The 230534-nt window shown below is 34.2% G+C and overlaps 19 protein-coding genes across 32 annotated transcripts; 10 read left to right on the forward strand and 9 right to left on the reverse strand.

Annotated features, from left to right (window-relative positions):
• The first annotated feature begins 6067 nt into the window (after nucleotides 1–6067).
• Nucleotides 6068–42142, forward strand: mwh (multiple wing hairs). Of its 3 annotated transcripts, XM_066405731.1 has the most exons (10): nucleotides 6068–6197; nucleotides 6448–6766; nucleotides 33519–33612; nucleotides 38213–38484; nucleotides 39560–39769; nucleotides 39831–39936; nucleotides 40189–40455; nucleotides 40512–40673; nucleotides 40732–40861; nucleotides 40918–42142. In XM_066405731.1, the coding sequence occupies exons 2-10, from the start codon at nucleotides 6504–6506 to the stop codon at nucleotides 42108–42110; spliced, it is 2697 nt and encodes an 898-aa protein (XP_066261828.1). In that variant the 5' UTR covers nucleotides 6068–6197; nucleotides 6448–6503; the 3' UTR covers nucleotides 42111–42142. The 3 variants fall into 3 exon arrangements, with proteins under 3 accessions (XP_066261828.1, XP_066261829.1, XP_066261830.1); XM_066405732.1 differs by lacking the exons at nucleotides 6068–6197; nucleotides 6448–6766 and adding an exon at nucleotides 13687–13904; XM_066405733.1 differs by lacking the exons at nucleotides 6068–6197; nucleotides 6448–6766 and adding an exon at nucleotides 28840–28999.
• Nucleotides 42143–42698: 556 nt separating this feature from the next.
• On the forward strand, nucleotides 42699–43760 carry LOC136419395 (stabilizer of axonemal microtubules 2). The gene has a single exon (XM_066405678.1). The coding sequence runs from the start codon at nucleotides 42699–42701 to the stop codon at nucleotides 43758–43760; it is 1062 nt and encodes a 353-aa protein (XP_066261775.1).
• A 313-nt stretch (nucleotides 43761–44073) lies between these two features.
• On the reverse strand, nucleotides 44074–107092 carry LOC136419440 (potassium voltage-gated channel protein Shaw-like). Of its 2 annotated transcripts, XM_066405736.1 has the most exons (12): nucleotides 106717–107092; nucleotides 76336–76357; nucleotides 60583–60658; nucleotides 57283–57496; nucleotides 57076–57193; nucleotides 56315–56509; nucleotides 54283–54506; nucleotides 52194–52462; nucleotides 51882–52138; nucleotides 51424–51634; nucleotides 49460–49544; nucleotides 47104–47228 (listed from the first exon to the last, which is right to left on the reverse strand). In XM_066405736.1, exons 4-11 carry the CDS (start codon nucleotides 57492–57494, stop codon nucleotides 49468–49470), a joined length of 1563 nt encoding a protein of 520 aa, XP_066261833.1. In that variant the 5' UTR covers nucleotides 57495–57496; nucleotides 60583–60658; nucleotides 76336–76357; nucleotides 106717–107092; the 3' UTR covers nucleotides 47104–47228; nucleotides 49460–49467. The 2 variants fall into 2 exon arrangements, with proteins under 2 accessions (XP_066261831.1, XP_066261833.1); XM_066405734.1 differs by lacking the exon at nucleotides 49460–49544 and having other exon boundaries at nucleotides 44074–47228.
• Nucleotides 107093–110269: 3177 nt separating this feature from the next.
• LOC136419123 (potassium voltage-gated channel protein Shaw-like) lies at nucleotides 110270–148548 on the reverse strand. 5 transcript variants are annotated; one of them, XM_066405287.1, is made up of 13 exons: nucleotides 148260–148548; nucleotides 131178–131416; nucleotides 124468–124600; nucleotides 121833–122042; nucleotides 118361–118549; nucleotides 117463–117626; nucleotides 116062–116197; nucleotides 115467–115676; nucleotides 115261–115414; nucleotides 113905–114012; nucleotides 112760–112879; nucleotides 112451–112693; nucleotides 110270–110535 (listed from the first exon to the last, which is right to left on the reverse strand). In XM_066405287.1, the coding sequence occupies exons 2-13, from the start codon at nucleotides 131369–131371 to the stop codon at nucleotides 110303–110305; spliced, it is 2094 nt and encodes a 697-aa protein (XP_066261384.1). In that variant the 5' UTR covers nucleotides 131372–131416; nucleotides 148260–148548; the 3' UTR covers nucleotides 110270–110302. The 5 variants fall into 5 exon arrangements, with proteins under 5 accessions (XP_066261384.1, XP_066261386.1, XP_066261383.1 ...); XM_066405289.1 differs by having other exon boundaries at nucleotides 113905–114008; nucleotides 115257–115414; nucleotides 121863–122042; nucleotides 148260–148547; XM_066405286.1 differs by having other exon boundaries at nucleotides 113905–114008; nucleotides 115257–115414; nucleotides 148260–148547.
• Nucleotides 148549–149712: 1164 nt separating this feature from the next.
• On the reverse strand, nucleotides 149713–167764 carry LOC136417953 (monocarboxylate transporter 12-like). 5 transcript variants are annotated; one of them, XM_066403838.1, is made up of 7 exons: nucleotides 167388–167764; nucleotides 156762–156865; nucleotides 156634–156709; nucleotides 155133–156570; nucleotides 154709–155054; nucleotides 154303–154585; nucleotides 149713–153729 (listed from the first exon to the last, which is right to left on the reverse strand). In XM_066403838.1, the coding sequence occupies exons 3-7, from the start codon at nucleotides 156695–156697 to the stop codon at nucleotides 153500–153502; spliced, it is 2361 nt and encodes a 786-aa protein (XP_066259935.1). In that variant the 5' UTR covers nucleotides 156698–156709; nucleotides 156762–156865; nucleotides 167388–167764; the 3' UTR covers nucleotides 149713–153499. The 5 variants fall into 5 exon arrangements, with proteins under 5 accessions (XP_066259935.1, XP_066259918.1, XP_066259926.1 ...); XM_066403821.1 differs by having other exon boundaries at nucleotides 155133–156709; XM_066403829.1 differs by having other exon boundaries at nucleotides 156634–156865.
• Chrac-16 (chromatin accessibility complex protein 1) lies at nucleotides 166403–166810 on the reverse strand. Its single transcript, XM_066405679.1, has one exon. The coding sequence runs from the start codon at nucleotides 166808–166810 to the stop codon at nucleotides 166403–166405; it is 408 nt and encodes a 135-aa protein (XP_066261776.1).
• A 538-nt stretch (nucleotides 167765–168302) lies between the features above and the next one.
• elg1 (enhanced level of genomic instability 1) lies at nucleotides 168303–174209 on the forward strand. Its single transcript, XM_066405680.1, has 7 exons — nucleotides 168303–168737; nucleotides 169146–170656; nucleotides 170749–171360; nucleotides 171808–171944; nucleotides 172157–172761; nucleotides 172822–173363; nucleotides 173688–174209. The coding sequence occupies exons 1-7, from the start codon at nucleotides 168303–168305 to the stop codon at nucleotides 173941–173943; spliced, it is 4098 nt and encodes a 1365-aa protein (XP_066261777.1). The 3' UTR covers nucleotides 173944–174209.
• A 1326-nt stretch (nucleotides 174210–175535) lies between these two features.
• On the forward strand, nucleotides 175536–177995 carry LOC136418808 (retinol dehydrogenase 11-like). The gene is made up of 5 exons (XM_066405031.1): nucleotides 175536–175729; nucleotides 176862–177066; nucleotides 177161–177285; nucleotides 177340–177647; nucleotides 177702–177995. The coding sequence occupies exons 1-5, from the start codon at nucleotides 175588–175590 to the stop codon at nucleotides 177879–177881; spliced, it is 960 nt and encodes a 319-aa protein (XP_066261128.1). The 5' UTR covers nucleotides 175536–175587; the 3' UTR covers nucleotides 177882–177995.
• A 1437-nt stretch (nucleotides 177996–179432) lies between these two features.
• LOC136419398 (dehydrogenase/reductase SDR family member 13-like) lies at nucleotides 179433–180344 on the forward strand. Its single transcript, XM_066405681.1, has 4 exons — nucleotides 179433–179590; nucleotides 179669–179774; nucleotides 179838–179967; nucleotides 180199–180344. The coding sequence occupies exons 1-4, from the start codon at nucleotides 179433–179435 to the stop codon at nucleotides 180342–180344; spliced, it is 540 nt and encodes a 179-aa protein (XP_066261778.1).
• Nucleotides 180345–180482: 138 nt separating this feature from the next.
• Nucleotides 180483–185591, forward strand: LOC136415956 (E3 ubiquitin-protein ligase MARCHF6). Of its 2 annotated transcripts, XM_066400886.1 has the most exons (7): nucleotides 180483–180632; nucleotides 180917–181062; nucleotides 181501–181727; nucleotides 182004–182156; nucleotides 182295–182414; nucleotides 182773–183882; nucleotides 184394–185591. In XM_066400886.1, the coding sequence occupies exons 2-7, from the start codon at nucleotides 180923–180925 to the stop codon at nucleotides 185296–185298; spliced, it is 2655 nt and encodes an 884-aa protein (XP_066256983.1). In that variant the 5' UTR covers nucleotides 180483–180632; nucleotides 180917–180922; the 3' UTR covers nucleotides 185299–185591. The 2 variants fall into 2 exon arrangements, with proteins under 2 accessions (XP_066256983.1, XP_066256993.1); XM_066400896.1 differs by lacking the exon at nucleotides 180483–180632 and having other exon boundaries at nucleotides 180815–181062; nucleotides 182776–183882.
• A 2790-nt stretch (nucleotides 185592–188381) lies between these two features.
• Nucleotides 188382–190606, reverse strand: LOC136418690 (glycoprotein-N-acetylgalactosamine 3-beta-galactosyltransferase 1-like). Its single transcript, XM_066404841.1, has 7 exons — nucleotides 190568–190606; nucleotides 190304–190437; nucleotides 190027–190247; nucleotides 189819–189960; nucleotides 189602–189761; nucleotides 188685–188906; nucleotides 188382–188635 (listed from the first exon to the last, which is right to left on the reverse strand). Exons 1-7 carry the CDS (start codon nucleotides 190589–190591, stop codon nucleotides 188399–188401), a joined length of 1140 nt encoding a protein of 379 aa, XP_066260938.1. The 5' UTR covers nucleotides 190592–190606; the 3' UTR covers nucleotides 188382–188398.
• A 2207-nt stretch (nucleotides 190607–192813) lies between these two features.
• Nucleotides 192814–197689, reverse strand: LOC136418683 (glutathione hydrolase 1 proenzyme-like). Its single transcript, XM_066404828.1, has 10 exons — nucleotides 197260–197689; nucleotides 195954–196106; nucleotides 195680–195900; nucleotides 195432–195624; nucleotides 194637–194843; nucleotides 194346–194580; nucleotides 194103–194293; nucleotides 193774–194011; nucleotides 193597–193713; nucleotides 192814–193533 (listed from the first exon to the last, which is right to left on the reverse strand). The coding sequence occupies exons 1-10, from the start codon at nucleotides 197268–197270 to the stop codon at nucleotides 193378–193380; spliced, it is 1722 nt and encodes a 573-aa protein (XP_066260925.1). The 5' UTR covers nucleotides 197271–197689; the 3' UTR covers nucleotides 192814–193377.
• Nucleotides 197690–198991: 1302 nt separating this feature from the next.
• LOC136419399 (uncharacterized) lies at nucleotides 198992–200887 on the reverse strand. Its single transcript, XM_066405682.1, has 7 exons — nucleotides 200816–200887; nucleotides 200732–200739; nucleotides 200607–200676; nucleotides 199878–200036; nucleotides 199580–199682; nucleotides 199310–199457; nucleotides 198992–199165 (listed from the first exon to the last, which is right to left on the reverse strand). The coding sequence occupies exons 1-7, from the start codon at nucleotides 200885–200887 to the stop codon at nucleotides 199024–199026; spliced, it is 702 nt and encodes a 233-aa protein (XP_066261779.1). The 3' UTR covers nucleotides 198992–199023.
• Nucleotides 200888–201092: 205 nt separating this feature from the next.
• On the reverse strand, nucleotides 201093–202636 carry geminin (geminin DNA replication inhibitor). The gene is made up of 4 exons (XM_066405252.1): nucleotides 202469–202636; nucleotides 202304–202410; nucleotides 201775–202039; nucleotides 201093–201476 (listed from the first exon to the last, which is right to left on the reverse strand). The coding sequence occupies exons 1-4, from the start codon at nucleotides 202526–202528 to the stop codon at nucleotides 201387–201389; spliced, it is 522 nt and encodes a 173-aa protein (XP_066261349.1). The 5' UTR covers nucleotides 202529–202636; the 3' UTR covers nucleotides 201093–201386.
• Nucleotides 202637–202849: 213 nt separating this feature from the next.
• Vps16B (Vacuolar protein sorting 16B) lies at nucleotides 202850–204417 on the forward strand. The gene has a single exon (XM_066405244.1). It carries the CDS (start codon nucleotides 203114–203116, stop codon nucleotides 204290–204292), a length of 1179 nt encoding a protein of 392 aa, XP_066261341.1. The 5' UTR covers nucleotides 202850–203113; the 3' UTR covers nucleotides 204293–204417.
• A 740-nt stretch (nucleotides 204418–205157) lies between these two features.
• On the forward strand, nucleotides 205158–207389 carry 128up (GTP-binding protein 128up). The gene is made up of 8 exons (XM_066405466.1): nucleotides 205158–205317; nucleotides 205405–205525; nucleotides 205591–205766; nucleotides 205997–206236; nucleotides 206476–206644; nucleotides 206696–206825; nucleotides 206881–207003; nucleotides 207117–207389. Exons 1-8 carry the CDS (start codon nucleotides 205276–205278, stop codon nucleotides 207217–207219), a joined length of 1104 nt encoding a protein of 367 aa, XP_066261563.1. The 5' UTR covers nucleotides 205158–205275; the 3' UTR covers nucleotides 207220–207389.
• Nucleotides 207390–209421: 2032 nt separating this feature from the next.
• Nucleotides 209422–210397, forward strand: LOC136419549 (pro-resilin-like). Of its 2 annotated transcripts, XM_066405979.1 has the most exons (3): nucleotides 209422–209531; nucleotides 209689–209837; nucleotides 210063–210397. In XM_066405979.1, exons 2-3 carry the CDS (start codon nucleotides 209712–209714, stop codon nucleotides 210288–210290), a joined length of 354 nt encoding a protein of 117 aa, XP_066262076.1. In that variant the 5' UTR covers nucleotides 209422–209531; nucleotides 209689–209711; the 3' UTR covers nucleotides 210291–210397. The 2 variants fall into 2 exon arrangements, with proteins under 2 accessions (XP_066262076.1, XP_066262074.1); XM_066405977.1 differs by lacking the exon at nucleotides 209422–209531 and having other exon boundaries at nucleotides 209643–209837.
• Nucleotides 210398–210675: 278 nt separating this feature from the next.
• LOC136419548 (juvenile hormone esterase-like) lies at nucleotides 210676–213600 on the reverse strand. Its single transcript, XM_066405976.1, has 11 exons — nucleotides 213446–213600; nucleotides 213154–213379; nucleotides 212897–213022; nucleotides 212674–212836; nucleotides 212429–212614; nucleotides 212179–212369; nucleotides 211958–212126; nucleotides 211728–211906; nucleotides 211519–211672; nucleotides 211302–211437; nucleotides 210676–211129 (listed from the first exon to the last, which is right to left on the reverse strand). Exons 2-11 carry the CDS (start codon nucleotides 213376–213378, stop codon nucleotides 210949–210951), a joined length of 1710 nt encoding a protein of 569 aa, XP_066262073.1. The 5' UTR covers nucleotide 213379; nucleotides 213446–213600; the 3' UTR covers nucleotides 210676–210948.
• A 3661-nt stretch (nucleotides 213601–217261) lies between these two features.
• On the forward strand, nucleotides 217262–223303 carry dila (dilatory). Its single transcript, XM_066405618.1, has 14 exons — nucleotides 217262–217450; nucleotides 217731–217853; nucleotides 218323–218434; nucleotides 218499–218702; nucleotides 218757–219803; nucleotides 219882–220263; nucleotides 220321–220446; nucleotides 220744–221041; nucleotides 221090–221233; nucleotides 221282–221671; nucleotides 221720–221964; nucleotides 222418–222589; nucleotides 222646–222788; nucleotides 223016–223303. Exons 1-14 carry the CDS (start codon nucleotides 217397–217399, stop codon nucleotides 223146–223148), a joined length of 3573 nt encoding a protein of 1190 aa, XP_066261715.1. The 5' UTR covers nucleotides 217262–217396; the 3' UTR covers nucleotides 223149–223303.
• The last annotated feature ends 7231 nt before the right edge of the window (nucleotides 223304–230534 follow it).

The raw sequence follows: 230534 nt of genomic DNA on the forward strand, positions 1-230534 counted from the left end.
ACGAGCTGTTCGTTCGAATAGTTATCACTAAATATCAACATTTTAAATGTCAGTAGAAATGTCAAAAGTGACGCGCATGTAACATTCAATTATTTTCATAGCCTACCCCGTAACGCGAGCAATTAGCGAATTTGACGGCATTCAAAAATCCTTTGCAGGGCATGGAAAAACTTAAGTGATTTCATCTTGGAAGCCGTTAGAGATATGAATTATCTTTCGCGGAATGTTTTTTTTTGTATGTGTGTACTATCAAAGAAAAAGACTTCTAGAAGAATCTCATTGGAATGCATTCAGAAAATCCATGAAGCGAATTAAATTTCACTTATCACAAATAAGTTAAAAGTAAAAACTGCAATGCCCATGTAATATAATATCCTCGACCATGTCTCACACACCCAAATTGACCATTATCACGAGACACATCAGACGTAAGAACATGCGAACCATGGGACTGTTATCGTCTATCACTGCCACAAGAAAGTCACTCAGGAATCCTGCCCGACAAAAAGAGTGATAAATCAAACGGTGTTCCTTTACAATATTGCCTACTTCAGGAAAAGGACAAGTCATCCAATAATGTAATACTCGCTCTAGGTTAAGAGTTTACCAGTTCTACCTAACAGTCGATCACTCAGAACAGAATACTGTTCGCGGCATCGTAAACATTCTTGTTATCATTTTGGTTTAACGAGACGGAGGTTTCAACCATTACCACCGGTCATGGCACCGGCTTCTACATCTATTAAGGCCATGTTGTGTATATTAGCATTTTTTTTTGTTTTCATGGAAAACTTTAATTATAGCGGGAATATTTCTTGTGCACTTCTTAGTTGTTTGGTATTAACTTCTAAATATGGGATAAAATAAAACGATCATTTGGCATTTAAAGTTTTTTCGGCCATTCATTGTGAGGAGATGTATTTTGGTTTGTGCCTACTTTGCACGGACGCACAGGTCGAGCATGTTCAATTTGTGGCGATTTTTGTGGTTTCTTCATAGCAGCCAAATTATGTATAAGTCCCATTAGGAGGTTCTACTTTATTAAACTTGTTTCACATTCCCCTCCGTTCCCGTATAAAATTGTGCACTTCTCAACTGGTTACATAAATACCTATTTGATTGAATATTTGAGTGAGATGCCTGAGGGAGACCTGCTTCAAATTAATTATAGAATAAAGTTGTCGAGCCAGAGGCATTCTGAGATGCTCTTACATAGTCATTTAGTTTATTATGGTCATTAAGGTGAATTTAAACGGAGAAATGAAAATGTCGCCAAATGACCTGTTGACGGGACATCTGCAAAGTCCTTTTTTCTAAATAAGAGCGATGAGAAGGTTAAAGAGTTAAGTCGTAAGTCACTGAGGCGCAAAACATTTAATAGATGATAGAAATTCTAGCGTATGGACAGCTCGACAATCTGCGCCTCTGTGCTATTCTTCATGTAACGGTAAAAAATCTACAGAGAAACTAAAGCATAAAACTGGCGTTATCATAAACGACTTAGTTCCTAATGAAACATTCACCAATTACCAACCACTTGCACCTGTTCAACGATCGAAATTTTGCGCCATTTTCAGCCGTTAACGTCCTTTCTAGATTCAATAGGAACAACGTGTTAATTTTGCCTCAATAAACTACGAATGCTGACGCCTTTAGTCACAACAAAAAATCCATTCACCTGACTGCAGTCTATTAAAGAAAAATGTGAGTCGAACCAACTAGACAATAGCTAATATCGCCAATAGTAATTGGCATTTACACGAAGTGATTGTACTGACCTGCACCATCAAAATTACAATGTAACGCGATTAACCAACACAAATAGACCGGCTCCATGTACCTAATGATCTCAAGCGATCTAGTGAAGATGCATCTAAAGTGATATCTAGACTAAGCAACATTTCTTCTTACATAACAATTTTCTGCCTCTGCCTGAGCACCGATCTACTGCTTCCTAGACCAGACAATTTGATTTTGAATCAGACGCAGTGTTTTAATAGATGAAGAGGCACGTTCTAATCGGGTACTGCCAGTACTATCTCGTTGACGGTGCGATCATTTTGTTAGCGAATGCTGTTTTGGAACAGAAATGAAGAATTGTGAGTGCCTGGTAGTGATTTAATTAATTCAGTGGATTTTTGAGGGATATTCGAAAGAGTGGCAATCTTTTAAAATTACTGGTGAGTTTAGATTTTTCAATGGGGGATGGGGGAAAGACAAAGTTGAGAAGCACGAGACACTTTTGCCGATGATAAATATGTCTTGGGCCTTAACACTTAATGCCACACTTACGTGTGGTGCTTCAGGTTTCAACCAGGGGAATTTAACACGCGATGGCACTCTGCAAAATGAAGAGAAAAGTTCATGTGAACTCCTATGCGTTAAAACTTTGTTGCAAAGATAAAGGACGAAAAACGTTCAATTTTTATCGTATGGACGTTGGTCTCGTATTTTGTGGAATCTCAGATATATTCAAATTTCGTCCTGTCAACCCACAGTCGGTGAGAGGCTCATTAAGTCAATTTTTAAATCTTTTTTTAAAACCTCGATTGGAACAGGGGGATACTTTGTCCTCCTACGACGTCAGCGCTCTGTTGCTCTAGATCAATATTGAGGAAGGACATGTTCCGTGAAAACGCTGCGTTTCTCAAGTTGGAGCATAAGCTGTACAGGACACATGAAACTTGCAGTAAACTACGAATTACCTAACACTTTCCCGATATCGTTTCTATTTTCGTAACCACGGAAGAACGAGGAGAGAAATTATATCAAACCGAACGAAAACCGAGGTGCTTTTGCCCTGAGGTATTCAGTGACATGAGCATACCTACATTAGTTGTTCAATTTATTGCTTTTACTTAATGGGCACCTGCCTGCATCACGAATTACTTAAGTTATAAAAACCCACGAAAATCGGTGCCCATTTCTGTTGTTCAGACTGCGGAAATCTGAATGGTCTCTCATATTCTTAATGATCTCTCATGGTGTGTAAACTGATATCGGTATATTGTTAACGACGTAAAAATTACTTATGAGTAATAATAGTTAATTAAGTTAATTTCCTAGGCAAGATTGAACTGCAAATTGAATTTTAGTTGCTCCTACTTAACACCTTGAGCATATCAATCACACCTCAAAGGCCAAATGAGGAAGTTTATTTCATCAAAAGCAGACCTGACGGAAGTCGTAAAAGATTAGGTGAATTGTGAAGAGGGGACCGTGAATATTTCCTCGGGTATCAGTTGCTCAAATTTTTATTTATGGGCTTCTTAAAAAAATATCCCTGTTATTCCATTTGGAAATTAGCATAACGTAACATTTCCATGTTATCGGTTTTTAAGTTTGATTAATACTTACGTGCCGCAGAATAAGGTTAATTTGTTACAATTATGCTCACGGAAAGCCGTTCATATTCTAATGGTCTTGGAAAATTTTCATTGGAATTTATTACGGGTCTCCACTATCCGTTTGTTAGCAGGCCATAAAAGAAATAAATGATGAACGGAAACAATAACATAAATTGAGGATATTAATATTTTCAATAATGTGTTAATTACTATTTGCTTACTAATGAACTGGTGTCCCGTATCAGTCGCATAAACTTGTTTAATTAGTTTTCATCAGAATTACAAATAGTCTCGAGAAAAGTGCCATATTTATGCTCAGATTAGGTTGAAGAAGAGTTTTTACCCATGGATTTCGCATGCAAAGTACCAATTATTCATATAATTATTTTCTCATTTTTTTGCCAAGAAATTGTGCTACATAAAAATGAATAATACTTTGCTTATGTGTCAACGAAGATGTACAGTGTTTGGAAAAGTTAGTATAAAACTTAAGGAGGTGAATGCAGAGCCAAAAATAGTAAAATCGATTATAAATAGGAATAGTTTTCTAACTACCCTTGACAGAAATTTTTCGAATTTTTTTCATTTCTTTGAATCATCACGCAAACAACATTATTTTTTCATAAATTAGACTTTTTTCAAGAAAAAATGTCTCACCTTTTTTTCGAATACTGCGTACTTCAGTCGGAAATAATTATTTTTTAAATAATGTATGGCATAGAACAGTAACTTTTTTTAAACACTTTCACATAATAGGCATTTTTCACGGTAACAGTTTCATTTGTGATGTGTGACACTTCTTGCAGATTAAGAAGCTTTACATGTAATAGTTAGTAATAAAATGTTGTTATTGTCGATAATTTTTCTTGCCCTGTATCTTCGGAAAAAAAGACTTTTCAAAAATCATCAAAGGACAAAATATTCTTTGAATAGTCCAGCGAGTAACCCTATGAATTTGTGTCATATGTTTAATGGACCTCTGTATATAGTGTGTTCCGAAAGAGGTGGTCCGTCCGCTAAACACAAATTGGGTTCATATTTATTCTAGCAAATGGAGTACTTAGTAAAGGATTTCAGCCAAATCTATAGGAATGACATAATTTCTTGTTTTTTTTTTCAAACGATAAATAAATGATTTATCCGTCTAACAAACAACCATCTTCCAGACCCTCTTTGCAGTGATATCCTAAATAATTTCTCATTGATTTGATTAAGGATATTTGCGGAATTTTAAAGAAGAATCTAAAGACATTACCCACCTAAAGTGCAAATCTGTGTTAAAAATTTGTCATACTGTCGTTACTATTGTTTTGGTGTCATCGTTTGCTCATTAGCAACGCATTAGGCACCAGTTTATACCAACAAAGCGTAATAGTACTTAAGCAAATAATTGAGTACACACATAGGTACTGCACTAATAGCTACTAAAGTTCGCAGATTGTTATCTTATAATTTTTCGTGAAAATAAACACAAATTCGAGCAGTTTAAAAGGCATAAAGTATGTTAACCAATTATAAAATAAGACCGGATAAAACTCTAATTTTTGCCCCAACATAGTTCCGCCACAGTACTAGGAAAGTTGTAGGATAATGCAAATGTTCGGACTATTATTTTAATCATTTATATTCCTATAATGATAAATGGTTTATTGGAGCTCAGTTGGTTCACTTTTGCCGCAGACATATTATATAAACGAGCACTGCCCTCATAATCTCATAACGGCAATATACGAGGGTGAAGAATTTGAAAAAAGAAAGAAACTAGGATTTTTCATTTAAACAGAAGCCGATCTCTTAACGGTTTCATTAATGTGATGAGGCTTAGAATTATCTTTATGGCGTTGATAAAATTTCTCAGGAACACCGACTTGTCTTCAAGTTCAACACAATGTTATCATGGGAAATTCATCCAGTGTGCCACGAGACTTATGATAATTCTGGCTAAATTAATACTGGACTAGGGGATGACACAGGGTCAAATTTACCCTTCTGGAAATTGGTCAGAATTTTGAAATCGGTTAGTCTGCAAAGTCGTAAAATATTACTTCATTACGAAGTGGGTTATATTGAGACTATTACTTCCTAGAGCAACCTAGACACATACACAAACAATGGGGCACCAAAGGTATTAATGGCAAAGACCAACAACCTCTTAAAATCATACAAGTCTTTCGCGAATAAATAAAATGCACACTTACTTTGGCGAAGGTAATATTTTATTTATGAGGCTGTAATTGAAAGCAAATAACGCCTAGGAACGTAACGACCACTTTAGAGGTTCCGCTCAGTTGAATATTTTCAAGCCTTGTGTATATAGTTATGTAGTTTATTTAGTATGCATACAAATAATAGAAAAAATTCGCTGGTAAAGAGGGTCTGGAGGATTTGATTGGGGCCTTCAAACGGTAATAGGTCTTTAGCTGGTCTGCAGAGGGAACCTATCACGGGCCAGATTCTTGATCGTGGGAGTAGAAAGCTCGCAGGGAATGACGTCAAAATTACATGTAATTTTTAACACATTTTGAGTGATTGAAATCGGATCGTTCTTAATCGAAAAAATCCATTGGACCATTGAGCGAGCGTTATAAATAGTTGTGTCAATAAATCTCGTTTTACTGCACTCCAGTAAAAAATCCATTACCTGCTTAAAACGTAACAATATTTTAATAAAAGCCTAATCTGCGCCAAAAATATGGTCATCCTAAGTTTTTGCATTTTTAGGTGTAAATAGATCTGTAGCAATATTTCCTATAAAACTGCAAAATCCTTCGGGCAGCATTCAGCAGAACATGCGCTCCAGCACCATCATTAGAACGGATAATAACATGCTGCATTCAATGATCATAAAAGGTAAATAATGATTTCAGGGAGAGAATAATAGTACAATGTAAACCATTCGATGCTGTAACATTTTTCATGATTCATAAAAAATCAACCTAACAAATCAAAGTTAATTGGTAATTAACTCGAAACATTGGAGTTTCTGTTGGTTTATAGGGTTGGAAATTAATAAATTCAAACATCAAATTAAGTATTTAAGCCGAGTTCTTCATATCAGGCTACTTTGCAAACTTAATTTTCGACATATTTATCCTTTTAGAAGTCAAATTCCTCCATCAAACTCGCATAACAATGTAACCAGCTTCACAAGACAAAATGGGGGTATCAACGAGTTCTTCAGCAAAATCCATTCCAGTTGATAATGGAGGAACCAGAGATAGGAACAGTAAGGTGCTCTTCTTCCTACATCGCACCTGGGCCGTCATTGTGACATCGAAAACACGAACTTTGACCAGACTGACGAAAAGGAACCACGACAAAGATGAATTCAGTGAATGCACCTCACAATATTCGCAGTACTCGTTTTGTAGCTGTTCACAGTGTCAGAGGGACGATGGCTTCAGTTCGGGGGGATTTAGGTAAGTAGATGATTAAAATAAATTAATTATAGACTAACGCAAGATTGCTTGATGTGCCAGTGATTCGGCACGACTGACCTACTGAAAAATTATGTTTCTACTGGACTATTTATTACTTGGTTTAAATTAGGCTCTTATTAAAATTTATAATGAAGCCTTAACGCGGTAATAAGGAGACCGCTACGTGTTACGTTCAGCCCACTAACAGTACCTTAAATATGTAGTTAAATTAATAATATAAGTTAAATGCTAATCAGCAACACAAATTAGACAAAATAATTTTTGTTTCATGATTTATATTATGAGAATCGGCGCAAGAAGTTATCTCCCAATTACTCAACCGAATTTAATTGTCAGTAAATATCTAATGGTTTGTCTTCATATGAGGTAGATGAACAATTAATTATTCACTCTTCAAGAAAAACCTATAATCTTCGTGTGAATCGACAGAAAAATGAAAACAATAATTTAATTGATTTATGAAAATGAAATTCCCTATTATCGTGATCTTCTAACAATTTATATAGGGATTGTGATTCGTGCCATGTTTAATGAATAAGTGCGAAAAAATATTAACGATTGTTTAATCCATTTCATTATTATTTGCTCAATTTATCAGATTATTAACGGAATTTAGGAGAAAGCTATTGTAAATAAGTTAAAATGCTGCTTTGAAATTGGCTGTTTATATTAGCGTGAAATATATTGCGAGCGTATTGTAATTTTTTGCCTGGCAATGACTTACCAGTTTAGAAATCTTCACAACAGAGAGAGAAATTTGGTAATTTTTTGTTTTTACTAAAACTTTCTGAACAGCTGCTGTTACTGCAGTAAAAAATATTTATCGATCACAGCGTTGGCACAAAAAAACCAGAATCTCAAACGTACTTTACATCTATAATTATCGTTATCAAGTCAGAATGCTCGTGACCATTAATGACCCATCTACCTCCATGACTCCACACTTTTTCTTTTCACTGCACACATGTGAAGTTAACGATGCATCTAATTTCAGGACTTCAAGAGATCTCTTTACCAAGAAGATCACTGAACCGAAGAGAAACTTTGTAGGTAAAATTTTTCGCAAAAAAAATTCATAATGTACACTTCATCTCAAAATTTGGTCTCCGCAAAAACAGTGGCGTACAGGACCATTTTGCACAAAAAAAAAAAAAAATCGAGTTCTCCGATTTCGGTGAAATTGAGGTCCGCAGTAGGCGTACGATGCAGCTTTGATATGTCGCGATCAAAACTCAAATTGGACAACTTCGATTTTTGAGTCCAAAAATATTATGGACATAATAACATCATGAAACTTTTTGAGCCAAAAATCGAAGTTGTTTGATTCGAGTTTTGACCGCGGCATATCAAAGCTGTATCGTACGCCTACTGTGAAATCAAATCTCGTTCAAATCGGAACCCTTAAAATTTCGCTTAATTTTTTTATTTAAATTTGTCATGTGAGCCACTGATTTGTCGAAGACCACTTGTTAAAATTATAAAATTTTTGACTCAAAAAATTTCAGCTACTTTGTTTGCAAAATTATTTGGGTTTCAAAGTTGAAACGTAAACAATGTTGTTCAGCAGTAACTAAGTTAATTACTTCTTAACTGTAAATTGACACTTAGGACTATGATATATTTGGAAGAATAGCGTGTAACTCACTCGTGTCAAAAACTATGGGTGTAAACGAAAACAATGACCACCACAGTGGTCGTGCGAGCAACACTCATTTCTATTGTGGATTGTCTGAAATTTGATATGGTGCTATCTATCTACTGTTACTCTAAGTATCTCTCTGTAGTTCATGTGGCGCCACCTAAAGATAAGTAGTCAACCTGAGTTTTGCACGATAGAAGAAATCTATCCTCATGAAATAACTAGTATTATGGGTGGTGTATAGATAGCGCCACTATTCAGGACAAAAAGCGGTGATGTGATACGGCACAACATACTGATTCACTTTTTCAGGATTTTTTCCACCTTTAAGGTCAGGGGCTCATTAAAAAACATAACTTACATTTTTTAAGATGATCAATAAGAAACGCGATTTCAAACACGCTTTCGGAACCTTGGATGCCAAATATTGTATGAGCACGGCTTTTTTATTCGAATTTGTTTTCTTTAATTTCCGATAATGGAAATGAAAACACATTTTAAATTAATTTATATAGGGTATCCTATTAAAAACTTTGCAAAATATTAAAAATTATCGCCACACGTCGATTTTGTTTTCAAGATAAACACATTTTAGTGTTAAATATAGATTCACTAATTGTAAGACAACTCCCTTCGCACAGTGCATTCAACTTTAGAATCTCAAATGACTCTGTAGGTCCAGTGACATCTCATTAGAAAAGAGTTTTAATTCTGATTGTCTGTGTGTAATTTTTTTTTAACATATATGCTAATATTTTGAATTAAATTTTTCAAGAAAATAACGTTCGATAATTCAATTTCTTGACAATTTGGTGGCAGCCTATTTCTCACTATAACTAAAAAAGACACTTACTTCTTCGTTTCAGGATTTCATGTCTTTAAAAATTTAATTACCTACTTGTTTTCTTTAGCAAATTGCATAATTTTGCTCACACATCTCGATACCGATCCGTTTAAACAAGATAAAGTTATTGTGGTTTGTACCAAGTAAACTCGAGACAATTTTGTTATAGATTGTGTTTATTATTGCTAGGCCACATGGATTTCAACGAAATATATTTCATTGTTTTTTTAAGCTCCATCCAAAATTACGCAATACACATACCCAAACATGAAGATATTGTGATAATGATATTATTTCTTGGATATATTGGTCGTCAAAGACGTAGTGGAATGATATCAAAATAACACCGCAATAACGGATGATAAGTTGCAGACCGATAAGGTCGCAAATATATTCCAATCAACGTACATTAGTAAATAAATAAAAGTTGATAATACATACTTAGCTCAACCTCGTTCAGCGGAAATCAGATCAAAAACGAGTTTATGGGAAGGTTCTATTCAACATGACCACTATCCATTTATTAATCTTTTTTCCTCTCAAATGCGTTGTTCCATTAAAAAAATAATTTTTTGCCCGAGCTAAAGAACGAAAGTGAAAATTTGTCAAAATCTATATAGTATAACTAGGCAGCCAAGTAAGAATAATTCATTAATTTAAATCAAATCACTATTGTAGATAGAAACTTACTCAGTAATAAGGATACTGTTATTGTTTAGACTTATGAGCCTCTAAATGAAATTGTAAATGAATTACCAAATCGTACAGAAAACAATTTCTTCTACATATTGCTAGTCTTCAAATCAACAGACTCCGCAATGCTACGACGTGAAAACAGTTTGGGAATATAACTTATTTCGACACCATGGTCGAAATTTGTTTTTTGATATTAATAATACATACCTAGGTACCAGCAACATCAAAAACACCATGAGTCGTCACCTTTTTACGATGCCAAGGTCATTTTATACATTCACCATATCGTACAGAATGGTCTATAATATAAAATGTTATACAATGAAACAGTATTAAATTTGATTCTGACTATACATATGTACGTTTGGTTTCCATAATGTATTGAGAAATTTACCTTTACGCATCGTCGAAGTGGAAAGTAGAAAAATAATGTAAATATACAGGGAAAAACTTATGAAGACTTACGAGACATTGCTTGAAATAATTTTTAGTTTTATAATTATGCCGCTAGGGGGAGTAACTCGAATGGCAATTGGGCGCCATTTTAATTGCGTTTATCAAGGAATTAATTCCAGAGGGTGGACGAAAAGTGAGCGGACATTTGTCTATAAAATGTCGTATATAAACGTAACGTTTGTTTCCATGCTCCCTTTATATGAAATTTTTGATATTACAAGCCAGGTCACGAACCCAGAGACGAAATAAACTTCAACATTTCAAATCAATTTTATGACATCTTTTCATTTTCAGATCCAAATAACTGGACAGATACGGAAACTATGCAAGAGGGATAAAAAGTTTCTAAATTAAACAGACGCTTTAAGGTTTGGAAAACGGTCATTAGGGCACGACAAAAAACTTTGAAGTGTCAAATGGATCCTGACTCCGAAAAAGTACCACCTCGTAGATTTCGATAGCAAATTGCAAAACCATTTCTTTGCTTTCTACTTATTAAAATAAATTTAACCGACGGCGGTTCTTTTTCAAATTTTCCAAGTTTATCGAATTTTTATCGAATATTAACGCATATTTACTGAATCGTTCTGTGTTTTTCTTCATGTTATTGAGATGAATTAATTGTAAATAACTTTAAAGCAAAAGTAAAGTTTTCTTTTCTTTGAACGCTATCCTCATAATTTCTAAATATTCCTTTTGTTTCATCAGAATATCTAGATAAATCGATTCCTATTAATGTAACCAGTAGGTACCTATTAAGGCTTAAACAAAATTATTTTACGATCTTGCAATCATACCCCTCTGGTCCAATTATTTAACTTCAACACATAACCTTAATAGGCGCATATTAAGCAATTTCTTGCTTGCCGGAGCTCTATAATATATCATCACATAACTGCCCCTCTGTAATTCAAGATATATTCAAGACAATTTTGTTGAAATGACAATACAGCTCGTCATATACAGGGAGTTTTTACACGACGCGTAGGATTTCACTCATATACGTATATAATCTCAAAGAGCGACAACTGTTAGGACCTCTGTCTTATTAAAACCAACTCAACGTTGCAGCACCCTTTTTTTAAGGGAGTGAGGTGGTATCACTTGTATCGTGTAATGTTTCGCTGCCGGCTTTGTCATCTTTTTTCTCGTATTTATCGATATCTTTAGTACGCAAATTGGTGATATTTGTCAATAAACCTTAACTATGGTTAGAAAGGTTGATTTTGCATAAAACAGTGTCTCTGCGATTGCGAGCTTAGAGTAGTCCCAACGCGATTATCCACTCTATAACTCTCCTGACGGCCGCTTTGCGGAAGCACCTCACTTCGGCCCTACGAGAAGGATCGAACACGCTTCTAGTTTCACACACCAGATCAATCATCAGCAACAAATTTAAATCTTAGAAGTTTCAAATGTATTGCTGAACCACAAATGGTTCTAATACAGGATTAAAAATTTAACGCCTAAAATGTTATGCAACGCGCTAAGAAACACACTGTATATGCATCTGCATTAGCCGTCGGTCGTTACTATTCAAGAGAAGTATTTATTACAAATGCATAATTCTTGGCTACTTTCGTCATTTCCTCTCAGGAGAACCACCGGATTACATCAATCTGAAAAACGAGAATATCAGAAAATAATTGTAATTCATAATGAATACGCCTCTTATATTTTAGTCTAATCTGTTTAGCACTTGCGTTAATTAACCAGAATAGCAAGATCTCTTAGGGCAGGACATATCATGTTTAATGCAGCTTTGGAAAATTCATCAGCATATAAGACTGAGGCATGAAGTTAATTTATTGCTGGGAAACTTTTCTTAAAGATCTAAGACATTTGTACAGTGCAGTGTGTATCGATTTTGAGGTTTGAAATGGACGTTCGGATCAATGGGTCTATGTTGTTAAAGTTAAGTTTGGCGTCATGCCTTAACTTAATTACACCACGGCACTCAATTGATTTCGACACAAAATTGACTTCCCCTTTGCTTCCCTGTCCTGTTCGTTTAAGTTAGACACACGCACGCCATAAGAACAAACGTCTCCCTATAATTGCGCTTCACGCTTCTTGTGAAACGAAATCCTTGAACCTTGGTGTGTTTCCTCAACCATGGTGGTCAGTAAACTATTTGAACAATTATGCACTAATTACGGAACCAGTTCCTGTTTTCTTCGACTTCTTCGAGGGAAATAACTACTTCGTAAATCTGATGCGAAGTGTATCTAAAGAGTCCACGCAATTTATCTTTTCCCGGGAAAGATAGCTCATTAGAAAGATCGTTTTCAGTTTTCCGTTTCTGGTTAGTTCAGGTTAGGGGAAATCTCTTGCTTGTAGTTTCAGGTAAAAAGCTTGTTAGTCGGTAGTCAGTTCTACGCCCAGATATTTTTATTGTAGACACTCGTAATGAAATGACCATTAGTGGATTGATTGTTCAGCTACTAATTATTGGATTTTATTAGGTACTAATTTTTCTGAAGGTAGATAGCTGGACGTTGCTTTGTTAGGAAGGAATGAAGAAAACTATGTCTCTTCGAGTGGTTCGATCAATCCTGATTTATCTTTCTTAATATTGCATTGAGGCGGTGGTACGTGCTTGAATAAACGCAGGGCTATCTCCCTCGCTGCCGTTTTCTTGACAAAAACTATTTGAACTTTGGCATAAGTCAACACACTTATAATCGAATACAAATGTCGCTTTGACAAACCCACGTAAATGTCACAAAATGACAGTTTGTGCATTAAAAAAAATGGCCACGTGATTCGGAGTTCTAACGCTGCGTTCCATCCTCCATTCATTAGCCATGTTTAGCTTTTTCATCATTTTTAAATATGTCAAACCTCATATCGTTAGAATAAGCTAAAAGACCTTCCGAAGGACTTAATAATATATAGGGTGCCTCATTACAAAAAGCAAATTTATTATCAGAACTGAAAAACTGCTATTATAGGGCGCCATTCCCAAATGGAAGATTTTTTGAAAACGTTCCATATATCGAAAACGTATCAAATTACATTTGGAGAGCGGACGAATTGGATTCATAATACAAAATCATATCTTTAAATCTTGATATCGGTAACTTGCACAATCGACCCATTCAAACCAAACTCGTTCATACATCTGAAATCGTTTAGTCACTTTACTTAACTCCTTGCAACAAAACCATGTCAAAACACATCCGAAATGATTTGTTCTGCAATTGATCTGACTAAAAGCACTCTCTAAATTTAAAAGTCCATTGCTGGTCTGCCGCTGACGGTCAGCAGAACCGCGCAGGAAGATTGAATTCTTCATTCTTCCATTTCTTCCGTCAGTTGCTTCTGAATCTTCTTCATGATCAGAAGTGAGACCTACGGCCGCATTCACACCGCAAGTTACGCGATGCCAACGAATTGCGCTTGTTTAGTGTTGTGACTTCAGAGGAGCGATTTTGTACTGCCAGTCGAATAAGGACTATGATCCTCAATATTGAGAAAAGGTACGTGTCAATGAGTTTTTTTTGGAAAGTAAAGTAGTAGACACTTTTTAGCATGAAAATGCTCGCTAGTCAAGTGGTATCTTAACCTAAATTTAAATAACCGCTCAAGCCGAATGCAAGAATGCTCTTTATGGACACTTCGTTAACAATGCTTGACGGAAAAAAAACTATAACTGAGGAGTTTCTATTAATGCCTGGAATGTCGAGGATCATCTTCGGATAAATGCATAACATGTTATAAGTTATATCATCATCAGCTTTCAGATTTGTATGGGTCTGCAAACATTAGCAATGCAGGTTGATGGATCAAATAATCGATTTGCTTATTACGTTTAGGCATCTGGTTTACTTGATGAGTTCGATCGAATTATTGCTTCCTGATTGTGAGCAATTTTAGTACCGTACGTGGATTATGTACATCTTATTGCAGTACAATTTTCGCAGTTCTCGCTCTTAAGAAACGTTGACGTCATAGATGGTATCGAGACATATGCTGATTTGAATCTTAAAATTGAGAATCTTTGATTGTTCATTTTATGGGACTTATCAACATCGCTGAAGTAGATGGTGGTAGAATCACGCAATTGATGGTAAAAATTTGGTTGAATGACGATTTCAGGGCTCCTAATTGGAGAATTTTGAACACTGGAGAAAGTTTACCTTTGATCATGATTTTGCATGTCTGTTGCTATTTCCATAAATTGCTACGTTTTGAATTTTGATTATGTCTTTTTTTAATAATTATTCCTACAAAAGGCCCAAAATTTCATTTGTCTAAAAAAAATCCGAGACTGGGGTTCAATTAACTAATTGAAACCTAAATATTTATTATTAATTATAAATATATAATTTATACTCATTAAAAAATAAATTTATCGTAGCCCCAAATCACGTAATTTTTAAATTAAATAAAACCCCTAATACCTTTGAAGAAAATCCAAAATGGTCCTATCTGGAATTTTTCCAAAACGAAGGTGCCGAGAACCTTTCCGATCTTGGCCGTAACGGATCATTTTCACTTCACCGGAAATATTCCTAAAAACCAAAAACCGAGCTGGAATAGGCAAATGAAACATTCTCGACATAATAATTCTAATCTGTAGATCTAAAATGTTTTACGTATGTGAACTGAAAGTTTCGGATTTACCCAAGCAAAGAGCTGTAAAAACGTGTCTGAATGACAATAGAATTGATATGTCGATAGGAGCAGTGGGCAAAAGTAGCGGTAACGAAGTTTTTCTATACGAACACATGTGAATATTTGAAGTTGTGTGAATAGAAACCAAATTAGTCTCATACGAAGGTAAATTTGGCTGAAGGTATAATATCTTAAACAAATATTTGTTTGGCTGTTGATTGTCGCAAAAAAATATTATTTTATGGTCTGAATGTGGATGTAAACGACTTATACTCAATATTCTCATCAGGATGGACGTGTCAATAAATAAATTTGGCTTTAACGTGGTGAATATTTAATAAGGGTTTGTCTGCGGTGTGTCACTTAAGATGAATGTTTGATACATAGTGTCCTTGAGTACCTTTGCTAAGTGTGGATATAAAAACAACGATCCTACTAATATCACATCAAAAGTTTCTTGGCTCTTTCGATTTATTCTTCGCCTCATAAAGTGTTACGCAAAGAAGAGTGGCCAAACCGTAACATTGCGTTTGTGCGATTTATTTATAGTAATTTTCATTGCGGTTTTTTCCTGTAACCTGAGGATTATTTAAAACTTTCTATATGCGACTGATCAGTTTATTCACAAACATTTCTATACAGGGTGTTAGGGAAGTAATTTTCGTAAATTTAATCAATGATTAAGGACATCATTTGGAGCAAAAAAACATGGGTTTTTTGGGTCCAATGGGTTTTACAATACATAATCAACAAAATGTACTAAATTTATAACATTTAAACATGTGATTATTATTTTATCATTTTCAAACGCCATTTACCTTTAAATGATTATAGTCATCTCTAACTAGCATAACATGTTACGCTATACATTTTACACTGCTCACATCACAATCAAAGACACAAATTTATTATTGCTTTTTCTACAGTAAATGTTCGAAATGTTCACTATTTGAGTCTATTCATACTCTATTCCGGGCAATCCTTGTCGGATCCTATTCAAGAAGGTTTAAAATTAGTTCTCGGCTTCAGGGCCGACTTCTCGCAGTCGACCTGTATCCAGAAGCCTGTAGGAAACTTGCACAAATGTTTGTCGAGCTGGAAGTTTTCTTTCTGGATAACGATTAACGTAAATGCGCCTAATTTCTTTGCAATTTTGTAATGCCTCTCCATGGATTAGAAGCATGTCATAATATTTGCGTAAAAGAAACATTTTCAAGTATATAGGTACTCTAAATAAGTTGAAATAAATTCACGTACTAATAAAAGGTCAGGTTTTATCAGCAATCGGGTATTAAAGAATTGCAAAAAATAATCATAACACAAGTAAATTCTTTTTTCTCGGTCACGTTCAGTGTGGCGTTGCCACTTAAGTTTACCTGATATTATTAGTTATTAATTAAATTGCTTTTAGCAATGTTATTGTTGAGTACTTTGAACTCTTTTTGTTGAACGTCAAACAATCAACATCTGTCAAATTCGCTTTTCAACAATCTATTCAAATTTTAAAGCTTTTCATAGCTTGTCGGTTACCCACTTTAACATTTTTTTTTTTTGGAAAAAGCTATTAGGTTATCGACCCCTATTGTAAGGAACTTTTTTGTTAGAAATGATGTTCTTAATCAATGGTTAAATTGTATACATAAATCGCTTCTGTTAATGGTTGATCCGGCGTAACGGGCCAAAAGTGCTTACGATCCTTCTCATAGGGCCAAAGGGAGGCGCTTCCGCACAGTTGCTGCCAGGATAATTATGAAATGAATAACCGGATTGGGGCCACTTTGAGTTCGTTGTTGCAGAGACGTTGTTTCATACAAAAACAACCTCCCTGACCATACCTAAGGTTTATCGACAAAAATTTGTGTGTTAAAATATCGATAAATACGAGTGAAAAGATGACAAAGCCGGCAGGGAAGCATTAGATGATACAACTCACCAGCTCAGTCTCTAAAAAGGGCTTCTGACGTCATACGTAAACAAAAATCACGGTTCGCTGTGAATGGCACGTTGACTTCGATCTGATAAGACACAGGTCTTAATAGTTATTATACATCGCAAGAAATTTTTTTAAAATTACATTTGCTTAAGAATTAGCAACTAATGAAACAAAAAGTGTAAATTGGAAAAATCCTGTAAATGTTCTTTAATTTAGGTTTATGGTTTTAACGAGATTGTTTATTCGCTTTGGAAATTTCACACCCACAAATTGGGTAGAAAAATCATATTTGTTGGGGTAGATTGTTAAAGTGAGTTTGGAGATTATGATAGTCGGGCCCTACTCACTTTATGCGCAATAATAACAGCAGAAAAAATGCTCACTTCCTAACAAAAATAAAATTTTCAACTGTATGCCTGCTGAACAGATACATAAGTAGCTAAGTACCTCAGACAAGCAGGACTTCGCCCTCTTTTGTCGTGTAAAAATCGAACAAAGGTGCATTCTTTAAATACATTCCGTTTTGCTGTAAAACTAATCAATTCTTTAGCTGTATGTTTCCCACTACAAAAAGTTACCTTTTGATAATGCAGAATCTAATTTTCCATTCTATTTGAGCCATAAATAATAAAGGCATGGTATAAATAGGTAATTTATTTACGTGGATATAGCATTTTTTAAATAACGGAAATATGAAATTCAAAATATGCTGATCTTGGCAACGGTAAACTGCTATTAGTTGTCCGTTTAATTTTATGGACACTTTGGCGGTTTGTTTTGGATAAAATTAATCTATAATCCACAAAGTAGTTCAAAATGAAGCGATAACGCTGCTTTCTATTATGCATCTACCATTTATTTCAAACGGTAATCTCAGCAGTAACTTAATTCATGATATTGCTTAATACCTAATCAGAAAAATTACCCCATAACGACAAAATTTCAAAGTAATGTTATGAACATATTACTTATTATTTTCTTTCGTGGCATGCAGCCAACCATTTTTCACATGAATTAACTTTGATGAGCTATTATTAAAGTTAACTGTACCAGCCAGTGGCTACCTGGTAAACCATTTTGTTCAGACATAATATCCATTCAGACAGTCGATGGAAATAGTATATTATAAGAGGATTATGGGAAAGCGAAGGAAAATGAAGCATTTTGAAAATGAGAAGGGACATTAAACATTATGAAAAATTTATAATTTTTTAAAATTCATCTGTTCTAAAAAATAATACGGTAGTCTACATAAATTTGTAAATAAGTTCACGTACTGAAAATGAGAAAAAAACGACTACTCGGACTTACCCCAGATTTACGTCTAATCTTAGAAGAAAATCATCATTCCACACTGCTTCTAAGTGCCTGATTTCTCCATCACAGTAACAGAAAAATGGTTTACATCTATCTTTGTCATAACGAGATTTTTTTCCAGTGGAATTAGAAATCTCCTTAATAATCGCAAAACTAATACTTCATGAATTATCGTTCCTCACCCAATGTATCCCACATTTAAGACACGCTCCACTGATGGTTATTTGAAATATGTAAGTACATATAAATAATGATTATGGAATTACAATCCAAAATTATTTGGTTCACTGGGTTACATAACGTTGGGTCAACTTACAGTGTGGGATTTATTAAGAAGGTGAACTGCGAAAATCTAGGTTACATACCTAATACTACACATACTCTATGGAATATCGATTTAATCAAACTTCTAATAAAAATACTCCCGATTTAGTGTATATTTTTATTATGTACGAATATGCATCTAAATTGGGAGCACTACTTGAGGCAAGCTGAAGAGATGTAGTCACAACTAGAGAAGAAATTAACTTTCTCAATTCAAGGAAATGAATCATCTTGCGGGTATATAAATCTGATGATACTCAATATACTGCTCAAAAGAATATAAAGAACAAGCACACTTTTGGCTATAGTCTTTATATAAAGTCATTAATTCACAATAAATTCACGTAAAATCTCTTCAATATCTCGTGTTACCACCACGAGGACTAATAACAGCACATAACGTCGTGGCACATTCAAAATCACTCTATATATAGCATCTTATGGCACAAGTCATCACTGCTCCCTAAAGATATTCTGAAGAGCCAAATTGCCATGAACACGCGCCATGAGCGGATTGAGTTGCTTTTATAGCATGTTCCATACGTGCTCTATGGGATTCAAGTCGGGTGATTCTGGTGGCTAATTAATAAGAGTTACGTTGTTGTCTCTGAATCAACGTGTACCGCCTTGTTTCACGTTAAACGAGTTGCCTTCAGGTATCAGGTCGAAATCCAGACCAAGCCTCACTCGTGAGTAACACAGTGATTCATTCTTCATTATGAGGTTTTGCCAACAATTGTTATTGTTCCCTATATTATTTTTGATAGTTTAGTAATATTTAATTAATGGGGACATTAACGGGTTTTATTTTGAATAGTTAACAAATATCTCTCTAACTTGACACCCATAATAAATCGGTTGAAATTGAGGATGTAGCAAACTAAATAACATATCTCGAGAACAGTTTGAGAATCGGAGTAAAGTGAACTCGATGAAATTTTCCAATTTTCTTTTTACCTAGGAAGTAAAGGTTGTTGGAAAACATTTGCAAACTATCCTTCACGTCAAATTTAGTTTATGTCCTCTTTCCCGCAACTTTACGACTAATGGTTTCCGAGTTGCGAAAGGCAGCTTCTCTTATTTCTACATTTATCTCACTATTGCACGGCACATTTTCTAGCTTTTTCGGCATCGTTTGTCTGAAATAATTTCGTCACTACGAGGTATAATATTTCTTCGCGAGAGTATTCGTAAGCTGCATTCATAATGCTCCTCCATTGCATTCTTGGCAAGCTGCTGGTGAGCTTGCCTTGCATGTGTGTGGTCCAGTTGCAAGGACTCTGGTCCACATTCGAAAGGAATTTGAAACGACACGAATATTCATAGGCTGAAAATGCCTGACCTGATATTTTTTTAGCCTTCTCCTTCAGTGTCTTGGTGCACACATTTTACGACATCTCCTAATGGATACGTTATTTATACCCGCAATACATTATCGCAAAAGCGGATAGTATTGCTGGGGCAATTACAAATTACAGCATATAACAAAAGAAAATAATGGAAGTTATAACGCCTCTGACTCTAGTTTACGATATACAGGAAATACAATAAGCATTAAAAATTCTTTTAGCGAAGTTCATTGCTCTGAAGGCACCATCAAAATCCCTCCATTCTTTTTCTCCAGATCTCATCTTGCGCACCAAAACATAACTCAACGTCCACCATTTCAGTACCAACAGGATGGTATCGGGTCACATCACCGACAACGCAATAAAGGTACCATGACCCCTGCTTCCTGTAATGAGCCACTGCTTTCAGAATTGTCAATCTTCTTGCTTCGAGAGTGAACTCGTATAAAGATCGATCGACTTGCCTTAAAAAGGTACGCGAAACTGTACATTTAACTGCGAATGTGATGATATTGAAGGATTCTTCATCGCTTTTAGTTTTATGGAAGAATGTACCGAAAAGCAGTACCATGAAATTATAAACTCTCCACTGCATTACGAGTAGTTTCCTTTTGTACGTGCTCACATGTGAGAGACCAGACTAGTTTCACACTCTGCAATCGTGTTAAATAACAGTTGTTTGTTTATGAACCATATAAGCCCATTGTTGCCAGCAAAGAGAGAAAATTAATATTACTCCCATATCGCTGTCAAAAACGAGCCTCGCTCCATAATTATGAATTATTATGATTTATGATTATCTAATGAGGCCCCAATTGACTGGATAGTTAAAATATGCAAAAACTGCTTTATTATTTCCATGGAAGATAATGGGGAATTTTATCTAAAACGCCCCGTATTGTTGCGCTAAAGCGGTTCACATGTTTGAAATGTCGCTTTAGTTCTACAGACTTGATTGTTCTATAAAACGCTACGATGGTATCTTTTAATTAGCATTATTGCGTAGTATTTTTAATGGGACGAGATACTTTATTTGACTCGTAAGTGGCCTTTAGACACGTGTGAGTGACATTACCAATTGGCTCTACCTAGTGAAATTCGAGTTCCTGTGAGGAAATGCAAAATCATAAAGTGTGGAACCCCGAAGACCTGAGGCTTTTATTGTTACAACCGCCTTTCGAATTCTTTCGTTTGCATTGTTTCCTGTATATGAATGGGCCTTCATCTCTAGCGACAATCTCAGCAAAAGTGTTTTTCTGCGAAGCCTATTTATTGTTTTTTGGAGACAAAAAAGGCTCGCATTTCTGATTGATGTTCGACTCAGCAGTTCTCACATTGCACATTTGATTACCATATTTTTTGCTCACATAATTCAGCTTTCCCAGGAATACATAATACACTGACGGCTCTCATTGCCCATAATATCAATCGCCGGAAAAGATCGTCATTTAGTTCTTTGAAACACTTTGTCCAACGGTACCGTTAAATTCCTAAAGGACTTATTTATGTGACATCAAGGTATATTGTCTTGCATTGTTATTCAACCGGCCTGCCCTGAACATAACAAACGCGTTTATTATAACTGGGTAAACAATAGACTTCAATTTTATAAAGAGGTTTTTAACTTTCCCGAATTTGTCTTGACGTTGGGTGTTTGCATAGGAATGTAACATTTAACTCACTGCACACCGCCATAAGTGCAGCTAACCTGCAGACCCAGACTCGGTAAAATGTTAGCATCATGGCCAATTTACCACAATTTCATTCCTAACAGTATTAGAACATTATTCTAATAAGTTAAGAAATAAATTGCAGGTAGAGCCATTTTTAGCTGGCATATGTAAGCGAGATAGCAATGCAGATTTATGTTCAATTAACTTTATGAACCATAAACATTAACCTAGAGAGATGGCTTAATCTTCCTGCACACTAAATTCAGCACAGAACATCAACACTAATCATTCTTTTGGTACTATAATGCCTACAGACGACCCAATTGTTACAGATGATTAATTTCTCCTTTTCCGCGATTAAATTTTTCAATCGTAACAGTGGAAATTGCTCCATGGCATGTGCATGATCTGCGATTTTTCCATTTAGCTGACCTACTCTTTTGAACTTATGTCTTGTGGCGCAAAATAAAATATAGTCGACAACCACTTTAATTCATGTTTTGTCATGCCTGAGCGGATCTCTGATAGGTAATTTCTACAATTGGAAATGGCAGAAACAAAAACTAAAGTAGGTTCAAGTGCAATCCACTTTGGCAACAGTCGCCGTAATGTATTTTTCTTGCATCAGGTAAATGCTGGCACAATTCTTCACATCGGTCACACAATGTTGTCCGAAATTGGACCGCCTAAAACTTAATTAAAAAGGTGTAAGTCACAGCTGTTGTACATATATACGAGATGGCATGGACTTCCAGGCAAGATGAGCTCCAAAATTGCATTAAAGGAGATATTTCCAATGTATAACGACCTAGAATGGAATTTTATTAAACGCCGCAAGCTTTATCTCCACGATTAATAAAAATTGAATAGTTTCCTACTTATGCATATCAATTTCTTATGACCTTTTTAACATTAAATGGTGTGAACTGGGTATGCACATATCGTGGATAATTTAAGTGTGACTCAGTAGTTAACTGACTGGTATTGTTTAATTACATTTTATGGCTATTTTCTTAATAGAATTCTACAAGGCGTACCGAGTTTAAATCAGTCAGTATGTATTAAAAACGTTGAATAGTGTCAGGTTTAACTATACGGAAACAATTCCAGTTATTGTTGGTCTAATCGTTTATTACCTCATTACCAATGTATAACATGGTACAAGTTGGTAGTCCATATACGGAGTCGGCGTGTGGGTGTATTACAGACGTATAGGTACATGGACTGGTCTTTCAATATATGCGTATTAGTAGTAATGGTACATACATGTAGGTAATAACTTAGATTTTGATGGAAAGTAAGCGGCAAAAGGTACTTCCAGCGACTAATTTTAATGAGCTTTCCAAGTTCTTAATAATCTGAAATACAATTTTGGAATTTTTTGGTAAAATACTGCGCGGGATTTTGAATTACATGTAATAAAAATTTTTTTGCCTCATGTAGCGGACCATCTAAAAAGATTAAGCCGAACCAATTTTAACAACATTAAACCTACGTGTGTACATAAGATCTAATCTGAAACCTTAATCACAAGTTCTAACATCGGCGATTTTAAGGTCAAGTTTACAGTATACCTTTTAAGCGGAACAGAAATTCTACGTGCGTGCATCTATAAAATCTTAAGTTTCTACTTTTATTTACGGAAATCCTTGATGATATCCCATTTACAGCAATTTAAGTCAGTTTTATTCGCATTAAAGTGAAATGTTCCGACAATAATGACGTATTGTCGTCCTAGGGTGGGACACCTCTAGGCGAATATTTCACTTTTTGATGAGTTCAAGTGGAAACTCTCACTTTATCGATGGTTGGTCCGGAGAATAAGGGGGCGAACTGTGGCGCCTCCCTAAAGTGACCGCCAAGGCAGTTGTGGATTGGATAATCACCATCGGATCACCTTGAGATCACAGTCTCAGAAACGCTGTTTCGTGCAAAAACAATATTCCTAACCACAGCTAAGGCTTATTGATAAAAACTACTACTTTGCGTGCTAAAAATATCGATAAATATGAACAAAAAGGTGACAAAGCCGGCAGTGAAGCTTTACACGATACAAGTGGTACCAGCTCAGTCCCTGAAAAAGGGCTTCTGACGTCATACGTAAACAAAAATCATGGTTCACTACGGATGGCACGTCGACTTCGATCTAATAAGTTACAGGTCTTAACAGTTACATTACAAGAAATATCTCTTAACTTTATTTGCTTGAGAATCCCCCCTTCCTAACCATATCTAGGGTTTATTGGTTAACACATAATAAGACACTAGTCTTAACATGCTTATTTCTATACGAAATGGAGTTATATATGATCCTAAGAGATATCGCGAAATTGTAGGTGCAGATAAGGAAATGGGGATGTCAGATGTGAATAATTAATTATATTTTTTTGACACTTTCTAATTAATTTTGGCATGGTGCTTAAGGAAAGGATGGTAAATTGAATTAGCTAATAATGGAGATTAATCTTTGCAGAAACAAATTACTTTGTTAAAGTGGAACAGTTCAATCAATTTACAATCTTTGATTCGCAAAAAAAACAGACACCAATGTAGATATACCACAATTACCTGTTTTTTTCACCCAAATTGCAATAATCGTTCTGCGGTTTGAACTGGTTTTCTCCAATAGTTTGTTTTGATGTTTTTTGGTCTGTTGGAGTAATTTTGAAATAATGCGCCTTTACGTTCGTGGAATCTCGAGTAATAATTACCATAATGAATAGCAGGATTTATTGATTTAAAATACACGACGCAGGATGCATGTTACTATTACCATAATTTAATGTAGGAGGAAATTATTTATCGAACTTTTTGTTGGGATGCCTTTTTGGATTTCCCTTTCGAAACTATAGTTTTGCATCGTACGGAGTAAATGGCCGTTTGGTCGTTAGGGAAACTATTTACTTACAATCACGCGGAAATATAAAATATTCTTACTGATGCAGGAATCTCTTAAGAATCTCTTAAGCCAGGTATAATATATTCTTTGTCTCATAGATAGAAACTTCAATATAAAAAAACTAGTTTGGAAAACAAAACGATCTTAATTAAATCCAAATAGACGAGATCCGCAGAACAGAATCATCACTTTCCACTTATAGCTGTCGTTAGAAGTAGTGAGAAAGCGAATTTGACCCACTTGCAGAGACAATGAATTACAAATTTTCTGCTATTTTATAATTTTGCTAATTTTGAGTTGCAAGTAAAACAAACTTTGAGGCAAAGAAGGGCATCACAAAACTAAACTGAGTTTGCAGGGATCCAAAAAATCTGCTTCATGTTCCATTTTAATTTTCTCACTATCATAAAACCTCATAAAACCTATAAGCGATAATTATTCATTACCTTTTTCATTCAGATTTATGGCATATGATATCATTGTTTAGTAGGAGGAATACTTGTAATTTATGCACGTACGTGATCCACTTACTGGAAGCATCTAATCAGTATTGAGAGAGCATAAAAAATATAATATGATTCCCAAAGAAAACAGTTGGTTTGAGCTGAAGAATACGCCTGGACGAGATAGATAAGGAGAGTCAATTAAAGTCTTTATCAGACGCTGTAAAATAAATTGCAGTTATAGTTTGTTTATGGAGAATTTAAAAGCTCTCTGGGTAGGTATCTTAAGTAAAAAGGGAAAAAATGAATGAATGGCAGACGCAGCCTGTCTGCTTATTTTCAAAGATGGAAGAAATGTTCTATTTCTTCCTTTCAACTGGCCTATATTTCTTAACAGTAGTTTTCAACTTTTAGGGGAATTTTCACACTCCTCTCTGCCTTCGGTTTCTTCTTCTGCGGAAAATATTCTGGTTTCATGCATTCACCACATCTCCTGAATGTGCCATCACCTTTGACGTTTCCAACTTCTTAGGATCCAGTTATAAAGCCTTCACCTTCAGTGAAGTGTGTTCGCTTTATTGCCACTTTATTCCGACTGGCTGCCATAAATCTCATCTTTTTAACTTGTTCTCTTTTTATACTTCTGAATATCTCGATGACGTGTATTGGCCCGTTTTACAAACCGGAGTTGGCTCTTTGCGCCGTAGAATTAATTGCAATATGGACGTTATCCACATCTCCGCCTGCGTCAATTTTTACACTCTGTGATTAGTTTGATGCGATCGATTGCACCGACTGACCAATCAGAGCATCTATGTTTGACACATGATTTGTGTTTGCTGCTTATGAAGGCTCCAATTTTTGACGTAGAATGACAATTAAATTTAAAACAAAAACGTTGTCGACCGAAAAATGTTGTAATCAACACGTACATTAATGAACCATTAATAATCTCAACTTTATTAACGCATTCGCTACGCTCACGCCTTAAACAGTCTGGATTATCTTGTTTTGATTGACTAGATCGTTATGTAACTGTTAAGTTGGGTTAGTTGGGAGCCGGGGATGGGATCTACGTTACAAAGGAAATCGATTCGAATCATCCCCCTCGATATCCCAATTAACGCGTTTACGGTCCGAGTCTAATTTTCTTCACAAAAATAAGTAATCGAGCTCCTTGTGTTTAAGATGAAATATAATATTCTAAGGCTTTACTAAGTGCATGCTTAATTGCATATCATGCAAAATGCGGAATGTTCCACCTGCTGAACATTGAATCTTTTAATTTTATTAGTATGAAAAACTTTCTCAAGTCAAGTAATTAGCAATTCATTCATATATTAAACTGAGCTTTCAAAACTTACACGAAAAAAAAGTCCAGTACCTCGCCGGATCTGTATAATATCTTCGACCTACCTTTTAGGCAAAGCAAATTCTTAGGTCTTGATAAAAAAAAGCCAAATTGATGGGAGATACTTCTATACGTGCACATATCAGAATGATATGCAAAAATTGAAATATGCGTCTTACATGAACTACTTTTTCACTTTCAAGAGCTAATTGCATCTCGGGGCTGGTTATCAAAGTGCGATCGTAAATTTCCTTCTGCGTTGTGGTTTATTTTGCAAATTAGAAATCCACTTTAGTGTCGGATGTTAATAATAAAAATATCCCAGCGCATATATTAGATGAACGTTTTTAACTTGTGCTCTTGATGAAAATTTATGTCAAATTTATGCGGTGTTGAGTTAAAGTAGGTAAAAGGAACGGCTAATACGGAGATATATCCACCTATACAAGACATGTCCAATTATTGTTGGTCAATTTTCTTTACTTGCTGACATGCGGTTCTTGCACTTCGGGCGCTCTTTATTAGAAGCCAGGATCTTTTGCTATCTTCAGTGGATAAATCAAGTGTCGAAGACCTCTTCACCCCGCCCTGCATGTATAACCAATTTAGATCGTTCAATTGCTGAAAAGTTTCAACTCGAGCGAACCGCAAAATTGTAATTGCGAACTGAAGAAATTCCGTTCTTAGAATACTTACATCACAGAATAATTTACTTGATAATTACTGATCGAGCTCAAAGCTTCCTTGGGTATTTTATAGTCTAAAACTCCATCTTCATAACTTATAAAGCCTTAATGATTTTCTAAATATAATACGCACTTAAAAAGGATTATCGTCCAGAAGGCGAATAAAAACTGATAAGTAATTTTAATAATAAGAATCCAGAAAGAGCAGATTGTAATTTACAGATAACTCCTTTAAAAGATTAAAATCGCAATTATCAGTAATTGTCCGAGGTGTAAGTGGTGGCAACATCATGACGTTTGACTTAATTCTAATCAATTACTTATGACATTATCGTCACTTGCGATCTCGGTTTTTAGCTGCCGTCGCTGTTTTGACTATTATCCGGTAAAATGGGCCTCTGGTGCCAATAAAAAATTACTTAAGTAGATTGAAGTTGAAATGTGTTAATTTACTTAAGAGGCTTTAGAATAGCGGATGTGGCAAATTATAGTGATGCAGTGCAAGTACATTAAGTTGTCACTCTTGAGCATTTATTTACATAAGAAAAAAGCTTCTTTGTGTGAGTGATCGGTAGAAGGCGACTTGCGGAGCCCATGGTCGTTGAAGAACTTGGGCTAAAACATTCTTAGCGAAATTCATTTTGAATAATAAATAATCGTTTGTTCTTCAGTATTAATCTGACTTCCAATGGCGAACTACAAACCATGTTCACGGACAAGGCGAAGGTACTAGAGAGGTACGCTGGCCAGCTGACGCGGTACAATCAAGTGGTACCGTTCTTTTGACAATTTACACACTGTCAGAGACAAATATGTGGAAAGCACTTTTAGTCCGGACAAACTTTGTTACGGGTCTGAATTTGCTCAAAACTGTGATCCGTGTTAAGTGTCTCTACGGCCCTTAGAGTGAATTTGATATCCACCATAGACAGATTTTTCATCAGACCCCATCGTAAATATTCCATTGCAACGGTGAAATGAATAATCGCCAGATTCTCGTCTTTGGGTCAACATCTGTATGGCTTGGCTATTAATCAGAATTAGTATTTTAAGTGGTTCTTATAGTATATTTTACAGCGGGCCTTAATGTTCGTATGTCGATATAATGAGCCATGTGAAATATATGTATGCTATAACGCTATGCAAGGAATAGGTGCAATTAAATACGTATTATTTGACTTTAATTATTAATAATCTCCTCTTAATACTTTTCTAAAAATTTTGCATATTTGCACGATAACGCGGAATTATAAGTTATAAACGCAATATGTACATTAACTTCCGTGAAAAATTATAAAATAAACTAACTTGAAAGAATTATTTCTCAGTTTAGTGCAAGACCTCCAACAGGACTAATTTGTGTGTACTGACGAGAACACTAACTTATCGAGATATACTCGTAGATCGATATATGATTATATCGCAGTTTATATGGAACCCAACGTAACAATCGTCAAGTTAATGCTGCCGTTTAATAAAACTAGTCATATTATCTACACGAATGAGGTAAAAATCAGCTTTTTTGCAATAACAAACGTGTTTTCATCGATGGCAGAAATTGATTTCGATACGGCTGCATTGGGCCCCTTTAAAATTGCCCAATTTGTATGTCAAATTTTGTGGCCCTTGCAGTGAGTTGCAGTAACAACGGGATGGACATGATAATTAAACTGCTAATAATTCACACTCTTTTGCGTTCAGGCGAGATTTTAAGAACGTTATGGGACGTTACGTTATCTTAATCAATATTGTTATCAAGTAGCTTCGTGGGCAAATGAGCCTATTAGAGGCCTGACTTATCTAACAGGCAATTTCGTAACCATATACGCAGCATCGAGAAATAACATAGCGGATATGTTAATTCGTTCTTATAGAATGGGCCTGAGGAATATTGCTAAGTGCACATCGTTTGGACGTGAGTCGGGTAATAAATCTTTAACTCTTCGGATATGGTGTTTGGCGGCTACTTGGGCTTATTACAGGTTAGTTATATTGAATGCACGGCTAATATTGGATGTAAACATGGAATTTTATTTAAGATTTTAGCATGGTCTTATTGTAGCTTTTGATGGGCGAAGCCAAAATCGCTATTTGAATAGCAGCTATTTAGGTAATCGCTTAGGAAAAGTATAGTTTTACGTAACGAGTCGGTAGCGTGGGCGAAGTGAGATCTCGCGATACACCACGAGTTAAATAAAACAGCATTTGCTAATGAGCTGTGACCTTTTAAAATCGTAGTTTTTTACACTAAAAATAGTTTTTTCTCTGACCCACCAGGGAAACAGAAAAACATTCTTAAGTTAATTATTCAAAACTTGTAATAACTAACTTAATAATAAAGTAAAAATTACACTTTTTGCCTTGGTTTATCTCTATGCACTAAACCTGAAACAGGACCGAAGTTCCAGGAAGCACTTGGCTGTCTCTTTGCCTTCTTGTTTCGAAGATTCCACATGAGAAATGTGAAGACCTGAAGCTCGATTCATTATTATGTAATTAAGGGGGCCCTCGGCAAGTTCAAGGCGATGGATGCAATTAACCATTCAGTTGGAAATTTACTACGGTTATGGTTTTAGGCTATAAGCTCATTAATAACCATTAAAAATGGGAATGTACCATAAACTTCATTGTCACTTCAGTTAGGTGCTGCCTTGTTTGGGTTATTGTCGGCTGAAGAAAAAAATGTTACTTTGGTAGACGGCTAGGCGTAATGTATTGTTTGTCATTGGTGTACTGTTGATGGTTTGTGGTTGGACAGTTTTTCAATTCCATCCCATTCAACCATCATGATTGACACCTACACGTGTTGATAAAGTTAATTATTGAACTTCCTTATAATATGACTCATTAGGAACCGTACATGCTTATCGATATTTAGATTCATTTTACTGTTGATTCTAACAGTAGATTATATTACTAGGAGTATAAGTGGGTCTTTTTGTGCCGAGTCAAAAGTTCGAGGTCAAAGCGAAGCTGCGTAAAAGTAGTTTCGGCTCGCCTCCATCTGACATAAATAACACTATGACACGTTTGCAAAGATCCTAACAAATCACTGGGAAATCAGATCTGAAGCCGACTAACTTTCATAATCCATTTGATGATACCATAGAATTCTTATGTCACGTGAGGCTGTCCACGAAAGACCGGAAAAAAATTGTGGCGTGCATCCATACGCATACTGTATGACTCGTGTTTATTGTCCATTGTTACAATAAGATATTAACGCATGGGCTATTTTAATTGGGAAACTTAAAAGTTTTAAGTATTAATAGAAATTTAAGTCATCCTCTTTATATAAAACAGTACTCTCTTCTTCAGCATTGTTGGTTTCTCTTAACAGTTTAATAAGGCTAAATGAACCGAAAGCAGATGTTTTACTGTAAGCTAACGATACTTTTTGTAATGCTGAGCGTTGTTTTGTATAGTTATTTTATTAATAAAATTGTGAAAAATTACTCTAAAAACCAGGAGCTTCAACCTACGCGGCGGATTCCGCAAATGCCATTGTCTCCATGTAATTGGGTGATGATACAAATACTAATGAGAAAAAAGCATCAATCTCATTCTGCCTGGAAATTTAATATAAAGGTTGCACAACTGAGACTAATTAGGTTTTGCACTAATTGCTTAATTAATTAGGTTTTTCCTCAAATAAACGAAAAAGTCATAAAAGATTTCATTTCGTCACTAATTGTCCACATATGAAGCAGCTCTTGGTTGTTTCGAAAACTGAAAAACAATCCGATGATGATGAGGAGGACGATGTTGAATACTGGATTCCCACAATAGTGTTAAAATGAGGGGAAATAATGAAAATCTATGCATTGAACTTGAAATATAGCCATCAATTAACTTTTCTTGTTACATAGATTCATATGCAATTAGAAGGTATTATGCCAACAACACTACCATAATAATAAATTATTTATTAGCACGATCCAATGAGCTATTTCCCACTATTATTTCAACGCTGATTTCGTGTTAAGCGTATGCTTCTTCTTTATGTAAATAATATTATGTCTTAATCATAGAGGAAATGTGGCTTATTAGATGTGAGATTTATTACGTTATAAAGTAAGTTTTTTGCATATTTATTTAAACCGGTAATAAAAACGAAGGAGTGTATTATTCTGCGGATTTTTTCCTTTCTTTTTTGTATCAATCGTGACCTATTACGTTCCTGAATTCCAAGAGAATGACTTGGAACCCTTAAACATTCGTCGGGCTCGTAACATACTGCTTACAGTTCAGGTTACTTTAGCCTTACAACATTAAAATGAACATTTATGTCTTTTACGGTTTTCGAGATCCCTGTCCTCATCCGCGAATTTGTAGTTCCCTGTATAAAGTAACGACAATGTTAGCTGTGCAACTGATAATAAAATTGGAATTACTTTGACCGTTATGAGAGAATTCCACTGTTAATTTATACAGGATGGTCCATTCTTGATGCAGGATTCGATAGCGTTTAAGCTACTACGGATGGTGATTTGGAACAGAAGTGATGTCACGTCGAATCACTTGGGCTAAATGTTTTTTTAAGTAAAAAGCTAACATAACGTGGGTCGCACATACCTGATTATATCTAAGCTACATGGACGGAACACAACGGAACTGACAATGGTCATACACTAACATCAAATGGAAAATTAATCGGTGTTAAAGGTTCACGACACACAATCTGTTCAAGTGGATACAAAAATCAAACCAATAAGTACTTACCATGAAACCACTATATTTCTTTCTCCCAGGAATGGCTGAATACGTGAAGTACCGGCGGCTAGTCACTAGCCAGCTGGTGATTAACTCTTAATATAACCATCCAACAGAGTACCGAGACACATTTAATATATGCTAATAAGCTAAAACCGTTTCTTCTTCTTTGAAGAGCATTTATCTTCAGGACTCTTTGCTACCTCGGTAGCAAACTATCAGATCGGAGCAGCAGTCGGCCAACGGTTTCACGAGTTATGGTCAGAAGTGTAAATGGGACCTTTGACCAAAGCTTTTGAACAAGTTTTTCATCATTTGTTCGCCAGTTAGTGTTGGTGTTGAGCAAAAAAAACAGAGATTTAAAATATGTGGGCTGTACCAATTTTCTCGACTTCCTGTGGTCAGATATCCAATTAAGGCATCAGCCGAATTCCCAATGAAGAGAGCGTGTTCAGTCGCACATAAGAACCAGTTTAAACTACCTGACTATACTATGATATATCGCTTATCAAAAATTTGCATCGATCACTTCTAAAATCGACTGCTGCTAATTAGTTCTAATAACATATCTAACTCGGTTTAATGGCTCGTCAAAAGATGAGCGATGCTTTTCATAAGATATGGAGTTCTCATGGTTTTTGTCTATTTGATACCGTTAGGAATGTATTAAAGATGGCGCTAGCGTAGACATTATGCAATATCTAGCAAACAACAAATAATTAAAAGTTATTTTACTTTCAGCGTAACCATCAACCTCAACATAGATTTGATACATTTCCCTAGTAGTCGAAATTACATATTTTCGAGCAATTAAAAAATGATTATGATAAATTGATTTTCCTGTTCATAAAGAACTGGCGCTCTGGTCAATAACATCTGAACTGTCGGTTCCTAGGAGTCAATGCCTGGAATTTTTCAAGTTAAACAAGAGTTATTTAAATAATTATCTGCTCAAAATAAATATTAATTTAACAAAGAGAGCTGAAGTGTTGAACATCTAATGATCTAGGAACAACACCCATTGTTGGTTCCGTTATATTATGTAAGGATGTTGAAGTGGCACCCAAAATTTAATTTGCTCTTCTCGGAATATTTTATACTTTAACCTCGGGTAACATTCCAATTTATTTTATAGCTGCCCGATTCAGTGGTTCAAACTACGACCAGAATATTAGAATAGGACAGAAAAAGAACACGTCTGAGTAGCTTTGATCAAATGCAATTAACTACCTCCAGTAAGACTCAAATCTCTTCCAGCAATCTCTTCCCTGATCTATTACCATTTCTAAGATCTATGGGAACCTTCAAATCTACCGTATAATCGTGCCATTCTTTTCTAATATGAGCGTATAATTTTTTTGCGATTGACTTAACGAGAAGAAATCTATCTCGTTGTTAATAGGCAAGAATGGACAATTTGGTATGATACAATCTTGTCGGTGTTTTCAGTAATTAGGGCTATTTGAATTTCAAATAGGGAAGTTTTCAGTTCCTTGATTTATGGCCCTGGCAAGAAAATATGTAGTGATTTGAATAATTTTCGGATTAGACTTAGAGCGAAAAGATATTTCAGGTTATTTGCTCAAATTGGTTGGAATATTAAACCCCCTTGATAGTAATAAGGTAAGGTAAAAAATTAATGGTTTAAATGATGTGCAGTTAAATGGAAGTTTATTATACTTATTTATTTTGCGGAATAATGTTGATTAGAAATATCATTAAGTTTAGTATTTAATAAGGGTTTTCTTTTCAATTTGAAAAAGTCAAATATTTTTGTTTTTTTTTCAGTGATTTGTTCGATTCTGCAAGCAATATGGTAACGAATTCTGATGGAGATCCCAAAAAAGATGGGTTTGGTTATGTGGATGAAGTTATCAACAAGGTAAGGGTGTTAGATTTCAATTACGAGTAAATTTTATTTTCTTAAAGCAATTTTTTGAGTGGTATTCATGTGTAAATTTTATTATCAAGGAGGAATCATTTTTATTATACATTAACAAATCAATTTATTAACATAATAACTTATTATTTGGCGGGATCATCAAAAGAAAGGATGCATAATCACTGAAAATATTATTTACTTACTTGTGGTAGTGGTCGATGTTAATAAATATTCAAAATCAATAAAAATTTATTGAAAAAATACGCGTGTTATTGTGAGCAATTTTAAAAATGGTATATGCAATTCAGCAAAGAGCTGAAATTATTTTTTTTACTAAGGAGCAAGGAAGATGCGCAAGGAGAACAGCTAATGTTTTTAATGCTAGAAATCCCCAATTCTAATGTAAGTCACACATACGTTTTAGACTTAATACACAGTTGGGATCTGCAGCATAAAGAAATTCAATGTTAATTAATGAAAAAAGTTTTGAAAATCTCCAAAACAATTCGAGTTTCGAATTAGTTTCTACTCGAAGCAGAGGCGTACATAGTTGAAACCTGAAACAAAAAAAATCAATATTAATTGCTAAAAAAAAACTTCAAAGCAGTTATAATTTCAAATTAATTTCGACTTGAAACAGAGGCGTCCACAGTTGAGATCTGAAACACAAAACAAATTTAAAAATCTTCGGAACAGTTCAAGTTCCGATATCATTCTTCCGGCGCGTCCAAAGATGGTCCTGAGTATTCTCTAGAAGAGCCAAAATTGCAAATAATTTTAACTGTCAACTAAAATTCTAATTACGTCGTTCTCATTGACCGGACAAAACTTAACTAGAAATGACAAGAAACAACAATCAGAATTCACCCCCGAGCACGAAAAGCGTGACTCAGAATTACGTCAGCAACATCCACTTTTACTCACTAAGTCATAGATGTACTAATGGCGTACATCACGAATCTTTAGGACAAAAGAAAACCCAATTATCCCGATTATTAGTGTAGCGCGCATTACGAATATCTTGTCCATCGCCGTGCTAACATTCGAGTGAATTATATACGAAATGATATCGGTACTACCTTTTGTAAAGGTACAGCTGATCGGTCTTGGAAACGATACGCGACAGGAAATAGCATGCGATGTTTCCAGATTTAGTACAATGCGGGAGAAATTATGAATTCAAGGCAGTAGTTTCATTACTCAAACATACCCCGGCAGGATAAAAAATACATTTCCTTTTTTCGAGAACAATACTAATTTATAATTTCATACGTCGTGTTTATAATTAGTATACATATGTATCTGTTTAATAAAGATAAAGCCAATACCAACCGTAACATTTTGTTTCGTTGTGTTAAAACTTAACAATTTGAAGAGCTGAATGATTTACGCATGCGATCTAATAAACTTGGTTCTTCAATGAACAATAGCCATAATCATGGTGTCGCAATCTTGTAGGGACAACGTTTTCTCCACCGAATTGTTCGGAATTCGTAATTTTTATTAATAACACAAGTGTGAATGTATTCGACACTTAAAAAATCTTGGAAACCACTAGAGCTACTCCATAAGAGCCAAAATTGACAAGTAATTTCGGTTCAAACTAAAGAGGCGCACAGTTGACACTTGAAACATAAGAAAATTGAATTTACTTTCTTAAATTACAATTTAAAATCTTGAACTTCTGGATGTTGACAGTGGATGTCACCATTGAGGTTGTGGAGCCTTGGAAAGGCAATTTTAATTTTTGACTACAAAAAATCGCAAAAATTGCGGACCAAAATGATACTGCATCTCCGAAGCTAAAAATGATATTATCAAACAATTTTCCTCTCGAGCTAACTCGTTTAATTTGTTCCGTATTTCGAAAATTTTGTTTGTCATGCTACTACTCAGCTGAATCATCTAAGAATCGATATCGGTACAACAACGTATAAACAACTACAATCTGATTTTTATAAGGGCACAAGGCATAAGAAGAATGATAACGATACCATGGCCTCTGAATATTCAAATAACTTTACACCCTTTTTTGCGAGCATACAGCTCATCGGTTGAATCATAGGAACAGTAGGCGAAACGAAATAATATATAGTGTGTATATGCTAAAGAAAAGATATATACATTGGCAAAAACTACTTAAAGCAGCCCCAATACAGGAAATAAAATTAAGCGAGGTTAAATTAGGTACAATGATTATTATGATTAAACACCGATTACTTACCACAAATAAAGTTTCTGAAATTATGATGCCTTCGAAACCCTATCAACAAAAACTGCCTCTCCGCAGGCATTGAGAAGAGATATTTCAGTTACTACTTATTTTCGACATAACACGCACTGCACTGCCCATCTCACGTCCGCCTATGGCTTTTGTTTTTTCAGTTATTGAAATTTTTACTGCGATTCAATGTTTGAGCTTTTCCCCAGCATGCTCTTCAGCGATCGTGCAGCTTCGGAAACCCGAACGCAAACGAGACGATATTCCCGGAAATGGCAAATAAAATCGAATTTTAAACGTGCGGTTTTACCCGCCTTCAACCAAGCACAATCCAAGCAAGATAATATGAAAATTTATCGAATTGCATCCCAATTGTAAATAAAAATAAACAATACAAAAATTTATATTCTACATATGTAGATGGTTCTTGTCGAGAACCGATGAAATTTATTACATTGAGAAACATTTGCCTCAATGATTAATAGATCTTTTCTTTTGATGGTCATCTCGACAAACAATAAATTAATAGATGGCTAGTAAATTGAATTATTACAACAATTTCCTAATGATAAGACATGTTTGAATTAAAAACATCTTAGTTTCAACGCTATCAGAACAGTAATAGAATAAATGATTTTAGAACGATCAAAGACGCCTAACTTGATAACGCAATAGTCGAATGTTACAAATCAGATACCGAAATGTAGAAACTAAAAGGCCCTTTAAAATGATTTAGCACTTAACCATTTGCCATTCAAGATATTTGAGAGGGTAGTTATGCTGGGTAGAGAGTTGAAAGAGGCGCATAAAATTTTATTATATTAAAAAGGTTACATAAAAATTGTTCCTCTTTGATAACAAAATTGATGTGTTTCAGCGATTTAAAAAAATCTCTTTCGTTTCAAGATAATAGGGTTGGGAAGTTTTTAAATTGACACCCTGTACAACTTTAAAAAGCATTCGATGAAATTTTTAAAGGCAAATCCAGAGAAATGAAATACGCCCCATTTTGACTCTCGAAAAATGCAAAAAGTAATAATTCTGTCTATGTAGGCTATGGAGAAAACAAATGCCTATGGTTTATTTGACATGTAAACAAACGGAAACCAGCTGTCAAGAATTGAATAACTATATCTATTAAAATCTTTCTTACATTTTGCTTTTTAAAGGTGGCAATACATGCTGCCGAAGTAAAAATTATAGATTTTCATGTTAATATCTGCAAGAACGTACAATACTGAAATATTTATAACATTAATACTTTTTTATTACACCGTATTATTATTCCCATTTAACATACCTCACAATAGACATGATAAACGGTCCTTAACGGATACCGGCCGTTAAGGCCATTAAAGTTAAAAACATCCACACAAATATGCATATACACCAGATGATTTACTGTAAAATTATATTTATTTTCCATTATAGCATACACGCACATTACTTCCACAATGTCTCTTCTGGTACTTTTTAAAAAATTGTCATATTCTTTACGTTATTTCACGATATTCGTACTGTTACTTATTTACGTTTTTAACATGATTGTTAAATTTCTCCACAAAAATGAATTCTATTTTGAAAGGAAGAATGAAATATTCCATGGAATTATTTGCACATTTCTATGAAATTCAAATTATATTACATTAATTTGAATCTTAACCCATAAATAATATCAGAAAGCATCTTTATGACCATGAGATAAAGGTAAATGGTATTAAATTTTGGGGAGAAATCATTATTATTATTTAGAAATCTAATTGGGAAGAGTCTCTTCTTCAGTCGTTAGCTTAGTTACTTCTAGCTGAATTTTTAACAATTCACAAAAAGGCTTAAAAAACTCATTTTGTGACACATGTCTGAGGGTCGCATAAGAAGCGTGTATATCAGTACCCTTCCTGTGGACAAGTTCTCATCTCAACGGCTCATAAAAAAAAGTTGTAACTGTAACGTCAAACGGAAAAGTAACGAGCTAAACTTGTTACTTTTCTATTTTAAGCATTCTCAAGAATTATCGCTGAGCCCCAAACACCTGTTATTGCCATGCCGCCATTAATCTAAAGATAATTTCCTACAGGTGTAAACATCCGCCAAACTCGTCCCACATTATCTCTAAAAATCATAAACTAAACTGTTTATAAGAACTTAATGCAAAGCAAGTTTCACTTTTAATAGCACTTGCCTATTCAAGGTAATAATTTAAGTTTTGCATGGAAAAAACTTTCTTCTTTGCTGGCTTATTATTTGACCATTTCCCCGCATTTAACCCCATTCCTTAACGCATTCTTCATGCATGAATAATTTATTGATTTCCCCGGCTAAAGAACTCTAATCAATAATTATTAATAAAAGTATCCAAATTTTTATTTCTTCCTGCAGGAAAAACAACGACCCCCAATTTACAACCCTGAAGATTACGCTCTAATGCTCAAGAAATGGGGCAAGAAATCTGCGAATGGAGGCCTAATGGCTCTCTATGCCAATTCAAGTACCTCAGACATGGAAATGGGACGCACCCATGGCAACGCGTTTAGAGACTATCGGAACCCAATGCTTACGTCATCGGGGTCTGAAATGACTTTACGTCAATTTGGCACCGTGTCCGAGCTTTTGGGGAAACTTAAGACTGATTTGAAACTCGCATTTCCAAGGTAAGATATTTATAACTTTTGAGCATTATTATAGCATGCCAGGTAGCTATTGTAAAAAACGGACCATAAAGCGTAAACATTTAATGTCGTAATTAAAGAATGCACCACCCAGTGGTCAAGGTATAATGGCTGGTCATAAAACTGCAAGGGTACCAATCTACCTCTAGTATTTTAAGATACGGTTGCATGCTAATGTTTTTTATTTAGAGAAATAATAAACAAACGTGATGCTGTGAGTTTTACCTGTTTTATAGATCAGGGGTTTTGATGAACTTGAGATTTATTTACTGTGTCGAACTGGTAAATAATGCGGATGAATTATGGTTATATTGAACAAAAAGAATAAAGCTGTTAAGATGTACTCTATGTCAGAAATTGGTTTCATACGTATGGGGAACCTAATCTCTGCATTAAAAATTCTTCAGCTTTCATCGTTTTCCGGAAATTACTTTGCCCGCAGTTATTGGTCAAATTCGGCAGTTCATTTGTTTTGTTACTAATTATCAAACTTACGAACCTGTTTAAACGTGCTAAAAATGACGCGCATGCGACACTTAATTGTTTTCATGGCCTACCTCGTAATGCTAACGGCTAATGAATTGATGGTACTCATAAATCCTTCACAGGGCACCGAAAAACTTAATTGAAAATACATTTAGTAATAGGAATTTTTCTACAGAATGCAAACACGCTCGTGAAGTAAATTTAAGTTTGTACCTAAAGTCAAAACATACCATCAAATCCATTGAAAAGTAGTACTTTATAGTATGGACACACTAGAACAAATATGAGATACAAGACTGAGACCCTCCAAATGCCTAAGAGCACGTGGGTTGCATAATTATCATCTTTAGAATTTGAACTTCAATGCTTACTTTCATTAACAGAATTTTAAATAATGGAAATTACATGCTAACAAGGTTCTCAAGATAGTGTAAGCTGACACCTTTATGAAATTAAACCAGTGTTATGGTACTTGAGCCACTTAAGAAGGCATACATTTGCAATTTTAATCTCTAATAGACATCGTAGGTTTCATGGGATTTTTCCAATTTTCTTCATTACATTTTTTTAGCTTTGTGCAGGAATTTGTCGCTGACCCTTTAGATGGAGTAACCCTTCTACTGGACCTCTTAAGGGCAATTCAGCTTAGCCAATCCAACACGGTGGTGAATAGCCCACCGGGTTCGTCAGGTACCACTGGAAAAATACCCCCCTCATTGCAACGAAGAGCTCTTTTGGATGAGCTTTCTTGCCTCCAGTGTCTCTTGAATTGCTGCATAAGGTATACTAGTTTGGAGTACCGTGATATGAACATCAGGTACTAACGTTTTTACACTTTTTAGGTATACAGAGTCTCTTAGAAAATTGATCTCGTCGTCGGCAGGTTTATTTACTGTGGCTGTGTGTATAATGAGCAACGTTAACAAGTCCCGGATAATTGCTTTGCAGGTGAGAATGAGCAATTGTTTAATTATCACTCTTTTTATTGAAGATGTAAAACTTGAGAAATTAACGCTAACAGAATTCTAGGGGTCCACTATGCTGCTACAAATTTTTTATACGAATTTGAGTTTAATTGCTAAATACTTATTAAAATAAAAAGTGTTCTCACCTGAATGCTCTTTCAAAAAATGCCATAATAATTTGACTTTATTATCATCCATATCAAAACTAATGCCACTTTTACTATTGCTGCTACAGCTACTCGCAAAAGCCTGCGAACCATCAATCGCAGGTCATTCGGCTGTTTCGGAAGCAATGTCCACCCTCAGACTCAGATTCGGAGAACCTGTCAGATTCAGGTTTCTCGTCGGAATGATGATGTCGACCGGAGGTCAAAAGGAGCTCATATGTTCCGGACTCAGGTTTCTGAACAGATTTATGGACACCGCTGGGAATTCTCAGAAAAGGCTTTACATTCAAGCAGAACTGAATCAAGCAGGTCTCGATTTAGGTATCATTAAGAAGGTAAGTATTTAAAAAATTAATGTGTTCCTCTATTAAAAATTAATTATTACATGTAGAACGTGGGGAACTTGAGCGGATATGATTTTCTGCAAGAAGAAATTCTTTACTGGGAGAAGAAGCATATTAATATAGAAAATTTAAAGTTTATGATGGATAATTTAAAGAAAGAGAATGCGTCTCTTCGTGAGAGAGTGGGAGCGTTGGAACGAAAAATTAAGGTAAGATTGCTATGAGATATATCAATTTTATATTCAGCCTTTAACGACTTCACTTCAGTCTTTGCAAGATGAGAAAGGTGCCTTGAGCTGCGTGGAAAAAACACTCAAAGACAGATGCACCGAGCTGCAGTCGGAAATTCGGTCTCTTAAGTCTAGCAGATCTTCTAAGGGGTCTTACACCAAAAACCGTATGTTTTGATTTTTTTTTTCAGTAGCCTTAAATTGCTTACTAATTTCTTTACAGACGACTCAACGCCCAATGAAGATGAAGGCATATCTTCTTCAGAAAGAAGCCTTACCCCTGAAGGTGAAACCCAGCAACATTCCATTTACGAAAGCTACACAGCTCAAAACGGACAGATCTCTAAAATCGTCCCGGACCCACGTCAAGATGATCAAGAAACCACCATAGACGAAGTCATTGAAGAATTGAGGAATATCATCAATGAAGCCGAAACTGAAGATCTGGCTAAATTGGAACAGCGAAAACTTGAACAAGAAAAGCGAAGGATTGAAGAAGCTCAAATAGCCAGCAAGCTGAAGATCCGCATTGATGCAGATGACTACGCTATAGCAAGTGAAGGGGAGATCATTCCGTCCGACCTACATCCGCAGCCACCACGCAGAACTAAAAGTTTAATGCATCTATTTGTGCCATCTGAAGACTACTACTATTGCCCTAAAGAGCTGTTCTTTGAAAACGAGACTCCTTACACAAGCACCGATGGATCAGACTCGTTACTTAGCGCATCAAAGTGTCTTGGCGCCACTGAGCATGCTGCTTTGACTCCGGCCCACTGCAAGATGGTGTCAGAATTGAAGAGCAAAACGCCAGAAAAAAGAGGCAGAAGAACTTTGGTGTCTAAGACGAGTATTAAGAGATCTGAATCTTTTAAACATTTGGACGGGGGCGGATCATGTTTCTTTAGTACCACTGTAAATGTAAGTCAAAATCAGGAGTTGGAGAGTAGGGTTGGAAGACAATCGAAGTCCAAGAGCTTGGATAGAATAGACAATGGCTTGGATGCCATGGTAGATATAATAATGACGAACCAAAGTTTAGACACAACCACCCAAGCAAGGCCAAAAAGCGATTCTGCTAGGAGTACATCCCTAATTAAAAGTGTTTCAAACGTTTATATCAGAACCAACAGTGGAAAATCAAAATTCGGGTCGTACACTGAAGAAAAGCCGGTTATGTTCTTACCATCATCTAAAGACCCATTCACTGATACTTCGTATTATTTTCCTAGAGCACAAGATAAGATGGCGGGGTCTGGATTCTTGATTAAAAGGGGTCATGGAAATGCTGGAATGTACTCAGGGCAACTGCAGGGCGAGAGTAGAAGTACTTTGTCCAGAAACAGGGATCTTTCGTCTATGAGTGGTAGTGCCGTTGGAGGAAAAGTGACAGATTTACCATCAGGACTGTATTAGATCTAGGTGCCAAGATCTGACGAGAAAATTTTCATGAATAGTATAAATGTGTTCACTGCTCTGACATGGTAATTGCAGGTTTTCCATACATGGCTTCAAGTAATATTTAGATATTTTAAGGATACCACAAAAATGATTTGTATGATATAGGATTATAATATACTTAATCAAATTGTGTTGTGCAATAATATTTTTATAATTTATTTCCTTTAAGATTGACGTTCAATAATATAAGTAATTTATAGCCTATAAAATGGTCTTGTGTGTTATAGCATTTTGTCAATACATAAAATAATTTTTATAAATTATTGATTTATTTATTTCTCGCTTTATTCATTGATACTTATAAAGTGTAAACAGAAGTGTCCGATAATGGAATTTACACTGGTCTTCCGAAGACCCCCTGAAAATACACTCCTCTTATCTATTTGTAGTACTCGATAAGGTAAGCGGAATCTGACAAACAGTTTGCTCATTAACCAATATTTCGATCGTGTCGAATTCTGGTTCAATTTTTGTGTCAATATTTTACGCTCCTAAATTAGCTCCTAATTAAATCCTAATTATTTTCGTCCTTTTGTTTCCAGCATGACGTCCTGCGGGCAGTTTCCTGGAACAGGAAGACAACCACTCAAATTCAACATTAGTTGTCTTCCGTATTCACATCCACCGTACCCATCCCAGATATGTGCGTGTCCGTCTCTGTTTCCTTTACCTGCTGTTGATGACTCAGTACCTAAACGTGTAGTGAATCAGTGCGATGTCAACACATACGCCGAGCCAGATAGACCTAATCCTTCGCGCTGTAATGTTTATATTCCGACCCTTTGTGAATGTTTCCCGTGCCTTCTACAGTTTCCGCCGAAGCTAAAGAAAAAACGTAAGTATATTCAGCCTGCCAGACCAAAATCCTTTGCCCCGGAATGGCAGTACTTGCCTCCAGAGTTAAAGATGGCCGATGATACAATTTATAGAAAGAGCTACGTACCTGTAGAGGTTGATAAGTCTAAGCAAATATTCCCCGAGAGCCACTTAAGCGTAGGGGATGGGAAGATCTCCGATAATACCGTAAATCGAATGACTTATAAGCCCGTGAAGATAGCCCCCACATGCCCCGTGTATCCTTCTGGACACAAACTCATAGACGAAGGCCCGATGCAAGACATCACCACTCACAAGCACGAATTCGTGCCGAAGCCCTTTGGCAGACCTGAAGCGGTCAAGCCCTTCACTAACCTCTTCACCTCAGATTGCCCTCTTAGCGATCAAACGGTAAACAGAATGTCTTACATGTCCACTGACCTCAACAGCGTCAAAGTCGCCCCAATTCACCCCACTGACGCAATTGAAAAATCTTGGGGGAAAATCAGCGACAAAACTGTAAATAAAATGTCTTATCAACCTTGGGAATTCATGGAACCTGTCGATATGCTATGGATGGAAAAATCCAAATATCAACCTTCCAGGTTCAGAATGGAAGGTAATACAGTTAACAAAATGAGTTATCAGCCTCCGGGGACGTGTGCTGAATGCGAAGACAATGATCCAGATTACGTAGATTGTCCGGAAATAACATGTGATCCAAATCCCGAGAAGCGCAATGGGCCAGAAATGTGTTGCAGGCCCTGCTGTAAAAGAGTTTCTTGTTAAAACACAAGAATGTTCTTTTTTAGAGAAATTCCTGTGAAAACGTTGTTTTTAATCGCTTTTTACACATTTTCTGTGATTGTCTTGGTGAAATTAGCGGTATTAAAAGATATTATAGAATAGTGCATTTGATAGTTTTAATCCATTAACTTCTTTCTTTCTCTTGGCTCTAGGTTGCTGGTAAGTGATGAAAGCGGGACATAGGACTCCGAAGCTGGTAAGTACCTATACTATAGAAATTTATCCAGTTAAGCCACCTTAGTTTTATCCGTACTGGCGATGTTCAGTGAAATGTTCAAAAGTCAAATGAACAATGTATTACGGAAAATTTATTTAATTTTAACAGATCTACAGACCAAACCGTAGACTAAAATCAGGAAGTTTTTAATATTATTATTTCGATTGCGAACAAATTGTCATAAAGCTACTGAAATAACATTATTAAAATGTCAGTTGATCTGATACTAACTTCAGCAAAGAAATCTACGATTCTAAATCAACAACAGCGACAAAACTTGAACGAAGAAAGTTAATCTAAATCATCTTAATTCTATCAGGATCCAAAAATGTATGTATATTATGAAGTAAAATATCAGAGTATTGATATATTTTACATATTGATTCGAAATTTAAGTGGTAATTATTTAAAAGTATATATTACAGCACTGATACGTTACAATAGAGATATGTTACTACTTAATTTTATAGTACTTACAGCTTCACCATTAGAATTATTCCTAGAAAATATAAAATTTATTTTCTCAATTTTATTGCATGTTGTGTCTGTATGAAGATTAAATAGTAACTATTAATATTTTTGGTAAATAAAGCGCCTTTTCAAGTACAAAGGCACAACAGACGATAAAGCAAAGACAAAGATATTAATCATTATTATTGTTGTCCTTAGCAAAAATTTATTTATGTACGAGTTTTGTGCATTAGTTATAACCTTTATGACTCAATTAATACCTATTACTAACTCACTTGAAGTGTTAAAGCTTAGCTTAGTGAAAGTCCTCGAGAATTTTTACATTTTAAATATCACATACAATTTAATGTACTAATAAAATTACATTTTACCAGTTGGTCCAACCTCATTTTATGTTTCACGATTGATGTTTAAGCCCTTTAAAACTAGTTGAAGAAGATTTCTACAAGTTAAACGCATGGAATGCACAAATATTAGTAACGGCTTCGTGGGCTTCAATTTAAATATTATTTCATATGCTTTGATTTGCAAAATAATATAAAATAATAGAACATTTTTGCTTAATGTATATTCAGCACAAGCAAATATTATTAATTTTATTATTGGTGCTCTTTTTGTTAGAAATTATATGGTACAAAAATATAAAAACTATTCTAAAAGAATACGAATATTTCGATATGTGGGAGTATGGAACAACTCATTACTTTTCACAATAACCCTCATTTTTTATCATAAAATACTTAGATTCGTTTTTACACAATGCATCATAATAAACTTTAATTCTAAGAAATTTACAAAGAGCTAAAAACTAGTGAGCGAATATTTTAATTATAGCTAAAATGTAACTTGAAATTACTTATTCTCACGTTAACGGGACTTTTGTCAGATTTGTATCGCTCATGTCTGTAGCGTGGTAGTCCGAGTAATTTGAATTTTAGTTCCCAAATTCGGTTTAATCATTGTCAAAAGTATTATGAGCTCAATTTTGCTTAGTATTTTTAAGTTCGTTTAGTAAATTTTGCTTCGATTATGTTCCAAAAATTCAATCAAGTTAAGTTTTTTATTTGGACGCCCTGTAAATACGTCGTTTGAGTCATCACAATTCAGACAAAAATGGCATAAACGATGCCCATAATATTGCCAATATACCGATAAAATATATTTTCACCTTTCACCTAATTGAAATGAAGTAATAGGTTGTCGCTGGCCGCTTGATTCCCCATTCAATTCAAGAAAATATATCAAATAAATTGAGGGAAATAGGGCGTAAAGATATGTATTTACCATTTTTAAGTTCGTAGTGATGGGATTTCTGGTGAAGGGCGCTAAGAAATCGAAGGAACATATTTATTCGACACAACATGTTTCGTGATTTTATTCCTAGACCCACTGGTCGGAAAGCAGTAACGGTTATTTTCTCCCTAACTAGATATCTCGCTAAGAAACGAACATGAGCATATAACACCTACATACAACGATTTACCAGTTTCAGAAATCAACATTCTTTCATTCCTGGATAGAGCGTTTCATGTAACGAAGGAACTGAAAATTACTGTTTTGGTTCTTAAAAAAAAATACACGCATTGTTAAAGTATTTTCCCTGGATTATGCGGACTTCTAAACCAAAAACGGATATGCGTACAGAAAAGCCGGATCTATTCATATTTTTCAGATTAGATTTCGTGTCGTGTTGCGAGCTAAGTTCAGATATTCATCTGCAAGGCTTCGAAGTCCTCGGGATTAGCTCAAGGAGTGTTTCTCTCTCTCTCTCTCTCTCTCTCTCTCTGTGTAAAGCAATTTCTGTACCCGTTTCTCTTTTCGGGCTAATCCCGAAGACTGAGGCCTGAAGAGTGAATAACCAAGTCAGCCACAAACCAAAAACCCTTAACTTCGCATGTTATTTTTCAAAAATACGCTATGTTCGATTATGTTTTAAACATGAAATGCATTTTACATGAAACGCGCCGAGGATAATAAATTTTCACTAATTATATTTTTATTTAGACTATTAACTTTGTGTTCAATCTCAGAAGCGTGTTTATTGGATTTTGCTACGGTTAACCCTGTTTGATTATTAAAAGACACTGGTTATCATTAGAGTGGTCAAAGTTATTGGATATCTTCATTTAGAGACGTTGCACCTCTTTTCTTTTCATTTAATTTTAACAAATACCCGATGGCTTTCGGCAGAAAACCAAAAGACCGATCGATTTGATATGTACCTGAAAATTAGCCTCTATGCTGTTGCAAATGATAATGGACTCAGCACCATAAAAAAATCTGGAAAAAAATAGGCGCCTTTCCCCCATTAGAAATTATTTGTTATGTTACCTGTAATTGGGGAAAGACGGAGGATTAGTTGGCACTTTCTTGCAATACACGTGCAATATAATAAGCAAGTACGTTATAGAAAAAATCCATATATCTGCTTGACAGTTTCTCAACTTTTAGAACGTGCTACAACGTCTCCATGAAATGAAACCTGAGCTCTTTTCGATAAACTTACATGCCATTCAGATTAGGTGGGCATGATGTTTAGATTATCAACTAAAATCTAAAATTAGCTTCATTCAGTAGTTCCCTGTCTTAACTTTTCACCATGGTTGTATGGCACTGGCCAGACTCCTGCGATAGGATCACTTTGGTGTCTTGAGGGGTCACAGTGTTTTTGGCTTCACACTGGGGTCTCGCCATTAAAAATGCTGGATTTGATTCGAGACCAACGCCGTTTGGATTGAGGGACGCCGTTACCCCTATCAATCCTAGAAAATAGCAAAGAATCAGTAATATCTTATGAGACGCAAATATTTAAAACATAGAGATATCACTGAAGGAGGTTTCGCAGTTATTAAGTAGTGTTGTCACGAGGCAGCTCGTTTCTAATGGCGCTCGGTAAAAATTAACTCTGCAAAATGAAGCGCTTCCTCGTAAATTAAATTGCCCCAATTTATAGTCAGCAACTAAACGATCTTTAAGTATTTAGTGCTTCTTATCTAAGTTTAACTCCTAGCTACTTTCACGGCTGTTAACACTTAATTTATAGAATGAGCCACTTCAATATATTAAACAGTAAATCAACTCGTAAAACGAAGGAAACTACCTCAAAGCAATTCTTGTTTATTTATTTTTCCTGGCTCTCTACCACGACTTGCAGAAAGAGCTGTATCTATCAGTTTGTTTGGTTGCTCGTGATTGCTGAAAACTGCGAAAATTGTTTCGTTCGCGGATTTAAGGTTTGATGAATTTCATTCGCTTTCGACTTATCCAACACGTCAAAACCGATCGATGACCAATATTCTTATTCCATACCATTCAGTCAGAAATAACCGTCCATTAAAATAAATTCCAAACTGCACATAGTTGAGCGTGCTATACTGGAATGACTCACCTAAGATAAGATCAAGGACAAGTAGAAATAACATTTAGTTTTCCCCCTGGATTTCTTAACTCAATAAATAACCAGCATAATTGGTCAGTCTTGAACAAAGAGAATTTCAGAGAACTAGTTGGGTTCTAAAAATCCATCTCTCTTGCCCCACATGTCTGGTAATGATGACGATTTATGATAACACGAACAATCGTCACTCGCATCGGAAGACAAAACAACAAAAGATCCTTTCAGTTTACGAAGTGTAGATGTGATGGTCTCTGCCTCAGAATCCCCCCAGGCAAGTCCACAAAACATTCACTTGAACCAAATCTGCATACCTACCACTGACCAATTCTTCAGCTGAAGAAATATAGGTTTCTATGCCGTTTTACTTCGAGATGCATCGTAGGATGCATTTGATGTTATCTCTGGCAAAGAGAGTTATAGTTTCGAAATATATCGAGGCCATTTCTACCATCAAGATGAAAAACGAGAGCAACGCACCTTCATTAAATAGTATTTTAATGGCAATTTTCGTGTTAGCGAGACAAATTTTCATGTGAGGCTGCACCGCACATGCAGAATCATATGTAGACATTGGAAATACATTTCGCGATATATGTATAATCAACGATAATTTTCATCATTAGGCTCCGAAAGTGATTAGCGATATATCGAATTGAATTACTCGCAGCAGTAATTGATTTTTCTAATGGAAATTTGATTTATCAAGTAATTAGTCGTATGCTTTAAATTGGACAGTGTCGCAGCAGCCACCGTCAGTTGATTTATTGTTTTGTTCTCGGTACTATAAAATGATCTATAACAAGTGGATGTAGCAAACAATAGCCGACATTCCCCTAGAATTGGTCCTATTTTTTTAAAGGAGGGCCACCACGTATTTTTGCCCTTAAAACGTCATCTTTATTGCCAGAGATGCCAGAGATGAGCCGACGAAAGTGACGCACATCTAAGACGTAAGATTTAACAGTTAATCTGCTTGAAAAAATGGCCACATTTTTAAGTTTTTCATAAAAGAGAAACAGCTTCAATAATATATACGATAATGTGTAATACGTAATATGTAATCCTCCATGCATTGACAATGATTATTCCAGCAATCGTCACTGTGCAAGCTTCAAATAATTCATGTTTCTTTATAGTACAGGTTAGTTGTAATAGGTAATGTCTATCATTCCAAAATTCGTTCGTCAGGGTGACTTTTAATATGCTTGGAATATACATGCACACACAAAATTCTTATTTGCAAAGTGGCCACTCCTTTTAATACTATTACTCAAACAACACGATGCCAACCAAACGTGAATGTGGAAGGGAAAGAACAATAAGAAAAACATGCGAGAAGTTGGATGTGTCCAATGCAAATTAGCGTTAAAATTCCCAGTCACTTCCATTTATGCAATGAAATTTGAGTCGAAGTTGAATCTTAACTAACATGAATTTGAACATACAAAATACTGAAGTTTTTAGCGCCGCTTTGCATTGGAGACGACCAATAGGTTAACAATCACATTAGAAAATCCATATCGCCACTATTTTCTACTAGACTAAACAAGACAATACCAAGAGAGCAGCAAAAGGTAAATTAATGATTTATTATACCCCTCGTATTATTCAACCGAGTTATTCATCTGTGGGTTCGAGGGTGTGCCATTTGAACGCAAGTTCGATTGTCTGCGTTCGTCACCTGAAAAAATGTTAAACGCTTTTAAGTGATTAATTATTGTTACATCGCAAAATTAGGTCAAAAATACAATTAGCCCCGAAAGTTCGGAACTCTGCCTATGATAGATCGTTGCATGTGGAAAATAAGGATAGGATAACGCGGCATTATATGTATTGATAGTGGTTATTATAGCTTAATTCCAGGACATACTGAAAAGTTTATGGTTTTAATAGGTTCAAAAAGTATATATGTACATTTGTGTTTTAACCGGGCATTTAGGGCATGAATACCTGGTCTTTAAGGAATGAATAAAGCAGCATATCGAACTACGAGCTTCTAGAGTAATGTGGGGTTAAGTGAGAGAGCGATTAAGATAAGCCTTTAGCTGAGAGCTCGAAGCATCCCTCTGTATATCTGAAAATAGGTTTTTATTGAGCCGGCACAGGGGAAGTGGCTAGATTTATCTAAGGAAACCTGTATCCAAAGGTAGAGTATTTTGCAATATAGGGTTGTTATACCCCCACAGCGAATAATGATTTTATCAATACTCCTTTTCAAGCGAACATCAATTGTGATGTAGACGGTTTAATTCAATTTGGGCGCATCTGACTATTAATAGCAGTTATTTTTATTTTATATTATATTATAAATTTTATAAGGGGCATTATTTCATACAAAATTGGTATTTTACAGCTAGAGTTGCCGGAGTTCGCGAAGAACCGAATAGTTTCAAGTTAAAACGAGTTATGTATTCTCGCTATAAAATATAGAATACCGGCTTTGCATACACAGGTACTAAAATTATTTACGACCCTCAAAATCCTATTTACGCTGGCGCATATAATTCGCTAAATAATATCATACATGATCACCTAGATGCTCTATCTAAATTCTAAAAATTTTAAACTTCGCTCTTTCAATGAAAAATTCTAGATATATCAACGTATGCCTTCTACTTCGCAGTCAAAGTAACAGATTTATCGAAGTAAACATTATACACAGTTTTACCTTAAATACCTACCTAAATACACACGGGAAAAAGTAAATACTATTGAAATCAGCATCTAAATTTTGATAGTCATAAAGTTTTTATGAAAGATATAATCTCCATGCACCTTTGATAGTTTGAACGGTTAACTTATGGTTCTCGATAGGTAATCATAAAAAGTTGATTAAGATCGATATCCCTTACAGGGTGTCTCAAAAAAGGTCTACAAAAATGCAAAAAAAGATTCCTTAATTTTCTGGAAAGTGATGGAATTGTATTAAGTAGATAGGCAGATATTTGATGTGTTTCTATTTGGATTTCCAGCACATCGCCACATTAAATCTATAACTAGGTTCGATGAGTCACCGCACATTGCAGCAACCTCAATAACCTAAAGACAACTCGCTGTTAAACGCCTGTGAAAATACTTAGATATTCATAAGCTAGGTACAATCATGACCCTCAAAATAACATCGTGCTTTCAATTATTTAATCCTCTTCCTGCGCGTGAGAAGCATTTTACCCATAAATACTTTAATCCTTCGTATTATACTTGCCCCTTTAACTAAACTTCTCTAAATCCTTTATAAACGTTACCTCCAACATTCGGCACAAACGAAGGGAGAAATCCCAGCGAATCCAATTTAACCTACTCTGCCCATTTGGATATAAAAATGACTCACACGCTTCAGAAAACACTTGAGTTGAGAAAGATAAATCGGTCATTGCGGCCATAACCATAGTTACCAGGGCCTTATAATATTTCTCATTTCCAGCTGCTCGAGTTGTAGAAATCAGTACGATAAAAGTAATTCAATTAGATCCTATATAAAGTCCTGTTTTTGCCGACTTAAGGACTTAGATTTCCTTCACTACCACCACTTCCTGAAATAGACGGAAGGAGAAACTTACCCATTTTGGGAACAGGTGCTCCCAACAGGTTATCTCTAGCAGGGTGATTAGATTTGACAGCGTTTACTCTTCTGTTCTGGGCTGCCGCCGGTCCTGCTGCGTTGGCCAGGGCCGGGGCAGCCCCTGACCCAACCGGTCCCGGTATCCTTGGGCCTCTGGTGGGCTCCACTGGAAGCACTCTTCGCCGTTTTTTGGGTAATTTTGCTCGTGCCTGAACGAAACGAAACAATTTTAGCAAATGTGCAAAATTATTTAAATTCAAAATTCAATTAATTTGTTACTGCAAAGTTACCGCAATAAATAATAAACTATTGAGCCAAACTAATTTTGTTAATTGATAACAGGGCAGGTATTCATTTGAACCCTGGAATTCAATTAAACCTACAACGTATGGCAACTTTAATGGATTGCAATTGCACAAAACTGGAATTTCATTAAAAAGGTAAAGGACGCTTTACCTGCGTGTGGCTATAGTACATGGCGAAGTTGGATACAATTACAGGCACTGGTAGGGCTATCGTTAGCACACCTGCCAAAGCACATAGAGCACCCACAAACATCCCAATGTAAGTTTTAGGCACCATATCTCCATAGCCGACTGTGGTCATGGTTACTAGCGCCCACCAGAGGCCCAAGGGTATGCTCTTGAAATCGTTGTCGGGATTAGTTTGTATCCGCTCCGCGTAGTATACTAAGCTGGCGAATATTACAATACCTAGAACAAAGAAAAGGTAACTCTTCTCACGTGTAATTCAAGTTCTCGAACTAACCCAAAACGAGAAAAAACACTAGCAAAGTGAGTTCTTTCGCTGAAGCTCGAAATGTCTGAATAAGAATCTTCAATCCAGATGAGTGGCGTGTGAGCTTGAAAAGCCTCATGATCCTGATGATGGAGAAAAACTCCATTATATCCGCGTTTTCCAGGTGAGAAGCAAACCTCCGAAGCATCAAATCGATGTAGAAGCTCGCTGTTGCTATGTAATCGATTATGTTTACTGAGGACCTGATGAAGTCGCACTTATTGGGACTTGCAATAAATCTAAAAAGAAAAGGCCGTTAAGAGTGGCCCACGTTGGACGTAATCAAATTATCCCCTATTTTACAACACGTGTCTGGTTTTACAAGCTAATGACTTCATCCTTTCTCATCGAAATAAAACGTAACAACCTGGTTCCTAATGCGGAGTTTAAAATCGGTTTATCCGACAAGCTCTAGTTTCTGTTGTCGCAGTTGGGTTCGGTCCCGATTTAGTTGGGGGCTTCGGAAGGTCTGATCATATTCTTTAACGTTTATGGATGTAAGTGTGATGTTACGCTACTAAACTCGACTAAACTTGGTCTATTTTTCCATGAGGAGTAGAAAATGAAGAAACATTGAACTCTTCTTCTAAACGCCTTTTTAGATGTTTTTTCCATTGAGAACGACTACTAATCAATCTACCAGTCTCGATAGTCTCGATAGCTACACACTCTGACCAATAAAACAACAAATAATTAAATTCTTTTGGGACCTCTACAGTAATTTTATCATTAAGGGAAAAGTGACAATCGAAGCATTAAACTTCCTCAATTATGATATGGATGATTAACTCCAAACTCCAGGATACAATTACTATTAATCCATCTCTATCTGGTAAAGTTAATTAAAACCTGATCCAATTCCATAAATTCGCCCCTTGGTAATTAACCATGGAATATTTCACGCCCAGGAACGAGTAGTCCATTCGTCATATATTAGTTCGATTCTGCCTACATTCCATTTAGAATGCTCGCGAGCTTACCACGGATATATTGAAGCAATTTACTCAGTCAAGACCCCTCAAGTTTGCTTTCCCGTTAACCACCACACTTGGGGAGCTTTGAGGAATCCATCAAGTGAATGATATTTCGAATTTGCTCCAGCTATGCGCTTTTAGCTCTTTTTATTAATTATGGATCGTCGACAAAGATTAGTGGGGAATGATAAAGCGTGTAAGAGTCGAGATCCAGATAATATAGAGATTTATCGAGGCAGGAAGTTTTTTTATAGGTATAGTTAATGTAGTGTGTTTGATCGATATACACGATGCCTCTCAAAGGTCGTCTGAAGAGTATATGAGAGACGATGACTAAAATATTTATGGGATTTTCAAGGAAAGCCAGTTATAGACTTCTGTATAACAATGCATTATAGTAAAAACACTTAAAAAATTATGCTATGTGGTGTTTGTTAGTGTTCAGTTTTTATTTGTTCCATATTGACCTCTTTATCAAGCCTAGGTAACCAGGTGTTATTCATGTTTGCTAAGGCCACACATCGGTTTTTATTAAGTAAAATATATGCCTCGACTTTTGCTGTTAACTTTCATAGCTCTAACTACAACAGAGTAGACCTCATCTTGGGGTTTAAAATTTAATACGTAAAACCCTGTGTTGCGCTTTAATAATTATTTACGTGTAGAGGGCTCAAAGAAGAAGATTTTGCCCTCGGCCGAACTGAAAAGCCCAGACAAAGCAGAGGGCTTTCAGTCGGTCAAGGACGTAATCCTTCTTTCGGCCTGTGGTATATACAACGTTTTACGCGCATGTAATATTTTAAAAATCTTTTGCATGCAAGTAGAATAATGTTATACTTAGTTAATTGATTAAAAGCGGTTGAGAAACTAACAGGCGATTATTTTTACTTTACAGCCCGTTGCCAGGAGCGACGGGCGTTACTCTAACTTTACGGCCTATTTCCGAGTGCGACGGGCCGTAAAAATGTTGCAACGCCCGTTGATCGTAAACTTGTTTCCTCCAAGAAAATTAAGATGTAAACATACGGTTTCGATGCACTTTTGCGCAAGAAAACGCCCTACAATAATAAGGGGTAAGTACTTACCTAATTAAAATTTCCAGGGTAAACCACGCATTGCATATACACTCAATATAAAAGAAGGCGATGTGAGCGTCCGTGTCCGATTTGTCTAGCACATAATCACTGGTATTACTCGCCGTCCGCACGAGTATCCTACTGATGACCGGTACTTTCATATCGGGGTGAGTTTTTAAACAAAACGATAGGATGGATACGCAAATAAAGAATATCGAAAGGACTCCTATCACCTGAAAAAAAAAGAAAAATACTTTTTTTACTAATGGGTAGCGGCATTTCAGAGTATGACCAAAATTAAATCTAATGTAATGCTTCAGTACGTCGGATCGTTCGGCGGAAGTTAAAAAATAGAGCGTTCGCTTTCGTTTTCAGGAAAACTTGAATGTAAAGAAAAACTCTTTAAAAAAGGCTTCACATTCGCCAACTAACCATGCTGCGATAAAATAAATAAAACGTGCATTCATGAAAATTAAAATGCAGATGAATGCAAATGAGGATCCCACACATATAACGTTCTTCTTCCATATCGATCGATCACACATGAAAAGATCTTCTTTAATTTAGTTCAAAATTGTAACGATTATTACATAGAGAAGTGCTTGCTATAATAATTTTACGAACAATGAATTCAATATTGCAATATTGCCGGACACAAATTTGTCGTAAATTACACCGTATTGAAACCAATAAATGTTTATCAATTCATTGGCGTTTATTGGAATTTGTACGAAGCCATTAGAACATTCCAGATTCCATCCATATTGAAGCGATACATCATGTTCCAACTAATCTGTTTCTGTGCAGAGCCGCAAAAGTGACATAATATTCATAGTTCCAATGTATATTTTGCTAAAAGATTACATGTTTAAGCCTATGTATTAATCAATATGATTCAGCTTGTTTCATTTCACGGTTTCGGGTATTTGTCTAATGTCTATGAGGAAAAGTGATTAAGACCTTGTATGGTAAATATTAAAGGACAGCGTCACGTGTTGATATTCAGTTATGAAGGGATTAACCCTGCAGATTGGATTAGTGTGAACAATTTAGTTTTACTGGTTAAGTGTTAATATTTAATATATTTATTGTGGAAAACGAGATGCATCTAAAAGTGTTGTATAACACTTGTGGTTATAAGGAAGGAGATAATATTGTTTTAGAATAAAAAAAAAGAGACGGGCCACATCAAGCGGCCAGCTGGTTCACCAGAATTGTGCCCTCTTACTTTTTCTGTAAGGAAAAATGCAATGACATGATATCTTGTAACTTAAGACTGATACTCGAGTTCTTTCGGAAAAAATGCAACTCGACTGGTAGTTTAGTTCCTTTCATTCACCCGATTACTTTTGAAATACAATCGAACGTTCATAAGAGAAGTAAAATTGGAATTTCTCAAATAAATATCTATTGAATAATTTAGATCATCCAATGTAAATATTACAGCCGGGATAAAAAAATTATATTTTCGATGGTTTTTACCACCTCGCCCTCAAAACTTTCAAGGAAACTACACTTTTATCTCAAAGTTAGAAGCTAAAAATTTATGGGCGTTAAATCACATCCCTTTAAAGTTAGGAAAGTATTTTAAATTAAAATCAGTTCACGGCATTCAACCAGTTTACCTGGCACTTTAAATGTTAATATCTCCGGATTCAACATAGTTTTGTAAGTTTAAAAAGTAATACGTGAATTTCAGTTTTCTGTTCCTCGTCATGTTGTATCGTAGTCTTTATTAACTTACATTTTAGAAAGCGAATGAAATGTAAATTTAATTAACTCAAAAAGTTGCGTTAATAAATTCATCATTGAAACTGAAACATGATCCTTACAAACGAAGGAAATTCATCCTACGTAAGTCCAAACTAATCTTCAAATTTTATTTCGAAATTAATTATTAAACGTCAACGTAGCTTAGCAAATTAATTAATTAGAATCATGCACTTGATTCTAAGCACCTTATTAAGTTCAGGCTTAATAGGGTATTGAAAAAAGTACCAAATAGAAGTCGACCGAGGCAATTTTTAGCCGGGTTACTTACTTTTGCTGCAGTGGACGAGTAAGGTTCATCAAACAATGACCAAAGCTTCGGTTTCATTAACTGCCACCACGACAGCGTGCCCTTAAAGTAGTCATCTTCGAAACCAAATTTCCTAGCTATTTCTTCATCACTGGGTTTCTCCGTATCTAAATCTAACCTATCTAAGACAGCTAAAGTCTCTTGGGTGTCCCTGTGCTGAAATAAAGAAAACATTTTTTATTAAACTATTATAAATGAAATTGACATTGTATGGCTCTCCTTAAGGCTAATATTGCAAGATTCATGTGCGAGAATCTCGTATCTCGATCGTAAAAGTTGTCGAAGTTTTGTTTGCCTGGTTGATAGTAATGGATGAGTTCCCATATATTAGTGGAAAAATCTATTTAACTTTTGTATCGAAAAATAAAATAAAAACCAGCATAAAGACCTTGTTTGAGAAGATTGATTGATTCGGTATAGATTTTCGAGGTAAGTTTAACGGTTGTTTGCGCGGGATCTATGTATATCTCGGATTTCGTTCCGGTTCCAACCAATTAAAATTGAACCTGTTGGTGGTTTTATATCTGTATTGATGTGTGTTTACTACCAAATAGCTAAACGTATGGATAACTATGTAAGGAATATTATTACTCTTGAAAATTCGCGAAGCAAAGTTTACATACGATACGTATAATATTACGCTGCGTTGTTGCATATTTGATGTTGCGAAACCCACATATGCAACAAGTTTTCAGAGTACAATCATATTGTCTAGGACTTACTTGAGTGTACGTCATCCAACAGCATGGTTCTACCTGGTTCGCGTCAAGGCCCCAAAATTCTAACTCCTCTTCGAACAGAGGACCGCAAACATCCGAGGGATAATGCAGTTTGCCCGTCCTAAAGGTAAAAACAAATAATTTTATTTTTGAGTTACCTCGGCAAATAAGCTCTTCTAACCTATCGACATGCTGTGAAAATACACCAACCTGTAATAATTCAAGACTTGTGCAAATACCCCCGGATGCCTGTCAAAAAAATATTCATTAAGAACCGGATCGTAATTGGCCAGGGCTTCGGTGAGTCGAGACAGCCTCGTTGCTGGAATTTTCTTCAGCGTCGCCTTATATGTTTCATGTCTAATTCCTCCAACGTTCAGCACCACTCGATTCTCCGCATCCATATTAATTGTGTTGTTCATCTCTAAAATAAGGAAACGAAATGAAGTAGAGACTCAACATTTATTCAATCCAAGTGAACAGATATTGTTTTACAATTCGAAATAGTCAACTGAAAAGTTGCAGGTGTGTCCAAGTTTATCAGGGATTTTAAAGTGGTTGATTTGCCCAGAAACAGAGGTGGGAATTTCCATTTAAAGTTGGTCTTCACAGGAACTCGAACGGAGAAAATGTGTTAGAAATATTACAAAATTCAAGAGATAATTCAGGATACTCGATAACCTCAAAATTTAAATTCGCAAACCCATACTAATTCCATAATCCGAAACAAACAGACCTTAACCGCAACATGGAAGTTCATGTTAGTTATTCAGCTTGGCAATATTGAGTCTGAGCTAATTTTCCTCCGCAAATTGCGGTCAAGTAAATCCATGCCAGAGACTCTAAAATTTACCCATTTATCACGTATGTATCTTTAAGCAAAGGGCATGAATTAGATAATATTTACGTTTCTTTGTTATTGGATATAATACCAAAATTGAAAACAGAAAATTTATGCCATATTGCATTGGAACATATCCCCTTATTTCCTTGATATCACTGCATTCTCTTCCAAAATATTTCTATTATTCGGAATGGTATTTCCATGCAGGATTCCTTTGTTCTGAACGCGTATTGAATCAAGTGGAGGCAACTATATAGACCAACAATAAAAAGTTACTGTCTAAATAGTCGAGATTAAATGGATAAAGAGGGTGATAATATTGATTATGCAAGCTGAAATCTGGAAGTCGAGTGACTTTTAAAATTAATTTTCCTTGCGAACCAAAATCTTCACTTGACGGACCGAAATTAATTATTGTTAAGCAAATACGTAATTTTGGAAAAGTTTAACTTTCGAGGAAATTCCTCTTGAGTTATTGTTTAGCTGTAGGAGTAATGGCTCTATTAGATTGTTCCAAAGTAGCGTAATTGTAGCCGAGTCTGGGAAGAAGCTCGGTGCAAAAAAAGATACGAGAAGCCATTCCAAAAATACATGTTCTGTATACTTTAATCACACTCACAAAATGGATAACAATTAAATTTCTTGACATAAAATAAACAAAGATTAAAATCAGGTGGCAATGCATTGTAGGAATATCTTTCTATAGACCGATGAAGAACAAGAATTATCTAACTAATTATACATAAAAAGATTTGATTTTGGGCTTTGATTTTTTTTCGTTCTATCCTCTCCCTTTTAATTCGACCTGAAATTACTTCGAATTATTATTGTGGACCGAATGACGTCCTTTCTGGGCTTAAAATTTACCCTCGTAATAGAAAATATTAACAATCCAAACAGCACTAATCCCCTCTGAGGCCACCAGATTTGTTCAAAGCGATCAAATATAGCTTTTTCGTTAGTACGTTTCATTTGATGCTATTTCCGGATTTAATTTGGAATGTACACGAACGAAAGTACCTCAACTCAAATATACATTGCCGGAAAAACTAAACTCATGAAAAACTAAAAACAGGGCTTTCAAATTAGTACGCTTTTTAAACGCAACGCTTTTACAAAATGAAAAATTTCAGAGAGCCGTGAATGGTGTTTAGTTTTCTGAAATTACATTTCACTCATAAACGGTTGGGAAATTTCAAATAATTTTGTTTTCATTGATCCCGCTCGGATTTACAGTGACTGAAAATGCCAGTCACTTTAAAACGTTATGAAAAACCGGATAAAAAAATTTGAAAAGGTCATTAAGATTAAATTATTATAAAACTATTAATTTTCCTGAATATTCCGACTAATTCAGTTTTAGGAAAGCCTTGAAAAGACACCTCGTGCAGTTGGCTTAACAGTCAATATTCCAAAGTCGAGCAACATTAGCTCAAAACACGATCTGCCATTTCCTTCCAGTAAGTTCTGAATTATCCACAATTCCGTAATAAAGATATATGCCACACCAAGATACCTTGTAGAAATGAAATTTATCAATCCGGAAATAATCTTGATTGCATCCTGCTATCTCAAATATGTAAAATTATTTCACCGTATTTCAGCTTCCTAAAGTTTAAGTTTAAATTTAACAAGATAGTAATTTAAGTATTCTGAAGTAAGGAAACACTATTAAGATTTCTTGAATATTTAATATCCTCATTCTGCATTGAAATTAACTAAGAAATTTTGGCTTTGACTTCTTTCCGAAACTTCCATCTAAGCAAATTTGAAATTAAATTTAAGTTGGGATTTTTAAGTAAAGTTTCTCTCTTAAAAGCTTTCGTTTAGAACTGCAAACTACTACTAAGCATCCCTGCTTATAAACGACACTTTTCTTCTTAAAAATAATTCCATTTAAAAGCACAAACAATACCATAAGTTGAATTATAAAGACAACCAACGGCATTTTTGGAATAACAAAGCGCTTTTACCTCAAAATTTAGACATGAACCGGGACTTTATATTCTTTAAATTCAGCCTAATATATGGAGCCTCGTGGAGCGCTGAAAGCATATTCTGATACTTGCTTCGACTCTGAAATGTAACGTATTACAATAATATATTTTAGAGGAAATTTATGTCGGAAGGATATTGAAGCAATACTTGAGAAATTTAAGTGAAATTAAATGACTTGAAGCCACATTATGGTACTGACCTCAATATGGACTAAAAATACCAATGGCGTTTGAGAAAAATTGCATCGTTCAGTTATCGCTGAATACGTGTTTCAATTTGGCTAATTTGAACATTTGGCCTTTTGCATTTTGCGCAAACGAGACTCTTATAGTTCGTATGCATGTACGAGTATGGGGAACGCATTTCAATTCGTTGGAGGGCAATATTTGTTTCTCTGGACGAAATTTACTTATCAAGACCAGTTATTTATGGCGAATTGCCATTAATCCATTTGGTTAATGAAACTTTTCGTTCTTTCATATTTTGCCATTATATAAAAAATTTTTTGATAACTAATTCATCCAGAAGCCTCTAGAGTTTGAAGTAGCTCTAGGTACCAAAACATCCGCTCACTCTCACATTGCATACAGCCAATAAATATACGCATTCTTCATACACTCCATTTACTTTAATTGAAATACGTCAAGGCGTGTGTAATATGTACTTACTGAATTATTTATTGTATGTGTTGGTGATGCCTGGATGATTGGTAAATTCCATTTTCTACGGCTTCCCGTCCTTTTCCTGAAAGAAAATATGTAAATCACATTTTCGGCTAAAATAGGTTTGCTTTGCTGTCAATGCTTATTTGAAAAGGGTACCGTTTTCACGGGTGCGTTAAATCTGATTTCGAGGCTCTTTTATAGGACTATGCTAACCGTAAAGTAAAGAAAGTTGATTTTTTCCTGCTACTGTCTGATCTTGTCAAATAACGTAATATTTAAAAACCAAATTCGGATCGGGAAAATAAGGATAAAAGTGGTGACATTAAATTAATATAACTGAGCTCGCGAGAGTCGTAAAAACTTCTCTAGCCGTCTGGTCCCCGAATAAGGTATTTTATACTGTAAATGATGACTCCCCTTTTTTAGTTTGATATCCGGGGAAATCTGAAGACATCTGGAAATGGGCTTCCCTGGGATTTGCTGGGAACCAGTCGACTGAATTACAGATTTTGCAGTGTTTGTATAGCGGAATTGGGTAATGATACCCAACAGACCCCAATTTTACGATCGACAACCCAAGGTGACGGTACTGCGAAGTTAATCCGTTTTAACACACGCAAAAATTTGAGGATTACCTTGAGCTGAACCACAAAAACTTTAGACCAAATTACACAATGGGAGTTTCAATATTTGCGAACATAAAGCTGCAACGGAAACCTTGGAAATGGAGGCGCATAATCACGAAAAACTGCGCTTCTGGCATGGAATATAAATTTCACGATTACGAGGCAAGAAGCGTTTTACAAGGAATATCAAATAAAAAGGAGTAATTTTACTTGGACCTTTTGTATTCGTACTTTATATGACGCCATTTGAAGCCTTGTGAGAATTAAACTTTGGTACGGTCTACTTTCAAGGCGTTTCCGGCTACTTACAAAATGGAGGGTATTTTCCAAAAAAATCAGCGTGAGTTTTAAGACCTACATCTTATTAGACCCAAGTCAACGTGGCATCGGCGTCATCCGCCGTGAAGCCTGATTTCTGTTTAGGTATGACGTCAGACACCCTTTTTTTACAAACTTTGTGGTACCACTAGTATCGTGTAGTGACTCGTTATCGGCTTTGTCACTTTTTTGCGCATATTTATCGGTATTGTTTAGCACGCAAATAAGTAGTTTTTTGTATTAAATTCGTTCAAAGAGGTGTAAGAATTCGGATTTTAAATTTAATTTTGAACATGACAAGAGATACGAAAAAATACCGAAGTACAGAAAAGTTGTATTGAAAAATGCAAAGATCAACAACTTGTACTTCGGAAACAAACGAATACGAACCTTTTTCTTAATTTGACACAAGGAATAACTCCTTAAATTTGCACTATATATTAAAAAAACACCCTGTATGGTATACAACTCTTAACTTATTCAATTAACAAATGAAAATGGTTACTAATAAGACGTTATTAATATGAGAAATAGGGAAAACTAAGTCAGGAAGTTTTAATATTCAAGGGAATTTTCGTAATATAAGTTTGATGTTGTGTAAATGAATTAATATGAGTTCCACGACTTTCCGCAAACATTGGGAAATTCAATTAGGGACGCTTAAAATGGGATATGGATGTTGGGAATGCGGGTAACGATAATGATGTTGATTTACAGGGTGCCGTAAATCCACAATCCGCAAATTCGTTTCTATGTAATATAATAATCCGTGCTTTTTCGCACTTATCGTAAAGAAGATTATGCTTATTACATGTCAATGTAATACTATACTTTGCCCACTGCTAACGGCCGAACATAAGTACTTTTCTCAAATTAACTAAAACTATGAAGTTCTTTACTAGATTTCAATAAATATGAATTGTTCCCCAACATAAGAAGAGCGGCAAAAAACGAATTAAAACATTTTACAAGCAAAGTTAGAGAAACTGGAATATCCACTTAAAGCAGTATTTGCGCTTTCCTACCTCTTCTTCTAGAAAAAAGCAAGGAAAAGGCGCAAAATGCCACTGATTGCGTGTGTACGGATTGTCTCAACCGGAAAATCGCTTTTCCGGTCACTAGATAACTTTTAGAATGTTTGTCCTAACTGTTGTTGAAGAAATTAAGACTGTAAATAGCTGAAGCTATCAGCTAAAGACTATCGTTAAGGTTTATTTACTACCTGTGTTCCCATTAACAGCACAGCTTTTAATTTTCTGAAGCTAGGAGCTTAATTAAAAGAGTCCTGTAATATTAATGATAAGTTACTGACTGAAGACTCAAATAAATTAAAAACAAAATATATTTGCGCTGTTTTTGCTTCAAAAATTGTAATAATCTGAGAAGCAAACAGCACTTACTTGTAGCTCCTTAAGTCGATTTCACACCTAAAGAACTATACTCGAGGGAGATATATTGGCTTTTCGAGAAGTTAGGGCCAACAACGCCTGCGAAAGTGGGGTTTGTATCTTTTTATATATTTCTCTGCCACTTACAGGGAAATAACGAAATCTTCATGGGCTTTGTAAATATAATCTCGATTGTAGATGATTGGATATTTTCGTTTTAGGTTTCCCGCATTGAAATTTGTTTCCGCAATTTACTATATTAAAAAAAAATGTTGTTAGAAGAAAAAAATATCAAATAAATGGGGGCGTAAACCCCAGGTGCGACCTGAATCTACGTTCCTTTCGATACTAATATAATAATACAGGTCTCATTCGACGTGGGTGTTGAACTTTCGAAGATGTTCGTGAGGTTAATCGTATAATGCTGGAAGTATCTCATTCTTTATTATATTTATCCTAGTTTCACTTCTTTTTTTTTATTATTGACATTTCAGTGGGTGTAATGCACTATACTGATCTAATACCACCCCCTCACCAATACTTTATATGCGATGCCAGAGACGGTTTGAATTTCATATTAGCTGTTCTTTATGATTACCAAGGAGCTAACAAGGCACTACATGCATCAGATGCGATCCCACTGATTTTTTTTTGGGACGGATCGTAGTTGATAAAAGAAAACTAAGTTCGACAAAATTTAATTAAGGGTGTAAATTCTATTTCCATTATTAGTATCTTTAATTCCCTTGTCGTAAAGTGATGTAACTTATTTAACTTATATAACGAAAGAAAGTTCGAACTTCTACAGTAGGGTGTACAAGTTTAACAATTATAGAGTCAAGTGTATACCTAGAAATAAAAAAAAAACATTCGTGAGAAGTAAACTATAAATGACGCGGTAAATTTAAATGTTTCATTTTACTTACTACTTAGGACTTCTTTGTACGTCTTCCTTAGTCCTAATCAATTCCCTAATCCTAAAGAACCCAACCTACAATGTGAATTTTCTCCCTGGTGGCTATTCTTAAGGATAATATTTTAAAGGATAAATTATTGTATAAATTCGTTACGGAAATATTACGTTATTACTACTATATATCAGATTATTTCAAAATATGAGCTTCACTTAGGGCTAAAATTGCAATTTTCTCCGACAAAAGCTTGGTTAGGCATATAACGATTGTTCAACTTATGTGGTTACGACCCCAGGTAAGGAACGTTTACATTTCAGCTTTGTTGCACACGGAAGTTTAGTTTTCCGAACGGTTGAGTTTTCTGGAGCGAAAACTGTTGTGAGAACGTCGTAGATGAGATTTTAAACTACGAACCACTTTAAGATGCAATTAGTTCCATAAATATCACCTAGAATTAATAGCAGCGCGGTCCAATGCATAATGGCCGATTTATCATGAGCAGTTGGGCATGGTATCAGGTGGATTTTAGTTTAAGTTTCCAGCCAACGAAACACGACAGGCTTCAAAATAAAGCCTCAATCTGCACTTTGCCTTCATGTCACGTGCATTGTTCTGTGCACATGGTAAAAAAAGAATATAATGACTTGCCCTCGAATTTCAAGTGGTGGATCTAGGTATATCTCCCAGATATATTTATTGTCTACGTATGTGTAAGACTTAAAGTTGAAACGGAAAGTATAATATTGACTTTCAAAGGCTTTAGAACCATATGGGATTCAAAAAATGAACGCATAACACTGCAATAGTTAGGATTTTATGAGATTAAGCCCATAAATTTTCAATAATTGCAATTTAATTGCAGTCACGGGGAAAGCCATGCAAAGTCGCTTCCAAATACAATATTATCCAAGAATTTATACTATACCATAACAATTCGTCTTAAATTTAATCAGCGCCATCCATTTCTATTACCTCCATTATCGTTATTTCTCAAGTTTTAGCCAGTTTGAAAGCTCGCTATTAATCCTAGTTTAAGAGATAGTTTGAGAGCGGCAGGAAATAGATGTAAAAGCTTCCTGGTTTGTAACATAATCTTGAGCAGTATACACTATACGTATAAAGGATTTAAATAAAGTGCAGCAGAGTTATAGTTTGACTAGCACGTGTGGTGCATTCATCAAATTTTAGCATAGATGTTCTCTTAAGCTGACAGAGCTTTTGTTCATTGAAAGGAATTTCACTCATACACGTGAGCGAAAATTTAATTAAGGTAATTTGTATAAATGTTCCAACACATCCACATAATTCACTCTTCCCATCCTCGACCCTGGCGATAATCATTTGTCAACCGTATGAGAAACCAGCAGTTTCACTTTTATTTCCCTTTTTTATTTCACTTTTACATCTGCACAATTCCCTGTTTATTGTGCTTGTCACATCGGACTCTGACATATAGAATAATTCAGCATGCCAGTCATACCGGTAATTTATTACCGCACTTTATGCATTTTCTGTTATTACGTCGCTTTTCCAAACCGAGAAGCCAAATTCCCAAAGGGAAGACCATACATTTTGGACCTTTTGTTTTTGAAGAAGAAATGTTGACGTATTTATGCGTATGATGTAACCATTCTTCGGCAATTAAATCCAAACACAGGCTGTACACGTTAGCACGGTAATATTCAATGCAATATCAGAATGATGTATATGATATTCAAGCCACCTGATCCATAGGCTCTGCTTTTAATGCCGGCAATGATACGACAATCAATCGAAAACTCATAAGTCTAGCGAAATCACAAAGATGTTTCCGAACCACTCGTAAAATTGTCGAAGTAAAACCATATTAAGTTATCATTTAATGGCAGCGCTGAATTTAAATCGATTCGCATCGTTCAAGTTGTCAAGGGTTGGAAACGAATTTCAATTATCCACTCGCTTTATACGACTTCCATTAAAATTAACGAATTTACTTTTGTAATGTGATATTTACGATATTATCAATAATCGTGAAAGAGAAAAGTAGAAAAAGGTACCGTTGTGCGTGTTAAGCCTCATATTTCTCCTATATGGACATGCGTGTTAACTTTATGTTGTCTTTAATATGTTCAATTAAATTCAGCGTGCGACGAAAATCTCATGCGCATGACTATGATAAGAATCCCAAAACCGTTTTGCTCTGACACAGACCGTTTGGGCGTTATAGCCAACGAGAGGCTTGAGCCGTATATGCAAATATGGAAAATACGAAATTCATGCCTTATACATATTTAAAGCCTATTTAAAACCTGTTAAAGGCGACACTTATCCAAAGTTTGTAATTTGGCGACCTTTTGCTAATGACAGAATTTACTGTGTTTACATAATTTCGAAATCTAAATGACTTTTTTTGTCGATTTTAGAAAACGCTGCTTGAAAGCTGTCCTGAAAAACATCGATATTTATCGAGAATTTTTTGTAAAGACGAATGAAAAAATAAACGAAGCATATAATGAAGTCCGAGCCGGCAATTCTGCCCTAATTGGTTAAATATTAATATAACCCTTATTATTTTTCACTCAACCTTCTTATTATTCCCCTTGATGAACTGCGTTGAAGATAAATTAAAATGTTTGGCCTAAAATCTAATAACGCCAACTTTTGATGCCTTCCATTAAAATACGCTAATAAAGTTCTGTAATTTTACATTGTTTACTGGGACGTTTTACGTAAACTGTAAAAGAAGTACAAATAACACTTTGCTCGTTCATGGATTATTTATGGTTGCAAATATCAACAAAATGTTTATTTTCAATTTAAAACGAGGTCCTCTTTTTGTTTGATGTATGGTACAGGCAAACTTTGCTAGAAATTTGATGAAATGAGACTGCAACGATTGGCGTATGTCTATAGAATATATGCAAATAACAATAATGAGCGGATCATTTTAGTAAATGGGATGTGCGGGAACGTGGCGATGCACAGTTCACCACCGCAGTTTTTCATTTCTCAAATTCTTACAAGAAAAATTAAAATAAAACTAAAATAGTTTAACGGCGGACACTCTCGTCTTTTCTTTTATGAGTATATTGCAATGCACGGGAAAATCTTATCCCATAGATAATTTGTACATAACCTTAATAGGACGGCTATTCTCGTTAATTCTCGGGAGTAGTGTCAAATGCAAGACAAGATCCTTTTAATATGTGGACAGTACGTAAATGCAGTATTCTGCGTTCCAGAAAATATTCGATGACATTCTCTGACTCTTCTTGACAGTGAAATAGGTTTCCCTGTGATGTCAAAGGCATGTGTCGCATTAATCAAGGCAGAAACGCCAGTCAAAGTAATTCGAGACTGGCTAGAATCTGTTACAGCTTGAACGTACTAAAACATTAAAGGGTTTCAGTTTGATTATGAAGCGAAGGAATTTTCCTGAGATTATTTCAACAAAGTACTTAGAATCACTTGACTCGATGGTATGCAAGTCCTGCAAAAAAAAAGCAGTTTTAATTTTCTTAACAGTATTTCCCTCAACTTCAAAATAGGGCTATAAACATAAATCCCGACCAGACCTCTCGCTATGTGTTTGTTACAGCCTCGCAAAAATAAATTAGGCTTTAGAAAATACTTTATTTTCATTATCCTCACTCAGCCCTTAATGTTCTTGAGGTGGAAGGATGAAACATGAGTCTAGCAGCTGAGAGCCCGCTAATGATAAAGAATTCCCCAAACCTGCGAGCTGCAAACCACATCTGCCCATCAAAAGGGAGTTAAATTTATGCCGACGATTGAGCTTTACATATCGCGTCTCTCGGTTCTAAATCCGCACTAAGTTAAGGGTGGGGTAATTCCACCACCACCACTAAGCTACGTAAAAGCTGAATAAAAGCAGATTGCAGCTGACCTAGAAACACGTGTATCTATATTTCAAAGGGAATACGGAAAGAGGGTATAGAGAAAGACCGAAGCAAATGCAAATAAGTATATCGGATCAAATTTATGGTGGGAACAGGATGCTCTGCGCCTACTTGCATGACATGCAAATCCTTTCTCATTCGACATAGAGTCGTTGAGTGTTAAGGTCAAAATTCTCTATCGGCTCTGTTCTAGCGTTATTTAATCTCTCAATCTTCAACTGCTGATACCCATGTTGATACTAGTACAGTCAGTATTTCCAAGCTAAAAAAAAATCGTCATTGACGCATGACAAAGTTCGATTGGGTTTATGTAGAGATTGCGATTAAATACTGAATAAATCGAACTAGAAATAGTGACAATGAAATTAGGTTTTTGCATGTTAAAAAAGTTTTTTGCTATGACAGCTGGAAAATAATGAATGATATTTATTATTTACTTCATGAGAAATATCAGATTAAGGACTTGTATAAATATATATATATATATATATACTGCGTGACATAGAAAAGAGAACACCCCGTAAAAATGGTTTAATTTAAATAATTTTTGGTATGCATGTTTGTTTATATGTATAGCAGAAACGATCAAAATTTCACTCATATTTATCTACGTATTTACGAGTTATTCGGAATTTTAGGTTTTTTTTAAATATAAAAATTGCAATAAAATATCAAGAATACAACTGGAAAATAACATTTATTGGAGTGTAGTGTGCTTAGAAACTGCGTAGAGATATGCCTAGAACCAGAATAGAGCGAAATTTTCATCAATTGAGCGAGTTTGAGAGGGGTCGAATAGTGGGTCTACGAGAGGCTGGTCTGTCATTTAGGGAAATCGCCACTAGATTGAACCGTAGTGTAAACACTATAGTGAGATGCTGTCAGGGATGGTTCGAAGAAGGGCAAACAGGCAGAAGAACAGGTACTGGACGACCTCGAAGAACTACAGAACGCCAAGATCGCCGACTCCGAATTATGGCCCTAAGAGATAGGTTCGTCTCGTCGAGGACGATGGCGGATCAGTGGTTCGCTGAGTATGGAAGGCCCATTGGGATACGAACCATTTATCGCCGCATAAGAAGTTTTGGATTGATTTCCTACCGTCCCTATCTCGTGTTACCCCTCACCTTAAATCATCGTCAAAATCGACTACAGTGGTGCCAAGAACGGATACATTGGACTAGTGACGAATCCAGATTCTGTTTCGGTATGCATGATGGTCGGGCAAGAATACGAAGGAGACGGGGTGAAAGATGGGATCCTCAGTTTGCAATACAGAGGCATGTCCATCAGACTGTTGGGGTAATGATTTGGGGTGCCATTGCATATGGTAGCAGGTCACCTTTAGTTTTCGTCAGAGGCAGTATGACAGCCCAGCGATACATCCAAGAAGTCCTGGAACCTCATCTTGTGCCTTATCTGGAAACTCTTGTTGATCCAGTTTTCCAACAAGAAAATGCACGACCACATGTGGCTAGAGTGACTATGGACTTCTTCCAACAAAATGCAGTCAATTTGCTACCTTGGCCACCTCGATCTCCAGACCTCTCACCGATCGAACATGTATGGGATATTATAGGTAGAAGGTTGCATAATTTACCCCATCCCCCGCAAACCCTAGCGATGCTGTGTCATGCTGTCCAGTTAGCCTGGAATGAGATCCCCCAAGAGGACATCAATCACCTCATTAGATCCATGCCTAGACGTGTACAGGAATGTATAAGACACCGCGGAGGACCGACAAATTATTAAATTTTTTTTAGTTTTTAACAATTAAATTTGTTCAACTTTTTAATGAAGTATTTGTTTTGGCGTAAACAACATGCATACCAAAAATTATTTAAATCAAATCATTTTTACGGGGTGTTCTCTTTTCTATGTCACGCAGTGTATATATATACAGGGTATTTCAAATTCGACCCTCACCATTGGGATCTCGGAAACTAGAGGAGATACGAAAAAGTTTAAATGGGGGCAAAGTTGCGCAATCTAGTGCTTGATCGAATACCGTTTTTAAAATTTTAATTTTCCGAGTACTTCCGGAGATATCCGAGAAAAACTAAAAATTGGAGAATCCATTTTTATTTTTTTTTAGCGTTATTTGACAAGAAAGGTTAAATCCGTAAGCACATTTTCATTGTCACTTTTTCTCAGCTACACAATGACATATTCAAATTTGCGATCTGACGTTTCGTCTTTCGGCTACCATCATCAACTTTATTTTTTCTTATGGGCGCCATATTGGATTTTTCGACAAAAAAATAGTGCGTTTCATTCTGAATTCATTGATATAGAACTTCTTATAATTTACTTTTTTAAAAGCCGAAATATTTAAATAAAAAGAAATATTACATAGTTGGCTTTGACTCCATCGAAAGACTTTCTTTTGTTCGCGTTATATGACAGAACTTCTCAAACGAATTTAGAGCGTGTGCAGATTTCCAATGAAAATGAGTTTCCGAAGTGAAGAAAAACGAGATATGTTAAGACTTTATTACAAATTTGATAGGAACAGTACGAAAACAGCTTAAATGTATTTTCAGTTATATCCGGAAAGACAACAGCCGCATAGAACATTATTTAAAACTTTGGACGAACATTTAGCTGAGTTTGGTGCTTTTAAAAAATCTAGGATGAAGTATGGAAGCAGAATGAAAGAAGATACTAGAAATAACCTACTGGCAGAGACAAAACTAAATTATTATTAAATGATACAACAAGTGTTCAGATTGACGACCTTCCTCCTGCATACATAAACGAACACGTCTATTTAAATTAGTGACAGCCCTAATAATATTTCTTCTTCTGATTACTCTACATTGTGTAATGATGTTTTCTCTAAGTTCTTCTATTGTGTTATAATCTCGATTCTCATATATTCTATTTTTCAAAGTGCCCCACAAAAAAGTCGTTTTTCTTACTTAACTTTTTCGTATCTCCTCTAGTTTCCGAGATCCCAATGGTAAGGGTCGAATTTGAAATACCCTGTATATATATATATATGTAAATTATTAATTTGCCTGGGAAAATTTATGAAAGCACAGGCCAACATATACTCATTCTTCAATCGATGTTTGATTCATTATTTTTAACACCAAACGGATTGACTGTACCTGGTCTGGTAATAATTTGATATAATAGATCATAGAGTCGTAACTAAATTTTGTTTATTTTATTACTCTATTTACCCACTTCTTTCTCCTAATTTGCATCATAAATGAAACGTACAAATAGTTAGAGAGAAAGAAGGAGGGAGAGACAGAAGGAAGACGAAGAAAGAAATGAAGAGAAAGAGATATAAACATTTTTTGGCGAACAAAAAGAGTGAGACATTTTCATCGCGTTAATTCTGAAGACTTAGAAACCTCACAGATGAATAACCGAAGTTAGCCCAAAGTACAATGTCAAACTCAACTTATAAATTGGACTGTCAAGCTGTGCTACGAATACAGCGTCGATGTTCGGAGCTGGCACCGAAGCCACATTCAATGTCGAGTTTGTAAATCCGGCTTTAATCCCTTAGCGATTTGCTGACCTCCCTGCGGTCGGGCAGTAAACTTCGCCGCGGGATTGAAAGACTTACTTTAGTCTGGCATCAACAGAAAACTTGAAAGCCTTCAAGACGGGTGTATCACATTTCTATCAAAGTGTGATCGACTGGAGCACCCCGAAGACTGGTTTCGAATTTTTAACTCCCATCAATTCGGCTCATTTTCAGTCGATAAGCGAAAAGTGGCATGTAAACGACGTTGAATTAGCACCGGGGCCCTCTATCTTCTTCTCGCTGTATAATAATGAGAACTGTGAGCATGATCCAACACTAATGTAAACTTTATCCACTATACTACAAATAGGTCAATAAATGTATAATACTATAGCAGATGCGTTGCGTAGCTCAACAGCAGAATATCACTCATAGAACCTGAGGTCATAGAAAGATACATACACAGTATACTTATCTCGAGAGTTTCCTAGCTTCCTGTTGATCTTATTTACACGGCTGAGATTTTGAATTTTGCAAAATTTCTGCTATGGTGCATTCATGATTCATCTTCACAAGATCGGGCATAGTTACACGGTTCCCCGCTGTTCTACACGACTTACCGAATTTTAGCGAAGGAAGGTGGAAAGTGGCACTGTAAGTATTTCCTGCAGTCTCTAACTTGGCGCTATTCACGTGCCATTTCTTGCTTATCTATGATCAACCAGAGATGAATCCAACTAATAAGAGTTCAAGACTCGAAAGGGGCCTTCAAGGTGCTCTAGTCGATCAGACCTTTTGTTAATTTCGTTGAACGAACCGAGACTTTGCGCAGCATGTCAATATATCCATTATAATGCAACAACTTGTAAAAGTGACCTTAATTTGACGTTCTGCCTGAGTTTTCCCTATATTGTTAAGGACAAACCTCAATTCATTTTTGTGAAAGTCGAGGTACGCCTACGCTTCATAAATTTTGCTTCCGAATTTACGAACCGATGAAGACAATTTATATGACGTTTTCCATCACTTGGGATAGAAAACTTGTCCATTTTAATACAGTATTTTCTCGAAATATCTCGGACAGCCTGTACTTATTCTTATGCCATCTAACAGTGGTTGCGTAGGTGGCTTTACAAGTCTTTTTTTTATTGAGTGTGTAACCCCATTGACTAAGTTAATTATGGCCTAAATCGAGGACAAAGCCCGAATAGCCAAGGGAAATCTCTATTGACTAATCTCACTAAAGGTCATTCCGAAGAGTCTATACAGAAAGAAATTGGACAGAAAGATCAAATTACATTGAGAGCAAAACTCCTGGGACTAAGAGGATTGAAATAGGAAATATTGATATTGTTTTTTTAAAGGTTTTGTCCACTATATTTCCATTGGAAATACATTTGAATTTTAAGTAATGAGAAAACCTGGTGCTTTTCTCGTTATTGTGTTTTACCATTGAAAATATACTTGACATAACTATAACTAAACGCCACCAGCGTTTGGTTATTAGTGAATTATCTATGACCTTGACTCAAAAAATGAGTGAAAATATTTTTTTATTGAATTATTTGTTCTGTCCGGGCTGCGAAATATGGGCTGAAGAGGTGGGGGCGATGAGCGGAGCCGGGACAGTCTGGCGTAGGAAAGGAAATTCGAAGCATGTAGATTTCCGAAAATCTCATTAAAACTCCGTTTCAGGAGGTCATCTGTAGAGCTGAAGATGGCAGTCTCTCGAACAAGGAAACTGTGAGAAACTCCCAAAGCTGGCAAACATGCTTTGGAAATTTTTGCTCTTGCACGGCACTTTTAGTCGTTAAGGCTCGAATGTTCCTTATCGATTATCCGTCTATCACATTTGTTCAATATGAAGAAATTTCGAAGTGTCGGATGAGGCATTTTTAACCACACAAGGGGTTAAGAATATTTCCGACAGTCTCCGTGGACTGGAAACGGCTATTGTTTATTTACCATTAGGTGATGGTTCGCTCAGAAGATTGCTGCCCAGAAGCGGAAAAACATGATGGATGCATGAAGTTTAAAGTTTTGCGCGGTCTCTGCAGCACGCCTGGACGTTTGCGATGCATTTTAACGAGTAAAACGATCTCAATATCATTTTTGTTTTGTTAAGTAATATTTGCGTTTATATGAGTAGATTTTGCAATTTGACTCAAAATAGCATGTTAGTTTTAAAGAAGGCGTTGGGTCAACCAGTAATATCTGAACGTTTAGGATAAAAAAAACTCATAAATAATATATAGACGTTTAAATAGTTTTAAAAATCTCCACATAAATATTTTTATTCAAGTCATCTATCCCAAGTACTTCCATGTGTGCTCTTTTCCTTGCATAATTATTTCCACTAGGTGTAATGTATTAATCGTGCAGTCCTTCAGATCTCTTAATTATCTAATTAGTTTAATCATTTGTTTTATGGAAGTTATTAAGGTGGTTTATAGTGCTTATAGCTTACTCTGGACTTGCAAATTCACTAGGGAGCACCTAAAATGCTAATTTTCATTACGTTCTCAAAGTTAAAGGATGGAAGGCTGAGTGTGACGGCAACACAATAACATTACTATCTTGCAGCATGTCTTGTAATAATAAATTCCTTTATATAAGTTTCGATTAAATAGAACACTTAGGCTCAACTTCCAGACTGAATGACCAAACTCTAATGATAAGTCTAACTTTCAAGAAATCATTACGTTACAATAAATTTCTTCATAAATGAACTTTATAATGCTATGCTACACAAATTATATTTTATATAAATAATATGTACAGCATGAGTTTAGTTCAACCGAAAGGTATCGATCGTAGAGGAAGTTCAAGGGTATTCTAACTAATTTAGAGATCATAAGTAATGCTGTGTATTTCAATAAATTATTCGTAATTCGTAACCTCAAGACTTCCTTATGTCTTAGCTTCGCAATATGCGCTTTATTTCATTTAGTTGTCCCAAATCTCCGAATGAACTTCAAGAAAAGTCTTTACAACCGAACACAATATACTATTCTAGACGTACAAGAAATTGATTCTACTCCCAATTGAATTTTGCCAATAAGTCGCATATTTTCAATTTCCTGCTATGTGAAAAATTTTGCGATGGCTTTATTAGATGTTCCACAAATTCACATGTTTTGAGTAATTGCATGTCATGTGTAATCTTTAATTTTCTTTCATTAAACTATTTTTAGTATATCAGATACTTAGGCAAATGGAATTCTCCTAAGAGATGCAAATGCAATGCTAAGCAGTCGTTTAGATTTACCCGACATGCTATGAATCAGAGCTCTTATTAACGCCGCAGTTTGCACCTGCAATTCGAATTTCCTCCAATTTAAATTCAAATTGAGGCTGTGCATTCCTTCCTTTTTACTTTCTTCTCAAAATCGCAGACTATGCATTTCCAGGTCAGTAATAACCACTCCATACATATAATTTACATTTATTGCCCACTTTTCCTTTTAGAAAACTACTTTGGTGTAAAACTTTGAAGTTGCCATATTACAACTAGCTGCAAATTGAAATTCTAGAAATGCTATTCTAGAACATTCTTGTAAAATAAGAAAAGTATGAAGTAGCTGGGGATAACGCAAATAGTGACGTCGAAGAGCTAATTCCTCCATTAAGCCAAGAAAAGACTTATTTTAGTTTCATTTCGGTCTTAAGAGTTTAGGATACAGCTCTAGAACGAAGAGAAAAACCCATTATTAAGAGCTGTTTCCTTCGAGATTAAGAGAAAACGCTTCGTTTTAAGGCAAAGTTACAGCATTTTTAATATACTAGATTGATTTTTCCACTAACACGGGCAAACTGCAAAATAATGGATCGGTGCAAAAAAATTAAGCAATTTGTATGAACACATTTCATGTTTTGTTGGGTTAATTGCTTGGGGAAATTAGACAAAGGAAACACATCAGAAATAAATTTATTCTGGAATTTATAGTAGTGAATCATTCAATTATGAGTACGAGATAAATTCATTACCACGACAAGATACACGTGGTATTGCGATGACTGTGATAATAAGAGAAGGTATTGACATGTAAATATTATTTAATTAAAGGTCATTTCAACAGGGTTGCTTGGGCTATTCAACGGGCCTCCTCCGAGGTCGCTTTCCAAAAAATGGCCAGATCCTCACGGCGTTTTAAACATGCCGATAGGAGCTTTTGATGCTCCTGAATGGTGAATGATTTAGTATAAGTATATTGAAAAAAACCCTAAAATTTCGACTACTACGAGTACACGATCCACGTGTGGGCGAAGTAGCTCCCTTGTTCACAGACACGGGGAGACCCTTTCGATATAACAGTTGCCCAAGGCTGCCCGTCGCAAGGGATGTATATCGGGGTTGAAAATTTTGGCGTAAAAATTATTCTAATTTTAAGAGCGGTTAGTGGGTTATAAGGGTCCCGAAAAAAATCATTTTTATTGCAATAAGCTAAGAGAGAGAGAGAAAAAACATATTGAGAGATTTCATGTAGCTCATGTACTGGGCGAGAAATTTAATTCTGTTTTTTTTCACCCTCATGGGGCGTTTGTAATCATTTTACCACGTTTTTATGTTAAAAATTTGATGAAGATATTAAATTTGTCTCTAGATCATATAAAAAATCAACGCAAAAGTTTCTCATCTCCTTAAGAATTTCTTAGGCAAAGTCTTTTCTTTTTGCCAATGAAGAAATATGTCGGTGTTACTAAAAGTTCAAACGTACTTTACAGTGCTGCCAAATTTTAAGGAACGAACTCATTCGCGCGTAACTAGTGTAATTAAATAACACCAACCAAGAAATCCCATAAGCCAAACGAGGATATAAACACCGTCGTAATCTAACTACGTGATCCTACAATTTGTAAAAATAAAAGCCCTAACAAGTTACCAAAAAAAAACAGTGCAGTTCAATGTCGATAGAGATTTTTAGCCCTCGGAGTGGTTGTTTCTGTTTTTCTGTTTCTCGCTCCAAAACTTGTTCAACTCTAGTTAACATCTTCCTTTAAATATTATTACCTCGTATAATCCAACTAAGACTTCTCCTGTTAATTTTATGAATGGCAATTAAGCCGAATACTTGCTTTAATTGGTTCCCGTAAACTTGGCTGCGATGAAGAGGGGAGAATACTTACTTGCTTTAACCATTCGTCGAACCTGAAATAAAAATAAGCATTAATAAATGTTAAATAGAAATTTTGCTCTTATGATGCATTTCTAAGTGACATTCACTATTTTTCAACACTCTATCACTCAGAAACTTGTTAACATTCTCTAATTAGGTAATAGCAACGACATACATATAGTATACATGGTTGAGGCAATTATAAGATGGGACTGTCATTGCATTATAAAACTTCTAATGAAGTGTGTTAGTGTGTTGTATAGTGTAGTTCGGATGGGGATTAAAATGTTACTTTACCTAAATAATACGTAAAATAGGTATAGGTAACTTTCCACAAATCGAACTACTAACAATAATACTAATTTATTATTATAATATGAAATTAAAGGAGCTGGTAATGAAGCTGAAGAGGCTTTACTTTCACATGCCAACCAGAAATTGTCGCTTTACTGTAACCTCTTAACACCACAGTGCTGTGTGTAGACACATAATACATTATATATTTCATTATAGATCTTCAGATCTTTTGTGTTCGGATCGGTGTTCATTGAAGCAACACCAACTATTATATGAGAGCAACGAGTGAATTAAGTAAGGACATCGCATTTAATAATAACATAACCGCTACAGATAATAAATAATCTTTATATCCTCGTGAACAGTAAATCCAGAATCCCTAATCTTATAAATGAATTTCTAAAATCTCATCGGATACGTAATCCCCTTTTTGATTAAAACGGTAGATATCCCAAGACGAGGAGTTTGTTGCGGGATTTTAAGGGCTGATGGAAACAAAGACTTATCAAGGTGAAGTTTATTAAAATATCATCGGCAAATTAAACCTTTTAAATAATTTCGACGGTTCTACTCTCCGTGGATATTTTCGGATTCTGTGCTGCAGCTTGTGAAAGAAAAAATCGGCAGTTGTTTTATTCCCTTTTAAAACTTACTTTTCTGACCTGAAAAATTTAGTCATATCTCGAAAAAGTACGGGGTTAATGAGAAAAACGTGAAATAAAAAAATTCCCCATGTTATCGCTTATTTAATATACGAATTCCTGCCACGAGAATTGCAATTAATTTCCAAAACGTTTAATTTCCTGAGTGGCACTTTGATGTTTACATTTCTTTCTGGGAACCGATTGATTTGGGTCGGGCAATTTTGATTAAAAGCTTTTAGAATCCGGCGGAAATGCTTCGAACTGAGAGGATTCCTGAGGCATATCAGGAACTGTGGTACGTTTTTCTTTTGAAGGCATTCCTAAAAAAAAAAATTATTAAAATGTCAATATATTGAAGCTTTAAGGGGCATCAAGGGAATCAAATATTGCCCTGGCTTGAACACAAGTGGTTAAACTTAAATTTAACACATTCACTGCCCAGAACGCCTAAGAGGCGGTTTTGCCTATTTGAGATATGATGATAAATACATTTGCTGGGCAAATTTGAATTGGTATGCCTATGTGTTCTGGGCAGTGAACGTGTTATAGATTTACTCCAGTAAGGGTTCAAATATAGCAACTCTAACCTTATCAAAGTTCTAGAACATAGCATAATTTATGGAAGCCGAAAGCTTAGGTAACTTAATTTGATTTTCATAAGAACTGACATCAAATTCCATCTTTTCATTGAACTTCTTTCATATGATAAAGCAATTCTATGGGAGCATAAATTTGTGTCACCGGCAAAGATGCTTACTTAACCAAGTTCGCTTTATCCCTCAGGAAGTTTTCTATGATACGTCTCAACAATCTGTTGAAATAATAAATCTTCCGCCTTTTTGTTTGGCAAATTGAAAGTTGAAAGCGTACGCTATTAAGCTGAAAATGTCATAAATTGTATTGAAACAACTGCGATAGGTGAAATGAAACGTACAACTTGAAATTGATGCCTAAGGGTTGTTTTAATGTGTAAACTTAATGCCTTCCGTAAATAGTTTCCCAGTTCTCTGGAAACTATAACAGAGGGTGTTAAGCATTCTCTCTAAAAGTTTTACCGCAATTAAATTGATATATTATGATTTCTGGGCTCAAACCTTTGGTTTGGTCGGTTGAACATTATAATTGTGATTTACAAGAACCATCGATGCTTCTATAATAGTTTTGACACACGAGAAGACTAGTGTTATTAAGTAATTTAGATTTTCAACAAGGAAATTTAATTCCCACTTTTAACCGATTTCCTCTTGGTCTCCCATCAACAGCTTAACAAAGCATTCCAGAATAGTTAATGTCCTCGAAGGTGATATTTTAAGTAGAGACACGCCTTAAATGCCGTATCTTTAATGATCTTGTTCGAGAAATTTTAGGGCATTATTATGCCACCGAATTTGTGTCTTGCTTGACTTATTTCTGTCACATTTGAAAGACTTATTATTAAAGAAATCTACTACGAATTCGCGTTGCAAATCCACTAATGCTGGGAAAAAATATCTTGAAGATTAAAAAACACATAGATTGTAAATGAACGATCCTCAAAATCCCACACAAAGGATAAAGGATGTTTGACCTTTCCAAAATAATTGCTGCTTCCAATTAAGTTTAGGTTTGAAATATGTGTACTCTCAGACCTGCCTAATAATAGATAATACCTTCACAAATACCCTTTGAGTCATTACAAAATCCTCCCTTCAAGTTAACCGCTTACAATGTGTGATCAAGAAACTGAGTTTTCTAATTTAGGTATCGGTGGGTAACTTTTCAAACACAACAGAAAGCTTTTACGTTGTTTGTTTTAAAAAGTTTAGAAACCAAGAAAAGGAACTATACCTTAACTCACTGCCTCAAATATTTATCTACAAACTTTAGTGAACACAAAAAAGTCATGTTTTAAAGTGAAATAATAACAATTAAATCATTTCGATTCAGAGTTCAGATTCGTTAAAGCACTTACCGTAAAATCCTCCTAAAGAATTACATGCGATAATATTTAGAAAACGTGACTTTAATGTCATCGGAAATATTAGATTTAGATATCAGCTTTCAGTTGCAACTTGAGCTTACAAAAAGGATGTCACATTAAGTTTTATTGACTGAAGTATTCCATTAAGAGGCGATGTTATAGCTGCTTAGAATAATTAGCGAGAAGAGGAATATTGATTAGCATTCACGATTATATAATTTCTGTAACAGATCCAAACTTTAAGTACTTCACTGGTACTATTCAGTTGGCAAAAACGATGTTCATCCAGGCTTGTCCGCCGTATGTGTGGAGGTTGTTGCAGATTCAATGTCATTTATGTATGAATCAGTCAGAAAAGCGAAAAGCTTCAATTCCACAAATAAAATAAATTTGCTTATCGATGATCTCAAATCATTTTCACGCCTTACTGAATTTATACCGTCTAAAATTGCCTTAATGATTGATGAATTGTAAAAATGAAGAATCGATTTACATTTGATTTTACCGTCCATTAACTTATCAAATGTGGTTCAGAAAAGCGATCAAATTATATGATAAAGTATGGAAGATATTAATAGTCCTGACAACGCCATATAAGAAAGGTCATTATTCTGGTTAACTATAGTTAAAAACACTTTTTAACTGTCGAGTTCTCCGATTTTCCAATAACAAACTTTCCTCTTTGCTTTCCTTTCTGACTGAACTTTAAATCTGCTCGTTATCACTTTTTTATAACTTGTATTTCGTTAATCAAGGTTAATGTGATCATAACAATGTTTATATATATATTTTACCTCAATATTTTATACTATTTCACCCCATAAACCTTAGTAAATCACATTTTAAAGTAAACTCATAAAATGTTTCCGACACGAGATGCGAACGTTGCTTGCAAATATGACTTCCTAGCAAGTTTTAAAATTCCACCGCCACGTCTAAAGCAATAAAATTCTAGCCAGGTCTTAGGCCCCATGTAATGGCTTTTTTTTCTATTTTAGATGAAAGTTCCCACATTTGACACTCTTTGACCCAAATGATTGCGGAATCTAAATTGTCCTTTTTGTGAAAAAGGTACAGGAGAGTATCGGCGGAAAAGCAACAGTATTGACAGATTTTACATGAAAATTTTTCACTACATTACTTTGTTTGAGAGATCTATAAAAGTAATGTGCACGTTGAATAATAAACAATGCGATGCCAAAAGTTTACAGCTGAAATTGGTAACATCATCTGTGGGAAGCTCCTGAAAGTTGTAACGTAATTATGAATTCAGACAGTTTCTTGGCGCACGTAACTGGCTAAATTAAATTGATGTGAACTTCGACACTTTCAAAGTAAAATTTTGCGCAGTTTAGAGGAGTAAGTTCGAACTATGTCGAGAACTTTAAAACGGATAATGTCAGCCAAACCCTTCACGGGGATCGACCTTTTACTGTTTCTGCTGCTATAATAAATATAAAAAAATCTCTTTGTTTCGCAGTGACCCAAACTGTTCACCAACGAAACCTACATAAATTTAGCACACATTATCTCGCCTTGACACTCGATATACGGTCAGCCCTGGCCTGTAAAATAAATAAAACCTTTATAGTGTGGTGGATAAAAGTACTAGCGTTTTGTTAGCCAAGGGCGTGAATATTTATTGAGCAATGATGAATCGAGTAAAGCTACCTCAGATATATTTTCGATTTAAAATACAGTTATGGCTTTAACTCACAGAAAGTGATGACGCCTTCCTTTTATTCTATAATATTAAAAATCGTGGCAAATCTATCCTTTTGCACGTTGAAGCCTACAATGTTTATTATTCAAATTGAACAATTTGATTTCACTCAAAACAACGCGGATATAAGTTTTGAACACTAAATAATTCTCAAAACGGCTAGTTATGCAACGAATTAGGAAATGCGTAACTTTATGTGACGAGAAGGATCTTGCGGAACGAGCGAAGCGAGTTTAGCAATCTACAAATACAACTATTCAGACAAAAACACCTACAGATTTTCGAATTAATGTAAAAAAAATGTGACGTGACGCCGTATAGAGCGTCACTTGAGAAGAAGTAAATAATTTATGCCGCAGAGACATAAAACACAATAAAACGACCTCATACTTCAGGTGTGCTTGAGAGGAAGCCATCCAGTGCTTCTCCATTATTTATTGGGGATATGAAAATTTTACTGCCAACAACGTGCCACAAAATGAAATTTCTGAAGTGTAATCAAGATTAGAGTTTTCAGGCATGGCTTCGAACTCTTCCATATGGAAATAAAAATATGCATTTAGATGAGAAGTTTTATGAAAGATCAGTCTTAACAACCTTTGTCCATATCAAAAGCACATATCAAGGCTTTCAGCAGGAAAACAGTACTGGAAACTTTTCGACATTGCCTTCCAACATTCTGTTCTTAATAGATTTATCTTCATTAAAACAATAGAAAAGAAATATTTTCTAAGTCAAGAACACAAGTCCTCTTTCAGTTGAACTTAATAAAACTTTAATAGATCACTTAATGGTAAACGTCATATTAAGTTAGGTGTTTCTGAAGGCAAAAGCAATAAAATTCTATTTAAACTTTACTAGTGAACTTCCAGACCTTAGAAGAAACTTAATGTAATGCAATAAAACTTGAAATTTGCAACTGTCCTTTGCTAATGGTATTTTATTTTCGCTGAAAAATCATCTGCCTGTGAGAAGAAAAGGTCTGAATATCATAAATTTAACTAACTCTCTTGATAGAAGAGAACCTTGAGGAAGACTATCCATCCTACCGTATTGTTAAGAAAGAAAAGAAAATCGTACAAGAAAAAAGGGAGAAAAACATAATACATACACATATCTAATGGTTCGATTTTTATGATATGCGACTTGATTCACCTTCCAACTCATGGACTAAAGATAATTTCCTTCGCAGTAATGGGGTACAAATTGATGTTTTAAAATTGTCCCAGAGTGCTACCTACAGACATAATTGTAATAGCTTATTTGCCAGTTGAAAGCTTCATTATATCAGCTGCCCTGAAAGCTGATAAGTGTAATAGAAAGTTAAGAGCTCCGACTATAAATCCTGTACCTCAAGAATAAAATGTTAAATTTATAGGATAAAATAAGCTCAAAACAAATGGGCTACGGGGGCTGAAATGTCTTGATATATCGCCTCTTTGGTCTCTGAAAATACGCACTTTATCAGCATCTCAGATGTTACCTACAAACACATTCATATTATAGTTGCGCGGCGGCTTGTAACTTTGTTTGCCGTTACCGATTTAAGTCAACATGGTGAATATTCATTACCTACAATATTTTTGACTCATACAAACGGATGAATAATGAACGGAGATCTAGGAAAACAACTTGTTGACCATTCTCCAATTCTATTGCCCCAAGACTCAATATACGATAAAGGTGTCCCTTAAGTAAATCCTTTAGGCAATTGGGTTACATTCTGTTGAATAAATAATCGGCATCATTTGAATTCTCATTAAACCTAACCGAAAGAGGTTGGAGAACGGGTTCATTAAAATGCTAGCAGCTTGCGACAGGAATTGCGGAGACAATAAGAAGCGTAATATCAGCTGATTTAAATTTATTATCTGAATTTGCAATGGAGGAAATCATAATCTGGAAAATGGGGTGCGAAGTGGGATTCATGGATAATTGGAAAACTTATTCCGATCGCTTTTTTGTAGTGCTTTTGATTAATAATCGAGTTGCATTTGGAACGTTGTGTGCAAAAAACGCTCAAGTCAAAGGATTCAATTTCTCTTCGTATTTTTACTGGCACGTGAAAATATCTGGCAAAGAAGTAAAAAACAAATCTCGCTTGATTCATTAAATTAAAAGTATGTGAATTGAATCTTGAATGTCATAGATTTATATCCGTTTAACCTTTGTAACATTTATTTTTATCTAGCGAAGACATCGATAACGACAAATTAAACCCAATTTGTAAAATCGATCTCCGCATAATGTCACCCTCGTCATGGATATAAAATATTACCCTGTCACGAAAGATTGTTCGGTTCCTGGCCAAGCGTATGGGAAGGTGTTTCCGATAAAACTCTCTCTTACTTCCACCCTTCTTTTATAGCTCTTTTTAAATATGGATGAGCAGACTCGTTCAATTTCTATGCCTTGTCCTACAAGTGGCTTTTTCAACTGATATCCTCGTATTTGGACATTTTATTTGGGCCCAAGTCTGTCAGAAATCGTCTCTGTTTTACGACTAAATCCCTCCAACACTCACTTTTCGAAATAGAGTTGTCTGAAAAATTGAGCTTGGGTGCGGATTTATTAAATTTAGCCCAGCGGACACGAGGCAGGAATTCAAATCGGGACTAGTTTATTAATTTGTGAAAGGTTTTATCGATTTGTCCGAAGTTTATTTTCGTTCTTCGTCAATAAGGAAAACCCACGAGTGAGAAAATCTAAATATAGGAAAAACTTTTAACGCTTTCACCAAGTTTCAATATACGTAATCTTTTTAAGAAGCGAACAATTTACGCGACAACAACTTCATAGATTCTTCCAGCCCCGAGACGTTTGATAGGCCGAAGGCGAGGAGTAATGATGAACGCCACAAGAACCAGAAATCCACCATACCATGACTAACAATTCAAAAACTCCCTTGCACGTATCGGATCATGAGCAGGAGCGCCACATTGCGTATTTTAAATAACTCTTTTTTGTTGTTTTTTTTTACTCACACAAATACAAAAAAAATCTCCAAGGTAAGGCCATTTAGAGCAAAGGAAAGCACGCAATATATTTCTTGCGGTTAAAGAAACTAGTTTAATTTCAGTACACCTAAAGTATTTATAAAAAAATGAATTGTCTTGTTTAATTTTAAAAGGTTAACGATTTAACCAAGTACGTACATTATTGTGGAATGAACATCGACGCGTTATGCCAGTAAATTTCCCCATTTGAAATAAATCGCTCCTCCTCTTCGTCACGTAATGCACTCCACAATACAATAATTGTAGTGCTTGACCATCGGTGAAAATTACTCAGATAATAGCAAAGGGCATCTAGGGCAAGCTGACACTACCAATCAAAACAATAACAAATAGGTCATCTTTCGTCACCCTGTTATGTCCACTATGACTTGCTTAATTATACGGAACCTATTTGACGTGTTTGGAATAATCCAATATCTTCTGCCTGGGGATCCAGATATGTGTATGCGTTTGATCAGAACACGAGACTAATTAGAATTTGAATGCTTATACACTATATTATAAAATCATGCCTTTGGTATACAGAATTGTGATTTATGACGATTTATGCAACAGAGTTATTCTGGAGGGACTTTGAATAAACCCAGAGGTCTAATTTTCTGCCCCGGGTGTTTCACGATAATGAAAATTAACGTTTTTAAATGCAAAAGCCATGCGAATAATTTTTTTTAATGTCTGCCTGACTAGAACCATCTTTTAAAAATTTTTATAATTCAGTGTTGGCTGAAAGTAATGACAGCGATTTATTAACGTTGCCTTCATCCACTTTAAAAATTAACGAAAATATTAATCCTGACAACACAAAGGCGTTGTGGTGATTATTCTTATGAATTGTAGGAGATCTTTACTGCTTTTTATTAGAGCAGAGAGCAATGATGAAAGCTGCATTTTGACTTTAATAACGACTGAGAAAGATGAATGGGGACGTTAATTCGTTTGGAGATTGCAGAGCTCCAGGCGATTTTTCTAATATAAAATATAAATTACTCCGTATGCAATATTCTATATTGTCATAATCACCCCCCGTATGGACACACGGGGTTATTATTGCAAAATATGTCCTCATAAATTTTCCATCAATGTTTAGCTGTTATGTCCCTTTGTCCTTTATAAAGAGAACACATGGAAATAAACCGGCACGTGGACGTTGACAAAACAACCACTCAACAGGGATATGTACTTTATTTTTTATAACTTATTTTGGGCCGATTGGGTTGTTCATTTTTTAATCACTTAAAGCACACTATCGAATTTGTTATTTTATAAATAAGAATTATTTCCTCATATCTAATAAAAAGTTAGGTCTCCAATTAGGAGTAAAACATGCAAAAAATAAATAAAATTTTAAGAGAAATAGGAATGACTTTAGTCGCAAATTCAGCTTTTCTTGACTTTACTTCTGGATGGACCGTTTCAGAAACGACTGATACCATCCTTTCTCGGGGCAGTGATCTGTGACTGAATTTGTTCTTGGCTTATAAGACGACTTTTTTTGCTTTCGGAAATTCCTTCATGTGACGTTGTAAAATCTATTCCATTATGTTTCTTCAGCTTTGCACATAAACTGGCTCGAGACAATGTTTAACTTTCCTAATCATTTCGTTTGACTTAATTACAATACAGTACAAGGTATTTTGAATTTTCTTTAAAGTTCCCTCATGAGTATTCCATTATCAATAGTTCGTAAAGCTCTACTAAAACGTGTCTCACTATATCTACATTTTTTAATAATAAAAGAAAAAACGTCCTCTAAAAACACACAATCATTTAATAGATCGGATATTTAGTTTTTATCCTACCTAGATATCATGGTTAAATACTTGCTCTGGCAAATCTCTAACTTGTCCTGTGGTTTGCTGATTGAAATTCGTGTTGTTAGTCTAGCTCCCAACAAAATATAAAATACCTATTGACCAGGCCGTTGGCAGAAGAATGTTTCTAAAGCTTCCCTTTGAGTAGCAATAGACTTATTTCATTATTAACTTGAACCGCTAAAGGTTAATTTCGAGAATTCCACTGAGAGACATGAAGGAACTGTACCTACAAAAATACACGAGAAAGTAAGAATAAAATGAATTTTAATTGCGAATAATTACACAGAAATCTTAATACGCAATGTCAAGTAATGAACATTGACATGCGTGTGGTAAAATTTTTTATCGCACGTGTGACTTTACTACACTCAATTGCCGAACTTCGCTTCGCGTTTTTTGGTCAATTTCTGGTACGGTTTTTGTAATTTATCATTATTAATTATTATAATTAAGCTATAAAATATTTCTTCTCATAATGTCGGTTCTAAGCTATAAATTTATGTTGATCCAAGTGCTTGATGAAATGACCATTTAAAATGTCGGATCTAACTAAAACACGGCGTGCAAACGGTCGTTTCCAGGCTCTAAAATATGTGACTGGCACAACGTTACGTTCCCGGAATCGAATTATGTTTTATGGCTGAAAAGCTGTACTTTCCCACCACTGCTGATAATTTATACTTTCACCCCTATGCTGCCAACATTTATTGCGTCACGAGTAATCTGTTGAAGTGTTGCTTCCCTGAGCGAGCTATTAAATTCGAGTAAGAAGATATTATTACTTAAAAAACGAATAATATAAAATTATTTATCAGCAATTAAAAAAAAATTCTCATTATCCCATTATTCAATCGGACAACAAAGCACGAGGGTGAGACAGAGGACAACTGTTATTTTATCGTCGAGAAGAAAAGAAAAGTAATTACATTAGGACCGCTCGGTTCCCCTAAAGGTTATTTTCCTTTGCGCAATAAGTTCATGGATAATTAGGTTCTGGAACGCGGCATTTTTATTGTGCAAATGGAAAAGACAAAGGGATCGTTAAGTTCAAACTGTATTTTATATTATAGTATATGCGGAACCTGGATATCTAAATATCCATTTAACGTAGCTTAAAACTTCTTTTCTGTCCACATTGTTTGGAAAATTGTAACAAATGCAGAAAAAGCAAAAACGCTTTCACTCGCCTTATTCCACCTATCCACCAATCTCACCACTAGGATTTTCGGTAGAACTCTTCAAAAAATTTTAATTACAGGTTTTCTGACTTGCAAATAAGCTTTTTCATACTAAGCTCATATAAGTAATGCCTCTTTTATCCGCATTTAGGCAAATTTAACTTGGTATATAGCCCCTTGAATAACAGAATTAAGAGGCATATTCCATTATCCCAAATGAAGCTTTATGTGGACTCTAAAAAGGCTTTTATCCTGATCAGTCTAACTACCTACGTTACTCATTAATTAATTGCTAGATATTTAAACTTGTGTATAAAACGCTGCATAAAAAAGTAATTAATTAAAAATGTATCATTGAAAATTTTCAGTTTCATTGAATTTTTGTAGCGCTCCTAATCAGAAACCGTAAACCATCTATCCACCTACGTCGCTTTACGCAGACGCCCAATACTGATAGCGTCATCAGATAGTACCCTAATCATTCCCGGCATACCGCTTGACGCTCATAAAAGGCGCACAGGTTACCTGCGCGCGCAGTAACTCAGTGCAGTTTTATAATATAAATTCAGCGTATTTCTCCTACGTTCTGAAGCTAATCATCCGTCACACCACCGTTTATGTAGGACTCTGAAGTGTGGCTATGTAGCTACAAACGTTTGGAATTAGAAAAAGTCATATTTTGTTTATGGTTATGTTAATTTGTTGATATTCTTCTTAAAGGAGCGCTTAAATAAAGACCCCCCAAAACATCCTTCTGATTCTTGGAAAGACGTTGACGTCAACTCTCCTTCCCACCAAAAAGAACGACGCTATTTCCAACAATCAATTTTTTTGATGTCTAATGATTGATTGTTTATTAAAAAAAACACAAAATTGTGACGATCCGCTCATTGTTTAAACATGGAATAATTAATCACTGAACAAAGACGCTTCGGGAAGCATTTATCTTCTCTTTTTCGCATAGGTGAAACGTTTTAGTTGGCCTATAAAGAATATTTTTTTAAAGTGATGCGATAAGAAAGGAACCACCTGGAAAAATAGACCAGGATACTTATAAAAAAGAATAACGATTTATTGTGATAATAAAATATCGAAAAATTGGCATTTTGTGTGGAGGAATGAAATAACATAATTTATCTCAAACAACAAACAATTTAAGCCACTCTCTGAGAAATCGGGTCATCTGTTTTTGGGTTTTAAAAACTACCGATCGAAAAAATAAAAAAAATAAATTCTCTATAAATACAACAAAAAAATACTGTTATTCGAAGTTTCAAATAAATGTGTGAGTAGTATGGAAACATCGGTAAAATGGTAGATTGCAAGAGAGAACTGGAGCATTTGTATAAACCACTATACGATGCAGGACAGAATAATGAGGATAATTATTTAATTGCCTTTGCGTCTGAGTTTCATTTTTCGTAATACAAGTGCCACTCACACATGTGCTTAAAGCACATTTCAGGAGTCTGACACTATTATTAACCTACCTAAAAACGAATTTATGTTTTGCATTTAATTTGTTGTTGTTGTGTAGTAGTGATTATATAGGTTAGGCCATTTTCGGTCCCTAATCCTCCTCTTTTTACACCATGTGGGATGAAACCCTTCCACTCCGCCAAACGGGTCGTCCTCTTTATGAAGGAAAGAGAGAATCCTGTCCCATTTAAAAGTCAGAAGTCCCTTCCGGAGGGTGATCCCCCGTTTCAGCCTTAAGCCTTGGTTTAAAGGCTTAAATTTATAAAAGTTAAAAAATTTTAATTTATAAGTTTACGAAATACGAAAATTGTCATTTTTCAAAAATGTAAGTAATTTTGTCAAAAGTAGATTTAATTCCTTTTTTTGTACTCTTTCTAATGAGCTATCACAGTAGATATCTTTACATTTAGAAAAAAACTTGGGGGTAGCTTCTACCCTTAAATAGGGTGTAAAATTCAAGTCGATGCTCTGAGAAAGTGTTAAACCTAAAAAATGGGATCCGTATTTTTTATTTCTTTAGAAAACCAATGAAAAACGAGATATCGGATTTATTCCAGTTAAATGTACCTCCCTGTATATACTTCTTTCAACTAGAGCAATCTTTTTTGTGTTATATTGCCGAAACACTTTAGGCCAATTGGGTCAGATAAACCAGGACTTTTATTGGTCATTCTGTCCCTCCTCCCTTGGCAGTACGATTGAATCGAAGATTTATTTTCTGCGAGAAATAGGTTAAGATTAGAATTTTTAGTATTTGCAATGAAGTAGGTGCAATGAATGCGAATTTAGTGATAAAATTACAAAATGGAAGTGATTAAAGAAACACATTTCTTCATTTTAATAAACAACATGATAATTTAAGGTTTGTCCCTAATCGAGGACAATAGTAAAAGTATATATTTATTGGATAAAATATGATATTGAATATTTTGGACAATTTTATTTAAATTTACGACTAATGGTCGATTTTCACAATAAAATAACAATCCTTTAAAAACATGATGATAAATTCATTTCGAAATGGAAATACTCGTGTTCAAATCCCAACAGAATAATATAGTATTTATTAAATTCAGAGATCCATGTTAAGTCTAAATATGTCATTATTTTATCAGCTGAACAGTAATTAAACATTCACAATACACTAATATTTCCCAATCAAATTCCCAAATTTGCGAGGCGGCAAACTTTCCACAGTCGCCCGACAGCTTAGACGTGTTCCATTAAATGGATAACCAGTTTAGGGGCACAATTTTCTCCAAAAGTTAATAAATTTCGGCTTGATATTTAACGGGGGAAATTAGAGAACTTCATCACCAGAAATTCCTTTTTATTTTAGGACTTTCTGCTCAGTCTCTCGTTAATTAAATGAGAATGGGGGTCGCTAGATTGACAAGCAAACGTAATATTTATAAAATTAGCTTCAATAATCGAATGAGGAAGTTTTCCAAGGGAGTTTTTTTAACAAATTGCTCCCTCGGATATTAATTAAATTCGGCAACCCTCTTTTTTATAACGCTCACAACTATAACAATTAAATATTCGATGGAGTCCCAGAGATTTCAATAATTATGCATTTAATTCTAGCGGATTTAATCCACTTGGACTCTAAATATAATACACTATTCTATCAGCTTTCAGCCTTTTTGCGAGATGGAAAAAATTTAATGCAAAATATTCCCATTTTATGCGGTTCCTGTTGAAGCCGTAAAAATGGCAATTGGACCATTCATTTCAACTCCCTCTTGTATGAGATTCATTTCGCCGAGTGCAATATGCCAGACGTCAAAACTCAAGCTCAACGATTCGCTATTCAGCTTTACTATTTAATCTGGAACGGAAATTTTACGCCTGTATGGAAAAGCCTCGAAGTCTGTTTTATTTGAAGTGATTCTACTTATTGATCCCGAGTGGATGAATTTTATGAAATTAAATCCTTTTTAAAAATTTCCATGAAGTCAGTACCACGATCCAGTCGCTTTAGAGCTGAAGTATTCGGGTGGTAAATTCACCTGAAGTATAACTTCCACGGAAACCGAGACACTCGTTACCAACAAGTCAGCATTTTCGATTGAACAAGAACTCTAAGTTTCTGCAACAATTGGTGGAATTTCATTTATCGATCTCGTACAATGAGTTATTATTAGTTAAGATATTAACTGATAATATCGAAACTCAACGATCATTGAGTTTCGACGTAGAGCAAAAACCTCAGTTTTCTATTACGAATCTTTAAATAGATAATTTGGTAATGGTTTGCTCACACTTTTTCTCCTAATGCACTTGCAATTACAGTCGCATTAAAATAGGCTTTTACATAAACAGTCAGAAAACAAAATGTAGGTTAAACCACTGGAAATACATAAATAACCCTTATCTACGTTATTCGCTGACATATACTCATATATTTCCCCGCTTCCCTTAAGCCCTGCTTTATAGACCCACATAGTTAGCTTTTAATCCGGCATTAAAATCCACATTCCGGAAGAAATTATTTGAAGTCGCGATATACGTGAGTTTCTGGAGGAAATCATATAATATTATTTAAATAATTAACTGGTAGATGTTGAAAATCATCTATGAAAATAATGGTGAGGAATATTTCCAAATTTTTCAGTTTCCTCTTTATTTAATTTTAAAAAACGGTTAGAAGTTCTAAATTTGAAAATTAAATTTTCATATTTTCAAAGCCTTTAGCTCAAATTATAAAGTAAACAGAGAGATAATATGAGTCTATTTGGCTTTATGCAAACATTTTAAGTGCAGCTTAAATATTAAAGGACGTTTTATTCTTTCCGAGGTATTTTAAGGATCATCTAAAATGCGGTTCTTAAATTTAAGTCATGGCCGTGGTGTACCAATATTGACATTGAGGGTTGATGAAAGACCTTATCTGAAAATTGTTGCAATTAGCTATAAATTACTACAACTATCTTATTTACGAAGACACGGCTGGAATATAATTAAATTATTAAAAGAGCTTACTTAAGTGAAGTTTAATCTTAATTATATGATGCCTCGTTGAAGTAAATAAGCTCCCACCCTAAAATAGCTCCTCCGGACTCACTATTGTTGCCGTAAAACACTTTCTACAGAAATGATTCTATGAGACCTATATCCTAGTTGAAGAGGATTGTGAGATTAACGTCATGCGGAAACGCTACAACTGTCTTATTTACTGTATAACTAACTTGAGAAGAATTAATTTAATAACATTTTAATTGCACGATTAACGAAATTTTATCACATGGTTATACAGGGACTCTAAAAATATTCGTTTTGCCCAAAGTTTTGTTGTTGTTGTATAATTTCCAAATTATTTAATGTTCACATTAACCCATTTAAACATCTCTAAAAGCGTACAAAACCCATCTGAATCCAAATATTTAATTTTCGCTAGTTCGGCCTTTCTCCTAATGGAACTTCATCCCATTAGCCCTCCGCCAGGCTTTGTTTCCATAGTCATGAAAAATTATCCTTCATAACATGCAAATTTCGATTTACCGGTAATTTTCCAGACGATGGCATTTTAGAACATATTTCTGGAATTTACAGCCCGCAAAATTGCTGCATGGTCCTGCATAGACTGCTCTGGTACGAGCTTTGTCGGCTTTTGCGGCCCCACAAATCGTTAGGAATTTGATGTCACGAATAAGTGCCTGATAATGTGTTTGTGGCTTAAAGTGAGCTTTTAACCAAATGATTACGAAGCTTATTTGGCTGTGAAAAAGCTGACAATGACTGAAAAAGAGCCCACAAAATGTCCAAGGTTTATCTGAATATTTTTCACGCGCTAAAACTTTCGTGATAGATAACGAAACCTTTCTATTCAGTCACCAATCATGCATAATGTATGGCCTGCCAGTTTACTTATGAAAATGTACCCTTAAATTTAGGCGAAAGTTGCTTTGTTTGTCTTTAGGTAAATTGGAGTTGTTCGTTTACCTTTGCGACATCTACATTTTCTGTGGGCCGTTTGCTGATAAACATTTACGGTAATATAAAAATTTAAAAAAAAAACCGAAATCTGTGTTTTTTTGAATTTGCGGAGGATAAAACGCGTCAAATAATCCCTTTCAAATTTCTCATTAGTTAACGGAAAGCCCTTAGGGCATATATTTTTTTCGTGTCCGGAACGTTATCGTAAGTAAACACCTGCGTTATAGCAATTTTGTAATGGCTTATGCTAAGCCCTGCAGGACAACTATCGTGAAATAAAATGTTTCAAAAGTTTCTGGATCGTAAACTATATTCTTTCCTTAATAATTTTGCACTCTGAAAACACGATATTTTTGGAATAAGTATTAAATAAAGTCTATGCTCGTTCGGGGTTATTTTTCCCGAATTTTGCCGAAAACTTCTTGGATGAGAATGAATGGTGTAATAGTTTCAACGCGGTTATCTAAACCTTGTGAAAGTAAATCATAGAAAAATGCTGCTCATTTTGAATTTCTTTGATAATAAAACTTTTTAGTATTCTAAAAAACGAACTTTCGGATTACCGGAAACATTATTGACGTGTTCATATCATTAAAGGCTTCGTTACACAACAAAAGAATTTATAACAGCCAAACTCGTTAACATATATTATTATGAGCAGGTACTTACTTATCGGTACTTACGTGCAAGTTTACACTTTCATAAACAATAATTTTGAGGCTTTATTATCCGAAATAGACGAAGAATATGGATATGAATAAAAGGAAAAAACTCGTAGCTCTTGGAAACCCAGATATAATTGCAATCCGAGGCGCATTTCAAAGTCTACATAAAACTTTATTAAAATTCGTTTTGTCGCTTTTGAAGAAAAAGGATCCATTTCAAAGTGATTCTCATTTTGTTTAGACTTAAGATGTATTCACGAACCTAGGAAGGATGTTTTAAGGATAGCTGTAGGATAAACTTTCGTTGAAAATAAATGATCGAATACTTCGCATGTTTTCTTCTAAAATGACAGAAAATAATTGTTATTATATCTTTTTGGACACGAACAAAAAGGAAATAATTATCGGACATGTTAAGGAATTGTAATATTGAATATTGGACAGTTGCCAACTTCATTTTTCGGATTTCATTAATTCAAAATTCACATTTCTCGGACATAAAGTAGAAGCCTGAGGGCATGAGGGTGGAACATGGCGATTGATGTCGGTCCAGATTGTTTATTCTGTTAAGTAGAAATTTCCCATTGCTGATATCGAAATCATATGTGTTTACATGTGTCGTTTTTTCGTTGAGTCAGTCTCATTTCATGGTCTTTCACGCAAGTCAAACTATATTCTGAAGTGTTTTCCGGGTTTTGAACTTGCAATCCAACTAAATTGGTTCCTGACTGTTCGTTCTCATCTGCGATCTGCAAGTAACGGCAGCAGTTCAATTTGTAGTTACAGACAATGTTGATTTTTGGAATTGATATTTAATTGATGAAGAATAGTTTTAACGGAATTATGAGTTTTAGACTGATAGGGGCCAATGGAGATATTCCCTGTGGATTTTAACTGTTCTAGTAACAATAACAAACACATGTCGCCGAAAACAAGACATTTGAAAAGAAACGGTCCTAACGATCACAATTTCAGTATTAAGTGATATTATTCAACTAAAATTATGCCTAAAAATAATCTAGATAGCAATTGAATCTGAAATAAGTAAAAGTAATTTGTCTAATGCAAACCATATCGCTGCGTTCGTTTCCTAGAGCTACAACTTTCGAAAATTACAAAACGACTATGACATTATGGCAACTTGGGATCCATCAATCATGTCAGGTTAAAATATAACACAGCGACACTGTCATTTCCTGAATATATTTCGTTTTAAATATGATATATTAGCAGCGTAGAAATATCAAAGAAATGCAGGAGTCGAAGACGTCCATTCCAGTTTTAAACTGTATTCGATCTCTAATTTGCCTGTCCCCTTTATCAACAATTCTATTTTGAGATAAATTCCTCTCTAAAGATTTTCCTTTATCTCAAAACAGATATCGAAAGATTTCGAAATAGTTTCCCTTCGGAAGCTTTAAGCATTTTAATAGAACCGTTACTCCGCGTCTTTAGAATGTTCTCATGCCGATGGTAACGCAGCTCTTTCAAAAGTTCTAGTTCTGATTAAACAAGAACTTGCTTGAAGCGTCTATAGAGAAAGTTTTCAAGAAGCTGTTGTCCAGATTTTATCGGAGGTTCCTATTTAATTTTGGTTCTGACAGTTTGCCATATATAAACTGAAATTATTATGATCTAATGTTGACTCAAATGGACACTTCATGAAAATTATGAAACTTTGGACGCCATTATTATCTTAGAAGCTATCAAAGATAGGCGTAAGATGGTCTTCCTAGAAAATATAAACTTTGAATCGTTGGCAGAATTCAAAATTACAACGTTACATCAACCAAGCAGAGTATTATAAAAAAGCGTTAATACTTTGAGTAAAAAGTGCAACCTTTTGAAGAGTTTTTATTACAAGATTTGTTCTGTAAATCCGACACAAAAAAAGTGGGATTTCAACAAAAAACGCAGGTTAGTCGCTTGAGTTTGCAGTATGTACTTTAATTCATCCGAGTAATTCTGGCGGTTTCTGCACCGGAAACATTAAAAACTAAAATGTAAAATTTTGCTCTGTATACGTATTCAATTCGACCTTCCATTCCTTTTATGCGAAATTTCTCATCAAAATGCGACACAAACATCCGGGAATGTAGCAGATAAGTCCAAAGTAAAGGGAATCTACTCGTACATACGAAATCACACGAGTGCACATTGTCTCCTTTGCTTTTACTCAGACGAGTCCAATGTCAAATGCAAATAGACACTTTCGTTTAACATAATAAAGTTGAGGATGACAACCTTGTGCCTATTCTCCCAATAATGTGGATACTATCGAAAAACCCCGTATCTTTTACCAATCCTAATCGTTAAGTTCCTGTGAATATTTCCAATTGGTTTATGTTTGCAGGCCAAATTTATTATAATAAATTGAAGCATTTTCACCCTGTACCTCTTCATTCAAACATTTGAAAATTTGTGGTTATATCAGGCGTTATTTCTCAGAAACAATTATGAACATTAGTACAACTTGTAACGAAGTTACTAAGTTTTGTCCGTAAAATAGAGGGGAAAATTCATTCTGGGAATTATAAATGAGTGTTGCCAGTTTAGGAAACATACAAACCACTGAAACATGCAAGGTTAACAGTTATGGTTTAAGATATCACATGTTTATCAGTATCTTCTTGTAAGCTTTCTATGAAACTTATAACTTTGATTGTGGTGCTTGCTCTTGGATCTCAGGAGGAATGTATTGGCATGTACAGGATGTAATATAAATAAGTGTTTTTCTTTTAACACGACATAGACCGCAAAAAACTAACCAATATTTTTGTATAATATTTTTTCGAAATTTCAACAAAAAAAAACGAAATATGCGCAGATGAGTTTTAATAAATTTTTGTATAAAATTTAGGTTCATTCCTGTATAACATAGCAAATTCAATGTAAAGGAAATAAAATGTTCCACAGAAAATGACCAACTGTTGTAAAAACGCAAAAAAACATTTAATGTTTACTGTTTTTATGTAATTTACCAATGCCGCTTAAAAATCAGCAGTGAAGTTTAGCTCCAGGTGTTATTTTGATAAGCTATGACTATTGATACTATTAAATTGACAATGGCCCATAATTACTCGAATCACGAATTGGTGGATATTTTGTTGATATTAAAGGAAACTATCTTTTCTAATAGCAATCATAGAGCCGGGGATAAGGCGAGCGACAATTTGTGCAAATGAAACCACTGGAGACAATTTCGAACGCCTTTTGTAGCCAGTCCCGGAATTAGCAGTAGCTACAAATATGGTACTTATTAAAATATTCATAGGCGCATATTTCGGTTGTTTTCGAGATTTCGAAAAAATGTTATATAAAAACATTGCTTAGTTTTTTGAGGTCAATGTCGTGTTAAAAGGAAAACCTATACTTATGTTACCTCCTGGATAAAAGGACGCTCGCTATGACATTATTGACATTCCGTCCCCAGTTTTTTAATGGAAAGCATTTCGTCAATAATAAGCGAGTAAATCATACGGCTACAGAGTAAATATCAAAACGTATTATATATTGGTCTGGGCCCCACCGTGCACATTACATTAAGCTTGGCAATAATTTAACTCCACTAAACTAGTAACCCGGCAATAGCTCTGCCCTACAATACATCACACCTTACACTGAAATTGGCAATAGTCGAGCCCCACTTTATTACTAACAGCTTGGTAATAGTCCAGCTCCCTCCAGACCAAACCCGTGCAGTCCACGGCTTAAGTCCGGCTCATACCGCCACATTGTTTGTTGGTAGCTCTCAATTTGATTGATAGAAGTGAATCTGGAATTATTTAGTAATTATTATATATAATACTATAATTATTCCTCCTATTGCCATAACCGCCCCCCTTTTTATTTCATGGATAAATCTTCTTTCAATCACTGCTTTACTTCCGCGTTTCAAATCCAAATTATGCTCTTTACTGTTGAATTATATTTTCCCATCGTCTAAAGGCTTACCCGAAACGCATTATTTGTGGCTCTTTTACCACTAAAAATCTATAGGGGGTGACGCCTAGGTCTTTAATTATATTAATAATTTAAAGGGCAAATCAACAAGTCACCCCCTGATAAACAGTGTTACAGAGCATTATGGGATTTGTCCCTTTCCCACTTTGAATGGAATATGTGCGTGGTTTTAAACGTCTCAAAAATGGGTTCGTATGAATAGTTGTAAGTGATAGATAGCTTTGCTGTGATTCTTGGAATTTCTCAGTCAACGTCTGAAACCAGCCAAACCCAGTTATACCTATTCTCAAAGTTCTTCAAAAATTCACTAAAATTTCCTTAAGGAAAGCTTCGTGTAATCCCCGGATTTACGATTTTCTTAAGAATCGTCGAAAGCTCTTCGATCAGTTAATCGAATCATCGATAGTTCTTTGAGACTGTAAACAGACCTCGTCCAAGAAGTAATATCCATGCAATGAATTTTTAATTAGTAATTTGGACTATATTAAGCGCACGGCTTAAAAAAGTAAAATATTTATATACCGGCTACTATGTTTAAATATTAACTTCGTATCGTATTTCTCATATAATCTTTCAAACTTGAATCCTAACAAAGAACAACCTTTAACCCTAATATGAAATGATTATCCACGATCCAGATATCGGCTCTGACATAATACCTAATATCAACTGAAAGATATATTAGGTATTTCCTGGATGCTCTTTCAGCAGGATATCGCAACGAAATCGATAGGCATGATGTGGATTTAAAAATCGTGACGCTCATATCACTTGAATTGTGTACTTTGATATCCCTGACACCGGATTGGAAAGCTCTTTCTATATGTTGTTGTCTTCGAAGACGGCTGTTACATTATTTGCTTATCAACAACAATCCATTGAACATTCCGTGGACATCTGATATGAATCTTATGCCAATAGTAGCGTTCCTCCTAGTCGTTGTAGATACGGAGTAATTACTCATAACAGCGAAGGCAACGTAATAAGCAGGTCCAGGATACAATAGGCAGATTCTAACTAAACTAATTTCAAGAATCCTGCCTCTGCATATAGTATGTATAAATAACGAAATCTGGAATTTATCACATAATAACATTATCCATTCATTCAATTGCACCCGAGGCATACGAGGAAAATCCGACACAGTGGGAACAAAAATCAATACACCTGGCAGTGTTACTTTGTTACGCTTCGAGCTACGGAACTTGTTACTTTACGGAAAGTTGAATGTAAAGTGCTCACATTCGGTGGCAGTTTAAGCAATCTGATGGTAATTACTGGTATGGGATTGGTGAGTACTTGACTATTGAAATCTAGGTTTCTGAGATTGCGTCTCTAGGGACAAAGACATAAAAGCAAAACACATTAAAAATGCATCCAAAAAGAGAAAAAAATCGTTTTTAAAGTGCAAGCTAGTGAAAGCGAACATTCGAAAGTACATTATTTGTTAACGTTAGAAAATGACAATTTTCAGTTCATAAAATATTTGCAAGTTCACCAATGGCACGCATAGCAGTCACTTATCTTCACATATCTTCAAATTAAATATCGTAACAGTGCATTTTTACTGACTTATAGCTTTGACCTCACACTCTCGACTCTCACGCTTCATAGGATCACCACATTATATCATTTGCCTCTACATTGCACTAAACTGATAGTAAGTTTTTGGTGTTGGCACTTTTCAGATCGTCCTTGCTAAGTTTTACAAAATGCCAGAAAATATCCTGGAGGGTATCATGCCATTGATTAAAACGTTCTCATATTGGAGAAATCAAATTCAAATTAAAAATGAGTAAAATCTTCTTATCTGCGAATAGAAAGAGCAAAGAAATTGAGTACACCGGACAAAAATCTCTTTAAAGTGCAAAGCCCGAACTTTTTCCGCTAAGGTGTCTCGATGTTTTTTTTAGGGCGGAAGAATAATTTGCGGTAGCATTATTCCTCCCTTAGCATCCAACAAAAATAATTTCCAGCGATTTCTTTGGGCTGACATAGCATGTATTTTTTCCCTTTTTCCATCGATTTATAAGATCTAGCCGCTTTTGCGGCCTATTTGCCCATCTGGAATTTCCTGTTTTCAGATTGATACAAACACAAAGTATGCTTAAATTCAAAGATGCTTAATTATGCAAGTGCACTCAAGTATGGTCATGTCAATTCACTGCAGACTCGTTAATTATTTCAGCGAACCTCTCAATTAGTGAATCTTGATCGATCGAAATACAACGTGCATGCATTGTGCCACCCAGTTCTCTGGTTCAAACAAAAGGGTAATTAAAAATTCTATTACAGGAACTTAACCGTTGCATATAAAATGCGCTTTGGCATATTTCTCTTGGATTTTAGAAGAATTCTTTTATTTCTGGAAATATGAACTGTAACATAATGGAATCGTTTCGAATTTTAAAACTGTATATCTGCAATTTGATGCATTTAAATACTCGGAGTTTTAAACAAAGTTGTAAATGTTTTTAAGATTTTTAAATTTGGAAGTTTCGTTTTAAGTATAGCTATAGAAGTTTAGTTTTTAAAAACTAGTTCAAAGCGCTTCTATGTGCGCGTTAGAAGCAGAGGCGTTAATAATTTTTTACATTACGATGAACGCCCCTGTCCTTAAATGGAGTCAAGAATGGGCAACATTTTATTTTCAGTAACTCATTTGCATACTGGAGTCCTTTTCCTTTTTGTTTACCCAAGGGAATCACATCGCCAAAGGAATAAAAACTCTTGTTTAAGAAAAGCTAGGAGAGTTGTTTGTCTTGTTGAGAGTCAACACCACTTTTCCCTTTTTGTCCTTGTCGCTCCTAGAGTATTTTATTTTCGTGTTGAGATATTTTACATACGTATAACGAAATCGGATAGTCAGCTAGACGTAGCGAACATATAAAGTCTTAATTCAAACGATTTTACACTACGAGAATTTTGCGCGAAAAGGGATAATACAATTTCCCTTCGACCTCCTTCAACCCTTCAGACATGATTGTGTTAGCTCAGCAGGGCATTCGTAGCTATCTATTTTTCTTGCGCTATTCATCATTGTACTCTTAAAGGATCCAGATCCTTTATCTGTAAAATATGAAATTCTGTTATGCTTGCTGAATAAACCGCTCTCTTTTAAGGGTGTGACATAATTTTTCAGTGCTTTGTTCCTATATTGTTCTACCTTACTGTATTGTATATTTTAAAAATAATATTGTGAGTAGTCTAGAGCGATAGGTGTTTGTGTGTTTTTTATGCTAATCTTCCCATAACAAATTTCAGGTTTTTCGGTCTGGCAAATTACTTCGCTCGAGATTAAGTACCATGGATCCTAACGATTTTTCCTTCGTGAGAGCTTTTTTGTGTTGGAATTATTTAACGGGATGTTTATACGTATGCTTAAAACTAGAACTTTTAGCCGAAATCGTCTTTGTTTGAATCAAATGCCCTTTATCTCAGTTGCTCATAAAAATAAAATTGCACTTCAGTTCCCATATCACCCAACGCTAATGCTTGAGGTTATTATTCCACCATACCAACACACAACAATATTAACAACCCAATTAACCAATCCACGTCATTCCTCTAACTATCAAACCTATTATTATGAAACTATCAGAGTTATACTTATTCCATTTAATTAGAGCAATCCAATCAAACTATGAGCAATTTGATCAACATAGACTGCAAAACCAAAATAGCAATATTCTAATTTAATTGAAGTAATAACTGTCACCATAATTGCTAAATCTTGAAGGAATATAACCAGTATTGCAACGTTACCGGTTAGAGGTATGTATATTCACAAAGGGGGTTGAAAGCTCAAATGTTTGAGTAATTAATCGGAAATAGATCGATTCTATAAAGTAGCATAGCACATTTCAGAACAAACGTCATGGTGTGAATGGTTGCAACTCAAATTTATAGAAATCGTCAGAAAATTGGCTTTATCGTTTTGTTACATGTGCAGGATCTTTTCCTGATACCTGAAGAGATAGACGTTAAATGAGAAAGTTGTGGAGTTGATCCTAAAACGTAAGGATACGTTTTCGATCATCAGTATTCATTTCCAAAACAGTTAAACATCTAAAAACAATTTAGCTTAATAACTAATAATTGCCGCAAAAGGCGGTAATGCTTTTAGAACTAATAACAGATTTATAAACATCCCTATTTCGGTATAAATCATATTTTCATATTTCAATGAACTTCCTATAGGTTGTCTTTTGAAGGTCATAAAACTCCTATAGAACGGGGATATAAAATATGAAAAGGACCCGCATTTTGCATCAATAAATTTGGAATTTGTAGGAAATGATGGATAAAGAAAGGAAAAGCGAGCGTCTCTGGTTTTGAAGCTCTATAAATTTTTTTTTTAGTTTCAGTTTTTGGGACATTTAAACATGCCTCAGTTCGCTTTTCAAGCTGTTTAAGAGTTTGGAGCTTGAATGTCCTTTTTCATTTCATTGTGAATAAATGATATATATAAAATATACATAAAAAATATAAATTAGCAACTAAAATCTGCGGGCAGCAGTGGAAGGAACTGCTTGTCAGTTTTGCCCCAGTATTATCAATACCGTTTCCTTAATAATAAAAGGTTCAAATGATGGAAAAACTAAAATTAAAATATAACCTTCACGGTTCGTTTAGTACCCTTGGAGTCTTATTATAGTATTTTTTAAGATCCTCTCTTTATTCCTATATTTTTTAATAATATATTATTATACCACCTTTTTATGATTTCCATTATTTAATTAAATAACTCGACAGCCAACGCTGACTGAGATCGCAATGTTGCGAGCTATGCATAATGAGCGAGAGAGTTTCCATGACAATATGTGTGATTTTTATCCAACGGCAATAAAGACTTTATATCCCGCAAATCCCTCAGCGAACAAACTGGATCGGTTCATTATTAAGTGACCGTGGACAAAATATTTCTGTTGTTTTGAAAATTAAGTTAATATCGAAAATAACATGTATTTCCTTTTTCAGCCTAATTTCGTGATAATACGTAAACCATGTAATATTAAGTGGTTAAAGCAATTGGTTGTGTGTAGATTAAATCAGACCTAATAAAATATCTCATAACTCGTCTATGTGATAGAAGTGATAAGATGAAATATGGATATGTCACAATCAGTTATTGTTTTTATGCCTATATATCCTAATTAATGTATGACACACATAGGTGATAGTCAACTGCCTGTGATTTATGTATGTACATTTATTGAAACCTAACACCAAATCATTGTAATGGAGATAAATATGTATATACTAAGCAAACTAATAGTGTCCAACTTTTCTTCTAAATAATTCAACTTTTTTTTCTTAATATATGTAAGTATAGTATCTCTATATTTGTGGAAATCCGTTACATGGCATATCGTGATTACCAAACAACTCCTAGACAATTATATGACAATTATATGGAAAAAAGTCGAAACCAATGAAATTTGTATGTTTTTTAGTTTTTAATTTATTTCTCTCAAACTATCGAAAATAAAATAAATTTTTTAGCGATGACTAAGAACCTTTACAGTTCTCTACTATTGAATCCATTGAGAGTTTATGGGAAGTTACTATAATAAATCGTGTCGGAATATTGGATATTTTCGCAAAATATTTTCAAATGTGCGTCAGGAATGTGGCTTTGTTATTATTTTCAGAACAATTGAAGCCTGTTTTGAGTTTTAATTGAATTTTAACAAATAAAAACATTTTCAATTAAAAAAATTCGCGTAAATAAACCGATTTTTAAAACATGTAAATATTCACATGTGCATTCAAAATTGTTACCTACTGTAAATCTATATTCTGAACAAAGTCATGTTTCTGTGACCATTAGACATCTCCTTTTTAAAGCGTTCGTCTATCGCCGCCATATAAAAAGTATATAATAAATATGAGGGGCATTAGAAAGTAATGCCATTTCCGCTCATGTCAATGTGTGGCTTGCTTACTTGTAAACGGACAGCCAAATACCTAAAGAAGTATACAGATACATATGGTATGTAGCATTCTATGCTTTTTGAATATTACAAGAGTAGGAATGCAACAGTTGCTATCAAAAACATTTATATAGCATGTACTTTCTACTTAGATGTGTCTGTCTCTTTACGTTTATTTAACATGTGCTAACATTAACACCTACCCCTGGCCAGCTATCAGTACAATGGAGAAAAAAAACACGCAGGTTTCACATGTACTTTTAATGATATAATAAATAACTATATAAAAGTTAGAAATATGCGATACACGGACGATAGTATTTAATTCTGAAACAGAGAACTATGAGTGAGACAAATGTAGGGACAAATACAAAATAGTAGGGTCAAATTTCGATAGATGATCTACGTTTTTTGCTTGTCCTAAAGTAAAGAACCATCATGCATCCAAGAAGATAGTAGAGCTACTGTGATGCAATCTCCAAAGGATAGTTAATTTTATTCTTTAACATTTGACCTCAAAAAGACACTGAGGGCCATTTTATGCTAATGTTTAAATGGCAAGGCTTGTTTGGTAAACTCCCCGTCGAAATCTTTTATCTCCGAATACTAAGGCGGTATATTAATTAATCACTAATACAGATAAACTTAATGTAATTATTCGTGCGATAAAATCTTAATCTGGAAATGACAGGACAAAATGGTCCACGGGTTGGTTAACTTGAATTATCGTTTTTGTTATACTCAAACCGGATTACGGGACGAACAGATGCATAACGAAATGACACTGATATTTGTCCACGCGACAGAGGATTATTTATTGCGAACAAAGCAAATTTGGAAGTATCAATATGAATTTTCACAGCCTGAACTTTTAAGTTCTGCTTGAAGGAAAACAACCAAACAGAACTTGATTCTAAAACAATAGACCTCATACAGAGGTTTCGGAAAGCTAGCGTGTTCTCAATAATATTTTCCCAGTGAGTTGCAGAATAATATCGGAGATCGTCTAAAGATAAACCCCCTTAGCATGCCAGGCCGGGATCTAACTTTAATGCTGCGATTACGTGTAAATCTAGCTTTAAAATTGGATCACGAATTACTCGGCCATTTGATAAACTCTAGGAAATTTGAGGGCTAATTTGAATCCTGTGTATTAACCGGAAGTTATTCTTTAGCGGGGCGACAGTTCTTGGAAACAAGCTCAAATCAGAGCACATAATATTCAAATCCAGCATTATATTTTCATGTAAACTAGGTCAAAAATCCTATTATAGGTAATCAATCAGATATTGGCTGACATTCAGTACGGATAGATACACCCGAATAGCACTTTCTTCCTTATTAGTTGAGTTGATTGGAGTTTAACGAGCAACCCCGCTAATCGATTGCTTCCGATATCACCGGACGTGATGATCTTTCGAGCGCAGAATGCCAGAAGTTCATAATTGCACATTTTGACACACGAAATGCGCTTAAAATGGAATTATGTTACATAGAAGCGAAAGGACCTATTTCGGGGGTTATTGTTTCGAGGGATTTGTCTAGGTCGGCCATTATTTGTCGGGATTTACCCAAGCGATATCGAGGTACGAGATTTGGCCTAATTATGAGAGCGGAAGGAGTGTAACGCAACGGTGGCGCCACAGCAAGATTTAGAGACGACCCTATTACAATAGTTAGAACATGAGAAAACATACTTTACCTAATACAACAATGAGCCAATCAAAGTTTTATTGCCGAAAAAAAAAACTGCACACACGCAGTTTCATAGTTAAATGTGGGGACGCCAATAGCGTTAGCGTTTTTCGCTATTTAAGAGGAAAAAGCGCGACCTACCCGTAACGTTTATGTTGCGTGAAAACTCCCAAACGCAAGAAAATATTTACATATTTTTTATCAAATTTAGGCACTCGTTTTAAATTTGTCCATTTTGGCATGACTTTTGAATTGAATTCAGGTAAGCAAAATAGGTTTTGTGTTAATCCAATATAATTTCAATGATTTTCTTTCCGGCCCAAAACAAATAAAGTGTTATCTTTAGTTACATACGTTACAATAAACATCCTAAATATCTCGGTATTGCATTGAGTAGACAAACTAATAACTGCCACGTACCATCCAAGTATGATTGAAAACTTTCGATCTTCCTCTCGGAAATGTTTTGTTAAAAACTACGTATTTGCTGTAAATGTTGTAAGAATTATCGTTTCAATTCCCCTTCAGTGCTAGTGATCACTGAGCGTAAACTACGATCTCAGTGACAATTACTTTGCCTATTATCTTCATCTTTGTGTTTGCCACGTTCTCTCGATTTTTCTAAGGATCTGCGTCTGGTTTGCCCCCATCTTGGTCAGTTATTGAGGTCATCACATGATCTATTTTTCCTCATTACAAGACAAAATTTTATTTGGACATCCCATTCCAAAATGACCTAAAACCCGAAAATTTTCAGTTAGTTTTCACTCAGTTTCAGCCCAAGAAGTCAAATGCCTTCCGTTTAAGCTCGGCCTATAAAACTGGTCATTAATAAAACGTTTAAGTATCTATATTAATTAAAAAATATCATAAAGATCCAGTGCATGTAGCTATGCTATGAATACGCCACGTTTACATTTAAACCTTGCTTTAAGCGACTAATCTAAGACAAAAACAATGAGGTTCGAGGAAAAGATCACTAATGAAATATAAATCAAAGATTTAAAGTTGTGAAAAGTTCAATATGAACGCTTTTAGACGGGCAGTGAAGTTTCAATGAATTTTTTAGGTAAGTGGATTAGACTCCATCTAATAAAACATGCAGTTCGAGGAAAAGAGGATTAATGAAATGTGAATCACAGACTGAAAGTTCTGAAAGTTTAATATGAACGATTTTATATGGGCAGTGAAATTTCGATGCATTTTTTAGGCAAGTGAATTGGACGCCATGTAAGAAAACATACAGTGTAGTCTAGCCAAATTGAATAAATTCAATATCTCAATAATAATGTGAATTCAAAATCCCTAAATAGTTAAATTTTATATTTCAAAAAGGTATTCTGCGATATAAAAATGTTCTACCTACATTAAATCCTCTTCCTAAGTTAATTTAAATTTACTTCATTTGAATCATTACCTTCGGTCGAATAATCCTTGGCGCCTTGGTTATATGCAAATAAATAGGAGTCAATCGATATGGTATAATGGCCTCAATTAAAGATGCTTGATAAACAATTTTTGTTAAAAATTCGCATAGTCCCTTAAATTCCTTGAAAGATCACGTGAAGCCCGTGAAAAGGCGTGACTATAAAAGACCACGGCGGTTTCTAGAACATTTAAGACCAACGATAATTGATAATACCTTATGACTTCATCGATTATTATCAGAGTCAAAAGATCTTTTTTATTTTCTCGGAAACTTTCTACACAACTTTCCTTTCAGAAGAAAAAACTTTTATTTCCGAGCTTTCTCTGTTTCCATAATACTTCTTTTATGCTCCTCGGCTGGTAGTTTTAATCTGGAAGCATGAAAATTTTATTACGACAAAAGGTCGATAGAATATTCCTTAGGCATCTGTTATTGTTCCATACTTTTGTTAGGAAGATTGAATTTGTTAAGTGTACTTTTTTTGACGTCTGGAGAGTTTTTTGTGTTTATCGCTCCACATAACTTATTATTGTATGATACACCGGTTACCACTAACGTTTTCACCTGTTCTTAAATTTCCATATTCGATGTGTTGTATAACACGAAATCTTGTGAAACAACTTCCGTAGTAGTGACTTACAACTAAAATTACCTTGAAAGTTCCCCGACGTCAAAATCATAACTTATTAATGAGTTCCTTTCAGGCACTGGTTCACTTGACCTGATTTTTCAGTACACATATAATATCAGGCGAACTATCGATTATTTCTCTGCCCTCGCTAACGATCATTCACAAACTGGGTTTTTAAAAGTATGTTTTTAGTTCCACAACCATCAAAACAAGCCTTGTAGTAAACCAAAAAACATTTCTTGAAAATCTGTTAAACTGAAAAATTTTTAATTGGTCGTTTGTTAGTCCAAAAATGTGGAGATTCCGAAATTTGAGGAACAGGTTGCTTAAGGTGGATAATAAATCATAATATTTCGGTAACCGGCCCCGGAGTTAGCGGCGCTGGGCGAGCGCTGAGTCAGCGACAGCCAGCAGTAAACTGGAGCTCCGAGAGTTGACGCATAGGCAAAGGAGATCGGAGAAACACCCCTTTTCTGGCTTTGCGTGAAATGAACAAAAGGGTGTAGGTTTCAGGTAACTTCGAACAAGGGCGAGAGAAAAATAATAATGCTAGAATAATTAAAGTTTATTTATGGTGAATACGCAAATCAGTTCTTCAACCTTTTTTTTTACTGTCGTAATTTGTTATATGATGAAAATCAAATCTCAAACGAATGATATCTAATAAAAAATTACGAAAAAGAAAAATGATTTTCCATTTTCTTTGAGAATTTTATAATGTTCATTAGGTGTAGATATTAATGCAATACATCTTCTAATTAGCATATCCCAATGGCAAAGTTTGAGTCTCGTGAACATCGCGCATTGCTGCACTTGCTCTACACTTCGTTTCAATTTATATGGAGTGGGCTCCATTTTGTATCTAGAACTTGATGTATGATAACGAAATTCTTATTTATCCACAGCAACATGTTTGATACTAAAGAATTTTTCTATTTCGCTTTCAAAATGTCGACATTGCCGCACTGTTGTGATGTCAAAACTGTATCGAAATGAAGCTCCTATCGATAACGTTTATTGCATTTTGCTCTTTGATATTGGGAATAGATACTGTCAAAGTTTAACGTTATTACGCATATAACATTTGATGACATCATCATTTTAACTTCCGAAATTGATTAACGAAGAGCAAGATACTTTTGGGACCGCAAAAAGCAATTAAAATTAAAGAAAATATTTCGGTCAAATGATACGATGAAATCTACCGGTTTAGGTAATAATTACTAATTAAATACATTTGCGAGAAACTGATTATTCCCTGAATTTGAAAAGTAGATATCTCCGTTAATACGTCTCGATAATAACGTATCATTATTGTCCTGTGTTAAGGACTCCTCGGCGTAAATTTCACGTTTACATTTACAGATAGCATGTTATAAAATTTATTATATTCTGATTGGTCGAAACCCTTATGATTTTTTCACATACAGCTAAAGGATATTACTAATTTTCTAACCCACATTCAGTTCGTGCTATGAATATTTTCGTAGGTGGTCATGGAAAAGAGGAGTTTGAGAGTGTATCACATATTTTATATACTCGAGTCACGTTTCATATGTGTATGTTCGTTAACCGTTATTTTCATTTTTCTAATTAATTTTCACTAGATTTTGAATACAATGAAAGATTTACCAGTCTTTAGCTCCGCTTTTTCAATGTCTTGCAGAAACTACATGTAGAGTAACTAAAAATCAAGGGTGACCATGAGTCACAGTGTCTCCGTTAAAGAAAGTTATCAATCCATCTCAGACGTATAGAACATACTTGGATCAGAACAGGATGATACTCTACGTTTTGTAGGTTAAATCATAACATCTCAGTCTTCCTCTTGCACCAAACTAGATTGCCGTAATGAGAATTTCTCTATCCCCGTATTGTTTAAATCGTGAAATTAGCATCCCTCTTTGTAGTCTTTATCATGTTTTTAAAGCGCCAACGGGGCTTGTTAAATAACCTTTCCTGGGCACCAACTAATTCCAGAAAATTAAAAATTTCACAGAGCTCTTTTCTAATGGAAACACTATGTTGTTTGCTTTCAGGTTTTGCCATCTCTAGCTCGGCTTCGTTGTAATATATTATGCACCAAAATTAACAAATCTCCACCAAGCTATGTGCGCACATGATATAGAAGAATACAGAATATAAAGAAGAACACGGATTCTTAAAAACACAAAATCTTTAATTTGGTCAAAAGAGTTCGCAATTTGCATCCATACTTTCATAAGAACTAAGCCTGCTTTAATCCTTTTACCTCTTGATGAAGTACTCTTTAAGGTATTTTCTATAACGTCCCTTGAAACAAGCCGAAAAGCCCACGCAAGGGTCGTAAAGGAAGTAGGGATCAAAAGGGTCACCGTTTGTATCTGATTTAATAAAGAGCTATTGATAGCTCCAGCAGCTTTATGGGGGCATTATCGACTAATTTCTAGGGTTTGGCGAGGAGAGCTTAGGTCTAAATAGGGCCTTTTTAGGGTGCTAAAGAACACATGCAACAAGTTCTTATTTTGTTGTTTGTCACAAGAATTCGAAAGCAGATTATTAGGCTCGAAAAAAATTCGAAATGAAAACATTCTAATTATTGGAATGAAACATCTCAATTTGTCTCACATTCTTTTAATTGTCTATCTCACAAGAAAATAATAAGTTCGATATTACTTCATTACACGCTTGACGAAATATTTTCTGAAGGTTAGCAGATGGGGTTCTTTCATTATCCGCATTTTTCTCTTTGCACATTTGTTCTTAGGCGAGAACTTTAAATTGGACTTCCTCAATAACAGTCCTCCAACCGATTCCTTTGTTTACAGTTCTTTATAACATAGAAATGACTATAATCAGGCTCATGTAAGGCTCGAAATTAAAAAAGGTTTTCGTTTCGTGTCTGGTAGTAGAACTTCGAGTTGTCACATTTTCTTCTTAATTGGACCTTTTATCTCGGAAGAAAAATATAAGAGGTAAATTCGGGCTCTAATATAGAAATGAAATTTCATTAGCAGTGTCGGTATCTTGATGGGAGTTATGGTATATACCGTGTTGAAAATCTCTGTACACATATTCAATTCTGGTCGCTCATCATCGACAATCAACAATAAGTATGTGCCCACTGAATTTCATTCAATCTGCAAGCTCGTGTGTAGCTCTGTTTAAAAACTTCAATCACTGTTGCGAAGATGTGAATTAACGGTTCGTTCCAAAGTATTTTGCGTAAATAACTTTTAAATTCATACACAGTGTGCTTTTTCCACCACAAAACATGAAATTTTACATACTAAATTTTAAACCTCTAGTTGAAATTTATTCTATTAAATCTGTAGCTGCGAACTTAAAAAAATACTTAGAATAAGCATTCCTTTGGAGTACTGCTTGGCTGCAAATAGATTCTTGCAATCGCGGATCCTTTTAGTAACTTGGTTCAATTCAAATTAAAGTATACTTGGGAGACTTGTGAATACAATAGATAGGACTCAACAAGGACAGTATAATCTAGAATTCTAGATTTAAAATAGACATATCACGGGCATGTAGATAATTTAAAAATACTTACTGCCTATTCAATTGACCATAAAATCTCACCTCGATTTAAAAAACATTTATTAATAAAATACATTTAAACAACAATACTTGTTTGGCTCAAGGTTTTGCATTTTGTCATCGCGCACTCAGAATTATTATTTACAAACTCTTTTTCAACCATTTCCTCAACTCCTTCTTCAATCTGCTGTTCTTTGCATGGGGACGACTGAAGGACTGTGGTAATTTCCGTGCTGGGGGACTTGAAGAATGCGATGTCTTCTTCCACAATGGACGATGGAGATTTCGCTTCGCTATTGGCCGAATTGACTGTCGGATCAATTATGAATTACAAATATGATTTTAGTATACAGGGTATTTCAAATTCGACCCTCACCATTGGGATCTCGGAAACTAGAGGAGATACGAAAAAGTTTAAATGGTGGCAAAGTTGCGCAATCTAGTGCATGATCGAATACCGTTTTCAAAATTTTAATTTTCCGAGTACTTCCGAAGATATCCGAGAAAAACTAAAAATTGGAGAATCCATTTTTAATTTTTTTTAGCGTTATTTGACAAGAAAGGTTAAATCCGTAAGCACATTTTCATTGTCACTTTTTCTTAGCTACACAATGACATATTCAAATTTGCGATCCGACGTTTCGTCTTTCGGCTACCATCATCAACTTTATTTTTTCTTATGGGCCCCATATTGGATTTTTCGACAAAAAAATAGTGCGTTTCATTCTGAATTCATTGATATAGAACTTCTTATAATTTACTTTTTTAAAAGCCGAAATATTTAAATAAAAAGAAATATTACATAGGTGGCCTTGACTCCATCGAAAGACTTTCTTTTGTTCGCGTTATATGACAGAACTTCTCAAACGAATTTAGAGCGTGTGCAGATTTCCAATGAAAATGAGTTTCCGAAGTGAAGAAAAACGAGATATGTTAAGACTTTATTACAAATTTGATAGGAACAGTACGAAAACAGCTTAAATGTATTTTCAGTTATATCCGGAAAGACAACAGCCGCATAGGACATTATTTAAAACTTTGGACGAACATTTAGCTGAGTTTGGTGTTTTTGAAAAACCTAGGATGAAGTATGGAAACAGAATGAAAGAAGATACTAGAAATAACCTACTGGCAGAGACAAAACTAAATTATTATTAAATGATACAACAAGTGTTCAGATTGACGACCTTCCTCCTGCATACATAAACGAACACGTCTATTTAAATTAGTGACAGCCCTAATAATATTTCTCCTTCTGATTACTCTACATTGTGTAATGATGTTTTCTCTAAGTTCTTCTATTGTGTTATAATCTCGATTCTCATATATTCTATTTTTCAAAGTGCCCCACAAAAAAGTCGTCAATTTGAGCACTTGTTGTAACATTTAATAATAATTTAGTTTTGTCTCTGCCAGTAGGTTATTTCTAGTATCTTCTTTCCTTCTGCTTCCATACTTCATCTTAGGTTTTTCAAAAGCACCAAACTCAGCTAAATGTTCGTCCAAAGTTTTAAATAATGTTCTATGCGGCTGTTGTCTTTCCGGATATAACTCAAAATACATTTGAGCTGTTTTCTTACTGTTCCTATCAAATTTGTAATAAAGTCTTAACATATCTCGTTTTTCTTCACTTCGGAAACTCATTTTCATTGGAAATCTGCACACGCTCTAAATTCGTTTGAGAAGTTCTGTCATATAACGCGAACAAAAGAAAGTCTTTCGATGGAGTCAAAGCCAACTATGTAATATTTCTTTTTATTTAAATATTTCGGCTTTTAAAAAAGTAAATTATAAGAAGTTCTATATCAATGAATTCAGAATGAAACGCACTATTTTTTTGTCGAAAAATCCAATATGGCGCCCATAAGAAAAAATAAAGTTGATGATGGTAGCCGAAAGACGAAACGTCAGATCGCAAATTTGAATATGTCATTGTGTAGCTGAGAAAAAGTGACAATGAAAATGTGCTTACGGATTTAACCTTTCTTGTCAAATAACGCTAAAAAAAAATAAAAATGGATTCTCCAATTTTTAGTTTTTCTCGGATATCTCCGGAAGTACTCGGAAAATTAAAATTTTAAAAACGGTATTCGATCAAGCACTAGATTGCGCAACTTTGCCCCCATTTAAACTTTTTCGTATCTCCTCTAGTTTCCGAGATCCCAATGGTGAGGGTCGAATTTGAAATACCCTGTATAGTTAAAATTAGTAGATATCAACCAACCTGAGAGAAACGAATTCCTCCGCATGCCGGTTTGATTTTCAATGATGCTGACCAGTACTTCTGTGGAGCTTCCAATGGCCAAAGCAGACGCACTGGTAAGGGTATCATTTTCTTTACTGGTACCATCTGCAGGATAAACTTTATGGGAATAAGATAATTTTCTAGATGGACTAACGCCCTTTTCTTGTGGAGTTGATAACGTAGTGATTTCTTTTGGTTCTGATGTAGTCTCCCTTTTGAAACCTTACGGAATAATTAACAAAAAATTTTTTTCGACCTGCAATTATTTTTGGGTTAGTTTGGAGTTACCTGGAAGATACTTTGGCTGAAGTGGTAATGTTTCAATGCTTCCCCCTCCAGTGGACAATGAGTGTAATGGAGACATCGCATAATTAGGAGAAGAGGATGGTGTCAAAGCTGGTAGAATAGCTGAAAGCAAGAAGAAACAAACTATGTTAGACAAAAACAAAAATATTACGAAGTATAAAGCTGTGAAACTACTCACAAATAGGTCATATCAACCCATGTCATGGCACCAACTTTTTAGGCTAATGGGCTTTTAAATGTCTTTTTGTGTTACCCTGCGAGCTATCGATTTGATTTTTTTTACTTTCCGACTTAGTTGACTTAGACGTGAAAAGGAATAAACAATTTTGGCTGTAAGTATAAATCACTTGAAAATCGGAAATAAACCAAAACAGTCTTGACATACAAGAACTTTTTTTTGTAGAAGCATTATTTTCTATAGGATGTGTTCAGGGTCTCCCAGAATAATGGTATAAAAAAGTATTGACCCCTAGAGGTTAAAAAAAAATAGAGCTATCCAGCTAAAGTTGCCTTATACAAGAGCTACTTGTTTTTATTCTTTATTTTAAATTTTTAATAAATTTACCGTATTAAAAAGTGATTTATTCCCAAATTACAGAAAAAATAATTAATTAGAGTGAAAACTTTTTTATAAGACACATTTAAGTGAATATATTATACATATTATCGGAATATTGTTATTTTATCTACTAGTACGCTATTGTCATTTGTACAAATGTTTCTGAAACGCACTGTATTATGATGCTTATGATTCACATATTGAAGGCAGAATTATTAATTTTCAGTTCACGGTGGTAGTCACGAAGCTGGCCTAAAACGTTAAAAACGCTGAGTAAACATGCAAACAATGCCTCGTTCCATCATGGAAAAGAAAGTTTGCATTCTCCCCTTTGGGTCAAACCTCATAGGGCCACAGCCTGTTAATTAAATTTATTATACTGGATAAGGATTGCGTAAGCGTATATCCATTTTTTTCCTCGTGGGATCCTGAATGATTACACCTAATATTTCGTATCTTTCCCGGATTTCCCGTTATTCATTAATTTTAACTTTTCTGTTTTATTTTTCTATTGTTCAAGCACACAGTAATTACCTTTCAAAATTTGAGTTTAATAATTGCGTTTTACCTTGAGGAACATGCATACTAAACGGACCATTATGAGGCAAAACTGCTATACTAGGGACAGAGGGGCCTTGGAGAGCCAGGTTAATAACAGGAATTCCATTGGCGCTACCTAAAAAAAGATACATCTAAGCCTTCTGTCACATTCTAAACGAATTTGAAATAATTTCAGACCATCGCTTCAAATTCAGAATTATTTTATAATCAGAAAGGTATCTAGTGCGCTCTATCTCGAAATCGCTGAAGTTGTGCAGATTAGAAAATCAATAATCTAGAAATTCGCTTTAGTATTTCCCGTTCGTGAGTGGTTTCATTAAATGTCGGCAGGCTGCACCACAATAATTAAAGACCTAAATGTTATTCATTTAATTTTCTTAGTTGATTTTCAGAAATTAAATCTCACAGGCTGCAATGCGCTAAGATTTCCCAACGAACCAATAAGTATTCGGTTAAAATTCAGTATGGAAACTTATCTCAATATCTCAGAGATGTGAAGAAAAACAAATTTTGCTTCATTTGATTAATGGTTTTTTTTCACTTTGTTGGCCTCCTTGTAGTATCTCAATTATCGTCATTATATTACTTCAAAACGCACGTTATACGATCGAAATATGATCAATCATTAACCTTCCAGTAGTCACGTGGATTATCATGGTACTTCATCGTTATTTCCCAGTTCACTCTACATCGGATATTTAATCTACAGATGCCTGGGGTCATGTACCTTCCAATTATTTTTTTAAGCCTTCCATAAACATAAAATCAAGTTGATTTGTGCCACATCGTCTAATTTACATTACTTTTATTTGCATTGGATGGGCAAATGAGGTTTTATAGTGTGATATTAAACTTTTTGCTTACTTTTAAGCTGATAAAAACTGGATTAGAAAGTTCATTGTTTCTTTGGAAAACGGCATTTTAATAAATTTGCTCATAAGGGCCAAGGCAAATTGGAAACAAGAAAGTAAAAGAAACACTACTAAGAGGACTTTTAGGCAGTTTGAAATCAACTTAGATGAGATGGCCACTCACATCGTAATTAAACAGAAAACGCCGTCAAATTGTAGTCACGTAAGTCATTTCAATTTAGTTAATCGTAATAATCATAATAGTATGATGTTCCTCGAAGAGTTCGATACTGATTCTGGTTTTTCTATGAGAAGTTATTCATATGCCTTTTCCAAAAAGAAAGCAGACGCATTCTGGACTGTCAGAAGTAGTCAGAAATATGCTCAGTTAAATGCACTAATGATCGGATATCTGGCAAATATTTACGACGATCCTGGATTGATTTACTCTTGAAATGGAACAAATCCAATTCTTTCTTGATATTCATTGATCACGTTCATTAACTACTTACCTATTTTCGAGCCTCCAAAGGCATCCTTAATTACTGCAGGATGGTGATGTTTAATGGCATTAACCCTCCTATTACCAACACTTTCCAGTTTTTTCCTCCTGGGCTGTTCCACAGGTAAGACCCTACGCCTTTGCTTGGGTAATTTTGCTCTAGCCTATTACCATAAACAATACTGTAAAGTGAAACAAAAATTCAGAGAAACTCACCTGAGTATGAGAGTAAAACATAGAAAAATTTGACACAATTACTGGTACTGGGAGAGCAATAGTGAGTACTCCTGCTAAAGCACATAAAGCCCCTACAAACTTGCCGGCATATGTCCTTGGAGCCATATCCCCATACCCAACTGTGGTCATTGTTACTATGGCCCACCAAAGTCCTTCCGGAATACTTTTGAAGACATTGTGCTTGTTATCCTGAAGGAAAATTATTGCTGGTAACGCTAAATAACTTTACAGAGTTACGGCGACCCCACGAAATCCCCCGTAATAACTCGTGTAAACTCCTGAAGCCCGATAGAAAAAGACTCTAGCTAGACTTTTTTTAATTTAAGGAACGAGTAAGCATGCGAACGAAGAGTATAAGAAGTTACTGTGTTAATTGCCTTAATGCTATTAAAGTGAGAAGAAAAGATTCGGACTAAATATAGAAATTCCTGCTTGTAAGTTGTGATACAGTGACAAAACCCAAGTATCTAGACAAAAACATTAATTTGTCCCCGTGTCTGCAATGAAGACCTTAATTTTCGTCATTCTTTACAGTTGTACATGTGCCTCTTTTTGGGTATTTATATGAACTTACCCCATCTAGTTTCTCCGCATAATAAACCAGACTGGCAAATACTACTATTCCCAAAACGAGGAAGAAGACCAAAAGGGCCAATTCCTTTGCCGATGCTTTGAACGTATGGATGAGTATCTTTAATCCTGGAGAATGCCTAAAATTAAATTAAAGACACCATTCAATGTTACATAGTGATATATTTAACGAGTTTCGAACAGTCCCTTTATAAAGAGATTGGATGCAGGTGTGAACGTAATCACGTAACGTTTCAGCATCACGTGTCGTACTTCCTTTGTAGACATTTGAGTTCAATTTACATTTAGCTGATTAAAGGGGCTGTTTTACAATTGACTTTACATTTATTGTTATATTAGAATAATGTGCAACCAACGAGTAAGTGGTTAATTTGAAGTTATGTTCCAAGAATGTAGGTCGATATGGAATATTCAAGTCGACACAAATTTAAATTACGATGTGACTTTTTATTCGTCACGTTGTTAGATCCCTTGCTGTGAATTGTAATAATAGTAGTTTTTATTACTCATGCATCATAATCGACGTTTTATGATGCATGTATGATTACTAGGGAAACAGTATTATGGACATTTCAATTCTGGTACGTGTAGACAGTTTTTCTTGACGCCTAAAAGCTTCCATTATTTGCAACAACCGTCTCTCCGTGTTGGTCTACCAGTTCCCGTCCAGTCTCTGTCCAGCATTTGTCAAGTACAGTGAAAATTCTTCAATATATGAAAACGATATGATGGCAAAGGCATACAGGTCCTTAACACTTTCAAGTAGTCCATGCAAATACCCCATAATACGTCACCCCTAATAACGGCTTGACAGAATGATGAATGACGCGTACACGAACGTATCTGCATCTCATATTCCTCCAGAGAATGGCGTCATTACTCTAATTCCTTCTCCTTTATAAAACAGCACAGATATCGGGTCATTGAACTTTATTGACCTACAATTTTTGCGCAAGAGAAAAAATATAAATATCGTTCTCAAATCATCAGTTTCATCAATTTTTAGAAATTTCGCAACACAAAATTTACTTGAGTTTCTAATAAATCAAAACAATAATCAATACCGCCCTTTTCTACTTCTGTTTCGGTGATTAGAACTTATCCCCTAGGAATATTTAAAAATAAATCGTCTGACTGGAAAGATTGATGGCATCTTTCTTGGATTAAACAACGTTTGCTTTCTATTTCAGATTCCGGTTATTAATCTCAGTTGAATCCGTCATAACTGACTTTATTTGAGGAGCTAAATAACTATATTTTCTCTTATTTTATGGATAATAACGACTTTTCCTTCGACTTACTTAAACGTTTGAGTAGAAAATTGACTTTCAAATGTAATAAAACCAAAGCAAAAAACGCAAGCACATACAACCTCGTAATTTACCTCGTAAGCTTGAACAGCCGTAAAATCCTGATGATACTAAAAAAATCCAATAACTCATTCTTCTTCTCGAAAATCACGATCATATCGATATAAAAACTTAACGTAGCAGCAAAATCTATAATGTTAACTGGAGATTTGATGAATTCGATTATATTTGGAGAAACCTGGAAAGAGAAAAAATGAATGATACATTGGCCGATATTTATAAAGGAAAATTTATGGAAGGTATCGATAGTAGGGAACAGATGTATAAATAACGTGGGATTATGTTTGTTCGCGAGAAATCGTTTGTTGGAGGTGTGGAGACATATAGTTTTTCCTCTCCCGTAGTATAAGAAATGATGATTATAAATCTTCACAGAGTCCTTGATTTATTGTGTGGTGTCACTTTACTAAAATACCACACTAGATCTCGACTTTTTCACATTAGAAGCGTTTGTAGTTGACATTTGTGCTACAGAATTTAAGGAATCTGTAATTTAAATTCCTGCAATTGAAAGCAGATGCAGCATAATTTAAGCGACAACGAGAAAACTCGATTTATAGTGTTGTTTGTTTCAAATCTGTCATGACTTCGTTTTTTGCCAGTTTAAGTCTCGCTATCTTGTCAGAGACTCTTTGGTACCACGTCTTCCGTAATCGTGATGCTGCAAGATAAGTCGCGATTAAATTTAAAGTTTTTAAAGGTATATTCCTAGGCTCAAAGCTTTAAAAAAATGTCTATAAATTTTAGACGAAAAATATCTCGTGTAATCTGTATTTTTCTCATATTTTGAATTACAAAATATTGTAGAACAATGCTATACCGCTACTTTTCTTGCACAACTCCACGCCATAGGACTCGGGGGGGTAGAAAGCGAAAGTTCTCAATTTTCTGTGAACTAAGAGAGATACTTACGATCAATCTTACCGACAGCTCAAAAGTGAACCACGCATTGCAAAAATGGTCCACGGTTAGAAAATACGGATGAGGCTCGGTGCAATTGTCCTTATTGTTTTCGCAATCGACCCGCATTTCCGAATGGGTCTTCAGGCAAAAAGAGAAAACGGAGACGCAGATAAAAAAAACAGACGCTCCGGCCACTATCTGGAAAAGAAAATATTTGTTTTTGGTAAAAGTCATAGGAATATCAATATGGTAAATTCTATTTTATAGTCGAAATATGTTCGAAAAGGTATTCAACGAACCTGCTGTGAAAAGGTTACATGCAATGAAAAGTTCGTGCAAAGGAGAAATGAGTCAGATCTCACTAAATTGTTAATCGAATGGTAAATTTGATAAGAATCGCAAAATTTTTGAGGTCCATTAAAGCTGACAATGAAACGATGTCAGTGTAGGTAGATACTAATGTACAGGATGTTGATTTAATACATCTTCAGAGTCCCACGAATGTATTTGTGATTCGAAAAAATTGACCTGTACAAGATGGCTCGAAGAAGTATAAAAATTCTAAGTTATGTTTTTTGCGTAAAAATTTATTAGCTCTTTGGGTTTTATAGCAGGCCAATCTCAAGAAGTATTTTTTATGTATATCGTCAATAGTTTTTGAGAAAATGACACCTACAATTTTATATTTTTCCAGTAATGGGACATAATTTTCAAATTACGAAACTATTTGAGATGGAGAAAAACAGTTTATACACTGTCCTCTCTTAGTTTGAAACGATATATCAAATAATTTAATTACGAAATTTAACCATTTTGCACTACTTCAACATCTTGAGAAGCTATATGCCCTTAAATATGAACAATAAAATTTTATAGGGCAATATTTCAAAAACTGTTGGAAACTGAGTACAGAAACATTGCATTGCCTATAAAACATCTAAGGATAATAATATTGAGGATCTCCAATTAAAAATAATTAATGTTTGAAACTAAATTGCTTTGAGTCACCTTAAATTTATGGATCTCATATACATCATACACATTTAAATTCTTATTAAATCGCATATAAATGTGTAATAAGGTTGTCAGGGGGCTTTAAATGTACCTTGAGAACATTTCTTTTAATTTTTTTAACAATGCAAAATAAATATGTTTATGGAAAAGTTGCTACAAATATCCAACTAATTGACCATTAAAAATCGAACTTAAATAGCAAAGGAAATTTTCTCAGAATAAACTTTACGTTATAGATGGTGGCAATGGCATGATCTAAATTTATTTACGAGCGCTTAAGGAAATAAAATGAAAAGTGTATATCGACAAAAACACTAGTTTATGGTTCAGTTTTAAGGCTTACGTTAAAAGGCGCTGTTAAAATTTCAGTCAAACCTCTTTGGCCTTTGCTGTCACACTTTGACCTTTTGAATGAATTGATCTTGGGGATTAGTACCCACGAGCCGCAGTGATGGGCTAAATATAGCTGTCGGTATAAACTACAAATCTCGATTATAATTGACACGTTATTGCGTCACCACAAGCGTTTCCTTTGTCGTGAATATTCAAATTGCTGCCAAAGTCTAATCAATATTCCTCCCTCTTCATGACTAGCAAACGACGTTCTTAATTATTATTAAAGTCATCAAAGTACGATAATCCAAATTATCGCGGATTATTATTACTTCAAATCGATAATTGATACTTAGATACCTCGGTGAACGTTTTATCACTTTCTATTGAACGTTAATTAATGTATAGATAAATTACTACCTAAAGTTAATTTGAGATCATAAACCTTTGAAGGCAAGGATAGAGGGATGCAATAAAATGGAGGAGGAGCTTCGTAACTCGTCGCATTAAAAAGAGAGTCGCGCAATTTTATTGGAAATTTAACGAGTCTTGTAGGGCAAAAATCGTATATACACCGTGATTTCTAATCACATTGTAGATTCTTCAGTGCTACCCGCTTCGGGACTTAAATTTGACCTTAGGGTCAAATGATACTTCAATACTCTTAGTCATCGATGGAATTTTTTCACACACGTAAAAAGTTCTTCGTTAACTGCTTCATTAATTTTGGCTTTAACTCGGACACATGGCGCCTAAATTATATTTAATAATTTAGAGTCTACCTCCAAAAGGAAATTTAATTTCCTTTTCAGAACTAAATTAGAAATGTTCTCCCCTGCCTGAAAACCCTAAAAACGTGGCCAATTTCTAAAGTGAGCGTTTCTTTAGGAAAAACGGTCAATAGCTTTTATGTTCCGGTCAAGTCTTTACATGTTCCAATTTAACCTATTACTAAACTCCGAGCTTGTTGGGGATCGAGGTCCTCTTTTAGGGATGGACTTTTAACATTGGAAATCTTTGACATTTCGATAGAGCTTAGAGATATCGGGTTCGAATTTGACGATCGGTTTCATTAAAATCAGCTTAAATAAATCAGTTCACTACCACGATATTGTGGTAGACTATCTACGTAATCTTACTTTCTTTCACCTTATATGGAAGATGTTGTGTAAAAATCTCCATTCGAGGATTTAGTAGTGGGAATTTATGACATAAATTCAATAAATGATAGTTTAATTTAAAAAAAAATTTATTTTCTTTAACAATTTAGTTTGTTCACTAAGTGATTCTTATAGAATATTGGGCGTTCAGATGAGTACGGAACATGAATTTAAACAACGTTATCCATCGTTCTAGGTGCTTGTTTCAATAAATCCAACATATCCCTTGGCCAACATGGGAAATTCGTGAAGGATAACCCAAGTTTAATTTTAGACGCCAATACACAATGCACTTAAGAGAGCCTCCATCTGACGTGTATTGTGCCTCCAGTATTACAAATCTTGCCCTTATTTGTTTTCTTGAGCCTGGCAACACAAATTGAATTTTTGAGTGAGGCGTCGTAACACAATAACGAAATTTAATGCGACCTAACTTCCCAGTAGGCAAGAAAATAACACGGTTATTGCAAAACCGTCAAAACAACAACAGTTAGAACAGAATTTTAATGTATCCGTGAATCAAAATATCCACACATGTCGAAAATACGCTCCTGGAACTAAAAGCACCTCCTTTTGTACGTATTTTGAAGCAGCTCATGTTCCACTTTAAGGTCGCTCGGAAAAAAATATTTGCTCTCTTTAAATTTATATTTCTACTATACATATTCAGCCATGCATCTCATGCAACTTTGACTCATTTTAGCAAAAGATTTTTTTTACAATGAATTACGAAGGTTTAGAAGTAGTTTCATGCTTTCTACCCTTAAAATAAAATTTTAAATCATTCGCTGACGTTAAATTGATATGTTTTTCGTATCTAGTTAAATGATCAAATTACACGTATGTACAACGTACAATTTAATATTTTTATTGTAGGCAATTAACGATTCAGTTACACTACTCTAAAACTACATGCACATACGATAAGCACTTTAGTGAAGAGAGATTAAAAGTTAATAAAAAATGATATTCACATTTCGATGTTGCACATTGAGCGGAGGTACCTTGGCCGAGGACGAGGAATATGGTTCGTCAAAAAGGGCCCATATTTTGGGTTTGAGTTTCTGCCATCTTGTAAGGGTACCTGCATGATAAGCTTCCTCATAGCCAAACATTCTAGCCACGTCTTCATCGCTTGGTCTATCTGCATCGATATCCAGTTTATCCAAAATTGCTAAAGTCGCCTGGAAGAAAGATTATTGTCGCCATTAATATCATTAAATGGAAATACGCATCCGAAACCTAGGTGAGCACTTAGAAAAGTCACGAACATTGGGGGATTACAATGACACCCATTTACATCACATTTACATACAATATACATACATACATACAGAGTAAGTCAAAGTTAAACAGCCGTACGTAAATCTTGCATAGGGAATTTGATTTTAAACAAGTTGCCATAAAAATGTATCCGCAAATACTTGTTAAGTGCCATACAACCCTTCAAAGATGGCCGCCAGAAATTGTTTTTTGCTTTGTGTTTCTAAAACCATTTAAGATAAATGTATAAATTTGTGTGCAAAAATTTAACTGAATCAGATGGTTGTTTCAAAGGTAAAATTTTTCAAAAATTATTAATCAGAGACGTACTTTCAGCGGTTCTGCAAAGTTTAATAATACTGTTATTTTAATTTTCAAAATACTCTGTTCATTCTTTTATGTTTCGCAAAAGAAAAAGATTTCTTTCAGTAAAAAATAATCGGGCACAGTCTCGATTACAAGCTGTTTTGAGAAAACCCTTTAGTAATAAAAAAAACCTTCGCAACAACTTTCTTAGCAAAAAATTAGAAGAAAAAGAGAAGAAAATGCGTCGTCAAACAGCTAATTTTAACTTTGAAACAACCGTTTGACTTAGTTACATTTTTGCACACAAATTTATTCATTTATCTTAAATGGTTTTAAAAGCACAAAACAAAAATCAATTTCTAGCAGCCATATTTGAAGGACTGTAGCGCTCTTAGCAAGCATTTGCGGATACATTTTCATTGGGACTTTCCTGCTTAAAATCAAATTCCCTACACATGATTTATTTATGGCGGTTTAACTCTGACTCACCCTGTATATTACTTATCTGATGAAGGTAAATATTAATTCTGGCAATTTTGAAAATGAAATATTTATTAAACTTATGCGTTTATTGATTAATCAAAATCAATATATTCATAGATCGATTAACACATCGTGAAAGCTTCTCGGGACATTAAGTTTGCAATCAGGAGCCGCAATACAAACCTTTGGCTTCTAATCTCTCCAGGAACTTAAGTATTCAAGTCTCAATTAGGATAGTTACCAGAGTTAGTTTACACATATGTTGCGGTCCACACGGTCTGGAATATTCGGTCCAGCTGGAATTGATTTTATTACGGATTGAATGGGCTTCTTTTAGCCCAGTTTGATAACAAGATAAAAGGGATGTCCGATGCTGGAGTTGAAATAGTTAACCCTAACGATCTAGATTCGTAAAGCTATTATCGAGATGAAGAAGATGAAGGTGGGAAAAAATTGTATTCGTTACTCAACTAGGTATCTGCCGATTTTAAAAACAGAGGAAACCTAAACTTGTGATTTTCTGGGAAAGAACAGCAACCCGTGGGAGTTTGGAGCTTTGAACCGCTACTAAATCTCAAAAGCATAAAAAGTAAGTTAGATGAAAATGTTAAAAATATCCGTTACTCATCGTGCTCTGCTTTAATCTCCTATACTAACATTTCATTTCATAAGTACAGTATGTCATTTTAGCATTAATCATGCTGGAATACTTCCAGGTAGTTTTCGAGCTTTTTCAATCGAGAAAAAGGGTTTATCGCAGTTCTGATCTAGAGTAGAAATTTAAAAACAAAGCAAACAATTGGGTTTTATAGAATCTGGCCAGCACCTGGTCTCAAACCAAGCAAATGCTTTGCCTTAATCTACTTACATTTAAGCAGGATTAATAGACATGTGAGCGCAAAGTTACGAGATAAGGCCTTGCTTCTGTATTAATTTAGTGACCTGAATCCGACGTTATTTGACTAAATTTATGTTCGCTTTTGATTAGGCCGTTTGTCATTATTTCAAGCTTTAACAAGAAATCATGAAAGGACCGAGGAGTGATGAATTGTTTTTTTTTTATGGCAACGGTTTAATACTTCAAAAACCTTAAGAATTGCCAAAATACTTTAAATTAATACATTGATACTTGCCTGCACTCTCAACTCCCTCATAATCACTCTTAATCACGTATTCAAATGCTCATTTTAGAAAATCATAGCTCCTATTATTGACGCTCATATCGTGCTTGAATAACACGATCGAGCTTGCTGTCTGATATAATTCATAGCCCCATTATCAGCCTATTAATCCATCAATAAATTGAAACCATCCAGCTATTTAATTAAATGATATTCAATCCAATTAAGCCGAAAAATTAATTAGTCGCTTATTGGTGGATCCTTTAAAGGTTACATATGGTATAAGCAGTTCTTTTTGTTTGGCTTCACGAACCTCTCTTAATTGGGATTGATTCCAGGAATATTGGAGCTATTTGATCTTTACTCTATTAAAAAAGAACTAAGATCTAGTTAAGGGTCGATTAGTGACTCAAGAGATAAAGGAATTGTCACATACCTGGGTATCTCGATGGACACTGTAGGTGCTCCAACAACATGGCTCCACCTGGTTAGAATCCAGACCCCAAAACTCGAGCTCCTCCTCGAATAGGGGCCCGCAAACGTTAGTTGGGTAATGTAATTTCCCAGTCCTGAAATTGATTATTTCAGATGAATAAACTTCAGATCTGCATGGCCGCAAATTAATTTAAAAACCACACAAAAGGAACTTGATGAAAACGAGGTTGTTGGTTATTTTTGAACGAAAGTGTCTCAGAGACAGCACACTGGGTGGTCCGAACGTGAATATCCACTCCAGATTAAATTTGATGATCATTTTATAAATGCTCAAATTACAAAATACAATACCTATGGTGTTTCGAACAAGAATCACACACATTTCTGATCACTTCGAATCAGGTGCACAACAATCACCCATATAAACTCGAAACGAAACGCTAACAAAACGTGTGTTAAATATATACATTTTTCTGCAAATCTAAGAACTCAATAAGCCTTACAGCATCTAACTACGTAAAAAACACGAGAATGTTAAGCTTTAAAAATAAGAAATTTGGAGCAAATTCCCACTTTCTGCCTTTATTATCTCGTTATTGGATTAAATAATATCAAGATATTTATGGCCCAAGAAAAATTTCTTCATTATTTTCCTTATTTGATTCAGCAAAATGGAACATTTATAAAACTTCAATAGGGAAATTAGATTCAACAGCCAAGGCCAATTCAGGCTGAATGTATTTAAGCTGCTTATCTGGATCAGTACTATTTCTGGGATATCGCATTTGAAGTATTCCTTTAATGTAAAAAAGTCATTGTGCGCTTTAATGTATTTTTTTTTCAACGGAAATCTAGCTGCCATCTGTGCTATCAGCAAATAATTATCTTTTCCTTTTTTGGTTAGCAAATTTGAAGAAAACACGCAAAATATTGAATTCGTGAAAATATCTTACGGCTCAAAGAATGATATATTATAATTTAATATCAACTCTTTGAATAAAAGTAGAATTTTAATAACGATAACTGACATAAAACAGCACTAGTCCTATAAAAGAAGCAATAACTTATGTAGATAAGTTCCATAAAGTGTCCCCGTGCGGGCCGACGCTTGATATTTTTAAAGTTTATATTCCAAGTTGAATGAGATAGAGACCTAGCCTGAGTTCTTGTAACGCTAGTTAAAGTTAGAAGTTGCTACACAACTTACGGCTAACAAATACAACTTCTTTTGAGCCGTGAAAAAATATTCTAAAATTTGAACCTACCCTATTATCCTCCACTCTGTCCCTGGAGTAAATACTTGGTTGTTTTAAAAGGTAGAAAATTTATTCAAGCGCCATATAACTTTTGGTGCCCCTCCAGGAGTCGACAAGAAAGTGCCATTGTCGGATGACCAATAGTTGAACAGCAGGAAAAGTGAATAAATCCGGGATAAACAAGAAAATAATAGGCAGTTTTCCAAAAATTCGCTATAATTGAATCAGCGCTATAATTAGATTGCACACTTTCAACTATCCATAACAAACTGAAAAAAAATCGAAATACACAGTTATATAAGTAACATAGCCAGGAAAAAAATATTAGATAATTAAATTAAGGTTTTGCGTTGAATTATTTGGTAATTAAAATGGAAGTCATAAGTTGTACAATGATGTTACGGTTCCCGAACTATATTCAAAGTCAGCGAATCAAAGGTTTTTAATGAGAGTCAATTATTAGCTAAAAGACGTGGTCTGGTGAAAATGAAGGACTTCAGGTTAGACAACAAGAAGCACGAAATTATTCTGAAACGAAGACAAGAAATGAAATATTCCTTGTCAGACACAGAAAATGTTAATATAAGGAGCAAATGCTTGCCCATTCTTAACAAAATTTGAAAAAGTGTCCGCATAACAATAATTTCCAGCTGCTACGAATCCATTAATGTAACTACCGAAAACGGACTAGACATGCCCACAGACACACTGAACTATTAAATTTAACAGCGAGTACAAATGATGCATCGTCAAAGATACGATCTCATTCCACACCCTTTCATATAAGTTAAATTTATTATGGTCTTGTTACGAGCAAAACTGAGGCAAACCGGAAGATTTATTTAAAAAGACATTCAAACTTTAATGATCATTTTCGCCCCTAACGACAGGTTCTATACCATAACTGACTAATGATCTACACACTTTCCGTGTTGATTTTCCTTCGAATGAAGAAACATAGCTTTCGGTCTCACGTAGACAACCTCTAAATAGCATTAACGTTAATCTCAATTTTACTGTTAGCTAGAGGCATAGAGACTGAAATAATTGTCCGCAATGGGCGCTATTTAAAATTTACATAATTCTTTGTAAAGCCGGTTTTAATGCGATTTCTGCCGAACTTGGGACCTAATAAGTGGAAATATATTCATAAGCTCAGCTGAGCAACGCATTTCCGGGACAGACATTTCAGATTTACAACCTTACTTTAAGAAATTATAAAATCAGCAAAACGAACTGTGCTGGACGTTATGAACAGTATTTTTGAATAAATGTTTTTTTTTAAGTAGCAGAAATCTATTAATCCACGTTCATACACTTGCAAATTGCGAAACCTGTTCGTGAAACCTGACCAATAGCAACACACATAATAGGACAATTCACAGAATTAGCAATTCGCGATTCGCAATCAGCGAGTGATTGATTGTAAGGTCTACGAACTAATAGTTTTTTTCACTGCGAAATAAAAAAATAACGATTAAATGCACTGCCAAATTATATTTTTCACAATGGCAATGATAACTTTTAATTTTAACCACGTAATGAGAGGTGAAACAATATTTATCAGAATTTAACATATTAACATTTATTAGACATTATGGAATTTAGGTATGTCTCGATACAGCCCATTTACCTATAAAGTTGAGAACTTCCGAACACAATCGTAATTTAAAATTTTCGCCTTTTCCCTCATTATCAGCTATCCCCAGTCTCCATCCTCCTCAGTATCCGCGATTTTACTGTTTCGAGCTGGAGGCAGTAGACAGACGAATGCGGGTCATAAATATAATAACATTAGGAGTCTTGTGGCAACGTCAATGCAGATAAGACGTGTCTAAGAAGGGTGTATAAAAACTTTTTATCGTTTCGTGTCCATAAAGCTACAAAGGAATTCGAAAAATTCGTAGTAAACATCTCGTTGCTTCGACGATAAATACAGGGGCCATTTGAAAAGATAATGTATCCTGGGAGCTTGCCAGCGGCTGGATCGGCCCAAAGGTCCCAGGATGGCTTTCAAACGCTGAAGACAAGAAAGAGCGGTAGGAAAGCCAACTCTACCCCTACTAATGCCACCAACTCGCCGGATGCAACAACACCAATTATGGCTAATTTCCCACTCCTGGGCTTCTGTGTTGTAAGAATTGCTGTATCTCCAATAAAATATATTTCTTCTTGTAAGAGAGCAAAAAAGCTGTCTAGGCATATTGTCGTCTCAGTTTGATCTAATAAAACTTCGCTCTTTATGTTATAGAGGCACTTAGAGCTAGGGAAAACTTAAGCTACAATAACGTAAGAAAGGTTTTCTGGAAAGTGACTGGTTTTTTCTTTGTTGATTCGTGTTTTTAAAGGAAAATGAAGGGCTATTACTCTTTTTTATGCTTAAGCAGCTTCAAAGAACACACTATTCTGCAATATAATATGAATAGTTCTTTTGATGCAGTCTTTGTCTTCGTCTAAGTTTCTCTGAAAAGGCTCTTCCGGTATTAAATATTATGCAAAGAATGATATACCGGTGCTTTATTAACGGACGCTCTCGCAAGGTTTGAATATTTCTCCATTTTTTGTCATCCTGAATCTTTCCTAGAATTTTCTTCAAGGTGAATTTTATTAATACGAAGCTGTTCTGAACACTAAAAACTCATTAAAACTAGTGCCGACCTAGGATCCATTAGTAGGCAGGAGCGAGCATAAACCGTCTCATTATGTGCTCTAATGATATTATACCGTCACATCTCGGCAAATAAAGTTTTTGTGTCCACGGTTTTCTTCGCGAGGAAATGACGTAGTAAATTTCTTATAATGGGAAATGAAGAATTGATCTTGGGGCTTGGGGGTGTGACATAGTCGCAAAGATAGAGGATAATAATGAAACGAACTGCAATTTTCTTTGTCGATCTGCCTTGTGGAACTTTTATGGGATTGTTCTCTAGTACACAAATTGAATAACACTTTAAGTAAATCAGGGTTTACTTTTTAAACGTTCAAATGCCGTTACTTTAAACTAGTTTATAGGTAGTTGTACAAATTTAATCAAGAAATTTGGAGCTAATGGGACACATTTTGATCCTTTTCAAAATTATACAGAGTATGCAAAAAAAGTGATTTTTTTCAAATGAAAACACCTTATTTTCGTATTTTTATTTTGGATGCTACTGAATATTTCATTCATTTCTTATAAAGAGAGGAATCTTATAAATTCTACATTGGAAACGCAGTAATTCTTATATCAAATTTTTACCTCTTGAATTTTATCAGTTATCACTGCTGAACTTTAATCTATGACTCATCCACTAAACAAGTAAAAAACTCCTATCCGATGCACCATTAGATCCCAAAAGCTTCGGACACGGAAAAGCCGCATCCCAGCACAAGTTCGAGAAGATCCTGTATTATATAACGAATTCCCAAGGGATCGTCTTTAAAACTTAAACATTCCAAACACTTCAATTCCCCAGGAAGTTGTTAAATAAATCCAACAGAATGGGCGGCTTCATTCCTATTAAAATATTGAACCGCCAGATAACGTGAAAGTTGATTCCAAAAACATCCATTTTGCTTCGCTACCGGAGTCGTTGTAAAATTTAAGTGTTTTGGATTTACTTCACCTAATTTTTTATGACGTGAAAGTCTCATGGAAAATTAAATCTTACGATCCGTTTCGCTGTATTACAAGTTTCATTGTTCCTGGTCAAAATCCGTGTCGTTGGATATTTATTTAACAATAAAATTATTTTTCCACGACTTTAAGTTTAAAGGACATCATTAATGGACGTGTTGAATGACTGTAAAGTTCGTTTTCACACCCCCTCTTCTAAAACAGTTGAATAACAAGTAAATACTACCACGCCTATGGCTCATTATCTACATATGTACTTACACAACCGATTCACCACCCTGTCGTCGTCGTCATCCCCATTGTTGCTTTATTTATGTTTGGCATAGGAGGAGTTAAATGAGAGATAAAACGTCATCGTTGATGTTATGATTTAGGTAAATTTATTGCAAATTTATGAAATCTAGTAGTTGCATACATCATACGTACACCGAGGTTGTGAAGCATAATGATGTATTTTACAACTTTGTCGTATAATATACTATGAATATATTATAATCTTCAGTTCTTATTTATATTATAATATGACAATCATAAACAATTTTTTCCCAGAAACGAGCGATCTCGTTATACTTTTAAAAGTCTTTGCCCTAGCCATGTACTCGTATAAATGGACCGATTAGAAGTTCGTAAATATTCATAAAGCCCTTCAAATAACGTCACCGACGATATTCAAAAATGGATTATAAGCTCAGGTTTGGGAATAATGTTGAAAGAGATTGCTTGTTAAAAATTTAAAAGCTATTTTGCTCACGGATTACCAGGAGTGTACACAAACGAGAAGTTTCGTTTAGCCAAACGTGGATATCCGTATGAGGGTTGAATGCATGAGAAAATGGTTCTGGAGGAAGTGTGAAGAAACTTACAAGGCGACCTGTTTGAATGAGTATACCTGGCCGCTACCTCTAGTTTTTCATATTTGTCGTACTGTCATCTGTTGTCAGTTACCAGATTGCTTCGATTTTCCAATTTAATTTTATTAATGTTACTAACGAAAATGTAAACTAATGGCACAAATTTTCAACACATTGACATGTTGATTTATGGGGAGGCACACCGAAATTTTGCCGTTGAAAGTCGATTTAATGCTGAGAGACGTTTTTGGAAATTAATTAATTGATCCAAGTGGTCGTGTTCTATCTCCTCCTCGTCCACCCAATCTAACACCGCTTGAGTTTAAAAGGAAAGCGAGATGGACTTTTTTGTCTTTTAAGACAAAAACGGTTCAGAATGGTTCTATTGTGACCATTGCTTCTCCATCTTGTCCGAATTTGTTGTAATCTTGCAACTGTCCTATCACGTATGTGCGTTGGTATAGTAATTAGTTGGATGGATTGTATAGCAGGTCTTTAGGGTACGTTATCTTTCTTCCAGTCTTAGAACAATCTATTGTATTATTAGTACGTATTGTTTAGTTTTTTCCGCATTATAATATACGTGTATAATATATAATATGAATTTAAGACTTTTCCACGTATGTTTGCTTAATGAAACTACTGCCTTGCAGTCGAAACTTTTCCCCCATTCTGTTATATCTGGAAACATCGTATGTTTTGTTTCCAAGACCGATAAACTGTACCTTTGCAAAAAGCAGGTAGTACCAATATTACTTCGTAGATGATTCACTCGAATGTTAGCACGGCGATGGACAAATTATTCGTAATGCGCGCTACATTAATAATCGGGATAATTGTTTTTTTTGTCCTAAGGACTCCTAAGGTATGCTGTTAGTATATCCACGACTTATATTATTACATATGTATATTTATATAATATTATTTGCATGTGTTCATATTACATACCTACATATGTACATACATATGTCGTAATGAGAATACTTACCTATAATAATTCAAAATCTGAGCAAAGACTCCAGGATGTCTATCGAAAAAGTATTCATTGAGCACTGGATCGTAATTAGCTAAGGCTTCGGTGAGCCTAGATAATCGGGTAGCAGGAATCTTCTTCAGAGTTGCCTTATAGGTCTCGTAACGAATTCCTCCAACGTTCAGTATGATCCGGTTCTCACCATCCATGCCACCATTTCACAATTGTAATCCGGGTTGATTTGCAGCGAATGCCTGAAACAAAGTGACAATAATCAAAAAAGTTTTATAGATAAATTAAGTATCAAATATTACAAGGGCGCAATCGAAAATTTACACCCACGTCTCTAGAGTTAAGTGTTGTCAACCACAAGTAACTGATTTTTCATTTAGTCGCGTAAATAGGCTGAAAATTTGGACACGTACGAAGAAAATGAAATTTCGCATCAAATCAGCGCTTCTAAAAATATTCAAAAAGGATATAAGATTATAGATCGTGCTCCATCCTTTATTAAGGATATTCTATTTCAGTATTCCTCCTAAGTAGGTCCAAAAACTAGTTGTGTGGCGTAATTAGTACCACATACTTTGCGAAAGACAGAAACTCGATGAAGTAAAAGAATGAAGGGAAAAATTTATAAAAATATCTTAAAATCCTATAGTGTTTAATGAGTAAATACCAACAAGACAAATCTTTTTATGATTTACGTTCAACTCCATTAACCTCTATAAATGCTCTCGCACTTTTTTCTACCAGCATGAAGCCGAGTAATCTTTAAGATTAATAAAAGAAATATTAACCTTGACATAAAAATCCGACAAATTTCCCCAGAGCTTTAACTTTCAAAGCTCTTATGCACTCAATATCAAACGCACTGTTATTCAGAATCCTAAAGGTTTGAGAAGAACTTCCTTGAAAATGCGTGGACGTTGTCATATAAATGGGGAAATACATATGTTAAGCTTGATGTTGCGAAACTTCAAAAGAAGCTTAACTGAAGAAATTGCCCCATTTTTTGCTGGAGTTAAAGCCTGAGAATAAATGAGAGGCCATGAGTTCCAGTAGGGTTAGCAAGAAGGGCATTATATTTAGTTGTAGGGCAGGATTAAAGGACGACATTTCTCAAAGCCCGATTGTAAAATATTTACCTTAATTTTAAATTAAAATTTAAACCACATGTGATAGGTATTTTGAGGCTTTCGACTGTAGGGACTGGAAATTTCAAAATTGATTGGTTGAACTGAAACATTCGATTATGTTGGAATCTACATTAAATCAGGAAATGTGCTGATGCTTAATCGAATCCAAGGACTCACGTACTAAATTCAGTTTGAGTAAAAGCCCCTACTGATTCTCTAGACGTTTCTGTTGAGTGAATCATTGAATTATAGCTTCTAGGGCTCATACTGAGATTATGTGATAATATCCGCTCCACTTAACCGGAGAGATAAGGACTCAGGTTTAATTAAAATAAAAGCATGGCAGAATCCTTGTCTCGTAACCTGTAGATGCCTTTGAGCTGTACGTGTTAACTTACACTATGTAAATAATGTTTTCGCTTTGCCTGCTCAAAATTAGTATTAGTGACAATGTTACAGAATGAAAAGGATTGTCATGTACTCTAAATACCACTCTCGTCCCTTTATAGCTCGAAGCCCATTGCATAGAAAGTACAAATTTGAAATAAGTTAACTAATGTACTACATGCTGCAGGGTATCCAAAAATAACGTGCATATATTTTAGGAGGCATTTTCTTAAGCCAAAGTACTGACAAAAGTTTCTATGAACTATGAGAAAAAGGGTTTCTGATTAGCTATATAAACACAGCGCTATTAAGAGTGAGTTAAACGGTTGACGGTAAAGTATTCAGTAGTGAAATGAGGAAGTAGCGGTCCCATTCTTGTGGTCTATATGTGACAAAGGCAATTGTAGGCGCCCCGCCTTTTTGAATCGATCAATCTCCTTAAATAAATGGAAATGATGAAATGGCAATTCAGTTCAAATTTTATTTTACCCATAATCAATGTGTATTTTAAACCACCAAATGAAGGAAGACTTCCTGAGATGCGATTATATATAAAACGAAATCGGTGAAAGATAAACACCATTATGTGTGTCGTAAAAATTTCCCTAACGATGTTCTAAGATCAAAGGCTTTTATATTTATGGAGTGAATGATGGCAACGACTTAGGATGAGAAAAGGGAAGACAACAATTTTGCCTTTATTTATGGGCGAATATTTTTCCAATTATTTCTCCCACTTTATAAAAAAAATTTAATCTTGATGAATTTAGGTCTAAGAATTTGTTCATAAAATGGTCGGCATAGCACATTTTTCTTTCATTTTTAACAACATTTCATGGACAAAACATATTCTAAATGTCAAAATTTTGGCGAATGTCAGTGGATTTTTGGATTAAATGTAAGTGAAGTCAGCGCAATAAACAGTTCAAAAGTCATAAATCAATTCGGTTGGAGCATAGCCATACTCAGCTTCTTGAAGACAATAATCTAGTACGGCATGACGTAACCGCACCAAGACTCAGCAGCAACGAAGGATTGTAAAATGTCGATAAGTTACGAGGGGCAGCCGAAAATACCAGATGTCAGAAATTGAATAGTGGAGACACACGTAAAACGTAGGATCACGCGCATGCGCGAAAGGTCCCTAGGAAAACAGACGTCTTGTTTTATGTAGAGTCGAAAGTTACTTTTCAGTATCGTTAACTTAATGGCACTTAGTGTCAGTATGGACAGGTTTAAGTAGAATTATAATTGTGCAAAGAGAGGACTACAGCGAATAAAACTTATTGACCGTATCCCCTTTATTTTTTTCCTGTACTTGGACATGTCTTCTCTTGAGATCTAAATTATGAGACCGGCGGAGGCGGGCCATTTATGTTTCCACTTTTTCACAATTTTATAGCGCAAAGTGAAGTATTACGTGACGCTATTACTTGTTTGGTCAAAAATCCTCCACTTTTCAATAATCGGAGTGCCATTTTTAATGTAAAATCGATTAAACTGAAAGCTCAAAACGTAAGCGAGTGTAGCGACCGGTAAACCATTATTAATTTCGCGTTGAGCACAAAAAAGCTTTTTACCATTCTCTGTTGAAATTGGGAAAGATGGGAGCTCCTTTATTATATTTTCCTTTTTAATTGACGAAAAGTTAATTCAGAACCGCATTGCGAGTTGTTGGAGTTATTAAGGTCAGAGTACAGCAAACAAATAATGATAAAATTGCAGACAAAAATATGTTTCAGTTAGGTCGATGCGGGTAATTAAATTAAATTTTTCCTGTGTCCGGATTTTTCTGGGCTCAAGGATGATTCGCTTCCGCTTCCGTTCCTCCGAAAGTCTGAATTAGACTTTATAAAGAGCTTATCTAAACTTCATTGTCCCCTTTTCAAATGGTTCTGTACCTCGAATTTTCATGATTTAAAATCGCTTTGTTTAGATTCGTATTGAAATCACGTTTTCTCTAGTTGCCATGGAATATGGTTTAATGGAGCACGCTTTTGTAATAAAAGAGCTACTCCTCAATAAACCAAGATCTTAAAAGAGATTAGAATTGAAATGTTCTTTCTCGGTTTGGTAATTGTTTGCGAAATGTCTCCGTTCATTTCACAACTTCACTCAAAACTACAGCACTATCTAAACGTGGCGAAAACCCCGGAACGATCATTAACGGAAGCACCGTGTTGTTTACAAGTCACTTTTAGTACACTTTTAGTACACGTTTTACAGTTCAATTAACCTTTTTTATTTCAGTTTCCAGGCCCTCTATTCCAAACATCAAGAAGCATGAAAAAGTGAGCAAAATGACGACAGACTCCGTGTTGAAATACCTCGTAAAAAAAAGTTGGAAAAAAGCTCTATTCGTTTGCACTGAACAGCTTAATGAATTGGGCAAAAATTTTCAGGTTTCAATACAATTTAGTGAAGGAGGTAAATGTGGAAATAATCGAGATTCGTTTTTTTAATTATCAGAATCCTGCTTTTGATGCCTCAGTTATTTTACACTAAAAACGAATTGATTGGAAGAAGCGGAACAGGTTTAAATCTAAATTAAAAGATCCATATTTTTTTAGAATTCACATTTGAAAGGTTCTTGCATTATTGCTTGGCGCAAAGTACGAATATTACCATAATTTGTTACACTTGCGGGTTTTGCCTTATTACTAGAAACGACGGCGCCTTTTGGCTTTGCACTGCTTACATCCATTAAATTGCGATGCAGTAAAACGAGTTGGAATAGACATTTTGTGCCCTTTTAGGTCAAAATGCAGCTTTTACATTTAAGAGAAAGCTCTAGATTGGCCTGGAAACTAGAAATATAACTTTTCGAAATTTTATGCTATTTGGTTATGTCGATAATTCAATGTATTCAATGTAAGAAGGCCAGTATCGACTACCTTGAATCAAAACAGTGATAATTATGAATTCTCGCAATAATTTCACTAGTCGCCCTAGCAATCTTGTAACAAGTTGTAAACAATCTCATTCATGATGTTCTTTTCTCAAACGCAATGATAATTTTTCCCAGCATAATGCGGTAACAAATTTCAATTAACCTAGTTATTGAGAAATGATAAAACATTCATTAAAACGTCATTTATGTTAAATTATTAGAAAGTATTTCTCCTAAAACGAATATCATATGCATATTATATTATTTCCCCGTTTCAGCTCAATTTGCTTTTGTTGAAAATTGAGCCAGTTATTTTGTAGCTTCAGGGTACGTAACTTTCAATTAGCTTTTAGAACAGAGTTAGACGACTAGAACTACGTAAACTACCGTATAATTGCCATATTCGTACAGGTTATTGATCATCCTTATGACATCTAGATATATTAAGTAAGGCTACTTTTCTATTAAACGGTAAGGAGCCATTTCAAGAATGTGTCATCTATTTTGTCATCAAAATATCCATAAAAAGCTTATTAACGCTCAAATTAGGAATTAAATACACATTACATGCAGATTGGTGTTCAAGCTAATACAGCTAGGAAATTTATAGTCTTATTATTAAGGTTCTTAATTAGGAACTACATGTAATATTCATTGATATCCAAAAGTTCTAGTGCATTCAGAACATAAATTACAAACAACAGATGCAATTTTTGTTTGTTTAACTTTGTATTTGCCATCCAAGTATTAACAGAAATTCATATTGGAAGTGCACCTGCTACATAGGCGTGAAAAGGGCGCTAAATGATACGATTTTTAACTTTTCGGTTTGTATCCCTGAAGTTTTAAGTGCTCAAATTCCGAACTGAAACTTTCAAGCAAAATTTGTATAATTCCATTTTGTAATTTTATTACTTCACATTCATTATGTCTACTTTAGTGTAAACGCTAAAAATTACTCACTTAAGTTATCTCTCGCAGATAATAAATCTTCTATTCAATTAAAGTTACCCATCGTGCCGACAAGACTAACTTTACGCACTCAAGAATATGGCACGTTCCTCTACTGAGCATCACTGCAGTAAAAATCATTTTTTATAATTATTATGAGAAAAATTTTTCTACGCTTAATTTGGCATTTTATTAACGTTATTATTATTCTGAGGTTGCGCATTATTTCAAACCGTAAACGTTACCGCTATTTACGTTAACGAACTCTGGGACTTGTAGGGACCGTTAACATTATTAACACACTGTCCTTTTGCCATTTAATCGACAAATTCATACACCCAAGTGAAACGACTAAGTACATATTTTTTGACATTATAAGTAGGTAAACGCTGACAAAGAAATGTTTTCTTTTGCATGCAAAGGTAACGAGCTTTTCCTTTGTGTTTCAACACACAAAGATAATGAATGCATAATGATTTGTTCTCCCTACAGGGTTTTTTTTGCGTTGAACTAATGCGTCTATAATGTTATAGGTCATTTTTGTAATTTCTGTGAAAATTGTTTTTCAGATAAAGAAGTAACAGTACTATTATAGTTTAAACTGTTCGAAATCTCTACAATTTTAATGTAAAGTCCTTGTCAGCCTAATTTTGTTGGATCCTTTTCTATAACCCATTTCAAAGCCTCTCTGAGACTACGTCAAACCCAACTTCCAAATGATTCCACAGAGAATTATATTTGATGTCAATGACAGACAAAAGAGCCGTATAACTCCATAATCGTGTTTGTTACAGTCCCCTAAACTTTTATGGCACACTCAGAAATAAAATATACATATCACCTAAAGGATCCTCGTAAATTAGCGGTTTATTATCCTTTTTTATGCCTTAAGGGAGCATGCGAATAGGGAATCACTTGAGCTTTTATGAGGAACAAAGCCTTCAGAAAGTATGAAAATAAGTTTTTTTACATGCAACTGTGGTCTGCAACCCTTGGAGAAAGAGAAAAGAGAAATTTGATAATGAAAGTCATGTCGTTGGAATCTAAGAAACGGTGAGCGAAATTTGTAGTCAACAAGCTTGAGCCTCTAAACGTAACTACGTAAATCAGAAATTCGCCTACAACAGTGTTTGCCATCCCGAGATGCAGCAAAGCGTCAGATCGTACGTTGCATTTATTGTTATTAATGCGCATTGCTAATTCGGGCGCCATCAAGTGTTATTCCTTTTAATTAACAATGTGTATAAACTTTGGTGTGTTGTGTTCATCGGTCCATGCAAGTAGCAATTAATACCAGGAAGTTGCACTAATAAAAGTAAATAAATTGAAATTCAACATTATTTTCTGTGCATCCACGATTTTATTTTAAATTAGTTAAACCATGTTATGTAAGAGGATTGCATATAAAAATAACTGGTTCAGAATTTCATGAAATTAGAGTCTACCACAATATTTCCTATTTTTGAACCAATTAATCGAGACAGGAGGCCTACAAATATTTGCCCTTCATTTAACCATAATACCTTTCATCAACTGTCCATTGAGGCATAGCACATATTTTTCATTCGGTTACCACCTTTTGTGCATTAAATCGATTTTAATTTAACCACCTGAATAAAATTGAAAGGATGTTACACATGAATGTTTACTAGTTGATTATTTATGTTTTTGAAATGTGTCGACGAATGTGTCTCGTAGAATATACAACAATGTATACCGACAACAGTAATTCTTCGAAGTTGATTCGCATTAGTTCAGGTTAGTCGTTCTTTTTCGTCCATTCCTAAAAGCAATTCATGTATTAATTGGGATCAAAGTTTACTTTTTGAGTTTTTTATCGCAATACTTTTTTTAAATGCCTATCTGAAGGAAGTAGAAAGTTTTATGATTGTCTTACTACTAAAAGCAAAAAAGTCATTATACAATAAAAAGAACCATAGTCTTAATTTTTCGATCTAAATTAAATGTCTGATGTGTATGTAATAAGGTCGGTATTCTCTTGGCATTGAACCCACATAAATATGTTAGAACACTGAAGAACCAAACCGCAAACGAATGTTGCAGAATTTAACGTTTAATCGGGAAGTTGTTTAATTTGTGCTTCGCGAGAATCCAAAACTTTTCATTACTTCTATCTAATTCGAAGTTTTGGTTAAAGCATCTCTAACCCGACAGCATGGTTTCTAAACATCCCTCAAAAGGTTTAAAATGATTTATGCTGCTGACACGTAATTAACCGCTTTGCACTAAATTTATTATCATCAGAAGGAACATTTTAACATGCGTAAACGAAGAGTATAGGGCTTTATTTCTAGAAAGTCTGATGAGAGGTTGCAGGACAGAAAATCGATACTAAAATTGCAGAATATGCTCGATGTGTTAATTAAGCAGCAAATTGGACAATTCTGAACCTGGAGCAATCCCAGAGGTCCCAATAAATTGAGCCAGATATTATTTCCCTTGCCCCGTGTCAAAACAAGGATTTAAATTCTCTTCCAAAGCCGTTTAAGGGGAATAAAGATACCGTTTCCGTGAAAATCAAACCAATAAATATATAATAATTATTTGAAATTTTATACCTCCGTATCAACTATCGGTCCCGGTTGTACATGCGTATGAACTATCTAATTTTTTCGCGGTTAAATCCAAGATGATTTCTAGGGAATAATAGCCGCATTCGTCTTTCCAAAACATTTATCGCCTTTTGTATCACGTAGTCAATATTTCGTTAAAATACGTGACAGAAATTCCCCTTCCTCGGCTTTTAACGGATATATCAGACCTCACTTGTTGCTTTCTTGCTTCATTAGTTTCCACATGAAATGACGTGGTCTCGAAAAATTTTGCTTTTGAACCCAAGTGCTTGAAAGTCTAAATTTATCTTTCAGATTTGTTCTAGCACTCGATATTTTAATTAATGAAAAACTATTAAAAAACCTGATAATAGTAAATTTCATTACGAATTCATTACAAACCTGAAAGATGTCAAAAATTAAAACCTTCATATGTGACAGATGTCCAGCTTAGATATTGTGATTCGTCAAATGCAAGCCGTCACAATACCAACACCGCCAATCACAGCGCGCTCGAAACTATGATTCACGAAAAATCATGCAGCATGCACATTCGCACGTTAACTCCCAAGACTCTTTTCTGAATCGTATTAAAAATATTATGGATACCGGCACAGTCGATATCACTATTTCTGACTTTAATTCACTTGGAAAAAACAGTAATTAATATCATGTCAAATATCAATTTATTCCACGTTGCCCTACGTACCTACCACCGAACGAGATATCTCTCGTATAATAATCCGGCTTTTGGTGAGTATTCCTTAGTACTTGATCTGTTATTATTACAGCAACTTGAGTAAATGCAGTATTAACTAATTAAGAGGGTAACAAAGGGCCCTAGTTATCCTTATAACTTGCATCCTGCAAGCCGGTGATTTATGAGCTCATTCAGATAAATTGCCGAACTTATAGAGAGATAAAGTGAATCTCATTTAAGTATTAGTTGCCTGGTTAATGTCATTCAAAGCCATAAAATTCTATTTTAGTACCTACATTTAAATCATTGAACGCTGCTTCCCTTCCTCTCTCTCTTTTTCTCTTTCTTAGATGAAGTTTATTAAAACTTTTCAATTTAATTTTGGGCCATTCAAAAGATACTCCACAAACTAATATTAGCATTAATAACTTCAGGTAAAAAAAATCCAAACTCCAACTAAATTCGAGTAGGTAATACAGAACTAAAACCCTCGATCGTGTTACAGCTTCAACAGAGCCGAAGAAAACTTTTCCAATTTCCAACATTAACTGATTATTTAATTAAATAGTTTTAATTTTTCAAGCGGTGTACAACATAATTTCAAACCCAAATCAAAAAGTTTTTAACTTTTAATGAGATATCCCAAAGGACATTGTATATGTACTCCAATAAATCCAGTCGAAAATACGGCTTTGAAAACCTTTTCACGGGAACGTGTCCCCAATGCCACGTAATGGGGATCTTTTACAGACCAACTAGATGAGAATGTTGGTTTAATTTAAATATTATCGCAACTCCTGGATAAAACCGTTTAGTTTGGCTTTATGACGGATTAAAGTATTACTTAATTCAGGTTAATCCTGCCTCCGGTTTCCAATACTACCAGTGTCTTTCAAAGGTATATTAAACGGGTTGATTGTGACTTTTACTTGAACCGTTTTTCAAATATTATGTTTCAGAACTTTATATTCATTTTTTATTGTAATAAAAAATAAATAAAGGCCTGATGCTGTTAAGCAATTGCGGGAAAATGAATTGATTACGCTAACAATAAAAGTACCGCAGCTACAATCTCTAAGCAACCGTGCTCTAATATCAATTTAAAAAATGGGATTTTAATTCATTTTTGTTAGAAAGAAAGCACCAGTTTATTCAGCAACTTTAATACGTTCTTTCAGGTGCTAAAGCTCGGTAAACTAACTCTCGCTCAACAAGAAACAGGAATTTTGCAGGAAGTTTCGCAAGACAAAACACAAAGAAAATATACAGCTTCCGAAAAGTTCCACCAAACATTTGGGGCAAACTAATTTCAACTTGCATTTTACTTAAAATTTTAATGAGCTTGTAGCATAATTATGCTCACTTTAACTTCGACAGTTAGGTTTCATTGAGAGTTTCCTCTACAAAAAAAAAAAGGGAAAAATAAACATTTTCGACAATTCTAACATAACACAGGTGCCTCCTTTGTTTTCTTGAAACTAATGGGAGAGTTAAACTTTCAAGTTTGTTTACCTTTCTAAATTCGTATTTATTAAACAAATACAGAAATTATACGTCATTCCAGATTTTTATAGTCCATAATGTTAATAAATCTGGAGAAGTTTTTTTTATTGATATTAGCCTTTAACGTTTGATAGGACATGTTAAATATTTAAAAATGTATAGTGTATTAATTTTTGCTCGAACTAAATTGATTGATTGGCTTTCGGAAATTATTTCTGAATCTCCTGTTCCTGCAGATTTATGGATCGCGCTCAATTCCGAATTTGCCAGCAAGCTGGTGTACAGATATTGCATAACATTGAGGATTAAATTTCCATTTTATTTAAACTAGAAATCCAACCCTGAACACATAATATCATCCAATTTTGTTACCTCTAAAACGCGGATTCGGTTCCCTGGTGTATAAACGTAAACCTGTATTCCTCGTTATTCCCAGAGAAATTCAAATTTCCGCATTATTCCCAACTATGATGCTTTTGTATAGGTTGACATATCGTGAATATGGATTGGTACGATCTGTTTGTGCGTCAATCAGTGAATTACGATAAATAATTGTGTGTATGGGCGGATCATTATAAATGGTTATTCTGAATTTAGTAAATTATTGTTTATGGCGGAGGAATGTCACATGGGGTGGCCAAGTAGGTTTGATTAAATAGAACTTGTCCATAGATAATAATTACTATCAATGTCCGTTGATAATGGTAATAAAGAGAATCTCTTTAAAAAAAAAAATTGAGGCAAAAATTTTTCGTTTGCTTTTTGCTGTGCAACGACCTCATCTGACCTATTTTCCATTGACCCACGTTAATGTATATTCAGTGAGAAAAAAACATCTTCTTCTCTGAAACGTCCAAGAGCTAGCTTGGAAATTGCAGATCCCTTCTTCGCATGTGAACCCACCTAATCAATAATCTTTTCCAAATATGAGCTCATTGGCACTAAAGTTAAGGCTATTAGAATTTTATTCTCTGGAAAACTCCAACAAGTCTCCAAGTTAAGTGCCAATAAAACGTTCCTTCTGCTAAGTGGGAAATAAATGTCTATTGTTTAGATACCCCTGAGGACAGGCTAAATGATCGCTGCCAGCAACAAAGCTCCTTGTGTATTGTTAGTGATAGATACCATTTATATCCCTTCAAGATTAATTTTATTTCTCGTTACCGGCAACTTTTAGGGCAAGAAATAATTGTTCATGGTTTGAGAATGCCCCAAGTTGTAATTATTCATACTGTAAATGGAAAGGAAGTGCATGGAACGTATTGTAAGGTCCAAACATAGTTTGTCTTTATTTGTCATGATCCGTATATTTGACATCTTGCTATATGAGAATGGTTCGGAATATATTGTTTGACTAGGGAGCAGCAATCCTACTTTGTATTCCCCTTGATTCTGGACTAAAAATAGCACTGTCTGTAATTTAACTCTGTCTACGGTGTAGCTTCTGAACGATAACCCTGCTAACTTCATACATTCGCCAGGGTGAGAAATTGAAATCTAAATATTTTATGACGCGTGGATTTAGAAATCTTCTCTATTTTTAAAGTGGTTTCGTGTGTGGAGGAAAATGTGGCTTGTCTGAGGCGAATTGAAGTCGACGCAAATATTGAACAAGAGCGACATGTGAGGGTTTTTGTAGCTTGCAAGTCACTAGTTTACATTAAACTCGATTTTAACCGTTGCATTAGTAATACATTTTTATCATAGAGCGATACGTTAAAATCTAGAGGGATGTTCGTGATAACTATCCATGGCTTATTTTTGTATTTTTTCTTGTTGGAAATGGTCAAAAATTCCCAATTTCTATGGAAATTACGTGAATGTGCAACATCTCTGGTGAAATTGAAGCTGGGATGTACTATATATTCCCGCAATTGAACTGTAAATAAAATCGATATGTACCATAAAAAAGTAACTTAATGAGTTTAAGTCGGCCAAACGAAATCAAATACTGCCACTAACCTGTCGATACGCAACGATAATTTCCTGTTGGAATTAAGTGCATAAAATCAAAACATGAAATCTGTTAACATAACTTTTTCGGATATAAGTGAAATGTAGTTTACGTGCGCTATTTCGTTGAGCATTCCCTGCTGCCAAAAGAGCCTCAAGCAAATTTGATTCAATTTTCATAACTCTGCCATGTTTGACGTCACCGAGCGTTGCAATAAGGGTACATTATTCAACGCCTGTCGGATAGATCAATATGACGTTCATTGTTGGCAGGATACAGTTTTTGCTCGCAATTACTTAAACTTTCTACCAAGGCTAAATTTCAATTTTGCAAACTATTAAAAGAGAGCAAACTGAGAGCTACAAGAGACTAAACTCCCCTCGAATCAGTGTTTCGTACATCGAAGATTGAAAACTATTGAAGCTAACAAATTATAATTTAATCAGACACAAATGTTTACAATTAGGATTAGTGATTAATATCCAATTTCACTTAAGCATAAGGTAGAGACATCAATCTGAAAGACAAACTTATTATGAATAGTGACAACGTAACATTATACAAACTCGAAGTTGTCAAACAATCTAAAGTTTCCAAATTGGTTTAGGTTTCCCTAAAGTTATATTTCTCGATAACCTGAAGCCTTCCTTGAATAAAGGAACGTTTGTATTCTACGCAGTTATGTGAACATGTAAAATGGGCAGAATTGTCTTAAGATTAAGAAACCTATTTCCAATTTTAGAAGTTTTCAACATTTCAAATACAATGATATTTTATTATAGGTAAGAGAAAGGTATGCGTATTTTATCATTATTGTATTGATGTGCAGCAGTACATCAAATATACTAGGCAGAAAGTTATAAATAAACATTTATACAGCCACTAAACCAGTCGAAAGTTGTTTATAAGTAGTACAGCACTTTTGGCTGACATTCATGTAGATTAAAGGCTGCTGATCTAAAACGCTTTCAAATATTTACCAAAGGCTTGGAAACTAAACATAAAACTTGCGACAGAAACTTAAATTGTCCGAATCATTCGTTCTTGTGAATACTGTTGCTGGTATCTCGACCAAACTTCATAATCCACAGTTTTCATAAAGTACACGAAACACTTTGAATTGGTATAGGTACTTTACAAGAGGATAATATATAGTTGAAATATCTTCTTACTTCGATTTACATTCGTATTTAAGTAAAATCATGAAATAAATGGTTATATGCTTTTTCTGTTTATTTGCTTGAAAATTTAATAAACGATTTCTGCGATCTTTTGCCGAATAGGATATTTTTAGCTGCTCCAATACTTTTTACAGGAAAAATGAGCCTCATAAGTAATGGAAAAATAAGTTTACTTTAGCCAATTTCCAAAAATATGGGAACTATAACGAAAAGCTTATCTGTCGCCGTCTTGAGGGAACTTCCTCTAATCCATCAAAATGCCATCGAAGTAAAATAAATAAATTTTCGAGGAATCCGTAATAACTGATGTTTTATTTAATTAAACTCCTACTTGTTATCTTTTTAGCCCCGTTGAAATCATACGCTAAACCAACAAAATTAATCGGAATACCTATTGCACGCACGCATGCCGACATTTTGGACAAAGGAAAATATGTCCGCTAATCAAAAACATACATATGCCGTATGATGATATATCACAGTGTTTACAATATAATATTCAAAGCAGCGGGAGTTTGAATTTGTACAAAAGAATGATCAGCAATAGACGTGTAGTGGGGTAAACTTCACAATGCCGTTTTACAAACAACAAAATTAAATCATGTTTTTGTAGTAGAAACGAAAGATAGTAATTATAGTTTGGTTTTCGATGTTTTAAAAAGAAATAATAGATTGACATTTTATTTTGATTCAATTCCCAACACAAACCATCAACACAAAGCTTTACGGATCGCGACATTACATATGTACATACTATACTGAAATAATCCAATTGATTCGGAACAAATTGGAGAGAAGTTCCATTAAACAAACAATAACTGCAAATAATAATGACACACCGACGAAATGATTATACCATTACGACAAGAATTAATGAGATGAAGAAGATTGCAAAGTGCAACAACAAACTTTCCTTTGTACACAAATGGTCAGTCTACCTTTATTTTATGAAAACGAGAACAATACAACCATTAGAGAAAACTGTATTACATAAGCTAATTATGAAAAATAGCTGAAGTAACGCAAAAAAGTAAATCCCTGCAGGTACTTTAATGGTACATCAGGATAATACATTTTTCCCGACTACCCAGATTATTGTTCTTCGAGATGCGACTACTTTAGATTTAAAATTCAAATCGGCATCACTTTTGTCTTTGCCTCTTGATTTCACGCCAGAATGTATAAATCTATTTACTATTCCAGAGCTTTTTTAATGCCAACAGGATTTTCGATGAGGATTTTCAAGTTAGGCGAGGAAATTACGGCTTGTGAATGAAATACGAAGCTTAAGAGATAGAAATAAATGGGTTTTTTCACTGAAAGTATTATTGTGAGTAAATACTTTAGCGTATTGAAAAATTGATTACCTCATTAATAGAGCACCGGAATAAACTAGATTAAATAATAACCAGATCTAATTCAATGGTCATACAATATTTACATTTGGAGATTTATTAATGGGCAAACGTACAGTTCCAGCTGATATTTAAAGCGCTCGAGCTTATTATCTTTGGTTAACTTTATGATCGTTTTAATCGATCCTTTGTTGTAAAGTTGCCCGCTAAATACGTTCGTTCAAATAATCGATCACTTTAGAAAAAATCTAATGGACAAACTAATCGCCATGCTCTACATTTGAAATGGTCTTTTCAACCGAAAACCAAATAAATGATATTTCTTTTTGATTTATAGAAATATATTGTACAAACTTGCTAAGTGTGTCCGTTTGCTTGGAAATTGGAAAATGTAACAAATTTCATCAAAGTAAACTAACCTGAACAAACGTAGGTAGTGTTGATGGCAATATCGGCAAGACAATAGTTTCCCTTTTAGCTTTAACTCTCTATTCCAAGAGGAACGTGTCGGTTTTCTCATGTCTTCTTCACCTTGCGGTTTCCATTTACTTTATCTAATTATTAACTAGCTCTTGTCGTGTTGTCGGAATAATAAGCCCTGGAATGTTAGTGTTAGGACAGTGTAGAAAAACCTTTTTGTTTATCCTCAGTTTTGTTATGTTTTTATTTATATATGAGGACACACACACTATTTTCAGCATTTAGCTAGCACCATTCACTCGTCTTGAAAGTGTCTCGTTGCTCGCCTTTTCTCGCCATTGTTCGATATCAATTGAACCTTAGTTATAGTTAGAAAGCTTTTCTTGCACAAAACAGTGTCACTGAGTCCATAGTTATCTTGTCGGCTATATTGTATTACATTACTTTGGTCCTACAAGAAGAATCATGCGCCACCTTCAACCGAAAACACAACACAATTTTGGTAATCCCTCCCTACTTTCCACCATTTTTTGGTCCTTCTATCTGGATTACCATCAGTTAGAAACGAAAGAAGGTTTTATTCAGCACACAATGTTTGAAATATTGATATTCCAAAAGAGTTTGAAACCATAATACTAATCCCACGTTATAAATGTTTCACTTTCAAGAGGCGAGTTTGATTACAATGGATGAATAATAATTAGATCATGTAATGGAGGAATTTTTTTCAAGGAAAGGACTTAATTACCATGCCGGAAAGAGAAGAAGTAGCTCAGAAAAATTTTTACCTACTTTATTTTATTCGAATGGTAAATACACTCTTGATGGAAACTCAAATCTAGGCTTGAATAGCTCTAAGGATCAACTTAACGGTTTAACAAAATCGATTTTTTTAAATTTATTTTACTGCGAAATTTCTATAAACATATACATAGGAAACTTCATAAACAGAAAGGAAAAATGCACGTCTTGCAGAGTTTCTCTATGAATATTCAAATGCTTTAGAATAAAAGAGTCTCAAGCTGAATAAAATGGCACGTTATGGAAATATCTTGCTAAGGATGAATAACGACGACGCAGTGATGCATGATCGTCTTTGTGTGCAACCATACAGGGATATGCTCATTTTATGTATGTATTACGTCATTGAATGGGTAATATTGCACACAGGATAATAATGATAAGTAAAAAATTTGTTTAGAGCTTTCATAAGTGTTAAAAAGCATCAGCAGTAAAAAATCAAAAAGGTATTTCTATTTATTCGCGATAGGAGGAAATGCATGCTAATGTATTTGTTTGTTGCAGCGGGTCAATGAAAATTAAATTTGAAATATCAGTCTATTGTTTACATGTATCGGCAAGTTTTGGATATTGAATATCGATTTTTTTTGTTATTCTAATGATGGGTCGTGGAAAAACTAAACTGCAGGTGACGTCAATAAAAACCGGCATTATTAATTACTCAATCATATTACCAGATATTGTTGACAGCACTTTGATAAATCTAAAAAACAATAAAATTATAAAGAATTCAGCTTTCGAACGTGCAAAGTGCCTCTGCTTACTTTGCCTTTCTATTTCAGTTCAAGATTAAAGATTTATAAGTTACGTGATATTATAAATTCGATTCAACTTTTTTAACGTAAGCGTAGCGCAAATGCGCGCAAATGTCAATTCCATGTTCATAATTGAAGTTGTTCGAAATTGTTTGATTGGGCTTTTAACCACAACATTACGCCCCCACTCGTCATCATAAATAATCAAGACATTAATTTAAACGCCATAGGCGTCAAATATGCCAATATGAAACGCTGATTAGAACAGTCCGTCAATAGCGCATCATTACGCTGTCGAGCTTCTACGCCGCATAGCACATGGGAATCGCATAGCGCACAACTATTGTTACCTATCAAGTTTGCAAAATCATTCTTTAATGGGGATCATTGATGAATGATTTTGGATCATCACAGTAAATAAATTTGTTAATACGGAGTTGACACAAAAAAAAAAGCATAACTACATAAAATTTCTCTCTGAAACTTACCAAAAGGATCATAAGTTGGTGGCACTTTCAAGCCCGAGTTTGTTAGAAACAAATTTACAATTCGAAAGATCTCCCCGGGGAAATTCTGGCGAATCACGGCACGCGTCCTACAGGTGCCGGCGCCGATCCGTGGAGTACAACAGGCGTCGCGGCGAAGACTGAAAGAGGAAAGAGAGATTTTGGTCCAGATGCTCTCGTGTGGATGCTGTGGCGAAAGTTTGCGCATAAATTTCGCCTCAATTGTCTTGCTAATTCGGAATTCGGTGCAATCGGTATGTTGTTTGGGGGTGTGTGATTTTAAGCAGTTTTAGAAGTTTGATCTGAACAAGATTAACAATGTGAAATTTAGGACCATCCGCATAAAATCATTTCAGTCTATTTGGGCCTCTCTCTATGAACATTTGATATTTAGGGATATAAGCCCTTCTTCAACTTAATTAAACTAAATTTTTAATCGCAAAATTTAATTAACTAATTTGACAAATTTAACTAAATTCAAATAACAAATGTATTTCCTACGACATGCCTAATCAATTACCAAGACCAATGTAACAAAGTAATAATTAGGCGAGCTTTCAGCATGTACATAGATATGTGCCAAATTCGATATTTAGTTTTCTTTTGAATAGTCAAGAAAGGAATGTGAAGTGCGCTAGAAAGTGAAAAACATCTATGTAGATACGTTGCAATGGCATAATATACTTTCGCAATCGACATTTTGGTTATACGACATGAATATTTTCATAATTTATGGCTTGCTTACTGGCTTGTTTGTTTACTTCTAGAGTTGTTCGCTCATTCAATACAATTAAATATATTTATTCAAACAAGACAGATTACCCTTTGTCGCAAAAAAATCTTTCTAAATATTTGAATGAAAATTGTTCTCCGAAGACCTATCGAATGCTTTTCAAGGATGCTCCTCGTATCGTTGTGCTAAATTGAACGACGAAGGTTATTCTTTGGGGACGAACTTATTCACTAAAAGTTCTGAACTTTTTCTTTTCATTTGTCGTTCCGGAATTTAAAAGGATCGAGTTTGCATGAGTCGCGACGAGAATACCGTACAGAAATTTTTAATTAACGCGGATAAAGGTATTACCGATTTAAATTGATACTAAATTAGTTACTTTAACTTTTTGAACAATTTAACGTTTTCTTCTATGCATATATCAAATCCCATTTATCTGACCCAAATAGAGAATCCACACATTATAATTAATATATCACGAAAATGTATATTTTCTTACACCACTCTCTAGCCAAAAAAAAAACAAGGTAATAGACTATTACGCAACTAACAATAGGTTCTCAATTCTCAATAGACTTTTTTGGACGAATGCTCAAAACTGTACACGTTTATGTGTACACATTTTTAGAACAACGCTCTTTATTCTAAAACCTATTCAAAACTGCGTAAAAAAAACGAATATTTTAATGTTTTTAAATCGCTTTTATATTTAACTATGAGTTTGAACTTGCTTTTTTGGAATATCTAGATAGATCTACTCAAAAGTACATACTTAAGACGCTTAGCACATAAAACGGCAATTCAAAAGAATAATAAATCGAAACTAAAACAAACATATCTTTCCAAAACGCAAACTAAAACTGACATGGCCACCTTATATGAGAAAAAGAGAAAAAGAATTATCGAACGTCTAACTGTATTATAATTTCAACAAATGATACAAAATAGGATTTCCTTACTGCAGAAGTTAAAAAACATTAATCTGAAATTAGCTAAAATTTTATACGATAAACTTCACGAGTACGTAGCATAAAACCAGCTGTGAAGCCGATTATTAATAAAATAAAAAAGGGAAACATAGTCACATGCAAGTAACAAAATATCAGAACCAACATTACTGAAGGTAAATTAGTTAACTAATCGTGACTGAATACTGCCTGATGAGTAAAGAATTACTACGCTACTGTTGGTTTTTGTATAGGTTTACAATACTAACGAGTAAAAGGTCTAGGCAAGTTTTTATTAATGGTTACGGGGTTGCCACACAAGATTGTACACCCCTCTTGACTATTTTATTTGAACTCTATGGTGAAAAAAAAAGGAAAAACAATTGAACATCATCGTTTCGAGGTATTGCTAAAATTTACTTTTTTTTAATAGGACACCCTGTATATTATGATTTCTATAGATGGTGCGTTTCATTCTACTTTCAAATATATACGGTTTAATATTATATCTTATAGTTTTATCGCAAATAAAGAATTTCTGTATTATAAGAATACCGAAAAATTTATGCGAATATATGGAATACAAATTCTTCATTGGCTTTTTTCAATTTTACAGTAGTTTTCATCCCAACGTGTCCTATTTAGGGAAACACATGTTCCAGTATGCGATGTGCAATTGTTTTTTCAACAACATAAAGTTTTTAAGAGAGTTCTATACAACTTTTGCATTTGACCCTTTTTTCATTAAAAAATTAAGAGGGGGGGGGGGGGGGGTGTACATTTTTGCGAGAATACCCTGAACAGCTCTGTAAAAATATTTCGAAAATGGCTAATATCCATGATACTGAATATAATGGCAATGGCAATTAAAGTGAAAACAGAAAAATACCCTTTCCACAATATTGTTTCCGTGATCTATCCTACTACGAATAAGTAACGATTCATTTTTAAGAGCTGGTTCTTCAATGTTCTCCTAAACTACACGTGAAGTAACTTGTTAAAGAAAACCATCATTTAAAGTGCCTCTATCAATTGCGAAGGCGTGTCATATAGCTGTCCTTCAGCTCTTGGTTAGTCATTAACTGATAGCTGTCGCTCGCTAACTGGACATTGAAGAACCGGACTTTTAGTAGATTAGGACTACTAATATTATTACAAAGAAAATTATTTTGAATTTCTACCTCACACCTAGATTAATGGTGCCACTTTACTCAATATTTATTTTGGACATGTCATGTAATTTAGAGCTAGAGCTGATTATTTCGAAAACGACGAGGTGTATTAGCGAATTTAATCACAGGTATAGCTTCTCAACTTGACGAGTTGTAAGAGTTACCTTAATTCTTGAACATTAAAGCTAGAAGTTATCAATAACTAATCTTAAAACTGACAATAATAATTGTAAATTTGCTGTTTGATGGAGATATTTAGTTTGGACTTTGATTGAATTGAAAAGTTTTTTAGCTTAAAATCTTTAGCTACCAACATTTGGAAGTCTGTATAATTCTAATGGGTAAAACTGGAATCGACATATTATCGGGTAACGGCCATCGAGAATAACATTTGTTCCTAGATGACTAAGGTACACAGCCTCTACATTAAATTCATATAAAATATTAGGATACAGGAAAAGACACCAACTATTCGATTCGCTACTTAATTAATAATTATTCAATTATTCGTCTTGCGGCTAAATCTATTATTGGGTTTACTTGCTTACATGCTGCGAAAATACAACCTAGAAGAACATCAAAACTTTCAAAGAAACGTTACCATTCAGACATACAACATTAATTTGTCAAATACCTAGATTTAGATTATAGGCGCAAATTTACGATTTATTATAAATTATTATAAATAAAAATTTGACTCACTCAATTTTGATCGTTATAATTCTAAGGGGCGCTTCATATTGAACGCTAAATCAATATTCTGGACACATTTGTAAGCATATTATTATCAGAATCTTTTTTTTTGTAAATTGACAATAAATTCTTTGTGGTCCAAACTACATATTTTAAATGCGGCTTAAATTTTATGGATTTAGTGAGATGAGGGATTCAATAAATTGTTATTTCTCTCCAAATGATATTAAGGTAATTTTCATTTCTTCAACTATTTCTGAGCCCTGATATTATTGTAACATGTGAGAGCGAGAATGCATTCTTTGGCGGCGTTGAGCTTCTCTGGCAATATTGCCAGAACATTAATATTTTGCTTAACTTAACCAAGAAACTTGACCAAGAAAATAAATTCCATGGAAATTATGAAATAAAGGCACTTCATTGATTAGTTTCTTGGTTTCCATGGAAATTATTTTCGAGATAAATCCTACGAGTAAGAGAGGTTCGTGTAAAACCGCCGCTCACAATGTATTTAGGACGACTCTAAAAAGTGTTGACATTTTTTATACATATATTGTTTGGTATATTTACAAACAGTTTTCTGAATAATTAATTGATGTGTTTATGGCCCTAGGGACAAAACACCACTTCTCCCTATTCTATTTTAGGCTGTATGCCTAACGCATTATAAACGTTAAAATTTGAAAATAATCTGAACTAGTTCTAAAATTGGTAAAATCGTTTAATCCATAGCCAATTCCTACATTTCTTATTGAAATATGTAGGTGTACCAAAAATTGTTCAATTTGTTATACAGGGTAATCCAAATTGAATACTTTTAAACGGGAAGTCCTATTTTTAGCCGACATAGACGAAGTTCTGCAAAGTTCTAATGATTAATTGTTCTCCAGTAATCATCAGAATATCGTCAAATATTGTTTTCGAACAAAAATGAACACACCCCTTAGAAATAAGAAATCCACTTAATTTCCTATCAATTTGTTTATATCTAAAGCAAATACACCCTCGTACCGATGATCTCAAATCAATTCAGAAGTTCAATTACAGTGGCGACTAGTGGTCATTCCGACTGTAACGTTATTTAAGCAAAATCAGAAAAAACATAATATTTATTCACGTCTTGTCACAAGAAAATAAGCTCCCAACAAAACGAAAAATTGTGACAATTTTGATAAACAGAAGTATTTTTGTGATTTTTGTTTAAATTTCCTACTATGTTTTCCGGTAAAAGCGCAAAATTTTGTATTATTTATATTTAATATAGATAACAAAGAATCTAAAGGTTTACTTTCAATAAAGCAATTTTATGCCATCAATTTTTTTACAAATTTCGTAGCGTTTATTTCTCGATATTTTTTATCGTATATGAAGCAATCGCTTACAAAAAATACACTTTAAGCATGAGTTGGAAGCAATATTTTTTCCCCTATCTTAAACTTTGCTATTTGTTAGTTTTTCTAACTTCAATAATAAACTCCATATGGGCCTGTCAAAATATAAGCCTTTCTGAGACGTTTACCATAGTTCTTTTAGTTTAGATTACTAAAAATCAAATTCGGGGCATTCCAGGAATAGATCTGACATCATCGATACACGATGGACCTTAATACCCAATAAGACCTTAACCACCTACCTAACATATTCCTCTCTAGGTAGATAATAGAGCAAAAATATCACTTAAACCTGGTGGTTTTCTTTGGCTTCCAACGAATAGTTATTCTTTAAATCGCTAGGCTCATTTGCGGACGTTTCCTTTATTGAAGTTTCGGACGATGTCCGTTCCCGAATGAACCTCCTGTATCGCTTGGTCATCGGAATTATTACCAGCATCATTCCTGAGATTGCGATGAACAAGCCTGCCAAGTAGAATGACATGTGGTAGGTCCCAGTTATATCGTACAGCCATCCTAAACAAAATCAATCGTTTTTTTATTCATGTGATCCTCACAGGCGACAACTAACTAAAATTTCATGATACATCTAAAGGAATCTCTTCCAAGAGTTCTTGCAAATGATTTTGCAAAAAAAGAACTGATAAATTGTTTAAAAAAGCTCTCTTACTATGCGATATTTATTATAGTATGTTTGATTTAGTCGACTTCTTTTGAGGTGGTTAATCACCTCTCAAAAATAAAATAAAAAGGCTTCGAATACCCTGTATTCCTTGTGACCATAAATTCATCATGACCCCATTAAAAAGCTAGCTTTAGAGGAGAAACTCGACTGGAAAGCTGCCAAAACTCCATCATGTAACACTTTTATTGTTTTTAGTTGTAGCAAAATAAATTCATAAACAACCTTAATATGCCTCATATTAATTAGTGTTGCTTAGTAATGGTGCAGCAAAATCCATTTCCCAAAACCCAACACTTTTTGACGCTATGACCATTTATAACGTCAGCGTGTTTTTTGGCACAAACGCAGCGCAATGCGGCTCCAAAATCGATAAGTTTATCATAAAGAAATCATAATGTTCTCACCTCCTATTGGCGGACCAATTAAATTTGCAAATCCCTGTACCAGCAACAGCAAACCGTAAGCATTGGTAAACCTGTCTAACGTAATGAGTTCCACTAAAATCACACACGTTAAAGAATAGTTTGCGGCAATAAGGAACCCAAAACCCCCAGAAATCAGACATAAAAGGTAGTAGTCCGAAATGAGAGGGATTAAAGCTATAACACCACCGCAAAGTCCCATACAAATTGCATAGATAATGCTGGCATTGGCCCACGATCTGTCTCCAGCCCATCCCAAGATAATCTACAAACCAAAAAAATACGATGAAACTCTTGAAAACATTTTTTCAGAATACTAAATTCACAAGGAACGTAAGAAAATTAAGAAAAATTTGTTTTTTCTGCTCAGATAAAAGAAATTCCTTACCTCACCAACCATATTGATAATCCCAATAATAGAAATGAGTATTGAAGCATCTTTCTCGGAGTATCCTAGCTTACTAGCATTGTCTGTTAAGTACACATAAGGCACGTCGTACCACGTATACAACAGGAAGTTGGACAACGCGAACACCAAGTACTTGGGGTCGGCGAAATGGGAAAAATCGAACATGTCCACTAACAGATCCCAGAAGTCCCACAATCCTGCGAACCACTGGACCTTTTCTCGGGCTATGGTGGTCATAGAATTCCTGTAGATGTCGGGACATGAACTGGCCCGAAGTCGGTATCTCTTCAAATTTAGCATGGCGCCTCTATAGGTCACTGAGAGCCTGAAAAATACACGAAATGCCACAGAAACATTCGTACAATTGAATATAGTCCGCAGCATGGAAAGTTGTTAGACTCACCTGTGAATCCTGAGATCTTTAAGAAAAGCTGCTCCCGGAAGCTTCCTTAGTGGTGCCTTATGAGTGGGTGACGTTGGAGATGTCGGACTTCGTTTTACCCACCAAGTTTCATCCTTCGGCGAAACCGCCGTTGGTGGTGATAGCTGGGTTGTAGTATTAGCATGCTTGACCGAAGAACCTGCATCATTAAGACGTCCCGAGTCGCTGAAACTCCTCGATGGTACCAGGAGATTCGGATAGTTTGCCAATAAAATATTATACATGTTCTTGTTACTGGCTAACAACTCCAAGACTTCAGCAGGAATTTTCTCGCCATCTCTTATATATGTTGGCAAATGAACCACTGAATTGCACAATCTATGATTTTGCAGATCAAACTCATTTTCTTCATTATTTTCTACTATCGGTTGCAGAACACTGGCTGTGCAAGTACCAGTGCTTATAGAAAATGAGTCTGTAGACATAAGCCTATTCTTTCGCTTCATATGTCTGTTCTTCTTCCTCTCTTTAGCAAGATTTTTTAATTTCTCAGATGTCCAAGGTAAATCTCTCATGAGGCAACCACATACCACCATGTTTAAAAACAGACCTGCCAAAATCAGGGTGGTACCTCTCCATCCATATTCTTGTAAAAGGGCTTGAATAAGCGGGGCAAATATAAACGTGCCTATGCCGCTGCCGCAAACGGCTAATCCTGTGGCAGAAGATCTCTTCTTATCAAAGTAATAAGCAACTATAACAACTGATGCCACGTAGCATAAACTCAGGCCAAAACCTGCTAATACTCCAAAGGTAATGCAAAGAACTACCATGCTATTCGCTTGTGAACTAATGATGAACCCTATAGACGCTAAGAGAGCTCCAAAAATGGTGACTTTTCTACATCCATATCTATCTGTCAAGAAGCTGGCAATTGGGCCAGATAGTAATGGCATAGCCATAAACAAACCTCCCACCCAAGCAGTGGTACCTCGATTTTCTCCAAAATAATTTAAAAATTCTACAAATATTACACCGAAACTAAAAGTTATCCCGTCTGCTATAAGATTGACCATGAAAGAGGCGGCGACAACTACCCAACCCCATCCACCATCCGGAGGTCGGGCTTCTGCAATTTCGAGAGACTCACTCGAAGATGAACTAGATGATGAAGAACTAGACTCATCCGAAGATGGAAGACTCGGCGGAGGTGGCTCCTTTTTAATTGAGTTATCACTGTCTTTATGGTTGAACTGTACATGCAATACTGGTTTCTCTTCCGCCGAAGGCATGATCAATGAGGGGTTCAATAGTCGTTCGGATTCGCCTGAATCAAACAGAGGATTCACTTTGATCTTAGGCTTAACCTTAGCGTTCTTTTCGTTGAGATATAGCTCCAAATTATTCTTCTTATTAGACTTCCCATTACGACCAGCATTCTTGCCAACACCATCACCCACTACGGCGCCATTACACAAAGAATGAGAACTACTTTTTTCTGAAACGAGTAAACAACTCTCACTTATTTCGTTAATATCGTTTTCGCGTTTGGCTGGGGAAGCGTTAGTGTCCACACTTTGGGCCATTCTTGTAGATCTCTGGAAAACTGTCTGCGTAACAACGCCAGACGATAAACTGTACGACTATAACCTTTCATACGTGTGGTAGACAGTGGTTTTTGCCAGAGGCGGTTTGATGATTTGGCGCGTGTTGCCATGCGGGTCTAGCGATGGACACTGAGGCTGAAAACTTCGCTGAAACAACGGAAAACGAATCACTCTAAATATATGGTAATTTACTTACTCAATTATACATATTTCCGGTATACTGGAAATGCGCCATATTCAACAACTCTCGTGCGGCAATCTGCTCTCTTATCAAATTTCCAATTTAATATACAAGGTTTTTCTGAACGTAGTACCATAAATTCAGCCACGCATTCTAGGACCCAAAACATGATGAAAATTTCATATAAACCTATATCGAAAGACGCTTCGTTTTCAAAATACAGGGTATGAAAAGTTAGTTTATGATTATGGTTTTTTATAAATATTTTTGAAACCAATCGAGATTAAGTAAAGAAATTTTATACTTTATTGTAACTTTTTGTGCTCTTTCTGAATTTTTAAAAGGAAATTGCCACATTTTAGCAGGGTTGAGTAGCACTGGTGGAGGGGGGGGGGGTAGTGCTTAGAAGGTGCCTATACTTTTTTGTACTTTATTTTATTGGCGATTTATAAGAAGATTTATAAAAAAAAATATTAAATTTGAAAAGTTTTATATAAAAAACGTACTCTTGTTGAAAGTCCAAATATTGAACAGTTTTCGAGAAAATTCAGATTTAATAAATCGGTGGATGGTACGATTCATAAACATCAACTTTAAAACTGCGTTGGCTTTGAAATGAAACTGGAAAATGTATTTTTTATGTATAAATCTTCAAATTTAATATCTTTCTTATAACATCACCAAAAAAATAAAATACAAAACACTATAAGCACTACCCCCCCCCCCCCCCCAGCAGTGATACTCTCCCCTGCTAACATGTGGCAATTTCCTTTTAAAAATTCAGAAAGAGCACAAAAAGTTACAATAAAGTATAAAATTTCTTTGCTTAATCTCGGATAGTTTCGAAAATATTTATAAAAAACCATAATCATAAAGTAACTTTTCACACCCTGTATTTTGAAAACGAAGCGTCTTTCGATATAGGTTTATATGAAGTTTTCGTCATGTTTTGAAACCTAGAATATGTGGCTGAATTTATTGTACTACGTTCAGAAAGACCTTGTATTGTAACTATTAAATCAAAACAAGGACCTTTAGATAGGTTTTGTTTCGTCACACTTATCGCAAAAATTTAAATAATATGTGATAAACTTTTCAATTATTAAATAACTTCATTCTTCATTCACATAGACTCGTATTGTAGGTCATCGACTTAGCATTAGAGTAATAACAAATTTAATTATTTAAAGTAAAAATATATCTATGTAAAAGACTTACACACTCAACTTATCCTAATCTAAGTAAAAAAAGTATTTTGTTATTAGTCAGTAAGATACGTTTAGGCCTTATTTTCTTCTGAAGGTGCATTGGAATTTTGATATATTACTCTGGTATAAATTATGGATAAACAATAGTTTTAATACTATACAGATCATTTGTTAAGCCGGATTTAAAATGCCAAAGGAAAGTTTCTTACATTTCCAAAACGCCTCAATAAATTTCAAGTACATCACTTTCAACCTGAACTGGGTACCTTCATGGTTCCATTTATAAGCGCGGTATATTTTCTGATATTCAGTTTCGTTAACAACCAAACATTTCAAAAGGCTGATCTAATTAGCATGTGTCCGTAAAGTTTAATGGAATCAAAGATTTATTTTCTGCGAGAAATGGAAATTTGCAAGCAAATCTGCTTAGCGGTTATTTCACTGGTTGCAATTGATTATTACAAATAGATATAAATTGAAATTGAGCAAAAATAAAACAGATAGTTGAAGAAATTGAACAGAAGAAGTCTACATATAAAATCAATGGATACAAAAAAACTTACCCATTTATAGACGAACTGATTGTCATATTGTCGGACACATGATAAACAGACAAACTGGTACCCTTTTAGTTGATCCTTTTTGAATATTTGAAAGTAAAAAAGCAACTTACCCTAGTTTTTTAATAGTACTTCAATGACTTGTATTGCTTTCAGCCAGCTTTTCTTTAACTATTTCACATGCTTCTACTGTTACCATAAATTTTTTGGCATCGTCTTCAGTCCAGCAGCCCTCAGCAGCATCAACCCCTGGGCTGGTAAATTCAGGTAACTTTGTTCCTATTTTTACTATGTTATCTTTAATTAGGTGATATAATATCGAATTACTTCAAACTGCTTTTAACAGTTTGTCTTTTTTTATCCCGAGTTTAATTTGCCATTAAGGTTTATCAGTTTTATAGCAAATTAAATTTTGCACTTTTTTATTTTTCCTTTCTCTAAAGCCATCATGCGAACAAAAGATCACAAGAACGCTAATTTTCTAATCCCGATTTAAAAAATTATCAGATTGTCGATAAACTTTGTTCCAGTTGCTGTATTAGCTTTACTTGACACCGAACAATGAATAGGTAACATTGATCGGTCTAATGTTCTATCATAACCAGAATCCTCTCTAAATGAAACTATTTTTCGCATGTAGGACTGGCTTGATCCAGAAGATCACCCCACAAAGGATTGAAAGCGTTTTGAATCAAAGCGAAATATCTAAAATTATCCAAATATCAAACACAAAAATAAACATTAAACAATAATTATTGCTAGACAAATAATACTCGGTTGAATGCCAACTAAGCTTTGGCATTATTTTATCTTGGGAGTCGAACATTTTGCTAACAATGGCAAGGGTTATCTAAAAATATAAATAAGATGTATCAGTATTGTTCTCGTAAAAAAATTGACCGTGTAATATAATACAATCTGAGATAGTAAATAAGTAGTACTTCAATTGATGAATCCTTCGCCGTTTTATCAACTAATGTATCTGCGCACAGGATACCTAAGTACGTACTTACAAAAATCTTCACTACGTCACTCGGCTACTCATACTAACTGGTTCTCAAGCTACGACCACACCACTTCAACTAAAACCTTACCTCCTTGTCCATTCCCAACATACTATTGCGGAATTATTTTGGTCAAGTCATTAAGCAGAAGCCGCGAATGGCTAAATGAGTGCGTAGGTTTAACTGATTAATTATATTTTATGAGGCTAATTTTATTTACTAACAGTTAGTGTAATACCTCAATTGTTACCGCCACAAGATTGAAGGAAGAGGCAAATGTCGAGCCATTTACGATTATCACATTAAGTAATGAGTATTATTAACGCAAAAAAAATAATAAATATCGGTATTTGATCATTTTAGAAAAAGAAAATTTACAGGTGTTGATTGGTAGTGATTCTGCATTTACAGTATAAACCCACATAACATGTATAGTTACGGTTCCAAAAGACGGTGTTCCTAACTGTAATTAACACCATATAAAATAAATTTTACGATATCTTACTGTGCCTCCAAACCCCATTCTAAACACTGCTTTTGAGATAAATATCCCTAACTTCGTATAAACCAGGGCGCCCCGACGTCGCCCCGTATTTCTGATGCAAAATTTATCGATAGTTTTATACATATAACTGTCTACAGATTCTTATACTTTCGTTATTCTTTGTAGTGTTTGTATTACACAAAACAGATTCATGTGTAAATGGTTCCTTGTTGAAAATATCTTATAGTTTTACTTAATATTTTTACCATTAAATAATATTTAACAGTTTTATTCAGGTTACACCCTACAACTTTTTATTAGTTTGCGGCATATTTTTTGGCTTCCCTTAAAGGTGACAGTTTACGAAAATACAGATACACTTTCCTTACTACTGCGTTACCAAATTTCATTTGATTTACGAAATGCGTATTGACAAATGTTTTCGTACATTGCTCTGGTGGGAGATATTTCATGTGCTATCGATTATTAATTCCTTTCGTTTGCTTCGTTATGTCTTCGAGCAGTATTTACTACATATCTCATGTTGCACGTGCTACAACTCATGCATCTCTTGTGTGCAATTTACTTGTGCCCTGGAATCTATCAAACCCCAAAAACCCAACAATAATAATATTCAAATATCAATCAATATAAATTTAATTTTTTTTAACAATTCAGTAATACCTAATTCAATAATTATGCAAAGAAACGGGGATTTGAAAACATTTTGGCTGTAATATAAATACAAACACTGCACTTGATTTTCAATTCCAGTGTTTGCTTATCAAATTAAATAAATATTGTAGAGCATGAAAACTACTTCAACTAACAATATGGAATAGAGATAAACCGACTGTAAGACACATAATGGGTTAAACACATGGAATATTGATTTAGATTACTTACCACTTCTATAGACATTGTCCAAGAGGAAACTGAAAAATCCAAGGAACCTCTACCGAGAACAAACCCGCTAATTGAGATGCCCTGTATAAAAATCGAGCTTCGAACAAATCTTTTCTTCTTAAAATTGATAGCCTACCGCATCTTCTTGTCTACATATTATTAAGTGATTCAACAAATTATTTACATCAAATAAAGATCAAGACCCTGCGTCAAATCGAAAGTACTACAAAGGACATAAAGATACAGTTCATAGGTTTATATTGGACAACAAAAGACTATTTTAGTAAAGGCAATTTTTATTGTCAATTTCGCGCAACTCGTTACGATGTCAATGTAGGTAATACGTACTGACACAGATTATATTTTCACGTTTAACTTAGCTCAACGAAATTTTTTCTAAACATTTGAAGAGGTGAAGGTTATAAAAGGATTCGATAATATTTATACCATTTTGACTTTAATATATTATCGAATTAACATATATTTTTGTAATAAAATTCACTAATCATTTAGCCATAATAGGCACGAATTCGGACAGAATTACAACTGTGCAGCAGTTCTGACATAATTGGGTTAAAAACAAAGTAGATAGATATTTATTTATTGAGTAAAGTAATAATTGAGAAGAAATTCTTTACCAATGTTATTATTAAATTTTCCTCAACTAAAAAGACATAAATACTATATATATGTATATATATATACAGTATGTCCACAGATAGAGGGCCCAAGAGGACAAATGGACAAAAAATGTCGTTTTTCGACAAAAGATCGTTCTTGATAAAAGTCTCTGCTTCTCGAAAAAATACGATTTAGGAAGATAACTTTGAACTTTTTTATACAGGGTGTCCAAAAAGTACGAACACATGAAATACTATCAAGAATAAACTAGCTTTATTTCTCATTTTGGAGCAAAATGGTAATTAAAAAACAAATTTCCAATCTTATCCAAAGTTTAGATACAAAATTTCACTATTCCAAAATAGTTTATAAGTAATTCAAAATAAAAGTTAGTAGATATTACTTATTCAAACACACCTCCCCCGTATTCGACGCATTTCTCAAACTGCTGTCTAATGTGATTATAACTTCTTCTTATCTCCTCGAGTGAAATCATTTGAACTGACTCTAAAATTCTCTGTTTTAAAATGTCAATATTATTATCAATGGGTTGCTGAAACGTTAATTGCTTCAAACGGCCCCAAAGATATGTGTCAGAAATAGTGAGGTCAGGACTTCTTGCAGGCCACAAAAAATTATTTTTCAAAACGAGATTATTAATTAATATTGTGACATTTGTTGTCATGCTTGTTGCAAATACGTGAAATGAGGTGAAAAAGGTAAAATTAGAAATTGGTTGAATTTTAAAAGAAAAATAAAACATGGAATACTCAGTTAAAATTTTGTCTGTAAACTTTGGATAGGATTTGAAATCTGTTTTTTATTTACCATTTTGCTCCAAAATGAGAAATAAAGGTAGTTTACTCTTGATAATATTTCATGTGTTCGACGTTTTTGGGCACCCTGTATAAAAAAGTTCAAAAGTATCTTCGTAAATCGTATTTTTTCGAGAAGCAGAAACTTTTATCAAGAATGACTTTTTGTCGAAAGACGACATTTTTTGTTCATTTGTCCTCTTGGGCCCTCTATCTGTGGATATACTGTATACATAAAGTACAGTTATGGAAACGCATTTTGTCTACGTTATTATATGTTTATTTTCTACGCTTCTCACCACAATAAATACCTACTTAAATCTTCTTATAGGAAATGGGGTTAAGTTCGTTATCACTATGGATAATTACATTTGTCGAAGATTAGATAATTTCCAGTCAATTCCACCCGACAACAATATCTTTTCCCTTCATTATCAACAGAACATAATTAAAAAATATTGAACACGACATCGTGTCTAAATAAGCTTTAATTATATCTTTATCTAAAATACTACAAATGAAACAGATATTGCTGAAAAATGTTCCTAAATAGACAAAGACATTAAAAACAATTAAGTGCATTAAGGAATTGGTAATGATTTGTTTTATCTGCATGCAGATATTTGTAGTAGATGGATGAAAGTTGAAACCTGAACTGCCTTTTTAACTTTCAAGAAAAGCTGTAGTATTTATTTTCATTACGAACCGGCTTCGAAATATCACAGAAAAATTAAAAAATTATTTACCTAAATGTATAGACATGATGACAAAAACTGTTCCAATGGGGTATTGTAAATTTCAGTACAACCCCACTAAATTACACTATTTGAGCGCGCACAATTTGTCCAAACCTTTAATACTACCACTTAATAATAATTTGAAAACCCGTACTTTAAGTTCTTAAGAACTGTTAACAAAAATGTCCAAGCAGCCGACGATCAAACAACATTCGCGGACCCAAACGAACCAAAAGATGCTGTACGAATAATAATTCAAAAGGACGATTTAAGTTCCAAATAGTCTTTTGTGCTACTATTTACTATCAAAATCCATTGGTTGACTTTGATAACGCAGTAGTACGGGGTGAGATACGAAAAGTGGTGTAGTATCACACGCGTGCATATTTTTCACGAACTGGATCTTATTGTATTGTAACGTTAATCAGGGTAATTTGTGTTGGCATTTAGCGCAGGTCCGAGACGCTGATAACTCATATTATCCAAAATAGTGTTTATCAAAAATGAGTAAAAACGAGATATTAACGTAACTATAAATTATAATAGTTACGATTAGTGCAATGTGTTAATTAATTCTTTTGCAATGCACTACCTAGCAATTGATGTGAATCGAGCAATTCTTGAAAGGAAGACAGCATTTATTTCAAGTTCAGTTTCATTCAAAACTAATTTAAACGAGAATACGGTCAAATTTTGTCCAGAACTTTTTCTTATTTTTTTCTGTTCCCTTCTTAATTTTCATCCTTTGTTGCAACACGTCCTTCACATATCTGGTCCGATACAAAGAGGTAGTGTCAGACTGGGTCGCATACTTCGTATTCTTTATCAAGGGTCTGGCGTCTGATCCAAGTGGAATACTGGCATTAAGCACAAAGACTTAGAAATCTCGATAAAATCAGAATAAGTTTGCAATATGTTTTATTTTGATGTCAGCTTCGTATTGCACTATTAAAGTTACGTTGTAATATTAGGTCATGTAGTATGAAATGAGTAGAATTGAATTGAAACTTTAGTCATTTTTTTTTTCATATGAAATGTTTTTATTGTCAATCGAAATATGCACCACCATTATCAATACACTTCTGCCATTTAACGGGAAGTTCATTGATTCCCCTGCTGTAAAAGCCTGCAGGCCGGGAGTCGATAAACTCTTGGAAGGCAGCTTTGACAGCCTCGTCGGAGTTGAATATTTTCCCTACCAAGAAGTTACCCAAATTTTGAAAGAAGTGGTAATCAGTGGGTGCTAAGTCGGGTGAATACGGTGGATGACGAAGAGTTTCCAATTCCAACTCCTGTAGCTTGGCCAAGGTGACTTGTGCGGTGTGTGGCCGAGCGTTGTCGTGCAACAATAGCGGTGCGCTTCGATTGACTAATCTTGGCTGCTTAACCGTCAGTTGCCTCATCGTTTCGGTCAGTTGTCGGCAGTAGACATCAGCCGTAATCGATTCACCAGGTTTCATGAAGCTGTGATGGATGACACCTGCGTTGGACCACCAAACGGACACCATAAGCTTCTTTTGATGAAGATTTTTTTTCGCACAATGTTTTGGTGGTTCATCTTGATCCAACCACTGCGATGAACGTCTGGTATTGTCATATAGGATCCATTTCTCATCACAAGTAACAATCCGATTCAAAAATGGATCGTTATTATACCGGCACAACAAAGAACAACAAAGAACAAGCTTCGAGACGTCGTTCTTTCTGTATGTTGCTCAACTCATGCGGTACCCACTTGTCCAGCTTTTTCACCTTACCAATTTCAGCCAAATGAGTCAATATTGTTTTTTTGGTTACACTGAATATTAACGATAATTCGCTTGCACTTTGACGTGGATTCGCTTCCACCACGGCTTTCAGATAATCGTTATCCACTTGAGTTTCAGGTCGTCCACGTGGTTCATTTGTTAGGTCAAAATTGCCAGAACGAATTTTCATGAACCAACGAGATACTGTTTGCTGTGAAGTGACTTCAGTACCAAACACATCATTAATATTGCGAGCCGTCTGAGCTGTTGTGGTTCCACGGTGGAATTCATATTTCATTAACACACGAATTTCACTATTTTGCATGGCTGCACAAAAATGTTTATAAAAATAAAAGTTTTCAATAATTTTTAACACTTTAAACTCTGATCGAAAGAGGAAGAATGTGCCTTTTCCACATAAAAAAGTCAAGTCCAAATATAGATTTAGAGTGAAGTTATTCGCAGTTGAATGTGGCATTTCGAGAATCTACTCATTTCATACTACACGACCTAATAAAAGCTTGTGATCGCATTATGTTTGTACATGTATCATATTATGTAAAAATCTCATTTAAGACGACAGGAAATATCGCTTCAACAGTGAACATAATACCACCTCTATTCCTAATATCATGAAATAAATAGTGGCTTTTCTAAAATCAACCAACGTCATGATTCCATGTTTTGATTTTTTTGCCAGAATAAAGGGGATCATTAAAAAACATCTCAAGTAGAATTAAAATGACGGAGGTACGTCTTGAATAAATGTATTGATAAATCTGTTATCAGTCAAATGCTTTATAGTAAATAACACAGTAATTAACGCCTTACGTGTCCGAAGCGCAATAGGTACCTCCCCCTGTCTTGAAATTTTCAGGTAATTTTCGAAATTTTTAATATGTCGTTTTTATCATATATTGATCCTTGATACCTCAACTGAAGTCTTGAAACCTTAGCAAAGCATTTTAGAAACTTTCATTTCACAGCACTTTCAAAATCGCAAAAAGTACATGCTAATATGACCCCATATCTCAAAAAATAAAAAATATGTTGCAAATCCGTTTGTGTAGGATTACAGAACGCATCTAAATGATTAATTTGAGCAATTTTTTTATACAATTGCTCCATGTGTTCCCGGGATATCAACGTCTAAGGTTAATAAGAAAACAAAATTAGAAAAAAGTTGGTATTCATAACAGAGTTTATATTAAAGTCATTAGACATTACACATGTAAATACCTATTTTACAACTTTCACCAGAAAGATTTTTAAAATAATAACGTTTGTCATCAACATCCAAATTAAATTAAGAATTAAGTATTCAGATCTCAGGCTTATCAAGAGATATACAAATATTTACTTGTCACAAAATCTTATCTTGAAATATGCCACTATCTCTACTAAAGGAACCAAAGATCACTTAATTTCCAGAAGTACTGCTTCCACTCTCCTCACCATCACTACTCTCTTCCTCATCAACAGATGAGCTATCCTCTCCCTCACTCTTGTCTTTAGCAGCCTTCTTCTTTGCCATGATTTCCTTGAATTGAAGCACTGTTATTTTCTTTGGCAAAATATCCCTCAAGAAATTGTATTTGTCATTTCTGTGCACTATATTAGCCAATGATTTATAATCCAATCTTTTCCCAAAATGTGTTTCCACATATCCCTCTTCTGTAAGAGTCCTAATAAACAATTCTGCAGCCTTTGACATGATAACCGAAGATTCTTTGCTTACATTCTCAACATCTGAAGAGCTTTTCATTATTGTATTCACCCTCCCAACTGGGAGGTTGACAAATTTTGAGGAAGATCTTCTGTCATCCATTGTCTGTGCTATATGAATTATTTATTTACTGCAAGGTTCTTCGTTGTCTGTTGTTTCTGCAGAAGTAGAAAACAAATAAAAACATAAAAACATAAAAACAAAATAAACCTAACATAAATAATGCAAATCACTTCGTGTGATGGAAACAAAGAAGTTTGTAAAATTAGCAATTAAAAAATTGAATCACATATTAATGCAAATTAGTCTAGGTGTATCAATATCTGGAAAGTAGTGAATACCTTTGGAAGAGTGAGGGAAGTTTGTCTATTAAACCTATCAAAATTATCTTATAAGATTGGCAGTATAAAAAGGAGCACAAATAAAACAGATTACAATTAATTAACAATAAAGAAGTTCCTAAGATAAATAAGTGTTTTAATGTTTGATCTGGGTAGTGACCTGCAATTAATTAGGAAAACCACTTTTAAAATTAATTATAATTCTATGCTTTTAAAACCAGAAATTATGCTACAAAATATATGCAGTTTGGGAAATGATTCCCTTCATATGATGAAGGGTGAAGAATAACTTGTCTGAATTTAATTGAGACTCCTTGGGACTTATATTAAATACATACCTTGAAATTCACAAAAAACGCTGCTAAAAAACAGCAACCATCGTAGTAATAACGTGGGGAAGAACGGATCGATGTTGATGCAGGCAGCTACACAAAAGGTTTCGCGTAAAGGAAGAACAATTGTCCAAAAGAAAATTTTCTGGCAGGTGTTCACTAATCAATAAAGGTAAAGGACCTGTTTCTAATTTTTGTATTCACGAAATCACTATAAAAATTTGCTTTAGCAGAACGAAAAATGAAAAAGTAAATAAAAGACAACTTCTGAAGGCCCTTTAAATAGATACTGGAAAAGTGGAAATGGAAAGGAAAACCTTGAAATGTTTTTCGACTTGCCGATTTTGCGCAAAATAACCTAACCTGTCTGAAGTTTGAAAAACTGACAGTCATCAAAGCATCTCCTTCTGACACGCAACATTATAGGAAAATATGGCAATGTTCTGGTTTATATCACCAATCAGTATTTTATACCCAACTTTTTTAAGAACAGAAATCTACTATTTCGCATATGTAAACTGTAATTGTTTGCGTATAACAGATTGGACAGCTTTGTTATTTCATCTTCTAAGATCTTCGAAAATACTAATTCTCATAGAACAACTTCGCTTAAAAGTCGATTATAAGTCTTCCTATACCCGACTTACTTTATAGTTTGAAATATAGGAAGCTAGAACCAATATGTCCTAAGTCAATGTCACGCTAAAAGTCAAAATTTGTTTATTAATTGGCGCCCATATATTTTGAGAATTTTATAAATGTTTGTTTCATTTTTACTTATCATAATTTTTTTTCAAGTAATTTAGGTTCAGGATTGTGTCATAATTCTATTGTTCTATGTGCTACTATGGACCTGTCATAACGTTTAAAACTATGGTACTTAAACATCTCAATTTGCCTTCTTCCTGAATCCTTGACAGTATGAAAGATATTACCTCCTACTTCTCGAGTCCTTCAAAAACCATAAACCCAAGCAGCCTCACAAATTTTAGTCCGTCAGTCGCCTCCCAGGAACCTATTCAACCCATCAACCCATCAACGTTAGAAATTGAAACAAAAGTAATTTCAAATTCAGAGTTGAGAACAGATGATTTGACAGAGAAGGGAACTCAACGAAAAATTAAAAAAAAGAAAAACAGTCTGAAGTTTTCGGATCCAAAAGCGAAAAATGTCGCAAAATTACATTCAAGTAGGTTGAATTTAATATCTCATAATACAAGTGGCATAATAACAATCAGTCAAGAAAGCGACAGTTCAACTCTCGAAAGCTTAAGTTCTACTGGTGATGGAAATGGAACACTTGAAGGTACATCAAATCTTGGATCACAGGCAGAGGCAGTTAATACATTTGCCAAGGTGAGTTTTTAGGGTTTGGTTTATGCAACAGTTGTGGATACAATCAATATATAAGGCACTTATTTATTCATATCAATTAAGGTACAGGACACATTCCAAAATTTGCCATAATCAAGCTAGAGATGTAAGTGGCAAATATGTATGGTCAAAGCTTAATAAAAATTGGAAATATTAGTAATACATTATTAAAAATGACTTAAGAAATTAGATAAGATTGATATATGGGATAATTCAATCAGAAGCAAAAAAGTCATATGAATATGAGTTCAAAAATATTTAGTTGTAGAGGAAATGTGAAAACTAAGTACTGTACCGTCCTAGGTTTTTTAAATTAACTCTATCTCATAAGAAAGCAGTCTTTTTAGTTGTGGATTTTGTTTACTTTTATTTACAACATTTATCTTTTAGGAAAATTTAGACAATCATCCTTTAATTACAAAGAACAATTTGGAAGAACTAGATGAATCTAAATTTACTCCAAAAATAAATGCATTTCAGTTTTTAATGAACAGTCGAAATAATATAATTGGTTCCAACTCTGAAGGCAAACCTTTTAACAAATTGGAAAACGCTCCCACAGAAGAAAAGAGTAAGTTAAAAGCAAGAAAAAGCTTATTTGAAGATTGGGCTAATGAAAAAGGGGCTTCGAAACGCTTGAGAGATGATGAGGACATTGAGCAATGCATTAATCAAAAACTGGAAAAAAGAGCCAAGAGACTAAAAAAACTGTTACATGCCGAAAAATTACAGACTGAAAAGAAGAAAGTTTCAAAATCCAAAAGAAATACTAGGGAGATCAGTTCATCAACATCAGAGTGTATTGTTAATGATGTTTTAAGTAATTTAAAAGGTAACATAGAATCTAAAGAAATGGTAGATGAAGATGCTCAAGATACTGTAATATCAAAGGTGGAATCTTCAAAAAAGAAGCAGAGAGATAGTAATTTACTTAACTTTCACAGAGTTATTGATAACACAGATAAGGAAGATATTATTGAAATTTACCAAGAACCTCAATTGCATATAAAAGAAGTCATTAAAATTAAAATGTTTACTCCCCAATGTAAGAAGAAGGAGTCCTCTTTAATGAGGAAAAGGAAATTATGTAATACTTCAGATGTGATTAATGATAATTGTGAAAAAAGTGAACTTAAAGGGTTAATATCAAAATATGAAAACAACCCACAGAGTCAACCATCCTTAAATGATTCTTTAGAAGATTTTTGCCCTGTGGAAAGTGACTGTTTGAAAATGAACATTAATAGCAAGGAAACAAAGCAAAGCAAGAAAAATGTGGATAAAGAAAGGCAACATAATTTTAAAAAAAATAGCAATGTTAGCAAAAAGAAACAAAAGGATTCCACTGATGAATTGCCTAAACCTGCAAAAAGAAAAAAGTTGGTTAAAAATGTACTTACTGGAGTTGATTCAGTAAATAATTCATCCATTCCAACTCAAAATAAATTTCTTTGTACTGAAAAAGCACAAGAAACATTTTTTGAAAAAGGAGATGAAGACACTATTAATGTACATGTCAATAAAATAAAAGAAATTGATGTATCAAGTATTAGAAGAACGTTAAGAAAACGCGAAGATATTAATTATAGAGAAGTGGCAGGTGATTTAAAGAATATCTCACACCGGACCAAAAAATATAAGCATAACAATGAGCTTCCTTCCAGGAAAAAATCTAGGAAATCTAATAAAGATAACTCAATAGAAAAAATTGAGTTATCATCAGATGATTCAGATTCAATATGTGATATAGGAGTGATGAAAACAACTCCCAAGATGGCACCCGTTTTTTTAAAGGCAACGCCGAAACCAAAGATTACTAACCAGGTCATTGAGGCAAGAAAGAAATTTTTGATGAGCGGAATTCCTGATTCGTTGAAAAAAACTGTAGAAAGGCGTAAAAGGTGAGTGAGCTTTGCTGTAGGTGTTACTGGATATTTTATATTATTTATTTTTGAAATAGAATTCATTATTTCAATTTTCTTACATATTTTAGGATAGAAGAAAAAGATTTTGATACTTTCCCTCTTATCAGCCATGTACAACAGAAGTGTGACAACCCATATTGGAGCCTTCCAGAACCAACATTAAATTATAAAGAAATCTCAACATTGCAAATAAGCACCAAACATCAGAATTATGAAAATTTGGTAATTCGCAACATCCCTTATGAAATAAATTTAACCACTGAAATGAAGAAAGTCAAACACTTGAAGAGTTTTCTCTACAAAATCAAGACGCAAAATCCAAATTATCCAGTTTATAAGGTTTTTAAGCATGTATATGAGAAAAGTGGGAAGTCCCTAGTTCACAATAATACCAACAGTAAAAAAAATCTTAAAAGGCATTTGAAAAAATTGGAAAGAAAAAGTGAGGTAAAAGAAAATGATGGAGGGGCAAGTGTGGTTTCAAAGAATCACGAGATGTGGCCAGAGAAGTATAAGCCTAAAAGTACGCAGGAGATAATAGGAAATTATCACAGTGTTCAGGAACTGAAGAAATGGTTAGAAATGTGGAAAAATTACAGTCAGGAAATCAATGCAAAGTCAAGAAAAGGGGTCAGTGGTACTAGCGAGTCCGAGTTTGAGACCAGTGACTGTGATAGCAGGTGAGAAAGCATGTATGCGTGAGGTGATTATTATACATTTTACCCCATTTTCATCTAAAACTAATGTTGGGAAACAAGTAATTTTTTGGTAGCGAGTGGGATTTTGCAAAATAAGTAACTCGGCATCCTGCAATATGACACAAATCAACATAAACTAGAGTCATATCGCGAGACTTCACACTTCTCGCCCAAAACAATACATTTTCTAATTAATTACATAATCTTTTTTTATCGGTTGGTTGGGTATTTAAATTAGAGCATTCATTTAATAGTGTAAATTTTCCCAAATTTGATCGAAGTTGTCTTTTTTGTCCTTTACCAAATACCAATAGCGATCTTCAAAATTTTCACTGCACCTTCAGTACCATACTTCAATAAACATTCTTTCGTCAAAATTGGTTGATTAAAGTTAAAAAAATCATGAACTACTAATATTTTTTTGTTTAGAGATAGCTCTAGGCTGCCTGGCAATACTATGATACTTTACGGCCCCAACGGAAGCGGAAAAACTAGTGCTGTTTACGCCACCGCCTATGAGTTAAAACTGAATGTTTTGGAGCTTAATGCCTCAACTAAAAGAACAGGTGTGTATGTTTTATCATTCTTCTAAACAGGTCTTTTTTATAAAATGAAAATTTTATTTCATGCTAAACACAGCATTAGTTGTTTCACACATTGGATTTTTTACAATATTTATGAGTAGAAATTAATAATGCAAGAATTCTTAATGAATATTTAATTGCCATCAGAAATAAGAACTTTTGTTTTATTATTTAAATGGTGCTCTGACATGTAGGTAAAAAGCTACTTCAAGAACTTCAAGAAGCCACCCAATCGCATCAAGTCAGAAAAAGCGAAAGTCCTACCTTGTCAAAATTCATAAACTCGTCGACATCCATAAACGTCGAACTAAAAACAACGAACAAACCCAACGAAAAGAATGACAAATTATCCCTAAAAGGCAGTAAAAAAATGTGTATATTACTCATAGAAGACATCGACTTAATCTTCGAACAAGATGAAGGATTCTTATCCTCGCTTTGTCAACTAATAATGACAAGCAAAAGACCAATAATTTTAACTACAACAGACAACTCAGCTCCTCATGTCCAAAAGTTTATCAGCCAATACGAATGCGTATCCTTCCAACGTTTATCCATGCATTGTTTGGCCGTTTGGTTGCAAATAGTGTGCTTGGTAGAAGGAATGTTAGTGGATAAAAGGCATCTTGGAAATTTATTGGAATATAACAAGGGAGATATTAGGAAAACTTTATTAGAAGTACAGTTTTGGTGTCAAAGCGGAGGTCAGCGGGACAAATGCAGAGTATTTCCAATTAAAACGGATATGAGCGGGTCAGTTGTGGATTGTGATTTAGAAGCTATAGATGATGAATTACAGGTAAATTATGATGAAACATGAGGTTAGATTTTTTATTAATGTGAATTTTCATGCTTGAAGGTGGAAATCAAAGAAGATGAGTGTGATAACGCCGAATATTTCACGCACAAAAACTGCCTTGGCAGCTTTGAGATATTTCGAGTCAACAAAGAATTCTGTTTACCAGAGAAAATAGATTTAGGCACCATTTGGTGGAACCTCCCCAATATTATGAACTCCCAAAGCAATGCCTCTGAACGCCTTAAGAGACAAAAAGGACTTCCATTTAAAAAAGCAAAGTACATACCCGAAAGCAGCAGCGAAGCTAATAGGCTGAAACTAAAATCAGCTATGCAAATCTATGATTCACTAATCATGTCTGATTGCCTACTAAAAAATACGGGAATGCATCATTCAAATGAGCCTGTTATCCAAAGTTGGCATTTTGATGTTTTAAATTCTATAGAATTATCTGAAAGGAAAGAAGACTATGTCACATTGCAAGATAGTTTGAGTGAAGATATTTCACATAATTTGTTAAATGGTTGTATAGAGAGTTATGAGAAAATAGAGGGTACGAGTAATGGTATAAATATGTCTCTTCCTGATGCCTGTGAAAGAAGGTAAAATTTCAAAACGTTCAAAGACGTATGTAGTAAAGTTTTTAATTAATTTAAAATTTTTAGAGATTTTTTTGGAGTTTATGAATACTTTCATATTAATTTCTTATGACTTAAAAAATATAAATTGCCAAAAAATAATGAGTTAAGGAAACCTTAACTTGAAACGGGCTATTTTTACTTACAGTGCAAATATGAAATTGGTTTTAAAAAAATACCATAAAATTTATATTTTTTGCCAAAACTTAACTCAATTTTGATAATAAAGTTTTCTTACATATTCGAATAAAGGGAATTATTTAAGACTGACGAAATTTGTATTTTTAGATGGCGTGCCAATATACATCTTTGCGAGCACTATCTCAAAGAATCGTTGCCGATATCAAACATTTTAGAAAGGAAATCCGTGTCTTTAGATTATTTGCCAGCACTCCGAGAAATAACCAGACTTGAAGAGAAACGAGCGGATTCGAATACTAAGAGGCAAAATAGATTTAGACACTATTTTAAAGAATTAAGTTTAGATTTTAACCCGACTGCTTGTAAATTAGCCTGTACTATTTTAAATTTGAGTTGTAATTGAATCAGAAATAAGAAGTGTTATTGCTCAAAATGATTTTATACACTACAAGCTTTAAGAGACTTATTGAGGATATTGAATAATTATAAAGTACATTTTCTCGCCTTTTTTCTAAAACAAATAGCAGCTGAATAATGGTATTGTATATAGCTCATTATTTAGCGATTTAATAAGTCACAACGTGGTCATCTCCATTGCTTTTTTATTTATGGTTTCTATTAAAATAAATATCAAATAAAACGACGTCGATGATGTTATGATTCCATAGTAATTAGGGAAGCTATGATTAGAGATTTTATGTGTACAATCCATAGCCCTCCTATAAGATTTAATTTAATCAATAAAGGCAAAAAGATGCTAAGCAGCGGAAATTAATATAACTGCATTTTCTCATTTGATATTTTAATGTATTAATGCTAATTTACACTCAATAATATAACAAATCCCTTGTCCAATGCCATTTTTTTTCCCGTTAAATTAAAACTAGTTTAATTCATATAGACACTAAAAAGATATTTAATGTAGGAAAAGTAATTACAAAACAATGAAATGACACAATGTTGAACCTCAGTCCTCAAATAAATTATTTAAGCATCGCCGATTCTAGAACATCGCTTGAATATTTTCTTTCATTTATTTAAAACAGGGCAGTATTTTACCACCCCTCTGGAGAAATTTAAAAAGAAAAATCGTTGAACATGTAGCAGAAGCTATGTTCAAATTTAAGGCTAAGCTTTTTTGACTGTTCAATCAACAATCGCTTCGATTCTAAGCATACTAATGACGCTGTCGCCATCTTCGCAACGTTTCCCGAAACACTAACGTCTCGAAATTGCACCATTGTTGGCCTGGTTGGGATACAAACTACAAGATCCTACAGTTTTCTATATCATGTTAAAATACTACTTGCATATATTATGGAAGGAAATTGATCGGACTTTATGTATGTAATATATTTATAACAAATTATTTTATGAAAAAATTGCAAAAAAACGTAAGAGAAATTCGAAAATTGTGTTTTTTCTAAATAACTGAAACTGTACCTTAAAACTACTCCCCTAAATGAGTTATTTTTCTTGCACTTAACCAAGTTTGTATTTATTACCATTAATCAAATTCCCATCTTAAACATCCTTATCTTGGACGCACTGTATATGATTAAAAGTGTATGTCACGATAGCTGTGACTTGCGTGAATTTAAAGTCTAGCTATGCAAGTCAAATGTTTAATATATTATATTCTTAAATAAAAAATTGAAAACAAGGTTTATAGTTGCATAATAATCCATCTGTATAAAAATTGATTTCAGAAGGCGATACAATACTCAAAGTTATATCTATTATTTCATGATGCTTACTCATATTTTTTAAAAGTAGGTATCGATTTTTACCGTTTTTATGCATTGGTTGCATGAAATAATAATTGTAACCAGATGTCATACTCCATGAAATTAAGATACGTCGCTGTAGTATCTGCTATTCAAGATTTCATAACATTAGATACATATAGGCACTTATGTTATTATCTCATTAACTTAAATGTTTATATATCCGTTCTGCCGAATCCAATGATTTGGCATTTTTTAAGCGTCAAATAAGATAAGAACTCGCGATTTCTAGTGGGACGCGACTGTGAAATTTTGATGCAATGGCTTGTTGCACGTCTATTCTATTTTGGGGTGTTTTAACTGCAATTGCTATAAAGGTATTCATTAAATTAAGAACAGGATGGTGCAAAAGTAACGTATGTTTGGTAGGGAAGACAGTTATTGTGACTGGAGCAAATTCCGGTAAGATTTTTCTTATCTTTTACTTAAATAATTTGAGACTTCTGTTTCAACATTAAGTTATGTTAGAAACTTCGATAATGCGTCAAATTATCATTTAATGATTGCTAATTATTATCTCTTTTGTTAAATCGCCTTTAATATTTGTGGCAATATGGTGAAACGAGAATATACACACTATTCAGAAGTAAATAGATAAACCCTTTCCATCTCGTCCAAATAAGATTCCAAAAGACATAATTCCTAATAGATAACCATTTTGGAATTATCCAAATAAATAACAGGCTCATGGAAGAACATTGTTTCCTCACAGTCAATAGATTTTAGAGGGATGGAAAAATATTTTGTACAATAATTGTGATATTTAACCCGCGTACTGGAAAAAAAGACCGAGTTTTTGTTCAAATTTGAACCATTTGTCTCGAAGAGCTCGGAAAATTCCCCCACTCTAGGAATGCTTTGCGATCGGAATACTGAAGGTTATCTTGTTGGTGTTTGAATATAGCTGGGATAGAGTCAAATTATATTTGAAGGTAATAATGGAGTTCATATGATCCGCCGAAAATAATTGAAATCTCTAGCTATGGAACTTGCAAAACCCCATTTAAAAATGCGTCGACAGATGAGTAATCTACCCACAACAATGAAGCTGCGTTTTAACGAAACTTTAAAAGTTTCAGAACCAGAAAATGCTGCTATTATTACAAGAGCCAATCGTGGGCGATGCCAATTCTGTACGTGGAAGAACAGAGCTACTAGAACCCATTGCATGAAATGCAAGAAATACATATGTCGTGAACATACATTCCTTCCTGTCCAGCTTGTGCGCAAGAAAATCAAAATTCTCTTCTATTAATGTTATTTTTTTTTAATTTACTTGTTTGTTTATTTTTCTAACTTAGAATGGCATTCTTTCGTGGACAAAAAATAACTAATTCAGAAAATATTTTTTAAATGTATTTTTAAAATTTAGTGTGCATTAATTACTTGTAATTAGCAGAAAATAAGCCTTTTCTTTTGTTAATAATTGTCCAAAAAAACGTTCATCATCAAAAATGCTGTGCCGGTCTTTTCGACCGTGCGCGTTATTTTCTTTCACGCGAATTCTCGTGGGTTAAGTACAAATCGTTTTCAGGTATTGGATATGAAGCGGCAGAAGACTTTGCCAAACGTGGTGCCAGAGTTATTTTAGCTTGTCGAAATGAAGGCAAAGGAAAAGACGCAGAAGAACGAATTAAAAAAGCTACAAATAACAACAACATCATATACAAACATTTGGATCTAGCTTCATTGAAGTCCGTGAGACAATTTGCAGAAGACATAAACAAGACTGAGAAAAGGTATGTTGGAAACATTTTTGATATGGTATTGCACATATCAAAATGTGTCTTCTTAAGTTAAGTGTATTTTCACATAACGGCTTAACATTTACAGGTTAGACATTCTATTGAATAATGCTGGATCAGGGTTTCAAGATCCAGCAAAAAGTGAAGATGGCTTTCAATTAAACATGGCTGGCAACTATTTTGGACACTTCTTACTGACAAATTTACTCTTAGGTAAATCTATCCAAACCACCCTAAACAATAATGTTAAATAGAACTTCATTCTAGACTTGCTCAAACAGACAGAAAATTCACGAATTGTAAATGTGTCTTCGGAAGCCGCTAAGATGGTTGGGTCAATAGATGTCAATAAAGTGAACGCCTTTCCGGAAAATGAACGTTTCGCATCTTGGGAAATTTATGGAAAAAGTAAAGCATGCAATATTTTATTTACTATACACCTGGCAGAAAAGCTAAAGGGAACAACTGTAACTACTTACTCTTTACATCCAGGTGTAGTAAATACCAATATCTTTAAGACTATGTCTAAGTGGACCCGGTTTATATTTATTGCTATTTTTAAATGGGTTTGGAAGGTAAAATCTATTCACTTGCTTATTTTTAATTTCTACATTCCCTATAATTTTCAGAGTTCATTAGAAGGTGCACAAACCAGTATCTATTGCAGTGTGGCTAAGAATATTGAAAATCTATCTGGCGAACATTTCGAAAACTGTCATGTTGTGGACAGATACAACAATCTTCGCGATCCAGATTTGCCTAAAAAATTGTGGGAAGTCAGTACCAATTTTGTGAATTTAAAATCTTAAGACATTTCGTTAATCGGTATAGTATGCGATTATTATTTTTTATGAATATTTTTTTATCTTAAGATGCACTTGTAATAAAAAATTATGTATTACTGAATAAACTAAAATATTTGAAAATAATCATGTAGTTTTGAGTAATTTTAAGTTCTACTTAATTGTGAAGGAAAAAACATAAACAATTCAATTAACGTACCACAAACTTTAGCTGCGTTTAAGGATTTCAAGTTTTAAGATCATCAAATTATTTCAACAAACGAAAATCTATAAAAGCAGATCTCTGAATTAAACTACAACAGCTCTCCTGAAAGTCTTTAAATTTTGGATGTTTCTTATATGATAAGGTAAACTGTTGTAAGGATTAACAACCCAATAATATGGCCCTTTTTTAAAAAGTAAAGGGTCATGAGTGTGTGCTCTAAGGTCAATATGCCCTGTCGTCTCCGAATGTATACTTTCTTCACATAAGTCTGTATTTCTTGCTAAAAGAACAGAACTTCGTGTGCTCCATGTTTAGGAACCACTCTACATATTGAAAGAATAAAAATCTGACAATGCGAAAATATAATACATCTTATCTACATTACTTTAAATATTGTTTAGTACCTTGTCCTGGTAACTTTGAAATTATGAATGATGTCAGAGTGACCACTTTATTTACATCCAAATACGTATAATCTCACTTAATATTTCCTCCTATTTAATCTGGCTTATTATATTTTTTTTATCTGACATTAAATGACAAATCAACATCTGACAAAACTTTCGAACAGAAAATGATTCAAATGAGAAAGTATTTGTAGCGAATTAAATTAAATGGTCCCAATCTGAGCTCAACATTGAGGTTTTTATGATGGATTTCGATGGGTTGCTTTACTTATAGTTGGAGCAGTTTTAGCTCTTTTTAAAATGTATCTAAAATTATCTACAAGATAGTACAGGAACAACGTTTGTTTAATAGGAAAGACAATGATTGTAACTGGTGCAAACACTAGTAAGAAAACTTCTAGTTTTACAAGTAAATATGAAAGATGTTATGTAATTTTTTGGTAAACACGTGCGGTAAAATACTACTTTTAACAAGATCATAAAAACAATACTTAAGTGTCATGCTTTTTCAATACTCATATCTACAATAACCCAACTCGACTAAATTTTAAACAGGCATTGAATATGAATCTGCTGAAGACTTTGCTAAGCGTGGAGCCAGAGTGATCCTTGTTTGTCGAAATGAGGAGAAAGGAAAATACGCAGAAGATAAAATTGAAAAAACTACAAACAATCCCAATATAATCTTCAAAAAGTTAGATGTAGCGTTAATGAAGTCCATCGGAGAATTTGTCGACATTACATCTGAAGACAGGGTTGACGTTTGACAAATATTTTGACACAACCTTCAATCTACACCATTACAGAATCGACATTTTGCTGAACAACGCAGGAATTGGATTGACGCAAAGCTGAAGATGACTTCCTTTTAATGAACGCTTCAAATTACTTTCGGCCATTTTTACTTACTAATTTATTGTTAGGTAATATCATCTTTGTTTTAAAATGTGTATTTTTCAACTTAGCTACGTTTTAGATCTTATTGTTAAGACCTCCAACTCCGGAATTGTAAACGTTTCATCAATCTGTACGAAGCATTTAAAACGATTTGGGCCTCTTGATGTTAAAAACTTGAACAGTGTTCCTAAAAGAATCACGTCCTAGTGGTTTTCCTATTGTAGAACCAAAGTTTACAATATTCTTTTCACTACCAAATTAGCTAAAAGGTTGAGGTAAACAAGTACGACTTATTCCGTACATCCCGGACTTATAAATACCAAGATATTTGATACTTTGTCTTCATTCACTCGAATTCTCGGAACCATCTTAATATTTTGGTTGAGAAAGGTATAACAAAAAAGGCTAAAAATCATTAATAAGTTCATGGTTGTTTTGTTTGTTTTTTTGCAGACTCCTCTAGAGGGAACCCAAACGAGTATTTATTACAATGTTCAAAAAGGAATTAAATTACTTTCTGGAGAGTATTTCCAAGATTGTCGCCTCCAATCAAGATATGAATCAATTCAAGACCTAGAACTGCGTAAAAAGTTATGAGATGAAACAGTGGATTTAGTGAAATTAAATCCAAAATAATTATATTTTCACACTATAGTAATAAATTTATCAGTTTTATCAAATAAATAATATTCGTATTACTATTGCGAATCTTTTAATGTAACGAGTGCAAAAAGTGATATTTTACCGCATGTTGATTGCAGTTAACTGGATGACGCGATCCGGTGTTTGGTGATCAATCGAGTATTTCTTCTAGTAAGCTATTATTGGACTTCTACCCACTACCTTATTTTGACGCCATATATGCATCGCGTGGATGGGCGAATATATGGTGATGTCTTGTTTTCATTTTTAGTTCCCCTTTTAAATAGATATTTTGCGTTGCATGTGATGAAGATTTGAATGCACCCAAACACTAATGACAATTGCCGAAGTAATAAGTGATCAAAGCAAATAAACGATGACTTTTATTTTTGTTTGACATTGACATTTTTGACAAAAAAAAAATAAATATATATATATATATATATATATATATATTGTTTACTACTAAACGCTCAAAACTGAGGACTTTCTGACCCCTTAAAACAAATTTTGAGTCAATAGACAAGCTAATCATACAATAAACAACTCCCCTACCCTCATAAGGAGTAATGAAACAACACACATTTTGACCCTTAGTTTCACGAAGTAAGTTTCCACTTATAACTGCATTTTAAAACTTGTCCTTCAATGCAGAAGAGACACGCAATACTTTATCAAATTTATTTATTATTTAATAATATTGGCAATTTATCATTCTAACTCGTCAAACAATTATTAATTGTGTATTGCTATTGCAACATATTTTATTAAATCTATGACAAGACTATTTATTACATGGAGAGCAGAGCCCTATTATTCACAGGGTCAACAGTTAGGAAGGTGTCCATTTGGGATACCGTCCCATTAGTATTTCCATCATTTTATTGCAGTTCAACATGTCAGAAGAATTGTCCAATGGGGATATATGCAGGGTATGTCGTTCAGAAGGTGGCTCTGATCGTCCCTTGTTCCATCCTTGTATTTGCACTGGAAGTATCAAATGGATTCATCAAGAATGTCTTGTACAATGGATGAGGTAAACAGTGCTTTTGAATCAAAGGTAGATATGTATCTGCAAATTTATTGAATTGGCAAATACATTGTCCCACATACATACTCATCTTATATTGCTATTTAGGCAATAACAGTACTTAAAGCACAATATTGTAGAGGCACTTAAATACTGAGTGGTTGTTACTGAGAACTACATTTTGACAGTTACTTGGCATTCATTATATCTAGCTATTTTATAGTAAAATATTCTATACTTGATTCTGTCATACAAGACAATGCCACATTCCAAAACCTAGGAAAAAACTTTTTTAGGATTTCTATTTCATTTATTAGTATTTTGTTATTTCTACATACTTAAGTACTTTACAACATGTCTTTGAAGACATAATTTGTCTAATCCTAATTAAATTAATTTTTTGTTGGTTCAAATTACACTATTGCATCTAGCTTCTGTTCACAGGTACTCAAGAAAAGAATTTTGTGAACTATGTGGCCACAAATTCTCATTTACTCCTATCTATTCTCCTGACATGCCTAGAAGACTGCCAGTAAAAGATCTTTTGTCTGGTTTATTGTCATCTGTAGCTACTGCAGTCAAGTATTGGTTGCACTATACTTTGGTTGCTATAGCTTGGTTAGGTGTGGTACCTTTGACGGCATGTAGAATTTATCGAGCTTTATTTGCTGGTAAGTCATAAATTTGAATTTGACCCCAAATAACAGACATGAATTTTGATCTCTGAAGGAAGTTAGCTATTACAATTTTCTCATTTTTTAACTTTATTCCAATTTATTTATTTTGTTATTGAATAAACACTTTACAAATTATTTAAAAATTGCCATCGATCAATAACATTATGAACAACAGTTTTCTAGTTATCATACTTTTATGACATCTTGTTTGCTTCAGTTTTCAATTTATCTTTCACAATAATTGCATTAATTGCATTTTTGCCATTATAGGCACTGTTGATGCCATACTCACTTTGCCATTTGAAATGTTATCCAGCGAAAATGTGATAAGTGACATATTTCATGGGTGTCTTGTAGTCTGTTGCACACTGCTGGCTTTCGCAGGTTTGGTGTGGTTGAGAGAACAAATTCTACATGGCGGGGGTAAGTAATAATTTATGCATTCTATTTACAGTCAACCAAATTATATACTCACTCCCACAACTTCATGCCTACATTGCGGTGGAGCGGCATGATCACCAGTTAAAGTATTTATTATTATAATTACATATTTAACTTCAGGTCCAGATTGGCTGCAACGAGATGACATTGTACCTGAGGCTGAAAATCCTCCTCAAGCCCTACAAAATATTCCTGAAAATGTACAGGAAAATGTAGTGAACAATATTCCCGTAGAAGAACGTAAGTATTTATAAAGCAAAAAAAATGTGTTATACAACACAGTGTCAAAAAGATGTAAAATGGTATTTTTCTATGACTGCAATCATCAAAATTAATTTTTAAATGGAACAATCCAATTTTTCTTGAATTTTAGTAATTATTGATAAATTTAAAGTAAACATAGTTTGTAAACTATTTAACACTGAATGGTAAGTGTCTATCTGAATATTGTTGGTCAGGAATCCTTGTATTGTTTTTTTTAATTTGTGAATAAAAGGATGTTTTGAACCAATGTGTAGTCATAGAAAAAATTAAATAATTAAAAAAATATTAACTTGACTTGATAAATTTAGTCTTGCAAGTTCTCTTCTTTTTCCAGCAGAGGAATTCCAACAGAACCAAGACGGCAACGTGGGCGAAGACAACAATTGGATTCCCATGGAATGGGATCGCGCTGTTGAAGAAATCACCTGGGAACGTCTTCTAGGTTTGGATGGTTCCCTCATGTTTCTCGAACACGTTTTTTGGGTGATCAGTCTGAACACCATTTTCATTATTATTTTCGCCTATGCTCCCTACCATATGGGAGTGCTCACCCTTAGCCTCTTCAACCTTCAGAAATACGCCGCTGAAAGCCATTTTGAGGGTCTGTTGACCACTTTACTTGGGTATAACAGCGTTGGAATACTCTTCCTGGTAATGCATCGAATATCTGGGTGGTTAGGATTGCTTAGCGCCAAAAGAATGTTAGGCCTTTGTTACGTCGTTGTTAAAGTTTCAATGCTGTCGGTTATAGAAATCGGTATTATTCCATTGGTGTGTGGTTGGTGGTTGGACATATGTTCCTTAAACATGTTTGAAGCCACCCTAAAAGATCGGGAAGCGAGCTTTAGAGCAGCCCCAGGCACTTCAATTTTCCTTCACTGGCTTGTAGGTATGGTTTATGTGTATTACTTCGCTTCTTTTATCCTACTTCTTCGAGAAATTGTACGTCCAGGAGTATTGTGGTTTTTGCGAAATTTTAATGATCCAGATTTTAGTCCAATTCAAGAAATGATTCACCTTCCCGTGTTGGAGCATATCAGAAAGCTAATTATATCAGCGGTAATTTTCGGAAGTGCAGTATTGGTCATGCTTTGGCTGCCAATCAGAATAATCAAATTGAATTTACCATCGTTTTTGCCGTACACAGTATCTTTAAATTCAAATGAAACTCGAGTGAATGAGCTCAGCTTAGAGCTTTTGTTACTTCAAGTGGTTCTGCCCGCTCTTCTCGAACAGTCACATACCAGAGTTTGGTTGAAGGCTTTTGTCAGATGGTGGTGCAAAGTTATGGCGTGGATTCTGGATTTGCAATCATATTTGTTGGGAGATCAAAGCAACAATGATGGAAATAGAAGAGAGAATAATGGGGATAGGCAAGAAAACGTTGCTGGACAGGGCTTAGGAGCTGCACATCAGGCTTTGTTTTTGATGGAACCGCCCACTGGTGAGTTTTTATTTTATATTATTAGGTACATAGATCATAGGTAAATACCGATACAACGTTGAGATGAAATTTTATGCTTGGCGAGAATTTAGGATTTTTTTTAACTAGTGTCTATCACATTAAAAAAGTATTTTTGCGACTTGTATGCGAAACCACCTTGGCTATCCCAGGTGATTTTTCTTGCACGAAAAATTTCCTATCCACCATAATTTTTTTGACTGAACCAAATTGGCACATTTTGTTTGTTTGTCACACTGATTTATTCTGCACTCAAATGTAAAACACGTTTTACAAAGAATTTTATATTGGCGCTTAAAGTAGTGAAAGTCGGTCTTGATTTCAAGAGGCCCTTGAGAAATATCCGCGTTGTTTTCGCGTCGAACATTTAAAATTCCATCATATTTCATAAATTTAAAATATCATTTTGTATTCTTTATATATAAGTAGCTATTATAAGAATGTTAGGCATCTGTTCCTTTCACACTATTAACTCGATATGTTTTATTTTCAGGATATCAACCCTACGAGCGTCCAAAACTCTTCCACATCAGACTCTTTTTTTTACTAGTCCTAGTGTGCTGGTCCCTCGTCTTGTTCTCCGTGGTGGCCGTAATCGTTCCAGTATGGCTGGGTCGCCGCGTAATGGCTTTGTGGTTGGTCGGCGCTCCGCCTCCAGGTCCTCAAATATCTGCATCTACCGATAAAACCGAGGTCAAAGTTCATGAATTATACACTTCAGCTTGTGGTTTGTACCTTTGTTGGCTGGCTACCAGAGGCGTAACACTGGTTCTCAGTTGGTTGCCTCAAGGGCGAGCTGCGATGATGGAGAGGTTAAAACATTGGGGTTACTTAGGTTTAAAAACCTTCGCTGCGAGTGTGTTATTACTTGGTATTATTCCCCTGCTTTTTGGCCTCCTATTGGAGTTGGTTGTTATAATTCCTTTGCGAGTTCCTATCCATCAAACTCCGATATTGTTCATTTGGCAAGACTGGGCTCTGGGAGTCCTTTACACAAAAATTGCTTGCGCTGTTACCATGATGGGTCCTGATTGGTTCCTTCGCGCTGCCATTGAACGAGTCTACAGGGATGGTATCAGAGACATGAATTTACAATTTGTTTTCAAAGAATTAGCTCTACCGGTGATAGTATGCCAAGGTTTTGCGTTGGCTGTACCCTATGTAATAGCCTACTCTATCGTTCCAATGTTCGTCAGCAACTTACAGCTTAGGAATCTTATTGCCCGAAGGTTATATCCGTTTTTGCTGCTACTAGGATCGGCTAATGTAGCTATCGTCTTGCAAATTAGGCAGTTCAAGAATCTGTATGAGCACATTAAGAACGATAAATATTTAGTGGGACAACGACTGGTCAACTACGATCACAGGAAAGCTAAAACTCAAACTGCCTCGACTTAGGGATTTGATAGTTTCTTAGGTTGTTAATCAAAGGTTGGACTTTTGATTTGTGATTCTGTTGTGGTTTATTTGGAGTAAAGTGATGAAAATGTTATGGGAAAGTGATGAAAACGTTCGTAGTTCCATTTTTTAAGCTCCAATGGCATCATAACTGAAACCCTAGACTGAACGAATAAAAGCTTGTATCAAGTTTATTTTGTTGATAATTTAAATTGAAGGTTCTATTTTGTTAAGCGGGACATGAATGTTAATAGTTTTTCAATGTTTATTAAACATTCTGATTGTTGTTCATAGGACTGTTTTCATTTCCTGGTACATCTGAGTTGCAAAAAGCTTGAAGAATGGTATATCTATTTTTGTGAATATGAATATAAACTGATATTTTTCATAGCTTAAAATCCTCTTCTCCATTCTAGTATTTCTGTGATATAAGCTGACGTAGTAGTTCCAAGAGAGAATTTAGAAGGACATGTCGTTAGCAAGTACAGGATTGCATTTGTGTATAGAGGTTGAGGATTTTTGTTTTAAATCTCGAGGAACATTCAATAATAATTATTCGATAAAATGTAGAATGTTCCCCAGACTTTGCTTTGCCAAGATGTTTTGACTTGCCCTGTATACTAAATTTCTCTTCAGAGAAATAAACTCGAAAAAACCTTCGAACCGTTGTGTAAATCGTTTTTTCCAGCCATCTTCATTTCGATCATCCACCGTTTTCATACATAGAAGCAATCTTGTAAATTAAATATTGGCCTATGCGGGGTAATTCATTTACCCCGTATACGGCCATAGTAGGTTGTATTATACCTTATTGAAATAGTTGCTCCAGTGCGGAGCTGCCAATTTTATTTGAAGCCATGACTACATCGAAGTATTAATTACCTCGAAGAGTTGAATATCGTCGTACGTTAAAATAGTTAATTTGAAATTTTTATTGTATAATTGGTTTAAGCTATTACTGACAGCTCTGCGCTAGTGAAACTATTTTTACAAGTCACCTTTTTTAATTTTTTGAATTTTCTAACGACACCAATTAATTATTCTTAACTCATGATTAGTCATGAATACTCTTTATTTCATGTCACTTTGGATCAGTTTTTTCAAATCTGTTATAGAAAATAGTATAAGCAATACTCAAAACTAAAAAGGAGCCATTTTTTCATACGCTTATGTGACGATTTTTGTTTTGAGTCGTTCATTTTGAACTGAACACTGAACCATCACGAATTAGTAAAAAAACTCATTGGAATGTTATTTTAGTTCATCGACTATCCAACTAGTTTTTTTACTAAAAAAACGTAACACGTTCCTATGCAACAAAATGTTGAGATCATCCACATTTTGATCATTTCTTGTTAGCATATTGATTAAGAGTTATTTGTTTCATAAAGCAAGAAAGTATCAAATTTATTGCTGCGGCGATTCTCATAACCGAGGCGAAGATGAGGCTTATAAAGTAAGCTAACGAAGTAAATTTGCGCTTTCGCCGACTAAAATACATTATTTTTTCTCCGATTTATAAGAATAGCGATAGAGTGAAAAAGTTGCAGGCTGTAAGGTATCACTTTTAATGTCTAGGCTATATTTTACGGCCTGCTTTGTGTGATTAAAAGGTCACTTTCTTGTCAATTGGTGAACATGAATGAATTTATTTTTGCGACTTATTAGCACACCTTGACAGACAATTAACTGGACTAACCTGTTTTCGTTGAGATTACATATTCACGTTTCCATTATAAATAATATACGGATTGTAAATATAAATTATAGGTCATGGATGTACATTAGGTCATATTATAAATCATGTATTGTAATTGAGATCTGTAGATTTATAAAACTTCAAGACAAATGTCTGCTTTTTTTTCGTTACCAGTTATGCCTCTGAATTTTATAGTCGTTTAGGTACCAGTACCAATAAATTCTAAATTCATCCTCATATTTTAAAAGCCATTGAATTGAAATGATAGTTGAAATTTTTGAAATTTTTCGTTAAAATTTAATTAATACTAAATAAACCTGAAAACAGGTGGCCGCAAATTTGATAAATTAAAAGTGAGAAGGTTTTACATATAGCCATCTTAAACCTCATTTTAATTTGTCCAGCCTGTATCTACTTTAAATTTTTTGAATTACGTTGGTTATTATTTAACACGTAAACGCTGTCGCTTATCAGTTTTCTTCAGCATTATTGCTTTTTAAAATTGTTGCTGAGAATTATGATATAATTGGAACAACAGTGTTTTGCTCGCCTGTTACAAAAATCATGGATACAAAAGAAAAAATAACCAGCTATGAGTGGTTACGTGAGCAACACTCATTTGTGTGGATGTGTGAACCATTCGAAACTTGATCTAGTACTATTTACATGTAACTACGCTAAATGTTCTTTGTAATTTTATATGGCGCCATCTAAGGGTGACTAGCTAAATCGAGCATTAAGTGATAGGACTCTGTCCCCGTTTAGCAGCTAGTGCTACGCATGGTGTTTAGGTGGCGTCACTAATCAGGACAAAACAAAGTGACGTCTCTCGCCATTGCATACTGATGCATTTTTTCTAATTTTTTTTCCAAAAAATATAATTTTTATTATTTGAAATAATCAATAAAAAAAAGGCCATTCCGAACATGCTCTTGAAACGTTGAATGCCATAGAATTGTGTGAGCACGGCTTTTTTATTCGAACTTGTTGCCTTTAATTTCCGACGATGAAAATAGAAATGAAAACACATTTAAAACTAATATATGTATACATATGTATACTTATGCTTTCTGAGCCACCACTTTTTACAAAGTCATCACTCATTCTCTTTGACAACAGAAAATAAATAATTACATTAAAACCATCACTACAAACTGTATTATAACTAGCAGTGGATTCAAACCATGTTTTTTTATTCAGTAGCAAATATATATATATATATATATATATATATATATATATATATATATATATATATATATATATATATATATATATATATATATATATATAATAAATCACAACTTGATTTGATTATACATACATATACGCATCGTAAATGATTCTAAATTTACATGTAATAGTCCCAACTAGATTCTTTATTGTTTTTTTTTAATGTTTTCACAACTTTCGCTTAACTTGAATGATCGAGGTGTTTCTATATGAATCTGGTCGAGACTTTTCCAATTTGATAAAATCCACGGTGTTATTGGGATTACCGAAAACCACTGTATTAAAATTAGGATTGTACGATAACCCGAATGGTTTCACGTGGTAGATTAAATATTCTAACAGATACATGTTGCTCGGTTTTACGTAATGTATTGAGATCAAATTATCTGAGCAGCATTCAAGACCCTAAAAAATAGTTATTTAACTCATGGAAGATTCAGTCCACGCAACCTACTTCTTTAAAAGGATAATAAATATAACTCCAGAACCAAAAGTCCTTTTTGAGACTCCCTGGAATTAAAAAACTGTCGATATATAAGGGAAGGAAGGAGCTGCGCCCTTGTCTATCCCTAGAATCTCCAGCGGTTATCCCAACAGCCTCCAAACATCGGCCCATTTCTACATCTTCAGCTCCCGTGTTGTCTTTTTTGCACTTATGTGGATCTGGTAACGATTCCTACAGAAAATACTTAAATTTTTCCTGCTAATAAAACTAAGGCCCATTTGTTCCATAATGAATTAAAATGATGGAATTAGCGGGTGTAAGAGAATGAAACACCTCTTTCGAGAAAAGGTGTCAACCTTTCAACTAGTACCTCTGGAAGAATTAAAGCAATTCAGCTAAATTTGCCCTATAAAAAATTGCTCTTTTTTATTTTACGGGGTGTCAAAATATTTTTTTAATTATGTAAATTTTGCATAAATTACACAGTTATTGATTTACATACTTAAAATTGCTTCTATGATTATTTTTGAATACGATAAGTAAAGAAAATATCGACCGTCTATACCAATACATTTTCAAGTCTTAAATCAAAATTTTGTTGCATCTTCAACAGAATTTGTTTATTGTTTCTAATTCAGTTTTTAAGTTTATTATTGTGAATGTTATGTTTGGTACAGCCTGATTGTGGTACTATTAACAACTAGTTCACGTTGAAACTTGTATCCCTTATAACACACCTATAATACACCCACTGATTCCATTACCTACAGTATCTGGATAACACTAAAACTACTATGTCTGATATTATGAATTAAGATGGTCTTTGCTAAGTTCAATCCGCGTGTACTTTCACTTCTATAAGAATTACTTTGACGCTAATATGACATTAATGCACATATTACGTTTGTGGCCTAAGATGGAGGTACCTGTATAAATCTTCTTAGTGCTTCTTTGCTAAGCACATATCCAGCGCCTCCACTCATATAACCTTGCTTAACTATAGGTTTGAAGCGGAACCCAAAGTAGATTGGTTCCGTTTTTGTGTGATAGTGAAGCATGTATCGCATATTTTCGACAATAGTATAGCTAAATATTTTACTAGTTGTTTTATGCTCGGAAGAAGAATTTAACCTAAAGGCTTACGTGTCATCATCAGCCTTATAAAACCAGTCAACCTTATCGTAATAATTGTCGTAGACATATTTGAACGCTGCTTTGGTTTTTCCCCATAGATTGTCTCGATTTTCTATTAGATTAGGTAAGGCCACAGATGGTAATGAAGGATCTGGAACAGAAGAGGATATGACATGTGATATGCCAGGAATATTCTATTGAACTAACAGGTAGATACCTTCTTTGGTGCTCATAAAGAGCAAATAGTTGCATCTTTTACCCCAAGTGGCTTTTACGTGTTTAGCCTTTGATTCATGATTCTTTGGGCCAGTTAAAATCCAACAGAGTATCTTCACTTCATCGTAGAGCTGTTGGGCTATCGACCCATTAATGAAACTGTCGTGATTGCTTTCGTTGTGGTCTCCAACATCCGAGAACTCTTGGACATTTTTCTCTAAACTTGTATTTGCAAAAAGAACATTAAACAAGATTTGTTATGCTTAAAGGTTACTCACTTGAAAATTAAAAATCTCCGAGGCAGGCTAATGCTACCAATTTGCGTAATGAGCAAAATTCCAATTATGCTACCAATTCCAAGGCCAGCCAGGAAGTATTCTGCGTTTGGAATTGTCCTAAAAATTCTATTCCTCTGGAATGATAAATTATTGAATTTGGAGTGCTTTGAAACTTCATCAAGTCAACATTCAGCCAAGTAGCGGGAGTAGAAAAAAATATGCCATAATGGCTTAAAACTGTCAATGACCAAACGAAAGGCTTACCGAGAAAGATTTTAACTTCCTCATAGTAGTTTTTACTGATACAGAAGATTCCAATACTGAAAATATTTATTCTCTGCGAGATATAGTCTTTTTCATTTCTCAAAATTAAAACTTGCCCTTACTAAAGTACGTAGTAGTAACGATGTTAAAAATGCACTAACAAATTTTTCATCGTGATTATTCTTATCTTATTATCAGCATATTTACCGACACTTTTAGCATAACTATTTGTTTTAAAAGAAAATTTGAAGAATGTGTTAAAGCGATAAGTCATGAATGTTTATTAGCTGAATAGAATGCAGGGTTTTCAAAAAAACACCTAATCTTTACCTTCACTCTGACGTTTAGTTCAGGTTACCTAGCAGGAATTACTGGAACACTCTCTGTTACATACTTCATCATTCATATTTTAGGATTTTTAACTCAACAAACAAGATTTTCAAAAATAGATCTTGTTTTCTGTCTACACTCGAAAGTTAGATTCTATTTGTTACAAAAATCAAATAAATATGAAAAAAAAGAAAAATTTTCACGATTGCACGAAATACATGTACGTTCGACTTTAAGGAGATAACCAGAATAGGAATAAATGGGGAATTAAGACAGCCTTTTGTCGATTCATGCTATTTTATTATTACCTAATTATTTATTAAAATGAATATACAATAGTACAATGGTATTACTGATATTAATATTTAACGACAATAATCGGCAAGCTTTATATGTTTTTGTTTTCTGGAACTAGATTTAGGGCTTAATTTCCAAGTCAAAAAGTGGCAAAAAAAGGATGCCTCTCACCTCGGAAATTAAAAATAAATCTCTACTATTACTAACTATAGTAATCATAATTTTCTTTTTCTTTGTTTAATATGATTGTTCGCAAACAAGGTGAATAAAACACCCGATTTATTTTATTTTCCTTATTTCCATAAGACACATTCTCTTTATAACAAATTTTGTTCTTCATTAATTCAGTTCCGATTTATAAATGAGATCGGAAAACGTATTATTATCCTTTTACTAATTTGGAAGAATGTTTGGGATCGTTATCTTGCTGAAATTTCAATTTCACGTAATCATCACATAATCGGAAGATATTCTTCTGTGTAAGGAATCATAACATTTTTGAGTATATCACGATATATTAATTTGTCGTGTTGTATAAATACATCAAATTGTTGTGTTGTTGTTGATGCTATTAATACGGTGTAAAGGTTCTATACTAAAACCGGAAAAGCAATCCCACATCGTAATCAAACCGCCATACTTAACAGTGGATATTGTATATTTGGAATTCAAACAAGGTGTTTGGTCTTCTTGTGTACTGAATACCATCAGATTTTAATAAATAAAATTTGGATTCGTCACTCCAACACACTTTTTTTCGTTGTTTAGTCTTTAGTCCAATTCAAATGCTCTCGCAGAAATTCTAATCAGGTCTTCCTGTTTTTCTTGGATAATAAAGGTTTCTTGGCGGGACGGTGAGGAAAACAATCATATATTCACTAATCTTCAGCGTATTGTTCTTTCTGAAACATCTATAACGCCTAATGCCTGTAATTTGGTTTTTATTTGTTTTGATGACGCGAAAGGATTGTTTTGACTAATTTTGGATAGTGGTTTTGCAGTGAAAGCACTCATTTTTTTGAGACGTTTCGTCTTCTTTCGACTATTAAGAATACTGGATTTACTAAAACTTTTAAGTATGGCCCATACGGTACCCTCTTTCACCTCGAATTTATGGGCAATCTCAATTTGGCACTATACACTTTTATGAGCATCAATTATTCGCGTTTTTAAATCTAATGATAAACGTTTACCACGGGGCATTTTGCGACGTCTAGTGCAAATAAACTTATTGCACACTAAACACAAAATGCCCAATTCTTTTAACTAAAAAAAAGTAATAATATTTTGTTTATCTTTGTTCAAAAAAATTTTGATAAGATTTTTTTTGCATTTATTGAAAATAGATATATCATCTTTGTTATCGATTTTGACGTTTACTGAAATAAGAAATTATAATATATACATACATACAAATGATTTCTTAATAATCATTTGTTCAATTATAAGTTAGAAAATCAATTTTGTCTACCTACTTTTGACCACTACTGTATATGAGAAGAAGGACCGGATAAATCCAGTATCAAGTTCGATACTTGCGTGATGAATGCCTTTTATTAAACTCTAATAATTCCTGAAAAAAAAATTCCCTTCATCAAATTGTCCAGAATTTCTATCTTTTATTAATAACATGCTTTTGACTGATGTAGGCTATTTCAATATTTGAAACACTTATATATATAGTAACTTTATAAATTACATCATAATACGAAAACAGATTATGATTAGGTAAACGGTATATTGTACCTATAAACTATATCTATAAAATGTCTAGATTTCTGCGTAAAATTATAAAAAATACCTAAATAAGCACACATTTCGGTCATAATTGAATGTCTGCATATAAAACTCAAAGGTTTGTCCACAAGATTAGATGAAACTAGAACCAAATGCAAATGAGTGACAAAATTAATTGTTGTGTTCAAACTTTGTTCGGAGCACTCTAAAATTCAATTTCTTTGAAATGCTTAGGCACTCATTTTTATTCTTTTGAATCCGAATACGATAATGTAAATTGTTTATCAAAGATAAATGAAGGTTTTTAAACACTTAAGACAAATATAACATTTAAAAGTTTTCAGTGGATATGCAAAGCAACGAACATTAATCAAATCTTAATTTTCAAACTACGAAGTTTTGATATGCATTTTGAGAATTCGCAGTTATTGGATATTTTTTTAGTTTTAAAGATATGAAATATATCCTCCCCTCCTCTCGTCATATGCAGCAAAAATACCATCCTTCGCTGAAATGGAAACGACTGCAGAAAATCCATCTGCAGTAGGAGTGTATTTCGATTTGTGGCCTATAGCTGTTAAATTGGTTACGATCTTTGGGTACTGTAAACAATTTTAAGGCGTGAAATACATTGAACACCGAGAAAACAAAAAAATTAGACATACCACTGAATCAAATCCCTCTTCAAACTCAATCATCATCGGAAATAGTTGATGATGGATTCGTTTCTGTGATGTTGCTTCTGATAAATTTAGGTTAAACCAAAGATGTTTATATATTATCTAAAATTAAATAAGGATTAACATGAATTTTATCTACACGAATAATGCGAAAACACTTACAGATGCCACAACTGTAGTAATTTTGGTACCTCCGGCTGCTCCCGTTACCAATACTACGTCCTTGTCTTTTAAAACAATAGACGGAACCATTGAGGAAAGTGGTCGTTTCCCTGGTGCAATAAAGTTATTTTTGGACGGAGGGATGTCGAAACCGCTAGTTATATTTGGAGATGAAAAGTCGTCCATTTCGTCATTCATAATGATTCCTGTTGAGCTTGAAGCAAAACCCGCTCCAAATCTAAGAAAAAAAGGAGTTGGATTTAGTCATAGATTATTAATCTGAAAAGACAACTGTCTTCCTTAAAATAAAAAATCAAATCGTTCCTTACACGAAATTTATGGTACTTGTAACCGAAATAGCATCTCCATTAGGGGCAAGAATGGCAATTTGTGCAGTTCCATGATCCTCTATAATTTGGGCCTCTGCACCGTAATATGTAAAGTCCTGACTAGTTGTGGTGTCACTTATTTTCGTTCGAATCTTCTCAGCGAATGGTTTTGAGGTAAGGTTTCTAACTTCCTACTCCACAATGGATAATCAGCAAAGATTAACAGTTTCGTAATCTCCATACCTCTGCTACATCTACAAAGCTATCATCGCCTAGTAACGTCCTATGTCCATAAGCAAACTTGAACGTTTCAACTATTCTTTGAAAATCTTTTACATTAAACAAATTGCTCAAATCCAAGAACCCATCTAGGATATTCAAAATGAATGTTAGCACAACTCCTGAACCTGGTAATGGTGTGGTATATAGGGTATGATTACCGCTTAAGGAAGCTTGTATTGGTTTTTGCCACACAGGTCTAGAATATATCTATGTTTAGTCTAGGTTTTCAGCAAGGTGAGATCTAGTGCTTACTCATATTGGAGGAGGTCATCGAGTTTGATAATTCCCCCGTTATCCTGTATATCTTTGACGAAACCTCCAGCTAATGACCCATTTCTACTATAGAGGGCATCAGCTCCTTCTGCAGCTATGAATTCTAGGGATTTGGCCAGTCTTAGTCGTTTTACATATTGTCCTTCTCGGTAGGTTTTGTTTGTGTCCGGGTCGATAAAGGACTCCCTATTTCACATATGTTTTAAACAGATTGCTAGTTAAGTGGGTGTGTAGATAAACTTTAGGAAATCATTATTTAGCTCATTTTATCCCAAAAAGGTCAGCAGTAGATCCGCGAAAAAATTTTGACGGAGAAAGACGGAGTGACCTCAAAAAACAATATCAGCCTATAGTTTGTCATAACCGTTGACAAGACGTCTGAGCACGTGTTGGCAATTGCCCAATGAGATCAAGGAGTTACGGCTCAGTAGACTCTTAACCTTCATCATCAATGGAACTACTCTAATTCCATTTAGGCGAGATGTGAAGGGCCCGTTCTCGAGGCCTGTAGATGGCAAAAGCAACTGCGTCTGCCTCCCTTTCGAATCAATCAGTCAATCAGAGCAGATTAAACGGAGAAATTGAAAATAATCCTCACAATCAGTGAAACATTTGCTGTCTGCTTATTAAAAATATCTCATTAAACGAAATCGGTAAAAAAATAATATCTTAAGAGTAGTGAGATAGATTAATTTCTGGACATGAGATTTTTAAATCTCAATATAATTCCTCCCTCCTTGTTCCAGATATGCCAACCATAATAATATTCCGTACCTTAGAATTGGATCTGCGTATAACAAATCAAGTTTCCCTTCAAAAGTGCGCTCTAAAAATTTCGTCACATAAATGCCGTTGTTACATAAATCGATAGTGGGTTCTACCAAAGTTCTCCAAGGCAGGTGACCGTACTCTTTATGAAGGTACCAATAGCCTTTTAATTCCCCTGGTACTGCCACTGCCAAACCACCTAAAGAAATTTATTTTTAGACATTTCCTTGGATTTGTGTTCCATTACAATAGACCTCTTTGAGACAAATTAGAATCTCCATTAAACATGGTTTCATTAGCATCCAATGGTGCAGTTTCACGTGCATTTAAACTCCTTATTTCTCCAGTTTCTTTCTTATAAATGGTGAGCAAAAATCCTCCTCCCAATCCCATGCTTTGAGGCATAGAAACTCCTTCGCAGAAGAGGGTGGCTATTGCTGCATCCGCCACTGATCCTCCTTTTGCAAATATAGATCTAAATTTACATGAATTAGCCCAGATCAAGTCAAAGCAGAATGGTAATATTACTTTCCGATGTCAGAACATCCGTATCCATTCGTTATTACAGCTCCGGTGAATGGATGGTTTTTCCCAATGACAAATACCCATAATAAAACCACTACTAAGGCTACCATTACCAAAGCGGCCAAGCCAAAGATTAAGATTTTGCGTTTTGAAAATCTGGAAAAAAGTTGTCTTTTATTTACAGAAGAGAAGCTACCTATAAAAAATCCTGTTTTGTGGCATTGTGCCAATCGGTAATATTATGGAATTGTTATACGACTCGCTCCTGCGATATGACGATAAAGTTTGCATTGCACTATCACGGCGCCAGCGATACGTTCCTGAAATTACTTTTACTTCTAAGTCTAAGAGTGGCTTTATGTTCGTGTTATTAGGTAATAATGAGGTAAAAAAGCGTTTTCAAATTGTACATTCACCGATATGGTTAATTTATTATTATTGTTCACTATCTGCAACTAGGCTTCTATGTACTACCGTGAAAACGCTGTTAAGATATGGTCAATATAAATTATATTATACCGTGCGGCTCTAAATTGTGAGGTGTCACTTGACCCATGTTTTAATTTTAAAAAATCGGCCATTTTACGTTATCGGTGACGTAAGCAATATTAAAAAAATATATCCAAACGTCAGAAGATAGCATTTTTTGCCCTATTTAATTTTTAATTTTTAATTTTAAAAAGTAGTAATTTGTTAAAAAGTCAACAGGGGGAGATAGGGGTATAATTTAAAATCGCACGGTATTTTATATTACTGTGTTAGAGTAGAGTGGGGGCAAATTAATTTTTGTGGTAGAGTGGAAAAGTGGAAACTAATTAAATTTAATTTATATTTTGCGAAAAGGAAATCTTTAAATAGAAACATTGATAATAGACAACAAACAAATCAAACAAGTCTTAATCCATTTTGTGTGCATTCAACTAAATTATTTTAATTTGAACAGATAGAATAGATTCGCAAAAATGCAGGTTCTATTGATTTAAAACGACCTTAAAAATATCCATCAAGTCATTTTTACGGTAATCGTAACTGAAATTTAATTTTTATTATCAGTGTTTCAATGTGATTGTTAGGTTTATTCCAATTATGTGCATATGTGCATTAATATTTTCATGACAGAAAGACTAGAATTAGAAAGAACCCATTCATTTCTTCCAAACATTTAAATTACTATTCTCAATTTTAAATGAATTTTTGGCGAAAAGGCATGAACAATGATTTGGGCAGTCATGCATTTATCCTTTTAACGTAATAGCCCTCCCTCCTCTATCTTATATGATATTATTATTAGTATTTGAAAAAAACTTACGACATCCTCATTTTCCTTTCAGTAACCACTTTCCAGAAACTGGCAGCTGAATAAGTTTACTATATGATTCCTAACCAGTGTTTTGCCTAATTGTCAATATTAAGCGTCCGACACTAATAACAACAATTTGCATAAAATCTAATTAAAATCATTCCTGTGATCATAATAAAACCCGAAAAGCAATATTGTTAATGTTCAAAATATGTGGATCAACTGCTGCAATTGCTGACAGAGTAAACTAGGATTTAATTTATTATTTAAAATTCATTAATTACTGGAACGATTCCTATAGTTTAATAAATGGAAAGGTCAGACCGACAATACCAATGGATTTTTTATGCGGCGCGAATTTTAATTTGAAAATTGGTTCCAATGTAATATTTGAACGATGGTACCGAAAGCGAACCGAGTTCGTAGTGTCCTACTTCGCGCGTTGGATATAAAAGGACTAAAAGTGAAAATTACGTCGTTCAGAGTAATGTGTAATTATATGAGTTTTAAATTATTTTGCCTTCGATGTACAGAGTGGACAAGTAACAGCCAAATTATACACAGTTTTCTAAAGTAATTATTTTCGTAATACGTACTACTTACTAAACTGAGAGATTCCATAATATCTCAATATAATTATTATTTTTTCAGCTTTTAAACAAATTACTACATGGACAAAAAGTATTATTGTGTTACACCCAATAAATTACAAATTCTTATCTTAATAATATACAATGAAAGTAAAGCTTTTCAAATTAATAAGATTTTTATTGTTTTATTTTCTCGAAATTAATTTTAATTGCCCACAAATTCTGTATCTAATATTAGTAAGCCGACAACCAAACTAATTTATAAAAGCCAAGAAATATTCGAAAATTACTTACTTTATTAATTTTTATTCATTTGTTTATTTCCAGCCAATCAACTACATTTTAATGGAGAAACATATACAGGATGCGCCAAGGAGCAATCTATAAAATAAAAACGGCGCAGCAAATTTTTTTAGATATTTTTAAATCCCTTCGAAATTGTTCTTAAAAAGGGATTTTGTTGCATTGCATTACTTTGCCATAATTTAAACGATCTTGTGTGTCTTACTTTTCTGAATTTATTTTAATATTGAAAATTTAATATTTATTAGGCAACTGTAATATTTATGTATAGGTACTCATTGAAATGCATACGTAGTTTAAACACTGCTTATAATCAGTGTTTGATAAATTATTTTAAATAATAAGAATATGCAATTAAATCTTTTAATTGTTTTATTGTCAGAAATGACTAGCCAAAATTATTAAATTGAAACATTTTGATTTATTAATCAGATAAACTTACATTGTTAGAATAACACCGACATAATTTTAGTGATATGTAACAATCGTTTATATACAATGTCCCTGGAATGTGTCTACCTTGTTCTAGCGACAGCGAGAGAGTACATTATAAAATGGTTCAGGTTTAAATTTACCTATTTACTTACTTGTAGCTATACGTAATTGTAAAATCAATTATCCATGATAATCTCTCTCTTCAAGTTCGAGTGATTATCCTTCAACATTTTTACAATAAGTGTTCCTTGTTACTACCTGAGAAACAAAACCAACATCGAACATCTCAAAAATTTTTTAGATCTAGACCTCTTTAATTAGGTAAACTTCTATGCAGTGATAATAGAGACCTATTACAATTATTTTTAATATAAATAAATTGTTACATCTACTAGGTAACAATAATAAGTGATAATTAATCAATTTTCAATGCTACATCTGCCAATTACTTGGTACTGCCACACAATGTAGATATAGCGTAATCTGAAATGTAACACATTCGAGGCAAAATTTCTAATTCTTCTTCAGTGGCTGCTCTTATAGAAAGAGCTGACATTATATTCGGTCCAGTCATTCTGCCAAATGCCCTGTAAAGAAGTAAAGTTTTCTTCAGTATTAACTTGCAAAACATTCAACTCTTACAATTAAAAATAATGGTTCATCAAAATTAAAGATATTATAATTATTGAATATTATTAAGGCCTATTAAGAAAGGGTGGACTCTAAATTACCTCAAATTTTGCTCAAAATGAAAATTCTCAATATTGATGTGGCTTGCATTGGAATAATATACGAGCTGCATTATTGGCCCTTTTTTGTCTTTTAGGAGCATCGTATTCTCAAATGGAACTCTTCCTGGAGTCATCGACACAACACTTCCTAAAAATTAATTGATCACTATTGAAACAACAACCAAATTACCTGCAAAATAAATATAAATTTATATTTAAACGACCTTAAGAGCTTTATTTAAATTTTGGTTTCAAATCAATTACTCTTACCAAATACTTGAAAGTAGCAGAACTGATTTTGGAATATTTTTCCATATTTTATGACCCGCTCAACTGTTCCAGTCAAAACGACGATATTCTCTGATTCAGTTTCCTGTAAAATGTTTAACAGGAAAGATGTTTACTAGTTCCATGCTGATTAATCGCAACATTTTCGAAGTATGTAATTACATTAAATTTAATGTAATTGATTAAAAAATAACTAATTCTTATGAAGGAATTCCAAATAAAAGAAAATTTCAGAATATTTCCAATACTAGACGGCAAACTAAAAGTGGGCTACACTCACTCCCATATGTTTCGGTTTTGTTCCTAAAGGGTCATTTGCGCCGCCATCATTAATATTTTCGACATTAAATCCGGTGTTCTGTTTATGGTCATAAATGCGGGGTTTTGGAATGGGCAATACACCCAAATTGCTTGAGGTAGATGAGGAGCTTCTATGTGGCTAAATAAGAAATTACAAAAAAATCTTAAAACATTTTGAAATTTTTGAAACTGGAATTCTTTCTCTTTAAGCGAATTTGAATCTTTACTACTTTTCGATATTCCTTCATTAATCATCGGAAGAAATTTATTCTGCAGCAAATTATATAGTACTGTATTTTGGCGTAGAATATAGTATTGGAGTCTGGCTATGAGAAAATACCTGATACCCATCAAATACCTATATATACCTATTCTGATCTCATCCATCCCATTGCAACGGCACAAGCGGCAAGCAAATTCTCAAAGTAAAATGTTTTGTAGATCCAGTTATAAATAAATATTCTACCAATTCAGCTATAACAATTAAATTGATATGTATGTATTAACAAAGAAACCTTCCTTATTCATGACAAGCAAAATTGCCAACGGTAAAGCGGTTTCTAAAAGTAGTTAAGAACTTATTTGCCTCAATTTTCAAAATCTTTACTCATTCTTAAACAGTCATTTGAACCACTCTAGGGATACTCTCAAGTACTTAATATGCAAATAATATGATTGCCTAATAAATATAACAAAACAATATTTTTACCCTCCCTAAAGTTCTGTTCTGGGAACGCCTATTAGATATTTGTGCGGCGTTATCTTCTGGAAGAGCGTTCCTATAATTGTGAAATAAAAAGTATTTAAAAACTATTATGTTATCTGAATTATTGCCATAGTACCTACAAAACATCTTGTGCACAATAATTAATACAATTCTTCCTCAATTCCCCTTCTGTTGCTGCAACAAAAACGTACGACAATGGCGATGCTTGTCAGATTTTCAAAAACAATCGCCAATGGTTTCGCGGCTTGGAATTTTATATGCATTGTTGCCGAGTTGTGAATTAAATGATAGAACCGTATGTTTCTTAATTTTTTAAAAACTTTGCACATTTAACCATCACTGTATCTCTTACAGTTCTTGCTGCTTCTACTTTGAGTCTTAAAATATTGACATTGATGTTCTCGTTTTTGGGAAATTACAAAATAGGTAAGTAGACACTTATAAATAATTAAAACAATTTTCAATCAATACAAATCAAATACTCTTTATTTAATAATGATTCAAATTTAAACACTCTCAAATCCAGATATAAGTATGAACTAAAGACCACAAAAAACTAAAAATGTGATATGTTTTGGTGATGTCACAAAAAATTAGGTACAAAAATGGTACTAGTAAGTTTTAACCTGAACTACATTTTAATGTAAACATTGCAGCTGCATGGTAGAGAAACGAATTCCTAAACTTAAATCTAAACATCAGTCATAACAATGTTTTATCATTGAGAAATTAAGGCACTGCAACTATCAGCACATAAACAAGCTAATCATTATCAGAGGCATTATTTTCTTCAGAGTTCTTTTCAATTTTCTCTGGGGATAATTCACCATTGTCGTCTTCATCAAGCATTTCCTGAAAATAAAGAAAAATGATGTTAAAGTCAAATCACTCTTTATTTTTCTCCCAGTAGATTATAAAAATTTTGTATAAAGTTTTAAGACAAATTAAATTTAAAAAATGTGGGAGATGGCAGGTCATATGATAGTTAAATACTGAGATCAAATTAGATTTGTAACACTCTTGGAAACAAAATTTAACAGATCGCTGAAACATCCTGAATTAATCAAAGTTTGTGCTAATAAGACAAGGATAGTGATGAAGGACTATATTTGATGTCATGGAACAAAATTAAATGGAAAAAGGTTCTTACTTGAAAGACTTTTACTAAATGTCGAGACTCCTCTAGCATTTCTTTACATATTTTATTTTCTTCTTGTAGATGCTCAATGTTTTCTTTTAGCTTCTCTATTTCATGTAAACTGGTATCCAAAAACTCTTGTCTCTTTTCTGCCAATCTTTTCCAATAGTCAGTTGATGCTTCTTCACCTGTTATATCATCAATGTTGGTAATGTATCTTTCAGTTTGTGTTTCCTGATTCACAAGCATAGGTTTTGACTTTTTGGCTTCAGTTACTCTAAAAAAAAAAAATTTTGCTTTTAAACCTGGGGTCACAAACGCTTACTTAGTGAGACATGAGAGTTGATTTAGATTCTACAAAATAAGAATTTACATAAATCATCAAACCATATATTTGACACTGTTAATGTCGTAATTCTGCTAATCTTTAAACTTTTTAAGATTTCTTTTATTAAACTGAAAAATGTCATATATAATACATTGACGTTGAGGTTATGACTTATAATTAAAGGAATTTTAATAATAGTCCAATAGTACATACAAAGGTTTTAAGTCCTTGCCTACCATAGGCCTTCCGGCCAAGTTCTCTTTGTCAATGGCTGTAGGTTGGATGGTTCTCAAGCTTTTCCTTGTGTTCTTGACATTCTCCTTAAATCGTTAACAAATGAGAAGGAACCAGAAATAAGGAAAAATATTTGCATTTTACCTGTTGTACTTCTGGATCGATTTTGATAAGGACTTTTTTGGTTTGATCAGTTTTCATCATGCTTTAATGACTTCGTCGATACCAATCGCATAAAATGAATTTTACCAGTAAGTCGTTCTATTATTTAAAAAAATACCTATATGTACATGTGCATTAATAACTAATATAAACACGAGAAATTAATGAAAATGAAAGTGGAAATTGATGGTTTTGTGGACCCCTGCACTCATTGACATGAGTCATGCTATGTCATGTCATAGTGTGACTAATTAACTGTCATTGTTAATCCTTAAAGTTGAGCTCCAAAAACGGACGTGCCGTATAACGATATTTTGTTGTCATTTGTCGTATTCAGCTGGTACGTATATTATTGCTTTGATTTCTTCGTTTATGTTATGTTTTCATCGTTCACAATTTTCGCAACACTTCTACAAACTTCTTTGTTATAATTCAATAAAGACAAAGAAGAAAAAATGTAGATAATCTCGATAGGTTAATCAATCCCTACCTGCATAAACAGCATGTGTAGATACGTAGGGAGTAATCATAGGTTTTAACGAATCAGGACCAGGATACCCTCTCATACAGAGTTGTTTTTCAACAAATCTACCATAGCAGCACATTATTTTACTAGAAACAACCAACATGCATAATTCTGAGGACGAATTCTGGAACACCAGCAGCCATTCTGGATTCAGTTTTGATGATGAAGATGAAGGTTTTGCTGCCAGTACTTCAAGTGATATTTTATTCAAAGTAGCTCCAGAGTTATCTTCAGGACTTCCCATATATGCACTTATCTCCAAAACTAGCTTAGATTTCATATTAAATGACATTGTTTCAACTTATCAAACAGCAGCTCCCACAGTGGAGGATACTATCAGGAGAATGATCAATGGCCACAATTTTAATTTAAGTGCCTATATCAGATTTAATGATAAAATTAAGCTGTTAGAGAAAGCTTTAGAGACATGTGATGCCAATGTAATAATCAAAGTGATATTGTTCTTAAAAGCCACATTAAAGAGTAATATTTTTTACCACCAGCTCTCTAAGTTGAAGATGGCTGTGAAACATTATGCTCACTACTTATTAATGCGAAGTCAATTTGATGGTGTCGCAGATTTGTATATGGCCACAGGAAACAGTTTCAACATGAAGCACTTATATTATCTAATTGGACAAGGTGTTACGAACAAATCTATTTTATCTAAAAAGCTGGAACAATTTACAATGGAGCATTTACAAAGAACATACACCAGTGATGATAAACTAGAAATGTATGACCACATTAATTTAATAAAATTCCAAAATGAACACAACTGCTATGCAAAATCTGTAGTCTCACAACTTGCAGTATTGTTCAAGCAAGAATTAACAAATCACAAGGGACTTGAGAAGTCATTGGAATTTAAAAAAATATTTAAAATAGATGAGATGGCTTATGACTGGACATTGTTAAATGTCTTAGCATCTATGACTTTGTGGATGCACATTAATGACATGTTCCTAAAAAATAATTGGCTGAACAAAAAACGAGTTTTAAAAACATCAATATCTCCAGGTGTCTTCTTACTTGGTCTAAGTCGCCACAATCCACCAAAGGATGTGCTAGAGACATTTTTGAGTTGCATATCTGATATAGAAAAAGCACTTGAAATTGCCAATAAGTTACAATGCCATACTTTCATCATTCAAAGTTATGTGAGTCAAAAAGACAGATTAGCTTTACTGACTTACAAAGAAAAAGTTCCATTTCAGAGTTCAGACTATTGCTTAATAGACAGTGCCTTGCAGTGTTCAATAAAACAGTGGAAAAATTAAGTTTACCTATTAACAGGAGTTTTATTGCTTCTTCTGTTACTTTATGAAAATGTGTATTTTTTTATGCTTAAGTACTTATTGAAAAAATGTTATTAAATTATATTAATTAAATTTGTATCCATATGTGTATGTTTGTTATTTGTTTTAACTTTGAACCACTCCACAAATGAATATATTTTTTGCTAATCAAATATTAGTATCTTGATATTTTAAATACTACATAAAACTACAATAAAAAGTACGTTTCTTCTTGAGAATGGTTCATTTAATCATCATCAATCAGGTGTACCTTCTTTTAGCATCTATTGTTAGTAAATTGTAAATAACATTAGAAAAACACGAACGTCATCTCTGGACATTTGCAGAAGTAAATTTCAATAAGTTCATGCTGAAATTATTACCTCGCCTGTAGTTCGGTCGTAAACTGGCTTGGTCTGTTACTATTCTCGTTATGTAATATACTATTACGTAATAAACACGTAACGTAAGATGTTGCATACAACGTTCTATATCCGATTTCACCTTGAATTGTTCATAACTTAACTTTCCAGTTAAATTAATTATTAGTTTAATTATTAATTTAATTCTTAAGTTAAATTAATAAACCTCCAAAAATACCTTAATCATTTAAAAAAATTCATATCCGTCAGTCACTGTTCAGTAACTGTCGGTTCTACAGTAAAATGCAGGCTACCTACTTCGTACTATAACTAAAATTAATCATTTTACGATCACAAAACAGTATCATAAAGAGCTTTTATAATGCCCAACCTGTCAAGTTCTTTCCAAAATGTCAAAAACCACATTAAAAAAGTCAAAAAAAGACAATTCTGACATTGACAAGATGGAACTCCAACTTCCACATGTGTTTGTGTGTGGTTGTGTGCACTTCTGGCAAAACTGATTTTTTTTCAGCAAAGTCTTACAGTGTTACTTTTAATAGTTTCACAAAAGATTAAAAGTTACATACAGACTAGTCCAAAATGAGTACTATACTAGAAAAAATTGCTGCTATTGAAGCCGAAGTAAGTTTTCCTTTCTGGTACAGGACAAAAATATCTGCCTCTCCTGTTCTTCCTAAATATGGAGATATTCACTGGTTTGGGTTTTAGATGGCAAGAACTCAAAAAAATAAGGCAACAGCTGGTCATTTAGGTCTCTTGAAGGCAAGACTTGCTAAACTTCGACGTGAACTTATAACTCCAAAAGGTGGTGGTGGAGGCACTGGTGAAGGTAAAGTGATATATACATCACATCTGCTTAGTGTCAGCCTCATTTGTTTACATTTAATTATACAGGTTTTGATGTAGCCAAAACAGGAGATGCCAGAGTTGGATTTGTGGGTTTTCCCTCTGTAGGGAAGTCAACCTTATTAAGTAATCTTGCAGGAGTATATTCTGAAGTTGCTGCTTATGAGTTCACAACACTTACAACTGTGCCAGGTTGTATTAAATACAAAGGTGCTAAAATACAGGTCAGGATGCAAAACTCTTGTAGTACTCTATAAATTTATTTTTTGAGTAATACATATAGAGAATTTATAGAGTAAAATCAGAAATTAAAAGTGAATAAAAATATTAAAAATTTACTTTATTCTCACTTTAAATTTTAAAACCCTAGCCCTATCTAAACTGTAGCAATCACTTTTGTATTGTAATTCCTGTGTCACCCAGTATGTAGTTAATCTTATTTGAATTATTTTAGTTGCTGGATTTGCCTGGAATTATAGAAGGAGCTAAAGATGGTAAAGGTCGCGGCAGGCAAGTAATAGCAGTTGCTAGGACATGCAGTTTAATTTTTCTCTGTCTTGACGTGTTAAAACCCTTGGTACACAAAAAATTAATAGAACATGAATTAGAAGGCTTTGGTTTGCGCCTGAACAAGCAACCACCAAATATTTATTTTAAAAGGAAAGATAAAGGAGGAATTAATTTAAACTGTATGGTAAGTGTTACTCTTGCTTCAACACATCTTAGGATCAACTTTTCAATGTTCACTTAGAGAGCAACAGTTGTTAGTGAGCAAATAACTCGCTGACATGTTTTTCAAATTGAAGTTAAGCTTAACCAACGATTGAAGTACATTTATATGAAACACCACTATAAATGACACCAACACTTTGACTAATGGAAGAGCTTGATACCTTTTGGCATATTTTTCCATGGATTTTTCATTTTTTGTAGGTTCCACAGTCCGAATTAGACTCAGACACTGTTAAAACAATTTTATCTGAATACAAAATTCATAATGCAGATGTTACATTGAAATATGATGCTACTAGTGATGACCTGATTGATGTCATTGAAGGAAATCGTATTTATGTGCCTTGCATTTATATTTTGAATAAAATTGGTAGTGAACAGTTTGTCAAATAAAAATTGAATATTTATTGGTAACTTTTAGATCAAATTAGCATTGAAGAACTGGATGTTATATACAAAATACCCCATTGCGTGCCTATATCAGCCCATCATAAGTGGAATTTCGATGATTTGTTGGAGAAGATGTGGGAATATTTGAAATTAGTGAGGATGTAACGAATAAGGAGCCCACTATCTTTTTAGTGTTTTATATCATTAATTTTTTAGATACACAAAACCCAAAGGGCAGTTGCCAGACTACAATTCGCCTATTGTACTGCATTCTGAACATATTTCTGTGGAAGACTTTTGTAATAAATTGCATAGAACTATTGTAAAAGAGTTTAAGTAGTAAGTAGTACTTAATTTTCTCTTTAACCTGTTTTTATTCTTACTACTAATCATGAATCCATATTTATTTTTACTATTTTAATGTTGCAGATACTATATTTTTTCTATTTCAGTGCACTTGTATGGGGGTCATCTGTTAAGCACCAACCGCAAAAAGTTGGCTTGGATCATATATTAGCGGATGAAGATGTAGTGCAAATCGTTAAGAAAGTGTGAAAAATTAATGTCTGTTGAAAGATGCTCACACATCCAAACTTTAAATGCCGGATTCTTATAAGGAGATGTGAATATGTATTTGGTATTGAACTTCCTTTTTAAGGATAGGTGCGGGATTTTTAATAATAACAAGGAACTCCAATTACTCTGATTAATAAATGATACATTTCACGTTGAAAGATTATATAGTTCCCAATCCTTGCTCTGTCCCTTGACCATCTTCAAATCCATACATTCAACATTATACTATCTGAATTGTATTTATCTATTTTACCGTCACTGGTATATATTCATCAAGCAGTACTACTGCAAAAACAGCTATAGTTTTTGCAGTCTTTTGATGTAACTCTGCATTTGTCAATTTGTTTGGTCGCTACAAACTGCAGAACTTAACATTAATTTTTAACCCCCTTTCTTCCAGCGTTCCATGGGGAGGATATCTGCTTCCAGCATATTTCACTTGTCCGGCCACATCACCCCTTTCTTTTTTTGATCCCGTAATTAAGAGGAAAATTGTATATGCAGGGTGCCTCAGAAACAATGGTATAAATGAATGCTGGATGGTAGAAGGTAAAAAAAATTCGAACGATTCAACTAAACTTGTTTTGTAAAAATATTGTTTGTTTCCATTCTACACAGTGTCAAAGCAATTTTTTAACTTCTGTAAGTTGAGACTAAATCTTACAATAAAAAAAAATATTCTTGGGAGGGTTTTTGGGTACGATAAATTATAATTAAAAACAGATATCTGTAGTTAACATGTACTTTAACGAAATTAATATCTTTATTTGAACTAAGACCATTACTTATTTGAAACAGGGCTTGGATATTGTTTTTGATAGTATTTACACTATCTTGAATATTATCCGATAAGTCCTTTCTGCTGATAGGGATTTATATATTAATGAGTTAAAAAACTTTAATCGTTGCTCGCCATGGCATTAAAAATGCACACATGAATTAATAATAATTTTTGGCTTGAGCCACAACTATGTAATTAGTAACATATTCCAAGGTAATTAAGTTCTTGGTCGCAAAGACTGTTTCTTTTACAGATTTTTATTAACACCAACAATATTAAATTAGATATCTTCTACCTTAGTTAGAAACTGTTATTGACAATTAGCACGATCCCACGCTAATTTGCTCTAAGAAATATCCATCCGCACAGTTATTATACTACAATTTGAATAATTTTCCGTTAAACCTACCGTAAAGGAAACAAATTGATGCACTAAGACCCACTCATTTCTTTATTGAAGAAGTCGTTGGGAAACAATAAAATGTATGAATCATGTATCAATTTAACGCAAATTTCGTTCAAGTTTTTTGTCCAATTTTAAATGCCATAGAAAATTTAAGTAACTAAGTCACGTCTTAATGGCAAGGTCAGATATACATACATATGTTTTGTTCATAGAAGAACAATCAGAAATTTTATTAATTCCAGATGTAATTTCTTGCTTTGGGGAAATAGAATATTTTTGTGTGAATTGCTTTTCTTACTGGGCATTTTTATTTTCAATTATCTTACCGGTAAACGGCCATTTGGCTAATATGGACATTTGAATGAAGATATGGAAATCGCCTTTATTCTTTCAAATGATACATCAACTATCTTTGCGCAACACCGATGTCTTAGAAAGATTGACCGCTTCAAAGACTTATGAATTTTAATATCTTGGCGGATGTGTAGTAGGCTGTTCATCATAAGCCAACATTCTTTTAGGTGTTGTCATTCCGCCTCTCGACGTAAAAAAATTGCAAATACTCATATGATATGTATTTAACTGAAATCCATAGGGATTGAGTCAATTTACAGCATATTATTTTTTAATTACTTAGTTTATCATTTATTTTATGTAACTATTATTTATAATTGTCGGTAGCCACCTCATATGATACGATGTCCCAGCTTTCCTTTTTCTATGATAATGGCACACTCATGTCTTATTTGATACCACTTAATGCATTCGTTGCAAAGCCAAAAGAAGCAGCTAATGCCAAACCTTGGAGATATTTTTCAAATAGCGGCTTATCGCACGTGGGGGCTAATAACACAATCCGACATACCTCATCTGCAAAAGAGATTCGTCCTTGTATTTACTGCCTTTAATGATGTTTAAAATTCTGTCGAAATCCAAGTGCAACTAAGGTATTTAAAGTCATTGTTGTCTATTGTTGCTTTTAATTGATGTGAAGATGTTCGATAGGTGCATAGGTTAAAGTTTTGGTGCGACGTTTAAGTTAACACATATTGAACATACATATATTGAAATCAATATCATATTTGAAATAACATTTTATAAGAGGTAAGTTTTTTATTGTAATTATTAAAACTACTTATTTAACGGAAAAAATATTTGCTTGTTTATGCGCTTTTGATTTCCCACTGTTAATCGATACATGTCATTTACTTTCCATTTTCTTAATAAGAGATGTTAGTTTTTTGCGAAATATTTGTTCTAGAAATCAAATTTATCGTATTCGAAATGGCATCTTACCAATTGATTGTCCTTCTTTCCCTCTTGGTCTTGCTGAATGTTTGCAAAGTTTATGAAACAGCTCCACAATTTACACAAAGGGGAAATCTCAGGGAAGATGAGACTCCACAGCCGGTAAGAATTTATTGTAATTTTCACTTTTCAGAGTTTACAATTAAATTCGATATTTTTTCAAATTAGTTTTCACAATAAAGCGTAACGTTTTGAGATAGATACAGTCTTACATTTTTTGAGAAGGCAGTAAGGTGTAGGGTGTAGGCGAACGTTCCTCTAAAATTATATTTTTTTCACTTTAAAATAACCTTTTTGTTGTTGAATTTTTTTAATGTTTTTTTGTAGTATAACTACCAATATAAGGTGGACAGCCCCCAATCCCGAACTCTGTTCGGTAAATCAGAGAGTGGAGACAGCCAAGGTAGAGTAGTTGGTAACTACTACGTGCTCCTTCCCGATGGTAGATTAATGAATGTAGAATACACGGTTGATGGAGAATCTGGATTCGTCCCTAAAATCACGTTTAGTCCTGCAAATGCCCAAGGAACGCCCGCCAGTACCCGCCTAGGGTGAAGGAAGATAATAACGCATATTACGATTTTTCTCAATAATTTTATATAAATATTTCGGTTATTATGCCATCCTTCCTAAGTTGAAAACCAATATAACTCATGCTTTAATTACATATACTTTATTGTTTTTAAACATCGTTTTATCTTATCTAGAGTCATGAATTTAGACTGCATACGTGTGATATGGAGTGTAGATAATTACATTTATTGGTATTGATCAGCCACTTTCGAGGCCAGTGGTGCCAGCTAAGCACCTAAAAAAGGGTGTATATGAATGACAACAGATACATAAATAAGAACATATAAAAATAACTCTCTGCCGTGAAGGCTGTTGCCACATTGGCTACACAGGTCCTAACAGTGGGAAAACAAGAAAATTAGACATTACGATGTAATATTTTATATTATCACAACATAAACAAACAAAAAACTATTTACAAGCTCACAACAAAACAATATATTATAATTGATATTTCAATAGTAAAATATTTGGTATTGATGGCATTACCTGCAAAATCTACCTATAACCACAAAAATGAGAGTTTTTATATATTTTTTCAAAATTTGCACTTAATCTATTATCCTTATTCATAGCGGGGTCTGAACAGTGTTATGTTTATTTTTTCATTGGGTTAGTTAGTTTATTTGGTTGTAACTGCTTACTTGATTTTGGCATACTTTTCTAGAGGGAATAGCTTCTCCCACTCATTATATCGTTTTTCGTATAGTTTTTCTTGCATAGTGAGTTTGTTACCGATGTCCAAATATTTCTGAGTTTTTGTGGTGAATGGTTCCCATTTCACGTTGTCAAGTCTGTCGTTAGGTGTGGGAATGGGATTGCTGTAAACGAAAAAACATTTAAAAATTTTCAATATTTTGATCAAATATTAATTTCTCGTAATTAAAGCGCACAATGGATCATACAATAATTAAATTTAAATAAGGAAATGTATCATTAAACACGTACATATCTCTACTTTCTGAATATATATAAGTAAAGCAATGAACTTACCCATATTTAGCGAAGTTGGCATGCAAACTTGTGAGTTTGCTAACCATTTCGACCTCTTTTGGAGTGGTTTCTTTGAATTGTGGGAAGAGCTTCGATGTGTAGAAAAGATAGATTAAGTCATCATGGTGAGCGACACCTATATTTAATGATGAAATAGTATAAAATTCTATTTGTTTGAATTCCTGATAGAGTATCGCGATGATTCGTCGTTGCTTACCATATGGTTTGGTGTTATTGCTGTCAGGAGTGTAGAAATAGCTGTATCTTCCCTGGTAGCTGAACTTATAGTAGAAAGTGCTGGCGTTGTTTTTTTCACTGATTAATTTAACAGCCCTGTTCACGCCAAAACCTACAGTGGAGTCTGCGTAAATCTGAAATAAAACAATACTTTTTAAAGGCACATTTCAAATCTGAAGAAAACTCTACCTCTCCAAGCTTACTTAACAGGGACTTATTTACGGGCTTGTCATCCAGATAATACTTTCTAATACTCTTGCTGACAGTCTTTGATAGATCGGTATTTCTTTCATATAAGAAAGCAATCGGAGCAACTTCTTCCCACTTTTCATTAAGCTGCTTCAGAAGGGTTTCATTGTAAATTACATCTGAAAAACTTAAAAAATGAGCAATAGCAAAGTTTAATCCTGAAGACTCACTGAAAGCCCTTTGAGCAAACTCGTCAGTAGTAACTCCAGCGATAAATGGAACTTTATGGAATTCCCCATTTTGAATTAGAGTTATGGGATGTGCGGTTAAAAATCGTGCCTGACCAAAGTCTTTCTCCATTACTGGACTCCAAATTACGACTGGATCGATGCCGAATTCCTAAAAAACATTAAAGGTGCAATGAAAATATTAATTGTGTAAATAAACTTACAAGAAATTTGGGCAATGATTCGCCTAATTCATTGGCTGGTTTTGTTTTAAGACACTTCACGATATTTGCAGAGGTGTCATCAGGACATCCTACAAATTTGGCTTGTCTCTTAGCCAATGCTAGTTGTTCATGTCCTAACGGTCGTTGAGAAGTTGGCGATCCACTCATGGAAATGGCCTTGTGAAACAAACCTTTCGAAGGATATCAATACCTGATATAAAATTATTAAACGGAATGCTCTCTTAAATACCTGCAGACATAGGGGAAACCATGTGCAATATGACGCTTACTGCTCCAGCACTGTATCCTTGAATAGTTACTGAATTAGGGTCTCCACCAAAACCTTCTATGTTCTGTTTTACCCATTTCAAGGCTTGAACTTGATCCTTGAGGCCGTTGTTTCCTGGAGCTTCCTTTTCACCTGTCGCCAAAAATCCTGCATGGGCAAAAATTTGAAGTTTAAAATAATTCTTTTGTTAGTGAAAAATAGTTAACCTAATGTGCCCAATCGGTAGTTAAAAGTTACCAGCACAATTTCTTGATCCATAAAATATTGAGGGCCTTCCCAATAGCTGGCTGAGCCTACGCTGTAAAATCCTCCAGGATGAATGTGTACTATTACTGGTCGTTTTACATTTTTATCTGTTGCTGTTGGTAGCTATAAGAAGTGTTAATGCATAAAAGAAATTTAGAGATAATGACCTTATTGCGTAGTTACCTTTGTTGAGTAAACATTGAGAAACAAACAGTCTTCTGAAGTTGGGTCAGTGGTTGGTTGTGGACACAAAGGTGGGTCGGCTGTGGCATTGTAGATACCATCATGTTTTTCTATTGGGACGGTAGGCTAAATACGTATATATAATTTTTCAACAAATATGCATATATCAATAGAACGCATTCATATATGTATAAACCCCTCTCCATGCCCCAAAATTCCGAGGGAAGCATAAACATACCGGAGAAATTAGTTCTTACCTGGAATCTAAGTTCGTTTATAGGTGCTTTGGCGTATCGAATCCCCCGGAAGGAGTAAATTTGTTTTCCTAGTCTAGATTGGATCACAGTCCCTTTAATCGGACCCAATGGGGTAGTTACTATTGGGTTCTCACCCTCAGTGCTGGGAGCTGCATTGCTGTCTGCATGCACAATGGTTAGTGATAATGCCAAAATGGCAGAGATGATTAGAGTTATTTGGTACATTCTGAAACGGATTGCTGAACATGAACAAAAAAAGACCAGATATTTCGAACTTTCTATCAGGTCTTACCTTAAATACTCAAACTCATCCTAACGTGGACAGCACTTACTAACGTTAAACTCGCACTGACACCCACAATATAAGCTAATCTCGGTTATATATTAAGTACCTAATAATATATAGAATGCAAATTGTTTAAGTGGCTAAATTTTTTATTGAATAATTGTCCAAGAATTCTTCCAGAGCCGCTCCTAAATGCGGTCTATTTAGACTGCAAATCCACTTTTGTTTGTGGTCTTTTTGTGAATTATTTATATATGATTGTTGCAAGACCTCATTTACTTCAACTACTTGAATTTTTCAATACCATAAGTTTTCCTCTGACATATGACTACAATAGCACACGTTTTTTATTATTCTATAAATTATTTTATTTTATAGCACTGGGTAGTTAAACTTATCTTTTTTAATAGTAATGTTACAAAATGATCCAGTCTCGAACCATTTTAGATGTTTAACATTTACATTGGATTTTCATAATGCACACTGATATATACTGGGTGATCTACTCTCAATGCAGCATCCGGCAATGTTAAATCTATTACAGATAATTCGAACCATTGATTTTTGAAGTACATTCCGTATAATGTTCGCTATTTTGAAACCGTAATACCAATTATCTTACATCACATCACTTTGCTACCAAATCAATGTCTGCAATTGCTTAAACACTATCGAGTCCTGAATTGAAAATAGATGACCCTGTGACAAATTTTTTATGTGTTTTTCTACTGACTTATAAATTGCAGCCCTCGTTGTAACTAAATGATACTAATCAGAAAAAAGGTAATAACTTTTGAAAATTATCAATATGTTTAAGTGAAATATGGTAAAAAAAACTTCAGTAAACTAAAGTGTTTTATAACATTTTATCAGTAGGTAACTGTATACAACCGATTGGTTTTTAAATTTCTTACTTACATTTTTACATCGAAATATGACAAAAGTATATAATTATATCAATGAATGTGAGAATTTAAACATATTTTTCCAATTATGCTTCAAGGCAACTGAGGACTTTTCCACTCAAAAGTGGAAGCGTATATTGAAATTTAATATAGTGGAACGGGGCAAGGGCCCAATTCAAACATCACCTACGTCAAATTTCTTGTACAAAGTACTGAACCACATTTGAGATATGTGAATTTTTATTGTATCACTATGTAGAGCATTACAAAACAGTGATTTATGAAAATACTCTAGATTATACTCAGGCGACTTGATCCGCAACGTCACTATGCTTACTGGCTACCTTCTGGATGTCTACTACGGAATTGTCAATGGATAATTCTAGAATTTTCGGCTCAGTTGAATTTTCTTCAGTCGCATCGCATTTTCAGGCATATTGTTCCCATCTTGAAGCAATATTGGAGGAAATCTGTCTCTTGTTACTTTTATAGGATTCAATTGTCCCAGCAACGTCCTGTTCCTATTCTTTTTCTCTTTAGAAGCATGCTGAACCATGATAAAATATGTAGATTTGTCTTTTTCGGCCATATTCTACCAACTGGCTCCTGCCATTTTAGAAATTTGGCTGCAAGTCAGACCGCTCTTAGATCGGTGAAATTTGGACAGGAAGTTGAAAAAATGAATTTTTTGATACTTTTCCCGAAATTACTCCGGATTTAGAACTCCGATTTTGGGACCCGCTATCCGCTATTTACATTCGAGTCTAATAGAGTTAGACCAAACAGTTTAAATATGGATATTTATAATTTCTCGCAATTTTAATTAACAAAAATATTGACAATTTGTCACATATCCTATTTTTGTACTTACCTGAATTTCTACCTATTTTAGGTGATGAAATGCATCTTCCGTCTGTTTTTTAAAGCTACATAAGACGCCATTTCTTCTTCCTCTATTCCAGAGGCGGATTTAGAAGCAATTTTAATTAGGTGAAAAGCAAATTTATGTGGTCCTGAGTGTATTTACATAATGTTTTAAATCCTAGCAATTTCTCAAATTTATTTTTTCTACTTATTCTTTCTCTGGATCTGGTTATTATTACATCAAAACTCAGACAGAAACAGAAAATCCACAAAAGTTCAAGATTCACATATCTTCCACTTCATTCGATTGTTGCTGTAAGATAATTTTTCATTGTAATGGCCGGTTCTTACTTGAAAATTTATTCCCATGTGGGTTTTTTACAGTAGTAAGAACCAGTGGTGTATTTGTTTCCTCGGAGTTTCTACGAATTTTCGGACTTGCACTCGAAGTGGTACAAGCCTATTGAACCATGTTAATTTAGTCTTCTTCGATATTTGCCGAACCATTATTCCATAACTAGCTTAGCTGCACCTACTTAATAAATACAGGTCTTCGAATTTCTAATGGTTATTCTAATTTGCAATAAAGAGATGTCTCAGGATCATGAAAGCGTCCGTAAGGCAATTTTCTAATTCCGCCCAATTTATTTATTTTATCCACTTTGGAACTTTCCTAAGCACTACAACTCAATCATCAGCTCCAGCACGGTTTTATTACATACAGGGTGATATGCAACGCAATGGACATAGACCAGGTGCGTGTTATAGAACATCGAAAAAGTCGATTTTTTATATGAAAATTTTATCTTATATTTTAAAATGTTTTTTTAATTCTGTATTTCAGAAATTGTTTAACATAGAACAAAATTTGAAAATTATTTTTTAAAGACATCTTGTAATTGATCATCGACAATAAATATTAACGTGCAGTAAAGTATTGTGTGCACGTGCGCAGGAAAAAAATTTAGACGGTGATGCCACCATTACCATGCGGGTAATGCGGCCATTACCTCACGTCAGTAGGAAAATTCATAAAATAAATAAACCTTATTCTATTACTTTTTATTAGTTCTATATTCTCAATTTAAAAACTTAATTTAAAAGTAACTAAAAACAAGTATTCACTTATTCCGTACTGCGGGCAAACTTTTTAATATTCGCCCAAATATACAATATTTGTCTGTGTAAAAGACAAATATTTTATAAGATTTTTATTCGCAATTCGACATATAAATATTACAGCTTGAAGGCGTACTTTTACCGATATAAAGTTACCTAATTTATATGTACTCCGGGCAGGGCTCCAAATAACCTTTCGCAAATAAAATCTTCATTTCCAGGAAAATATTTCCTTCCAGACACGAATGGGCTGTAAACTGCTTTTAAAATGTACATTTTTGTTTTCGTTCAAAGAGATTGAGAGACATTTTAATATTGATTTTTATGCTATTTTTATTTTTTGGTTTAAAAATCTGGTACAGTTCTAATTCAGTTAAGCGCATCTTCAACAACGGATTTAAGCTTTAAGGTCCATTATTAGTTCTGATTAAGTTAGCATGAGGATACAATATAACATCCGTAACAGTCTTAGGACTTCATCGTGGTGATCTTTTCATTAGAGACATATTAAACAGGAATCAGAATTCTGTAGCAATAAATACCTGGTTTTAAATTTAAAAAAAAATGCCATAAAAATGTTAATATATCCAAGGAAGAAATGAAACGAAAAAGTAGTAATTAAATTTAGTCACCCTTCGGTTTTGTGCTTTATTTATTAGTTCCACCCATCAGTTATTGGACCCTTCAGTTTTCAATGTTAGATATTTAGTGTGTATGTTTTAACTTAAACACACTTCCCCATTATCAAGTATTGTGTTTCTACATCGTCAAGAAAACAAAAACAGACCCTTCTACTCATTAAAATTATAGCATAATGAAAGAGAGGCGCCACTTCCGTTCTTTTCACCCTTGTAATATTGCCCTTGCTTAAGCCTTACATTGTTTGTGTTACCAGGGTAACGACATAATATAAACGTCAGTAATCACAACAAATAACCCATTTGAGAAGTGTCTCATTTGTCTTTCAAAGTATTTACCTGGTGTTTACAGAGCCTTTTAAACCCTTTAAGAAGAGGCGACTATTAATTTATATATTTAAGTAGCTTTCTGTGTTTTTATTCGTTAAAATATGTTAAAGAGTCCCGAAAACGAACAGGAGAAATTAAAATTGAATGGGGATAAGGTAAATAATTTAGTAAATGGAAACACTGCTTACAATTTTTTTGTGAGCTCTTTAAAATATCGCTAGTAGAAAAGAATATGTAAAATTTCTCATAGAAATAGTGGTATATCTTATATTACTGAAAATACGGATAGTTAGAGTTATACGGGGCGAATCATAATTAAGTTGAAAGTTTTTAAGTATACAGAATTTCCATATTTCAACTGGTAATATGTCAAGTACCACTCTTATGATACTATTTTATTCATTGTAATGGATTAAAACAAATATCATGTTTTAGATTAATTTAGAACAGAGGCCACCCAACAAATTGATCACTGCAAGTGCTAAAAGCCAGGCCTTTTTAAATAAGTGTTTTACCAGACCGGTTTCTGCCTTACCTTCTTTACCTTTTGATGACAAAGTGAGTTTAAAATATTTTAAAATCAATATGTTTATGTAAGTGATTTAAGTATTACGATGAATAAGTTTTCAGGTACTAAAAGGGGACTAAAATCTCAAAAGGTAACCTATTCTAAAAAATTGAGTTAAATATGTATTTTTATTTTTAATAACTAAAACACCTACGCCATAGCGACATAAACTTCTTACCCTAATTTGACGCGTTCTGCGGAACACCCTGTAGTCAATGATTAACGAGATAAATATTGCACTCCATTTTCTAGTTTTGTCGATACAGTAAATAACAGGATTCGCTCACCCCCTTTTAATTCATGTTTAATCGAGGTAAAAAATTCATTTTGTACTATCGCTATTTAATTTAGAGGCAGCTCAACACTCAATAATTGCAACTGACATTTCCGTTGAAATTACTTATTTAAATTACGTACTTTCTCAATGTATATGTGAATATGCATATTCGCTCTTTCTAGGACGATGAACTCTCTAGAAGGAGCCACAGGCCTTTTTCAGCTGGCTATATACCTAAGAAAGCGCCATATTTATTTAAAGGATATTTAGGGAGTAGTCTAGAGAGCTTTGACGGTACAAACGTTTCCTTATAAACTGATTGAATATAATATTAACATATTAACAACCTATTTGTCAGAAGAACTTCCTTCAACAAACTTATACAAAAATTTGTACTCCGAACAAATCAAATCTTGGAAGTCATACAAACCGATCAAGACGAAGGGAAATAGTGAGAGCAGTTCAGATTTCCCAGCTGTAAGCAAAGAAAATACTTGCGAATTGAGCAGTTGTTCACTTTCTTCAGACGAAGCCACTCACAATGCTGAAGAATTGACTAATGGTAATACAACTTCAACACTAAGTATTAGACATGAGTTACTAGTAACAATTTCAGAATCAAACGGGTTGCTGCCTGGCTTAGTCTCTAAGCCACCTGTACCAGTGAAAAAATTGGACATTAGCACTTCATGTTTTGATACTAGCCCAAAAAGTGCTCTTAATGCGTATTTTGATATAAAGTATGATGTACTATTAATGGAAGATAAAACTAAGTCTGTTACATCCTGTGACCCAGTTGCAGTAAACTCTAATGCAAACATCAAAGATAATGAGTACTTTTCCTTCCAATCTTATGACGAGAAAGATGGTTTTGAAAGTCGTAATGATTCACAAATTTACGAAATTTCAGAAACAAATGTTCCAATTGACGACACAGAAACAGGAACATACCAGAATTGGATCAATAAGAAGGTTGAGAAAACTGAATCTAAAACCAAGTACTTACAAGAGCTGAAGAATGATCATGAAGCGAGCACCTCCAATTTTACTGACAACACAAAAATTGTCGACAAATGGGCTAAAAAAGAAGAAAGCTTCCCTAATATTTCCGACTTAGACTTAGATGAAATTTTTGAAGATGAAACTGATAAGAAATTTGAAAAATTCTTTGAACTGGATTTGCGAAAATTGAATCCAGGGCCATTATTTAGCAGTGTGGATAATAAAACCAAAATCACAATTAAGCCAAAACGTAACTCTACTGTTCTTGCTAGTTACTGTACTTCCAAAGAAAATGACAGTGCCAAGAAATATTCAACCCAAAAATCAAAATTACTACCATACAAGAAGTCTGACCAAAAGCCAAAATTTGTGGTCAAACAAGTTAAGGGTGGTAAAGATTGTAGTGAGGCTACGAGGAAATCTCCAGAAGTTGAGACTTGGATCGCTCGTAGTCCTAAGGAAGGTGAGACAAAAAAGGCAAGTTTTCTGGATTTTTTGAACAACATAAGCGAAATTGAAGAGTTTAGTGGCAATGGTAACACTTGCAGTGGCAAAGAATCTACAAGTAAAAGTCGGGAGGATGAAAAAGTTAGTTCTGGGGAGAGTTTGGATGATATTGTCTCAATTTTAGAGGCGTTGGAGAATGAGGATAAAAAGTCTCGTAAGTACTACTAATGGGCCTTTATTATTAAATCTTTAATTACTAAAAATAACCCATTAAAATCAGATTTTATTTCAGATTTGAAAATAGCATCCGTAAAAAATTTGGTGGATAATACATTGAACCGGTATGCAGTTGAAGACAATGGGTCCGATATCAACCACACTAATTCTAGTCAGATGGATGACAAACCTAAAGAAAACATAGTTCTTAATTCCAATGGTCTCGGAAGTAATAATGAGGACATAAAAAAAAATAAAGACAACAACGAGCGATGTGTAACATTTTCGCCAGTTGTAACTCAGAGAAGTTTTGAATTACATAATGATAATGATATTCCGGACAGTTTCTTCGGCAATAACAACCGGCCTTGTAAAAATAAGAAGGATGAGAATGATTATAACAAGGCATTAAGCTGGGATTCTGCCTTCTCCAATAATACCATTGGCGGTAATTACAAGTACGTTTGTTCTCCATATATTCCAATATTTACTATAATAATGTATGACATTTGTAGTGAACTACTTTCATTTTTGGATGAAATGGATAGAAATAGTTCGAAATCGATACTGAGGGCTAAGGAGAATGCGGCTTTAACTGCAAATATGGAGGAGTCATCCATTAACTTAGACACAATTCCTCGGTAATAGTTATTTACCTAAGAAGTACGGAAAGTGATACACACTGTATTTTAACGAATTCGAAAAGACACTTTTTCACGTACTTAGGTACAATATTTTTTCTATGAACGTATGTGTGTCACCTTTATTGTTTTCTGTATGTTTCATTAAATATTAGCGAGCGGTAAAGTCATTCTACCGCACAAAAGTAGAAAAAGTAGGGGATTTTCTAAAATACGTAATTCAACTTTTAGTTAATTTCTATTAAAATCTCATCTTTGTTTCATATTTCCAACATATTCTATGAATCATTCTTTCAGCTTAGATGATTTGAGCTCATTGACTAAACCAGAATTGGCTCGCCATTTAATTGACTTGAGTCTGAGCTTAAAAGACAAAACTTCTTCTATTAGTTTATTGCAAAATGAACTATCTACTTTAAGAGAACAGATCATGAAACAGAATAAAGACACTGAAGTGCTCATGAAACAGAAACTTAAACATCAAAAAGACGATTATGAAGGAGTCGTAAAAAGACATCAGAAGTTTATTGATCAATTAATTGCAGACAAGAGAGCTTTAAATCAACAGTGTGAAGGACTAATACAAGAGATGAAGGTTTAAGAAAACGAACATGTTTTGCAGGTATTTTAGTATGCTTTTCAGGTCTTAGAAGATCGATACAATACAAATATGAAGGCTCAAGAACATAAACATCAAGTAGAGTTCAAGAAGTTGAAAGAAATGCATGTAGCCAGTGAGAAAATTAAACGGGACCGATGGATTGCAGGAAAAACTCAGAAAATCAAGGTTAGTTAAATTAATATTTAGAGTGAAAAAATCGACGCAGGCTTGTAGGAACTTACGGTAAAGAGTATAGAACCAGAAATCCAAAGTATGGAGAAGCGTCAGCAACAAGAACTTACAGATTTGAGACAATTGCATAAAAGGGAAATTGAAGATTTGGAGCTAAAGTCTGCAAGAAAGCTACAGCAACAGTGTGAATCCTTACGAGAGAAATTAGTTGAAGAAAGGGAAAAGGCCCTTGCACATGAAAGAGAAGTCATGAGGCAAAGATACGAGAAACTGGTTGAATCTGAAGAAAAAGGTTACCAGGAACAGAGAAGACGTCTACAAACTGATCATGCAACTCGAATCAAAGAGTGCGAAGAACGGGAAGCTCAAGCTTTGCTGGAAAAAGAGAAAGCTATCAGACAGGCACAACAAGAGTTTGATGATCGCACACAGGTGGTCACACTGTAGCTTATGTTTCTTTTTTGATTCTTTAACTTTTAGGTCCTAATAAGGCGACAGGCTAATGAAATAAAGTTATTGAAGGAAGCCTCTCAAATGGAGTTCGAAACCTGGCAATCTAATTTCAAGAAGCAACAGCTTAATATGCTGCTAGAGAAGGAGGGTGCTATTAGGGAACAATGCCGACGAGAAAGGGATAAGGAAATTGAAAACGTTATTGAGAGGTTGGAGAATGATGCAAGTGAGAATAAGGCGCAAATGGAGCAGAGCACTGAGAACAGAATAAAGTGTGTTTCAACCTGTACCAATACCTGAAATAACTTTGTGAGAGATTGAATTTACCCTCAAATGGAAAAGTAAATGATGGAATATTGCATAAATCTGACGTTGTGCACTATTGTACTAGGGCTTAAATGTCAGGACATGTCTAAGACACCCTATTACTGTCATAAGTGAAATAACTTACTGAGGGATTGAAATTGTGAGAACTTATGAGAAAGAAATTTAAACACTACTAGAATAGTATACAATGTCAGACAATGCGATTTATTTTCCCATGTTGCGGTAGATTCAATACTTTACGAAGTTAGTTCAAATATAGGGTGCACCAAATTTCTTTTACTGTTTATATTCACCTCATTTGAAATTAGCCGGACATTGTATAATGTTAAAAATTATTATAATGTGTACAATTTAATACTCATGCGGTTCTATAAAAGCGTTGAAATAATCTATTACAGGCGACTTAGAGAGAAATACGAAAAAGAAATTAAAGATCTGGAAATAGCTGAAAAAGAGTCAAAAACTAAATTCATAGATACAAAAAAGAAATTACTTGAAAGTGAAGAGATCATTATAGGTCTTAAAGCAACAACCAAACAATTGGAGAGCCAACTTTCCGAATTTAGACAAGTAAGTTGTTGTACAAGCATTTAAACTGGTTAATCTAAATATTTGCCATATTTCAGTTGTCGGAAAACTTTACTAAAGACAAGGAAGATATAAAAGATTTATTAAGAAAAGAAATGAACGACGAAGTTCGCACTTTGGAAAAAGAAATAGCTCACTTGAAGAACAATCGTGATAAGGAGATCCAACAGTTATATTCTAGGTAAATTGTACGTAATATTGCACGTTAAATTTTCAAGAACCTATATTATTATCACTAACTCATAACATTCATACCCATATCCGCTCACATGAACATATTCTTCCATATTTAAATATTTCATTACTCGCAAAATTACTTTTGAAAACGTTTCTACTTCCTAAATTGCTCCCTTTATATGTCTTTATGTGTGTATACATCTTGAGTTATTTGGAGAAATCCATTTTTAGGATTAAAGTGTCCGTGGCCAGAAAAGATGAGATTTTAAACGAGTTGCAGATTGAACATAAAGCATTACAGGAGAAATGTATTTACCTGGAAAATATGCTCGAGCAGCAACGGAAAGAATATTTGATAAAGTAACTGTGGTGATAACACAACGGAAACTATTCGAAATTTAAGGTTAAAATGTATGGTGAACTAAGTGTTTGTTGGTAAGTATATGAGTTTGAGTCTATGGTTCCTAGATAGTTACTTTCAATGAATTGATTTTAAGTTGTAATGATACCTTCTATACCAGTGGCGGTTACTATAGTTTTTTAGTGATAGGTAGTTGAACCCTTTGTAAAGAGTAGTTCTAACTCAGAATAGTGGGTAATTTCACCGTTATAACAATCCCTACGTATGTATAGGAACTCCAAAAAACAAAAAGAATGGTAAATAAAAGAAAGGATGAATAATCTGCTTCAAATATAGAGAACGTATTTACAAATTTCTTAAGATTTGCTCTTAAGAATATCAGGAAAGTTAATTTTATAACAACAGTTCGCAGTGCTCCTTAATCTATAATAAATCCTGTCCGATCGCATTGCCATCTAATATCTTTGATATTGATATCGATCAACGGTACCGTAAGTTTCAATCGTATTATAAAGTTTCTTTTTAATACTTTGAAATATCTCATTTTCGCTTTGATAAGAGGGTTATTGCTCTTTTGAAATTTGATGTGTGAATAGATAAATTAATAGCTTGATGATCACTAATTTTAAGTGAGACTAGACCTTAATTAATCTTACAATTTATACTTCTTTTTGATACACATAAATATTACAATGCTGAAAATCTCATTTACTATTTCATTATTACGTAACAATTGTAACCAGAGTAATATACATTGCCAGATGTTATGTAGCGATAACATTTTTGTCAGTCACAGTTCTTTTATTGTGCTTTTTTGATTCTAAAGTATGGCATGCTTGAAATTTTATTTCCCTGCGGGTTTCGTCCACCTGCGGATAGCTCTAAAGAGATATTGCAGACGTTGCAATGGTCGGTAATTTTGTATAAATTATGAGCAAACCCGCCGCTTCTCGCGAATTTGAAAACAAGCTTTAACGAAGGTCTTTAACGAATGGTTTGTTATTTTCTTGTGTTGAGTTTTCCCATTTCCAGTGCTTGAATTTAACTTCATCTAGAGATTAAGCTGGGTCCCACGTGGCGATTTTGTGTGATTTCCCACTCGTCGTCTTTATTTTTGCATCATATTACAGGCGCAGGAACATGAACAAATGCCGAATAAAATTTTAACACTTAGCTCATAAGAGAAATATGGTGAAGTGGAAGACTCAGAATGATGACCAAGCAAAAATTAGTCTAATTCTCAAGTGCAATTTATTAATCTCTTTTAATGTGTGAAAAATAAACGTGATTCGTTCTTTAATATTTGAGTGATAATTTTCAAAATCCCCTAAATATTACGCAAATGAAGATTATTTCTCAAACGGTGATGAAATTAATTTTACTTTTCTGCACTCCTGCACAAAATACCATTTTTTTCACGCACCTTCAAATTATTTAAATTTTTTACAATTTGTTCTTTTAAGCAAACAATATACATCTTGACTTTATATTCTTCGCTTGTTACCATTTTTCATTTACAAAAATGTAATACTATATAAATAAATTCTCAAATCTAAAGCAATATCAAATCCATTACCATTACATGTTAGAGTTATTTTTGTGTCTCGCTGAAATATATTACGTTGGAATACCAGTCAGAATAAACTTGAGTAAAGAGTAAATTGAAGTGTGTAACAGCCCTTTATATCCATTTTATTTTGATAACTTCTTGTTAGTCCTTATCTTTCGATCGATTCAAAATTTATGGAATTAATGAAGTATATTTAAAGTTGAAGTATTTCAGTTTTGCGACGGAGAATTTTAAATAATGATAATATTAAAATTTTATTTGAACTTTGTGCGATCATTCCTAGTTTCTTTGCCACCATCAGCTACATTGCAGAAACGCTCGTCAGATAAATTGTGGTATGGAAACGGAAACGATGCGAGTACCATCGTGCACATTTGCATAAAGGGAAATTTGCCTGCATTTACTGCTTATTTGCTTAGCAATTCACATTTTTCATTCATACGAAGTGGTATATTTTTAAACATGTTTTTGTTTGGTTATGCATATTTATGAAACTACTTACTTATATAGCTCGGCCTGCAGCTTTTTCAGATAGAGAACAATTTATTTTAAGTGAATGTATTTAATATGCTCATGGAATTCCCAGACATGGCATGTAAGGCATACAATTTAATTAAATTAATAATGAATGCATTAACAGAACTGTTTAGCAAAGAGAGCGCATCAAAGCCTTTTAAAATAGGAACAAAATTACGCGGTATACTCCTAACAGATAGATACTTACCTAACAGCTAAATAAACGTCATGGAACAGCGCTACCACGGAAGTCTCTTGACTAAACTGACGACAAAATAAAACTTGGTTGTCCACCATTAAACCAATGAAACAATTACTGAATTTGAGAATTAAATTCATTTAAAATCGAAAAAATCTTTTAGTTTTGGTAATGTGCAATATAAAAGGAAACTTTTTTATTATTCAAAGTGCACAAAATAAAAACTTCTTTCCGTTTGGCTTCACTAGCAATAGCGAACACTCTGCAAACTCCGATGGAGTTTCGACAAAATTCTTTAAGCATTAAACACTGATGGGTCCAACCGAAAACTTCGACAATTTAGGACTTTATCTCAGTCTTAGAATATTCCTAATTGCTCTTATTCAGGCGACTACGCTTCGAAATTGCCCGTTAGAAATTAATTAATTTTTGGAGTGGAGTCCAAAGTGTGATTTATTAGTTTTTGTGGCGTTCAAGGCGACACAATTATCTTTATTGCTGAAGTTTCTCGGTTCTATGATTATCGGAAGAGGTTGAAAAGTATTGAGAACGACTGTATGTGGTGTAAACAAAAACTAATGATCGTCAGGGGATGTTACACATTTACTTTTTTATTTTTTCCTTAAGAGGAAAGTGTTAGGAGTACCCCGAGAACTGTGACCCGATTACTATAAGTCGTCCAGTGCAAAAACCGGTGCACATCATAAAACAGGTGATTTCATTGCCAACTTTCACGTTCAAAATACGAAAAGTTTTCAACGAGGAAATCGTCTCTAACATAACGTAAACAATAATTATGTAGATGAAGTGCAACTAGTACTTGGACCTAAGAGTAACTTACCTGCTAACGTTTAGTGAAATATTTAAACTTAGCCTGAACGTAAATAATGGAAATGTTAACAACAATGTCGGCAACAGGATGCGATGTTGCCAAATTTGTCGTATGTGTGTCCGTTTTAACATTACGCCTTCCTCATTCCGCCATTTTATTTTGTTGTTAGGGTTGTGTTTACTTAAATACTTGCCGATTTTTCGCCGTATTCTATCAAAAAGTTTCCGTTTTGCTGGTAATTTTTTTACCATAAACTGTTTTTTTAGCACAAGCTAGTGTTCTTCAGTAAAAAAAAATATATTATTAGTATTTTTTAAAATGTTAAAGCAGTTAAATAGCCGTTGCAAGGAGCTTTTTGCTTCCCCAATGGAGTATTTTAAACGGGAAAGAAACAACGACCCTTCAGTGCCATTAAATGACATCAGAGAGGTATGTTCGTCATTTTTATTAAATTTCACACAATGTGTAATATATTGTATAAGAAATACTGAATTAATCCTACAACGGGGAATACCGTCGAATTTCGCTGTTATGACGTTCATCGGTTTTTGTATCACATTATTGCGAATGTTGCCACAGATTCTATCCCGGTCTGTATTGTACGTGACTTGAATCAGGTAGTAGGTTCGCCTGAATTTGCATTTTTACTGAATAGATCACTCGGTTCCAGTTAATGGAATTAAGCTTAGTTAAATGGCAGGTTCCTCACGCAAGTTTATAGAAATAAAGTCATCCACTACTTTAAATGACCTACTTTCTAAGATTTGTTTTAGTTTTCGCGTTGCCCTTTTCGTGACAAAATCCGTAAAAGGACCTTTAAAGTATGAAATGATTAAATAAGCGGTACAAGCTTGATGAAGGGTATCAGCTGTTGGGTAAACTTACCCTCATTGGGACTCGAATTGGGGTAAATTTTTCCGGAATCCGATTAAAACGATAAACACGCATATGGCTCCATGAACGTGCTTTTTTCGAATTTTCAGGAATGATGGTAAGGTGTAGTTAACGACCCGAATGTCGAATTAGAATGGCTTTACGTGACTGCAAAGATTAAAAATCGTTAATTAAAATTTAGTGAAATGGGAAGTGATTTGGGTCAATTTACATCTTAGACCGAAAGCTTTTTGATGCCACGATTAAATTACATGTTTTTCATTTTAACTTGTTATGCTAATTAGGATCCATTAACGATACCAGGGTAGGAGTTATTTTGCTAACGCTTAGAATCAACGGACTTATGCAACATCCCGTTTACATAATTACTATCCTAATTATTTTTCACTCATTAAAATTAATTTTTTTGAATCACTATTGTAGTACATTTAAAAAATTCTGGTTCACTTTGAGAGACTAAACGGTAGCCAACATAACAAGAAAAAAATAACGGAAGTATGGAAATATAGCTCATAATCAAAACGGTTAACATATGAGGTAAATATGCTGATGAATGCCAATATTTATATAACAAAAATTATTTTTTCATACTTCATTTGTGAATTAATCTGACTATAAATTGAAGAAGCCGGTTCGCTTTACATAATTTGTCAATAAACTTTTTTGAAACAATTTACACATCATATTGCAATCTTCTCCGTATTCAATTTGGTAAACACGCTGCAAAAGTTAAACGATATTTTCCAATGAACATTTTGACTTTCAGACTATTATGCACTTTAATCGTTAACAATAAAAGCCCAACAGCTCCAATAACCCTAATAGCAGGCCATCCCAATGGACAAACAAAAAAATCGTATTCGACTTAAAGCCATTTTAGTGTGATAATGAATTTTCCCACGGTCTGCTTAGCTAATTGCCATTGTGCCTAGTAAAATCACATTTTTCAAATGAAATGGATGTGTTCCGACACTTGTCCCAATTAAAGTGCTTTTTTGTTAAAAACGTCATTAGTGCCAGTTTTTTTTGAATTAGTTTTTCTCGCTTCGAGTTTAGGCTTTGCCTGAATGAAATTTCAAATTACGTAAGTGACTTTATGTGTACTCCAATGGAAAAGTGTCGGACAAAATTTATAAACTACTTGTTGATCCCCGTAATCCATTATGACGTATTTAACTTTTAAAGGAGCACAAACCCTGGAGAGAGGATTCTCCCAGACGATTCCTTGACCTATACCCTTAGGGCATTTTTTCGACTTTGGTTCATGCATTATTTAAGACTTCGACTTCTGTACTTTTATGCAGTTTTTTTAAACCATAAGCTTGTTGAAATAAGCGATGCTGCTTTAAAAGAGAATCCGTTTAGTACCAAATTGTACTCTGAATTAGTAAATTAAAAATGTATAATAAGTTTTTTGGGGTAAGTGCGTCGTTGTTTGCAGGAGCCAAATGATTGAGAAGCTAAGACATTCTCTAAGATATGATACACCTGCATGAAAAAGTTTAATTAAGCTCAATCTTTGTATAAGCACAACCTTGCACTGATGTGAGTTAAATTGCATCATTTGTTGGTAAAGGTATATTATTTAATAAATGAAAATATGTTTTGAAAATGTGCTCGTAACAGTAGGTAACTTATCAATTATTTAGGATGTACTACAGGATGGACTAAATTGAAAATCTTTAAATGACAATACTGGGATCTACACGATATAATTAGCATAAAACTGTTATTTGTGCCTGAAGCTTAAATTTTCTGATAACTGATTTAATTTCCATGCTCTTTGGAGATTTTGATTGGACACAATTAGTACAAATGTACATATTGTTAAAAATCTGAATTCTGATTTTAACTCTTCTGACTTTGATGAAATTAGCATCAACCACTGGTTACTGTATGCGCATTTAGATGGACACATGCATTATTCAAAGTTTTAAGATAACACAAATGATTTGCAGCTCTAAATAAATGTGCATGGCAGTCCACCTATTCAATTTGTGCGTCCTCTGACATAACAGTTTGCAAAGAAACTCGAGGGAAAGGTAAACCATCATTTCGCTATCTCAAATCTAATTTGTGTCCAAGTAAACAAAATTTCAAGTCTTAAATAAATCAAACACTTCACAGAAAGTTATCCAGTTACACTATAGTCTCTGCTGTTTCAATCTAACTTTCCTTACCTGGTGTGCTTAAACTTTTCGGCAATGTCCGAAACAGTACTCGAAATTACTAACACTCTGATGATAAATTCATTTACGACTTTTGACGACTATCAAGGGAATTGCAGTTCAAAGTTTTTGAATTAAACAGGTTTGTATACAAAAATAGCTTTGCAATTTTAATGAACTGGTGAGTAAATTCAAAACTTAAATCAAAATGAAGATCGAATGACCACAATATACGGACTTTAGCGAACTTTCTAATTTATTTTCTAATTTATTTGGAAAATCTATAAATCTTCGAATAATTGAACGCGATACAGATTTTGCCTATATAAGCCTGGGTTTTACCGCAGGAAAAGCTATTACGTGTACGTTAAAGTTAAAGACCTTTTTATCGCAATCGACAGATACAAATCACTCCTAAGGTAAACCTATGGCCTTAAAATAACCGCCTTTCTAGAATCAAGTATTGAACTTTCCGGTATTTTAATAGACACATTTGGTAAAAGAATTATCCTAGGAGGATTTTGTCATCTACTAACACTGTCTCTTCACATTTTAACAACCTAATAAGTAGTAAGGAATACTGAAAGTTCTTTAAATAACGTAAAAAAGCTCTACAAAGAAGGAGCTTATTGGTGCGTCCCAGACATGAAATCTATTGGGGCTTTTCTCGATTGTGCCATTTTATTCCATAAAAGATGTGCTAAATATTTTATGAACTTTTTGTGGACTTTGTCGACATCAGGATGGGGTATTCACTTAATAGTGGAGGTATATCCCGAGGGACAAATAAACTTGCTGAGCTTAAATTGGTCCGGAGACTTGAGGCTGTATTAGTTTTAAAGCAAGTTTTATTACTTGGTAGGCAATATTTTATGATCTGAAAAGTTTGTTATATGTAATATGTAATTCAAATATAGGAAATTTTGTAAAATAATTAGTTAAGTATTAAATTTTAAATAGTGTTACAGCAATTATAGCTTAGGCGGCTAAACTAGGCATAGGCAAAAAATATGCACACAACACGGAAATACATTTATTTTCTGGAAGGATTAAAAACGGCATATCTAAAGGCAGATTAATGCAGAAAGACTCGAAATTTCTGAATTTGAATCTCCGTAGTAAAATCATAGTGAATGAAAAATGAAGAATCGAAAATGATCTAATTCCTTATTTATTAACTCCGACTACGGGCCTGATCCTTTCAGCCTAA

The sequence above is a fragment of the Euwallacea similis genome, chromosome 2, assembly GCF_039881205.1.
Source record: "Euwallacea similis isolate ESF13 chromosome 2, ESF131.1, whole genome shotgun sequence".
Taxonomy (NCBI): Eukaryota; Metazoa; Arthropoda; class Insecta; order Coleoptera; family Curculionidae; genus Euwallacea; species Euwallacea similis.

Coding starts and splice junctions, on each gene's coding strand:
- LOC136419440 (XM_066405734.1), bottom strand. CDS start 57,494: ATGAACAACACAATTAATATGGATGCGGAGAATCGAGTGGTGCTGAAC. Junction 52,463..54,282: donor ACCCTGGAAATTTTAATTAG/GTAAGTACTTAC, acceptor TTTTCTTTTTAG/ATTTATTGCAAGTCCCAATA. Junction 52,139..52,193: donor AGTGTTTTTTCTCGTTTTGG/GTTAGTTCGAGA, acceptor TCTTTGTTCTAG/GTATTGTAATATTCGCCAGC.
- geminin (XM_066405252.1), bottom strand. CDS start 202,528: ATGATGAAAACTGATCAAACCAAAAAAGTCCTTATCAAAATCGATCCA. Junction 202,411..202,468: donor TCGATCCAGAAGTACAACAG/GTAAAATGCAAA, acceptor TAACGATTTAAG/GAGAATGTCAAGAACACAAG. Junction 202,040..202,303: donor GGCAAGGACTTAAAACCTTT/GTATGTACTATT, acceptor TTTTTTTTTTAG/AGTAACTGAAGCCAAAAAGT.
- LOC136415956 (XM_066400886.1), top strand. CDS start 180,923: ATGTCAGAAGAATTGTCCAATGGGGATATATGCAGGGTATGTCGTTCA. Junction 181,728..182,003: donor TTATCGAGCTTTATTTGCTG/GTAAGTCATAAA, acceptor TTGCCATTATAG/GCACTGTTGATGCCATACTC. Junction 182,415..182,772: donor CAATATTCCCGTAGAAGAAC/GTAAGTATTTAT, acceptor TTCTTTTTCCAG/CAGAGGAATTCCAACAGAAC.
- LOC136419549 (XM_066405977.1), top strand. CDS start 209,658: ATGTTAGTTTTTTGCGAAATATTTGTTCTAGAAATCAAATTTATCGTA. Junction 209,838..210,062: donor AAGATGAGACTCCACAGCCG/GTAAGAATTTAT, acceptor GTTTTTTTGTAG/TATAACTACCAATATAAGGT.
- LOC136419548 (XM_066405976.1), bottom strand. CDS start 213,378: ATGTACCAAATAACTCTAATCATCTCTGCCATTTTGGCATTATCACTA. Junction 212,370..212,428: donor GGTTTCCCCTATGTCTGCAG/GTATTTAAGAGA, acceptor ATCCTTCGAAAG/GTTTGTTTCACAAGGCCATT. Junction 211,438..211,518: donor CAATAACACCAAACCATATG/GTAAGCAACGAC, acceptor CATTAAATATAG/GTGTCGCTCACCATGATGAC.
- LOC136419399 (XM_066405682.1), bottom strand. CDS start 200,887: ATGCATATAAAATTCCAAGCCGCGAAACCATTGGCGATTGTTTTTGAA. Junction 199,683..199,877: donor CAAAACCGAAACATATGGGA/GTGAGTGTAGCC, acceptor AACATTTTACAG/GAAACTGAATCAGAGAATAT. Junction 199,458..199,579: donor CTGCTACTTTCAAGTATTTG/GTAAGAGTAATT, acceptor ATTAATTTTTAG/GAAGTGTTGTGTCGATGACT.
- Vps16B (XM_066405244.1), top strand. CDS start 203,114: ATGCATAATTCTGAGGACGAATTCTGGAACACCAGCAGCCATTCTGGA.
- LOC136418683 (XM_066404828.1), bottom strand. Junction 194,844..195,431: donor TACGCAGATCCAATTCTAAG/GTACGGAATATT, acceptor TATGTGAAATAG/GGAGTCCTTTATCGACCCGG. Junction 194,581..194,636: donor GATGACCTCCTCCAATATGA/GTAAGCACTAGA, acceptor GATATATTCTAG/ACCTGTGTGGCAAAAACCAA.
- 128up (XM_066405466.1), top strand. CDS start 205,276: ATGAGTACTATACTAGAAAAAATTGCTGCTATTGAAGCCGAA. Junction 205,767..205,996: donor ACAAAGGTGCTAAAATACAG/GTCAGGATGCAA, acceptor GAATTATTTTAG/TTGCTGGATTTGCCTGGAAT. Junction 206,645..206,695: donor TTATATTTTGAATAAAATTG/GTAGTGAACAGT, acceptor GGTAACTTTTAG/ATCAAATTAGCATTGAAGAA.
- mwh (XM_066405731.1), top strand. CDS start 6,504: ATGGGGGTATCAACGAGTTCTTCAGCAAAATCCATTCCAGTTGATAAT. Junction 39,770..39,830: donor CTCTTGAATTGCTGCATAAG/GTATACTAGTTT, acceptor TACACTTTTTAG/GTATACAGAGTCTCTTAGAA. Junction 40,456..40,511: donor ATTTAGGTATCATTAAGAAG/GTAAGTATTTAA, acceptor TATTACATGTAG/AACGTGGGGAACTTGAGCGG.
- LOC136419395 (XM_066405678.1), top strand. CDS start 42,699: ATGACGTCCTGCGGGCAGTTTCCTGGAACAGGAAGACAACCACTCAAA.
- LOC136418808 (XM_066405031.1), top strand. CDS start 175,588: ATGGCTTGTTGCACGTCTATTCTATTTTGGGGTGTTTTAACTGCAATT. Junction 177,067..177,160: donor ATAAACAAGACTGAGAAAAG/GTATGTTGGAAA, acceptor TAACATTTACAG/GTTAGACATTCTATTGAATA. Junction 177,286..177,339: donor ACTGACAAATTTACTCTTAG/GTAAATCTATCC, acceptor ACTTCATTCTAG/ACTTGCTCAAACAGACAGAA.
- Chrac-16 (XM_066405679.1), bottom strand. CDS start 166,810: ATGGATGACAGAAGATCTTCCTCAAAATTTGTCAACCTCCCAGTTGGG.
- LOC136419123 (XM_066405287.1), bottom strand. CDS start 131,371: ATGGATGGTGAGAACCGGATCATACTGAACGTTGGAGGAATTCGTTAC. Junction 117,627..118,360: donor AGCTGTCGGTAAGATTGATC/GTAAGTATCTCT, acceptor TTCTCTTTCCAG/GTTTCTCCAAATATAATCGA. Junction 116,198..117,462: donor CGGCTGTTCAAGCTTACGAG/GTAAATTACGAG, acceptor ATTTAATTTTAG/GCATTCTCCAGGATTAAAGA.
- dila (XM_066405618.1), top strand. CDS start 217,397: ATGTTAAAGAGTCCCGAAAACGAACAGGAGAAATTAAAATTGAATGGG. Junction 217,451..217,730: donor TAAAATTGAATGGGGATAAG/GTAAATAATTTA, acceptor ATCATGTTTTAG/ATTAATTTAGAACAGAGGCC. Junction 220,264..220,320: donor ACCATTGGCGGTAATTACAA/GTACGTTTGTTC, acceptor TGACATTTGTAG/TGAACTACTTTCATTTTTGG.
- elg1 (XM_066405680.1), top strand. CDS start 168,303: ATGAAAGATATTACCTCCTACTTCTCGAGTCCTTCAAAAACCATAAAC. Junction 168,738..169,145: donor CAGTTAATACATTTGCCAAG/GTGAGTTTTTAG, acceptor TTTATCTTTTAG/GAAAATTTAGACAATCATCC. Junction 170,657..170,748: donor ACTGTAGAAAGGCGTAAAAG/GTGAGTGAGCTT, acceptor TACATATTTTAG/GATAGAAGAAAAAGATTTTG.
- LOC136419398 (XM_066405681.1), top strand. CDS start 179,433: ATGTGTATTTTTCAACTTAGCTACGTTTTAGATCTTATTGTTAAGACC. Junction 179,591..179,668: donor CCTAAAAGAATCACGTCCTA/GTGGTTTTCCTA, acceptor GAGGTAAACAAG/TACGACTTATTCCGTACATC. Junction 179,968..180,198: donor AATTCAAGACCTAGAACTGC/GTAAAAAGTTAT, acceptor TATTTCTTCTAG/TAAGCTATTATTGGACTTCT.
- LOC136417953 (XM_066403821.1), bottom strand. CDS start 156,697: ATGGCCCAAAGTGTGGACACTAACGCTTCCCCAGCCAAACGCGAAAAC. Junction 155,055..155,132: donor AAAGATCTCAGGATTCACAG/GTGAGTCTAACA, acceptor TGTATTTTTCAG/GCTCTCAGTGACCTATAGAG. Junction 154,586..154,708: donor TTATCAATATGGTTGGTGAG/GTAAGGAATTTC, acceptor TTTGGTTTGTAG/ATTATCTTGGGATGGGCTGG.
- LOC136418690 (XM_066404841.1), bottom strand. CDS start 190,591: ATGAGGAAGTTAAAATCTTTCTCG. Junction 190,248..190,303: donor CGGAGATTTTTAATTTTCAA/GTGAGTAACCTT, acceptor TGCAAATACAAG/TTTAGAGAAAAATGTCCAAG. Junction 188,636..188,684: donor TTTATTATCCTTTTAAAGAA/GTAGGTTGCGTG, acceptor ACTATTTTTTAG/GGTCTTGAATGCTGCTCAGA.